Genomic DNA, 288,358 nt, shown 5'->3' with positions numbered 1-288,358 from the left:
CTAAGGCTACTTTAAAAGTAAGTCATTCTTTTATTTTTTAATTATCTATATATTTTTATTTCCCTGGATATCTGATGTTAGGATCATGGAACAGTTTTTCTCATGGAACAGTTGAAATAATCTAAATCGCCTCTTTTTCTTTTGTCAGACTAAATACAAAGTGAGAATGTGTGGTTATTATGGTGGAGCTGGCATCTCCAGAAGACTGCAATGGTGAACTGTTTGCTCCAAAAGGTAGAAACTGCAGGGTTATTTTAGTTCAGATGTACCAATCCTGCTTTTTATTTTACAGCAAATAGAGAATTGAATGAATCTCAAGCCGTAGATATTTCTCTGGTCTATTTTTAAACACACACTGGCTCTTTCCCAGAAAGAGGAGAAACAAAAATCCACTGGCAGTCAGGCTTTACCTTTTTCCATTGAATTTCCTGAGGAGATTTAAAAAAAAAAAAAAAACAAAAACAACTCTGGAAACCTGGAACAGATGGAGCAGCATGAAGAACATTGCAGAACAGGAACTTGACAAAGTCCTTAGGAGAAAACAAAGCCCTCAAGAGACCTGTCTTTACAAAACTCAGTTGACTGGAGACAGAGTATCCGATGGAGTAAATATTTGCCTTTCTTTGAAGGAACTTGGGGTGATAAAAACAGCCAGATTACATTGTTCTGCAGGTTGCTCTATCAGGCATGGATCCTAAGGATTTCCCATCTGAATCGAGCTTAGAGAACGGATAAAAATGTTCCTCATTAACATTTATCCCCCTTTTTCTTAGCCATGAAACCATTCTTTGGATATCAGAAAAGTTAAATTTAAAAGTCTGAACAACCCAGGGGATGGGGAGAGCTGAGCAGATCCCACATTCAAAAGCCATGCTGTTCCCAGAATGGCGTGAGAAAGACACCCCATCCCGATGTTGCAACAGGTGTAAAGTGGGAGCAGGCCTCTGCTGGGGCGGAGGGCTCTGAGCGCGGACACTACTCCTCAGGTCTCTGGGACTCTCCTACAGCACACTTGCTACCAAACCATTGAGATGAGCTGTGACCTCAAGCATACGACGCTGCAGCCAGGGAAATGGACCAAAAACGCTGACACTCTCAGAAAAAAATAATAAAAACACTGGGAGGGAATGTCTCAAACTCAACAGGGATCTTTGTAGATACAGTTTGCTTGTTGTGTTTTTGTTTTTATAAATGACAAACCCTTCTTGAGTTTCAAAAGAAAAGAGATAAATAAGCTTCCATTTTTATATCAATTAAGATGTCAGGTTGTAAGGGACCTAAACACCTTCTCAAGAATAAAACAGAGAGGAAGCATGGCATGCTAGCCCACGGTAAGAAGTAAAAACAGTGAGTGCAGAACCTTCCTTGGAGGGGAGCTGGGGTACATTCCCTTGTCAGAAGACCCGGTATGAATAAAAAGGGAGGAAGGGAACATCTTGATGAGGCCAAATGAGCTGGTAAAGCCAGCACACTTCAGTCTAATGAGACTGTCCTGGGGCCTTAGGTGGCTGACTGGCAGTGCTGGTCTTTTGATGCCTAAGGCTATTTACAAGCCGAAAGAGGCTGGCAGAAGTCTCGGGACGCTTTTGGAGTCACTTTATTATGACTCTTCATTTATGATTTTCATTATGATTCTCTTTAGAATCATCGGATAGATGCCTCTGGCTCACAGATGGGGGTAGGGTGTTGTAATGAGTCCAGAGAGTTTGGAAACCGTCATGTGGGTGACTTTGAATGTTTGGAATTGTGGGATGATTGCAGAGATGATTATCTGAAAGCAATGGTCAGGCCCAGTTGCAAATGACTGCCTGAAAGAAAATGGGGCTCGTGGGAAACCTATGGAAGACCCCCACAAGCTTCAGAAGCCAGCCTGGTTTGATTAAGTCAGTCACTAACAGAGTGCAGGTGACTCACTTGTTTTGATGATTTGGCAGGCTTGCCTCCTTCAGGGATAGCCTGTGATTCAAGATGCCAGGTCTCTTCATGGTATGGATGAGATGTTCAGGACCTCAGAAGGGCTGTAACTGGCCCCTGGCTCTCAAGGCAGTGACCTCTCAAGGGAATTCTTTCCTGTTGTCTGAAGAGCCACTCAGAAGGAAATGGCTCCTCTTTTCTGCCTTTGGGAAAATAGATCATTTACTTACCCACATACCTGCTTTTGTTGTATGAAACAAGTATTTTCTCAGAACCTGTGTGCCAGGCACTGTGATAGATGCTATGGATGAAGCTGTCAAATAGGACCCTCCTGGAGTTTACATTCTAATAAGAGTCCAACATAAGAAAGTGCATATATAAATAAATATCTTAGATGGTAAAATGAACTCTGGAGAAAATAAATGAGACAATGTGGAAGTGGATAAAAAGATGAATAAGGTATGTATGAGTCACCTTAGTGGGTGCTCAGGTCTCACAGAGCCACATCCAGACAAAAGAGAAAGCTGGTTGGGGAACAAGGTTGGGGTTGTGTGTGTGTGGGGGGTAATCCATGAGTAACAGTAGAAAGATACAGTTGGTAACAGGCAAAGCCATGGAGCAGAAATTGAGGCATGCTCTGACATAGTTGGGGTGTGGTTGAGTCCGGGGAAAACATGCTCGGTGACGGTGGAGGAGCAAGAAAGTGACCTTTAATTCTGAGAGCACCAAGACATTAGTGGGGGCTTTTAAAGATGAGAGTAAGTTCCTAGCTGCAAATGGCCGCCTGAGAGAAAATGACGAGCCTCATTTTAGCAAGATCACTTTTGACTGCTGTACGGAAAATGTGTTAGAAAGAGATAAATATGGAAGCAATGAGACCAGCAAGTGATATGAAGTGGTAGTGACTTGTACTATTTATGCTGCCCGGGGAGGGGTGCTATTGGCTGATTTGGGGATTCAGTGGGCATGTCTGGAGGACTTTCAGGTTATGTCCTGGAACCAGGGATTAAAGACAGGAGGTAGTGTCAGAGGCAGGGAAGGGAGGATGTGCCAGAGAAGACAAAAAAAAAGTTTAGAATCCCAACAGTGATGCTGTGTAAAGAGTTGGGCGGTCATATTCCGGGCTTTCTCACACATGATCTGTTACATATAGTTCTATATACAAGTTTATGCATTTTGGTTTGATTAATATTAAATATCCACCTGGGGGTGTGCATTATAGTATTCTAATGAACCATAGATCACCTCAGACACCTAGGAGGGCCTCTGTGCCTGTGCTAGTGGCCGTATTTAGTTGATGGTAGAGGGAGTGTGGGCCTTTCTTCTTTGAAATGTATTTCTTTCCTGTGCTAATTTTGCAGCCTTTATGCAAGACTCTCCGGACCTTACTCTACCCTCTCTTCTCTTACCTTGGTGTGCTGTATTGCCCCTCCCTTAGACCCAAAACCTTCCAACAGCGTTCCAACCACTAGGGTAATGTGGAAATGACCCGGGGTTCTTCCAAAATTAGACTATACAAAGCCATGCAAACTCTACTTTTTGTGCTCAGTCCTCCCTTGACCGACCTGAGAAATACATTCCTTGAGGATGTCCAGCTTGGAAGGAGCCTAGGCTGTGTCATGTGACCATGTGCAGCTGTTCCAGTCAATAGGCCCGGCTAAGGTCCAGTTGGCATTCAGCTTTAACTACTAGAAGTATGAGTGAAGTTGCCTTCCGGGCGATCCCAGCTCCCACCCCAGCTCCCACTATTCAGTTACCTTCATCTCCGAGTCTTCTGCAGGAGTTACCCCGTTCGCAGCTCTGTCGAGCACATGACAAGAAGCAACCTAAAAGTGGGAAGCTTTGTGTTGACTTACAGGCCATCATGGTAGGGAAAAAAGCATGGCGTTAGGGACATGAGACCACCAGGCACACTATGAGCATGCGAGGTAGGAAGCACAAACCAGGAAGTAGAGCCAGACTTTCAAACCTTGAGGCCTCCCCTTAGTGACCCCCTTCTTCCAGTGAGGCTTGGCCACCTAAAGCTTCCCCAGCCTTCTAAAACACCACCAGCTGGAGGTTAGAGGTCAGACACATGCACCAAGGGAGCTGGCATTTCCCTTCCAAACCACAGCTTCTCCCTGGCTGAGGTCTGAAAAGTGAGCCCAAGAAGTCAGTCCGGTGATGCCCTGTCCGGATTTCGGAACCATTAATATTTGAAATAGGTTGTCACGCCGCAGAGGTAACTGACGCAGTGGGAGAAGGACATCTCTCAGGGAAGAAACAAGGAGTTGCCATGACATTCGAGGACACACTTCCGGAAGGAGTTAACATGGAGTCACTTAGGCCGCTGAGTTCGCAGACTTGAGGCCGGAGGGAGCCGCCATAAACAGCTCGTGGACTCCCCTAACTTCACAGGACTGAGGAGATCATCGAGGGCAAGAGGTGGACTGAGAGGCTGGCTCAAGGTCTTTTCTGAGGAAGTTCGGGGTTTAGAGATAGAAGAAAAAAAGCAGGGCTAGCATGGAAGGGGAGGAGAGGCGACGAAAGACCCCATTGAGAGTTAACAACCATAAACAACAGTCATTTGCTTTGACGGGACAGAGCACCTGTGACCTTGAAAGGAAGGGTGGGGGTGGTTGGGACAGAAGCTTAATAGGGACTGTGATCTCTCAGAGAAGCAAGAGTTGTCTGTTATTTCTGTTACTTCAGTAGTTGGGTCAACCCTGCCATAGGCTGCTGCTAACTGCTGCTGAAGTCCTAGTTTATCTGCATTGAGGAACAAAGGAGCCTGGGCTGAGTACACAGCACATAGTTTTTTGGTTTTGTTTTGTTTTGTTGAGACGAAGTTTCTCTGTGTAGCCCTGGCTGTCTTGGAACTCTATCTGTAGACCAGGCTGCCTTCAAACTCACAGAGATCTGCCTGCCTCTGCCTCCCGAGTGCTGGGATTAAAGGCGTGTGCCTCCTCCACCACCACCCACCTCCAGCACACAGTTTTGACATCAGACAGAACTGGGTTGAAACAGCTGTGGTCAAATTATTTAAATATATTGAGTTTCTTATCTGCAAATTGTAGGGGAGTTTAAAGCAAAAAGCCTCTTTTCTCCCCCACGTTCTGCAGTGGGGGCTGGAAATTGACTTACAAAAGACAGGCTTTGCAAATTCGAGGTACCCTTGGCTTAGAAGAGAAACTCAGAGACAGTAACTAGAGAGAGGGGTTAGAATCTAGGCTCTCTTACAGCAGTGAATTTGTAGAGAAGTAGCAAGGGCTTTGTGGGGGGAGGGCAAGCTGTGGGAGGTAAGTACCTGGGGAGCTGGAGACTAGAGGAAAGTAAGGGCTATTTTAGTAAACTTTGTTAAATTGATTCCTCTTGGTGATTCTGGAGTTACCTTGGGGTTGTCAGGGGAGACAGAATCACAAATGGAAATCCATGTCCTGCTTTTAGGAAAATAGGGAGGAGGGCACAGGGACTTTTTGCCTGTGCTGATTCTCCATTGTTTTTAAGTTAAAGTAAGCCATATGTTGAAGTGATGTATTTTGGAATAGCATATTCTAATCCTCTACCAGGATCAGGACATTAGCAGTCTGGGGATGGAGAGTAGTTAAGTGCTTTCCTTGTATGTAGACGTGAGTTTGATCCCCCAGAAACCACAGGAAAACTAATAATAAGCATGAGCGCATGCTATCAAGTCAGGGAACGGGACAGACAAACAAATGAACGACAGCACTGGCTATATTCAAGAAAAATCTGCAGAGGGGTCCCCAGCCCAAGGTCAGAGCCTCTTAGTGGGGGAGGGCGTTATAGAGCAGAGAGGGAGAAGGGGAACTGTTTGGGGCCTGAGGAAGTGTGGCTAGGGAAACAGGCTGGCAATAGACTGAGGGACAGCAGGGCACTCCTAGACGTCTCGGGATCACTATCGTGGAGGGCCAAAAGAGAAAGGTGGGTACAAATGCCGAAAAACAAGTCCCGTCAGTCCTGGGAATGAAATATCTTTAGTTTGGGGAACTGTCATTGTTTAACCTGGGGAGCTTTACAGAATGATGGGACCGTGACTACAGACAAGCTTGTAATCCCAAAGCTAGGGAGGTGGAGACAGGAAGATCCTTGGGGTTCACTGGCCAGCCAGCCCAGCCTGTGGTGAACTGCAGGCTGGTGAAAGACCCTGTCTGAGAGTTCCAGGACAGCCAGGGCCACACAGAGAAACCCTGCCTCAAACAAACAAACAAAACACAAAAAACAAGTTGCGCAGTTTCTGAGGAACAGCACCTTGGGTTGTACTCTGTCCTCCACACATGTGCACCTGCCCACACACACACTTACAGCCACACCCACCCCACACCTACACACAGAATAAATATAATAGGCTTGGTGTGGTGACGAATGGCTTTAGTCCCAGCACTTGGTGGCAGAGGCAGGTGAATCTCTGAGTTCGAAGCCAGCCTGGTCTACAGAGTGGGTTCCAGGACAGCCAGAGCTACACAGAGAAACTCTGTCGCAAATAAACAGATAGATAGATGAATGGATGGGTAGAAAGATAGATAGATAGATAGATAGATAGATAGATAGATAGACAGACAGACAGACAGACAGACAGACAGGGATAATACTACTACTTCATTGATTGTTATCAGCACAAAATGAGACAGGATTTTGGTCCAAGCTTAGGCATATAGCAGTTGCTTTATGCTTGTCTTTAAAGCCCATTTTATTGGCCAGGTGTGGTGGGACATCCCTGTAATTCCAGCACTTGGGAGGCTGAGTCAAGGATATCATTATTCTAGGCAATTCTGGGCTATGTAATGAGAGCTTATTTAAACAAAACAAAACCACACACAGAGTGGCTACTTGTGCGCCAGGTTCTATGCAGGGGCGACAGCATGTGAGGGTTAGAAGTCCTAGTTCATGGTTTTCAGAGACTCTGCAGGCTGATGAGGAGCTACACCTACAAGCAATTGCATCAGAGAAGACTGTGACAGAGAAGAAAGTCTGAACACTGGGTTGGGAAAGGCTTTGCAGGGGGTAGGACTTTGTTTGCCACTCAAGGCAGGAGGCCAGTTTCCCAGGTGGACAAGCCAGGGAGGGTATTCCAAGCAGAGAGACTCCTGCAAAGCCTGGGGACTAAAGATAGCACATGGGTATTACTCAAGTGTAACCTGTGAAGAACCCATGTGGGAGGTGATAAGGGATGAATCTAGAAGGTGAGATGGGATGGGACTGAAGAGGCTCACTTGCTGTCAAGAAAGGAGGTTCAATTTTGTCCTGAAGTGAGCAAGAAGCTGAGTACTTGCTGGTAAGGATGTGATTAAAAACTAGTCCTATACATGAAAGATGAATTGGGTGTTTTCTTAGCCTTGATCTTTACAAAAAAAAAAAAAAAGATGCTGTGCTGTGTTTCCAATTGCACTACTACAGTGCCCTTCTTCTCTTGTTGGGAGGCATTCATAGACCCACCGAATAGAATACACATCCAGAAACAGAGTGTCCAGGAGGTGTATCCCATGGTTGCATGTGGCCAAGGATCGCTATGAACGTGCCCCAAACACAAAACTTTTAACTTACCTAAAACATTGTGATTTATTTTATAATTTATTTTGCAATTCAGCTGCACAGTGTTTGAACATGAGCTTTATGGGTGATAACGTCATGTTGAAATGTCCAAGTCGTGCACCCCTAAAAGGAATGACATCAGCGTTTTCTACACAGAGGCAGAAAAAATCAGCTTCCCTTCTTTCTACAGAAAATAAGGTCACTCTCATGTGAAGTAGTATCAAGCACACAAACAAAAGAGTGGGCTGCTGAGACAGTCTGATGGGTCAGAGCACTTTCTGAACAAGCACATGGGCCTGAGTTTGGATCCTAGCACCTACTCGATAACCTGAGTGTGGCCAAGCCCTGTGGGAGACAGACAGGAGGATCCTTCTCTGGGACTTCTTGGTGCCAGCCTAGCTCCAGGGTCAGTGAAAGACTTTGTTCCAAAAAAAAAAAAAAAATATGGCGAAGTGATAGAGCAGGCCACCTGATGTCTCTCCTCTGCCCTCCCTATGCACAAACTCACATACATGCTCCCCACTCACATGCATATACCCCATACTCACACACATGCATACCTCACTCATACACATGCAAACCCCACACTCACACACACACACACGCATACCCCACATTCATACAAAGCAGGAAAGGAGTCAGTAGAGATGCACCTGGTAGTTATATGGTAGTTACATTTGGATCTTGTGATGTTTTTAAAAATTAGTTTTGTAAGTTTAGATCTGTTATGCTTTCTTTCTTCCTCTTGATGAATTCATTTTTGTATCTACTTTACCATCAGTAATTTTGTATCCTTTTTTTAAAAGAGCATCCTCAAAATCAGGTATATTTTAAGTACCACAAACCCTGGATAAGCTACTGAGTGCTCCACTCTCCCTTATTGGTTTTCCTGAATGTGCTTGTAACCTTTCAAACAGTCGTTTTATTAAAACTACCCCAATTTCAGAGTTCCAGCATGCCATCTCTTGCCAGGTCCAGGATGGATGCAGCAGTATTCATATTAGTCATAATCCTTGTTCATCACTTACACAACATAGCCCTTTGTATGTACAAAGAAATCCATAATAATCAAAAGGATACATATGTATGCTATACATATTTCCATCTAAAGCATTTGCTATGTATATGTCATGAATATTTAAAGAACTGTTAACACTGCTCCCTGAAGGAGACTGGGAGACAGAGAATGGACATGGAAGTACTTTGACTGCATCCCCCTTTCTTAACTGTTATTTTCATGCTTATGTGTTCAATTCTCAAAATTTTGATTTAGCTTTTGCTAAAAAAAAATCTCTAGGCACTTTTTTGAAAATGGTTAAAATTTAAGCCTGAGGGTTCACTTATGGTTAGTCTATATGGTTTAGTTTGTTTAATTATTTTTAATCTTTTATTTCTGTTTTTACAGTACTAGGGATCAAACCCAGGTCCTCACGCATACTAGGCAAGAGTTCTCCCACTGAGCTGCATCCCCTGCCATTTAGTTTCTTCAGGCAGGATCCCACTATTTTCCCAGTCAGGATTCTCCGGCCTCTGTCCTCAAGAAGCCAGCCAGGGCTGTATTTGTATGGCATTGCATCAGCAATGTGGCTTATTTTTCAACTCTATAACATCAAGGCTCCGACAAAGCATGGAGATCAGGCCCTTCCCTGCCATTCGATACACTGTGTGGAATAGAACAGTAGTTTTCAGGCTAGCCCTTGATCAACAGTGCTTCATAGTGCAGAAAACATTGGCTTCCAGGCTAAGTCTATCCCTTAACGCCTCCATTTTATAGAGCAACAATTTGCTCCATTTTGAGCACAAACACTGAGGCAGAATGACACTGGTCTGTCCAGAAAAACCATAAGGCACAGACTGACAAGTAACTTATTTATGAAAATAAAACACTGCCTCCTCTGAACTTAGTGAATGAAATCAGAAACGTGTGGAAACATGAGACGGGCAGGAGAGATGGCTCACTGTTAGGAGCGCTGACTGCTTTTCTAGAGGACCTTGGTGTAATTCCCAGCACCCACATGGCAGCTCACAACTGTCTATGACTCCAATTTCAGGGATACCAGACTCCCTCTTCTAGCCTCCAAGGGGACCAGGCATGCAAGTGGTACATAGACATACATGCAGGCAAAATACTCATATACATTTTGTTTGTTGTTTGTTTTTCAAGACAGGGTTTCTATGTATAGCTTTGGAGTCTGTCCTGGAACTCTCTCTGTAGACCAGGCAGGCCTCAAACTCACAAAGATCCACCTGCCTCTGCCTCCAGAGTGATGGGATCAAAGGAGTATGCCACCACTGCCCTGCTAAAGTGAAAAAAAGAAATTAATTAAAAAAGAAGAAAGAAACCAGATTTATTCTTCCCGAGGTGAGTCTTAGAACTAGGGCTCCTCGCCTCTAAACAAGCCATGAAAGCCTGGAGTGTTCGCTCTCTCCCCCGCTTTTCTCCTCTTTTGAAAAGGTGCATCCCAGAAGATTCCTGCCCCAAACCCAGACAGATGAAGAACTCCACAGAAAACCCAGGAAGACTCTGAAGGGGCTGTTCTCACAGGAGGGGTGAGGTGCTCACCTGCCACCAGTCCAGGATGGACAATCACACTCCTCCCTAGAGCCCACTCTTCAGACAGTGCAAACGTAGACAGTTTTAGTCGGGGTGTGAGCTTTTGTTGTGTTTGTTGTTGAGACAGCTTCTTACTCTGAAGCCCAGACTGACCTTGGACTTACATCACCTTCCTGACCCACTCTCCTAAGTGCATGGTACCACCAGGCCCACCTGGGCCTTCATTTTTGAAGGTTCATGTGCAGCATAAAACTTTGGCTAAGTGAATCTGTGAATCTATCTTGTTGTAGGATTGTATCCCTTGTGATGGATACGAAAGGGGCCTGTACCATCCATCCCTACACTGACATTTGATGTTTACTTGTATTAGGAGGATTTCTGGAGCTGATGGTCTGCCATAAAGAATAAACTAGCCTAATGTTGCTGTCTTTAAAAAAAAAAAAAAAAGAGGCTTTAAATTTATGTTCATTGTATGTGTGGGGGTGATTTGCCTGCATGTGTGTCTGTATACCACGTGCGTGCAGCACCTGTGGAGGCCAGAGGAGGATGTCAGGTCCTCTGGAACTGGAGTTACAGAGATTATTTAGCTACCATGTGAGTGCTGGGAATTGAACCCGGGTCCTCTGGAAGAGCATCCAGTGCTCTTAACCACTGAACCATCTCTCCAGCCCCAAATGTTAAGATCTTAGCTCCATTTCCTGTTGCTGAGATAAAATATCCTGACAAAAGCAACTTTCACGGAGAGAGTTCATTCATCTCTCAAGTCTGGGTGAAAGTCCATCACTGCAGGGAGGTCAAAGCAGCTGGTCACATCCACAATCAGGGCAGAGACTGATGCTTGCCGCCGTGCTCACTGGTGTGTAACTGGCTCTCTCCTTTTCATCAAGTTCAGGGCCCAGCCAATGAAATGGTGCACCCACATTCAGGATGAGTCTTTCCTACTTCAGTTAACACAGTTAAGAATATCACTTATGGGTATATGCACAAGCCAACGCAACCCAAGCAGTTGTTTATTGAGACTCTATTCCCAAGAGATTCTACATTGTGGCACTCTACTGCTGTGAAGAGACCCCATGACCATGGCAACTCTTATAAGAGAAAGTATTTAATCAGTGCCTTGCTTGCAGTTTCAGAGGTTAGTCCATTATCACCATGGTGGGAAGCAAACAGGCATGACGCTGGAGCAGTAGCTGAGAGCTTTACATCCTGATCTGCAGACAGCAGGCAGAGATAGAGATGAAGTGAAAGATAGATTTTATATATATGTAGAATATAGATATGATAGGATGAAATGGTAGATTGATCAACCAATCAGAGCAACACATATTCGGAGCGTTCAGAAAGACATTCCCCCATCACTTCCCCTTCTCTTTCTATTCAAAAAGGAAAGGTTTAACTTTCAACCAATCAGAGCAAAACATATTCACAGCATACAGAAAGACATTCCCCCATCAATATATACACATATATGTATGTAGATAGATTGATAGAGAGAGAGACTGGGCATGACATGGGCTCTTGAAACTTCAAACTCACCCCCAGTGACACACCTCTTCCAATGAGGCCACACCTCTAAATCTTTCCCAAACAATGTTATTAATTGGGAACCATGCATTCAAACTTGAGCCTATTGGGGGTGGGGTGGGGAGGCAAGTCAACAGGTAACTAGAGCCAACACGATCACCACCAAGTAATGGACAGTAAGGTAGCATGTTCATTCTCTTCAGACCTAGGAAATCTTCCCCGTGGTGGTGGCCTTTCTGACGAGAGGTAGCCTCACTAGAGGACGTTGTTTTGTTTTGTTTTGTTTTTCCATCCACTGTCTAGGTTCTCCCAGGTCTCCAGAGGACTGAGACCAAAGGCTGCCCTCCCCACCCCTGCAGGTTTCAGGCCAGCAATGTGGACTGCCATCCTGGACAACTCCATGGAAGGGACTCCATGGAAGGGACCTCCTCCTTCCATACGTGCAGAAGACCAGAAAGACAGCTTTCCGGTTGGAGTCAGAAATGTCTCCCACAGACCCAGTTGTTTGAAAATCAGGTTTCTAACTGTTGGTGCTGTCTTGGTGGGCTGTGAAACCTTTGGGACATGGGGCCTATCTGATGGACGTAGGTCCCTACAGACAGGGCTTTGAAGGTGAGACCCACTTCCGGTTCCGGTCCATGTTTTCTCTGCTTCTTCTTCTGTGGTCACATCCCATCACTGCGGATGACACAGCCACTCTAGCCTTCCTTTGCTACCATGAGGTACAGAATGAACTAAAAAGAAGTCTTTTTCCCACTTCGGTTGATTCTGTCAGGTATATTTGCCACACCGAGGAGAAAGATCACTCAATACACTGGCCAGATTTGATAAAAAGCAGGGAAGTTTGTTGGGTGGGAACTCATGGATCATATTACAGTCCAGCCTCTATGTGGCGTTTGGGAGGGAGGCTTTGGAGCAGGGGGATGTAGCTGAACTTCTACCATGGAGACAGGGAAATAGAAAAAGTGCTCGCTATGCAAATATAAGCACACACAACTGTAAACGCAGGGACACAGGGAAAAAGGCAATTAAAGTTGAACCCACTGGCTGTTGGGGGTCCTCAGGTAGTCTGCTTACAGTTTACTTGAACTAGACACCAAATGCCTCTGGCAAGCAAGTAACTCCTGGTACAAACTGGCTGGCAGTAGTTAGGATAACTATAAGTTTCCTTCCTACACCACTGAAGTATGCAATCATGTGACTTCACTCCACCCCCACCCCACCCAACCAAAATACTTTCCATTCTTGCCATGCCTGAGATTCTTTTAATAAGACAAAACCTTCCATCCCACAGTTAGAGATAAGGCATGGTACCCTTGGAGGTGGAGCTCACTGGCTTAAATACAGAGGAAGGTTGTTATGGGGAGACCCTCTGACATCTCATTGTAAAAATTCTTTCTTCTCTTGGGAAGCCATGGAATTAACAGGCTGTGACACAGCCTATTGTTCTTAAGCAAGGCACATAATCTCTTTGTCCTTTCTCAGAAGACACGTGTGCCAAGAGACAGGAGCATCTGCAAGTGCCCCACTCAGTTTAGAAATCCTGCTTTCACCCTTGATGTTTCTATAAAGGAAAATGAAGAAACCTGCCCTAGACTGGCTCAGGCTGAAAAACCCCAGAGGCCTGAGAGAACGTGTGAACACTGAACACCCTGACCCCCTTCCTTCTCATCACCTTGCATTCTTGCAAAGATTCTTAAGAGAGCATAAATAAATGAATAAACAAGTGAAAAAAAAAAACACCCCTACCAGTTTGTTAGCCAAACCATTCTCAGGACTAAAGAATATCAGATGGAAAAGACCCCGAAGACCAGAGCACTCAGTGGAGGTAGTGCTAGATTCTTTGGAACAATAGCCATGATTGACATCTTTATTATTGTGTAATTGATACACAATAAATAATATATTCTTGAAATGTATTGTTTGATCTGTTTTGACATGAGAATGTAATTATAACATCGTCACCTCAATCAAGAGAGTGGAAACATCCACCCCACACACAGTTTCCTCCTCCTCTTTTGTAATTTTTCCCCACTGCATCTCCCCATCTTCCATCTACCAGAAGCCACGAGGTCTTTTCTGTCACTACAGATTAATTTTCACTTTCTGGACTGTAGTATAAATGAACTCCTACTATACATACTCTTTTTGTTGTTGTTGTTGTTTTAAGGGAGTTGTGGGGACAACAAGGTCTTGCTATGTAGCCATGTAGCCCAGGCTGGCCTTGAAATTATGACCCTCCTGCCTCCACTTCCCAAGGGCTGATATTACAAGTGTGCACCACCACACCAAGCCTAATTGGTTCCTTTTGACGGCAGCTTTCCCCCGCATCTTTGAGTTTTCATTTCTGAATGATTGTTAACTAAAACCATCTAAATAAATCTCGTCTCCTGCTATAAGCTAGGAGTGCTGGCTGTAACTCCATGAAGGGTGAGAAGACCCATAAACATCTGCTGGTGGATATATAAGTTTGTATGCCTATCGATGGGCATTTGGGGCGTTTCCAATTTGGGGCTGTTACAAAAGAAGAGATTAGACACATTCATATCCAAGTCTGTAAAAACATGTGCTTTCTGTTCTCTTGGGTAAATACTTAAAAGTGAATGACTGATTAATGCAACAGAATGTGTCACTTTTATTTTATTTTATTTTTTAAAAGATTTATTTATTTATTATGTACACAGAAGAGGGCACCAGATCTCATTACAGATGATGGTAAGCCACCATGTGGGTGCTGGGAATTGAACTCAGGACCTCTGGAAGAGCAGTCAGTGCTCTTAACCCCTGAGCCATCTCTCCAGCCCCATGTATCACTTTTAAAGAATCTAACAAATTACTTTTCAAAATGGTTGCACCCTTTGTATTCCAACCAACAGAACCTAGGTATTCATGCTCCTCTACCTCCTTTCTAGCACCTGGGATGGTCAGTGTTGGTTGGTTTTTTTCCTATTGTGTGGTACTGTGGGTTAAATTCAGAGCCTTGCACATGCTAAGAAAGTACTGCACCACTAAGCTACATCTCCAGCATGGTCAGTCTTTTTAGCTTTAACTGTCCATTAGGTGTGGTTTTGGTTTTGATTTTCCAAATGACTAATAACACCAAGCATCTTCTTATTTGCTTTGTGTGATTATTTATCCTAAATACCTCTTTGGAACTTGCTCATTTAAATATTATATATATATGTATATGATATAAATTCATTATCACATGTCTTCCAAAAAACCTTCTTCCAAAACAGAAATAATTAGTTGGATTTTGGATTTTTTTTTCCTCCTGGTTTTCTGTTTTCTATTTACAGATCTTCTGTCTGACCTCTATCATTTCTTTCTCTGTTTACTTTGGGATTTATTTTTATTTAATCTCTCTCTCTCTTTCTGATGTATGTGTGTGTGTGTGTGTGTGTGTGTGTGTGTGTGTGTGTGTGTGTGTTCATGAATACTTTTTATTTCATTTTATTTACTGTTGCTTGTTTGGACAGAGTCTTACTAGACAATTCCTGGTACTGTAATAAAATACCCCGACTAAAAGCAATTTAGCAGTAGAAGGAGTTTATTTGACTTAGAATTCCAGGTTATAGTCCATAATTGCAGCAACATCACAGCACGAGGAGTCTAAGACAGCTGGTCATACCATATCTACATTCAAGAGTACAGAGAAGGGGATGGAGGGTGAGAACATAAGGGAACATAATGGTTGAACTGGAACAGAGATGGAGTGGGAGAGCAATGAAAGAGATATCATGATAGAGGGAGACATCATGGGGATAGGGAGAAACTAGGTGCTAGGGAAGTTTCCAGGAATCCCAAAGGACCTCAGCTTAGACTACAAGGAATAGTGGAGAGGGTGCCTAAACTGGCTTACCCCAGTAATTAGATTGGTGAATACCCTGTCATCATAGAGATCTTCATCCAGTAGCTGATGGAAGCAGATGCAGATATTCACAGCCAAACACCAGGCTGAGCTTCAGGAGTCCAGTTGAAGAGAGAAGAGGGATTCTATGAGCAAGGGGCATCAAGATCATGATGGGGAAACCTACAGAGACAACCAAACCAAACTAATGGGAACTCATGAAATTTAGACCAACATCTATGGAGCCTCCACGGGACTGGACTAGGCCCTCTGCATAAGCAAAACAGTTGTGTAGCTTGATCTGCTTAAAGGGCCCCTTGCAGTAGGATCAGAATCCATCCCTGGTGCATAAGCTGGCTTTTTGGAGCCCATTACCCATGGTGGGACACCTTGCACAGCCTTGAGGCAGGGAGAGGGGCTGCCCCTACTGAATGTACCAGGCTCTGCTGACTCCCCATAGGAGGCCTTACCTTCTTGTAGGAGAAAATGGGGGGCGGACGAGGCTGAAGGGGTGGGAGGAGAGAAGAGGGGGGTCTTTGATTGGTATGTAAAATAAATTTTTAAAAATTTTTAATAAAAATAAATAAATTTTTATGGGTTGTGGATTTAGCTCAGTGGTAGAGTGCTTGCCTAGCAAGTGCAAAGCCCTGAGTTCGATCCTCAGCTCAAAAAAAAAATACAAAAATAAATAATTTTTTTTAAAAAGAGTACAGAGAAAGAAAGTAAAGCATCTATGTGGCTTGCCTGCTGCTACACGTACTAAGCTAGTTTTCTTCACTCTTACACCGCTCAGGGCCCAGTCTACCTACTTCAGATAACCATCAAGATAATCCCCCATAGACACGCCCACAGGCCAATCTCATCAAGACAATGCCTCATTAAGACTCTTTCCCCATTGGGCAGTGGTGGCGCACGCCTTTAACCCCAGCACTTGGGAGGCAGAGGCAGGCGGATCTCTGTGAGTTCGAGGCCAGCCTGGTCTACAGAGTGAGTTCCAGAATAGGCTCTAAATCTACACAGATAAACCCTGTCTGGAAAAACCATTAAAAAAAAAAAAAGACTCTTTCCCCAAGTAAATCTGGGTTGTGTCACGTTGACTGCTAAAACCTACCAGTATATACCCCAAATTGGCCTTGAACTCACAATCTTCCTACACAAGTCTTCTGAGTGCTGAGATTACAGGCGTGCACCACCATGACCAATCAAAATGTTTAGTCCATTTACATTTCATATGGTTAGATCCTAACTAGCCATCTTGCTGTTTGTTTTCTATAAACCTGTTGGTTCCTTTTGCTTTGTTTTAAACAGGGTTTTATGTCACAGACTAGGCCATCTTGGAACTCATTATGTAGCACAGATTGGCCTCACACTTGTGCTAATCCTCTTGCCTCAGTCTCCCAAATGCTAGGGTTATAGGTATAAGCCACTACGCTCAGATTCCATTTGACCTATATATTCCTGATTTCCTTTATTTTCTTTTGTTTCACAGTTTATCAATGTCATTTTTTAATTGTATGAATGTATGTTATGAGTCTATTTTACTTTGTTTATCAGCTTGCTACCTAGAATGCTGCTATGTTAGTGGGTGTCTGAGGGCTTACTATATATATAAAGTTATAATTATATATCTTTATACATAAACATAAAGTTACATTCACCTAGGGTAGAGCTAGTCACATAGTGTAAGATTCTGGTAAGGATGTCCTCCATTTCTCTCTCCTGGCATGAATGCTACTGTTTCCAGTGTTTTACGTGTGCGTTTACCATGATACCACAAAACATTGTTATTTTTGTTTAAACCATCAATTATCTTTTAAAGTTATAAAGATATTCAGATTTTAAGAAAAACAACCTTACATATTTTTCCCACAGTTCCCCCTTGCCAGTCTCCATTTTTGTCTATATCTGTATTTCCATCTGGTGTATTTCCCTTCTGCCTGAAATTTTTTTCCTTTAGGTTTCTTGCACGTTAGGTCTGTTAGTGGTGTATTCTTTCAGCTTTTCTATATCAGAAACTGCCTTTGACTCACCTTCCTTCTTGGGAGATGTTTTCACTGGGCTAAGTCTCTAGATGACAGAATTTTTCTGTCAAGGGTTTAAAGACGTCTCTCCATTGTCTTAGCCTTGTGCTGTTTCTTGGGAGAAATCTATGGCCATCCCTGTCTTTGCTCTTCTGTATATTTGTCTGTTTTTACCAGCTGCTTTTAAGTATTTTATCTTCATCACTGATTTTTGAGCTATTTGATTGGGATGTGATTTTGTGGGGGTTTCTTCATGAAATCATTGTGCTTGGCATTCATTGGGTTTTATTCTATCTGTTTGCTTATGGTTCTCAACAAAGCTTAAAAACTTTCATTTCTTCAAATAGTTTGTGTATCCTTCCCCACACCTGTAGGACATTGGTGGCATGTGTGCCAGTCTCTGAGGTCGCCTCCCAGTTCACAGGTCTGCTTCCTTCTGGTTTGGAAAGTCTTTCTTTCTGGGCTTTACTTTCAGGCACCGTCTATCCCTTTGTCTTCCAGTTCACAGATCTTTTGCCATGAATCCCATTGCTGTAATTTTCTTCTCAGATTTTAAAAGTTCTTAATCATTAGAAATTTGATTTAACATATTTTTATGTCTAACTTATTAAGTGTCTTGGACATAATAATGATAGTTGTTTTAATATCCTTATCCGTAATACTTGTATGTGTGTGTGTGTGTGTGTGTGTGTGTGTGCCGCATGTATTTGTGTTTGTGTGTTTTAACAGCTTCAACTGATTTATTTTTGAAGGTTTTTATTTTTAGGTATATGGTATCGTGAGTTTTAATCCATTGGATTCTGGAAATTTTCATATGACAATACACCCTTTTCAGCCTTGTTCTAGAAGGTAGTTATATAACTAGAAAATACTGAACATTTTGCATCTTGTTTTTACAGTTTTTTCAGTGGGACAAAGCAATAAGACACTGTCCTCTTAGAGCAGCGGTTCTCAACCTTCCTAACACTGCGACCCTTAATACAGTTCCTCAAGTTGTGGTGACCCCCAACCATAAAATTATTTTCGTTGCTACTTCATAACTGTAATTCTGCTACTATTATGAATGATAATGTAAATATTTGTGTTTTCCAGTGGTCTTAGGTGATTCCTGTGCAAGGGTCATTCGTCACACAAAGGGATGATGACCCACAGGTTGAGACCCGCTGTTTTAGAGAATCCTTGTGTCTCTTTGTAAGCAAAGATGGGCCATCCTTTTCTGTAGTGGTGTAGTAAGCACTGTGAATTAAATTGTGTGCCCTCCCCCTCCAAACTTAACAAGTCAACATCATCGCCTTCAAGGCGATGGTCGTTGGAGGTGGAACCTTAGGGGAGGGGTTTGGTTAGATGAAGTCAGGAAGTTGGGTCCTCATGATGGAGTTAGAGCCCTTATGAGTTATGTGGTATCAGAGAATTAGCTGTATCCTTCCATCCCATTAGAATACAGCAGGGGAACAGTCATATGCAATTAAAGAAGAACTCTCATGAGAAATCAACCATGCACACGGATCTGGGCTTTCTGTTTTCAGAACTGTGAGAAAACATATTTTTGTTTCTTTTTGCTTTTTCTTTCTTTCTTTCTTTCTTTCTTTCTTTCTTTCTTTCGTTCTTTCTTTCTTTCTTTTTTTTCTTCGAGACAGAGTTTCTCTGTGTTATTTTGGTGCCTGTCCTGGATCTCGCTCTGTAGACTAGGCTGGCCTCGAACTCACAGAGATCTGCCTGGCTCTGCCTCCTGAGTGCTGGGACTAAAGGTGTGCACCACCACTGCCTGGCTGTGTTTTAATTTCTTACGCCACCCAGGCTATGGTATTGAACCATGTGAGACACTGGTTAGCATCTTAGACTTTGCTGTAACTACTCTGTTCTGCCACAACCCTGCGAACACACTACAAGCAGAATGCACACTAATGGCTGAATGAGTCTGGCTGTGCACCTACATTTTGTCATGTGCCCTGCAATCTGAGTGGCATAGACTTCTCAAAAATGTCCAACTTCTTAAAAACTATGCTTAGCTGTGGGCCATACACTAATAAATGGCGGATCCCTCTATCCAATTTCTATACACATATGCCTTTTCTAAGTGACCCATTTTGGGTGTCTTATTGAGAAATAAGAAACTCAACTGGTATGGTTAGTTCAGACCTGTTTCATAAGACACATACCCATAATCTTCAGAGAGACAAGACAGCCAATCTGCTTTCCCTCAACTGCCAGAGAAGAATTTTCTACATAAACTTGCCTGTATTACCTGCCACGACTTCCAGCAAGCAGAGACTAAAGAAAGCTGTCTATCTAGGGCTGCAGTCTCCTCCTCACGGAGAAGGGGTCTGTATGATTTTTTGCGTTTCTCTCCTGCAGATTGCCCTCCCTTGTCTGAGTGAGCGGTTTGTTTCCTTGTCTCACGACTGTAGACAGACACAGCTGAGCAGTCACAGTCATAGCTCAGCTCTGCTGTGGCTGACAGAAACGATGTGTGCCCAAGACACCGGGACAGTGATAAAGCAGGTCCCTGCATTGGTTCACTGGAAAAGGGGACTCGGGAAAGTGCACCACTCCTTTCTGAGCCCAGACCGAGGACATCTCCGAGTCTTTCCATCCAAGCACTTCGCTGTGAGACCTAGACTCTGTATTTTCAATCCCAGTACCTTTCCTAATCCAAACACAATGCTCAGTAACAGAACCGGATTACCACTATATTTAGCCAAACTAAAGCTCTCTAAAACATGTATTGGACAATATGGTTGACACAACTGGCGATTCTTCTTGTCTTTTACTGATAGTAGTCACCTGGTTTGTATTCTAGCATGAGAAGAGTCTCACAAGGGGGAGGTGATTTGATTTGTCAGGGGAGCAAGGAGAAGGCATGGTCTTAACATGAGAAGGAATTCTGGACCGGAAGTCCCACTTGTATTAAAGACTTCTGTCCACTTCTGGATATTTGATCTCCAATTTCACTTCGAAAAATATAACAGCTTGTTGAAAAAGAAAGCAAATCGAGATCATATGGCTAGCTGGAAGACCATACCTAAGATCTGAGGGGAAAAGTGACTTCCCAAATGTGTATAGTAGTGAGTCATGCTACTACACTACACTGTGTGCCCAGATAGGTTGGAAGAGAATGGTGCTTCGTCTCTGGGGTCCTCCTGCCCTTGCCCATAACCCCAGTTGAATCATGAGAAAGATATCAAGCATTTTCCACTGGAGGAACATTCCTCTTCAGAAGCACATCCTAAATAATGACAGAGAGCTGCACAGCCAGGAGAAGCCTGTAACAGTAATGGGGGCTCCCACAGCAGAGAAGGGACCAAAGAGGAAACCTGAATTTCACTCCAGTGAGTAACAGATTGATGCCTGTCATTAATTCAGCAAATGTCCTGAGGTAACTTAAGATGTTAGGCATAATGGGAGCCCCCCTGAAAACCTCGTGGTAATTCTGTGAGTCTAAATCTGATTTTAAGTCTGTTGTAAAGAAGGAAGTGAACTATCCCTTTTCCTGAGCTTTGTGCTCGGCCTTGGGCAGCCCACCACAACCAGTGCTTACCTTCCGCTCGGAGCGCAGTCTGAAGTGTATTACCTGCATCCTGAATGACCAGCATAAAAACTATCAACCAGGCAGGTAAGATGAATCAAAGCCCCTATGGGATAGCCCATGCCTGTAATCCCAGCACTCAAGAGGCTGAGGCAGGAGGACCTCAAATTCAAGGCTGCCTTGGGCTATTTAATTCCAAGCCAGCCTGGGCTATATAGTAAGATCCTGTCTCATGAAACGAAACCAAACAAATAATAACAAAATCTGAATCTAGATTTTTAAAATATCCTGAATTTAAATAGTCTCCCCAGAGAGATAGCTCCCCTAGGCACATGTTATGTGTCGCTGAGAATGTGATCTCTCTCTGAGAAGCTCTGAGATGGAAGCCGACCTTTTATTTTTAACACAACAGCGGAATTCTCCGTGTGTGTCTGCAATAACTGCAGTCACTGCCTGTACACAGCACCTCTTCCAAATTAAGGAACATTCCTTGAAATTCTCATTAAATGCACATTACTGTTGTGTGACTGATATCCTGGGAGCTATGATTGTTCCAGTTACTCTGCTCTGCAGAGCTGCATCTGTACCTGAAGCTGCAACCTTCTGTGGAAGAGAGAGTGGATTCTGCTGAGTACATTTGTCTTGAGTATGTTATTTGGTGTGGCTATGTCCTAGGGGGTTTTACCTGAAAGCTTCCCTGATTTTTACTCCTTGACTGTACTTTAGCTGTGAGTAGCCTCCCTTGAGACAACCTAACACAAGCTTCCTTCCTTCCTTCCCTTCTTCCCGCCTTCCCCCTGACCTCTTATTTTATTTTATTTTATTTTTGAGACAGGGAGGGTCTCTCTAGGTAGTCCTTGCTGTTCTGGAACTCGCTCTGTAGACCAGGCTGGTTTTGAACTCACAGAGATTGGCCTGCCTCTGCCTCCTGAGTGCTAGGATTAAAGGTGTGGGCCACTATGCCCAGCTCTTTCTTGACAGGGGTCCAAGTATAAAACCCAGGTGAGCCTCAAATCCACAATCCTCCTGTCTCAGCCTCCTGAACTCTATCTAGTACCAGTGCCATGACAAGCCATACGTCTTTTGTGGTTGGTTGGTTGGTTTTTGAGATAGGGTCCCACTCTAACCCAGGCTAAGCTGGAACTCATGTATCCTAGGCTAGACTGGAAATAATGGATCCTAAAATAGCTTCAGTCTCCAGGGTGCTAAGATCACAGCCAGGGATCATTCTTTTAAAATGTGTTTTTTTTTTTTTTTTTTGAAGATTTTTCATATCAGCTGGGTGATGGTGGCACACACCCTTAATCCCAGCACTCAGGATGCAGGGGCAGGCAGATCTCTGAGTTCAAGACCAGCCTGGTCTACAGAGTGAGTCCCAGGACAGCCAGGGCTACACAAAGAAACCCTGTCTCGAAAAACTGAAAACCAAAAACAAAAATTCTTTTTTCATACAAAATGTTTTGATTACAGTCTTCCCATCCCTCAAGAGAGCTTCCATTCTTAAGGAAAAGTCAATAAGGATTTGTCTTGTGGCTGGCCTTCACAGTTGCTTACAGTCTAAGCTGGCTTGTAGAAAGAGGGATGTCTTGGCTGGCCTGAAGGTAATAAAGCTGGAGGACTTGGAAGTCCTGGTCCTGTCTTGGAGTTTGGTGGCTTCCTTGACACAGCGGCTGCCTTGGATGGTGTTCATGCTGGGTGTTCCTTTCTGGTCCTTTTGGAGATGACATTCTGGTGAGCTGGCTTTCTCTGTGTGCTTCTTATGTTTGCACTGTGGTCATGTATGAAGGGGAGGTCCCAGGGCTGCAGCTCCTCATTTCCAGCATTGCCTTTGAATGGGTTTTGCAGCTTAAGCAAGGCACTTAGGCTCTGGGCCTCGGTGTCCTGTGCTATGAAGTAGGATACTCTCCCCAGATGTTCTAGGCTATGATGAGGATCAGTGACCAAAACAGCTGCCAATGTTGTTCTCAAGCAAAACGTGGAGCATAAATTCATATTTAAAGACTTGAGAGAACTCCATAAATTTCTCAGTGCCCTTCAAGCCCCCCAAAATAGACTGTTACTTGTGACCATCGTATTGGAAGCTTCAGAAACGAACTGGCTGACTGTGGCTGGTGTATGTGTGTGTGTGTGTGTGTGTGTGTGTGTGTGTGTGTGTGTGTGTGTAGAGGGTGATCTCCACAGCAGCTATGTCCAAGTCACAGGCATTATTACTAAGGGGTTTTGCCCGTGTTATAGAACTTACCAATTTCCAGCAAAAGAGCTGGGAAGTGAAGCTCTGGCATTGTCTGCCTCTTAAGTGGCATTTTAATAGCAAGCCCTGTTTTCAGAAAGACTCAGAAAATAGGATCCTCCAAGCACAAGAACGGAGTTCAGAAGCTAAGACATCCCAGCAACAGCCATCTTGCAGCTATGGGTGTTGCTCAATTGGTAGGCTGCTTTCTTAATGTTCTAAAGACCCTGGGTCCGGACTCCAGCACCTCAGAAAACTTAGAACAGTGGTGTACACCTGTGAACTCGACACTCAGAGGGGGAGACAGGAGGAATCTGAATTCAAGGTCAGCTACATAGGCTGATACCCTGGGCTATGTGGATCCTTGTCTCATATATGTAGTGTGTGTGTGTGTGTGTGTGTGTGTGTGTGTGTGTGTGTGTGTGTGTGTGTTATATGTAGGAGAGAAAGAAAGAGAGAAAGAGAAAGGGGGTGCGGGAGAGAGAATAAATACTTCTCATGTGGAACTTTGAAAGATTGGGAAGAGCTACCTAATTCTGAAGAAACTAGAAAGTACACTCTAAAGAATTGGCCTCTGTCTTGGGCAAGTTCCTAGTGCTCCTACCCCATGACTCCTTATCTTTCGTGCATTTTTTTTCTCAAGACAGGGTTTCTCTGTAGCTTTGGAGCCTGTCCTGGAACTTGCTTTGTAGACCAGGCTGGCCTCAAACTCACAGAGATCCACCTGCCTCTGCCTCCCGAGTGCTGGGATTACAGGCGTGCACCACCACCACCCGGCTCATGTATCTTTTTATTAGCTTTAGCTTCTAAACCTTTAGACTTGCTCATTAGCCAACCCTGACACCCACTCCCAATTCCCAACTAAAACTTCATCTTTTCCCTCATCAAGCTGGTGCCGCCCCATCAGAGTCTAAGCCAGAAGAGAAAAGGTAAGACAAAGAGCTTTTTCCTTGTCTTTCCCAGGTAGGCTATCAGTGATCCAAACTACTGGGATCGAGTGTGTCTCCACTGCAGTATAAGGTTCTTCTTTCCGGTTCTGGAAATGTCAGTCCCTCTCGGTGTCAGCTCTCCCCAACAGTCTGTGCAGGCGTCCTCCCGATGGTGCGTGTGAGTGCCAATTACATTTTTAAAGCTCCTTCTCACATCTTTATTTGATGAACCTAAGAACTTCAGCCCTGATCTGGAGATGTGAAAGAGTGTCTCAAATGACGGCGATGCTCACCCGGGCCCTGACACTAAGAGTCTGCGAGGATTTCCCAAATGAGGCCAGGAGGCAGGAGGAAGTCCCCCCTTATTGCCCATGGGATTTGCAAGCCCCCGCTTTGCTTCCAGGCAGCAAGGAGAGACTATGAGGTATGTGCTGTAAAAGCTATTTTCAGAGCTGTTAAGATTTAGTCACTCAACTGTTTCTAACTGGAGGAGCCTATTATTTCCCTCCCAGACAGAACACATGTTATAATGAAAGCACATAGACAATCCCTGACTTGTAATCACTGATTCGACACATCACTCCTTCCCAGCCCCTTTCAACATTATTGCCCTCCTCCTCAGTTTCACACATCTGAATTAGTCTTTGTGCAGTTTCAAGCCTCTAAGAACCTGTTTTGCCCTTGGCCCTGTACTTGGCAGAGGAAACTACAGTGGGACGCTTATGTGGTGGTTTGAATGGAAATGCCCCTCCCCCACACTTCCCCAGGCTCTTAGGGACTGGCGCTACTGGGAGGCGTGGCCTTGTTGGAGTGGGTGTGCCTTGTTGGAGGGGGTGTGGCTTTGGAGTGGGTGTGGCCTTGTTGGAGGCTTTACATCACTGGGGGCAGGCTTTGAGGTTTCAGATGCTCAAGCCAGACCCAATGTCACTCTCTCTTCCTGCTGCCTGCCAATCTAGAAGTGGAACTCTCAGCTACGTCTCCAACACCATGTCTGCCTGCATGCCACCATGCTTCCCACCATGACAATAACAGACCTGTAAGCGAGCCCCAATTAAATGTTTTCCTTTATAAGAGTTGCTATGGTCATAGTGTCTCTTCACAGCAACAGAAACCCTAAGACAGTCTATAAGGTTTGATCTTCAAGGACCTTCAATTTTATGTACTTCTATCTAGTCACATTCTCATGCTAGCCTATGCTTTTGCAAAATTTGAAAAGAAAAAATATTTTAACTGTAGTTGGAACTATTATCTCTTTCCTCTCAGACATTCCTCAATTCACAGTTCTCACATGGCTCAGCTGGTGTTAGAGACCCCATGGTCACTGGGAGTTTATCTAAGAGAATTTGAGCAGGAACACTGATGGTGAGTGAGTGAGTGGGGTACGTTTGTATGGGTGCAGTCATTTCTGTCAATAGTGGAGGCAGTGCTGGCCACCCCAGCACTAGCCTTCAGTGTGCCAAGTCAGTGATGTCTACTCACTACAGGAAAGGATTGGACAGACTTTTCTCTTAGGAGGGATGTCAAGTGCAGAAGTCCTCAAAGAAAAAATTATATAGAGACATATCAGGCCATAGGCTCTGTAGTATTCGTTTATGTGTAATTTGTTGCGATTTCTTCATACCTAAGTGTGTGTGTGTGTGTGTGTGTGTGTTTAAATTTCTTCTCAGGCAACTCATTTTTAAGGTCCCCTCCTGGCTATAGGGAGCTAGTTCTTTATTTCTCAATAAACTTTGCTTAATGGGCCCTTGAACAAACAGGGAGGAAAGAAGGGAGGGAGAGAGGGAGGAAGGAAGAAAGGGAAGGAGGGAGGGAGGGGAGGAGGGAGGAAAGGAGGGAGGGTCATTCTCCTTTCTGCCTGTTTCAGGTCTGGAGAATGTAGCTGTACCCTAGAAAGTGAATGTACACACATTAAGAACCATCTCACACTCCCATGCTCAGACTCATAGACACACAACCAATCAGTTCAACATAGGCATGACATAGGCTTTAATGCGGCATCATCTGGCCAACTGAGGGCAGCTGGATCCCAACCTTAGGTGTTATGTATCCATGTGTAGTTCTGTCTGACCCCATGTGTATGATATCTTTCCCAACAACAAATGCCTTTTTTCAAAACTAATTGCTAATTTTTTCATACCAACTGGGTATCCCAGAATTCTATTTGGTTCTGACACTGTTTGCCCAGAATTAGCAGAGACCCCACAGGTTAAGGATTCAGCCCCACAAGACCTTCCCCACTTCAGATGTCAATCATAAAAATGTCCTAGGTCTCCATACTGCTCATACCCGTGTGCTGCTTGGCTGCAGACTCAAGAGTTCCAATGAGTTCCTCTTGTTTTTGCTAGGTTTTCTAGAAGACATTGAAAACCTTCAGAAAAATATTTTAATTAAGATTGTATTTTATTCTAGGTTTATAAAACGCCAGCTAGGAACAGCTAAATTCAGGAGTTGCACTGGGCAAGGTGACTGCAGAGCTTCTATGCCATCTTTAGGATTATCACCTACCCAGGATGTCAGTGTTACCATCCTAGAAACTCCTGAAATCTCCCAGCAAAAGGGCTGATATCAAAGTGCCATTACATGTGCAGGATTAATCGCCATTTGGCCGCTAGTGATTAGCTTCCCTCTCCAGCCTCCCTCTCCTTGATGAAGGCTGAAATTTTAATCTTCTAATCATGTGTTTGGGATTTCTGGTGACGGGGCCCAATCCTGAATCTACCTTGAGACTCCCACCAGAGTCACCCTGTATAACAGCAATTCTGGATGTTGAAAGGGACTCTTAGGAATTACAAAAGAAATTCTAATCACTTAGGCAATTCTAACTTCAGAAGAGGCAAACACATTATGTTCATTATATTATAATTCAAGACCATAAATCTGGCTTATAAAATAAAATAGTTGAACAGTATAGCAAAACTCCCATGCACCATATACCTAGAAACTAACCATAAGTTTTACCAAATCTTTGTCAAAATCCCTGTAAAAAATATATTGAGTGTCTAAGGTTCATTAGAAGAATGATGGGACATTTTGGCTTTCCTACAAAACCAAGCCAGCAAGAAGATATTATGATGACTATTGAGAGATGTCCCATGGGCTTTTAATACATTCTTACATTGAGGTTACTTATGAATGCAACACATATGAGTGCAATATATTGTTATACTGAGGCTATGTGTAATATATGTAGTGTTTTGTTATATTGAGGTTACATATGAACCGCTGATAGGATCGTGCGCTTTTGGAAACTACACACTGTTCAGCATCACACACATGACCTTAGCTGGAGAGCGAGGATGCTGTTCTGTTTTTGTAATTCAGGAGGTTGGATTCTCTGGATGGTTTTCTTTTTAGTTTCTTTCAGCTTCTCCCTTGTTAAATTGTAATGAGCACCTCACATTTATTAAATCATGCGTCTTAGGCCTTTAGTCAAATGCTACATCTCTTTCCTACAGCGTCAAAGGGGAAAAATTGGATTCAACTCACATCACCTTCATTGATAATACCATATTTGAGAATATAAATCAATTGATGCGTATGGAACACTAAACCTATACTTTTACCACAATATAACTTACTTTTAATGGCCCTGTTCTGTTAAGAAGCATTTAAAGGGTTTTGATCTAAAAAGAAAAAAAGATCTCTTTGAAGATGCATGTTGGCCAGGGCAGACTGCAAACCGGTGGAGTTCAGGAGAGAAGTCACTTAAGCTAATTAGAAGTGATGAAGGAGGAAGTTAACTGATGAATGATGGGAGCTTGGTTGCTAAAGTGAATTGTTCCTGACCGAAGGGAAACAGTGGCGAGGCACAGACTTCAGACAGCAGGCACTGGACAGTCAGTCAGGAGGCGTTCCAGTTTCCTGAAAGGGAGAGAAAGAACAAGGTGAGGGGGCATCAAAAGCAAGTGATGCCACTAGTGTGCCATCCCAGTGGCCTCTGCCAACCGGTGAGATAACCATCCACAGCCTCTGCAGCAAGGCCTGACTCCCGGGACCCCATTTATCACCACTGTCACATCAGGAAGCAGCACAGTTACAAGGAAAATGAAGTCTATTTGTCTCATAAACAAATGACAATTCAGACCATTAGGGGCAATACAATCAACAGGAACACCTCTGACCTCCAAGTTACCAATATCATCGGGTCTGCTGCCACACCTATTCTGATATCTGTACAGAGTTAGATCTAATCCACACAATGTGTACCACATCTCTTTGCAAGGACAGACAGCCTTGGAAAGATTACATGCACACACACACACACACACACACACACACACACACACATTTGTTCTTTTTAAACAGACATAAAGTTTTTAAAAACCAAGTCAGATATCAGTTCATAAAATAAGACAAAAATTTTTTTTGACAAAACTTTTTAAATGATATATTTTCTTTGGACAAAATATAATAAAATTTAAGATAAAGCATTTAAAAAGTTGTGGGCTGGAGTGTGTAACACAAATCTTGAAAGGTCTGATAATAAAGAAAATCTGGAGCCAAATATTGGGGTTAAAGATCAGAGAAGCAGAACAAGCCAACCACAAGTTCTTACCTCTAGGAAATCCTCAGTCTCAAGAGAGCGAGTTCCTGTTTCCTTACACCTCATATACCTTTCTCTTCCCTGACAGCACTTCCTGGGATTAAAGGCATGTGTGCTTCCCAAGCAAAGGCATGAGATCTCAAGTACTGGGATTAAAGGTGTGTGCCACCACTGCCTGGCTCTGTTTCTCTCATGTAGCCCAGTGGGGCCTTGAACTCACAGAGATCCAGACAGATCTCTGCCTCCCAAGTGATAGGATTAAGGGTGTGTGCCACCACTGTCTGGCCTCCATGTCTAATCTAGTGGCTGGCTCTGTCCTCTGATCTTCAAGGTAAGCTTTATTGGGGTACACAATATATCACCACAGGAGTGTAGCTTGGAGATAGTATGCTTGTCTAGCATACTAGAAAACCTGGGTTCCCCAAATACAGCCCCTGAAAAGATGGTCAATAAAACCTACTATGGGAACTAACAAAATATATCCTGGACAATTTCCTTTTCAAAGAAATTAAGACAGAAAGAAACAGAAAAATGTGGAGCTAAATGACAGTGAGAATACTACCTTTTAAAATGTTGACACAGTTATTGAATTTGTCCACTTAACATAAGAAACCCTGAGTTCAGTATAGAAAGGGAGATAGTGAGTGAGAGTCAGCTTAAAGACGTAAGCAAGAAGTGGATCTCTGAGTAGAAATGTATGGAAACTTAACAACAAGGAAGCAATGGAGGTGAATCTTCTGTTTTGAAGGTCTAACAAAACAGAGATATGTGGGTGGCAAACCAAGATACACAGGATGCACAAATAATGATATTAAGAATGAAAGAGGCTTGTCATAGCAGATAGGAAGAAAATATAAAGTCATAGAAGCCACTGAGTCATCTGAACCTGCAGACATTCAACCCTTTGACCTTACCAAACTGAGATGTGATGATCATATGATCAAATGATCCTCTGAACACAGGAGAACATAAAGCAGGTGACTTTCCAGATGAACAGAAATGACGAGCATTAACTAAAGAGGCAGTTTTAAAACGTTAATGTCTTTATAAACAATGAAGAAATTCAATTACAGTAAAAAACAAATAGGTAAGTCCATCTCCCAACCAGTGTATGGCTTATTTTATATTCTGGGGTTAGCAAACCTTTGAAAAATAACAGCCTGTGTGCTGAGTGCTGTGGGATGTCTTTCTGTATGCTGTGAATATGTGTTGCTCTGATTGGTTGATAAATAAAGCCATTTGGCCTATGACAAGTCAGATTATAGCTAGGCAGAAAAATTGAAGAGAGACAGGAAGAACAGTAGAGAGGAGAGACGCCAGTCTACCACTCAAGGAACATCATGCCAGCAGACCAGTAAAGCCACAGAACATGTGGCAAGGCATAGATAAATAGAAATGGGTTAATTTAAGATATAAGAGCTAGCTAATGAGAAGCCTGAGCCATTAGGCCTTTATATACAGTCTGTAAATAATATAAGCTTCTGTGTGTTTACTTGGGTCTGAGCAGCTTTGGGAAAGAGAGATTTGTCTAGACCAAGGGGGCTGGGCGGGACACAGAAAAACTTCCAGCTACAGCTAGTATGCTGGTTCATACCTGTAATTCCAGCACTTGAATGGTAGAGGCAGGGGAATCATGAGTTCAAGGCCATCCTCACCTACATAATGAGTTTGAGGCCAGCCTTGGTTACATGAGATACTGTGTCAAAGAGAGCAGAGATGTGGAGATAAGGGAAGGCAAGAGAGAGGCAAAGGGAAGGGAAGGGAATGCCAGGGGAGGGCGGGAGGGAAGGGAAGAGAAAGGAAAGAAAAAAATTACATTATATTGCTCTCTTCCAGAAAATAAAACTAGGGAAAATAAACTGTTGGTTCCACTTAGAGGTATCAAGAAATTTTTCCACTGTATATGAGGATATTGAGCTGATTCTGATACTATCATGAATGCAAAGTTTATAATACCCAAAGCACAAAATGATTAAATATTTTTCAATAGAGGAACTGATAAATTGAGTTATTAATATCATAATCAAAATAAATATAATCATAGAATTACAAATACTAATGACCTACAAGAGAGAAAATAGAAAAAAATTACAAGATGATATTTATTGAAATATTTGAGTAGGAGCCTAGGTTTGTTTGATGGTATGTTGGCTTGTTTTGAGACAAGGTCTCTCTAAGTAGCCCTGACTGGCCTGGAACTCCCTACATAGCTCAAGCTGATATCCTACTGTGGAATAATCTTTTTGTACACTGTGAAGATGTGTCTTTGCCAAGGCATTCTCTGATTGGTTTGATTGGTTTAATAAAGAGCTGAATGGCCAATAGCTTGGCAGGAAGAGGTTAGACAGGACTTCTGGGGACAGAGAGCTCTGAAATGAAGAAAGGCAGGGATATCTAATGCAGAGGAAGCAGGACATGCAGGAGGAGAGGTAAAAGTCATGAGCCACGTAACAAGAGCTAGTTAAAAACAAGCCTAAGCTAAGGCTGAGCTTTCATAATTAATAATAAGTCTCCTTGTCACTTTTTTGTGAACTGGCAGCCCAAAGACAAATGCATCTGCAGAATCCAACTCAAGGTGATTCTCCTGCCTCTGCCTTGGGATTGCTGGGATTAAAGTCACTTGCCACCACACCCACTTTGGAGGCTACATCCTTTTATATTTTTGGTTGTGAGCCTAGCCTTTAAAGGCTGAGCAATCTCTCCAGCCTGAGGCTACGTCCTTTTAGCTGGTCTCATGATATAGCCTAGGTTTGCCTCAAACTCAGAATTCTCATGTTTCAGCTTTCTACAGTTGTGTGCTACCACATTCAGTTTATAGGAAACTTTTAATCACATATAGATATTACCTGTGTTTAAAAAAAAAATACAAGGGAGCCAGCTGTGGTGATGCATGCATTTAATCTCAGCAGAGGCAAGTGGATCACAAGGCCAGCCTGGCCTACACAGCAGTTCCAGGCCAGTCTGAGCCTGTTTCAAAACCAAAGGAAAACCAAGCAAAGGACCTCAAAACTACAGGGGCTGATGACCCCAGATGGTGCAGGCTGAACACCACAGTTTCTGGAAGAGAGGCACCCAGACTGAAGGGGAGTTTGAACTGGTGGCCTGGAGTAAACAAAGAGTTCCAACAGCTGGATTCCCAGTGACTCCTAATCTTCTAAATTGTGTAGACTAAGCAAATGAAAATCAGGAAAGCTCTAAGTATAGGAGCAAGCATTAAACTTAGGGCTATGGAAGATGGGCTAGCCTCCGTCAGCCTGCATGAGTTTGGCATTGAACCATATGCATGGCTGCAGTGGGATCAGACCAGTAGCACCATAGTGCTACAGTGAGTGCTTCAGATTTCCAGCTTTGTTTGTTTGAGTGTGGGTGTGGTCAATCCTCCATTAGAAACCCCACCCCCAGAGTCTCGGGAAACCCAGTGGACATTCTCACAAGGGAAACTGTCAACGGGGAAACGTGGTAACTCAGGCAAACTGTTTGAAAAACAAAAGATATCAGGACTTATTGTTTCTGGTTACAAGTGTACTTTCAAGCCAAGAGTTGAGGACTAGGGACTGGGGAGATACTCAACTAGTAAAGACACTTGCCTGGGGCCCTGATTTCAGTCCTCAGAACTCACATAAATGTGCAAAAAGAGAACTAACTCCACAAGGCTGTCCTCTACACTCGGCAATGGACTGTGAGCTTTGTACACCCACACTTACCTACCCAATATACATAGTGTTGACGAGGAAGAAGAGGAAGAGGGAGAGGAAGAAGAATAAGGAGGAGGAGGAGGAGGAGGAGGAGGAGGAGGAGGAGGAGGAGAAGAAGAAGAAGAAAAAGAAGAAGAAGAAGAAGAAGAAGAAGAAGAAGAAGAAGAAGAAGAAGAAGAAGAGGAGGAGGAAACAACTATGGTGTAGACATTCCCAGGTGTGTAAATCTCATCAGTTTCACCAGGTCAATTTCTATTTCCAGGCAATGAGGACCTGGAAAAAGAAAGTCTCCCTTCATGGACTCAAAGGCCTGTACTCAAAGACTAACGGTTTACAGATGAGACAAGCAACATGGCCGGACTAGCCAGACTCTGTAGAAAGGAAGACATGAACTTGAATGCCAGAGCGATATTCACACAGGAGCTGAGTCATCTCAGAAAAATGAGTATCTCTAAGCCTCGACTCCCACACCTACAGAGGGGGCATAATTCTTAGTGGAAGACCTGTGGCTGTCAAGGAAGGCAGTGTAGCAAAACGCCCCAAAAGGTTCCTGTCATGGAGCTTATTCTTGCAAACTGTAAATATTTCAAACTACGGAAGAGTTAATGGCACCCTTCCGAGAGACCTCGTGTAATCCAGGATTGAATTCTCTGAGGTTTACAAATGCTTAGAGATTCTTTGGGAATATGTACTATATTTGGAAGCAATTTTATTTGTTCTCTTCCTGGTTCAATGACTAAGTGGTAGAGATGGGGCCAGAGGGGAGTGCAGTATTTTTCTAGTTGTTTGGCTAGCCTAAAATAGAGACTGCATTAGTCAGAGATCTTACCACTACGGGGAAAGAAAATCAGCTGGGGGGGGGGGGGGGAGGGATAATATGAACTCGTATAAATGAAAAGGCCCAGGGGTTGGTGGCTTTGGAATGATTTGGGTCCAGGTTCCCGTGTGGAAGATGGGCGTGTCTTGGTCCTGCTTTCCCCTTAAGGCTACATCAGCCAGACATGCTTTTCTCCAGCAGTAGCAAAGATTCCAGAAGGAACTCCACATTCTTCTATCCATTGGCTAGAGAGCTTGTATGCTTGACAGCTTTCATGCCAGACAGGAGGACTCTTTATTGGTCCAAGATGGGTCACATGAGTATCTCTCAACCAATCATGAAGGACAAGAGAGGAGGTTTTTCTAATTAACCAGATAATTCAGGTTTAAGTGCGGTGCCCGAGGCTGGGTTTGGGATGAACTCTGGGAAGGTGGGCTGTGATAGGCTAGAAAGGCATACCAAGGCAACAAGCCCTCCTGAAGGACCGGAAGTTGTGGGAGGAAAACTAAAACAAAGAGACTACCCGCGGGTCGGCTGGTTTTACGGTTATTCATTTAGTGACTTGTGTCTTATATGCCGGTGTGTACACACACACACATGACGTGGAGATCAGACAATGTCTTCGAGAAGTCCCTTCTACCATGTGGGACTCAGGTCGTCAGGCTTGGTGAAAAACACCCTTATGTAACGAGCCATCTCATCAGTCCGACCCTCTAGTGGTTTGGTTTGGGTTTTGTCTATAAAATGATAGTGTACAGTCACCCCGTCGGGGTCCTTATAAGGTTCTGCATCTAAGGATTCCACCAACTGTGGATGGAAAATATTTGGGGAAAAGTCAGGAAAGTTCTAGAAGGTGCCAGGCACATAAACCTGTACTTGTAACCCAGCGTTTATGTTACTGAGATAGGAAGATTACACAGAAATCGGAGGCCAGCCTGAGCTATATACGGAGTTCCAGGCCAGCCTGAGCAGCATAGCAAGAACCTGACTTTAAGAGTTGTTAGAAATAAACCCTGTGCTTGCTACTTACCAAGCTGAATCCCTATGAATGCAGAGGAATGTAGACATACCCTGCCGTAGCCTCCTGCCTTGTCCCAGACACTCAGTACTCAACGTGAGTCTTGTTCTTGGATGATGGCGTTGATGATGTAGCTTGTGGTGACTGTTTTTGTACTGAACAGGCACAGCTTTGTTGTCATTGTTCCCTGAACAAATCAGTATGGAAAACATTTATGTTCACATTGAGTAGGTATTATAAATAACCTAGACATGATTTAAAACATAAGTTAAGGGATAGGTGTGCCTCAGAAGTAGTTTGCTTGCCTGGCATTAGTGAGGATGTTAATTTGAACCCCAGCATAGCGAAAATTAAAAATAGAAAAATGCATTACATAAAAGGATGTACACATGTTATATGCAAATGCTAAGTTTCATATAAAGTACTTGCACATTCATATTTTGGTATTCCCATCAGGTAGAGAGTTCTGGAACCAATTCCCACATGGGTATCCAGGGGTGACTGAGCCCACTTTGTAGGGGCTGCTGCAACATATTTCTAATTCCGCTGGATTTGGAGTTTCAAATCAAGTGTTTGTTTGTTTGTTTGTTTTGTTTTGTTTTGAGACAGTTTTAACACATAGCCCAAGCTGCCCCTAGACTCACATTCCTTTTGTCTCAGACTCTCACGTCCTGGGATAGACGTGTGCTCGCCATGTCTGCCTTCTAACTCTATTTGAAAGAAATTATGTAAGTCTGACCAAGAATGTATTCTTAGATGATGAGAAGGAGGCCAATTACATGAAGATTAACAAATTAATTACCTTACATAAGTGTAGCCACACGCCGTTTGGATGATGTGTGTGTGTGTGACCACTACCCTGAGCAGTCCATCCTATAACAAAGGAAAATGCCATCTGTCACTTCACTTGTAGGAAATATTTCTGGAGGTGGCTTGCCAACTTCAGCCAGAATTATAAAACTAATGAGTTTTTAGCTGCCATATGCACAGAGTGTAATAATAGCAGGTTCTAGGCAAATGTTGTCTTCTTGCTTTTGGACGCGCTTTCCCTCCATGATAGGAGCAGATGCCCGAAGCACTATTAAGAATTCTGTTTCCTTCATAAATCTGTACAGCGACATGGAGTCCTCATAGTCTCATGAAGTGATTTTTTTAATATGGAAAACATGGCCCTTGTTACCCTGTTTCTCGTGGGGTTTTTTGGTATCTGTTATATAGAGACTGCCCCTTGTTAAGTCAGAATTGAGAACCAGATGCCATTTAGGAAACTCCGCCAGTTTGAAATTTCTGATTGGTTTTCTGTTCTTTTGATGCCTTGCTGGTTTATAATAACCAAATACTTCCTGCTGTTTATATTAAAGCCACTATTTGTTTGCAGCCCCATGCTTCGGGCTGTGACAGCAAGACTAGGTCGGGTCATGTGGTTGTAACATATTATCTTACTGTGTGTTCCAGTATGCAATTTGCTGCCTTGGGGCTCTATCAAGGATAATCCATAAATATGGAGTATTAAGGAAATGGTAGGTGAGTGTTTTGTAAGTTTTATGAGTTAAAATTCTTTTTAAAATTTTAACTAATACCAAAATATAGAGCTGTGCCCACTGATAATGTTCAGTTGCAGTGAGCACACCCAGTGCCTAGATCTTGGCTTCTAAATTCCATTCAGCAATGATAAAATAATAAATGACTCCACGAGAAATTATGGTCCCTAGGCTTGGGATGTTCTACAAAATAAAGACACAGTAAGGAATGGAAAAGAACAGGTGCATCTGCTCACTAAATCAATGGGTCTCTGTGGTTTTTTTTTTACTTTTCATCTATTATAAATAATGATATATGAATGCTTATATGTAATTTTTTTTGGTAGATACCTGTTTGTGATTCTCTTTGCTATGCACCGTGGCATGGAAGTCTGGGCCATGTGAACTTTATGTTTGAGCTGTAAGGGAGTTGCCTGACTGCTTTCTAAATTGCAGCACCATTTTCTGTTTCTACCAGCTGGATGTGAAGGTTCCAATTTTCTCACACTTTTCCCAACACCTGTCATTTCCCCTTTTTCTCTTTTAGATGTCCCAGTGGGTATAAGGTCATGTCTCACTGTGGGTTTTGTTTTTGTATTTCCTAATGACTAGTGAGATTGTGCATTTTTGTGTGTTTTTTTAATTTGTGTGTGTGTGTGTGTGTGTGTGTGTGTGTGTGTGTGTGTGTGTATGTCTGTGGATGTACTTGCCTCTGTGTGTGTGTGTGTGTGTGTGTGTGTGTGTGTGTGTGAATGCCTGTGGATGTACTTGCCTCTGTGTGTGTGTGTGTGTGTGTGTGTGTGTGTGTGTGAATGCCTGTGGATGTACTTGCCTCTGTGTGTGTGTGTGTGTGTGTGTGTGTGTGTATGAAATCCTATGACTTCTCTATTGCTTTCCACCTTATTTTTTAAGATTTTTTAATTTCTCAATATTACTTCATTTTATGTATATGGGTGTTTTGTCTGCATGTATGTCTGTATATCACCTGCGTGCAGCCTCAGAGGCCAGAAGAAGGTGTTGGATCCTCTGGAACTGGAGTTACAGACAGTTGTCAGTTGCCATGTGGGTGCTGGGAATCAAGCTTGGGTCCTCTGGAAGAGCAGCCAGTGCTCCTAACTGCTGAGCCTTCTCTCCACCCCTATTTATTTTATGAGTGTGTACTTTTGAGTATGTCTGTAGCACATGTATGCTGTGCTAACAGAGGCCAGAAGAAATCATCAGATTCCCTGAAAGTGGAGTTACAGATGTTGATGAACCACTATGTGGGCACTGGGAATTGAACTTGGGTCCTCTGGAAGAGCAGCCAGTACTCTTAACTGCTGATCCTTTTTTGTTTGTTTGTTTTTCGAGAGAGGGTTTCTCTGTGTAGCTTTGTGCCTTTCCTGGATCTCGATCAGGCTGGCCTTAAGATGTGCTTTCCACGTGGCTAGAGGTGTTCTTTGAAACATAAAAGGTTTTAATTTACTGATGCCTCATTTGTTTTTCTTTTGTTGCTTTTTCTTTCATGGATCACACCGAGGGTTACATTTGGGGCTTTGATTCATTAAGAATGAATTGTTTGTCTGTCTGTTTGTTGAGGCAGAGTCTCTCTTGTAGTTCAGGCTGGATTCAAATTCACAGTCATCTTCCACCTCACCATCCCAGAAGCTAGAATTAGAGGGATGAGTCGCTTTGCCTGGCTCATTTTGAGTAATTTGTTAGTTTGTTTGTTTGTTTGTTTTTCGAGACAGGGTTTCTCCATGTAGTTTTGGTGCCTGTCCTGGATCTCACTCTGTAGACCATGCTGGCCTTGAACTCACAGAGATCTGCTTGGCTCTGCCTCCTGTGTGCAGGGATCAAAGGCGTGCGCCACCACTGCCTGGCTCATTTTGAGTAAATTTCAAACATTATGTTTAGTGCTGTGAGGGGCAGGCTGAAGAGCCGTTCTTTGTTGTGTGGATATCCAGTTGTTCCAGAATCATTTACTAGACAGGCTGGTTTTTTTCTTCATTGAATTTTCTAGAAGCGCTATTGATAATCGATCGGCTGTAAATGGGAATGTGTGTTTCTGAATTCTCAATTCTGTTCCATCAACATTAATGTCTAGGAATGAGTCAAGTACCATACTCTCTTGATTACTATAGCTTCGGAGCATATTTTGGAATTGAGAAGTGGGAGTCTTAATCTTGCTGCTTTATTTGCTCAAGATCACGTTGGTTGTTCTGTGTCTCTTGCATTTCCACATACATTTTAGGTTTATTTTGTCAAATTCTGAAAGAAGAAAAAGAAAAGCTGAAACTTTAATAAGAATCTTCTTGTAGTTATGCATCAACATGGGAGGATATTGCCACACTGACAATGTTAAGAACACAACTCCAAGAGGGTGGGTTAGAGTTTTGTTTTTTAGTAGTTCACTAGCGTTAAAAGGTAGGTTTAATGATTACTTAGAGAATTGTAGAGGGGCTGGCGATATGGCTCAGTGATTTAAGAGAACTTCTTATTCTTGCAGAGACCTGGGTTTGAACCCCAGACCCACATGGTGACTCACAACCATCCATAACTTCAGTCCCAAGGGATCAGTGCCTCCTCTGACCTCCACAGGCACCAGGCACCAATGTCTTGCACTTATACAGGCCAAACACTTATACACATAAAAATAAAATGAATAAATACGATTTTTTTAAAAAAGGAAAGAAAATGGTAGATTGTGATTAATTTCAAATCTTCCCTGAAATCTGCAAGGTTTATCTGTGGTGTGTGTTCAGTGTGAATGAACCAGGCTGCGTTCGAACATAGCCGCTCAAGGGGTCAGGCTAATGGAGGCTACATTGTCTTACTGCTGAATCATCTACATAGCTTCTAGGTCAGGAAGAGAAAGAAAAATAGAATTGAAGTGTCAATCACCAGCTTTTACAGAGTTCATGCCAAAGGGTCACGTAAATCTTTGGCTAACAGCCATGTGGTCTGATATTCAGAGATCTTCCTTAGAATCCATAACCCTGCTAGGCTCTAAGGAGCCTGGGAAGTACCAAGTAGAGTACCAGGATATTTGACAAGGGGCAAATGTCTGCTAGAGACTGAACTGCATATGGTCAGAACTATATATTGAAGCCCTAACCCTCACTGCGGAGTTAAGGCCTTTGAAGAGGTAACTAGAGGTAATTGTGACGTCCTAGTCTGGCAGACAGAACTAGTGTCCTTGGGAGAAGAAAAGGGGCAGAGATCAATAATCTCCATTTCTTTCCACATTCACAGAGAAAAGGCTGTGTGAGAAGACAGCTCTCTGTAAGCAGTGTGCTGAGGCTGCAGTACCAGCCTCTGGAACTGGAGAGCACAGACGTCTGCTATCAGCCTCCCAGTGGTCTGTATCCTGCTTCACAGCAGTGAAGTGAGTCCAGTGATACAGTGTCTCAGGCACCACATAAAGGGGACTAGAGAGTTAGATTGGGCTGGAATATGGGGTGCACTGAATTGATCTGTTCGATTGCTAGACAGTGGTGCACTGCATTTTCTTTTTTTTAAACAGCTTGCAATGCTAGAGATTGAACCAAGGTCTTGTTCATGCTACACAAGTGCTCTCGCCCTGAGGTACAAATAATTCCAAAAGAACTCTACAGCAGTTTGCTGCCCTCTCTCCTACAGAGTGTTCAGGTGAGGAGCCAGGTGGCATCACTGGGATGTTCCAGACACTTGATTAGTGAAACAGCAAGCAATGGATCCTCAGCCTTCACAATTATGCCCCCCCCCCCCCCCCGTTCTGACCGTGACATCCAATGGATGTGAAGTGATTCCCCCAAAGACTCACTCATAGAAAGCTTGGTCACCAGATGGTGGGTCTAACCATTGAGAGGTTAGTGCGTCACGAAGGTTCATGACCTAATCAGTGGGTTTGCCCAATGATGACTTCATGATTTGGTGGCCATCGTGAACTTATGGCAGCTTTACTTGGCTATAAACATCCATCCTGGTGTGCTGTCTCACCACAGCCCAGGGGCAACAGAGCCAGCTAGCCGTGGCCTAAAACCTGAAACCATGTACCAAAATAAACCCATTCTCTTAAAAAACAAAAAACAAAAAAACATGTATTTCTTCCAGGTAACAAAATTCCATGCCACTGTCATGAATCACCCTCCCAACTTAAGGACTCCAAATCACAGTCTTCACTGTTTTGTAGGGGAGGAAGTGTGGATGGCTTGTGGACCGGTTCTGTGTCTGTGGTCCTGGAGTCTTGAGGTTCCACCCACAAAGTGCCAGGCTGACATGACTGACAAGTTAGCTGCTAGAGTGTAGCTTCACATCATGGCTGACCTCCCTCAAAGAAAGGTTAGTCAACAAGGCAGAACACATACCCCCCTCTGCCACTCAGGGAGCTCACACACCATTTCTTCTGCCATATTGCATTAGTAACATGTAGGCCTCATTATGGGGAAGTGACTCCCCGGGGCCCATCTTGCCGACTAGATACTTCCTTTCTCTATATATTAGTGATGCTCGTGTCTCTGGCAGGCTAAAGAACACCATCTCTGCGATTGAAGGCCCTAATTCTCTGTGATAGTGTGGGAAAATGTAAATAAGAAAATTATCTCAGCCAGGCAGTGGTGGCGCACGCCTTTGATTCCAGCACTCAGAGGCAGAGCCAGGCGGATCTCTGTGAGTTCGAGGCCAGCCTGGTCTCCAAAGTGAGTCCATACACAGAGAAACCCTGTCTCAAAAACAAAAACAAAAACAAAAATAAAAACGATCTCTGCAGATGTCAGTAGATAAAGGATACCAAAACAGGAACATCATCCCGGATTGTGGGTGTGCCCTAACTGTGATCAGACTTTCCGTTATGAGCTGGTACAATATGCAGAAAACCTTTGTTTTTTCTTTACTTCACCATGAATGATGGTTGGTTGTCAACTTGACAGGCTATAGGCTCACCTAGGAGACAGTCAACTAGACATGTCTGTGAGAGATTGTCTAGACCAGGTTAATTGAAATGGGAGACTAATCCTGAATGTGCATGGTGCCATGCCATGGGCTGGGATCTCAGACTGAACACCAGCATTCACCTCTTTTTGTGTCTTGACTGTGGGTACAATGTGACTGGCTGCCTCACACTCCCACTGCCAACTTCCCCGCTATGACAGACTGAACCCTCAAACTGTTTGCCAAAAAAAAAAAAAAAAAAAAAAAAAAAAAAACACAACAACAACAACAAAAAAACCTCTAAAACAACACTTCTGTACTTAAGCTGTTTCTGTCAGGTATATTTTGTCATAGCAATGAGACAAGTGACTAAAATTCCATCTTTATTCATTAATTTTTTTCATTGTGACAGAAGGTTTCACTCGAGTTCAGGCTAACCTGAAAATCACTATGTAGTATAGGCTGGCCTTGAACCTGTAGCAATCCTGCTTCAGACTCCACAGTAATAAGATTACAGGTATAAGGGGCTGGAGAGATGGCTCAGAGGTTAAGAGCACTGGCTGCCCTTCCAGAGGTCCTGAGTTCAATTCCCAGCAACCAAATGGTGGCTCACAACCATCTGTAATGAGATCTGATGCCCTCTTCTGGCCTGCAGGGATATAGGCAGATAGAACATATACATAAATAAGTAAATCTTTAAAAAAAAAAAAAGATTACAGGTATAAGACACCATGCCAAGCACACATGACCACTGTATATGAACAACAGTCATATCAAATTGGGGGCTCCAGTACCCCAACATGACCTCATACTAATTAATTATATCTTCAAAGGCCCTATTTCTAAATAAGATAGCATTCTGAGGTGCTGGGGATTAGAACTTCAGCATAGCTTTCACAGGGGGTGGAAAGGCACACAATTTACCCCATACCGGATTCTAATTGTTAAGTGTCTCAATGAGCCATTTGATTCTTTACCTAATTAGTCTAGGGAGCTCTTGGTCGTGCTGGTGGTGGGGCTGTGTGTTGTGTTGGTGTCGTGGTTAGTGTACACTTCTGGACTGGAGTTCACCTAATAAATCCTCTCTTACCTCTTGTTTCTGATTGGAATGGCCTTGGGGAAGTCATTAGTTCTTATGTCTCCATTTCTTGTCTGTGAAATGGGGATGCTACTACTCCTTATGAGGCTGTGGTAAAATTGACAGGATTAATAACAGGAAAGGCCCGTGAACACATCAGCTAACTCTACAAAAAGGGAATAGCTGCGGTGGTTAGCTTCGGGCATCACATTAACCAGATTAGGATCATCTAGAGACCTGAATAAAGAACCAAGAAGTCTGTAAGAGTGTTTCCATGGTGGGTGACTATGTGTGTCTGAGAGGACTAGGTAGAGATGACTAGCCCTCAAAGTGGGCAGGCACCATTCCATCCTCCAGCCCACGAGAGGTGGAGAATGAATACAGACGTCAGATTACCATCCACTCTCTACAAACCCTCCCCTTGCCCTAAAGCTAGGACAGTCTCTTGCCTTGTAAATTAGACCCCCAGGTTTGCTGGCCTTTTGGACTCAGGATTTACGACACTACCCTTTCCCCAGGGTTCTTGGGCATTCAGTTTGTACCAGCTGCCTTTCAGACAGACTTCTCTGGGATGACTGGGGGAAAGTGACAGGGCTGTGAAGCTGTGTGCAACCAGACCCTGGAGACCATGGGGGTGCAGAGGACTGCTCGAGAGTACGTGTCATTCTTCGGGATCCCATTAGGAGAAAAGGTGACTAATCAGTGACAGTATCCAAATGCACTCCACAGATAAGGAAGCTGAGGTCCAGAGGATATGAGTGACTGACCCAAAGCATATGGACAGTGGCACGCAGGGCAGATGCATGGTCCTTCCTTGTCTAGAGACCACCAGCTCAGAATTTTCTAAAACTACTTACTGCAGAGGCCCAAAACGAAGATGGATGGCCTCTCGAGTGGAGATTCAAACCTCTTCTGAAAGACAGAGAAATATCTCAGTAGTGTCTTCAAGCTTGGACTTAGAGTTAGCCCATTAGCCAAGCCTTTGTGTGGGTTCTGTGAGATGTGCTCTGTGCAGTCCCTGTTGTGTGTGTGTGTGTGTGTGTGTGTGTGTGTGTGTGTGTGTGTCTACACATGCATGTGTGTGTGTGTGTGTTAGTTAGGACTTCTACTGCTGGGATAAAACACCATGACCAAAAGCAAGTTGGGGGATAAAGGGTTATTTCACTTATACTTTCAACATCACAGTTCATCCTTGAAGGAAGTCAGGGCAGGAACTACTGGCAGGAACCTGGAGGCAGGAACTGATACAGAATCCATGGGAAAACACTGCTTACTGGGGTCGGTGTAGATGTCTTCCTCCAGAGCTCTCCATCTTATTTTTCAAGGCAGGATTTCTCACTGAGCCTGAAGTTCACCGACTCAGTAAGACGAGTTGGCCAGAAAGCTCCCAACATTCCCCTGTGTCTACATCTCCAGGGCTGGGATTTTGAGCACACACCAACATACCTATTTTTTACCTGCAATGTGGGAGTCCAAACTCATTCTCTTATGTTTGCATGGCAAGCATTTCCCAGACTGGACCACCTCTCCAGCCCCCACTAGCAAAACCTTTTAGGGAAAAAAAAAATGTTGTTTTAAAAGAGCAAAACTTTTTGATTTGGTAAGAAGGGATAATTTTTTATAAAATAACATCTGCTGGAGCCATACTTTCATAAAACAAATGACATTTTTACACCAGAAGAAAGTATATTAGCTATACCATTAGGATAAAGGTTAGGTTTTTTAAAAAATATTTAATAAATCCACTTTTTCCCATAAAGCTTCTTCCTCTGGTTTTTCCCACAGAGCAGCAGCACTCTGTGAATAATTGTATGAGGCTCCGTGTCCTATGTGAGGTCCCTGATGAACAGGAGCTTCTGCTTTCTACCCCCTCCTGCAAGCTGCTGTCACCAGGAAGCCATTTGATAAATGTTCTTTGATGGTGAAAAATGATGAGGACAGAATGGATTTATGATATTTCTTACAGTCAGGAAACCACAGGCTGAGGTAGGAAGGACGTAAATTGCTTTTCCAAGGACACATCAGCCAGTCATACAGGAAGCTGGGGCTGGAATGGAAACCTCTGGCGTTTCAATCTGTCTCCCTTACACCACTCTGACTGTGATACAGCAGGGGTAGCAGGATAGCTCTTCCTGGCTTTGGGGAGAAAACGCTTATTATTTACCCAGGTGAGATAGATACAGTGAGACTAAACATGAAGAACTTAAGTCCAGTAGGAAGATAACATCAACAGAAGAGAGGTTGGGAATTTGGGGGTTTCAAGTTCAGAGGTCACAAAGGCAGTGTAAGCCAGAGTAGAGATTGAAGGCAGAGAGACAGGAATACTTCTTCCCAGTCCACACATGCACATTCATACACACAAACACACACACACACACACACACACACACACACACACACACACACATGCACACATGGCTCTCTCCTCAATTGATTGTTTCTATTGGAGCCAAATATGGGCATCCATAGCCAGGAACACGAATTTAGGTCATCCCCCAAACCATGTTCTAAACTGATAATGGTTATGGTAACCGAACAAAGGAAGTTATAAATCAAGGCACTTTTGAAATACATCTGTAGAAACAGGCGGAGGGGTTAGCGCAAAGCAAAGACATCTGATCTAGGCCTCGGGGCCATCTGAGGACAGGCTTGGGCTCTGAGCTGGTAGAGCTAGGGTTCAGTTTCTACATTCCCAAAGTAGTTACCCAGTAGTCACAAACACACTAGGTCAAACCCAAAAGTAGAAAACAAATGGCTATTTTAGAAGGCTGAAAACAGCCCAAGATAAATGTGCCATGATTCCAACTGCCCACAGTTATTGAATTCTTTTAATCCTTCAGTCAGTCATGAAGACTTTTTACTCTAGGCACAGCCCTTTGAGGGGCTGCCTCAGTTAATAAGAGACTGACTGAATTCTGGAGTCCCATCCTGGCAAGACTTGCCGAGCTTTCAATCAGGGAGGAAAGGGAGACAGAACATCTGTATAACTGGGTATAGTTGTATGGATTAATGATGTAGACTACTGAGGATTGTCCATAGAAAGCAGGATTGAAAAAATTCATGGGGTGCACACCTCCGAGTCCTTTATTTATTGTATTTCTGGTGCATGGAAATGTAGGGAGACCACACTGCTGTGTCTAGATGGTCTTAGTTATGCGGGGAAAGGAAGCGGGAGTCGACTGACCCTGACCAAATATTTGAAGTAGTGCATAGTGGAAGGTAAAAGCCTTCCTATAGCTAAAACCTGTTCTGGAAAAGAGAACCAGTGAAACCAGGCATCAATATGACACTTGTGTTAAAACGACAGCTACAACTCTTTCTGCCACGAATGGTTCCAGCAACGTAAACTGACATTGTAGACACTGACAGCCTGGTAGACTTCAAATGCTCGGAACTATAGAGCCGTCTTTCGGGGAACTTTTCAGTGTCCAAGAATATGACGTGAGACAAGAAGTAGAGAAATCAACCTGAAGGGAGGTTTCCGTGTGCCAAAAGGGTGTCACAGCAAAACTCCTAGGTGACGATGTACCTGCAGAGTGCTTCTCCCTAGGTCTCTAGGCTGTTTGTATGGTTTGCCTTTGGTTGTTTGCACAGGGGACTTATGTGGTTTTTGTTTGTTTGTTTAGTTTCGGTTTTTTAGACAGCTTCTCTGTGTAACAGTCCTGGCTCTCCTGGAACTCTCTCTGTAGGCCAGGCTGGCCTTGAACTCACAGAGATCCGCCTGCCTGTCTCTGGGGCACTGGGATTAAAGATGTGCACTACCACTGTCCAGTGGGACTTGTTTTATTAACTACAGTGCTTGGTCTGTTGCCCATTCTAAAGACGGAGATTGTTTTTAGGACAGTCCTAAAATATCACCTAAGCATGGTCTCAGGGAGAATAAGCTGGAAGTCCAGAACAGTAAGAGTCAGGCCTCGGCTTTGGGGGAGTGATTGGAAGCTGGTCCATTCAAGGCTGTCACCTAGAAAGGGAATAGCACTGATCATGACGGTGTGGATAGCATTAAGACTCTGTTCCTCCTTGGTGGGGGGGGGGGGGGGGGGAACTAGAACGCATACCCCACTGGCCACTTTCCAGCACAGCTTTATTCAACTCAGAAGAGTCGTTAGGTTTACTGGTTAATGGCAGCATAATGACATTCAGATCCAACAGAGTAGTATGAACTCTTAACATAAGGGAAATGTGAATAGATGCAAATGAAGACATGATACCCTAGTGTGACTCTCTCCGTTGTAAAAGCTAGCAGAAGGTGTGAAGCGAGCATCCCATGCATCCCTCCGGTGAGTCCAAACTCCTGGAGATCTTGAGAGTGTGTATGGATAGGGTGCAGAGGGTGGTCCAGCAGACTGAATGGCTTCAACAACAGAAACCTCTCTTATCACAGTTCTGGGGGCGTCACAGCCCAAAGAAGGTGGTCGCAGGATTGCTCTCTTCAGAAACAAGGCTCCTCTGCTTGAGTGTGGCCCTCTTTTTCCCAGTCTTCATGTGCTCGTCCCTCTGTGCACATGTGTCTAAATGTCCCCTCCTTAAAAGCTTTTGTCACATGGGATTGGGGCCATGTACTGACCTCATTTTAATGTAGCTGCCTCTTTAAAGGCCTCATCTCAGATTGTAGTCCTGTTGTGAGAGCCCAGAGGTTAGGACTCCAACAGATAGAAGTGCAGGGGGACACTTTACTGAATTAGTGTACTTTTAAGAAACTCTACTGCTGCTGGTGGTGGTGGTGGTGGTGGCGGCGGTGGCGGCAGCGGCGGCGGCAGCGGCGCACGCCTTTAATCCCAGCACTCAGGAGGCAGAGACAGGCGGATCTCAGTGAGTTCGAGGCCAGCTAGTTCCAGGACAACCAGGGCTGTTACACCCTGTCTCAAAATAAATAAAATAAAATAAATAAAAATAAATAAAATCAAAATTAGGAAAAAGAAATAAAAAGAATTTTTCAAATGATAGCATACTTTTCTTGCTTATTATAGCTGTTTAATGTATCTCTATAGATTGAAACACAAACATCTCCATTTTTTACACTATTTGGCCATACATAAGCATTCCCTTAACAATTATCTTTTTTTTAATTCCACTTTCTGAATAGGAAAGGCATTTGTCGGTTTCAAAATTAAAACAGCATGAAAGGTAAACCTTTCAAAGCCTCAAGTCCCTTCCCTGTCTTCAGAACTAACCTCTTTTATTAGTTTCTTGTGTATCTTTCCAGCATTTTCTTATGCAAATAAAGGCAAATGCAAATATACACTCTGATTTCCCCACTTCCTTACACAAAAAGGAAGCTGCCATTTTCCCTGCTCAGCACCTTCCATTTTGAAAACCTGAGCGTGTTTCTGGAGCTTTTGCGTTGTCAGGGTTGTGAGAGTGTCCCCATTCTCTCCCAGCACCATCAAACACACAGCTGCCTGTGTGGCTGATGCCTGGTTTTCACTCCAGCCCGGGTCCCCCACGAGGTTCTTCTAATTGTCTGCTTTTACAAACTGGGAGACAAAGAATAAACTTGCATGTGTCATTTCCTCCCGTGCAGGCATATTGCTAAGATAAATTCCAAGAAGTAGGATTGCTGAGTCAAACTGCCTTTGTAGTTTCGATAGCTGCTCTCAGGTTTCCCTGAGGAGGGGTCCTGCCATTTTGCAATTCCACTGACAGCAAGGGTTACTAATGCTTCACAGCCTCCCCCACAGAGGATTTGTCAAGGCCTGGAGAGGTGGCTCAGTTGGTAGAGTGTGTGCCACACAAGCATGGGTACCTGAGTTTGGATCCCCAGCACCTATATAAAAGTTGGCATAGTGGCACATGCTAATAAGCCCAGTGCTGGGAAGGCAGAGACCAAAGGATCCCTGGAGCCTGCTAGCCCACAAACCTAGCAGAACAGCCTCCAGGTGCAGAAAGTCTGACCTACACACACACACACACACACACACACACACACACAGAGTTGTCAATGGTGGGATATTTGTAGGTAGGTACTAGATATCTGGGGTTTGACATTTAGGTAGTTTCCATTTCTACTACAGTTAGTAACATCAAGATAATGTCCTTCTAGCTAAATTGTGTTCATACTTCAATAATCTCCTTTATAAAGTTCTCAGTTGATTGTGTTGTTCTAGAAATACATGTGTCTTTACAAGAAATGTGCCCCATTTCTTCCGGTGGGAAGTTTCTTGACATGTTGGCCTTTGAGCATGGAGAGGTATGCTCTATCATGTAACTAATGCTGTAGTTCAGGGGGCTAATCAAACTTGGAGAATCAGTTTCCACGAGCATTTTAACTCTGATTCTAAACTTAATTAAAATCTCTTCAAGGACAGCATTTAATTGTAAATTTAAAGATTTCTTTCTATTACGTTTAATTACGTGTATGTGTGTGTACTCCTGAGTACAGGGGCCTGCTAAGGGCAGAGACATCATATGCCCCTTGGAGCTAGAGTTACAGGGAGTTATGAGTCACCCTATGTGGGTGCTGGGGACCAAATGTAGGTCCTTTGCAAGAGCAGCAAGCTCTCTTTACCACTGAGCCATCTCTCCAGGCCTTAAATTGTGCATTTAAAATGAAGGGCTGTTTATGATATTTCAAATGCCTTCGTCACAGCAGTGATGATAGAACTTATACATACTATGTAAAAATCACAACAGCATGAGTTCAGCTTATGGCAAAACATTCTCTCTATACTTATTCTTTATCTCTAAAAATTCTAAGAATACTAAATTTCTTTACCTCCCAGAATTTTAGTAATTTTACCAGTACCAAAAGTTATACTTACATCTTTGATGGCAATTCAAGCCTGCCAAGTCTGCCTTCAGACTTGGCTCTTCCCAGCCCCAGACCCTTTTAAATAGCCTTTCTTTTCTAGAGTCATTTTGGATGCACGAAGAACTGATCAGAGGTTACAGCATCACCCCTCCCACGCCCGCATATGCCCAAATTCCCCTGGCAGCTCGCCACCAGGGAGGCATGCTTGTTACACTTGATTTTTGCCAAGTCATGTTCAGCCACAGTCTACAGTCTACATTAGGAGTGGTTTTTGCTATTATATCATCCAGGTTTGTCCATGGTATCCATTAAGGCATCAGACCATTTTCAGCCACCCACCCCAGCCTTCTAGCTACTTCTTACTGAATGGTCTGATTTTTTTTTTCTTGTCTCTTTCCATAGTTTTGCTGCCCCTGGGTTGTTAGATAGCTAGAATCTTTCAATATAAAATTGTAGTGGGTAGCCATTCCAGCTTTGACCTGGAAGTTCCAACCCCCATTGAGGCTTCGGTAACGGTCATGCATACAAGGTGGGCCTGAGAGAGGGTGCTGAAGACCTGGGATCCGGATGTGCTGGCTTTCTTAGTTCCTGGACCCTGTATGCTGGAGGTAGACCAAGCAGAGTTCTCCAGAGGACACCACCGGACTTCAACATGCCTTTTCCAGACCCTGTAAACTATCCCTTCACTTGTAAGTTACACCACAAAATAAACCTCCCTTTTAACTATGTGGAGTGGCCTTAATAATTTCACCAATATAAAGTCTTTTTACATTGGACTGTTTTCATGTCATAATGTGTTTTAAGTTTCCTCCACACTTTCTCATGACTCCACTATTGTAGAATATTAGTTGAAGATGTGTTACATTCATTTATACTGTGGAATATTTGTTTGGTGATGCAAAGATGTGCTACATTCTTTTATGTCGCATTTGTTTAACTCTGTAAAGCTGTGTTGCTTTGCCTGCCTAAAAACGCCTGATTGGTCCAATAAAGATCTGAACAGCCAATAGCCAGGTGGGAGAGGGAAATAGGCAGGGCTGGCAGGCAGAGAGAATAAACAGGCAGAGAAATCTAGGCTCAGAAAGAAGAGAGAGGAGCAAGAGAAGGAGAAAAAGAGGAGGACACCAGGCACGCAGCCACAAGCCACACACAGCCAGCCATGGAGGAAGAAAAAAAAAAGATATATCGAATAAAAAAGGTAAAAGTACAGAGGTGAAATGTAGTTAAAGAGAAATGGAATAATTTAAGTTAGAGAAGCTGGCTAGAAACAAGCCATGATAAGTAAGCATAAGCCTCTGTGATCTATTTGGGAGCTGGATGATGAGCCCACGAAGAGCAAAAAACAACTACACCTGACAGTTCCTTTGTTTTTAACACTGCATCCAGTTCCGTTGTCTGGGCGTGATAGAGTTTCTTGTCTTTAGTTTTGTTGTTGTTTTTATTTTTTAAATTGTGTGTATAGATGTGTTTCCTGTATGTGTATCTGTGCACTGTGTTCCTGCAGTGCTGAGGGAGGCCAGAAGAGGGTACTGGATGCCCTGGCACTGGAGTTACAGATGGTTGTGAGCCACCATGCGGGTGCTGGAAATTGAAGCCCTGTGCTCTAAAAAGTGGCCAATGCTCTTAAGGGTTTAGTCATCTCAAGCCAGGTGGTGGTGGCGCATGCCTTTAATTCCAGCACTCCGGAGGCAGAGCCAGGTGGATCTCTGTGAGTTCAAGGCCAGCCTGGTCTACAGAGCTAGATCCAGGACAGGCACCAAAATTACACAGAGAAACCCTGTCTCAAAAAAAAAGAAAAGAAAAAAGAAAAAAAGAGTTTAGCCATCTCTCCAGCCCTATGCTTTCAAGTTTTTATAATTCTGAATAAACTTGCCCAAAACATCAATGTGGAGAGTTTTGAGTGTGGATTTCAGTTCATTTGAATATGTGCTAAAGAATGTAATTGCAAAATTTTATGATAAAAGTATGTTTAATTTTGTGAGAAACTGCCAAACTATCTTGTGTATGTATATACATATCTGTGTCCATTTACACATGTGTACATGAATGTGTGTGTGTATGCATGTGGAGGCCAGAGGTCAGCCCCAGGTCATGGACAGACATGGTCCATCTCTCCTTTTTTGATGACCTAGAATATTGTTGGTTCTTTTTGCTCTTTTGGGGGGCCTGCTACTCAGCTCCCAAATAAGTCACACACAGAGGCTTATTCTTAATTATAAATGCCCGGCCTTAGCTTGGCTTGTTTCTTTCCAGCTTTCCTTAACTTTAAATTATTCCATCTACCTTTTGCCTCTGGGCTTTTTCCTTTTCTCACTTCTGTAATCTTACTTTCACTCTTACTTTGTGGCTGGCTGGGTGGCTGGGTGGCTGGCCCCTAGCATCCTCCTCTCCTTGTTCTCTCTCAATCCTTCTTTCTTTTTCTCCCAGATTTCTCCTTCTATTTATTTTCTCTGCCAGGCAGCTTTGCCAATCCTTTCTCCTGCCTCACTATTGGCCATCCAGCTCTTTATTAGACCATCAGGCAAAGCAACACAGCTTCACGGAGTTAAACAAATGCAACATAAAATAATGCAACACATCTTTGCATCATTAAAACAAATGTTCCACAGCATAAATAAATATAACATGTCTTGAAATAATATTAGAACTCACCAAGTAGGCTAGGCTGGCTGACCAGTAAGTTCCACCTCTTTCTGTCAGTGACAGGATTACAAGTGTGTGCCATAGTTCTGGGGGCGCAAACTCAGATTTTCAAACTGAAAGGCAAGCACTTACTGACTTGCCTTTGCTCTCCTCTGTATCAGTGAACGAAGTTCCAGTTGCTCCACGCCCTTATCAACACTGAGTGCTGTCAGTATTTTGAGCTGTGGCCATCCTAATAAGTGTGTCGTGGTGTATTTGTTGTTTTAATTTGCAGTCATGTAATGAGGTATTGAGCATCTTTTCATGTTTATTTCCACTGGTACACCTTTGGTGAGGTCAGGTGGGCTATACCGACCACATTGTTACATAGATTTTAGTTTCTAGGGAGAGGATCTCTTTTCCTGAAACAATGTGTTCTTTTGAGTTTGTTTTTTCAGCATTACATAAAGCAGTCTCATGTTCCTGGTAAATACTGCCTAGTGTTCTAGCGCTTTGGGGATTTATATAAGCAGCATGAGGCTCTAGAAGCAACAGGCTGTTAAAAGTTTCATCTCCATGGTGACAAAAGACAGAGATTATTCTGCCAGCCTTAGAGCACTTGGTCAAACCATCAGCTTTCCATTGTCCCCAGGAGACTTACTTTCTTCATTTCAATACGACTATGACTTTCCTTTCTTAATCAAATGTAGGAAATTACATGTCATAGCCCATCCAACATAAGATCCTATTGGCTATTATCTGCTTCGTTATTTTGTGTCCCTCCAAGAAAAGAAGAAAAGCCCAACTTAAGCTGCGACAGAACCAGCCACCCTAGCCTCTAGGTGTGCTGAGAGGTTTTATCTATTGTGATGGATTTGGTCATTTTCTCTGCCTTCAGCTGTGTTGCTTATTGCATAATAAGAATCCTTTCCGGGTTGGGGATTTAGTTCAGTGGTAGAACGCTTGCCTACCTGGGTTTGGTCCTCAGCTCCAGAAAATAAAAAATAAAAAAGAATCCTTTCATGCATATCTCAATAACAAGCCCTTAACTACGTCCTCAGATCCCACAAGGCACTTGGTTGTTTCATTGAAAGAAACTATGGAAATAGCTTGACATTCCTCTGAAGATAATGATTTGCTTCATTAATACCATCTACATATCCACTGTTTTCTGTTGTTGCCTGTCTGTATATGCAGTACTGCATTTCCCTTAGCATTTCAAACCATGGTTAAACTCAACTTGGGAAATACCAACGGTGCACATCCCTCAGCTTACGTAAGAGGGTGACCGACAGCCACCTCCAGGTATGAAAAGTCAGCTCTCCACCGACTGCTACGAAGAAACCCTCAGGCTGGGCACAGGGGCTCACACACGTGTAGTCCCAGCTCTGTGGGAGGATAAGGGAGAAGGTTTGAACCCAGGACTCCAAGCCTGGGCAACACAGGCTTTGTCTCAAAAACAAATCAGCACACTGATTGCCATCCCTGGAGAAGCTGGGCCTCAGTTTCAGAGATGTTAAAATATAAAAACAAGGGGTTAGGAATTTAGTTCAGTGGTAGCAAGCACAAGGCCCTGGGTTTGGTCCTCAGCTCTGGAAAAAAAAATATAAAAACAAATGAGCAGAGAGATGCCTTGGAATCAATAAATCTGTAACTGTCATATATTTAACACAAGAAACAGACAGTGGGAAGCCAATAGTCCCTTGTTTATTAAAATAAGTTGTAAAGTTATGCATATTCTGTTGTTCTAGTCTGTATCTAACACCACAATTGCAAGAACATTTTCTACCTGTGGGTTTTCAGTTTTGTGTGGACTCTTAACAGACTCTGGATTGTCACAGATGTGATGATTTCAACTATCTAGAATTATACAGAAAGTGAGAGATGAATAGATACAGACAGATAATGTTTGGATGATATAATTTGACCAAGCCTGACTTTCAATTTGCTGCTTTGCCTTGTCACATTACCCTGACATTTAAACAACATCCTTGCTTTCTGAAAACGTTAAGATGCTTTTAGCCTACCTTTTTCTCTCTACCACAGGACATGACATTAGGTACTTTTTATGTTTTTGAGGAATAAAGACCAAAATCTTGGCATACACTAAGACTCTACATGAGAGCATTCCCTTCCAGTGTCTGTGCTACCAGGACAACATTACTACACCAGCTTGATGGCAAAGCTAGAAAACGCATCTTTCCTTAAAATCTTGAGTGTTGATTTTTTTCACATGTAACTGACACTCTAATTCTAAACCCCTCTGGACTTGATCTAATAGACAAAATTTTAATTTTTTTCTACTTGTGGAATACCTACTTTAAGCTATCTTTGCTTTTATGACCCCTTTTCTCACCAGTCACTAACCTGTAGTAATTTTATCAATACTGTATAGCATGAATCTTAAAAGTTCTTATTAATAAAATCAAACCTGGATGTAGCATGAATCTTAACAGGTCTTATTAATAAAATCAAACCTGAGGCCAGTTATTGGGGTGAATGTTAGAAGATCAGAGGAACAGAACAAGCCACAGCAACCTCACTTCACCAGTTCCTCAGCTGGTCTTATTTCCTCAGACTGGAAGCTTCTGAGTCCTCATCCAAATGAATCTAAGCTGAACTGTGCTGCTCAAAGCCTAAAAGCTTAACCAGCCAAATGCTGCTAGTTTCTGGTCTTCACGCCTTATATACCTTTCTGCTTTATACCATCACTCCCTGGGATTAAAGGCATGAGTCACCATGCTTGGCTGTATCCTTGAACAGATGGATTTCTGCCTCTGGAATGCTAGGATTAAAGGTGTGAGTGTCACCATTTTCTGGCCTCTATATCTGTCTAGTGGCTGTTCTGTTCTCTGACCCCACCACACCTGGAGCCAGGTATTGGGATGAATGCTGGAAGAGCAGAGAAGCAGAACAAGCCACAGCTTCCTCACCTCGACAGTTCCTCAGCTGATCCTGATTCCTCAGACTAGAAGCCTCATAGATCTCAGCTGAACTGCTGCTCAAAAGCCTAAAAGCTTAACCAGCTCTAGTTCCTGGTTTTCACACCTTATATACCTTTCTGCTTTCTGCCATCACTTCCTGGGATTAAAGGCATGAGAGTCACCATGCCTGGCTGTTTCCAGTGTGGCTTTAAACTCACAGAGATCCAGATGGATCTCTGCCTCCCAAGTGATAGGATTAAAAGTGTGTGTGCCACCATTTCCTGGCCTCTATATCTAGTGGCTGTTCTGTTCTCTGACCCCAGGTAAGTTTATTAGGGTGCATAATATTTTGGGGAACACAATCTTACCACAATACTGTCAGATTTTCCCCAAGAAATTTAGAGTAAGCTCACATTCACACTGATGGCAGTCTAATTCACAACAGCTAAGTGTGGCAGTAAACTAAGTATCCAGCAGCAGGTAGACGGCTAAACGAAGAGGAAACCACAATTACAAAGGAATATTATTCGACCTTAAAGGAGATTCTGACATGTAACAACATAGATGAACCCAGAGGAGATAACAGTCATGGAATATGGTTGCCAGAAGCTTCCACTTACAGGAAGTACCCGGAGTAGTCAAATTCATACATATGAAAAGCGAAGCAGTGGCTACTCAAAGAAGCTTGTATCCCTACAGTGTAAATCCGGAGTTAACGCCTAATGGCGATGGAGTTTTACTTTTGCAAGACAAAAAGAATCTTGAAGACTGGCTAGATGCACTGTGGACACACTTAAGGCACCGTAGGGAAGTATGCATTCAAGATGATTAAGGTTGCTCGTCAGTCAGCTTTCCAATGCTGTGATGCGCACACTGAGGACCACGGTTTAAAGGAGAGAAGCTTCCTTTTGGTTCATGACTTGGAAGGTACAGTGCCTGGCAGGCTGCCTCCATTCCTTTCTGGCTCATGGCAAGGCTGAGGCATTGTGGAGGAAGAGCACAGTAGAAGATACCTCACTTCCTCCAACCCAGGCCCCACCTCCAAATAGCCCATTGGGCTGTGGACTCACCAGCCGTTAATCCATTGATAAAATGATCATCCTCATGATCCAGTCACCTTTCCACACCACCAACAGCTTGGGACCTTCAACAGATGACCTTCGAAGCTGTTTTATATCCAAACCATAACTGATAGCTGATTTTACATTTTACTAGATTAAAATGTTTTAAAAAGGGGTTGGGGATTTAGCTCAGTGGTAGAGCGCTTGCAAGGCCCTGGGTTCAATCCTCAGCTCCACATTAAAAAAAAAAAATGTTTAAAAAATATACTTTTGCGCCGGGCGGTGGTGGCACATGCCTGTAATCCCAGCACTCAAGAGGCAGAGGCAGGTGGATCTCTGTGAGTTTGAGGCCAGCCTGGTCTACAAAGTGAGTTCCAGGACAGACTCCAAAGCTACAAAGAAACCCTATCTAGAAAAAACAAAAAACAAAACAAAACAAAAAAACAAAAAAACAACTAAAAAACAAACTTTTGCTAGTAGAGCATACAAGACTAATTATTTCTTTAAAAAGTTACTTTTATAATGCAAAAGATGCTTTCACTTTTTGAAGGTTTCAGGAAATACATGGAAGAGGTAACCATGCTTAATATCCCTATAACACTTTCAGCAAATTTTGCAATGAAGTGTTACAAATTCTCGAGCAATGGCTTCTTATTCTGGGGACCCATGATACTTTAGATATATTGATGTTTTGGCAAATGAGATTGTGTGCAAAATCACATGGGTGTTTGTATTGCATCTCTCCCACAGAAACAGGTCATGGCTTAAACCAAACTATCAAAATCTATGTGGTCCTAAAATAAGCACAAAGCTATCATTCTGCAGAAATCGCATTCAAAAATAACTTTAGCTATTAAATGAACATTTGCCCAATAAAAATGCAAGAACAAAATTTATAATGTGCCAGAACTAAAATCTGAAAATAATATGAAATACATCAAAAATAGGCCAAATTAGTGGTGGCACATGCCTTTAATCCCAGCACTCGGGAGGCAGAGCCAAGCAGAGTTTAGAGTGAGTTCGAGGCCAGCCTGGGCTATAGGGCAAGATCCGGAACAGGCATCAAAACCACACAGAGAAACCTTGTCTCGAAAATCAAACAAACAAAAAAATAGGCCAAATTAAAAAATTTGTGAGATAAATATGAAATTTGGTTTTATATTTAAGAAGTTAATTCCCTGAATATGACATTGGCTTAATCACACCTCCTGTGAAACCATATGAAAAAAATAAGAGGCAAGGCATGGTGGTGATGTTTGTACTACCAGCACTCAGAAGGCAGACAGATGATCGAAAGTTCAAGGCCAGCCTGAGCTACATATGGGGACCCTATTTCAAAAAACAAGAGCTGGGGTCCTTTTTTTTTGTCTGACATCTTAGGGAGGCTGCAATGGTTGTTGCCATTCTCTGAGCTTTACCCTGCTGCCCAATAAAAGGTTCCAGAACAGAGTGGTAGTGGCGCATACCTTTAATCCCAGTACTCAGAGGGCAGACCTCAGGGATGGAAACTAACCTGGTCTACAGAGGGAGTTCCAGGACAGCCAGGGCCACACAAAGAAACCCTGTCTTGAAGAAGAAGAAGAAGAAGAAGGAGGAGGAGGAGGAGGAGGAGGAGGAGGAGGAGGAGAAGAAGAAGAAGAAGAAGAAGAAGAAGAAGAAGAAGAAAGAGAGAGAGAGAGAGAGAGAGAGAGAGAGAGAGAGAGATATGCAGGAAAGTCATCCAAGAAAGACAAAGAAGTCAACAAGTCTTGGGGCAAGGCCAGACAGAAGTGGTGCAAAGGTAAAGTTCAGGACAAGCTCAGCAATCTAGCCACCTCTGACAAAGCTACTTACAACATGCTCCATAGGGAGGTCCCCAGCTGTGACTTTACTACACAGCTGTGGGCTCCAGAGACTGAGGAGCTCGCTGTTCCATGGCTGCGGCAGCCCTCTAGGAACTACTTAGTAAAGGACTTAGCAAGCTAGTTTCAAAGCACAGAGCCCAAGTAACTTACATAAGAAACATAAAGGGTGGAGATGCCCAGGCTGCTGGTGAAGGTGGATGAACGTGTTCAACTAGCTGTTTGAAAAAAATAAAACTGTATTAAATAATGGGGGGTGTACTTAATGGTAGAGCACTTGCCAAGATGAGCGACATACTGAGTTCAATTCCCAGCACTGTAAATAAATGAACACATACACAGTTATTTAAACAAACAAACAAACAAAAACTTCTTTAAAAATAGGAGAGAACAGCCAGGTGGTGGTGGTGCACGCCTTTAATCCCAGCATCCAGGAGTTCGAGGCCAGCCTGGTCTACAGATCAACATCCAGGACAGAAACCAAAACTACCCACAGAAACACTGTCTCAAAAACAACAACAACAACAACAAAAATAGGAGCGAGATCCTTGGCCCAAGCTGTATACCAACAGCTCTTTCCAAAGGTAGGGATTCCTTCACTGCAGGTTGGAAATCAGGAGGTATATAGGGAGCTTGACATCTACTTTTTTTCTTTAGGGCAACATTTATTTGTAACACTTGGCCTGGGTTCAGTATTTGACGTTGGACAACTTAGCTTTAAATCCCTACTCTCATGATTCTGAGCTAAGGACCTTCAGTTGAATCAGATTACCAGTCAGCCAAATAAATAAATAAAGCAAGGGTGTAAGTATGCCTATTTGTGTACTGTTATAAAGATAAAATGAAGGAATATTTTAAGAAAATTGTCAGAGGGCTGGAGAGATGGCTCAGAGGTTAAGAACACTGGCTGTTCTTCCAGAGGTCCTGAGTTCAATTCCCAGCACCCACACGGTGGCTCACAACCATCTGTAATGAGATCTGGCGCCCTCTTCTGGCCTGCAGGGATACATGCAAACAAAACACTGTATACATAATAAATAAATCTTTTAAAAATAAAATAAATAAAAGAGAAAATTGTCAGATTTATTTAATAAAAATATAAGACACTTAAATTTAGATAAACAATATCATAGTCTAAGTATGTTTATGCAATATTTATACTGTTTATTAATTCAAATTTAACTGGGCATCCTATATTTTCTTATTCTTATTTGTTTGGAGGTGTGTGTACTCATGAGCATATTCCAAAACATATCTGAGGCCAGAGGACAACTTGCAGGAGTCAGGTCTCTCTATCTACCATGTGGGTTCCAGGAATCAAATTCAGGTCTCTAGGTTTAGCAGTAAACCCTTAATCCACCCAACCATCTCACCGGCCCTAATATTTTTTTCTGCCTTTGATATAGGAGAGACTAAAGTTCAACAAAACTTTGTAAAAATCCCAAACTCCAGTTTCTGTGTGAGCCTTAGTGTGAGGTAAATTGTTTAGATTGGTGGTACGTGATAGATGGAGGGAGGGATGTGGGGAGGGAGGGAAGGAAGGAAAGAAAGAAAGAAAGGAAGGAAGGAAGGAAAGAAGGAAGGAAGGAAGGAAGAGAAAGAAAGAAAGAAAGGAAGGAAGAAAGAAAGAAAGAAAGAAAGAAAGAAAGAAAGAAAGAAAGAAAGAAAGAAGTGCTGTGGGATGTTCTGTATGTCAAATGTGTTGCTCTGTTGGTTAAAATAAATAAAGTGCTAATTGGCCAGTAGCCAGGCAGGAAGGATAGAGTAGGCGGGACAAGGAGGAGAATTGTGGGAAGTGGAAGGCTGGGTGAAGAGACACTGCCAGCCACTGCCATGACAAGGAAGATGTAAGGTCCTGGTAAGCCACAAGCCACGTGGCAAAGTATAGATGAATAGAAATGGGCTAAATATAAGAGTAAGAGCTAGACAATAGTAGGCCTGAGCTAATGGCCAGCAGTTTAAATAATATAAGTGTCTGTGTGATTATTTTATACGTGGGTTGAGGGACCGAGGGGGCTTGGTGGCACCTGGAGAGCTCACCAACTACAAAGAAAGAAAGAAGAGAAAAGAAAATTTAGTTGTATCTAGACCAAGGATGCTGAGGCTCTTATAACCCTCTTCTGTGGTTATATACTGTGGCATGAGTCAAACAGGAAAAAAAAATTAGACCAATATGGTGGAGCAGTTCTCCTTCAAGCATGAAAACGAGGAGCAAGCGATCATCGCTGAGATTTCTTCCGAGCTCCAGGAACGCTTAAGGTTAGAAGGAAGGTAGGAAGGTGCCTTGGAAACACACTTCAGCACACTCTGAAGAGGATTCTTAATGCTTGGAGTACAGCCAGAGCCTCAGCAATAGGAAGGACAGTCACATATCTCATGAAGGACATTTCCTAACCGCAGGGTTACATGTGACCCAGTTCTCCTCTCCCATGCTGTGGGATGGCGTTAGGTTGAGACAGCGGCTCGCACTAAAGAGTGGCTCCAGCCGACGATTTCAAAGAATGTCTGATAATGAGTGAGGGATGGGACACATTAACTGCCAACTGGTTAACAATGAAAGCACATTCAGACAATGATTCATTAGCAAGCGCCGGTAACGTGAGTTCAGGATAGGTCACAAACTTACACTGTAGGTGTACAAGAACTTACTAGGATGAGCCAGAGTAGGAAGACAGATAACGTAAAAAATCAAATGATGAGACGGCTCCGTAAGAGAGAGCTTGCTGCTCCTAAGCCTGCCACTTGAGTTCAGTGTCCAGAGCCCAGACGGTAGAAGAGAGTCAACTGCTGGACGCTGTCCTCTGACCTCCCCATGCACGCTGTGTTGTGCATATGTCCACATATAAGTCCACACACACAGAGATGGATGGAAAGACCAATGGATGGAAGGACAGAGAGAGAGAAACTAAAATTTGTTAGTATTTATTTTGGCACTAGGAACACGTCCCGAACACAAGACCACGGAAGAGTTTTATTAAAGAGGATAGAGGTGACAGGCCTGCGTGAAACACACGTGAGGGGAGAGACAGACAGAGAGACTGAGAGACTTATGTAAGATGGCACCAGCTTTTTAAAGGTTGGGCCGCGCATGCGTACAGGGACTCCTGTGGGTACTCCACGCATGCGCGTAGATTACATGGCTGCGCGCGTGCGCGCGCTTTACGCAACCACGTAAGGCCACAGAGTCCCGGTCCCGCGAGATGTCTGACCCGGAGATGGCTATTCTGAACCAGAAACAGTTAGGTGGTCCTCCAGGCAAGCCCAACTGTGTGGACATGTAATCTCTATCAAAATTGAAATGGGCTTTCAGGCTGGGACTGGAGGAGTACTTGCCTTATAGTCATGAAGTCTTGGGTTTCATCCTTGTACCACAAAATAACAAAGTTTTTATTCAAGGACCCCATCTGACTCATTAAAACATTTTAAATATTATTTAGCTAGGTTAAAAATTATACAAGCCAGCGGCTGGAGAGATGGCTCAGTGGTTAAGAGCATTAGCTGTTCTTCCAGAGGTCCTGAGTTCAATTCCCAGGACCCACATGGTGGCTCACAGCCATCTGTAATGAGATCTGGCACCCTTTCCTGGCCTGCAGGTATGCATACATACAGAACACTGTATACATAATCAATAAATACATCTTAAAAAAATTATACAGGCCAGGATTTAGAGAGATGTCATAGCAGTTAAGAGTACTTGCTGCTCTTCCGGAGGACCCAGGTTCTGTTTCTAGCACCCACTTGATGGTTCACAACCATCTGTAACTCCCATTTAGGGAATCTGACACCTTCCTGTGATCTCAGTGGGCACCAGTCACATACTTGGTGCATGACATGCACTGAGGCAAAACATAAAATAAAATAATATTAATAATTTAAAAGTTTTTTAAAAAATACACAGGTTGGATGTGATGGCTCACAACTTTGATCACAGTTCTTGAGAGGCAGAGGCAGGTTAATCTCTAGGAGGTTGGGGCCAGTGAAATCCTATATCTAAACAAATGAACAAACAAATAAAAAAATTAAAAAGTTAAAAAAAATACAAATTAAAAACTGATATATTGGTGATGACTTTAAAAGATCTTGTGTGTAAATGTCACAGATAATTTTGATTTTTGTCAGTTTCATTAAGCTTGTCTGAATTTGAATTCCTAAGGTCAAGCCTACTTTTATGGACCCCCAGATCACTGGACCAAGACTTTAAAATGTGGTCTATGCAAGCCATCCCAACAATGCAGAGAATGCAGCACATTTTTCCAGATCACATGCTAAAGGCAGTTGCAAAACACCATCATCACATAGACCAAAACTCAGAACTCCTTTACGCAATGAAACTCAGGAATGGGGGTAACAAAAACATAATTAAACTAAAATTTATTCAGGCTGGAGAGAAACACGCTTTAAGTCAGGCCAAGCAGTGTTGGGAATACATACAACTCAGTATCCCTAAAGAGAAAGAAAAATGAAAACCTCATAGTTCTTTTGTGTGTGCCTTCCTATGGTGTGTATTTGTTTGCATGTGTAGAGCAGTGTGTGTGCAGAGGTCAGAGGTTGATGTCAGGGTTCTTCCTTAGTTGCTTTCCTCTTTATTTTTGAAGCAACATGTCTCATTAAATCTGATGTGATAGTCTGAATGTAATTGGCCCCCATACTCTCATAGGGAGTGGCACTTTTAGGAGGAGTGGCTTTGGTGGAGAGGTTACGGCCTTGTTGAGGGAAGTATGTCGCTGCTGGGGTGGGTTTTGAGGTTTCCTATGCTCAGGATACTACCCAGTGTCTCAGTTGACTTCCTGTTGTCTGTGAGATGCTCTCAGCTCCTTCTCCAGTACCGTGTCTGCCTGCATGCTGCCATGCTCCCCACCATGATGATAATGGACTGAACCTCTGAAACTGTAAGCCAGACACCCCAGTTAAATGAACCACCACACCTGGCCACACTTTTCTGACATGAGGATAAACTTACTAGACTCATATTTGTCTCACCACTCAGGATCAATCTTCATTTCCATCCATTAGTCAATCAGACTCAGTTTTCTGATACATACTTGAATACATATCTAATGTCCCCATCTCACCACTGCCAAACCAACCACCAACTCTGCCTAGCCCCGCTGCCTTCACAACCTGGTAACTGAATAGTTATACTGTCCCTTTAATTGTCTACCCAAGTCCACTCTGCCCACTATTCTGGAATGATCGCTGCACTTATAAATGTGCTCATTTTTTTGTATAGAAAATTATTCTACTTACCTGTGAAATGAAAATATTTTACATCATTTTTCCCATAGAGGTGTTAGGACTATGTTAGTCCACAGGTGTTTTTTGTTTGTTTGGTGTGTGTGTGTGTGTGTGTGTGTGTGTGTGTGTGTGTATGTGTGTGCATGAGCATGCATGCATGCACATGTGCATGCACATACAAATGTTGGTGTGTTTGTGTGATTATAGCTGTGGAGGTGCCATGGTGCATGTGTGGAGGTAAGAAGATCTCAGGTGTTGGTCCTTGCCTTCCACCTTGTTTGAGGTGGGGTCTGTCTTAGTTAGGGTTTCTAATACCATGAAGAGACACCATAACCATGGTAACTCTTATAAAGGAAAAACATCTAATTGGGGTGGCTTACATTTTCAGAGGTGTTGCTGGATCCAAATGGCTTTCTTGGGGGAGGGTGTGATGTGAGAAGACACGGTGTCAACAGCACAAATACCAGGAGTCAGTTAAAAGCAAATGACAAACTCATTTATTTAATAATGGGGAAGGCCTTATATACCCTCCTTCCAGCACCCAGTCTGTGTCAAAATCTGGTGGCATTGTGTGGTCATCCCTCATTGGCTGGGCATGATCAGGAACTCTGACAGAACAGTACCTGTTGCTAGGGCCTCAGGCAGACTCCAGTTTGGCTCAGAAGGAAGTACATGTGCATGCCTTGACAACTGGTATGAGCCAATTTCCTTGGTCCTATGGGCCTGTCCTACTCCCCAGAGGTTCAATCAATTATCATCATAGTGTGATGTTGTGGCATGCAGGCAGTCATGGTGCTAGAGAAGGAGCTCAGTGTTCTACATCTTGGCTTGCAAGTAACAAGAAGTGGTCTGAGACACTGGGCGTGGCTTGACCATATAGGAGACCTCAAAGCCCACCTCCTCAGTGACACACTTCCTCCAACCAGATCTCACTTCCTCCAACAAGGCCACACCTCCTAATATTGCCACTCCTTTTGGGGGCCATTTTTTTTCAAACACACAGGATCTAACTCTTATTGCACACTAGCCAGCATGCAAGCGTTGAGTACTTCTCCTTTCTCTGCTTCCATGGTGCCCAAGCCCAGTTTCACATGGGTTCTGGAAATTTGAACTCAGGTTCCCCAGGCTTATGCTGCAGGTGCCTTAACCACTGAGTCACCCCCCTCCCCAGCCCAGATCCTCCAGTAGTTCTTGAATGGCACCTGTAAGCAGAAGGGCTGGTTAGTTGTGCAGATATGCTTTTAGCACATTAATTGGGCTTTACACACTTATATTACACATTAACTATGTGAATCAAATGCCTCTACCATATATTTACAGCTGGACCTCTCCTTTTCTCTGGATTGTTTTCCCCTGGTTACTATAGAACAATAATATATTGGATTTAACTAGTATTCTGTTCGGTAAAGAAACAAAAACATCAAACTTTGTTTTACATAATTTCTACTATGCAGAAAAACCACTTCCACCTAATGAGTTAGTTCTCCATATAATCATTATGGGACATTTGCCCTGGGCCAGGCTGTAGGCTAGATGCTGGAGATACAAATATGGACGCATCACACAAAAGAAATGTTGTCTGACTGGGCAGTGGTGGCGCACGCCTTTAATCCCAGCACTTGGGAGGCAAAGCCAGGTGAATCTCTGTGAGTTTGAGGCCAGTCTGGTCTATAAAGTGAGCCTCAGGACAGGCTCCAAAGCTACACAGAGAAATGCTGTCTTGAAAAACAAAACAAAACGAAACAAAAGGTACTTATTTAAAAAAAAAGAAAAGAAAAAGGAAGGAAGGAAGGAAGGAAGAAAGAAAGAAAGAAAGAAAAGGGAAGGGAAAGGAAAGAAAGAAAGAAAGGAAGAAAGAAAGAAAGAAAAGAAAAGAAAAGAAAAAAGAAAAGAAAAGGAAAGGAAAACATCTGGTGCCTCTCATCCCTAATTGATTCTGATAGAAGTGTCCATCTACACCAGAGGCCATCCTGGTCTACAGAGTGAGAACCAGGACAGGCACCAAAACTACAAAGAGAAGCCACACCTCGGAGAAAAAAAAACAAGTGTCCATCCACAGCTCTTTGAAAACACCTCATTAAACATATTGAATGCTTTTTTAAAAATTTGTGCTACTACCTGAACTTTTAATACTATTTTCTGTCTTAGCCTGACATGGTGGTGCACGCCTTTAATTCCAGTACTTAGGAAGCAGAGGCAGGCAGATTTCTGAATTCGAGTCCAACCTGGTCTACAGAGCAAGTTCCAGAACATCCAGGGCTACATAGAGAAATTCTGTCTTAGAAAAGAAAAAGTTATGTTTCTTTTTTCCTCCCCCTCCCCTTTATTTTAATGCTAAGGATTGAACCCAGGGCCTCATGCATGCTCTTCCACAGAATTATACCTTTTAACCCTCATTTTAATAGTTTTATTTATTTATTCATTTGATTATTTATTTATTTGTTTGTTTGTTTGTTTATTATTTTGGAGGCAGAATCTCCAGTACTTCAACACCACTGTGCCTGTTTTTGTGCACTGATAAATCTTGAACTCAGAGCCTCATGTGTCCAAGGCACACACTCTCCCAACTGTCCTGCATTCCTCAGCTTCCATCGCTCATTTTAAAATAAGAAATCTCCCTTTCAGAGACTTCTAGTTAAATTACTAGTTTAAAAAGATTCAAGGGTTGGGGATTTAGCTCAGTGGTAGAGCACTTGCCTAGCAAGCCCCAGGCCCTGGGTTTGAGGAAAAAAAAAAAAAAAAGACTAGCCAGGTGGTGATGGCATACGCCTTTAATCCCAGCACTGGGAGGCAGAGCCAGGCAGATCTCTGTGAATTCGAGGCCAGCCTGGGCTATCAAGTAAGTTCCAGGAAAGGAGCAAAGCTACACAGAGAAACCCTGTCTCAAAAAACAAAAACAAACAAACAAAACAAACAAACAAACAAAAAGATTTAAAATATGGCTGCTTTACTAAAATATAAAAATGTATCATATAGTTTCCTTATTCTTTTACTACCATTAACACATAGAATGAAATCCCTTACAACACTCTGCTAGTAATGTTACCTTGTCATGAAAGTTCAGACTTTGATGTTTACCACTCTGAACTTGTTCTTCCATAACATTCCAGGGCTCTTGCTTTCAGGAGGAAAGAAACATTTAGCCTTTCTATCCCAACTAAAGGCTCAAATTCTGATTTACATGTAATGTAAGCATCTAGTGAGATGCTCGCTACTTTGAAAAAGCCTAAAAATAAAGTGGGCTGTTGTGCTTTGTAGTACTTGGGCATGAACCTATGGCCTCAAGCATACTCATTAAATACTCTTATCAAGGAACTCCATCCCCAACCCTGAAATAAGTTTTAACAAAGAAAAACATGAAATAACCTCACCAGGTAAACTCCTAGAGCCAAGTTCATACCCACATCACGTGAAGAACTTGGTGTTAGTGTTTTTTAAATCTTAGTTTTTTAAAAAAAAAATTGATTCATTTTGTTTTGTGTTTGCCTACATGTGTGCATTTGCATTCTGTGCATGCAGTGCCCTCAGAGGCCAGAAGAGGGAGCTGGATAGTTGGATCACTTGGAATTAGAATTACAGATGGCTGTGAGCGACCATGTTGGTCTGTCTCTCTGTGTCTCTGTGTCTGTCTCTCTGTCTGTCTGTCTCTCTCTCTTGGTTTTTTTGAGACAGGGTTTCTCTGGCTGCCCTGGAATTCCATCTGTAGACCAGGCTGGCCTCCAACTCACAGAAATCTGCCTGCCTCTGCCTTCTGAGTGCTGGAATTAAAGGCACGTGCTACCCCACCATCACCTGGTACAGCCAGTGCTCTTAACCTATGAGCCATCTCTCCAGCCCTGACTTGTTTTTTAATGACACAGGGCACTATTATGTTTCTGAGGATGGTCCTGACTTCATGAGCTCAAGTGAGCTTCCTTCTTCAGAAACCTGAATAGCAGCTTAATTTGGTGATTTTCTTACTTCAAGTTTGATAAGGCCAAGCCTCCTAATCCCTATGGTAAAGTGAGTTGTGGGGTCTCTCGCACCAGAATGACAGTGGCCTCCAGATTACTGTTAGACACTGTTCTTTTTAAAAGTTATTCTAACAGAAAGGCCCTTAGTCTTCTGAGCTGATGAAAGGGACGTCCTTGTTCACCCCACAGAGAGGACCTCTATTCTCCTGTCTGCCTTCTTCAGAAACTCTATTCTTGAACCTGGGTGGGGGTGGGAGGGTTGAGACATGGGAAAACATGTAGAGAGACCATTGTCTTGGCCAACAACCCAGGCCACCAGGACGACTTTTTTTGAGAGCAATTAAAAAAAAAAAATCTTTGTGCATTCTGTGTTTTGTGGTTAGTGGAAAACATTTTCCCCTCTTATATTTAAAACTTAATTTTAAAATATTAAAAATCAGACCACCATTGCTCTCATAAGGCAGCCAACACTGATCTTAATGAGAATCACTCTGAGGTGTTTATTCACATGAGCAAACAAACACACAAAATCTAAGACAACACTATCTTACAAAAAGAGGGTTGATGATTCCAAAACAGCACGCACCATTTTAAGAGCAAAGGACAAAGACATATTTCGTTATTGGCCGAAGGAAAAATGAGAACTATTTAGATTGGGGACTTGCTCCTGTGTGTTTTTCCTAGAGTCTGACATGATCTTGTTGGGAAGAGGGTGTATCTGGTTGTGAAGTGGGTTTCGTGTCTTCAATGTCAAGGCATGGAGGAATTTCACTGGTTCCAGCTCTCCTGTCAGCAGCTATATGAAAATGCATCTCGGGGAAGTCTCGGGCTGACTCCAGCTTGTCAGCCGCAGACACTCTGCATTTTGAATGGATTCATTCGGGAAAGGCGGTGTTAGAAAGGGAGGGAGAAGGGGCTGAGCTCCGATTCATGTCATGGTTGCCAAAAACCCTGTGTTTCGACCTTTCCTTCCTCTTTTTTTTTCTCCTAATCTACCAAAATGGATTTGTTTGTTCTTGATGGAAAATTATTTCAGCGGCTTTCACCGCTAAGTTTTATTGAACTTCGATGTCACTGACCTCCTTTTCACTATGAAACCCACTTCATTCCCTGGCGGAAGTGGGATTAGATGTCCCACCCTGTCAGCCTTGCTCATGTGTGCCTCTGCCTCATCCAGCTTATTTCTGTCTGTATGGAAGGTTGAAGCAAGAGCCCCAGTGAAGAGTGCAACACAGGGCTGCTATGTATAGTTGTGGGAGCTGTCTAGTCCACAACCAGAACAACCATATGTGGGAGCCATAAAAGTTGAAGCTTTTCCCCCAAGCTTGTCTACACATTTACATGTCAGTATGAATAGAGACTTTTACAATGCACATTCCTTGGCTTGGTTAGCCGATTAACGGGTCATTTAACTTTCTTTGCTTAAAACCGATAGTCTACTTTTTTAAAAAAAGAAAGAAAAGAAAAAAAAATACCTGGGTGATAGTGGCACACACCTTTAATCTCAGCACTTGGGAGGTAGAGGCAGGTGGATCTCTGAGACTGAGATCCTGGTCTTCAGATTGAGAGTTCCAGGACAGCCAGGGCTGTTACACAGAGAAACCCTATCTCGAAAATCAAAATTTAAAAAAAAAAAAACAAGATAAGAGATGAACCCTAATGTGCCTCCTCTTATTTTGAACAACACAACAGAGCACAAATGAAGTCACTAATATATTGGTAAAGCAATGCGCGCGCGCGCGCGCGCACACACACACACACACATACACACAAAACATATGCATGTGCTCACAACCCTGGCAAACATAGAGAAATGGGGTGAAATCATACAGTCAGCTGCCGCAGAACTTGCACCCAAGACCCACAGCTCTGGCCCCAAGGCAGTCAGTGGTGGTGCCTGGAGACATCAGCCATGCTCCTTCCAAGTGAATGCTATGGTCAGGCATGCTGGTAGCAAATGACCAAGCCCGTGTCATTGTGTCGGTCCAGTCTGTCCCAACAGGATACCTCATCTGCCAACAAGCCCTGCTTTCATGTCTTGTACTGTGGCAGAGGCCAGAACAAATCTGCTTCCCTGTCTCCAAACCCATAATACAGCAGCAGTGATTGACAAATAGAAGGACATCCCCTGAAGCCAAGCAAGGCCAAGTTTGCTGTCTCGTGTGATAGATGGCCCTGAGACTATCAGAAATGACAGAAACAAGCAAAGGCCACTATGGAACGACAGTGTATTTGCCATCAAAATGAAGTTCTGGCTGCGGGCAGAGCCTTCGGTTCTCAGACACAGTCTACACCCTGACAGGTGATTTCCCACTTGGCCACACTTTGATCTCCTACTTGTCTGCGCTTAGAGGACAGTGTCCAGCTGTCCAAGAAGGACTTGGCTGTGTTCTTCTCCAAGTCTATCTTGGCTGTCTATTCTGTGTGCCCTGTGGGTGTGTTCAGACCTGTCCCCAAAGATGACACCTATATTGTCATAGTGAAATGTCTGCTGTCATATCTAGGTAATCATTGTGGTAAGCACTTAATACTGCCCTATGTGCCACCAGAAGCACAGAGTCCTGGTCCTGGCTCTAGAACTGTTTCCAGCAGGGAGCCTGTCACCGGCTTGTTTCTCTAGCAGTACCTCTGCACAGGTGTGGATCTGGATGCTGGCTTGATTGGTCCCTTCACTCCCCCCCCCCAGCCCCTGCCCCAGCTTTATAATCAAGGCCCCTGACTCTATACCGAGAAGTCCATCTTTGGAGTCAAAGGCATCTACCCTAGTACTGTGTCTAATTAATGACAAAGTCTCAAAGGCTTCATGGTCCTGCAGTTACTTCATTCTCAAAATAGCCTTTAAACAAACCTTCCAGTGCAGAGGGTCCTGAAAAGACTCACCCATCCCCAAACCCCAGTTTTGACAGCAGTCTGAGAACAGGCTCTCACCACCTTAGTCCACTACTTTGAGACAAGGCAACACTGAGCAGAGCCTGAGACTAAGCCACATGAACAAGAAAAACTGAGCTATTATAGGGGAAGGGGCTTGAGGAAGCCCTTCTCCAGGAACATCTCCAGGTTATTAGAGAGATCCTGCGGCTGTCCGGAACACAGATCAATAAGAATACCCAGAGTGCCACGCTTCTGTGAGCCCATGGGAGAGAGCAACTGAACAAATTCACTGTCAGGCCTCTCTCGAACGCCCCTCCCCTACACTTTAGGGAAGATTTTCTTGGGCGAATGCCCTACAGACTATACCTTCTACCTGGGTCTCACCAACCAGGAGCACTGGTCTGTCAGAGCCTCACAGGGGCTTGGTAGGCTCCACAGCCGCAGCCTGGACCTGTCATGTTGCTCTTAGGCTCCCTAGCCTCATTGAGAAATACAATTTTTCAGTGGCAAGCCTGGACAATGCCTTTCACACATGGATATAGAAACCATTTGCTTTCAACAGAAGTGCGGGGGAGATCCATATGTGATGACCAGAGCACTTACTTTATTAAAGTAATAAACAAAACCAGGAGTAGTGGCCCAGAGGCTGTGATCCCAGCACTGGTCCCAGCTACACAGTGAGTTCAGCTCAGCCTGGGCCAGCTACATGAGACCCTGTCTCAAAAAAACAAAACAAAACAAAGTATGGAATCCTTTCTCGGAAAAAATAAAAATAAACAAAACAGAAACAAAAAACCACCATCACCACCACCACCACCAGCAAAAAAAAAAAAAAAAAATAGACTGGAAATGTATCTCAGTGATAGAATGTTTTAGTAACGTGTACAAGGCCTTGCACATCTCCAGCCCAGAAAGAAAAGAGACAAAGGGTGGGGGTGGAGGTGGGCTTGGAGATGTATTTGATTTATTTTATGTGATCTGAGTGAGGTGTAGAGTTTTGAAGTTTATAAGGTCCTAGTGGGAGTCATTCCTCTCCTAAAGTGGGCCTTTCGGTCTCTCATGGTACTGATATTTCTAAGTGTGGCTGTGGGCCTCAAGTATGCAATTTATGTCAGCATATGGTGGAGCGTACAGATTGCTTTGCCTTAACCAAATGTGTGGTTACCCATACTATCCAAGCTTATACCTGAGCAGAAGGGCCATCAGAGCTAATTTCAACACAAATTCTTATAACTAAAGAAATTTATTATTAACTAAGAGAAATCAGCAAGATTTTACCATTTAACAGATTCCATACCCGAACACTAAAAAGTATATATGTTCATGTTTATTGATCCATTGGGCTACTAATTCCAATTTTCACTATAATAGCATAGAAACACAAGCCTGTAATCATAACACTCCCAGGGTAGAAGCAGATGGATCAGTGACTTGAGGCAAGTTGGAGGCCAGCCTAGTATATGAAACTGTCTCTCTCAAAAGAAGCCAAAAGAATAGTAGGCAAGATATTAGACTTTGGGACTAGAAAGGTTAAAAGTGGGCACTCGGTGGCTAAAAGTGGGTACAGCTTTTGTAGATAGAACCACTCAGTTCTCAGCACCCATATCAAGCAGCTCACATTTGCTTGTAACTCCAATTCCTGCTGACCCCATGCCTCTGGCCTCAGTGGGTGGGTACCTGCAGTCATGTGCCCACACTCTGACACACATACATGCCATTTAAGATCTAGGAATTTAAAGCTGGTAAAAGGACCCACATCTTAAGCTCTTAACCAGTTGAAAGCCCATGTACTTTAAAATTTGGTGTTATAGATGAGGTTCTCTTGTGACCAAGAGCTTGCTAAAAATCTAAGTCTTTGGGCTTTCCACCTATATGAAAATAATAATAGTTTGTCCATCTGTTTAGAGAAAAATGTCTCAAAAAGATTCTGTGGTGAAATTAGATTAGGAAATGCTGAATCAGAGTTAATCTGCTTGTGGGCTTCTTCCGGAAACCTTACCACCACTGTGTATGGGAAGATACAGACAACTACAGTATGCAGCGTCTCCCCTGTGTCGTGTAATGAAAATTCAGAAATCTGACAGGACACTGAGGGAAGTAGCCGGCCTTCTGGTGCCCAGATAAAATGTTATGTGGGTCATTATTAACAAGATGGAACTCTAAAGGGACCGTGGGACCAAGAGTTTTAATTATCAGTGGGAGGAGGAAGAGGGTTTAAAAACTCAGTTCCCGTTTTGCTGCTGCCGCAGCCTCCGCCCACCTTTAGGTGAGCAGCATAAAGCATTCTTTCACTTAGGAATACCAGACGGATTGCTGATTGCCCGATTGCGGATTGCAGGCATGGCTCAGGAGGAGGCATGTGCCCCGATGCTTCTGGGGCCAGCTCTGATTTTCACTTTGAGAGGACAGTAGCACTTTTCAAGCTCCAGTAATGTGAAAGCAACCCCAGAGGAACTCAGAGAGGGCTCTGAGCAGACTCACAGGGCTCTTGAGGTACACAGGCAGGGTGTGAAAATTACCCAGCTCGCAGGTAGAGAGGTAAAGGGGATTCGCTGAGAAAACAAAGAAAAACACAAAATTAGAAATACATGTTGCCGCTTTGCTAGGCATGGTGGCACCATCTGCAATCTCAACACTGTATACTTTTTCATTTGTTTGTTTGTTTTTGAGGCAAGATGGTATCCAGAAGTCCAAACTGGCCTTGAATTTGCAGCGACCCTCCCTGATCAGCCGGGATTACATGCAGGAACTATGGGACAGAACTAAGAATTCACGTTTAAGAGATCCTTTTACGTAAGGTAGAAAGATAATCCAGATTTTCTCTGGTGAATTTGTTTTATTACTGACAATAATCTTAGAAAATCCTCTAAGTCTTTTTACCTTAGACCATTTATGTTGCTTTAACAAAATTCCTGAGGCAGGTAATGAATAAAGATAATAGACTTGTTTAGCTCAGTTCTCATCCTGGGGCGGAGCGCAGCATCAGCATGGCTTCCGGTTTGAGCTCATTGCAGATGGCGGGAGTGCTTTTCCGAGTACAGATTATGTTTGTGGAAGAACCTAGAGGTTACCCTACTTACGCCTTTAATCCCAGCAAGGATCTCTGAGTTCGAGGCCAGCTTGGTCTACAGAGTGAGTTCCAGGATAGCCAGGGCAACACAAAGAAATCTTGTCTAGAAAAACAAAACAAAACGCACAAAACAAAACAAAAAAAAAGCCTGCTCCTAAGGAAATTGATCCAGTCCCACCTCACCCCCATACTACCTGGTCAGGCGCTCAGCAGCCTAGTGTGGAAAGTCGTAGCCCAGACTCTGGAAAGACCCTCGTCTACCCATGAGAGTGCAGCCCCTTGACCTAGTTCTCTCTTGACATCCTTACACTGAGAATCAAATCTCCATGTGCGCTTTGGAGGGGATAAATCATGCACGAATCATGGCAGCATCATAAATTAATGGAAATGTCATGTACAATTTTCCGATTAATGTCAGACGTGGGAAACCTGATCAAGTTTCTTTCCTTTGTCAGGTTTCAGAGCATATTGAACACTCTTGTCAGTGACTAATGCGATCCTCTCTGAATTAAGACACTCACTTAACAGTTGCTACAATGTGCTCTTGCGGTGGCAGCTCGCTAAGGAGCTTACGCTGAGCCCTCCACCTTCCTTCCATGGGGCCAGATGAGTTAACACAGTGGGCAGCAGGGATTTTCCTGAAAAAGATCCCTCCGCTTCCATGGCTGGCACTAACTCAAGTGTGCGCAGAAGTGACTGTGAACCTCCTAAATATATCCCACTGAATTCAAACTGAATGTATCCTCAGTTTAACTTCCCCAGAATCTGAGCTCCCAAGTAGCCTGGTCGCTCCAATGGTAGCGGAGATGCTTCTGTGAAAGAGAAGAGCTTTGCTGACCGCAGTTTAAATGCCTTCCTTGTGTAAATTTTAACAGGAACATATGACCTGTGAATTTATTGCCAGAATCTTTCCCTCACTAAGTGGAGGCTTTTTTTTTTTTTTTTTTAAAATGGGGTCTCATGACTTGGCCTTGGCAAACCTGGAACTTTCTCTACATATACCAAGCTAACCTCTAACTTGTAGCAATCCCCCTGCCTCTGCCTCTCAATTGCTGTTGTACACTCCTGCATCTGGCTTAATGGAAGCTTCTGATGGATCTCTCTTTCCCGTTTGTAGCTGGCACATATTTTTTCACTTTGTCGTTTCTTCCAGCTTGGAATTCCTGTGTCATACTAAAGATGAGACACCATTCTTATGGCCACAAAATGACAGTATGAGGGCAAAATGTCATCTGCTCAGACAGAGGCACAGGAAGCTGCTGGCCTTATATCACTGTTTACCTTCCAACTTCTTGCGATGGGGGAAAAAAAAACCTGTCACATCTTCTGTTAATTGCTAATGAGTGCCACCACAAATTGAAACATTTCTCATGATAGAGATTTTGGATTAAGGCTCTAGGAACAGAATTTCTTTAGTTACCCTCCATGGGACTTCTAATATTTAGAAACCAATTGGTCTATGCAATAAATATGTGCATTGTTTCCATAGGTCAATCTATTTCTCATTGACATTTTTCAGTTGAGAAATGTTTAAAATCTTAAAATTATACCTAAAATATTTGAGTTAAATTTAATTTAAATTTCATTGCAACTATATGGTTGCATAGGGTTGGGAATGTAGCTCAGACTGAGTGTTTGTCTAAGGCCCACAATGTCCCAGCTTCAATTCTGAATACTGAATTAAAAGTCTGGTAGTACTGAAATTTCACTTAGGGTGTAATACTGATTGATTTAAGATCGTTTTTACAATAGCTTTTATTTCATATATCTTCACTTTCCCTCTTGTAAGCTAGAATTAATTATTTTAAAATTTTATTTTATATAACTTATATATTCTTTTTGTTTGTTTTTTTGAGACAGGGTTTCTCTATGTAGTTTTGCACCTTTCCTGGAACTCACTTGGTAGCCCAGGCTGGCCTCGAACTCACAGAGATCCTCCTGGCTCTGCCTCCCAAATATTGGGATTAAAAGGCGTGAACCACCACCCGCCCTGCTTTTTTTTTGGGGGGGGGAGGGTGATTTATATATTCTTATTTTATGTGCATTGTTGTTTTCCTTCCATGTACATCTTTAGGGAGGTGTCAGATTCCCTGGAACTAGAGTTACAGACAGTAATGCACTGCCATGTGGGTGCTGGGAATTGAACCCAGGTCCTCTGGAAGAGCAGCCAGTACTCTTAACTACTACTTTACTGAGAACCTACCAGACAGATTCTCCCATGTCAGTCACATGGATATGTAGATGTATCCTGCTTGTTAAATAAGAAACACAGAGCCAGTTGCAGAGTTAAAAACCACGAGGTCAGAGCCAAAGCGGAAAACCTTACCCTTCACTGCTTCTGCGGTTCCTCCTCTCCGCAAGAGACCTACTTCTGTGCGTCCTATCTATTTAAAGACTTTCTGTTCTCCTCCCTCATTGGTTGTAACCCAGCCACATGACCTCCTCGTCACTGCCTGTTTGTACAGACCTCCAGGTCTTCTATGGTTGGTATTGAAATTAAAGGCGTGTTTCTGCTATGCTGGCTATGTCCTTGAACACACAGAGATCCGCCTAGCTCTGCCTCCCAAGTGCTGGGATTAAGGGCGTGACCCACTACTGCTCGGCTTCTGCTCTGGCTTGCTCTGACCTCAAGGCAACTTTATTGACATACAAACAAAATCACATTTCAATACAAATAAAATATCACTATATGGATACATGAACTTCACCTGGCTTTTCATTACTATAGGGTGCTCATTCAAATTCAATGTTTTAAAAAAACATGTATGTATTTAATGTGTTGTATGTAGGTGCTTATGTGTATTTTCATGTGCCACAACACATATGTGGAAGTCAAGGCAATCTGCAAGAGTTAGTTCTCTCCTTCTACCATATGAGTTCTCGGGATTGAACCCAGGTTGTCAGGCTTGGTGGCAAGCACCTTCACCTGCTGAGCCGTCTCTTAGGCCTTCAGTTGTTTTTATTTCCTATGTCATGTTATGCTTTTGGATCCCCCCCCCCCCCCCCTTTGAAACAGAGTCTTAATGTGTAGATTATGTAGACTGGGCATAGATGTCTGCCAGTCTCTGCCTCCCGAGGGCTGGGATTAACATGAAACACCACTACGCTCAGCCTAAGACAGTGCTTTTAAATGATGTCGTTCCTCATGAATGGCTAAGTCATGGGTATAAGACGTGTGAAAACACTGCAGGTTTTTAATGGCCCAGGTTCAGGAGTGTTAACTTTGGACAGAAGACAGTTTAGAGATCTTACCTAGAAGCCACCTGGTTTATCAGCTCTAGAGATTGAGACTCCAGACTCTGAAGGAGAGGCGCAGTAGATGGCTAAGCAAGGACGTCTGTCCCTGAGATGGTGCAGATGGAGGCAGTTGAGGGCTGTGGTGTGAGAGTCCAAAGGGCACACCTAGCAATGCATGGACTTCGAGAGGAGGATGCAAGTGACGAGCTTGTTTGCTATTTCTGTTAGAATTAACCTTTCCTGGGCCAACCCAACACAGAAATGCCTTGACACAGCATGAATCTTAAAGGTACTTGTCAATAAAATCAAACCTGAGGCCAGTTATTGGGGTGATTGCTGGAAGATCAGAGACACAGAACAAGCCACAGCTATCTCACCTTGCTAGTTCCTCAGGTGATCCTGTTTCCTCAGGCTGGAAGCTTCTGAGTCCTCCTCCACATGAATCTCAGCTGAACTGTGATGCTCCAAAGCCTGAACGCTTATCCAGCCAAATGCTTAACTAACTAAATGCTTAACTCACTTAGTTCCTGGTCCTCATGCCTTATATACCTTTCTCTTTCTGCCCCCACTCCCTGGGATTAAAGGTTGGGTTTCTGGGATTAAAGGCGTGGGTCACCTTGCTCAGCTGTTTCTAAAGTGGCCTTGAACTCAGAGATCCACCTACCTCTGCCTCCCAAGTGCTGGGATTAAAGGTGTGTACCACCACCGCCCAACTTCTGTTAGGGCTTACTCTTCCCATTTTCTAGCCACTATTTTTGGCTTTGTTCTAGTGGCTGTCTGTTCTCTGACCCCAGATAAGTTTATTTCGGGGAACACACAATATTTCAGGGAACACAATACCCACCACACCTCAATTTAATAATGTTTTCCTTTCATTATTCATATTTTATCAATTGTTTAATAAAGTGGTGTGGACATTACAATGAAAGGTGATCACAAAGTAATTGATTCTTTAAGCCCCATAACTTAACACTGACAAGGTATCCTGCTCCCATTTGCTTGCAGTTTCTTCAAAGTGACTTTTCTTTTAGTGCTGGGCTTCTCTTAGCCCATGAGAAATCAAAGATGATTTCTAATGAGGTCACTGCAGGCATTTTGGTCAGGATAATTTTGTGCTGTACAGGGCTCTTCTCCGCACACTAGGATACTTGCAGCATCTCTGGTTCCTACACACTAACAGGGATTCTCTTACATCATTATGACAACCTGAAATTTCCTAAAACACCCTTTCCAGGAAAGGGGACTGAAGCCTCCCCTTGTTTAAAATCATGGGTGATTGGAGAGACAAATGTCTTCCACATCCTTTACATATGACATGATGTGCTAGGCAGGGTACTTGTTCCCAGCGCAAGGAGAACACAGAGGGGTCCCTCCCTGAATCTGATGGCTCCCGCAGGTATTTGAGTGGAATTTTCAAATAAAAATATTCCAACAATGTCATTCCTGCTGAAAACATCTGAGAACTTTCTCTCCCCAGTTTACTTTTAAAACCTGAGTCATGAGCCTTTGAATTTGTTCAACAGAGGGAACATTCTTCCTTTGGGACAATCCCAGAGCCTCGCATAAGATGAGTGGACAAGGCAGACAATATTATTTTTAGCTGAAAGCACTTTTACAGAACACAAACTTAGGAACTGACACCTAGCAGTTTTGAGACTATGGAAAGTGCTTGGCTTGGGTTTTAATAAGAACCATCAGTTAATTATTTCTCATATTCTTACTATCCCAAAGTTGTTACTGTTGTGTTAGGCACCATGGACCTAGAAATAAAATACAGTTTCTGCCTTTAAGCAGGCTATTACCTGTTGTGGGAGCTAGACAAGGAAGCCAATTATTGGAACAAAAACATTCAAGTGCAAGCTAAAAGAAAAATAGCATGCTGGCTGGTGGTAGCTCCCTCCTTTAATCCCAGCACTCGGGAGGCAGAGGCAGGAGGATCTCTGTGAGTTCGAGGCCAACCTGGTCTACAGAGCTAGTTCCAGGACAGGCTCCAAACCTTACCAGAGAAACCCTGTCTCAAAAATATATATATGTAATTTTTTTCTTTTTCTATTGTAGGTACATGAAGGAAGGACACCAGCCCAGCCTAATGGGAAGCGAGGGAAGCTTGCAGATGGAAGTTGATATATTAATCTAAGTTTTGAATACACAGTTTTAATGAACTTTGGGAAAGAATGGACAGTATTATAGGCAGAAGCAGAGACACACCCAGAGATAGAAAGGATTGTAAACACAGTATACTTTACGGGTTTCAGGTTGTTTGATGTCTGGAAGAGACTGTGCCTGTTGGGGGAAACAGGAAATGACCCCGGCAAACAGGCAAGGTCACTCACCACAGCATTTTCTTGTGAATTTGGAGATGAAAGATGGGTGGCCGTGATGAATTTAAAGAGTAGAAATGAATCAGGAAAATAAATCCATTCCCCCCAGGATCAGCATAGAGAATTTGAAAACCAGCCTGAGTGCACAAATTCTACACAGGAAAGGTTGTATTTTAACTTAGTAGAAAATTTATGGAATGTTTAAGAAAAGGTGTCATTTAGACAAGTATGTGTGTTTTCTACCTAACAAATAACAACAACCTTGCAGTTTGGGCTACTTAAGTATATTTGTAGTTCTATAAGTCAGAAATCTAATCAAGGAGTTAGTGGTTCATTCTTCACTGGATCTTCCAGATAAGCACCCATTTCCATGACTTTTCTAGTTTCTAAAGGTTCCCAACATCCCTTGGGCCTTGGCCCCTCTTGCGGCTCCAGGCCAACAGCATTGCACTGGGAGCCAATCTTTCTGTTGTCATGTTTCGGGGACCAAGGCCAGCAAAGGAGCTCTATTTCTGTGGACTCAGAAGGTAATTCTGAACAACTTCCTCATCCTTTTTTTTTTTCTTTTTCCTTTCTTTCTTTTTTTTTTTTTTTAAGCTGAGGATCGAACCCAGGGCCTTATGCTTGCTAGGCAAGCGCTCTACCACTGAGCTGAATTCCCAACCCTTCCTCATCCTTAAATACAACTTTAACCACATCTGGAAAAATCCCTCATATCAAGTGAGATAACACATCCATAGGCTTGGGGTCTGAGGCATTGACAGCTCAGTAGCACCATTAGTTTGTCCACCAATAGGCTAAAACAAACAAATACATCAGTTTAGAGCCCTTCCTTACATTATAAAGAATAAATTGATGATGATTCAAGTGTCTTAACATAGATGTTAACAAAACTACCAAGACAAGAAAAAAATGCTGAAAACCTTTTTATGATAATATCCATAATAGTTAAAGTATCCTCATCATATAAAAAACACATGTATGAGGGGAAAAAAGCTAGTTAGAAAAATGGACAAAAGATAAAACAGATGATCTAGAGAAGAAATAAATGTAACTAATAAACAGAAGGGAAGTTAAATTTCAGCTCTCACGGAACATAATTAAGAATTCAGTCAGATACAGTAGGTCTTTAAATAATAACAAGAGGTTCATGAAATATATTCAGAATAATAGTTTCCTTGGGGCTGAGGTATAGAGGAACTTTAATTGGAAACATTAATATTATTGATAAATATTTGTGTTTCTCAAATGGAGTAATAAACTCAGAGATGTCCATTTTAATTTTAAATGGCATGAACGTGGGTTGTAGTTAGTTTGTCACATTGACATAAGCCAGAATCACCTGGAAAGAGAGTCTCAGTGAGAATCATCTACGGCAGGCTGGACTGTGCGAGTGTCTGTGTGTGGTGACTTATCTGGATTACAGCAATTGTGTCAGGAAGAGCTGCCCACTGAGGGCAGCAGCATTCCCTGGGCAGGGGATCCTGGACTGTGGAGAGGTGTAAAAAGTGAGTTCCACTCTAGCATGCATGATCTGCTGTCCTCTGTGCTTGACTGTGGATGTAATGTAACTAGCTGCTCGCAGGCCTCCGCTGGGCCTTCCCCACCATGCTCTGACAGACTGTGAGTCTGTCACAACCCTCCTCCTACCACCTCGAACTTCCCGTTCTGAACCTTTGCTAAGATAACCCTTCTCCTTTAAGTTGCTTTTGTCAGGATATTTTATCACAACAACAGGAAAATAAACTGAGGCGATATAACTATTTTATTTATTTTTCTTTGTGTTCAGAGTTTGAAGTTTCTAAATGGAAAAACAGGTTCTAAAGCTCATTTTGAAACTACTTACCAGAAATAGTTTAAGCATACAGAAAAGTTGCAGAAGGATGAAAAAGAAATCTCATAGATTTAATTGTGTAATAATGTTCTTGGGGGAGGGGGGTCCACTCCTGGTTCATGTGTTGTACCCAGGTGACATATTTTTCTAGCCTCCTTTACTTTCAGGTACCAACGTGAAGTCTCTTAAGAATAAAGGGAGTTTTCTCTAGGAGCTCAGAGAAGCCAGGGACTAGCCTCATTGGATCAGAGAGTGAGCTTTCCGAGTTTAAGGAGGTGAGCTGGCTTGATGAGGGGACTGTATAAGGAAAGGAGGAAACCCAGCTGATGGACATGGAGGAACTGGAGAGGACGAGCCAGAACAGTGATGATGCCACCGTGGTTGAGAGTCAAGGGCAGTTCCACACAACAGTGGTGGTCAAGGCCTCGTTCGGGTCTTCTTCATTTTAGGTTTCACAGATGCCACCCAAAGCTAGTGGGCCATTTCCACCACAGGGCTCGGTGAAGTGCACAAGGAGCTCACACCAATCAAAGTCAGGACAAATCACCGCCACCTTCACTTTCGAGTCTCGTCATCTCTGGATGTTGGTGGCAAGGTTTTACACATCGCAAACTGTGAAGTTTCAAGATTATGAAAGCAGTACTATATTTTGCTGCAGACATCAATTCCTCCGGTGTCTGTGGAAACAACAGAATCAGTGGCAAGCCTTTGTAACAGGAAGGTCCTGATGCACGAGGTTTCATACAGAGGCAGTTTACCCTAACTGACTCCTCACTCCTCGATATCATGTTTTTAAGGCCTGAACCCTGGACTTTTAGACACTTTCAATGGGCTTACAGCTTTCTAGCTCATGAATTTATCCTCTCCAACTTTGAACTTCATGTTAAAGCCAAAATTGCTTCCTCCTACCAATGTTTCCATGCCCACATACTCCCTCTAACATGGCAAGTGACTCATTTGCAGCATTTACATTACTAAAAATTTAGTTTCAAACCTTCATTCAAATAGCGGTCCCTTCTTTTTTCATTTTCTGTGTCTGTAGGTTCGTGTGTGTGTGTGTGTGTGTGTGTGTGTGTGTGTGTGTGTGTGCGTGTGCATGTATACACAAATGTGTAGCAGCCTGAGGACCTCAGGAGTCATTCCTCAGGAATCACCCACCCAGTTTGGTTTTTCCTTTGTTGTTGTTTCTTGTTTTTGTTTTGAGGCAAGGTCTCTCATTGGCCAACGGATCTCCCATTCAGTTAGGCTGGCTCATCACAGGACTCACCCCCAGCCCCAGGGATCTATCTGTCTACACTTCCCCAAAGCTAGCTCACCACATGATTTTTTACATGGCACCCCATATCCAAGAAGAAATGTTGCATGGATAAAACAACTCTGTGAGGGGCTGACCTCTCATCATCTCAGGACCCAAGTTTCTGTGATAAGAACTACCTCTTCTGATACTGGCACCCAGAAGACAAGCATGTTCTCTTCCTCTGTAGTGGCCCCTCTAGGGTTTCTTACTCGTGAATAACAGAAATGGTGTACAGAACAAACAGGGCCAGCTTCTTTGTTCCTCTTTCCCTTCTTCCTTTCCTTATCAAATAAAATCAAGGTGCTAGATGCTTACACATTAGACTCACAACAATAAAGAGTCTGTCTGCTTCAAAGGCTTAGACAGATAAGGGTTTTGGGGGCAGGGTGAATCCATAGCTCCTCCATTTATTTTTATTATTATTATTATTATTATTATTATTATTATTATTATTATTATTTTGCCTCTTAACCAAGATTCCAACTCTTGCCTGTCTGATTCTCTCAACCACTAGATTATGAAAAACTAGATCTTTGAAATAAGAAAGGGAAGAAAAGTCTTCCTATATACTAATTTTGTTTGGAAATAAAATGGTGCGCCATGGTTTAGAATTAGAGAGAGGGATGCTTTGTTGTATCAGTGAAGGTTGTTAAGGATAGGAACAAGTTGGTCACAGCACTCTGTCTGGGCCTGTCATCACAGTAGTGTCGCCAGTTTCCCTCCAGTTGGTACCTGCTGGTCCCAGTCTTCTCGTGTGGACCCTTACACACACACATAAGAATAAATATTAAAATAGTCTTCAAATCTGTTTGATAACAGGTCTATAAAAAGCAATAACAGAGGAGGTGCAGCCTATCTCAAAACTCTGAAAAGATGCATTTCTACTGAAAATGCACTGACTTATCCAAAGTAATAAAGAAGTATACATAAAATTTAATAGTCATCAGTATAAAAGGCCATAATACTTGAAACGTAAGACCGTGTTGATAATGTTAAATTAAATTGATAACCCAAGCCAGGAAAGTGGCATAAGGCTAGACTCACACTTAGGATTCTTCTGTTTAATAAGTCTATAAATGTTTAACACGATGCATAAACGCGGCGTGCATCGCAGCAGCTTTGTTGGACTGCATTTGGGTAAATAAGAGCTCAAGGTTCCCTTACGCCTTCCTCAGTGTTCCACCACTGGTCCTGTCTCCTCCTGAGCCTGACTTCCTCCTGATGGCAGTGAGAGGAAAGAGAGCCAGGATGAACACGAGGAGCTAACGTGATAGCACATCATCTCCTGCCTTGACATATGGGAAAGGCCGTGGCATCCCTCCAGACATGGAAAGACATACCTGAAGAGATGGAAAGGAAAAGGCGGACGTAGAGCAGCTGAGAGCATGAACTTTGACCTTTAGCGGATTTGGGTTTCACTTCTGGTGGACTTTGGACAAGCTCACTGATCCTGCTTAGCTTCGGTTCCCTTCGGTAGTAAATGAAGATAACAGCGGTACTATCTTCTTCTAGAGTTTATTATGTCACATGCGATAATATATGCAAACACTCCACACACAGTGAGCATTCAGAAAGCCAGCTAATATTACATCACTGATGCTATCAATATAAAAATATGTTTGTTTAAAAAACACAATGTAGCTTTAGTAGCGAGTGCTTCCACATCCTTTATTGTTCAGTAATGACCTTGAACCCAAAAAGGCCGTATTGGCATCAGCTTGTCAGCTGAGTCCGGTGTTAGACAAAATGGTAATGTCTGTCTTTGATGACCAGAGCTGTTTCGTTTGGTCCCTCTCTATCTCTCTGTCTCTGTCTGTCTACCCCTGCCCCACCCCCGTTCTGTCTACCTCTCTCTTCTCTTTTTCTCCTTCCTCTCTCATTTTATTATTTCTTTCTTCATCCCTCCCTCCTCTCCCCTCTCTTTTTCCTTATTTATTTTTATATGTGCATGTCACGGGGGACACCCATTTGGCACAGCACACACATAGAGGTCAGAGGACAAGCTTGGCTGTCAATCCTCAACTTCCACTTTGTTCAAGGCACAGCCTCTTGCTCACCACAGTCTGGCTGGCACGTTAGCTCCAGGAGACCCTCTTGACTCAGTCGCCCATCCCAAAGTAGATGAGCTGGGATAAAAACCTCACGCTGCCGCATCCAGCTTGACATGCGTTCCAGGGATCTGAACTCTCACCCTTATGCTTCCTTTATCTACTGAGCCTCTTACAGACACTAGGGAGGTGTCCTGTCGCTGATCTACACATGCTAGCAAAATCATACTTGTTATGTTTAGTTTTGTGGCAGGATCTCACTACTTTGCCCATGCTGGTTTCAAACCGGTAGGTTCAAGAGATCCTCCTGCCTCAGCCTCCAAAGTAGCTGAGACTAAAAAGCACATTCTATTACGTGCAGTACAAGATTTACTTTTCCCGTAATTTAGGAGATTGAGATAGGAGGATTGCCATGAGACTAGCCTGGGCTACATAGCAAGTTGAAGCCAGCAAGGACTATATATAGGCAGACTCTGTTTCAAAAACAGAACAGACAAAGATGTGGCTTTGTAGCTATGGACAGCAAAGGATTGTTCAGAATCAAAGACAGTTCCTAAGATTCTGATATAAGCAGATTCTAGTAGTGGGCCCACATACAGAGATAGGAAAAAGAAAATCAAAACAGTGTTGAGTTTTAGATATAGCAGTCATTACAAGGACTGAGAGAAGCTGATGAGAAGCAAATGGATATTTAAGGTTGGATCCTCCACAAAAGTCTGGACTAGAGATAACACATTTTGAACAAATTTCTATGGAGGTATATTCAAACCTAAGTACAGTTCTCAGTGTTGGTCCCACTTGTTTGGTTGTTTGGTGTGTGTGTGTGTGTGTGTGTGTGTGTGTGTGTGTGTGTGTGTGTGACAATAAAGATTGAACCTAAAACATGCTAGGTGTGTGTTCTACCACTAAACTGTATCCTGAGCTCTCATTTTACTTTTGACTTTGACACAAGGTATCACAGTCTGGCTTTGAATTCCTATTGCAGCCCAGGCAGGCCTTGAACTTGCAGTTCTCCTTCCCTGACCTCTGGAGGAGTGGGGTTCCCATGCCTCAGCTTCGGTAGTCCATTTTCAAAGCTTCTCAGGAGATTCTAATGTGCAGTGGAGGTAGCGAAACAATAGCCAAGAGAATGAAATAGTGTTACTATTTAGAGACTCAGAAGAGGAGGGGTGTTGTGAGAGCCAAGGTTACATTTTAAGTTTCCATGCCTTAGAGAGCCATGAAACAAAAATCCCTCTGATCTGCAAGCCCCTTGCCCAAGGACAGATAGTTCCTGAAATGCTGGAGGTCATTGTTTATGAGAGATAACAAACCACATGTTTTCACTCCCCTAAACAAGGAGTTTGTTTGACCCATCTGCACAATGTGCTTGATCACATGTGGGCGGGAGGTTCACAGGTAGGAAATATGTCAGGATATATGCTTGTCCCTGATTGGACCTGATGGAAAATGCAATGGATTATGGGTTTTCCTTCTTAAGCCTTTGCCATACTTAATTCTGGGCCATTTCCCAGGAACCTGGGTATGGACCTGGCTGGAGCCCATCCACCTGGCCAGTATTTAATTAAAGCTTCCTTCAAATTGGTTTTAAACTGTGGTAGTGGTCTTATTTTTGATTGGTGAGATTAACATTTTCTGGAGTCCCCCAGTGAGATTCAGACCATTCACCCAAGTGTTAAAGCTGGACCTTTACTAGAGAACTCTGGGCTGAGGGCTGATTCAGGAGGATTGTGCCTTGAGATGCTTCAAGATTTGTTGGCTCCCTTCAGTTCACAGACTATTGGAATGAATTCCATGCTGAGAAATGCAGCGAACATCTACGGAGGCCTCCTGGTGAGTCATAGTCTGGTTTTGTTCTGTGGGATCCTTATCTGGGACATGGAGGGGGTTCAATGGGACTCTGATATTCTCCAGTCCAGGGCATACAGTGAGACATTGCCTGGCCATCTGGTTCTGGTTCTGGTCGGAAAGTTTTGTTTATCTATTTCTAGAGAAAGTTGTATCTGCTTGTTTTGTTGGTAACTTTTGTTGCGTTGTTTGTCTTGTTGGAAATGTTTGTCTGTTTCTCACTAGAATTGTGGCTCCCTGTTTTGGTTGGTAAGTTTTGTCTGTGTCCACAAGTTTTGTTGCAAGCACGGAGCTGAGGCTGAAATGGATCAGGTATTTTTTGCTGTCTCTGCTACCAACAGTAGCCAGTCATCACCACTGCCATGACTGCATTTATGGCCGGGGCTCAGAATTTATCTCTGAACTATCTGGCCACTAGATTTGGGTTAGTAGGAGTTCAGATGTCTTTGGGGTATGGATAACATTAACATTGTCTTATGGCTATTCTTCTTTGTTGGAAACTGGCTCTAGAGTTGAATTATGGCTCTCCCTTTGCTAGACCCAGGCATATTTTAAAGTTTTCTCTATGTCCTGTGTCAATCTGATTCACCTGACAGAGTGAGGGCCGGGAAAGAAAAGCAGAACAGCCGGGAAAAAATTAGACTTGGTTTATGCGAACATTCTGTACCTTGAGATTTATAAGTTTATTTTGTTGGATATGGCTAAAAAAAATCTATAAAATCTGAAAAATAAAAAAGTTAAAACTAGTAATGCTGGGAGTTGATAGTTTAAAAATCTATGCATGGATAATTTTAAAGGAACCATGGGCATGATTCCATTTTGGATTCCCATCATCTTTAGGCAGCCAAGTGTCTGTCAACCATCTTTGCTAGGATTGGAAAAGACAGATGTCATGTGACTTCACCACTGTCATGGTTAAAGGTAACCATATGGAGTGGACCTGCCAACGGGGCAACAACCAGTCTTCAAGGTATTTTGGATTAGGATGGATTTTTGTATGATGACTCTTGTCCTATCCTGAAAACAAGATTTATGAAAGATAGGATTGTTGGTTTTGTTTTTGTTTTTTGAGACAGGATTTCTCTGTGTAGTTTTGGTGCCTATTCTGGATCTCACTCTGCAGACCAGGCTGGCCTCAAACTCACAAAGATCTGCCTGGCTCTGCCTCCCGAGTGCTGGGACTAAAGGTGTGCCCCACCACCGCCCGGTGAAAGATAGAATTTTTTAAGAGTCACCCAGGTGATAATGGTTTTAAAGACATGAAGGGATCATAGAGAACAGCTGAGGTTTGCAAATGTGTGTCAGGGCTAGAGTTTCTAAAGAGAGCCCACTTGCAGTGGTGGACCTTAGCAGTTTTAGAAATGCCAGCGCCATGTGATTGTCATCAGAAGCACCAGCCACAGTGAGATGGAGCAGGCTGAAATCTAGAAGGCAAACGATTTATACGCTGCCTAGGGTGAGACCAAAGAGGTGATCCAAGCACTTTCCCATCACACAGAGATTAAACAAACAAATAAACAAAAAAAAATGCATCTGGCTCACCCAGGACTTGGCCATTACCCCAGTTTTCTAAGGGTCCCCTAGAGAAGCTGTTGCCCCACTGACAACAGGAAGCAGTCTAGAGAGCACAATGCCCACATTCCCAGAGGTGGGTGGATGGTTTCTGGTCATTTGGTGGATGTTTGTCATTGTTTAGGGAAGTTGGCTGTAAGTTGTCATTGGTCATGGTTAAGGAGGAAACAAAGGAGGTTAGATAGGGGAACTTAAAAAAATGGGCAAGGGTATAGGAAAGGGTAGAATATTGAACCTACTTTTAAAATAAAAATGATTGGATAAAAGGATAGATTATTGAATCTACTTTTAAACTAAAAAACAACTGCTAGTCTCAAATATTTCACGTTGATATAGATTTTTGTATATTGATACAAATTTAAGGTTATTTTTGTTATACTGTATAAATGTTTCTACTCTTGTTTAAGGTATTGTACCTATGCAGCTCATTTTAAAATGTAATGTATAATTAAGAAATACAGGTTAGTAGTCGTCTATAATAATCAAACTTATAGTCATGTTAGGTCTGTTTTCAAAGGTAAGCCTAGGTTTGTTTAGCTCGGATATGCTTAATAGATAATGGTCCCCAAACCTGTCAGAGATCTGATGAATATGGCATTTAAAATGTTAAATGGAAAAAGCTTACTATGACAGAGACTCCTAGATCTTAGCAGTGACCCCGAGGTCGCCAAAGAAGATAACACTATGATATCTCCACCTAGGTGGTGGTAAGGCTAACCACTGAGCAAGACTGCCCCAATGCAGCACCTGCCACCAGGCCCCAACCCAGACTGTGGACATGCAAGACACTGGAGAATTGATTGCCCCACTTGGCCTACACAAAGTAAGGTCAGTCCCCTCATGTTCAGCCTCCACAGAAAAGCCTCTCACCTTCTGGGCCTGGCAGTCAAAGACTGATGCTGTCCTGGTACCTCTGCCCTCAATGCCATGGAGACCACAGGAGCCTGGGATGACTGTCTACATAATGGACTATTCTCTGTCATTTTAATTGATACACAGGTCATTTGATTTGGGTTATATTTCATGCTATAATTTATCCTTCTCAGATCTCTGATGGTATTGACAGCTAGGCTAACTATAACTTTGTCAGGTTAGCAGCAGCAGGCAACCAGGTTCTTCCCCAAGGCTGCAGCCACCTTGTTAGCTCATTTCATAAAAATCTAGCCTTGCTTTTTCTAGAGCTACTAGGCATACTGTAGAGAAAAAAGTAGACAGATTTGTCCTGCTAACCGGCTTCATATTAAAAGATAAACAGGTTTCTAACAGGCTTCATATTAAAAGATAAGCAGGTTGCAGACATAACTTTCTACTAAAGGAACATGATTTGAAATGACTATTCTCAGTAACAACCGCTTGTGTCTCTGGTAAATGATTAAATGGATAGAAAACATGTTAAAGTCTATGCAAGTTTTTGTTGTTGTTGTTTATTTGGGTTTTTTTGGTTTTTTTTTTTTTTTTTTTTGAGACAGGGTTTCTCTGTGTAGCTTTGCGCCTTTCCTGGAACTCGCTTTGTAGACCAGGCTGGCCTCAAACTCACAGAGATCTGCCTGGCTCTGCCTCCTGAATGCTGGGATTAAAGGCGTGTGCCACCACCTCCCGGCAGTCTATGTAAGTTTTAAGGGTCTAGGAAAATGTTCTAAGGTATATAAAGGTCTGAGGGTATGAGAGTCTATGTAAGTTCTAAGGGTCTAAGATATATAAAGGTCTGATGATGTGAAAGCTTAAGTAAGTTCTGTGGGTCTTAGAAAGTGATCTAAGATGTAAATGCAAGTTGCAAAGATACATAAATGATTTAAGGTATGGAAAAATGTTTCAGATTTCTTTCCCCTTCTATGGTATTGTTATAATAGGATTTCCAAAAGTTCAGAGTTTAACATTAGTAAAGTTCTGATAAGCTGGTAGAACAGTGAATACTTACAGTTTAGTCATAAGCTCAAGAGTTTAAATATTCCTTTGGCTGTCTTCTAAATATAGACTTAAAGGTGTTTCTCATCAGGCCAAAGACATCTCTGTCCAACCTGTATCTAACTCTCTGGACAGAGGAAAAAACGTCCATGCTTTTTAACCCAAATCTATATAGCCTTTGCTAGGACTCAAAGATGTGAGTCTACTCCAGCTGTTTTACAGACACCTGTTACCTGCTTTTTCTAAGAGGTAGATTTTAGCGCAGATTGGTTTTGCTAATATTTTTAAAACTTTTGTCCCTTTTTGTAAACTAAAAAAGTCATGTAAGCATCAGAGAATTGAGGGAGTCATACTGTTGTTTTCTTTTTTAAAAAATTTAACATGATTGCTTTTCTCAATTTTAGAGAAGATGTTTAAATAGTTCTGTTGAAACTTTTCATAGTTTTGTGTATCATTCAGCTTTTTCTTGCAGCACTGTGAACCATTTGAAAGGATTGGCCCCAAGGCTGTTTTGTTTGGCTCTGTGTGAACAGGAGAAACTTGCAGCCTAGCAGTAGTGGTTTCATTTGCAGCCTAGCTCTGTGGTGTTACCAGTGTTTGCTACCTCCATTTTGAAGGCCATTTGAGCTTCAGATGCCTGCTGTCTAATTTTTAGAGAATAAGATTGTTCCTTGCATTTCAGAGTATTACATAACCTATTTTTGCAGAAGGTACTGTTACATTAAGTGCATCTGTGTATCCTGGTTTTAAAAAAATGTAATCTTTTTTGAAATAAACCTTCATATTCTGTATAGTTGGAAAAAAAAAAAAGCCTTGGATCTGCCTCTCACAGGTCAAAGGGACTCCAGATAAATACAACCTACTACAACCTTACCTGTCTATTCTTAAGCATGGGATCTATTTCTCTCTCTCTTTCTCTCTCTCTCTCTCTCTCTCTCTCTCTCTCTCTCTCTCTCTTTCTCTCGACCCTGGGGCTCCTCCCCTCTCCCAACTACTTGGACTAATGGGCCTGAAAGTTCCAAATGTAAGATTTTCGTTTAAGTTCCTAAATTTTAACTTCTGTCTGTAGTCTATATCTGTCTTAGCTGACAGACACATCCAAGCATCAGCTGTTGACTACAACCTGCTCCAGATGACTGCAAGCCTTTGACTTGCTGAAAACTGACCAATCCAACCAATAGGAATGCTCCCTGTCTCCTCAGCTGGGTCAGTGAATCAGATGCTTTTGATGAATACCCCATTGCCTGAATTCCCTCCTTGCCTTTGACTAGCCTTCCAGTCTTCCTGGGTCCTGACAACAACATCCTAGTTTCAGCAAGAAGTAGTTACAAAAGAAAGTACATCACCCTTTGTCCCCCAATAGGCTGGAACGTCAGAGCAAAAGGAAACTCTCTGGCATAGGGGACAAAATAGCTACCTATTGTGCCTATTGGGTAAGGAAGCCAAATAGACCCAGATCTATCAACAGGTAAATTCATTAGCTGAAATAGTTCTATAGGGCTATGATAGGGCACTCAACCTTGTCTATGTAAAACAGAAAGGTTATTGTATAGTTTGTTTTGTGGAGAAAATTGTTGTTTCTATACAAACTACTCAGAAATAATCTGGCTGTACTCAAAAAACCATTCCAAAACAGAAACCTGAGCTGAAATAAATAACTGGTCCCATTCTCATTTTCAGGTGTCTTCTAGATAGTAACTCTAATGTCAGCCATCACAGGTCCCTTGATCCTTCTGCTTCTGCTGATTGTTGGCTCTTGCATCACCCATGCCTTAACTAAATGATAATTTCTGTCTGGGTACCATTAAGCTGATGGCTATTAGATCCCAATATAAACAGGTGCCCATCACAGAGTCAAGGATTTGACTCAGGATACAACTCAAGGAGGGGAATGTGAGAGCCAATGGTTAAATTTTAAGTTTTAATTACTGTGCCTTAATGATCCATGAAACAAAAATACCTCTGATCTGCAAGCCCCTTGCCCAAGGACAGAGAGTTCTAGAAATGCTGGAGGTCATTGTTTATAAGTGATAGCAAGTCACATATTTTCACTCCCCTAAACATCTGCATCAGATGTGCTTAGTCACATGTGGGCAGGAGGTACATAGATAGGAAATACGTCAGGATGTATGCTTGCCCTTGATTGGACCTGATGGGAAATGTAATGGATTATGAGTTTTCCTTAAGTCCTTGATATACTTGATTCTGGGCCTGGGTATGGACCTGGCTGGAGCCCATCCACCTGGCCAGTTTTATTAAAGTTTGCTTCTAAATTGGCTTTAAATTGTGGCAATGGTCTTATTCTTGATCAGTGAGATTAACAGTGTCTGGTAAGAGGACTCACCAAGGACAATTGATCAGGTGTGAAGACCATGGAACACTTTGTTCCAGAGCAGCAATGGTTTTAAAAAGCAGGGAGCAGCCACCTTGACACTTGTAAGTCAAGGGCTGAGTTAACTTTTAACTAAGCATAACAATGTATGTTAGAAAAAGCGGGGGGGGGGGGGACACGACACGACTTTTCTAACCTTTCTTCACTGTGTATCTGTGCATTCCACAAAATTGGGAGTCAAGATATTTTACAAGTCAAAAATCATCTAAAATAATAAAGGTAATATGATACTACCAAAAATTGTATTTAAAATATACTTCTTAAAAAGAAAAAACCGAAACCAACAAAAAAAAAAAAGTCGAAGCTGGGTGTGGTGGTGCACACCTTTAATCCCAGGATTTGGGAGGCAGAGGCAACCAATTTCAATGAGTTTGAGGCTAGTCTAGTCTACATAATGAGTTCTAGGCCAACCAGGGCCACATAGTAAGACCCTGCCTTAAAAGAGAGACAGAGAACAAAAATCTAAAGAATAAGCCATAAATACAGGATATCTGAGCAATTAAAAACAAGGAAAAAGTGATCCATAATTCTATTGCATTAACACAAGAACTATTATCCATTTATTTTTATTTAGTGAATTTCTATTCTGTTGCCCCCTCTGTGCTGAGGATATGGAAATAAATTCAACTGAAGTCTCTGACCTCCAGGGACTGGGACAAATAGGGGTGGTGGACCTATAAACACATATAAACCAGAGTGATAAGTTATGTAGTAAGAATTATATGCAGCATTCTGTGCTGCCTGAGGAAACAGATTTAATAATGCATACTAAGTAATAATATGAGACGCACCTTGGCAAATAGGAAAATTGCTCAAGCTTTAATGTGAGTGATAAAAACAAGACGGAAAATTGGTGGGTTATACTATGTAAAATTCCCAGCCAGGCATAGTGGCACACAACTTTAATTCATCCCTTGGGAAGCATAGGCATAGCAGAGTTCCGTGAGTGTGAGGCCAGACTTTCTACAGCGTGAGTTCCAAGACAGCCAGAGCTACATAGTGAGACCCTATCTCAAAATAAATAAATATAATTCCCCAAGGATTTTCAAGGCAAAGAAGACTTGGAATGAATTTTGGATCATGGGTCAGCCAAAGAAAGGAGCTGGAAGGCAAGGAGGAAAGTGAAATCCTATCTAACCTGTTTGGCAGCTATGGTGACTCCGGTGTGGTTGGAGTGTGGGATTTCCAGGAGCCAAAGGTAAAACTGGAAAGACCAGCAAGTGAGGATAAGATAAAGAAGATAAGGGGAAATCACACAGTGCGAAAGAGTCTGAACTTTAGCCAGTCATTTCGGGGTAGCCAGAGAAGAATTTTCAAGTGGAAAAGCATGCTCAGATGAGTCTGGCCAGGTCAGCTGTACTGACAGGGCTCAGGGTCAAGTCAGAAAGACTGGCTAGAGAATAAAAGCTCCGACTGAGGCCATGGCAAAAGAGTGGGTGGATGGGGGGGAGGGGTTAAATTCAAAAGGCTCTTTTGTAGGTAAGCTGTGTGAATGGACAGACCAGTGAGGCGTTCAGGCTTGGGGAATGAGGTAGGAGGGGACCAGCACTAACTGACTTCCAGATCTCTGGTTTGGGTCACTGGGTTCTTGACTTCATTCCTGATTCTGGCCCCATGCGATGGCTAATATTGGTTGTCAATTTAACTAGATCTGGAATCAACTAAAACCCAAGCTCTGCTGGGCGCCCCTATAAGGGATCTCTCTCTCTCTCTCTCTCTCTCCCTCCATTCCTTCCTCCTCCTCTGCCTCCCTCCCTGCCTCTGCCTGCCTGCTTGCCTTCCTTTCTTTTGAAACAGGGTCTGTATAGCCCAGGCTGCTCTGGAACTCTTTATTCCTGAGGAATTTTCTTAATCGGATTTTTGAAGCAGGAGGACACACCCTAAATCCCGGACACACCTTCTGGTGGCAGCCCTTGTTAAGGGATCCGGCAGAAGGAAGCTTTCATTCTTGCCTGCTAGGCCTCAGTCTCACTGGCAAGTTCTTCTCTCCTGTCACTGTGGCCAGTGTTAAATCAGTCTTCTTCTGGGGTCCAGTGTAGACTGAAGACCAAGAGCCCTCCGGTAACCCTCTAGGACTCCAGCACCAGAATGGGACCACAGAGACACCCAGCCTAAGGGACTGAACACCTACACGATTTTTCTCTTTTCCAGATTTTTCTTTTCGGTATGGTATTCCTTTGAATGAATGTGCCACAATGCATCTGCTGGCAGAGAGAAGGGAGGTGGGGATTGCTTAAAGTTATTATGAACCATGCTGCTTATGAACATTCTTGTATGCATCCTTTGACTAACACACGCATTTCTGTTCAGTGTCTATCTAGACATAGGATGAATAGGTCACAGAAATGTTTATGTCTGGCTTTGGCTTTGGCTGTTAAAGCCACCCATTTTCCAGAACACCCATCTCTACTTCCAGCAATGGATGGGAGCTGCCCATGCTCCAGATAAAGCAGAAAGTTCACCCTTTTCATTTTAAGGTTTAAATTAAGGTTATAATCACATTTGGCCTTAGTTTACTTTTTTCCTGTTAACTGAAGCCAGTAACGTCTTTATACTTTTTTTTGACTGTGATTATTCTCTTTAATGAAGGAATGAAATTTTTGTCCATTTTTCTACTTATATTGTTTAGTTTTTCTTTTTTGATTTATAAATGTTTTTTTCCCTGTATGGTGAATAAAAGTCTTTTGTCTGATATATGTGCAGGTATCATTTTCTACTCTGCTGTCACAGGCTTAAAGTGACTCTTTTACCGATCCACGAGTCTTTGTTTTATATAATGCAGTCAGATTGTTCCCTCTGCTTTGTCCAGTCGGTGCCTGGTTTACTAAATCTTTGTCTAAACCAGATGTGCTTGCTCACCCTTGTAAGCCCAGCACTTGAGAGACTGAGGCAGAAGATTGCAAAACCAGCCTGGTCTAGAAGGTATGGCCTAGGCCAGCCAGGACTAGATAATTTGATAGCCTGTCTAAAACAAAGCAAAACACATAAAGAAATCTTTGCCTAACTTAGTCATGGCCACGACAATATTTCTACTATATTTTCTTTTAAAAACTTTGTTTTTATTATTTATATTATTTTATTTTTTTTAGACAGAGTATCTCTTTGTAGCCCTGGCTTTCCTGGAATTGGCTATGTAGACCAGGCTGGCCTTGAACTCATATTTTAGCATTTAGAAATGCCCATAATCCATATGGATGATATGTTTCCATGTGGTTATCATCTCACACAACCTTCTTATTGAAATGATTATTTTCTCCCATAAGTTTTCCAAGTCACTAAACAGAACACAGTATTTTTCTTGTTTTTTTGTTTTGTTTTGTTTTTCCTTTTCTTGGTTCTTTGGGCAGTACAAATCAAAGTAGAATAGGCTATACCATGAATCAAGGTAGAATAGGCAAAAGAGGGACAAAATGTGAGAGGCTGAATGCAATATAGGTTTCATTATACATATGCAAACTCAGTGAAATGCTGTCTGCTCTATGTTGGGGAGATTCTGGCCACTTTCATCTTTTCACCTATCAGTTTCGTGAGCTCTGCTGCTAACAGAAGAGGATGATGGCCCTTGGCCTGAGGGACATGGCATCATTCTCTCACATCCAGTTGTCTGTGTCTAGTAGCAGGCCCCACTTTGCTCACTGAAGGGAAACTAGACACACCGGGGCACTCACTGGTTCTCCTTCACTCTCATGATGAGCCATTCTGTGAATTGTGTCAATTGCCATTTGTCTTTTGTGGGAGTGTGTCTAATGTTTATAAATGAAGATCACTTTTCCGGATTTCTGGCTTGAAATTCTCTTTTAATTTACTGGTGCTGTGATCTTGAACTTGTTGCGAGCTTGCGGACTTGCTACATTTTTACCTATTGCCGTCTTTGCTGTGTTTCGGTGTTGTTTTATTTGGATGCATTTTTTATGAGCAGCAGCAAAGTATTGGATTTAATTTTTAACACAATCTGAGAGGCTTTTTCTATTAATAGGGAATCTAAATTTAATAACTAAATTTGTCATGCTCGGTCTCCCCGCTGCCGGTTTTGTCACTGTTTTGTGTGTGCCTGCTGTTTCTTTTCATGATGGTTGCCTCTTCTACAGACTTTGCTTTCCTTTGCTCTTATCTCCCGGGATTTTGGAAGGTGGACTTTCCTCTGATTCTGCTAGCAAGTTCCTAAGAGCTTTTCATAAATTCTTTCTTTGTTTCTTTGATCACACCAATAAAAAACCCAAATGACTTCTACCTCTTTGTAGAAAAGGAAGCACCATGTTTTGTTTTGTCCCACTCTTAGCTTCTCTTTGCTGTTCTTTATTAATTAATCTGGGGTGGCAAATCCAAACAGACAAACAAAAAAGAACCACAGCATTTTTTTTCTCTACATAAAGTAATTGCTGTTCTGGTAAAAAATTTGTAAAATACTGAAAAATACAAAAGTCAGCTACAAAAGCCTACCATCATGGTGCCCCACCATGAAGACAGCTCTGTGGAGTCTACTTCCTGTCCATCTCTTTATTATGCACTTGTAGAGGGTCGGGAAAGATGACTCAGTGATTGAGAACACTTGCTTAGTGTTCTTGCAGAGAACCCAGGTTCTGTTTCCAGAACTTGCACGGCAGTTCACAACCACCAATAATTTCATTTTCAGGGGATACAATGCCTTCTTATGACCTCCGTGGGCCACAGTGTGTCTGGTGCATGCAAAGACATGCAGCAAAGCCTTCATACATATAAAATAAGTAATTCTGAAAAATTTGAAGACTATGATAGATAGACAAATAAATAGATAGATGGTACATAACCCCCACAACACACATGCACAGAGTTTTATTTGCTACGTTGTCCAGGCTAGTCTTCAAACTCATGGGATCAAGTAACTTTAAAAAAAAAAAAAAGATAATTAAAAAAATTGTTTTAGAGAGAGTCTCACTACGTAGCTCTGGCTGCCCTGAAACTCTTCGTGTGGACCAACCTGGCCTCAGACTCACAGAAATCTGCCTGCTTTTGCCTCACCAGCACTGGGATTAAAGGTGTAGACCACTACACCAACTTTTTAAAAGAAGTCTTGATCCATATTGCTAAATTGCTTTCAAAATAAACCCCACCATTATAAATACAATTTAGGGGTCTAAGAAATGGCTTATTGGTTAAGAGTTCTAGCTTTTCTTCTATGGAACCTGGGATCAATTCTCAGCACCCACACAGTGAGTGACTCACAACCACCTGGAACTCTAGTTCAGGGGATCTGACATCCTCTTCTGGCCTTCAAAGGTACCAGGCACACGGTGGTGCACAGACATATATGCAGGGAAAACACCCATATATAAACACAAATTAAAATAAAAAATAAATACAATCCCAATGTAAGTATATTTAGCATTTAGTATATTGCATATTGTATAAATATTGTATGATACTACATTATGATCATGTTGTTAGCATTTTAGACTTAACACCATCAAATCACCTCTCATTATTAGTGTTTTTACTAACTATCTCCAGCTAACATGTCTTAGACATTCCCATCAACACTTTCCAACTCCAATCTTCCAAATCATGAGTTCTTTTTATGATTCAGTGAGTCATGATGTTATGATTCATCAAATTATGTCAAACCCATGGGAGCATGTTCCTGATATGCTTTTTTGAACACCAATAAAACTAATGCTTTATTTAACTTAATTAGAAGGTTTCTTTTCTGTATTTTGAGTAGTTAAGTGACTTAGTTTCATGGAGGAACACTACATCTTACCACTCATGTCCTTGTCCTCTCTCAATCTTTCCTATTTTTATTGCATAGATAGAGGGGAAGGCAATAGATATTTCAAAGATGCATTTTTAGAGGAGATTTGAAAGTGTGGTAAGACCTTTGAATAACGTTTTTTAAAAAGTAAGAAAAAAAAAAACTACAAAGATTGAAGATTTCAAGACTACATAAAACCAAAAAATGTAATGAAAAATAGGACCTTTGATCAGTGAATGGAATAGACCCAGACTCCAGGAGAGAAGTGAGAAGTGTTGGATTTTGAAAAAAGAAATGATCTAGATTGCACTAATATTTTTCAAGCCCAGCTGAAATTTTTTCTCATTTAGGAAGCTTCACATATGAGCCTCTGAATTCTCTCATTCACCTATCCACATCTCACATCTGGCATCATGTGACCCATCTCTGCATTCCCAAGGCACTAGACAAAATACTTTGCCCTTGGCAGGTGCCCAACAAATATTTCCTACAAGTGTTTATTAGTCTATAACTGTTTGCAAGACTGGTGGCTATACAGGGTGTAAGTCATTTGCAAACAAGTGCGTTCACCAAGTGCCCAAAGTGGACACCAGCTCCGTAGGAAAAACATTAGCTTGAGGACTCTGACATAGCAGCAGTTTAAGAAAATTCATTGTGTGTTTATTATTTTTAAGACATTGGTTTTTTTCCCTTTCCTCCCCACAAGAAAGCACCATTTATTTCCACTCATATTAATAAGATGGTTGTTTTAATATTTCTTTCCATTTTCTTATTGAGTAATTTTAACAACAGATTTATTCCCTGGGTGTGGAGGAAAAAAAAACGGAGAACCATGGTGTCAGGCTACCTTTCCTAATTCCTTCTCTTATTTTTTTCTTTGAAACCCACCATTAGATGAATTTTTAAAACTGAGCTTACGCTTCTAACCTGAACCACATCCAAGGACAAACTATCATTTGCAGCACAGATACCTCTCTCTTACTTTATGAGCATTTGGACTGAGAGAGGAGGAGGATCAAGGGGGAGGGTTCTCAATAACATTTGACATTCCTGCATTAATCCAGAGTTTCTAAATATATCTGTGGTTACATATGTGTCCTACTTTGATTTCTGGTGCTGTGATGAACACCATGACCAAACTCAACTTGGGGAGGAAAAGAGTTTATTACCTCTCAGAAGTTAGAGTCCCTCATCAAGGGAAGTCAGAGTAGGAACTCAAGGCAGAAACCTGGAAGCCAGAATGATGCAGAAACATGGAGGAGTGCTGCTTACTGGCTGGCTTTCTTACGTTGCTTAGTTACCTTTCCTATACACTCCAGGATCCCCCAGCCCATGGATGGCACTGTCAGTAGTGGGCTGGACCCTCCCACCCACATCCACCAGCAATTAAGAAAACAACTCCCACAGACATGCCCATAGATCAATCAACTGGGATTTCCTCTTCTCACATATGTCTAGGTCTATGTCAAGTTGACAAAAACTGTGACAATGTTTCTTGTCATCTTTGCTATGTATGAAGACATATTTACCTGTAGTCTCAGCTATTTCAGTCTGAGTGAGGAGGATTGAGTCCAAGAGTTCAAAGTTCAAAGCCAGCTAGGGAAAGATATCTTTAAAAAAAAAAAAAAAAAAAGACCTTTTTCCTGGAGATTGAACTCAGGACCTTGAACAGAGATGAGGTAGTATAAGATTGGGGGTATTCCTGCCTGCCCCCACAGTGTGATGCATTTGTATTTTGGTTTAATCAACAAGCTTTAGAATGAGTAACTAACAACAGGGGCATGAAGTTGACTTAATATATTTTTCCCTTTATTTTTCAAAAGAACACGCTTTGTTAAACCACTCGGTGTCAGTTTGCTGCACTTTGTATCTGCAAACGTCGAGTAGTCCTGGTGTCCTTGGAGGTTGGCTTGCAGGGCACTTTATGGGCGGGGAACATACCGTTCTAAAGTTGGTTATGATCTTTTAATATCAGATGAAATGAATCCATTTTGAGAATCTTGTAGTTCCAGTTCTTTGTTGTGTATGAATTTTGGTTCTCTCAACTCCAGTGAACTGACAGATGGGGAAAAGCATTTCTATTGCTAGAGGGGTCAGAGAAGATGTGACCCAGTATCATACCAGGGCCTTGGGCATGTTAGGCAAAGGCTCCACCACTGAGCTACATCCTAGTCACAAACCCAACCTATCATGCGCAAACTCTGAAATAATCTTTTTTTTAAAGCATATATTTCATTATATTATATTTATTATTCATATATTATTTATCATTATTTTATATGTTTGTATATTTTGTCTGCATGTATGCCCATGTACCATGTGTGCCTAGAGCCGGAGCAGGTCAAAAGAGGATGTCAGATTCCCTGGGATTGAAGTTATGGATGATTGTGGGTCCTGGGACTCAAACGCAGGTCCTCTTGAAGGGTAGCCAGCCAGTACTCTTAACCATGGAGCCATCTCTCCATTCCCTTCTAGAACCATCTTTATAAAGGATGTGGAAGCCTGAACCTTCAAGCAGGGGCTTTGTGAATCACACACTGCAGGTAGAATAAACCCACTCACATTTGGAAATGGGTGTGCTTTAGAATTCAACATGATAAGAGTCATTTGTACAATCGAAGCAGCTTATTGAGATGGGAGAACAGGTGCAGTGGATTAATCCCCTTGAACACTGTGAATATTTGTCTCTGTGATTGGTGTAATAAGCAAGCTGACTAGCCAATAGCTGAACAGAATAAGGTTAGGTGGGAGAGCCAAACTGGTAAAGAGAAGGGCTGGGTCAGGAGTTGCCAACCAGACTCAGAATGAGTTGGATACACAAAATGAGATAGAGAGCCTCAGGGTATCACATAGATTAAGTTGTAAGAGCTAGTTAGTAACAAGTCTGAGCTATCGGCTGAGCATTTGTAATTAATATTAAGAGTCTATGAGGTTATTTTGGAGCTAATGGTCGGGACAGGAAAACTCCACCTACAAATGGTGCTCAATGTCCAGGGCTACATACATCCATATAAAGCCTGAGAAAGCTTTTTTTAAAAAGGTTCTAAATGCACAGAAACAGGACCAGATGCAACTTTCTAGTCTTGTGTCTCTCATACCTGCTGTGGTACAGAGACGCACCTCCTGGCAACTGCCAGCGTGCCATTAGCTAAGCCACATAGTGGATTCCTGCAGTCTCTCACACAGGCCATAGTACAGAAAGGCATCTCCCAGTCACATGCTGCATGGCAGGTTTAGGGTTTTTGCTCATGCAGACAGGAAAGGTTACAGATAAACAGTGAAGATAGATTTAGACAGAAAAAAAAATCTCTTAACAGGTTACAGTGTGTTTAAAAATATACATAAGCTTTGGAGAGAAAAATTAAAAACTAGAGAAAGTCCTTAAAAAAAAGGAATACAGTAAAAAAAAAAAAAAAAAAAGCCACATAAAGATGGGAAATACAGGGCATCTGGATCCTGTATGTTATTGTGTTGTCTTTGAATTTTTTGGCTAAGAGACACTGGATTATGAAAACTGCTAGATTCAAACAATATATGTATTTTTAAAATATCTTGACTTCAAAATTTAAGTCAAAAGATGTGTTACTTTGTGGAAGAGGTTATGCTTTTATTTCCACAGGAAATGAGAGGCTGTGGATTGCTGACAGATACTTGTACACTGAAGTTTCTCGGTCTCATCCAGTCCCCCACAGGCAGCAGCTGTTTTTATAAAACAACCATTCAGAGGCTTAATATGAATTACAAACGGTTTGGCCTATGGCTCAGGCTTATTGCTAGCTATTACATCTTAAATTAACCCATTTCTATTAATCTGTGTATCACCACATGTCTCGTGGCTTTACCTGTTACATTACATCTATCACATCTTGCTCCCCTGGAAGCTTGCAGTATCTCTTTGACGACCCTGTCTTTCTTCTCCCTGTGTCTCTCTTGGATTTCCTGCCTGGCTACATCTTTTGCTGCCATAGCCCAAAACAGCTGCTGCTTTTCTTCTCCTCCTCCTCCTCCTCCTTCTTTTTTTTCTGGTTTTTTGAGACAGGGTTTCTCTGTAACTTTGGAGGCTGTCCTGGACTAGCTCTGTAGACCAGGCTGGCCTCGAACTCACAGAGAACCACCTGCCTCTGCTTCCCGGGTGCTGGGATTACAGGCGTGCGCCACCACCGCCCGGCTCAAAACAGCTTCTTTATCAACCAATAGTAGCAATATATATTCACAGTGTACAGAAAGACCATTCCACAGCAGATACTGTCCAAACTTGACCAGTAGGACACTGAAGAAAATGACTGCCAAACTTTGCCAAGACAAGGTAGGACAGCCTTTCAGAATTCCCTGCTTCACAGGAAAGTCTGTCAGATATGCTAGGCCTGTAGGCCAGAGTTGGATGTCCCAATGTTGCAGAGGAACTTTGGGTGACTATCCAGGCAGCCTGATGTCCTTGTCATTAGGTAACATTTCATCCTTCTGGGGTCTCTGATGGAGTTAAAGACTAAATAGTTAAATGTACAGTTTTCCTTAGTTTTGATAGAAAGCAAATTAGGTATATAAAACTTTGGACTCACCAAAATAGGATAGATAATAGAGTGTTTTCTCTATTTTTGCCAAATACAAATGGACTGGAAATTGTAACTATAATTCTTACTTGATAACTCTTTTTTTGGGGAGGGGGATGTTGAGACAGGGTTTCACTCTGTAGTTTTGGTGCCTGTCTTGGATCTTGCTCTGTAGACCAGGCTGGCCTCAAATTCACAAGAGATCCACCTGGCTCTGTCTCCTGAGTTCTGGGATTAAAGGCATGTGCCACCACTGCCTGGATTGATAATTCTTTTTGTTGTATATAATTTTATTATGTTAAGGTTAAAACCTTCCTTTTTTAGTTATACAAAAGTGGGAAATGCTGTGGGATAATTCCTTTGTACACTGTGAATATTTGTTGCTATGATTGGTTTAATAAACAAGCTGACTGGCCAATAGCTGAACAGAATAAGGTTAGGCGGGAAATCCAAACTGAGAATGCTGGGAAGGAGAAGGGCAGAATTAGGAGTCATCATCCAGATGCAGAATGAGTCAGACTCACAAAATGGAATAGAGATAAAGGTCATGGATTAAGTTATAAAAGCTAGTTAGTAACAAGCCTGAGCTATTGGCCAAGCATTTGTAGTTAAGCCTCTGTGATTATTTTGGAGCTGGTGATTGGGACAGGAAAACTCTGCCTATAAACAGGAGTCCCAAGAACTCCAATCTGTGTATATAGTTGGATAAAGAAAAGAGCCAAAAGGTAAGCTAAGTCTGTGTGAAAGATCTACTGACATTTACCTTCCCTTTGATAAGGAAGAAGGCTCAGTGCATCTCATTTCCTTGATATTCATTGTGTAATGCTTCATACATATATGTATGCCAATTTAAGGGGGAAAAATCAAACACACTTCTGTATTTTCATCTAACTTAAATATGGCTTCAATGAGGCATTTGATGGCACAATGGTTCCCCGTGATCCTATCTAACCTACTCTGTGATAGAGGTAAACCTTTCCTTTTGGATTCTCACTCCCATTTTGTTTTTTTCCTTTTTAGTTTAACCACTGTGTTAGGCAGGGTTATTTAGAAGCACAGAACAGTTAAAATGAATATTCATTATAAAACTACTTATTAGATTGCCTTCCACAATTCTGGCTGAGTAGACCAACTGTCTGCATCCTGGAGAAGCTGAGAACCCTATAGCTAGCTGTTCATTCCATGAGACTAGATGCTTTGGTAATCCAAGTTTATCCTGAAGGCCTGTAGGATTACTGTTAGTCCTACATTGGACTACATGAAGCTGGGCTCTGATTTCAGTGAAAGACGGTAGCAGCAGTGGCAGCAAGCAGGTAGAAGCACTCACCAGTGAGAATTGAAGGGAGCAGGGAACAGCAGCAATACTTTGCACTCTTGATACACGGATACCTACTCTTGGAGAGGGTCCAGCTTATAAGGATTCTGATCTTAATTATGTCCTCAGCCTGGGATGGTGGCCCAGCCTAAAAAGCAGGCAGGCCCTCTGTGTGTCTCCCTTTTCTCCCCTACCTCTCTCTCTCTCACACACACACACTCTCTTCCTCTCTCTCTCTCCCAATAAAGCTCTAGAAAGTTAACCATGGCTTGTGACCTTTCTCCAGCACTTTCTTCCATCGGCATGGCCGCTGTGGGCGGTGGCCAGCCACAAGCAGCACCATCATAACCAACATTTGGTGCCGTGACTCAGCCAGCCTCAAGTACCGATTTAACCATCACATCTACTTCCAAGAAAGACCCTTACAGTCAGTGCCAGATCCAATCAAGTTGACAGCCAAGGTTAACCATGACAATCACGTATTTATCTATGAACAATATAATATTTAGTCCTTAAGGTTTTGATGTTTTATAAATGAAGTCAAACTGATCTTATTTTTCTATAACTGGTTTCTTTTTCTTTTGATTTTTAATTTTTATTTATTTTTCATTTTATGGATTTGTTTATTTTGGTTTTTTGAGACAGCGTTTCACTGTGTAGCTCTGACTGTCCTCAAACACTCTCTGTAGACCAGGCTGGCCTTGAACTCACAGAAATTCATATGTCTCTGCCTTCCCAGTGCTGGGATTAAGGACACGTACCACCCACCTGAGGCTCTTTTCTTTTTTCAATTTTTTTTTCATTTAAATTTCTTTGTATGTTTGCAGTGGGGCTGCCTCCGATTCTCTGGTGCTGGATTTACAATCAGCTGCAAGCCACCCAGTGTGGGTGCTGGGGAACTGAACTTGGATCCTCTGGAAGAGCCGTGCAGTGCATTCTCTTACCACCGAGTCATCTCTCTAGCCCCTCTCTTCTTTCTTGAGCTGGCTCTGTGTTGCTGACTCCAGACTCCTGAGCTCAAGAGACCTTCCTACATCAGCCTTCTAAGTAGCTGTCACCTCTCACCTGCTCTTCTTAACCGGTGTCCCATTTGTGAGCATCCTGATCTTTGTGTAGTGTCTCTCTGTGTGAATATTCAGTACTCTATCTGTTCTCTTGAGTTTTTTGTTTGTTTGGTTGGTTTTGAGACAGGGTTTCCCTGTGTAGCCCTGGGTTATCCTGGAACTGGGTTTGTAGTTCAGACTGGCTTGAGGACTAGGATTAAAGGCCACCACACCCAGCTCCATTCTCTTGTTGATGGACGTTTGGGTGGTTTGCTGTTTAGGGCTACTGCAAACAATTATGCGGAGCACATTCTTATCTACCGGTGAACAGGAGCAAGGATTCCTGTGGTATCTATTTGGAATAGAATTGCCAAGTCATCCTTTCTTCAACTTTACTGGGTACTAATTTATGGACTCAAAAGGGCTGGTACTGCCAGATTTAGCCAATTAAAGCCCAGGATGCTCAATTAAATTCAAATATCAAACTATCATAATTCTTAATGTCAGGACAGTTCATTCAAAATTTTTATTTTATACATGAAAGAAAACTGACTTCATTTTTCCATAACTGGTTTCTTTTTCTTTGCTTCTTTTTTTGGTTTCTCTTTCCTTTCTTTCTCTTTTTTTCTTTTTTTGACACAAAGTGTCTCTCCCTGGCCCTGGCTGCCCTGGAACTCACTATGTAGACGAGGCTGGCTCAGACTCACAGAGAGCAGCAGTGCCTCTGCCTCCCTAGTGCCCTGCGACCTCCTCTGCTTTGCAACCCTGACAAGGTCAGTGAATTTTATCAAACCACAAACGTTAGTCAGTCAAGAATGAGTGAGGGGGAGGGGCAGTAAAACACTTCTCTTCCTGCCTCTGCTTGGTGGATGACCCGGATGATTATGAGGTTAGTCCCGGGAGCTCAAGGGCTTGCTGACTAGTTATGTATAGAACACATTGGCTCAACAAATATATAACACTAACTGTATGCCAGGCAGGTGCCAGATTCTGGAAATATAATTGTAAACATGACAGACCAGGGTCTTTGTCCTTACTGAGTTTTAGGCACAGCGAAGGAATGGAAGACAGAGGACCATGATGAATATGCTCAGATCAGTGGTCTGCTGGCTGATGCTTAATAATCAGCTCTGTCTGGTGGGGAGAGGAAGAGGGCTTGTGGCTTTTGTTTACTTTGCAGGTGGGAACTGATTTGAAACTGCAGCTCTGACACCACTGGACCACTTGGATGGGAACTGAGGCAAAGAGTCAGTGCTCAGGGAGACATGAACGGCTCCTCTATCTGACTGAAGGAAATACTTACAAAGGACATCATTCAATTTGGCTCATTTGTTGCTGGCTTGGGGAAAAGGGTTCAAATGGCATAGGAATTATTTTTTTTTCATTTGAATTAGAAGGAATCAAATATTAAGAGGTATGAAAAATTTTTTTACATCTCTAATATTATATCCTTTTAAAATAATTTTACTTCTAAATACAAAAAGAAGAGTCTAATAGACATAAGTGTAAATTAGAGCCACTATAGATGAGGGCTCAGGTCTCCACCCGCTATGTATGACCTTCCCTAGGAGACTCTCCTGCTATGCTCTCTCAGCTCTCTATTGAGCCTCATCACCCATTTGTTCCACAAAAAACAACAGAACCCTTGGTCTGGGCTGGATACTGTTCTAGAGGCTTCAGGACTCTGCCAATGAAATGTCCAGCAGTGGGGCCTTCTTTTCTCTCTTCCCTGTTCTTTCCAGGAAGGGTCCATGCCTTCTCCTACTTGCTGTACTGCCACCCATGTTCACAAGCTTGCTCCCCTCTAGGAATATTTCAGCCAGGAAGATTGCCCGAAGAACCTACCAGCGATGTGTCCTTGCTCTTGAGGTCTCTCTTTCCACCCTCAGTGGCAGATGTCCCCTTCAGTTTGAATTTGGGTTCTCCTGTCATTTTTTTTTTCCTGTCATGCAATCTATTATTGTACCCATCCATCAGACATTTTTTTTTTTTGAATGCCTATGTATTAACAAATGTGTGAGGTACAGGGATGGTGAACTTAACCATTTATACATTTCTACCTACTTGGCATAATTATTTTAAATTATCACACACACACACACATTTTCAAGACAGATTCTTTTATTTTTTATTTTTTTGGTTTTTCGAGACAGGGTTTCTCTGTGTAGCTTTGGAGCCTGTCCTGGAACTCACTGTGTAGACCAGGCTGGCCTTGAACTAACAGAGATCCACCTGCCTCTGCCTCCCGAGTACTGGGATTAAAGGCATGCAACACCACCGCCCGACCAGATTCTTTTAAAAAAAATTATTTATTTATTGATTGATTTATGTATATGAGTGCTCTATCTCTATGTATGACTTTATGCCAGAAGAGGGAATCAGATCCCACTCTAGATGGTTGTGAGCCATCATATGGGTTTTGAACTCAGGACCTCTGAAAGAGCAACCAAGTTCTCTTAACTCTTGAGCCATCTATGTAGCCCCCTCAAGACAGATTCTTGAATGTGTGACCTAGCTGGCCTTGGGCTCTTATTCCTTCTGTTTCAGTTTCCAAGGAGCTGGGGGTGTAGGTGAGCACCGCTGTATTCTGTTTATAAAACTACCCATTTATATAACTGTTGTCTAGAGATATTTTATGCTTAAATGACCTAAAAGTCATTTAATGAACTTTTCCTGAATATAAAAATATATAATTTGGAGGCTGGAGAGATGGCTCAGCGGTTAAGAGCACTGGCTGCTTTTCCAGAGGACCCGGGTTCAATTCCCAGCACCCACATGGCAGCTCCCCCAATTGTCTATAACCACAGTTCCAGGGGATCAAACATCCTCACAGATAAAACACCAATGCACATAAAAGAAATAAAATAAAAAAAATATGCAATTTGTTTTCCACAATTTGGGGAAGGACAGAGGTAGAAACATCAGTTATATAACCTCACAACCTGCACTAGTTATTAACTTTTAAGGTGTATCCTTCTAGTCATTTTTAAAAATAAACTTAGAAATAGAGATCATATCCACCTTTTACTTACTGTAACATAGTATGAAAATTCTATCATTACCCTTTGGCAGTTTTTGAAAGCATGAATTTAGATGATGCCTGGCATTCCATTTTTAAGCCAAGATAGTTCTTTTCTGATCAGTTCCTTATTACTGGAAGAGGCTTCTGTAGAAGTTGGTGCTATCTTTATCATAAACTACAAGAAGGCAAGAAAGGAATAGGTATTGTCCTTCTCAGGCAACAGCCACAGCAAAATCACTGAGGTAACATGTTAATGTGTGTGTTGTATTCCTCTAGTTACCATTAAAAACCTACTCAGATGGCATAAACGTCAATTACGGCTCTGGACAATGTAGTCCAGTCTAGCCTGGTACTCAAAGCAATCCTCCTGTCTCAACCTTTCAAGCCCTGAGATTAAAGATGTGAGCTACCTTGCCTGTCTGGCTTAGGCTTTTTTTTTTTTTTTTTTAAACAGTTTATGAGGAACTGAACTCTGAGCTAAAGTCCTGGAATTGGTAGGAGTTGCCCAGTGACTCTAACCTCATTGTTATAGATGGGAAAGTTGAAATGAAGATTTTCTTTTTTTGCTTGCTGACATTAATGTCAGGTCTCTTAACTTCCTTCCTGTCCTATGTCCTATGTCCTTTATGATACAATCTGCAGACTAAGCTTGCTCTTAAAACCCAGAAAGGGGGGCTGAAGTAGAGTGCTTGCCTAGCATGTATGATGCTCTAGGCTTGATCCCCAGCATACGAAAGATGAAACCACCAGAAAGAGTGTACATTTATTTACATGTCTTATACGGTCATAGGAACGTAACCAAGACTATGGACTGCATATGTCCATACGAAGACTTGTACATGAATGTTCATGGAAGTGTTCTAGCAAAAAGGGGAAATGCAAATGCCCATCAACAGTTGAAGGGATAAAGTATGATACATTCACACAAGAAAATGCAACCATGTGGCTATTAAAATAATTATGTTGAGTGACACCAGACAGAAAAACTGTACACTTCATCTAAAATTCAAGAAAATTCAAATTACTTTGTAGCACAGAAAGCAGATCTATGCCTCCGCAGGGGTGGGGGTGGGGGTGGGGGTGGGGGTGGGGGTGGGTGAGTGGGGGTGGAGGAGGGAGGATAGGTAGAGGTGAGTTGGGAGGGCAACAGATGGTCACCACTGATTGTACCGGGGCTTCAGAGCTGTATGCATGCTCCAGCAGGGACCAGAGACATACAGTTTAGAGTGAGTCCATTCTACTTCAATAAAGTCGTTCAATTTGTGACAGCCCTTAGGTTTCAAAAGCAGACTGTGACTAAAAACAGAAGAATCTGAAGCACAGGAACACTCCAGTGACTCCTGGAGATAGCTGACAGCCAAGGCTCTATTCTAGGATGATAGTTTATCTGAAGAAAACATTACTATGAGAAATGCGAAGTCATAAAAATAAAAAATAGAAATGACATTTTTGTCCCCCTGGAAATCATGTCATTTCCTTATGCCCACAGTTGCTCTATAGCGCAATCTTTTTAGTGTTCTATTCAATTTGGTTGTTTAAGGAGAGCAAAACCTTGTTGTATTTTTCCTGGACTATGAGACTGTTCTTTTATGTACAAGATGGCCAATCGCTGGTGTGTGTACGTGGGTGTGCAGAAAGCTACGCTCTATCTATAAATTTTAGCAAATGCTGTAATTTGTTTTGTGAATTTGTCGTCCATACTCGGCAGCGGCACTAGAAGCTGGAAATTTCTAGAAACCATACCTTCTTCAAGATGAACACCATAGTTGTTTGTTTGGTTTCCCTTAATGCGAATCCAGTAGTCAAAATTTCCTATTTAGATTTTCCACTTCTGTGAAAACAAAGAACAGCCTCTACCACACACATGGGTAGGATGTTCTCAAGTCCTTGGGTGGATTGTTTTTAACGAAAGTTTTATTTTCTTAGGTCTTTCATTCCGTAACGACCCGTTCTGCAGACGGGTAAGCGCACACCGGTCTTTTTTTTTTTTTTTTTTTTCCTTCCCCCCTCCTGATGGGCAAGAGGCAAACTCTCAACTTTTCAGTTCCATTTTGAGACTCCGGAGCCGGGCGAGAGCAGAGGCGTCTCGGGCAGGCTGGGTGTGGGGCGCGCGTCGGAGCAGGCGCGCCGCGGCGAGGGGGAGGCAGGTGGCAGCGGGGGCGCGCCTCCCCTCCGGCCGGCCCCGCGCACGCGACTCGCCGCCCCGGCGCCGCGCCGCGGGCCCCGCGCCTCCCTGCGCGCTCGCGCCCTCCCCGCCCTCGCCCCGCCCGGGCAGGGCCCTCCCCCGTCCCCCCTGCCGGCCCCGCGGCCGCCGCTGCCGCCGCCGCCGCCGCCGCCGCTACCGGAGGCGCTGGAGCCTCGCGATAGTGTTTGCCTTGGCGGCGCGTGACGCCGCCGCCGCCGCCGCCGCCCGTAACTGATGCAGAGGTTACCCCGCCGCCTCAGCCGCCACCCACCGCCCGCCGCTGCCCGGGCGACGCCGGGGCCCGACGCACTGCAGAGGTGCCGGCAGGTTCCGCCCGCGGAAGTGGCCTCGGCCGGCTCGGTCCGCGCTCCGCCCGCGCTCCGGCCCCGCGGCCCCGGCCCCTCGCCTCCCCTCCGCGCTGCCCTCCCCGCCTGCCCTCCGCCCGGCGCGCTCCCCCGGCGGCGCGGCGCTCCCCTCCCAGCCCTCGCGCCCGCGCTCGCCCTCAGCGCGGCCCCCGCCATGACGGAGGCGGGTGCCGGTGCCGCCGCCGTCGCAGGGGGGGAGTCGGGCTCCCAGAAAGTAGCTTGATGAGTGTCCAAAGTAGCAGTGGAAGTTTGGAGGGGCCGCCATCTTGGTCCCGGCTCTCCACGTCTCCAACCCCGGGCTCGGCGGCGGCCGCCAGGTCCCTGCTGAATCACACGCCGCCATCCGGGAGGCCCAGGGAAGGTAAGCGCCGCCGCGCCCTCCCGCGGGCTCCCTCGGCCCGCGCCGACCCCGGGCTGGGGTGGGGGGTGGCGGTTCGCGGGCCGGAGGCCTGCCCTGGCTCCTTGAGCCTCCCGGCCTCGGGGCTCGGGTGGGCTTGCCCTCGCCGTGCAGCCGTGGCGCGCGAGCCCCCTCCCCTAGCCCGCACTCCTCCCCTAGAGGCGGTCCCCCGCGCCGCGAGCCGGGCTTGCCCCGGACCGGGAGGAGGATGCCCCCTCGCCCGCCGCCGGAATGCTCTGGGCTGACTCGGATCCGACTCACCCGGATCCCCAGCGCGGCCCCTAGAGCGATCCCAACGGCAGAGCGACCCCTCCAGATGGTTGCAACTTTCCTTCCTTCGCCATCGGCTCCTGCGCGTGTGTGCGTTGTGCTCGCGGGTGCAAAGGAGGCTCGCGTGCTTCTCTGCCGGGGGGTGGGTCGGTCGTGGGTTTTTGTGGGAAATTCCTGCGTGGAGGTTTCTGCAAAACACGGACCGAGATGGGTTGCAATTGTTTTCTAAGTTTTCTGGCTTCTTGCATGCAAGTGTTCTGCCACCAGATGTAGCAGTCACACGGCTAGAAAGGCACCTAGAGCGTTTGACTAAAATTTAAACTTGCTGCCTTTAACTTTAAGTATACGACATAAAATGCAATTTCGGAGAAGACTCATTTAGCGGGGAAGAATAAATGTGCATCGGATCTGTGTTAACGCGCTTTTGTCTGGAAAATGCGAAGCCGTAGTCATTCGCTCTTGGTAAATGGGTTGTTCGCTCTCAGTTGTCTCACACAAGGAGAGATTATCGGCACCTTTAAAAAAAAGAAGAAGAAGAAGAAGAGAAAAGAAAACGTTTGAAAGTCCGGCAGTCTAGTGGATCCCGTAAAGAAATTCAGAGCTTCGGTTTATGTAGGAGTCGACAGGAATAATGTATTTTGAAAATATTTCTAAATGTATTCTCCGGTGCCTAGAAAATTGCTAATCAAATGTTTCATGCCCGGATCCAGTGGTTCAGGCGTAGCATTCTTTGTCATTTTGTTCCCGTGAGCATGTGTGGAAGTGACAATAGGCTCAAAGATTGACATGAATATGCTCCAGAAAATTCACGGGAAGGTTTGATTTATGGCATCCATTAAACACGCCGACTGCATTGACAGACATTTCCCCCTTTCATCTCACCCTGACACTGAGTTTTTTCATTAATAGAAGATAAAAGCTTGTTTATTGAATAGCTACAATTTACTACATCTGAGTTTTCCTTTCTGCACTTGAAAATTTGTAAGATGCTCATGTACGAATGTACACTTGAATAGTTGTATGTGCATGGTTAAAGTGTCTTTTGGAAATAGGGCACTTGGTGCTTGTAGCATATTTCCACTTCGTAGTTTCATTAAGATGCCTAATGATAGTGTGAGCTCTGGTTTCTAAAGTACTACACCTTTAAAAAATAATTCCTCATTCATTTCTCACGTGTTTATTGAGCCATTACTATGAGCCAGGACCTGTATTAGATAATCTGCTGAGGGCATGGTGTAGGTTTAACAGTTGACATCTGGTATCAGTACTAGGAATTTGGCAGCCACCAAATTCAGATGGAGTTTCTGAGGAAGGTCAGCTCTAGCCAAACTTGTGCCTATTCTGCACCACTCCTGATGTTGAACATTTTGGAGTGGTTGGACTTACTTGACTCAGACTTTCAAATACCAGCCTCCCTCCTCCAGCGGTTTAGTTTATGGTAGAATTTTTTGTTTTTTGTTGTTGTTAACATGAAATAGGGAGTATCAGTTAATACTTTAAAATAATAGGATATGTATGGTTTTGTAAAAGTTAACACTGACACCCTCCTTCCCTGTGGGACCTGCCCTAGAGTGGGCAGGGTTGTGCTCCGCCTTGGGGCTGTACCCTAGCCCTCAAAACTATGAGGTCATTGTGGGACATTTCTTTTTTACCAACCAGCATGTAAATTAAAACTGTGTTAATCCCCGGTCTGTCCATTTTGAGACTTGGCACCATAGTTTTAGATTTACCCGTGCCGACAGGAACTGTCTATAGGAAGGAGCCCCAAGGATTAGGATGGAGACGTTTACCATTGAGTGGAGTCCCAGTTTTTGTTATCACTGGGGTTAGCGCCTTTTCCTGGTATATATGTTAATATGCTGCATAAATTAAGTTTGAGAACTTTTGACTTTAAGTGAGGACTAGTAAGAAATGATGAACTTGATTCAAAATATTGGGTAGGGGTTGGGGATTGAGCTCAGTGGTAGAGCACTTGCCTGGCAAGCGCAAGGCCCCGGGTTCAATCCTCAGCTCCAAAAAAAAGAAAGGAAAAAAAAAATTGGGTGAATGTATTAAGAATTTGTTTACAAGCTTTGTTTCTTGAAAACCTGAACCAAATTAACTTTGAATCATAGAAAAATGTGAAGTTCAAAATATGTTAGGTACATGTATGTGTGTGAACTTTTTGTCAGTGATTTAATCTTTAAGTTTTTATTTCTTGTATATGTGTGTTTGTCTGTGTTTATGTATATGTGCCATATGCATGCCTAGTGCCAGAGGAGGTCAGAAGAGGCTTTGGATCCCCTCTAACTGGTGTTACAGATGGTTGTGAGGTGCCATGTGGTGCTTTGCAAGAGCAGCAAGTGTTCTTAACTGCTGAACTGTAGCTTGAGCCCCTGGTGCACTTCTTTTAAGCAAATTAAACTTTGAAAGTGGTAAAAGATATGTCATATGTGTCTGTAGAAGTTATTTTGAAGTTTTGACATATTTGCCTCCAAAAATCTAAAGAAGGTAATCTGATTATCTTTAATGTCGTATACTTGGCTCTCTTCCTACCTTTCTTGCTGTAATTCCCATTATCATATTCATATAGTTTTATTTGATTTGCAAAAACAATATAGATAAGTTTTGGAATCTGTGAACTCTTCCGGATTTTAATGATAGATGTGAGATAGACTGTTTTCTTTGCTCTGAGTCCCAGAGTTTTTTCTTTATTAATTTGGAAGGTTAATTTGCAGGGTTTCTGCTGGATCTTTAGAACCCATACTCTCCAACCTACTTTTTATTTCTATAATACTGATATTAAGGGGGGGGGTGCTGAGGAATTAAGATTTCCGTCCAGCATGGTGGCACACACCTTTAATCCCTGCACTCTGGTAGAGGAGGCAAGAGATGGTTGCCTCTGAGTGTTTTGTCTGTGTTTATGTATATGTATAAGAGTCTACATAGTGAGTTCTAGGACAGTCAGGGCTACTAGTAAAGAGACCCTGTCTCAAACAGCAACAAGAGAAAAAAAGAGGGGGGGGCACATTTCAAGTAAAGGTCAGCGTTGAACTCTAGTAATCTAGTGTCTGACCAGCTAAATAAGCAGACTTTAGTTCTATTCCTTGCCTTTTGCGTGTTAACATGTGGTCACTCTTTGAATTCATTATTGCTAAGGATAAAAAGATTGATTATTCAGAGTACCGTTTCTTTCTTCATTGATCTTGCCAGTTTTGAGTAGCCTTACCTTTTTATGAGTAGTGGAAGTATTTATTAGTGATGGGCAGCAGCAGCACAGAGCAGCTCTAAGCTGCTGCTTTCAGACAAGCTTCTGTGTTTGAAGACTCAGTCCTTCGAAGAAGCAAGTGTTTAACCTCACATGCTTAAGTATCTGAAGGGAGATGTTACGAGTAAGATGTGCACTTGTAATTCCTTGAAATCACTAGCTAGAGGACAGGGTTGTTGGTGTTTTAGGGTTCTAGCTCAAGAGTCAGTATGTGTGCCATTTACATATTTGCAGAGCAAGAGAAAAGAAAACCCAAGAGAGAGGTCTGGAAATCTGAGAGAGGCTCCATGTTTACAAACTTTTTGGTCTCAAGACCCCTTTATTCTGTTAAACATTACTAAGGATCCCAAAGATTCTTTTTATGTTAGTTATTTTTTATTAATGTTTGTTGTATTAAAACTGATAATTTTGAAAGTTTTCATTAATTTTAAATGTAATAAGCCAGTTACAAGCTAAGTGAAATTTTTGTGAAAAAAGTTCTAAAATAAAAAAATACAGTGGTATTGTTTTATATTTTTTCGTAGGATTTTTGGCTTACCGGAAGAGCAGCTGATTTGCTTCTGCTTTGTGTCTGTTGGGATGTTTTGACTGAGGTATAGGAAGTGCTAGCCTTTCCAGAATGACTCTTCTCTGATACTACACCAAGATCTGCAAGTGGCAGAGTTTTTAAAAAGGCTACTGGCGCTGGGTGATGGTCTCACATCCCTTTAATCCCATCACTTGGGAGGCAGAGGCAGGAGGATCTCTGTGAGTTTGAGGCTAGACTGGTCTACAGAGAGAGTTCCAGGACAGCCAGGGCTGTTAAATAGAGAAACCCTGTCTTCAAAACAAAACAAAACAAAAAAACAAAAAAGCCCCAAACGGCTACTGGCATTGTGGAAGTAAGTACTTTGTACTCCATAAGTGTCTGTGAGGCTCCACAGAAAGTCAGTGGATCAAGTATTCAGCCTAGTGAGGACTAAAGAGTGGGAGACACATGGGAGGCATAGATTTCAAAAACATTAACAGAAAATAGACTCATTCTCCCCGTTTAGAGTGCAGAGTTAACTCAGCAGGTGAATGAGTTTACTGTAAATTTGGACAAGAACATAAGACCCTATCGCTCCTGTGCTGCCAAGCTTTCCAATAGTAGGAAGAAGTATTTAACTGAGGAATGTGATGCAGACTGCAGAGACATTTTCAGGCCGGGATGTGGAGATAAATTCAGTAGACTCTATGATTGGGTGCTTTTGGATTTAACAAGTTAGGGTTCCATCTAGTTTAAATATAGAAACATTCTGACATTCTTTTTTCTTTAAGAATCCCTAAATATAGTTAAACCATACTTATATACCCATGAATGTTTTGGATGTTCTCAAGTCAGTAATAGGAAACTATTGTTGGTTTCTGCATTTTGTTGTGATTTTCCTCTGAGGGTATTCTTGAGTCGACAGGATCAGTCTTGTTGAAATGTTGTTAAGTTCCCTGTAAATATAATAAGCTTTGAAGACATTTAGAGAGCTGAGTACTGCTAATGATACAATTTAGTTGAGTGTAATACACTGAGCACAGAATTTTAGAATACTTTGGGGGGCCAGTTTTCAATTTTGAAAGAGAAATTATCAATATAGTATAATCTTTTGTTTGTAATTGCTTATATGATTTTAGAAGTAATATGCTTAAGCTTTTTTAATGTTTTTGAAGATATAGTCAGAAATGAGGAAAATGTTTAAATTGATCTCTCTTGAATTAAACAATGCACATTAAATATAACCTGGATATAAAATGAAATCAGGAATTTTAATTTTATATTCTGAGGGTTGTACTTATAATATTATTACTTACAGCAATTCATTTTTTAATCTTATATGGAACATAATCTCTTCTGTATCTTGAATTTTTAGGCGTTGGGAAGTTAGGCACACATTCTCATGTGTAGCTGTCGGTGTGGATGTTTTCTCATTGAAGAGGTGGGGCAGGCATGCACACTCCTATGTGTACAGAAGTCAGGGTATCCAGTTTGTCAGTTAGAGTTCCTGACCTTTTCAGGATGCCTAGCTTGTTTTGTGGGTTCTGGGAGCTAAACTCTGGTCCCAACTGCATAACCATCTCCTCAGCCCTCTTCTAACTTTGCTGAGGCCAGTTTAGTGAATATAGTGACTCTTCTAGCTTCAGACTCCACTTAAAGTCTCTTTTTAATACATGATTCATTGAATAAATACTTTAGATTGATAACATGACAATTTAGAGTAGTGGTATATTTTTATTAGTTTGTTTGTGGCTTTTGGTTTGTTTGTTTCGACAGGGTCTCATGTAGCCCATACTGGCCCCAAAGTAGCTGTGTAGCCAAGGATGAGCCTTGAACTGGGTTACCAGTGTGCTGCTATTCCCGGCTAGTGTTCTAAGTGGGAGAAGCAGTGTGGTATAGATGAGGTGACTGACGTCTGGTCTCATATTTGCTGTTAATTAACTGTCACTTTGCACAAGTTGCTTATCTGGGTGCTTCAATTTCATAAAATGAGGATCACAGTGCCACAAGGTACTGTGGAAACAATCTCGTACGGATCTTCATTTTTAGTTGAGGGGATGCAGATAATTTGCCTAGGCTTTCACTGAAAGAGAGTTGAGACCAAAATTCAGATTTCTTACAAGTTTGTAGTTTTTCTCTTACACTTTGCAACAGCTTTTAAAAATATAAAACTAGGGTAGTGCAGACTGGGATAGTGCAGTGTTCGGGGGCGGGAATTAGAGGCACTGATATGGCTCTTCAGAGCAATTCTCCTGAAGAACAAATGTTGTGTTATAATACACATGCAGTCTCACCACTGGGCTACATAGTAGGACCCTATCTTAGTAAAAACAAACTTGAAAAGGCTAAGGTGTGGGATGAAAGTTCAGGGTCAAGCTGAGCCATGCAATGGGAGCCTTAGCTTGTCAGGGTGGGGCATTGTTGCTAACAAGTCCTTGATGTTAAGTCTGTGAGAACCGTAAGTAGTATGGGATGTAGTCTTGTTTTTAAAAATGACTTATATGTTAAAACCCCTAGGAAGATGCTAAAAGTTATGTAAGTAAATATGCAAGGAAGACAATGAGTTGGTTGTGTCTCAGAAATTATTTCTGGAGTGTTTCTCGGCCTGTTCCCTGGGTTTGCCTCCAAGTTAGAGGGTGGCATGAATAATAATAAAATAATTAAAGTTTGAGTCTGCCCATACTAATCATTTAACCTCATAACATAGTTCTATTAAATTACTCTAGTTTTACAGGTGAGAACATTGACACAGAAAAGTAAAGGCATGTGCCCAGTCTGACCTGGGTAATCAGTGGCAGGCTGGGATTCGAAGTAAGGCTTTGGGTTATAATCACAAGGTATAGTGCCTAAAAGGTGGAAATTTGGTTTTGAGTAATTCCATTGGTTTCTCTCCTTTTCCATTTTAATTACAATGCCATCTTTTTGAGATTCCTTTAGTTTACAGGTAAACTCTTGTTAATTTTTTTGGCATGACTTTTATACATGCATGAAGATAAGATCAAAATTAATCTTACATACCATTTTTTAAAAAGGTAAATGTAGAGTCTTCATGGAAATGCTAGAAATACATTAATGGAAAATCTTTTCATGTTTGATAATCTAATTTGAAGTTCAATTTATCTGAATTTTTTTTGCCTTTTAAAGCCACTAGGGCTATAGCAGATGAACATTTTATAAAGCATTTTCTTGTAAAGGGAAGAGGAGCAATCCCCTTGTGAAGGTTAGGTAATCTGGTGGCTGAGGCTGTGGACAAAGCTGTAATGCTTTGTGGCAGATCTTTGACTTTTATTAATATTCAGTATAGGCAGAGAAAAGCTTGACATGCAGTCTGGACCATCTATGCATTATTAAAAACCATATAGTTTTAATTCTAATTTACTTGACAAATTATTGCCAAAATTCTTTGGCAAATCTAATGAGGCAGAGAGGTTGAATGGGCTGATAGAAAATGAATGCCTGGGGTAGAAGTATCGAGTGAGCAAGTCCAGGTGGTAGGCTAATTTTTGTCTTCCAATGTAGCTTCACTAGGTCTGGTATTTGGTGAAGGCAGATTTTTCCTGTACTTAAATGTTATAGTCTCCAGATTTATTACAAAGCCAAATAGTTTTCTTAAATGACTTACAATATTTGTTCCTGATCATCTTATGTGGTTCTACACAGACTTCTAAATCTGTACCTTTCCTTAGAAACTAATTAGCTAGAGAAAACACCATGCTGCCTTTAGCTTTAAGTTCTGTAGCCTTGTGTGAGAAGTGCTGGTATTAAGTGCAATTTCATGGTTTCCTATTCATGGTGTGTGTGTGTGTGTGTGTGCTTCCCTTTTGATGATAAATGTAGTGCCACTGGGGAAGGTCAGAGAGGTTTGTGTGAAGCTAATAATAACCATCCTGTCTTAGGAGACCAAAGGCATGTTTTTTTTTTTTTTGTTTGTTTGTTTTTGTTTTTTCATGAATAGTGTTTATCCCTTAAAATACGTTTTTTTTTTTTTTTTTCCTGTAAAAAAGTGTTTTGGTAAATATCACTGTACTTGGTCAAGTTTGTATACTTTTTTTTGAGACAGGGTTTCTCTGTGTAGCTTTGGTGCCCTGTCCTGATCTTGCTCTGTAGACCAGGCTGGCCTCGAACTCACAGAGATCTGCCTGGCTCTGCCTCCTGAGTGCTGGGATTAAAGGTTGCACCACCTCTGCCTGCCAAGTTTGTATACTCTTAAAAATGACTTAATTTACTTAAAGATACCAGTGCTTCTCAGTGTTCTGGGCTCTTGTAAATATAACATATTTACTTCTGACAGTCACAGTAAGTGAGTACTGTTAATATCCCTGTTTACAGATGAGGAGATCTGTGCAGAGGTTCAGAGAAATGAAGAACGTAGGTCTCTAGGTCCTAGTCCACAGAGAGAGGTTCATCAGATTGGAGTCTCAAACTGGACTACACTGAATGAAGTACAGGGTCTTAATGGTCACGTGTCTGACAACAGCGCTACTTTGTTTCGTAGATGGACTAGAATAGACAACTGTTCTTGCCCAGCTAGTGTGTTAGTCATTGTGCTTAGAGTTTGTTTTGTTTTGAGACATGGTCTCATCTTGTAGCTCTTGACCGGCCTGGAACTTGCTATGCAGATGAGTCTGGCCTTGAACTCAGAGAGCTCTGCCCTCTGCCTCCAGAGCCGTGGGATTAAAGATGTGTGCCTCTTAGTTTTTGTTTTGTTTATTTTAGAGGCTGGCTTTGACTTTGAATCCTTTGTGCTTTAGCAGTTAAGTACTAGGATTATAGGCATATGCCACATTCCCAGCTTTGCCTTTTTTTTTTTTTTTTTTTTGGTTACTTGTGTTCACAAGTAACAGCTTTCTTTATTTCTGCACTGGGAATTGTGTGTGGAGGAGTGTGGATGCCTCTGGAAGCAATTAGATTCCAGAGCTCAGATATTATCTGCAGGTCTTTCTGTTTCCATTTCTGGATTTTTCTAGCTTCTTGCTTCTGGAATCCCAGGCATTTACCTGTAGCTTAGCAACCACAAATGAAAGACACCTTTTCCATTGTAATGTCCACGTGTCAAATTTTGGTTACTGCTCACCTATTTGAATTGCCAATTCCTTAACCCTCTTAGGACCTAGGAGGCGAGACACACTGGAATGGAGTCAGTAAGGTTTTAGATAGCATAAGAAAGCTGTAATAGTCATTCTCTTGAGATCACATAGATGGAGTGAGGTACAGTTGTCCTGAGGAAGATGATGATAAACAACTGTTTAGGGGTTTATTTGATTCTTTCTTTCTTTCTTTTTTTTTTTTTTTTTTAAATCTTAACCATTATTTTGTGGCTATTAAAGACAGTGATATAATGACAGGGCATATTTAAAATTTTTTTAGAAGACTGGATGTCTTTGGGTAAATTGGCCAATTGTCACTGTCTTGTTTGTCTGTTAGCTTCTGTGCCAGCAGTGTATGAGATGGACCTGTGTTCATCATCTAGGACAGGGTTTAGTACATACCAGGTTTAAGTATTATTAACATAGGTCTTGCACTTAACCAGAGTTGCCCACTCAAGACTGTACAAGTATATAATTCAATTTATCAGTACTCTGTTAGAGTTGCTCCAGGTATTTCTTACTGTTTTAGACTCCATTTTATAGTTTTAAAGGCAACTATATTACAAACTCCCAGCCCCTCCTGCCCTTCCCAGTATTCCTGCTTGACAACATCATGGTCATTCACCACATCATGACTTGATCAAGGGCAGGTCACAAGTGTATGCAGCCCTTAAGATTGTGTTGCCAGTTCTCTTTATCTCTGTAACTGCTCTGATGTTTGTATGAGACTCAAATTGCCCAAGGTGTACATTCTTAGTACATGCCTTGTATTAAGTGGTATATGAGTATATATACTTTTTGAACATTGATACTATGTATAAAAAGTATTTTCGCTGGGCGGTGGTGGCGCACGCACGCCTGTAATTCCAGCACTTGGGAGGCAGAGGCAGGTGGATCTCTGTGAGTTCGAGGCCAGCCTGGTCTACAGAGCTAGTCCAGGACAGGATCCAAAGCTACAGAGAAACCCTGTCTCGGAAAAAAAAAAAAAGAAAAAGAAAAAGAAAAAGTATTTTCATGTAGAAAGTTAATATAATGGTTTTAAACATATACTTTGTGTTGAATCTGGGTACCAGTTAAGGTTTTAATACTTATTGTATTTTCTTTCTTTTTTTATTTAACATTTTAAAATAATTCTTATTTTATGTGCACTGGTATTTTTGTTGGCATGTATGTCTATATGAAGGAGTCAGATTCCCTGGAACTGGAGTCATAGACAGCTATGAATTCCCATGTGGGTGCTGGGACTTGAACCCAGGTCCTTTGCAAGAGCAGCCAGTGCTCTTAGCCACTGAGCCATCTCACCAGCCCACTGTAATTTTTTAATTTAACTAATTTACAGATTTCCTCCTCTTTTCCTCCCCTTCCATCTAGGTGAGTCTTTAGTAGTCTAGTCTGGCCTCAAGTTCCTGATCCTCATGCCTCAGCCTCCCAAGTATTGGATATAAGAGGTATGCACCAACCATACCTAGCAGTTCCTGTAGTCTTGTGTTTGTTTGTTTGAATGGCGTGAGGATTGATGACACTTGAAACATGGTTATGTCATTCATTACTGAGCTCTAGAGCAATAACCCTTAAACACAGGAGGGCTGTACTATCCCTTATTCATACTGTGCCCGCAGAGTGCTTGCTGGGCCTTTGATCCTTAGTTTTGTAGGTGGTATGAAGGGCAAGGTGTGTGGACACACGTTTGTGTCTTGCCTTCAGTTTTTAATTGTGTGACCTTGGGCAGATGATTATATTGTTGATGTGAATGGTGAATCTTTTAAGAATTTTTGTTTATTGATGTGTGTGTGTGTGGGGAGGGAATTAACCCAGTACTCTTTACAAGGTAGGCAAGTACTCTACCAGAATTGGCACTTTTTTTTCCTTTTGGATTTTTGAAGGGTTTCCTCTGTGTAGCTCTGGCTGTCCTGGAACTCACTCTGTAGACCAGGCTGTCCTCTAAGTTAGAAATCCACTTCTCCTCTGCCTCCTGAATTCTGAGACTAAAGGTGTATACTACCACTACCTGGCCAGAATTGGCACTGAGTCAGTGAAGGTGGTGGAGGGTAGAAAGGAGAACCTGGGAGGCGAACTTGTGCCCAGTATGTTAGAAACCTCAGATAGAGCTGAATGCTCAGTGCCCCCACTTGGTGCTTGCTCATGGACAGAGAAGGGGGAGAGAGAGGGAGAGAAGGAAGAGAGGGAGGGAGAGGGGAGGAAGGAGAGAGAGAGAGAGAGAGAGAGAGAGAGAGAGAGAGAGAGAGAGAGAGAGAGAGAGATCCAGAGAACAACTTCTGGACAACTTTTCTTGCTTTCCATCTTGTGGAGGGAGGGTCTTTGCTTCTCCTGTGCAAGTGCTTGGTGAACTCCAGGCTGGTTGGCCCCTGAGCTTCAGGGCACTTCTGCCACTGACTCCCATCTTGCTATGGAGTGCTGACATTACAGATATGCCCTTTGGAATCTGACTTTTTATGTGAGTCCTGGGCTTGAACATAGGTTGTTAGACTTGTGTAACAAGCACCTTTATCTGCAGAGCCAGATATATATATATATATATTTCATTCAGCAAGTAGTTTTCAAACTGGAGCCTAGTTCTGAGAAATAAAGATGCATCTGAGTCAGTCCTGTTCTTGAGGAACTTGGGTGCATCTTGTGAGGAAGACTGACTTCCAAGACCTTTAGAAGGTGGGCTGAATATTCTGAGTTAACAGCTTTGACTTATGTTCTAAACATGAATTAATGTGTAATTGTAGAATATGTTATAGCAAGCTATTAAATTGGCTGATCATTAGGTTGTTCAAAGTAAACTTCAGCAGAAGAGATGAGTAGGCAGGCTGTAGGGCTGCTGGAGACCGCTGGAAGCTGGTGGTTGAGGAAGCACAGCTCCTTTACATCGAGGCAGGCTAAGTCCTGTAAAGCAGGGTGGGGAGGAGGTAATTGAACTTGTCACAGAGGTCTGAACAGAGGCCCTCTAGAGAAGGGAAGTTTAACTGCTATTAAGATTATCTTGTGCCAGACAGTGGCTGTCCACACCAGGAGGCAGAGCCAGGCAGATCTCTGTGAGTTTGAGGTCAGCCTGGTCTACAAAGCTAGTTCCAGGACAGCTAGGGTTGTTAACACCCTTGTCTTGGGAGAAAAAAAAGAAAACGAAGAAGTTATTTTGTTTCAGTAGTCTTTACCACTAGTGAGATGAATTTAAATGATAGATACTTGTAAATCCCGTTGTCAGTTTTCTTAACATCTGTATCTTGCCCAGCATGGTGGCGCAAGCCTTTAATCCCAGAATTTGGGAGGCAGAGCCAGGCGGATCTTTGTGAGTTCGAGGCCAGCCTGGTCTACAGAGTGAGTTCCAAGAAAGGCACCAAAAATACACAGAGAAACCCTGTCTGGGGGGGTCCACGGTGGGAACTACACAGAGAAACCCTGTCTGGGGGGACCACGGGGGGGGGGGGACTACACAGAGAAACCCTGTCTGGGGGGGTCCACGGTGGGAACTACACAGAGAAACCCTGTCTGGGGGGGTCCACGGTGGGAACTACACAGAGAAACCCTGTCTGGGGGGGGTCCACGGTGGGAACTACACAGAGAAACCCTGTCTGGGGGGGGACCACACAGAGAAACCCTGTCTGGAGGGGAATGGGGAGGGCAAAACTACACAGAGAAACCCTGAATGGGGGAGGGAAGGGACGGGAGGGGGGAGGGACGGGGGGGGGCAGCCGGATGACGACCATCTGTATCTCAGACATTAGAATAAACGGTAGTGATGTCACATATTCCTATATCAGATGGAAACAATTTCTTCCTGGTGTTTTTCCTTTTAGATACTTATATACTTTCCATTGTATAAAGCTTTATACCCTTATTGAATTTAGTGCCAATTTTTCTTTATGACATTTTTAAGTGTTTAAGCCTTTAAAAGTTACTGATCTCTAAGTTCAAATACTCTTACTGTAATTCAGTTCATTTTGTTTCTAAAGTTGTGTAGTGTGATACCTTTCAGATAAAGCATAATCTTCGGAAATGTTCACAAAGTAATGCTCAGTGAGTAGTTATGAATTCTGACCTGTGTAACTGCTACTCACAAAAGAAATAAAAGCCTCCTTTCCAATAGGTACAGCTTTCTCTGTTGTACACTCACATAGTATACAGTTCAAGTCTAGTTCATTCCCACCAGTATTTGTGAGATTTATCTGTGTAAATTCCTGATAATAGCTCATATCTATTTCTCAAGTATTTGCATTGAAAATACTATGATTTTGTATACTTCTTCATCGTTACTAGTAGTGTTCATTCTTTTAGAAGAATATGTATTTGTGGTACTGCTGGGCAAACGCACATGCTAAGCAAAGCAGGCTACTGCTGAACTACATCTACAGCTCCCCTAATAGTATTTTTGCTTTTTTTTTTTTTTTTTTTTTTTTGAGATAGAGTCTCACTACTAGGCTGGCCTCGAATTTAAGAGATCTGCCTGCCTCTGCCTCCGAGTGCTGGGATTAAAGGATTAAAAGCCCGTTTCCTAATAGTGTTCTTGAGAACACATTTATACTGTCCTGTTTGTGCTCTGTAGCTGTCTGCTGGCTGTGCACCCATCAGCAGAGTCACTGGGTGGCAGACTGTGTGCTTGCCTGTAGAAGCTCCTGCCAGGTCTCTAAAGTGTGTGCACTGTTTCACACTCCATGAAGAGTACATGAGATCTCCCACTTGTTCGGCATGCCCACCAACAACTGGGATCGCCAGCCTTACACACTAACTATTCTGATGGAGTGGAGTGGTATTTCTTTGTGCTTTTAATTTCCATTTAAAATTTTTTAATTGTTAAACAGACTTCATTTTTAGAACAGTTTGAGATTCACAAGAAAATTGAGCAGAGCTACAGAGCTCTCCCATACACCTGATTCCCCACCACGTGTACAGACAGCCTCTCCCAGTATCCAGACTCATGTCAGAGCAGTACACTTTTTGATTGCCGAAACCTACACTGCCTCATAGTTACTGCTCACAGTACGTTAGTTTGCTTTGATGTCGAAGGGTGCCACCTTTTCATGAACCCTATTGGCTTGACCTCTTAGATCTCTCTATGAGGTGTAAATACGTCCTTTTTCTTTTGTTTTGTTTTGATTTTTTGAGACAGGCTTTCTATGTGTAGCCCTGGCTGTCCTGGAAATCACTCTGTAGACCAGACTGGCTTTGAACTCACAGAGATCCGCCTGCCTCTGCCTCCCTAGTGCTGGGATTAAAGGCGTGAGCCACTATGCCCAGCCTCATTGCTCTGTAAGTTACTTCTTGGTAAGTATTTGGTGACAGTTAAGAGGAAAATAATTACCACATATTTCTTTGTTGGTTTTTCTGCACATTCATTTGTTAATTGTTGGAGGTCCAGTGTTGGAGTCTTGTAGTTATTGCTGTTGGTTTTCATTCCTCCTTTTAATTCTGTGGGTTTTATCATATCTATTTTGGGGCTCCATTGTAAGGTGGATGCACATCAATTGTTAAATCTTCCAGATAGAATGACTCCTTAATTGCTATAAGGTATTCCTTGCCGCTAACATTTAAATATTGTGAGGAGCTGTATGATCTGATAATAGTATATTTTATGATTGTTTGCAAGGTATGGCTTTTTCCGTCCAGTTACTCCCATCTTGTTATCTTTGAGTTTAAAGTGTCTTCTGTAGAGCATTTGTGTTGGGTCTTGTTCTTTTTAGCCTGATACTGTTTTCCTCTTGATGGTATTGTTGAATCTATTCACATTTAGGATCATTTGCATGTTTTTGGTTTATGTCTGCCATTTTGCTTTTTCTGTTTGTTGCATATCTTTTCTGTTCTTAATTCTTTTCTTTACTGGTTTAGCATTAAATGAATATGTTAATAATTTAAAGATTTTCTTTAGTGATCTCTGTGGGATTTATATTGTACATTGTAGTGTATCAGAACCTTTAAATATATTCATTCTCTCCATATTCGTTATATGTTTTAACCCCAACATGCATGGTTGCAATTATTCATATAGTTTTAGTGTTTTTTTAAAGAAATCAAAATAATGTATTTATTGTACTAGGTTTATTGCTAAACATTTTTACTTACGTTCATTTCTTTTAATATATTTGATTTATTACTATGTATCATCTCCATACTTCAATAAAGTTTGTCCCTATGTTACTTTTGTTTGTTGTAGTGTTTCTGGGGCAGTCTTGTGGATTCAGGCTGTCTTGAACTCATGGTGTAGCCAAGATAACTTTGAACTGATCTTCCTGCCTCTGTATCTCCCAAGTGATAGGATTACAGGCGTGTGCGACCATGCATGCCTTATTAACACTTTCATACGACAAGGCTCTAACAACGTAATTGTGTGTGTGGACATTTGTGATTTAACTCAGATGATGACGTTATACATCTGCAGTGGTCTGTGTAATTAATCTTTCTTGGCCCTCATGCTTTTTCATGGCGGTGTGAGTTACCCTCTGTGTAGCTGGAACAGGCCTGTTCCTCTGCTAGCTCCAGTTGACTGCTCACACTCTAGGAAGTTTTCGATTCCAGTTATTTTGTACTTAAGGATTTTAGTTTTTAAATAATTCTTTTTGTTGCTGTTTTTCATGTAAGGACATGATGTTATAGAAAACCTTCCTTTAAGTCTTTAAACTTGGTTTCTTTTCTTGAGTAACATGGCAACTTTGCTCTTTGTTTAACCTTAACCCGATACTTGGGCCGTCTCACCATTGAGTAGAGCTTACACTTTCCCTTTTCTTTGAAAGCCTCATGGTGATTTTATTGAAAATTGAACACTTTGCGTTTTGAAGACTCTGTGTTGATGTCTCATCCGGGGAATTGTTGCTGTTTACCTGCTCATCTGTCGGGGTGCTTGGCTGGAGTGGTCGGTTTTCTGTGCAGTACAGCCGTGAAGTTGCTTCTTAGAGGTTGCTCTTCTGGATATGTGCATAGTCTTTATAACCGAGATGGCTGCTGTGCTGGCCCTGCTTTGCTTGATAGGCTCTTGAGCTCTTCATTTAGTTTTGAGCTAGGTTACTCTTGTTGCTGGCTTGCTCAGCTGTCAGCTTCTACTAATTACTCTGTTTTCTTCAACATCTTAGGGCTTAAATTGCTCCAGAGTCTGACCCAATTAAATTCAGTTTTTTTTGCAGAAGCCAAGCACTGCTAGGCGTTTATGTTCCAGCTAGGCTTACCCCAAGAGGACTCTACTACTCGCTTTGCAGAGACTTACTACAGTTCTCTTGTTAAACAGACAGCTGCCCTTGAGTTTTGCATTCTGCTGCTACTGTCATTGAACTGCCAATTTCCTTTTACCTGCTCACTCTTCAGCTCTCCAAAGATTATTTTTAATAGTTCCCTTAGGGATGAACTTCCCCAGTTTGTTTGAAATAAAGGGCACCCACATGTGGTGCTGCAGTGTCTTCTGGTTCTGTGCATCACCACCTCAAACCTATGCCTTCCTTTAGTGGAGCCAGGAGTGGAAACATGGAAGTGCCACCACTCCTGAGGGTCAGGACATGGATGGGCATGGTGACCGTTGTTCTCAGCCTACCTCTCAGAAAAAGAAAACAACCTCTGCCCTACCAGAGAGTGCTTGGAGCCCAGGATTGCTGCTCTGTGCTCTGCTGTATCTGAAGTAGAATTTCTGCCTTCCAAGTGGCGATTGGTTGGAGAAAGGAACCCCATTCTTCTGATCCTTGTCTGTCTGGACTTTGCCACGTGAAGCTGGCCAGGAGGAGCAAGGTGGTAAGAGATGCCAGCAGCCTTGCCCCCCCCCAGGGAGATTGTGCCACTAGACAGGAGCTGGGGACCTTCCTCATGGAGGACTTGGCTGAGTCAGGAGGGTAGGAACAGAGGTGGCTTCTGTAGTAAGTGTGTCATAGGTGCTTTTTCATCTCACCTTAATCAAACAGGGCTTGTCATGGTTCTGCAACATTGGAGAGAGATGATTGACTGAATTTCTGAAGTCATGTTGTGTTGTTCTGATTGACGTTTTTTGTGTTGTGATGTAGGAGTAGTTTTTATTCCCATAGGTCTGTCCCGTTGTACCAGCTTCATTTCCCCTGCTGTTTTCACGGTGCTACCTGCTGTGTGCATGGAGTTTCCCGACTACCACGGTTGCTGCCTCCTCAAACTGTGTCCTTTTGTTCTTGTGTGAGTGCCGAGTGCCTTAATGTAGCTCCACCATGATCTTGATGGCCACTGAAACAGTCTTTCCTTCTAAAGCCGCTGCCAGTTCTGTTCTCTGGTTATTTAGTTGAATGTGAATGCAGATATGCTGCAGAGGGATTTTCTGGTTGTTACTGATTAATAGACTTTTAAAAAGTGACACGATGAAGCTGAAGAGGAGAGCAGAATTGACATGCAACATTAGAGGTCCGAAAACTAGTCTTTTCTGCGTTGCCCATGTGTAGTTTTGAAACAGGTTCCTCCTTTATAGTTGAGGCTGGTCTTAAACTGGCTCAGGAAGGTTTAACTGAATGAACTAGAAATGAAGATGACCCACAAAAGATGAGTCCAACCCTCAGTTGATATATGGAAACGGGAACCTTGGGGATGTGGACTGAGTTATGCCAACATTCTGAATGAACGTGGAAGCAAATTATCCTCGGTATTTGTTGCTTTTTGTCACCTGTGCATGGTTTCTGTTGCACAAATCTAATAGTTCTTACAATAAAAAACCCAAAAAATAGTGGGGTAAATGCTGAAAGATCAGAGAGACAAAGGAACGAGCTACTAGAGAAACTTTTCATCTCACCAACTCCTCAGCCAATCCTGTCTCAACAAATCCTGAGTCCTCAGCCGAAAGGGGTCCAGCAGAAAAAGCACTCCTCAGCCAAAAAGGGCCCTAGTTCCTGTCTCCTCACGCCTTATCTACATTTCTCCACCCAGCCATATCACTTCCTTCCTCCTGCTGGGATTAATGGCGTGTGTGCTTCCAAATACCGGTAGCAAAGGCATGAGATTTCAAGTGCTGGGATGAAAGGTGTGTGCCACCACTGCCTGGCTCTGTTTCAGAACTGAATCACTCTCATGTAGTCCAGGGTGGCTTTGCACACACAGAAGTCCAGACGAATCTCTGCCTCCCAAGTGCTATGATTAAAGGTGTGCCACCACTGCCTGGCCTCTTTGTTTAATCCAGTGGCTTGTTCTGTCCTCTGATCTCCAGGCAAGCTTTATTAGGGTACACAGCATATCACCACAGGTTTCAGAAGGTTACAGTCCATCAAGGCAGAGTGTCCGTGCTTGTGCTGGTAGGAGAGTGTGGCAGCCAGGCGGGCCTAAAGGCTCCATAGCCTTTTTCCACAGTCTGAGCACATGGGCGTTGGGGGACATTTCAGATTCATCCTTTAACAGCTCTTATGGCAGCTTAACAGGGATATAGCCTACTTGCCAATGATATCATATTTGTGAACTCTAAGCAGAGAACCTTGTGATAATTGTAAATGTGACAATAGGAAATTTGTATGGACTTTGGATTTTCTTCAGGATTGTATTGGTCAGTTTTGGCTCTTGGAAATTCTACAAAAAAGTAAGAACAAAACAAATTCCATCAACCTATTTGAGATTACAAATTAAACTTACAGACAATTTTTAAAAGATAATGAGTATTTCAAATCATATATATATATATATATATATATATATATATATACACATATACATATACAGTATCCCATTTCTATTAATAATTTATAAATGTCTCCATTATGATCACATAATTACTGTTATGCTTTTAGGAGTCTTATGCCTTTCAATGTATTTATAAATTATACCTTTTTAGATATTAATTTTGGTTTATTGATGATAATGTAAAAACAATTTTTTGTTGACTTGATAACTAGCAGCCTTGCTAATAATTCTTTTACTTTCAAGCTCATTTGCATTTCTGTCAGCATATATGGGCTGTGAAGGGTGATCATTTCATCTTTGCAGTTTGTAGTTTTTGTTCTAGATGTACTTCACTGGCCTAAGGTTCAGTGTTGATGTGCTATAATGGACCCCTTGTCTTGTGTTTCACAATCTTTTAGTATTTTGCAATTTAGTGTTTTGGCATTTTTGATCTGTCACCTCCAGATGAAGGAAATTTCTTTTTAGAAAAAAATGATTTATTTATTATGTATACAGTGTTCTGCCTGCACATATGCCTATAAGCCAGAAGAGGGCACTAGCTCTCATCAAAGATGGTTGTGAGCCACCATGTGGTTGCTGGGAATTGAACTCAGGTCCTCTGGAAGAACAGCCAGTGAGTGCTCTTAACCTCTGAGCCATCTCTCCAGCTCCATTCTAAGTCTTTTTAAATGAGGTTATGTGCATTTTTTTTCTTCTTTTTGCTCACTGTGACAAGTACCTGAGAGAGAAACATTCTAAAGGAGATTCACTTGGCTCATGCTTGCAGAACTTACATCCCAGTCTGGTGTGATGGGAGAAGCAAGAGAGAAGGCATTGTCCTCTGTCCCTTCTATTTCATTCAGGCCCCAGCCTCTGGGATGGTGCCACTAATACTCAGGTGGGTTTTCCCGAGTTAGTTATTCCTCTTGGTACTTAGTACCTTGACACTGTTAGGACAGCAGTGCTTCCCTTAACTCCTAGGCACTTCTCAACCTCATCAGACTGACAAGATTAACTCCTGTAGTGTGGAGTTGCTACTGCTCTCTATTAAAACAACCTTACATTCCTGAAAGCAGCCTAGTTTTGAAATTATTACTGCTTATCTGCAAATTGCTGAATAACTTTGCTTATCTTTTAAAAAATATTTTTGCCTATCAGTGATCTGTCTTCACAAATACCAGAAGAAGGAATCATATCCCATTACAGATGGTTGTGAGCCACTATGTGGGTGCTGGGAACTGAACTCAGGATCTCTAGAAGAGCAACCAGTGTTCTTAACTGCTGAGCCATCTCTCCAGCCCCAGTTTTGCTTATCTTTTATTAGGTATTTTGTATCTATTCATGAATAAAGTGGATTTACAATTTTACTTTTAATAATTTTTGCCAAATTTTGTGTTTTGTGTTTCGGTAACACTTGTTCCATAAAAATTGAGTAATGATTTTACTTTTACCCTTATTGCAAAGAATTTGTCTAAGAACTGTGTTATATTTTCCTCTAGTTTTGATAGTTTACTGGTCAAGCCCTAGAGTTCTGGACATTCTCTGGAGGAGTTCAAAATAATGGTGTCAATTTCTGTTAATGGCTTTAGACTCTTTTGAGTTTCAATTTTTGTGTCACTTTTGACATGAGTATTTTTAGAAATTTCTGCATTTTTAAGGAAAATTTAAATGTGTCTGTGTCAAATTGTAGTTGCTTGGTTTTTTTTTTTTTGTTTGTTTGTTTGTTTTAATGTAGTGATGTCTTTTCTTGAAGTTGTATGTGATTGCTGTGTCTTACTTTCTGTGAGTAGATTGTTAGCGGATATTAGTCTTACCCAGGATCAACTTTCAGCTCTGTCTTTTTTTCTCCTTGATTTTCTGTTTGAGTTTTGTTCTGGTTTTAGTTGAAAAGTTTAATTCTCATTTTATTCTGTCCCCCCCCCCCCAGATTGTTTTTATTCCATTTTTAAGAGTCTAGGTCTTAGGGGCCCAAAATATGACCTAGCCAAGCCTAGCCCACCTGCATTTGATCCCTGTGACTTAAGACGACTTCCACGTGTGTGATATGACACACTTCCTCCTGCCAAATAAATAATTGTAGAACATTTAGAAAAAGGATATAGATCTTCACATGGCTTTGGCTGGGATCATGGGGCAGAATCAGTAAATACAAATCAGGGTCCTTCCCAGCTTCACATGATCAAGCCCTGCCCTTCCTGCTGTGAATGGCACAGTTTATGCGGTAATTTAGCTTCCCATAGACTGGGACACATAAACATTGGTGATGTTTCAGAAGTGTTCCCAACAGCAACAGCCTCTGCTCCATTCAAGATGATAAACCTGTCACGGCTTGATGCTGATGCCCATGCTGTGTACAACCCATAGTCCGACCTTGTTCTCTGTTCTCGACTTTCTGGTCATCTTGGAAGCCAGGACCCAGAAGAACCTGTTCCCATTTTTATCATCGCTCTTCTGTGAGGTTCTTTGGGGTTTATGAAAGTTCTTGAAGTGCCTATTTAATGCCTCCCTCAAGACACAGTTAACTTTTAAGGTCTGAAGTTCAGTGCCTTTCTTTCCCAGATTTTGATTTTGTGCTTGATGGGTGTTGTGCTGGGTGGGTAGGTGTAAGACGAATTGAGAAATGGTCTTATTAATTAAAAACAAACAAACAAACAAAAAAACCCTGGAGCCAGATTTTGAGGTGAAAACTGAGAGATCAGAGGAATAGGACCAGCCACAGCCAAGCTCTCTCCTCCCCAACTTCTCCGCCTCCAGAGAGAGCTCTTCCTGTGTAGCCACGTCTATATGCCTTTCTGTCCCTGCCCTCTTACTACCTCTCTCAGTCCCGCTCTGTCACTTCCTGTCTGTCTGTACAGACCTCCAGACCTCTATGGTTAACTACTGCTGGGATTAAAGGCGTGTGCCACCACGTCTGGCTCTGTTCCCAGTGTGGCCTTGAACTCACAGAGATCCAGATGAGTCTCTGCCTCCTGAATGCTAGGATTAAGGGCATGTGCTACCACTGCCTGACCTCTATGTTTAATATAGTGGCTGGCCTTTTGCTCTCATCCCCAGATAGGCTTTATTGAGATGCACAAATAAAATATCACCACAGATAGGTGCTGGGGTTTTTGTGTTTTGTTTGTGTGGGTATTGTATTTTATTCAGTTGAAAGTGTTCTGTAATTTCCATTTATTTTTTAATGAAATATATTTTTATGAATTATTCCCAGTTATATAATGTATTTTGATGGTATTCACTCACTCACCACCCCCACTCTTTCTCTTAATTCCCTGTGGTAGTTTGAATGTAATTGGCCCCCATAAGCTCATAGAGAGTGGCATTATTGGGAGGTGTGGCCTTATTGGAGTAGGTGTGGCCTTGTTGAAGGAGTGTATCACTGTGGGGGGGGGGCTTTCAGTGTCACAGTCCACTTCCTGTTGCCTTCTGATCAAGATATAACCAGCACCATGTCTGCCATGCTCCTCACCATGATGATAATGGACTGAACCTATGGAGCTATAGTGAGCAACCCCAATGAAATGTTTTCCTTATAAGGGTTGCCATGGTCATGGTATTTCTTCACAGCAATAGAAACCCTAAGACACTCCCTAAACTTACCTCAGTCTCTTCCCACTTTTTGTGTCATCTTTTGTTGGTTGTTCTTTAAATAACCCATCAGTTCCAATTTGTGCTGCCCATAAAATAATGATGCGGGGCCATCCATCCATTCTCTGTAGTGTGATTGACCTGTCAGGTCTACACCCTTTTCAAAAACTGACTCTTCGGGCCATGTGAGTCCCTCTCCCCTCCAGGCTAGATGGTGACTGGCTTGATCTTGTATAGGTCTTGTGCAGGCAAACCACAGCTGCTGTGAGTTCATGGGTGGTTCGGTCATGTCCAGAAGACACTGTATTGCTTGGACTCTCTGAAAGTTCCAGCTGTGGAGGTATTGTGTTCCCTTAAATATTGTGTACCCTAATAAACTTATCTGGGGTCAGAGAACAGAACAGCCACTAGATATAGAGGCTAGAAAATGGTGGCACACACGCCTTTAATCCTGTCACTTAGGAAACAGAGAACAGGATCTCTGTGAGTTTAAAGCCACACTGGAAACAGCCAGGCATGGTGACTCTCATGCCTTTAATCCCAGGAAGTGAGGGAAGAAAGCCGAAATGTATATAAGGTGTGAAAACCAGGAACTAGGCTGGTTAAGCTTTTAGGCTTTTGAGCAGCAGTTCAGCTGAGATTCATTCTGGATGAGGACTGAGAGGCTTCCAGTCTGAGGAAACAGGATCAGCTGAGGAATTGGCAAGGTGAGGTGGCTGTGGCTTGTTCTGCTTCTCTGATCTTCCAGCATTCACCCCAATACCTGCCTCCAGGTTTGTTTTTATTAATAAGACTCTTTGAGATTCATGCTACATCCAGCTCTTAGACTCTTCCTCCCTTCTTTCTCATCAGGGACAGTGTGTGTGTGTGTGTGTGTGTGTGTGTGTGTGTGTGTGTGTGTGTGTGTCTGTGTGTGTGTGTCTGTGTGTGTGTCTGTGCGCGCGCGTGCGTGCTTGCTGTCTTAGAGAATGAACCCAGGGCCTCATGTATGCTTGGCATGCATATACCATTATGCTAAATCTTCACCCTATTGCACATTTTAATTTAAGATATCCTCTAAATTTGTGTAAACTAAAAATTACTTTTAGGCCTAAAATTTTCAGATTTAGTAGTTGGTGTAAAGCCTGTATTTGATAGGACTAGCCCAAACTTAATAACTGATGAAGTTTAATCCTAAAGACTGTGAATTATCTGTTTCTCTAGGTATTAAAAATAAGGTGGGATAGATGTCTATTCCACCATCTATGTATGCACAGGCATGTTCAGCACCCTTAGCTGTTAGGTCGGTGTGAATGCACCTGGAATCCCAGCACTCTGCGGCAGTGGTAGGAAGATTGCTGCAAGTTACAGGCCAGCTGGCTATTCAAACTGTTCAAACAACAGAAATGACAATCACAAAATCCTTTTGAGATTTAACTTCACCCTGATCAGAGTGGCTAGCATCAGGAGAATCAGCTCAGCCTAGTGGCAGAGGCCTGTAATCCCAGCTACTCAGTGAGGTCAAGGCCAGCCTGAGCAACTTGGTGAGACCCTGACCAAAAGTAAAAAGAGCTAGGGGTATAGCTTGATGGTGGGGTTCTTGGCCATCATTTGGGACCCTGGGTTCAGCCCCAGCCCAGCAGAAGAAAGAAAATGAAACAAAAAACTGGAGAGTTTGAGGTAGACACTGCTTATGGGAATCTAAATAGTTCAACTGTTGTGGAAGTCAGCATGGAATTTCCTCAAAAAACTTGAACTGCCATATGATCCTGCTGTAGTACTTGATTACATACTTGAAAGAGTAAAAACGTCAGCATGTAATAGATACCTATTGTTTTAATTATGGTTTCATTGTTGTGAAGAGACACCATGACCATGGCAACTCTTATCAAGGAAAATTTAATTGGTGGCTTACAGTTCAGAGAGGTTCAGTCTATTATTGTCATGGCAGGACACATAGTGCTGGAGAAGGAGCTGAGAGTTCTATATCTTACAGGCAACAGAAAGTGTACTGAAACACTGGTGTGGCTTGCATATATGAGACCCCAAAGCCTGGCTCCATAGTGTCATACTTCTTTCCACAAGGCTACACACTGCAGCAAAGCCACACCACCTAATAGTGCCACCCTCTTTGGGGGCCTGTCTTTCTTTCTTTCTTTCTTTCTTTCTTTCTTTCTTTCTTTCTTTCTTTCTTTCTTTCTTCCTTTCTTCCTTTCTTCCTTCTTCCTTCTTCCTTCCTTCCTTCCTTCCTTCCTTCCTTCCTTCCTTCCTTCCTTCCTTCCTTTCTTTTTTTTCTTCGAGACAGGTTTCTCTTTGTAGTTTTAGAGCCTGACCTGGGACTCATTATGCAGACCAGGCTGGCCTCAAACTCACAGAGATCCACCTTCTTCTGCCTCCCAAGTGCTGGGATCAAAGGCATGCCCAGTTTTGAGGACCATTTTCTTTCAGACCACGACACCTACACTTTCAGGTTTACTAGTAATTAACAGTATTCAGAGCAGACAGGCTGCATGGGATCAGCCTAAATATCTGTCAGCCCATGGGTGAATGAAGATGTGCCATATATGCACAGTAGACTTTAATTCTGTGATAATGAGTTAGGTTATGTTATTTGCAAGAAATGAGTGGATCTGGATAGCATCATATGAAGAAAAATGAGCAAGACTAAAATACCATATTTTGTATAAACTCCAGATTAAAAAACCTACATACAAATCCGTAAAAGGCCTGAAAGTAAAAGGGAGATTTGGGGAGTAGATTGGGATAGTAATAAGAGGATATAGAATGCCATAGGAGCAAAATGCGTACACGTACAAAAATGTCATAATGCAATATTATTTTGTGGGAAGTTGTACATCTTGGTGATTAAAGTCACATAAGAAGCCACATAAAAAACTAAAACTGTGACTTTGTTTTTTATTATTTATTTATTTATTTATTTATTTATTTATTTTGTGTTTGTTTTTTCCAGACAGGATTTCTCTAGCTTTGGAGTCTGTCCTGGACTAGCTCTGTAGACCAGGCTGGCCTCGAACTCACAGAGATCCACCTACCTCTGCCTCCCGAGTACTGGGATTACAGGCGTGCGCCACCACCACCCAGCGACTTTGTTTTCTAAAAAGGAGTTGTATTGAGTCAGTGTTTTAGATAGTGAATGTATTGCTGTTGTGCACCTTACCCCTGCTTTGGAATTGGATGTGAGTTATCGAACCTTTGGGGTGGAGCCATAGCCTTGTGTATGTTGTACCACTGAGCTACACTTTGGATCCTAAAAACAGTTTATTTTTTCATTTTTTGTTTTTTGAGATAAGGTCTCCACTAAGGCAATGTATCCTCAAACTTTAAGGTGTCCCAGGATGACTTTGAACTTTTATCTTCCTGCCTCAGCCTCCTGAATGCTGGATCCACACATATGTACCATCAGGCCTATGTTATGTGATGTTGGCGATGGAACCCTGGGCCTAAAACATGCTAGGCAAGCACTCAGCTAATTGCGTATGTCCCCAGCCCCCAAACTGCTTTTTGTGTTGCAGCAGAATGTGGCTATAGATAGTAGTTTGCAGATAAATAGATTTGCATGTATGAAAATGAAATCTCATTTATGGACATGGACATTTGAGTTTCATAAGTTAAACAAAATGGTTGTCCCCTCCCAAGGCTTATTGTTAGTAAGCAGATGTTTGTCTTTTAGTAGATAAAGAAAAATCAATAATCAAAATCATTTTGGTGCAGCAGTGCAAAGTATGATAATTGTATTAAAACCTTTAATTGTGGTGAGAAATACATGACATACAGCTTACTCTCTTAATCATTTTCAAGTTCAGTACTGCTAAGTGTGATCTTATTGTTGAACAGCTATTTCCAGATTGTTTTTATCCTGAGAAGCTGTAATTCTGCTGTTAAACCCATGACTTCTCATCCTCCTCTATCCCCAGCCCTGGCACCACAGTGCACTTTCTGTCTGAGTTTGACTGTAGCAGGCCTTCTTATCAGACTGTTTTTGGATCACCAGCTCCTAAAGAAGACAATATGGAGACTTACTATTTATTATGAAAGCTGGGCCGTTGGCTTAGGTGTGTTTCTAACTAGCTCTTATAACTTAATCAACCCACTTTTTAAAATCTACATTCTGCCATGTGGCTCGGTTCCCTCTTCTTAGTACCTATCTTCACAGCCTACATAAAGATTATACCTTTACATTTGACTACTCTTACTTGAGTGGAATCATACACCTTACATTATTATCCTTGTGGCTTATTTTACTTAGTGTAATGTCTTTAAAGGTTTGTCATGTTGCAGCAAATGTCAGAATTTCCCTTTCGTTAGGGTTAGTAATGTCCCACAGTATGTTTATTTATTGATCTGCCAATGACATTTACATTGCTCCCACATCTTACGGTAGTGCTATTGTGAGGCGTACTTTAATAGCGTCTTTGTACCCTGTGGCCAGTATTTATTTCCTCAACTCCCTCCCCAACCAGTCCCATCCTGCTCTTTCGTGTAGTTAAACTTGTTTGACTCTGGGTGTATATGGTATTTGTCTTTCTCTGCCTGGCTTGTGTCACTTAGTATAATGTCCTGTTGTAGGTTTGTTCATGCTTGCTTGTTGGAAAGGATTTTTCTTTCTTTCTTTTTTATTTTTTTGAACTCACTTTGTAAAAAGACCAGGCTGGCCTTGAACTCACAGAGCTCTGCCTGCCTCTGCCTCCTGAGCACTGGAATTAAAGGTGTGCACTACTACCACCCGATTGGAGAGGATTTTTTTTGAAGGCTAAATAGTATTTCATTATATATACACACCAGATTTTCTTTATTCATTTGCCTGTTGAAGGATACTTAAGTTGATTCTGTATCTTGGCTGTTATGGACAATGTTGCAGTAAATTTGGGAATGTAGATTGGCTTCCATTCCTTTGGATATATACATGTGGAATTGCTGGACCAGAATATCTTTGTATATACTTTTAGTCATATGTATTCATCTCCAAGGAAACGTCTATTTAAGATCTTAGCCCATTTTTTAGGTTATTAGCTGAGTATATTTTTAAAACTAAAAAAAAAAAAACAAAAAAACAAAAAACTATTATTATTGTGTGTGGATGATGTGGGGGCGTGTATGCCCTGGTGTGTGTGTAGTTGGAGGACTGCTTTGTAGAATTGGTTTTTCCATTTCCCTTTAGTGGATTCTGGGTATTATTGGGCTTGTGAAGCATGCACCTTTACCCACCATCTTGCTGGTCCAAGCCAACCGTGTTTTATCAGTTTTTGTGTTGCTGTTGTCACTGTTTCCTTGTTTTAGCCAGCATTTTGCACACACTGTTTTTGTCTTTCCTCTTTCAGCATGTCTGCAAAGTACAGTTGGAGAGAATAAGATGGGGTTTGATTTGTTGTGAGTGCCAGGAGAGAGGCTCAACATCCCATAATCTTCCTATTCCTAATTACTGTTGTTTTCAGTGTTGAGGACCTAGCTGTCCAGGCCCTGTGCACACCAGGCAAATGCTTTACCACTGAACTATATCTCCGGTCCTGTTTTTTGAGACTGTCTCACTTTGTAGTCCAAGCTGAATTGGAACATAGGATCCACCTTCCTCTGTCTCTTCAGTTCTGGGGATTATAGGAGTGTGCCACCACATCTGGTTCCGTAATTAAATTTTAAAATCCACAAATAACAAGTTGTAATGAGGGGCTGTTTCTAATGTTACAAAAATAGATTCAGGATTAATTTTTTTTCTTGTGTCATGGAGAATTACTCAGTCATCCCTTGCCTGTGTAGTATAATCAGATAAGGTAGGTAAATGATAAGTTTACAGAGTGTTAATGCATCATAGTGTTTCATCCCACGTGTTTCATAGTATTGATTCTATATGATATGTCCAGTCAAAATCATCTCAAGTTCTTCCTTCTGCTTTTTAAAATCTTCATTCATGTTGCAAGTTGCAGCAACATCTTGTCCTTTTGGCTTATGTGTAGTAGCATCAGTCATTTAAGCAGCCCCAAGAGTGGCTAAGTTTGATATGTAGATGATAGCGAAACAGTTTTCCCATCTTTGTGAGCCTTTCCTCCTCATTATCGTGTGCTCTTTGCTGATGACAGTTGAATCATTAGATTCAGTAGTCTGCCTTCGAGTCGCCACCGTCCTTACTGCTGGATCAGCAGGGAAGTCCTGACAGAGAAACTCACTAGTATCCTTTCTCATTCACACCTGACCAAGAAAGAAATCCCAGGCTGAGGAGGTGGATCACGTTGAGAAATGCTGTCTCACAAGTACAGGGTCTTCGGTTTGAATTCCTGGCACTCATGTAAAAGGCTAGGTGTGGCCGTGTGTGGCGTCTGGCACTGGGGAGCTGGAGACAGGAGGATTGTGGGATTCCTGACAGCCAGTCAGTCAGCTCCAGATTCAGTGAGATGTCCTGTCTCCTTCACCACAGGTGGTGAATTCTTGACTGAGGAAGACATGATGTTCACCTTGCCTTCATACACGAGTACATGCACATCCATTATGCAGACACACAGAAATCCCGAGAGTTCTCCAAACCATGTCTACCAACATTCTTTCAAATCGAGTCCATCACTTAGTTGTTTTGTCCCTCCCCCCCATGTCCTTCTGATTTGCTGTTGTCACAGCAAGTGTCCTTAGGGCCACACCTAGGTATTTGCTGAAAGAACTCTCAGAGCTCAACATGTACATTTCCATAGCTGAGGCTTCCCACATTTTGGTCTGTTTTCATGAAAACCATTTTCATGGTCACCCAATATTCCTTTGTATTGGGTGTATGATGACAGACTGCTGCCAGACAGCTTCTTTAGTTCTAAAGAAAATACAGGAAGTTTTCAACTCTTTATTTTGTAAAATTTCATGTTTATGTTGGGTACGGTAAATTTGACAATAAATCCTAATAGACCCATCCCATAGGCGGGATACCTATCAAGGTTTTGTTGTTGGGTTGTTTGGTTTGAAACAGTCTGTCTATGTAGCCCTGGCTGAGCCTTGTGTCTTCAGGTACCAATAGCAGCGCACACTAAGAGCACAGATACCGACTCTGTCCTGTGTCTGAGAGCATACAGATACAAAGTTCACGCGCATTTGTGGCTGTTGTTTTGGTGAGAACTGCCACTCCTATTTTCTCATCAAAAACATGGTTCAGGTCTTATTTTTCAAAAATGATAAGCTTCTTTTTTTTGGTGGTGGGTGTTGGAATTTGCCAACTTGACGAGTTTCTGAACATAGGATTGCTAGTAACAAATGTAGACCCAAGCAGAATTGGACAGAGTTTTTATGCTTGTCCTTTCACTTAGCAGTATGTTAGCATTCACAAAATTTATCTCATCGTGAGTCTCCTTTTATCTTTTTTCTCTTTGAGGTTATAAATATCAGGAGCTATTGTAATGCATAATCTTCATTGTTGGAAAAAAGAGTCTCTGACAAAAATAAGCCAGAATGCTCACTTCAGGTGCTAGGGCTTACAAGTGGGATATGTTTACTTTAATTAATGTGCTTTTTTTTTTTTTTTGCATTTTTCATTATTAGCAATTTTGTGTTATTAAGGGTTCAAAGAGAATAAAATGAAATTGCTTGTTTTAAAAATAAAAATACATACTCTTCCCTTCATTTGGCAAACAAATTGGCATTATGAAATAAGTTTTGTCAGAAAATTATGACAATTGAAAGCAAAAAAAATTTTTTTTTCGAGACAGGGTTTCTCTGGTAACTTTTGAGCCTTTCCTGGAACTCACTTTGTAGACCAGGCTGGCCTCGAACTCACAGAGATCCGCCTGCCTCTGCCTCCCCAGTGCTGGGATTAAAGGTGTGCACCACCACCGCCCGGCGAAAAAATATTTTTAAATGATTGTATAGGTATGCCTATACCTCTGAGGAGTGGGATCTAGGAGACAAGGAAGTTTTTTTTTGGGGGGGGGCTGTTTGTTATTGTTTAATAAGTAGCTGTTGTTTTGAGCGTGAGAAAAGACATGAAAGCAGAAAAGATGAGTGGGTAATGAGTGCTTGGTGTGGAGACAGGACCTGGCTGACTTTCAGTCCTGAGGAGAGAATGTGAGTGCCTGTGTTTTGAAGCTTCACTGGAGGACGTTCTTCCTTCAGCACACTTGTGTGCTCACTCCCCCATCTCTCTCTTTGTCTCTGTCTCCCTACTGTCTCTTTCTGTGTACAGACTTCTTCTGGAATCTTCCTTTGGAATTAAGGTGTTCTCAGTTGACTGTCATAACCTTTAATAAATAACTATATCACTTAACTTTTTTTTCAATTCCCTTATTTGTAAAATGGGACTATATGTTAATACAGAAATGAGATCTAGTATAAAGTGTGTATGTGTATATTCATGTATGAATGCATGAGAGGGAAAATTAAAATTGTAAGCCTGAGGCTAGAGAAAAAGGATCTTGGTTAATGATCTTACATGCCATTAGAGAAATTAAGCATTAAAATCTATGCTGTTCTACCCACTAGGATGTCAGACCCAGGGAGAAAGCTGGAGGGAATGAATCATGAGATACATGTGACATGTGCTGGTGGACACCTGTGTATTAACAGGTGAATAGGTGCATGTTGTTGAATGAGCCCTAAGTGACAGGGTTAGTCAACATACAAACTTGTTTTACTGTAACATTTCTATACATTTTATATTATTATTTTCCTATTTTATATGTAAATATAAATTTATATATGCTTAAACATGGATAGACCTTGCATAGACAATTTTAGAGAGTGTGTTGTATGTGCCATGACATGCGTGTGGAGGTCAGAGAATACTTCCAGTGTAGGTTCTTACCTCTGTCCTTGTCTCCTGTTGTTTCTGTTGCATGTCTAGGCTAGCTGGCTCACAAGCTTCTGGGGATCTAAACTCAGGTCTTCAGGCTTGTGTCTCAAGTGCTGAACCATCTCCCCAGACCCTGCATGTGTGTCTGTGTTTGTTTGATGAAAGAAAGATTAGTCATCAGACTTTTTTTTATTAATAAAAGATAAAATTTAAGTTAGTTTTTAAAAGTCAACGATATTAGAGAAACAGAAATCTAATGTGTTGCCTCTGATTCAGTCTGTGCAGTTTGGTCTTAGTATATCTTAATCTTTTCCTGGGAGAGCTATAAGAATAGTGTTCAAAATGATACAGCCTTAGACTTGGGGTGAGTCTAGAGTAGACTGTCTTCTCACTACAGGCTTATATAATTGAACATACACATTAGATTCTGTGCCTGTTAAGACTGTGTAATCATTTGGGCAAAACACTTGGTTGGTGTATGTGTTTATGTCAGTGTGGATGGCTCAGAGATGGTTTGCTAGAACAGAATTAAGTTTACAAGCAGACTTTGCTTGTATGAAATGTGATAGATGACCAGAGAGACCTTTCAAATCAGTGGGGAAGGTTGCATTAGTGAGAAAAGTGTGAACTTTTTCTTTTTTGGGGAAAAACTAGGTAGAGTTTTAACAAATTATTGAGAAAAGTTTAGAGTATGTTTTTATTATTAAACTCATGTGAAAGAAAGTTGTTAGGAAATGAGGACTTTTGATTGAATTTTGTGGTACTCATTTAGCATGTTGTGGTTTAACTGCCCCCAAATGACAATATTTGGTTTTAAAATAGGGAGTCAAATTTCAGATTTAATGACAGAATAAATAATGTAGTGCAATGTCAATGCAATGTACTTATTGGGGTTGGGGATTTAGCTCAGTGGTAGAGCGCTTGCCTAGCAAGTGCAAGGCCCTGAGTTTGGTACTCAGCTCTGAAAAGAAGAGAGATAGATAGAGAGAGAGAGGGAGAGAGGGAGATAGATAGAAAGAAAGAAGATAAAGAAAAATGTACTTATTATGTGAAAATGGGCATTTTAATTAACTTTTGGGATTTTTAAATTAGATCATTTTCCCTTTCTTTTCTCCAAACCTTCCCATTTACCTCTCTTGCAAATTCATCACCTCTTTTTCTTTAATTGTTGGGCGTATGTTAGTTTGCACAGACTATGCATCACCATTCCACAATCGGAATCAGGCTGTGGTGAGGAAATACTGGACCAAAGCAAGATTGAAACCCAGCAGAGGAAACTCCAAATCCTCTGTCTCCATGTCTGATGTCAGAGGGCTTAGATGGCTCTGGCCTTCCAACTTTGCTGCACAGTGTTTCTCTCTTGGGCTGGCTCCATTCCCTCTGTGTAGCTCGCTCTCCTTAGTAGATATTCTGTAGCTCTGACACCTCAACTCCTTGGGGGTCTCTAGAGACACAATGCAAGTTTTACTTTACAGCTTCACGCAGTGACCTCTCAGGGCTGCTTGCCCTCTTTGGTAGGGCCTTGATTCATGTATTGCCGCACCACACATTGCCTAGCCACAGAAGCACTCCTTAACCTCAAAGGAAGATTCTACAACACCCCCCACCCCCTTACTCATGTATCCAATATATAAAATAATCTCAGCTGGGCGTGGTGGATGTAGTTGCCCATGCCTTTAATCCCAGCACTTGGGAGGCAGAGGCAGGTGGATCTCTCTGAGTTCGAGGACAGCCAGGACTATTATACAGAGAAACCCTGTCTTGAAAAAACAAAAACAAAAACAAAACAAACACCCTACAACCTGTTCAATTTGTATACTGCTACTTGTATATGTGGTTTTAGGGCTGCCCATTGGGTATTGAGTGACTAGGTGGTGTGCACTTCCCCGGGACAGACTATTTCTCCTGCTTTCAGCATGCCTTATTTGTCTGTAGATTTTTATCTAGGGCCTTGTGAGATTTTCCTCCTCCATGTAAGCATGTCTATTCATGTTGTCCTTGCTCAGCTTATGTTTAGGCAGCCATGGTTTTGGTACTTCACAGGAGTAGCTTTCTGACATATCTAGGACTCCTACAGCAAACTACCAACCTCTCTCTGGCTCTTAGAGTCTGTCTAGCCCCTCTTCTGCATGCACCTGAGCCTTAGCTTATGTTGTAGATGGGTCAGCTTGGACTATGCTCCAGACCTTTGCATTTTGATCAGTTAGGTTTGCTGCGATGATCATTACCTGTTTGCAAGGGGAAGGCTTTGTTTGTTTGTGTATCTAGTTTTGGCTAGGTGAGAACCACGATTCTCTGGCTAGACCTCGGAGAATGACCACATGAGTGTTTTGAGACACTACTCAGAGTTCATCCTAAAGTATTATAAAAATGTTGCTTCCTTGAATTCTTGTTCCCATACTTTCAAGTACATTCAGATTGAAAAAAAGGAATGACTTAAATGGAATATTCTATTTTATTAATCTGATTTCTGAGCTTTATCCTAGTTTTCCTTCTTTAATAAAAATGTCCCTCGTCTTATCAGGTATTATGTGAAAAAATATTAATAGAAGAAAAACTAACTTATGTACAAACCATCAGGTATAATATAGAAAGTAACACAATCTGGAATGAATTAAAATGTTACAGTGATGTCCCAGCAGCAGCAGAATCTGTTGGAGAGGCTTTTAATGAACAAACTTACTTTCTTGACTTTTTGGTAATGGGTAATAACCTTTGAAGACATGTTTTCTAAATATTTTCATTTTATTTTGACTATCAAAGAAGATGAAGACTTAGACAACTAAAAATCACACAATGAAAAACCTTGTTAAAAACAAAGGTGGTGTAATTGTAAGCGATGCTGATTGGCCATAAGTCCACTTTCTGTGATACTCCGGGGAGTCGTGGTTTTATGACAGCTGGTATTTACTGAGTCTGTAGGCGTGTATGAAAGGCAGGCAGAGAGGAGAGTCAGGCACAGCACAGTGCTCTGATGGGTTCAAGTCATGTGCTTTTGCTCTCTGAGTATTTTCATCATGTAGAGTGCTGTTGATCTCTAATGTGGGTAGTCTCAGCTCTTGTTTTTATTTGAAATTTGGGGTTTACAATTCTAAATGGGAGAAAGAGGCTAATACAAATAATGGGATGTAGCATAGATAGTTAGAGGATGTTGTTTTTTGTTGATGGTGGTTTTCTTGAGACAGGGTCTTGCCATGTAGCTCAGCCTAGCCTTGACTCATAAGTGGCCCTGGTTGGCCTTGATCTCTAGAGTTCTAGGGTTACTGGTAGTACTGTAGGATATTCCTTAAGAATGTTGATGTCTGGGTTGGGGATTTAGCTCAGTGGTAGAGCGCTTGCCTAGCAAGCACAAGGCCCTGAGTTTGATCCTCAGCTCAAAAAAAAAAAAAAAAAAAAGAACGTTGATGTCTTTAATATGGTCTAAATTTTTTTACAGAGTAGAAACACTTACTGTATAGTAGCTTAATGGGTTGTGGTGTTACTTTTGTTTTGAAATTGATCACTGAACACTTGAGTGTTAAATGACAGCTTAGATTAGTTTGAAATTTTTGAGACAGGGTTTCTCTCTTTTTTTTTTTTCCCCAGAGCTGAGGACTGAACCCAGGGCCTTGCGCTTGCTAGGCAAGTGCTCTACCACTGAGCTAAATCCCCAACCCCTTGAAATTTTTGAAATGTGCGCTCAGATGATAGTCAGCAATCCTATGTATTTCTGCATTTTAAATATGATCAAAGGAAGAATAAATATTGAAACTCCAATTTCAGTGTCTACAAATAGTGTTAAATCTTCCCAAAATATAGAACTTTATTTCTTTTTGTGTTACAGTGACAGAGCGGAGTAGTTGTGGCAGAGACCATACATTAGCATTCTCACCACTTCATACTGCTCTTAGCCTGTACATTTTAGTGATATAGTTATAATGTTACAGTATGCTGAGTGCTATGGCTGTTGTTGGTCTCTGCTGTTTTCTTTATTACTAGTTCATGCCCATCAAAATAAGAGAAAATAGACTTAGTCTGTGTGCACATATGTGCTGAAACTACCCACGTGTTGTACATACAAAGTGTACTTTACCACAGAACTATTAGGCCCCTGGATGGAATTTGTATTGCTTTGTTGAATTAAATATCAAAAAAAGCAAAACATTGTTCTTATTATGCAGTAACAGTACACTTAGAATAGAAGAATATCTGTTGCCATAACCAAGGTAAACATACTACAGCATTTCCAACTTTTGGGATTATAATTAGAAAATCTGAAATGAAATCTCATCATAGCATAATTCTTTCCTAAAAATAAAAATGAAAAAAAATATAAAGTTACCATCAAAACTAGTTTTCAATGGACTCATTTGTTAGCTAAGCAGAGTCATTTACTGATGTTGAGTTAATTAAATTGTTAGATCACAGAAGTAAAAAAAAGTATGTCCAGAGACTTGTTTAAAACTTGTAGCTTTTTGGCAAGAATAATTGTGTTTAACACTTAAGGACATTTGGGGTGGCTTTGATAGTCAATTAAAAAGCAAGGCATAAGGTATGTAGTGGTCCTTCTGGTGCTTAAGGAGTTGACAGACGTTATTGATGCTACTCTGCTGTTATTTACTGGAGAACTCACAAGTTTAAAGTGGCAGAAAAACTAACCTTGTGAGTATTCTTTGTGGAGTGCTTACAGACCAGTATTTTCAATGTCTAGGAAACCCCAAAGCATAAATGGAAGTGGGATTCACTAAGATGTGCTATAGTGAATAATGAGAAGTATGTGTGGAACAGATAAAAGTTGTGCAGATTCACAAAACTGATACAAAATTTAAGATGTTCAAAGCCTATGGCTGTTAATGTGTTATTCATCAGCAAATAATTTGCAGAAAATATGTCAGTTACTGTCATGAATGCCATTCTCTCTCATGGAGTTAAAGTAGCATTACCTCCATGGATACTTGTTAAGAACAAATGCTGAGTATCCTGACTGGCTTGGTGTTGGTAACATGTTTTGTTTGTTTTTAAAGTTGTTTAAAGGCTGAGGTTGAAATTTTTGCAATCAAAGAGGATCAACCATTATCAATTACTATTAGCAATTACTATTTACTTTTGAAAATTAATTTTTCTTCAGATTTACAGTTTTTAAATGAATATGACATGAAATTTAGAAGATAAAATAATGTACGCATGCAGGGTATGATGGTGCACGCCTTGAATCCCAGCACTCTGGGCAGAGGCAGACAGATCTCTGTGAGGTTGAGGACAGCCAGGGCTACACAGAGAAACTTTGTCTCAAAAAACCAAAACCAAAAAACAAAGTGTGTAGGTAGTGAAGTATGTTGCCCCCTGGTGTACACAATGCCATCAGAGAAGGCAGAACACAGAGCTGCATGGGTAGAGTAGTTTCACGGGCATTTTCAATGGTGTAGCAAGCACATGGGGACTCCCATGGTTCAGAATCTCTAACTGTACAGCCGAGTGGCTTGTATTGGCCTTTGATTGTTTCTGTGCTGTGGCGACACTGCAAGGCAAGTGTCAACAGAGCCGCTCAATAGAGCTCTACATTGTCTTCCAAGTAATGACTGCCTTCTACTAAAGTCACATGCTGGGATCACTAGTAGGATTTGGCTGTAACTATGTCAGTGAAAGTAACGTCAAGATCAGGAGCACTGACTGCTCTTACTGAGGACCTGCATTCAGTTCCTAGCACCCACAGGACAACTCACATCCATCTGTAACTCCAGTTCCTGGAGATAGGAGACCTTTTCTGGCCTCTATGGACACCTGCATACACGTGGTGCACATACCTGCATTAGGTACATACACACATTAAAAAAAAAAAAAAAGATCTAAGAATGTAATTGATAGTGAAGCTCCTGGGCTTCAGAATGGCCATTCTAACTATGGATGTTCATTGCTGGTCTGTATAGTTAGGGACTGGGTGAGTGAGTGGCTACATTAATCTAGCTGGATCATATTTTTATTTATGAGTTTGTTACAACAAAGTAATTTTTATATTAAAAGATTAGAAACATTTTTTGAAAATAAATTCAGAGTTATTTTAGATTAGCATTTATGGGTGAGTATTTGCAAGAGATTTTGGGAACAGGAAACCCTAGTAATGAGGTATTCTCTTCCCCAAAGAATCTGTTCTTTTTGCTAACAGACTTGTATTAAGGTACTATTTACAGCGGTTATTATTTGAGATTGGCCATGAAGTTTGTGGGAGCCTTTTCTCTTATTATGGAAATGTATCCCTAATCTTTGCCTTTTGGCCTACGGAGATCGAAATACTTAGGATTTCTCTCCTTAAATAAAGTTGACAAATCTTGGTTTGACAGCAGACCTTCTCGAATACAGAGTGCTCACAGGGCCTTATTAAAATGCAGGTGCTGGTCTGGGCTGCAGAAGGCCCTGACAGTCTGTACCGATTGAAAGCATCTTCGCCGGTGGTTACGAGCTAGCTAACAAGTCTCCAGTGTTCTAGGTAGACTTTCAGTGCATTCTCTCTCTTGCTTTTTTTTTTTTTTTTTTTTTTTTTTAAGAGACAGAGTTTCTCTGTGTAGTGTTGGCCATCCTGGAACTCACTGTCGATAAGGCTGGCTTCAAACTCAGAGATCCGCCTGCCTCTGCTTCCATTAGTGCTGGGATTAATGGTGTGCACCACCACTGCCCGGCTTGCCAGTGCATTCTCTAACACCTGTTCAGTGCCAGGACCTGTGCTAGGGGTACTCATGTATATTCTTTCTTTTAAAAGTTTATGAAAGTGTCAGAAACTGTTGAAGTGAGACAGCATTGAACGAGCATTTTTGGCTTAATGCCCCCCTCCAGGTGCAAACTTCAAGGTGCACATATGGAAGGTTTAGGTCCTAGAGGAAACTATAGTTTGTAAGAACAGTGAGAAATACAATACCTTGTTATTGCTGGCTGGTCCTGGACAGAGTAGGGCCTGTTGTCTCTATCTTTCTAAGTGCTGGTGCATTAGCAACCAATTGCCAGGCCAAGGAGAGGTGTTGGCACTCAGATGCTTTGGAAACATGTTCTGCTCTGGCTTCTCTTTTCAACTGAAATATCTTGGCACTAACAAGCCTTTAAAATTTTGATAAAGTTCAATTCATTAGTTATTATAAGGTTAAATGTATAAAATGTAAATTTCCCCCTTTTTTCAGATGTTGAGGATTGAACCAAGTATGCTAGGGGAGTTCTCCCTTTGTAGTTCACCCCTTAATGCAGTAGAACAGAATTGATATTGTATAGGACTCTTTTAATTATGTTTTTGAGATGAGATATGTAACCCATGCTGCCTAGAGCTCAGTCTGTAGCCTAGCTGGCCTTGAACTCATGACCTTCCTGCCTTACCCTCCTTGGTGTTTGGATTGTAGGTATGTGCCACAGCAGCTAGCTTGTTTAGGTCTCTTACTACTTCCCTACAGTAGGCCAAGTGTTTTGTGAAACATCTTTATGTTTGTGTACGTGCTTGCACACATGAATTGGGTGGACTGTGGACTATAGATAGTCAAAAGTGTGAATTTGCTATAAGATACTTTGTTAAATGGAGTGTACCTCTTAAAAGTTGTAAAGTTGTAGTTTTTTTCTGTTTCTAGCATTCATTTGTAAATTTTTACTGTAGTCTTCTATGTAATGTATATATGTGTGCATACACACAAGCACATGTGTTGTTTTTTCTTAATAGGTGCAATGGATGAGCTTCACAGTCTGGATCCAAGAAGACAAGAACTACTGGAAGCTAGATTTACTGGAGTTGCCACTGGGAGCACCGGGAGTACTGGGAGCTGCAGTGTTGGCGCGAAAGTGAGTGTACTTTTCATCTCATTTCATGTCCTTTCTCTGTATCAAGTGCTCTAGAGCACACTTGGTGGAGCTGTTGAGAAAGCTTGATGGCCAGAGCTTAAACCCCAGGTCTCCTACGTTAGAAGGAGAGAACCAAGTGTTACAGGTTGTCCACTGGCCACCATAGTGTGAGTACATCACGCGCGCACACACACACACACACACACACACACACACTATATATATATATATATATATATATAAAATAAATAAAATCACGGAAACTACAAAGTGTCTTTTGTGCAGGAACCCTATATACATGCCTAAGGACAGACTATTACTTTTTTATGATTTTTAATGTGTAGAAGAAAAGTTAGTATTTAGAAACTTGATTTTATCTGCTGTGCAGAATATTTCTATATTAATGTAGTTGTGTTTGGCAGTTTTTGCTATTAATTTCTTGAACAAAAGGTGTTGTCTATACTTGTATATATGGGAGTGTTGCTTTGCTTTTCCTGTAGCAGTTTCTAAGTGTGAGGTTTTACATGGAAAATTTCACTCCATTTTGAATTGATTTTTTGCACAGGCTGAGAGAAAGGAATCTAGTTTCTTTCTGCATGTGGATATATGGTTTCCCCCACCAAATTTGAATAGATTGTCTTTCTCTCCATCATACATTTTCACACCGTTGTTGAACATCACATGGCTATCTCCATGTGGGTTTCTGTGTCCTCTGGTTGGTTGATCTGTATGTGTTAGTCTCAGTAGCATGCTGTGTCTGGTATAGGTTTGTAGTATAATTTGAAATCGGGTATTGCGATACCTCCAGCCTTGCTCTTTTTGCTCAGGGTGTCTTTGGCTACTTGGTGTCATTAATATTTGTATGTGATTTGTAAGATTTTCTTTTCTTTTTCTGTTTCTGTGAAGAATATACTTGCCTTTGCTGGAGGATTGTGTTTAATCTGTAGAGTGTGTTTGATAATGGAGCGTTGCACAATATTATGCTAGTCCTAGAGATCTATCTTGTAGTGTCTCCAATTTGTATTTAATATTTTAAGGTTTTCATTGTAGATTTCTTTCACCTTCTTGGTTAGATATTTACATCTATCTGCCATTTATCTATCTGTACACGCGCACACACACAGTTTTAAAATTTTGTACCATGCTATAACATCATGAATGGTATAGTGCTCTTCTCAGTGTTTGATAGATAGGAAAGCTACTGGTTTTGTATGGTGAACATGTATCCTAATATTTTGCTCCAAGTCTATCAAATCAAGGTTTTCTGGAGGCTTTAGAGCCCCCTGAATAGGGCCATATTACCTGTGAAAGGGGTGATTTGAGTGAGTTCCTGTCCTGTTCGCGTCTCCGTCGTTTCCTTACTGTTGTCTTACGTCTCTGACCAGTGCTTCAAGCACCATATTGAGTAAGAGTGAAGGAGTAGAAGTCTGTTTTGTTCTTGATTTTAGAGAAAGGACTTTCGGTTTTTCTTCCCTCAGTGTAATGTTGGAAATAGATTTGTCATAAGCCTTCATAATGTTGCAATATGATCCCTTTGCTGCCAGTTTCTTCACTGTTGGTCATGAAAGGATGTTGAACTTTGTCCAGAGGCTTCTCCACATCTCTTGAGACTGCGGTGATTCTGTCCCTGGGTCTATTCATATGCTGCATTACATCTTCTGATATGTGTGTGTTGAGTCATCCTTCATCCCTCTTCAGGTAATTTCGTGTTTCTTATTTTGAAAAACTGCCAGGTGGTTTCATATCCTCATAGCAGTGTGCAAGGAGTGTAGTTTCTCCTCCTTATCAGCCTGTTATTATTATCTGTTGTTATTATCTCTTCTAGTCTAGCATTCTGGTTGGTGTATAAAGAAAGCAATGCCATATAGTGTTCTGGTTTACATTCCCTTGTTTACCAGTGATGTTGAACTTTTTGCCATATACCTACTTACCATTCATATATTTTCTCTGATGGGGTGTCTAGTCAAATTCTTTGCCTGTTTTGTTTTGTTTTTTGATTGATTGATTTATTATGTATACAGTGTTCTGTCTGCATGTATGGCTGCAGGCCTGAAGAGGGCACCAGATCTCATTACAGATGGTTGTGAGCCGCCATGTGGGTTGCTGGGTATTGAACTCAGGACCTTTGGAAGAGCAGCCAGTGCTCTTAACCACTGAGCCATCTCTCCAGTCCTTTGCCTGTTTTTAAGTCAGGTTGCTTTTTTTTTTTTTTTTTTTTTAATAATTTATTTAACTCTATTTTATGTGCATTGGTGTGAGAATGTCAGATTCTTTAGAACAGACAGTTGTGAGCTGCCATGTGGGTGCTGGGAAATTGAACCCGAGTCCTCTGGAAGATCAGCCAGTGCTCTTAACCTCTGAGCCATTTCTCCAGCCCTCAGGTTGCTTTTAAATCTGGAGTTACAAGGGATTTTTATGTGTGATGAGTAATAGACCCTTGTAAGAAAAATGATTTGCAGATTTTTCTTCTATTCTTTGGGTATCATATCAGATAAACTTGCATAGTTCAGTGTCACATAGTATATACCTATAGTCTTTTTTCTAAGACATTGTTGAGGTGTGAGTCCCTCACAGGCTCAGGTGTTAAACACCTGGTCCCCAGCTGGTGGTGCTGTTTGAGGGTGATTGAGGAGGCCTCAGGAGATGGGACTTACTTAGTTGGAGGAACAAGGTACTAGAGGGTGAGCCTTTGAAAGAGTTAGCAGTTTCTCTGTCCTTTTCCATCTCTGCTTCGCTCTGTCTCCTCTTCGTGTTCCCTCTGGGATGCTATCACCAAATGCATAGGGCCATATGATGAAACCTTTAAAGGTGTTTTACCTGGTCATTGTGTTGTAGCAACCATAAAATGAACCCAGAAAGATGTTTGTAGTTTTACCCCCTACATTTACACCTTGGATTGTTTTGAACACACACTGTGCTTATCTGGTTGTTGATTCATGGACATAAATGTGTGGGTTTACTTCTCTGCTCTTAGTCCTCTGCTGAGCTGAACTTCTGTTCTCAACATCGGACCACACTTCGGTGTAGTTTATGGCACATTTGAAAACTGAAGTGTGCGTTTGCAAACTTGGTTCATGTTTAAGATTAATTGGCTGTCCTGGGTCTCTTGCATTTCAGTCTGACTTTTAGAACCAGCTGGTCACCTTCTGAAAAAAGATAGCTAGAGTTTTGATCAGAGTTGCAGGTGAATGTTTAGGTTAGTTTAAGTATTGCAATATTTATTAGTAAGTTGTCTAGTCATTACATTTGCTTAGTGTAACCAGAAGCTTTTCTCCCCACCCACCGGTACCCAAATAACCAGTCAGAGGCTTATTATTAATTACAAACTGTTTGGTCTGTGGCTCAGGCTTACTGCTAACTAGCTCTTTTATCTTAGATTAACCAGTTTCTATTAATCTGTGTATCACCATGTGCCTTGTGGCTTTATCTGAATTCCATTACATCTTGTTTCTCAGGCTGTGGCTTGCAGTGTCTCTACCTTCCCTCTCCCTGTACCTTTCTTGGACTTCCCACCTGGCTACAACCTGTCTTGCTATAGGCCAGAGCAGCTTCTTTATTAACCAATGAGCAACGTATACTCTCAGCGTACAGAAAGACATTCCACAGCAGCTCGGGTCTCTGGTTCCTTCAGTGGTGTTTGTGGCTTTGGCGCATAGCTCTTTGCGGCTTTCCCTCTTTTCACAGTGTTGCGAAGGCAATGAGTTCCGTGTTTTTCTTTCTCTTCTAGTGGAATTGTCCTCCTCACTTCATCCATTCATTCATCCATTCATCCATCCATCCATTCATCCATCCATTCATTCATTCATTCATTCATTCGGTTTTTCGAGACAGGGTTTCTCTGTGTAGCTTTGCACCTTTCTGGAACTCGCTCTGTAGACCAGGCTGGCCTCGAACTCACAGAGACCCACCTGCCTCTGCCTCCCAAGTGCTGGGATTAAAGGCGTGTGCCACCACCGCCCGGCCTCCTCACTTTATTTTCAGGTGTTCATTGCTGTTGAATAAAAAGTACAGTTGGGTTTTGTGTGTGGCTCTTGTGTCCTGCAGCCTCATTGAACTTACTTATTAGTTCTGCTGGCTTTACCAAAAGCAATACGCTTGAGGAGTTACTAAGTGTTTCTATGTGCATAATATTTTTGGCAGAAGAGCAACTCATGACCGGTGTCAGATCTTGTTCCGAGACCCTGGGATTGACATCCTTCACCGTAGGATTGGCCGAAAGAACAGGCCCGAATCCTGTTTCCTTGTCAGTTGGGAGTGCGTCACTTTAGAGCCTCGTGCTGTTCTGCTCCTCCTCTCCTTGATTAACCATTGCAACCGTTACCTCTACCCCACAGCCACCCTCTTGAGAAAAGAAAAGAGTGCTCTATACCAACCATATCATCACAGCTGTTGTTTTATTTTACTGTTGAATTATCCCCAAAGGGATAGAGAGTTTGGAATGTATGTGTACTTAAAACGTCATTTTCCTAGTTTGAAAGGCACATCTGATTGCATACTATCTGTCTTAGAAATTTTAAATGGTTTCACACAGTTTTTGAGTTTACTTAGTGTTCTTAATCTTTTTTGATTTTTGCCTTATCTTATGGCCCAGTCTTCTGCTTCTCCCCTCCATTTTTCCCTTCACATTTATTCTCTCATCTAGTACACTGATTTCTTCCAGCAGGCAGTTTTTCCACCTTTTTTTTCTTTGGACTGGGCAGTTGACCTTGTTTCCCATGTCCTTGACCACTCTGTCATCAGATTCACACTGGTAGAGGACGCAGAATCTTGAGAATGGTTGACTGCTTGCTTACCCAGTGCAGATTAAGTGACCCCTATTGCCTTCTGTCCACACCTGGATGTACCTGAGCATACTTTATTACATCACATTGTCATTATTTTCTACTAGACTGCTACTATGTTGAGGTCAGAAAAACTTGCATACCTTAATTTGAGGGAGGAAGTAACTTTAAGAGTTCAAAACTGGGCCGGAGATGGCTCAATAGTTAAGAGCACTGGCTGCTCTCCAGAGGATCTGGGTTCAATTCACAGCACCCACTGTGACAGCTCATAACAGTGTATAACTTGAGTCATAGGGCCTCTGAGGCCCTCTTTTGTCTCCCATGGGCAGGCATGCAAGTGATGCACAGACATACATGCAGGCAAAACATTCCTACATATAAAAAAATAAAATTTTTTTTTAAATTAAAAAAATAGAAATCACAACAGTATGCCTGATTCTAATGCAGTTTTGGGAACAGTGGAGACTAAGTTTATTTAGGGTAGTTTTGTGGGGTTTTTTTTCCTTCACTTGTCCTAGACATTAAAGCTAGGGCCTTGTACATGCTAGACAAGCACTCTGCCACTGAGCTGTCTGCCCAGCTGAAGATTTGTTTGAGACTTGAATTTATTCTAGAAAGTATCAGGGAAGCCTTCTAAACCTGCTCTTGTATTATTCTATTACCAGCAGCCAGTGCTAGCAAGGTTTCTGGAAATGAAAATAGAGCCACTGTTTGGTTTACTAATAATATTCCTTACCTCTAAGCTGATGGTATCAGACAAGAATAAAAACTAAAGCCGTCTATTTCATATGTGTTTGTGTATAGGTAAGCCAGCATCTTGTGCATGGTAGGCAAGTTCTCTACAGTTGGCTGCCTAGCATCTCAGCATATAGTTTAAAGTACTCATTATGTATCAGGTTTCATTTCATATTCTTGGTTTACAGACAGAATTATATACCTGCTTCAGATACTTTATAGTCATTCTAATAATAGCCAGAGCAGAATAGGTGTAGCTATTAACTTGTATGTAGGCATATTTGGTTTTACACATTTATCCTTTAATCTAGTTCATGGGAGTTAATAGAGTTGTTAAAATGTTTTGTAAATTAAACCTACATTTCAAAACATTCTGTTAAGATATGAAATGTTTTAACTAAGTTCATTAGCCTAACTGATGGATATCTCTTTTCTTTTCTTTTCTTTTCTTTTCTTTTCTTTTCTTTTCTTTTCTTCTCTTCTCTTTTCTTCTCTTCTCTTCTCTTCTCTTCTCTTCTCTTCTCTTCTCTCTCTTTCTTTCTTTCTTTCTTTTTTTCCAAGACAGGGTTTCTCTGTGTAGCTTTGGAGCTTGTCTGAGAACTCACTCTGTAGACCAGGCTGGCCTCGGACTCACAGAGATTGCCTGCCTCTCCCGAGTGCTGGGATTAAAGGTGTGTGCCACCACGGCCTGGCTGATGGATATCAGGCTTTCTTTGTGTAACTAACTGCCTTGGCTGTCCTGGATCTTGCTTTGTAGACTAGGCTGGCCTTGAACTCACTGAGATCCGTCTGCCTCAGCCTCCCAGGTGCTGGGATTAAAGTCATGTGCCACCACTGTCGGGCAATCAATGGACATTTAGAAGTAGTATTTCAATGAACTGAAGAGGTCTCAGGAAATGGGAGCGTATAGCAAGGTTTTCCTTATATTCATAAGTGCAGAGTGAAGTCTAAGCACCTGAATTTACTGTTTAGAATTAATGGAAAACTAACAGAACTAAGAGCTCAATAACAGATGGGGGGCTGGAGAGATGGCTCAGAGGTTAAGAGCACCGACTGCTCTTCCAGAGGTCCTGAGTTCAATTCTCAGCACCCACATGGTGGCTCACAACCATCTGTAATGAGATCTGGCTCCCTCTTCTGTATATATAATAAATAAATAAATCTAAAAAAAATAATAGATGGGTTTTTGGCAGCTAGCAGAGCTAAGAACTGAGTAATGGCAATGCTGATGGAAATCATGGGTGGGAACCAAAGCCTAGTGCTTTACAGTCTTGTTTAGAGCTAGTGCTAGTCAAAATACCTGGTTAAATGCTGAGGTGGACGAGTCATCTCATCTGAGTCAGTGATTTCGTTTTCGTCTTTTGTCCACTCCAGATTTTTCGCTAACCATTCTGAAGTGGTTTACATTTTGTACCAATTATTAACTTTTATTTATAGAAAAAGAAACCAGGTTTAGCTATCTCAAGGATGGGAAGAGACTCACAGGCTGGTTCAGAGGCTGAGGATGAGACTGGACAGAAGGCAGGCAGCCCTGGCCATCTTGACCACAGGAGCTGGTTTCCTGCTGATTGTGGTGTTTGTAAAGGACCCCAGCCCATGAGTAACACCTTTACCTCCACCCTGTGCTTATGTCCTTCTGAGATCCCAAGATCTAGGACAGGTGTTCTCAACCTGTGGGTCACCCCTTTAGCAAGCTCCTGCCTCCAAAAATATTTACATTACTATTCCTAACAGTAGCAAAACGACAGATGTGAAGTAGCAGTGAAATAGTTTTATGGTTGGGGTCAGCACAGCACGGGGAACTGTATGAAAGGGCCACGGCATTGGGAAGGTTGAGAACCGCTGCTCTAGGGAGAAGAGTTGAGTAGTTTCATGTTTCTTTCGTGTTTTCTCTCGTTTTTTATCTGTAGGCATGGGTCAGTGTATATGAAAAGGATCTTCCCCAGACTGTCTGTAGTACCTAGGCAGGTTAATTTATAGTCCTACTGAAAGTATAAAACAACACCAAACAAAACAACCTTTGATGCTTGACTAACCCAAAATCAGAATGGAGGCTGAGTACCTAAAACAGGAAGTGTTAATTGTATTAAGACTACATTTTGAATTCAAACATTGAGATAGTGCTTTTCAGGGAAGCAACGACTTTTTATATTAGATTAGCATGGTTAAATGGAGGCATCTATTGGTGAAGTACAGCATTGCATTCAATTCTTTCAAAACCCCCTACACACACACACACACACACACACACACACACACACACACACACACACACCCTGACTTTTCATGTGATCTTGTGTAGAAGCATTTTGATACCTTTCTGTACAGGGCTGAGGAAATATCTGTAGGTCATATGAATTCTGCCACAAATGCTTTCCTTAGCTCTGTCATTGTGGCACTCAAGGAACCATAGACCAAATGTCATCCAATGTGTGTGGCTGATTATAGTCTAATGAAACTTTGATAAAATAGGTGCTCGATTATAGTATGATGATCCTTAATATTTTTCTATGTCCTAATTTATGTTTACTAGATACATAAGGACTTGGTAAATAGTGTTCTACTTCTTAAATTTCAAGTGAATATGTGCATGTCTGTGCTGTGTATGCATGTGGGGAGGTCAGAAGACAACTTTGGGAGTTGATCTCTCTTTCCACCTACATGAGGACTTAAAATGTGGAGGCATTTAAATGAGGAACTTAATTTTTAAGATTTTAGTTTTAGCAGTCTCCATTTAAAAACTGTATCTGCTAGTTTGAGTATTCTTCTTCAAAGTCTTGGTAAGATTACCAGTGAAAGCTTTACAGAGTTACGTAACAGTAGCTGTCATGGAAGTGTAAATCAGAACTGTGGTGGGGTCTCATCTCATTCTCACCAGAATGGCCACTGTCCTCTCCCCCCCCCCCCCCCCCCCAAAGAAGGCAAAACTAACATGCTGGCAGTGATGGGAACAGAAAGAAATTCTGAGTCACTGCCTGTGGGAATGCAAATTAGGATAGCCATTATGGAGAATAATAGGAATTCCTCAAAAACAAACAAACAAACAAACAAACAACTTAAGTCTGCAGGGTGGGCTGGCAGTCTTGCTTCTAGAATATACTCAAAGGAAATGAAGTTAGTATATCAAAGAATACCTGAATGCTGATGCCTATTATAGCACTAATAACCACTATAGGGAATCAGCTAAGATATGCATTGATAGATGAGTAAAGAGAATATCACACACACACACACACACACACACACACACACACACACACACAGAGAGAGAGAGAAAAAGAGGGGGGGGGATATTTTTAAGTGATAAAAATGAGATCCCAGGATTAAAGAGATGTCTCAGTGCTTAAGAACCCTAGCTACTCTTCCAGAGGACTCAGGTTCAATTCCCAGCACATGCATGGCTACTCAAAATCATGTGTAACTCTACTTCTAGAAGACAGGGCACCATCTTCCAGCCTCCATGGGGACTACACACACAGTGTAGACATACATTCATTCATCAACATAAAATGAAAATAAAATTTCAAAAAAATTTAAATTTTATCAGAACCGTTGATGGCTGAGTGGTTAAGAGCACTGGCTGCCTTTCCAGTGGACCTGGGTTGGGTTCCCAACACCCACATGATGGCTCACAACTGCCTGTAATTCTGGTTCCAGAGAATCTGATGCTTTCTTCTGGACACTGTGGTGTACTTACGACAAGCTGACATATGCATATATGTGGTGATAAATTGTGTTCCCTAATAAAGCTTGCCTGAGGATCAGAGGACAGAGCCAGCTACTAGATTAGACATAGAGGCCAGACAGTGGTGGCACACACCCTTAATCCTATCACTCGGGAGGCAGAGATCTGTTTGAGTTCAAGGCCACACTGGAAACAGAGCCAGGCAGTGGTGGTACACACCTTTAATCTCAGTACTGAGAAGCGCACTCGCCATTAATCCAGCAGGATGGAGAAAAGTATATAAGGCGTGAGGAAACAGGAACTAAGGCAGCTCAGCTGAGATCTTTCAGGTGAGGATTCAGAAGCTTTCAATTTCAGTCTGAGGAAACAGGATCAGCTGAGGAGTTGGTGAGGTGAGGTTGGCTGTAGCTTGCTCTGCTTCTCTGATCTTCCAGCTTTCACCCCAATATCTGATACCAGGTTTTTTATTAAAAGACCATCTAAGATTTGAACAACACATATACACAGAAATAAAAATAAGTAGGCATTTAAAAAGGTAAACATTTGCCATTTGTGCCCAAACTAGAAGGACCCTAGAGGATACTGGTAGGTGAAATAAGCCCAGATGCAGAAGAGCAAGTATTGCTTGTCCTCTGTGCTATATGGGAAGAAGAATTGCTCTCAAAGTAGAACTACTAAAAGTAAGGAAGAGGAGAGGGAGGAGTGGATAGTGGGAAGCTGGAGAGGAGAGTGAGTTGGACAGGTTCTGATAGCCAACAGTGCAGTGAGAACGACTCGGATTTGTAATCACCTCTTTTGGGGTTTCGAGACAGGGTTTCTCTGTAGCTTTGGAGACTGTCCTGGAACTCGCTTTGGAGACCAGGCTGGGCTCGAACTCACAGAGATCCACCTGCCTCTGCCTCCCTAGTGCTGGGATGACAGGCGTGCGTCACCACCGCCCGGCTTTACCTCTTTGATATTTTGTATGGAACTATAGGAGAGGATTAGCAGGGGATTAAGAATTGGAAGGGACAACATGGTGTATGGAAATTCTGCATTGTGCCTATAAATGTGTTACATGAAGTAAAAATTAAATATGTAAGTGATTAAAAGAAAAACAGGCCCTTACAGAAATGAGTTACTTTGGGGTTAGGAAAAGTACCTTTTTTTTTTTTTTTAAAATAGCTTACCAAAATGTATTTTCCTAAGATTATTGTAGAACAATAACTTACTTAAACTAGCATGCTATTTTAAAATATTCTGTATAGAGAATTTATAGATTACTTCTATTTAATAGCAGATTTTTATGGTGGTTTAATAAAATTTTTGTTTTCCTTTTGAGACAGATTTTCTCTGTGTAACAGTCCTAGCTGTCCTGGAACTCATTCTGTAGCCCAGGCTGGCCTTGAACTCACAGAGATCCGCCCGCCTCTCCTTCCGGGGTGCTGGGATTAAAGGCATGCGCCACCACTGACTAGCTAATAAAATATTTTTAAGATCTAGCTTCAGTCTAATTTTTATTTATTTTTTATTTTTTTTTATTGAGCTGAGGATCGAACCCAGGGCCTTGTGCTTGCTAGGCAAGTGCTCTACCACTGAGCTAAATCCCCAACTCTCAGTCTAATTTTTAAAACCAAAGAACCAAAGTATTAAGTAAATCACTTCATGGCCCAGGGTACTGTGAACAAATGGGAAAATGCATATTAATTCTGACACAGCAGGTAAAGTTAAAAATAAATGGTATTTATGAAGAAATTGCTAGTTTTACTATCCAAGGAATCTGGACTAAGACTGTTAACATTCAAATAATTGACCTTAAATAGGAATGCCTGGAACCAGATGCTATGGCTTATATCTGTATTCCAAGCACCTGAGAGGCCAAGGCAAAATTGTAATTATAATTATATCATCATAATTCATATAATGGTGGCAGAGCCATTGAAATAAATAGCAGAGCTCGATAGTAGTCAGAGAATGGTTCATTACATTTGCTTACACAGCTTATTTAGTTACATGACCTAGTACAGCCAAGTTATTACCTCTCATATTGGAATAAAGATTAGTCTAAGGATTGTTACAGAAGAAAATCACAAAGGATTGACAAATGAGGATACACTTGGTCAAGTCACTGATTATAAGGCGTTCCAAAATTAGTAATACTTTTGCATATTAACAAATGGAAAGTAAGTTTTTGAAAAGATATCCTGTATAAGAACATAAAATTATGATACTTCAAAATAAATCTGACAAAAAGATACTTGACAATTTCACCAAGGGCCGTAAAATGCAGAGAAATCAAAAAAATGCCTGAAGCCGGGCATGTCTTTAATCCCAGAACTCCAGAGGCAGAGCCAGGTGGATCTCTGTGAGTTTGAGGCCAGCCTGGTCTACAGAATTCATTCCAGGAAAAGCGCAAAGCTACACAGAGAAACCCTGTCTCGGAAAACAAAACAAAACAAAACAAAATGCCTGAATGAATAGAGCTGCAGTACCTAGGAGTGGAAAGACTCAGTGTTATAATGCTGTTACCTCTTGTAAGTTTATAGATCAGTGCAATATCAGTTAAAGATTGCAGTATTCGCCCGGCAGTGGTGGCGCACGCCTGTCATCCCAGCACTCCGGAGGCAGAGGAAGATGGAGCTCTGTGAGTTCGAGGCCAGCCTGGTCTGCAAAGCGAGTCCAGGACAGGCTCCAAAAACTACAGAGAAACCCTGTCCTGAAAAACAAAAACAAAAACAAAAACAAAACAAAAAACAAACAAACAAACAAACAAACAAAAAAATAATAATAATAATAAGATTGCAGTATTCAGGGGAAGGTAAAAATTAATAAACCTCCAAAATTTGTATCAAAATGTAAATGTCAAGATGCCAAGGTATGAAAACATACTTGTGAATTCAAGGGTAGGTGGGGCTAAGTAACTTATCAAGATAGTATTTAAGGACAGTACAGAGCTGGGGGAGTTGTGTGCCAAGAAATACGGTAAATTTAGACTGTGGTACCAACACAAAAGTAGAAATTAACAAAACAGAGTCCAACAACAGATCCATTACATAATGATTTAGTGATGTGGAAGACAAGGAGCTAACTGTTAAATCATCCAATCTTCTACCTTTACAGAAGTATGTGGCCCTGCCTCATTTAATTTGATAGTATGTAGTACTTTAATTTGTGGTTAAATTAGTATTTCAGTGCTTACATTTTTACTGTAAATTTATTCATAGCCAAACTTAATGACTCCATTTTACATTTCCTTTGTGAAGCTTTTTGTTTTCTCCACAGTTAACAGTTACTGATTGGATTAGTGTCATCTTCCTTGTACTTCTCAGTAGAGAGGTGCAGATATCATTTAAAAATACTAATTATCCCCTCTTTCCCTTGTTCTAAACCTCTCCCTTGAAGTGCTTCATGTTTTCTAACCGTGGCTGTTTGCTCTGCTCCTCTGGAATGTGTACTATCCTAAAATTGCTCTTCCAACCCTGAGTATTTATTTCTATCTGATTTGTATATTCCCTGTATCCCATATTTTCTGTCTCTTGGGTTATTTCTTTGTTTTGGTTGGGCACATTCTCTAATCATTTCCTTTGGAAAAGAACTTGGTGAATTTGAAAATTTGCATATTTTCTTCCTGTAATTTTTTGGTTCATTTATCTAGGAGTAGAATTCTAGATTGGAAGTCATTTTTCTCAAATTTTGAAGCATTGTTTGTGTTACTGCTTGTCACTCTGGTACCATTCTGATTTCTGATCCTTGTGATTGAATTATTTCTTCTCTGAAGCATTTTAGGATCTTGTCTTTATCTCTAGCATTTAATCTTCATTGTATGTGCCTTGAGCTTAGATGAACTCTTAACTGATTCTGTTTTGGGGGGAAAAAAAGAATGTTTTGTTTTTCGAGACAAGGTTTCTCTGTGTAGCCCTGGCTGTCCTGGAACTCACTCTGTAGACCAGGCTGGCCTTGAACTCACAGAGATCCACCTGGCTTATTTTTGAAAAATTTTATTTTAATTTAATTTTCTGTGTGTGTGTGTGTGTGTGTGTGTGTGTGTGTGTGTGTGTGTGAGAGAGAGAGAGAGAGAGAGAGAGAGAGAGAGAGAGAGAGAGAGAGAGAGAAGGGGTGAGGTGGGGGGAAGGGTGGAGGTCAGAGGATAAAACTCAGGTTGTGAGGATTAGTGGCCACCTCTCCAGCTCTCTTCTTTCTTCTTGGTCTCATGTGATTTGGAGGAGAATTGTCACCTAGTTTGTGGGTGTTTCTGGCGCTTTTGTCAATTTGGGCTCTTGTTACACCTTTGTTTTTCTTGTAATAACTTGGTAAGATGACCCGTTTTGTTTGCTTTTTGAGAAATCAGATGGCCTGAACACTAAGGTGGTTTAGGCTGTGCCTTCAGAAATCTGTGTATTTACACACCTGTGGTGAAGTGTGTATGTTTTTGGCAGCCAGAGATCAATGCTGGTGCCTTCTTCCATCACTACACACTTTATAGAATTCTTAATTTTAATATGATGCTTTTGGGTGTTTTGCCTGCATGCATGTCTCTGCCTCAGCAGTGTTGAGAGGACAGGTACATGCTGCCACTGCTCCGGGACTGGACTCAGGCCCCTCGCTTGCCGCCTGCCACTTGAGCCATCTCTCCCTAGCCCTGCTGCTCTTTCATCTGGACATCTCTCTCCCTTTATTGCTCTTGTACCTACTGTGCTCCTTTTAATTCCACATCCAGTAACGTGCACTCCCTTACGTCCTTCCCTTTTACGGACAGGTCTTTCCAGGATTCATTTAAGATCACTGGCTCAACCTTTTTTAGTTGTGGATGGACTCCTTGTACTCAGTAACTATTTCAGAGGCAGGGGTCTCCGACTGCAGCTTCTGACCTTACATTGTCTGCTAACTTACTTTCGGAATGGGGCTTGCTGTTTGGTGACATCCCGTTGTCATTCTGCAGACAGCCTTTCTCTTATTTGCTATTTTCCATACAGGTCTTGTGGTTGTTTGTGCATTGTCCCCACCGGCTGTTTTAGGGAGACTTGGTGGAAATTCTTGTCACTTGGCTTTATTGTTTGTGTCTGTAGATTTTTGGTAACTGTTTTTTGTGTCTGTCTTCATGGGGTTTTACAGATGGTCAGAAACGTTGCCACTACCTGCATTACTCCAGATCAGAATTTCTAAGGACATGTCTGCTCAATTTTAACTTTGTCCCAGTACTCCTTACTCTTAACCATTTCAGCTCCATTCTGTGTTGATAGCCTTACAGGTTCATAACAAGAAGTGGCTCACAGTTGTCACCAGAAATTTATCTACAGATAATTAGGCCAATTTGTAATTGAACAGTAAGATTTGTAACTACTCTTACAAAGGAGAGGGACATCTGAGGATATCAGTTGGTTTGCATTTGTGTAGTAACGTGTCATCATCATCAGGCCAAAACATTCCTTTAAGGATAGATCCAAGACACTGATGTGAGTCCACAAAATGCTAAGCATTGCAGAAGCAAAGCAGATACTAACCTCCTAATAAAAAGCTTGTGCCTGATCATCACTGCTTAAAAATACATTGTCCAGAAAATGTGGAAACTGGAGCAAAGCAGTTAAGAGTTTCTTAAGTCAAAATAGAACCAAAAAAGGCAGTCTTTCTATGAAGAAAGAAAGTATGAGACATGGAATGCGATCATTTTGACGGAGGCACATGGATGATGCTTTCTTGCATTGGCTGGTAACTTTAGTGATCTTGTATCCCAGACATGGCCCAATTCCTTTGCTTTTGAATTGATGTAAAAAAATCACCAATACAAGTAAGATCCTCGAACAGCAGAATTTTGGTAGCTTGACAAGTGATTCCAAACGTTTGTGGCATTGAGAACATGGTATTTTTTGTATTTACCTTGCTTGGTTTCCTTGTTTGAAGAAATCATACTTGATTTTCATATATATAAAGATTGACTTTATACCTTGTAATATGTTTCTTTAACATGACTCCTAATTTTCACCTTTAAAAATCTTTCACAGGCCTCAACAAATAATGAAAGTTCCAATCACAGTTTTGGAAGCCTAGGGTCTTTAAGTGACAAAGAGTCAGAGGTAAGTCACTGTATTTGAAATGTGATGCTGGGAGAGTAAAAACTGGAGTCCTTCTTTAAATGAGTATCCCCCCCTTTGCCCTAACAACTGTGGTACTGAAGGTTAATTTAAAGTTTTCTTCTAGAATTTTCGATGTAGTCCCCCACCCCTCGGGTGGTGCTGGTAGGGAGTGGGGGAGGCCTCAGTGAAGCACAGTTTAGATTGAAGGTTGCATTTGACATTTGAAAGAATACAGGTTTTTGATTCTGTAGCTTAATTTGCACATGAATAATACAAAGATGTTAGCAATAGAAGGCCAGCCATTCCTGGTTTTATAAGATGAAGGTAGGTTTTGAAATATGCTGCAGTTCAGTTTTTAAGTTTTTAGTATTTCCCTTCTTAGTTTGATCTTTATAAGGGTTTGTGTACTTTCCTAGTTATAAAAATACATCTTCTTTATAGAATTTCTCGTGGAATCAAGCTGATGGGTTTCATTTTGCATATTTTTAAAAAATGTGATAAATCCCCTTTTCTAGCACCCATTTACTAACCTCACCAAGAAAGAACGTGGTATTTATAAGTGGACATTTAGGTCCACGGTATGGTCCATTCTGTGCATGATATACTTGATGGCGTCTTCTAAAAATGGTGGACACGAGTGTGTTTGGGTTTATATTCATGTTTTGATACAATGACTTTTTGTGGGTCTAGCCTTTCAGGTTATTGAATTCTGTCCATTTTAACCAATGTATGTGTGTATGTATGCGGCATGTATATGTTCGTGTTTTTCCTGTCGGTGTGACTCATTTGTACTTGATTCTTGTAGTCTTTTTCTGTCAGTAGGTCGTTAACACTCAGGAATTTTTACTGCATTTGGCTTCCTTGTTCAGTGGAGAGAGAAACTCGAAGGTGGCATCTTTCTAGCTGTTGTTATTAGCCTTTCTAGGAGCCTGTAGGTAGGCAGTTGTGTGCAGTTGTACAGGCACCCTACACTCCACGGGAGTGTGGCACAGGGTTCTCACTCATCAGGCTTTCCTTCCACAGAGACAACTGGCAGGCAGCTGAAAGGACTGAGCAAGTGCCGGGACTTTATCCGCAGTAGGTCCCCTGAGGTAAGCGTTAGTTGCCCTGTAGCCTCAGTTATCTCAGTTGAGTCTTTGAGATTAGCACCTGTGTACTAAGACCTCAAAATAGGCTAGTTCTCATCCAAGCGGAGTTCAAAACCAACCAAACCAAAAACCAACTCATCAAGAATAGTTCTACTTTATTTCTTTGGGACTTTGGAATATTCTTGATATTTTTCATAGAAAAATTTCACATGTCCTTTCATAATCTTGTGTTATAAAGAGCAATAAAATAACTAGGTGTTTTTTCCTTTCTGTTAACCATATACATACATACATATATATATATATATTTCAGTAGCAAAACATAGTAAACGTTAGATTCCCTACATAAGATCTTCATAGGGGATGAAGTGTTTCATGTTAACCAATATTCACAATGCAAGTTATAGATAAAATATTTGGATTATTTTAGAGGAATTAATCTATAATAAAATTTCCCTTGAAAGAATTCCATGGCTATATTTTTAGTTGCATTTTAAATAGCTGCATTACTTGTACATAGATTTATTTGTTTAGACATTTTGAGCAGTAATAGAAAATCTTGAAAAAATCATTTGGCTTTTGCTGTCCTGTGTTCTGTATATGGGATTTTTACAAATTGATAGTTAAGCTTAGTGGCACAGTATTTTGACATTTTCTCAGATTGTACATGTTCCCTAATGTTCAAAGAAGTGACTTATATTATTTGTTCTACATTCCATGTCAGAAGTTACTTATCTAAGTAAAATGAGTCTCAGGTTCTCTCTGTAGCAGGAACCTTAATGAGTTTCCTTGAGGTGAAATTCCATGCATACCAAATATGAATGTTCATAGGTCATGATTTAAAATATTGGGAGTAAATGGTCGTGAGGTAGAAGTACTTTTTGTGCTAAATAGGCTGAGTAGTATAATTTAGGTAGTATCCTTTACCTCCTGACATCACTTTTCTCTTTTGGTAATCTGTTTCCTGCTTGTTGTTTTTGAGAGAGAACCAAGGCCTTGATACTCTACTGTTGAGCTACAGTCCTAGCACCCTTAATATCTTTTTAAAATAATAGTGTTTGTTTCTGCATGCAAGCCATACTGGAAGGTTTCTTTATGTTTTTAGTTAGCTGTCCTCTCACCTAACTCTACCCAAAGCTCAGTTATTTTAACTTTTCCTCCTGACATTTACTTACAAATTTGAATAGAAATGTGTGTACATCCTGTTTTTGGTCATCAGTTGAACATTATCTGTTTGCTCTTTTACTACTTAGGATTTAACTCACTCTTGCCTCAGTTGTCTCCTGTCCACACACCCAGAATCATAGTGTCTTCTCTCTTCTTACTATTAAAATACCTGAAAAATACCTCATAGTCAGTTCAAGTTAATTGAATTTACTTTAATTTATACTTTTAGTTCATCTATGTATTACTGAATATGCACCTATGACTTATTTTTATCTGTAGGATTACAGAATAAAAACATTTTTCAGGTATTGGAAAGTTGTCTCAATCAGTAAAGTGCACTGTGCAAAAACAGGGACCTGAGTGTGAATTCTTAGCACCCCCACACAAAACTGGGCGTGGTGGCATGCCTTTGACCCTTGTGCTCAAGGAGACAGATCACTGGGATTTGTTGCAGCCAGTCTAGTCCATCAGTGAGCTCCAGGTTCAGTTCGATACCCTGGTTCAGAAAATAAGGCAGGGAATGAGGGAGACAACTGACATGAACTTCTGGCCCTCTACATCCTTGTACATTTCTTCACATGGACCCCCCCCCACATCACACCCGAACTCTTCCCTCTTGATCATGCAGGTACTTGGTAGATAGGGAGGTTCTTGTTTGTTTTCTTTCACATCATTCTAAGTCTATTACACAAACTTCAAAGCCAATATGAGCATTTATTGGGTAGCAGTTGTCTGCTTACCTAGCCCAAGCACAGAAGAAGAAAATAAATAGGAAATCATCTCTGCCTTCCAGTGAAATTAGCATTTGGGAGGGACAGACTGACATTTAAACAGTGTTTTCTGAACAGTGTGAGTGCAGGATACTGTGAAAGCCAAGAGTAGGAAACCTTCAGTTCTATGGGCCTGCAAGGGAAGGTGGACAGAAAGAGATGAGGAGGTGCCTTAGCATCCCAGAGGATAAGGCAGAATGTGAGAAGGCGGCAGGCTAGGGGATTGTGGTGTCTTTGCTTCTGTGTGGAAGCATGGCCAGTGGAGTTTCGGAGATAATGGCGGAGGTTCTTGGGCCTAAGGCAGTTAAGACCACCAAAGACACTTTACCAAGCAGCTTAGCAGATCTCAGTGGCTTACCAACTTCTGGTATAAAATGATGGGAGATGGGGATCACATTTTAAAGGCCCTTGAATTTCATGGTGAGGAATTTGGTGATGGGACAACTTTGAAGTGGGAGAAACAAGCAATAAACAAACAAATAAATAAATAAAAATAGGCGTATAGAAGGTTCCCCTGGTCTCAGGGTAGAGGATAGAATTTGAAGGAGATGAGACTTGAGTTGAGGGCGATGACTTTGTGACACAGGTTGCCTTCTTTATAAAATGCCAATCCCTGAGAGAGGCTCTAATTATATTGTTCTCCGTGTTGTCTGTTAGACTCTGCTCCCACCTCCATCCTTAGAGTTCACTGAGAAGTTACTATGACTGCCACCACCTGGGCCGTTTTCAGACTTTAATGTGCAGTGAGTCCCTAGGTGCTCAGGGCAGTAGTTCTGTGGCTTTTTTTTTTTTTTTTTTTTTTTTTTAATTCTCTTGCATCCTACTAGATTTAAAAAGAAGAATGAACAGAATTTGATATTGGGAAAAAGAAGGAAAAGGAAGGAGCCTAGATGATTCAAAGTGTTTTGCCTTTGAGATAGACAGCAAGAAGGAGAGTAAGTAGATGGTAGTCAGTTGAGTTCTTGGTAATCTTGCGTTTGTCTTCCTGGGATGGACAAGTGAGGTGGTACTGCAGGTAGCAGAGGACTAGAGGGAAAGACCTAGACGTCTCTGGCATGGGTAGTACTGAAGCCTTAGGTACAGACAGCCACATCTTACAACGCAGTCTCAGGGCTCCTGCGGTCCCTGAAACTTGCTCCAGGGAGGTTTGGTAACTGTCCTATCACATCACTTTCTTTTCTTAGAGTTTGTGGAGAATTTCCAGACTATACGACACATGATGACATCACACTGATGATCTATGCATTATGCATTTGTATGTCCTAGTATGATGAAATGTTGAAATTGTAACCTCCCAAATGAAAGCTGTTTGGGTTGTACTAGCTTTTCTATCACTGTGGTAAATACTGACGAGAGCAACTCAAGGAAAGAAGTTTGCCTTGACTGTCAGGGCTTGTGAGGAATGAAGAAATGGCAGACATACACAAAGAACAGGTGGGATAAGGTGGACATTTTGATGATGATGAGGAAACTCAGCTTGCTTTATTTTACCCATCTGAATGGAAGAGGCAGGTTTCTTGTATATGGCTGAAGGAAGAGGTGGGGTTACTGTACACAGCTGATCCAAGAGACAGTTTAGCTAATCTTAGTAAGGGGTCTCTTGGGGAAGCAGTCTCAGGCTGTGTCACATTTAGTGCTCACAGTGTCAGTGGACCAGGAGTATTAGGGTCCTTGGCATACCTAATCTCAGGTCAGCAGCACACAGTTGCTAAGAGCTCCCTCCACCCCAGTGGGTTTGTTTGACCCATACTTCGGGAGCTTAGTTCATCATGGTAGGAAGGCAGGGCAGTGATAGCAGCTTTAGTGGTGGTGGAAGGAGCATAGGGCAGCGGGTCACATGGGGTCTATGGCCAAGAAGCAGAGAGATGAGCGCTGGTGCCCCACTTGCTTCCGCCATTTTATTCAGGCTGAGATCATCTTCATTCACAAAAATTTATCTTCGAAGTGGTCTAACTCCCAAGTTAACATTCTGAATTAACCATCACTGTGTCCTCAGCAATATTAGAGAGTTATAGAGGGATCCTGAGACCTAAGGGTTTGAAAGCTGTTTCTGTGAATGAGTTTACCTTAATAGTATGCTTGTTGCTGAGAAATGTCAGCAGATAAGATGGATATTGTAGACAGAGGTGAACTCCCTGTTCTGATAGTAGGCAGTGGGGAGAACAGTGAAGAGATTAGGAACAACTGTAAAAGCCCTGAGAGTTGACACATAGGCTCAGGTTCCATAGATGGAGGGGATCGAGGTGCTAGAGCGTAGCTGGAGAAGAGTGACTGGAAAGGGATGGATAGTGACAGCAAATGTTGGCTGCTTTTGACAGACTCTCGACGTGACAGAGGGACAGAGCCACAGTCTTGATGTGTCTATAATACAAAAAGGAAGGACCCTAGCAGCATTGGGGAGGAATCACGAGAGAAGATAGGAAACCAGCCCCCCCACACGGTGTGAATGAATAAAGTCCAGATGGTAGGTGGGCTTTGGTCATAGGCAGAGCTAGGACAGAGGTAGATAGTCCAGGATATCCAATAGCCTTTTTTCCTAACACACACACACACACACACACACACACACACACACACACACACACACACACACACACCCCTTAGGTAGATAGTCCAGGATATCCAATAGCCTTTTTTCCTAACACACACACACACACACACACACACACACACACACACCCCTTATTGGTGTATAAACATAGAGCCATGTGTGGTACTCTCCTACTGAGCTTTACTCCAGCCTTGTTTTTCTGTTTTAAAAGTAAAGTGTGAATGGATTTTGGATTTGAGGACGGCTAAAATTTCACAAAAGCAATCGTCATGCTACCTTCAGAGGTTAGAATTAAGGCATGTACTTTATCTGCTGTTCAGCTTTGTCAAGGAGACTGTTTCCTAATTACCAGTAGTCCTATGGTCTTTCCATGATGTTAAGCCTGTTTGCAGGTCTACAGGAGGAGTCTTCCCTGTGTGAATACAGTAGCTTTTCCCCTTGAGCTTTTTCTAAATTCTGAATGGTTGCTGTCCTCACCCACTTAGCTTGGTAAACCAAGATAAATCAAGTAATTTCTAGCTTGTTTGGAATTTATGATTACAAACACTGTCACTCTTCCCACTCTGTCTCTACTTTTGGGTGTCCTAGGATGTTTTTCTCTGCCTTGCTTATATCATTGAATTATATTATTTTCTATTTTATTTTATTTTTTGGGGGGTTTTCGAGACAGGGTTTCTCTGTAGCTTTGGAGCCTGTCCTGGACTAGCTCTGTAGACCAGGCTGGCCTCGAACTCACAGAGATCCGCCTGCCTCTGCCTCCCGAGTGCTGGGATTACAGGCGTGTGCCACCACTGCCCGGCTGAATTATATTATTTTCAATAATTAACATAGGAGAAACATAGTAGTGTATCTGTGTTTCTTATGTGTACTTATATAGAAAATGTACTCCACAACGTCCATGTTTATAAAGCAGACACGCAACCATATTATTCCACCTGGCCTCAAATTTATCTGTAATGCTCACCTTTTGTAATACTGCCTAAGCTAAACTAGAGTTGAACAGTGACGTTTACAAATACATTTTATTGCCAGAACTAGTTTACTCTTTATCTCCTTGGGTATTGTTGAGCTGTATCCCTTTGCCCCCGGTCTTGAACTTGTGTTTCTGTTTTGGGAGCTTTGTGTTATTTAGCATTAAGGACATTTGCTCAAGGTACACAGAGTCTGAAGTGGGTGCTGCACTCGGAGCACTCCTTAGTTCTACTCTGTTTAACATACACCTTCAGCTCTCTCCCTCCCTCTGCCCTTCCCTTCCTCTCGCTCCTCCTCTCTGCCAGGTGATTGATGTACATACAGAGACAAGCCAACAGCCACAGACAGGACCTCACTAGCCAGCCGCCTTTCTTTAATGCTCTAGTCTGAACACTCAGTAGAAAAAGGTGAGCCGGAAATGAATTCCATCATAAATAAGTTGGAATTTTTTTATTTTTATTCCCATTTCCCCTAATACATTGTTTTGCTTTTGCTTTGATTGAATGCTCAATTTAATGTGGGTGGGTGGTAGTGGCGCACACCTTTAATCCCATCTTGGTCTACGAGTGAATTCCAGGACAACCAGGGATACACAGAGAAACTAGTACCTCGAAAAACCCAAACAAACAAACAAATAAACATATTTTAAAGAAGTTAAATAAAATGATAAACATGCTCAGTTTAAAATGGGCACAGGTAGCTTCATGGCCTCATCAGTTTTCAGAAATGCTCCTTGTGTCCTGTGGCCCCAATTGTTTTCTGAAGGGTTTGAGTGGGAGAGAGGGTGTGGTGTCCTTGTGGTTCCTCCTCTGTTTTATCTTTTTCACCAGTCATAGTTCCTGAACCTGAACTCTTACTGTGTCAGCTGTTTTCTAAGAAAAGAAGTGAAGCAGCCTTGCTGTGTACAGTGAGCACTGTACAGTGACTCTTGTCTCAGCATGAGCACTGCAAGAGAAGTGGGGTTTTGTGACAGTGACGGGTATGCGTCACCTTATTCAGACCAATAGTCAAAATGAACTATTGGAAATGATACCTGGAATTTCTTTGTAACTTTTCCTTTCATTAAAAAAGAAAAAAGTATCCCAGTACTTGGGAGGCATAGGCAGGTGAGTTCAAGGCCAGCCTGGTCTACAGAGCGAGTTCCAGAACAGCCAAGGGCTGCATAGAGAAATGCTATCTCAAAAAACTGAGAGGGGCGGTATTTTTCCATAACACCATGCAATAAAGGGTACATTCTTAATAAGGATCAATATTTGATAGAAAATTCAAAGGGGGAGGGTGTTGCTAGTTTTATCTCTTGCCCAAATATATACATGGTTAATTTCCTGAAAGTGTGTTGGGGGTGGGGTTGAAGGAAAAGTGCATTGTCTGTCATTGGTTATCTGCATTAATTTCCATCAAAGTAATATTTGGTTTACTGTTCTCAAGCAGAATAAACTTCCAAGCTTTTTGAATACAAAACTGCCTGGAAGATGAAAGTGACATTGCTTTAATTTAAGTGGGATTGTTTTAAGTTCAGTCTCGTATAGTGCTTGATATATTCCAGTAGGTGATCAGTGAATGTTTCTTGACAGAGTAAGTTACCATCACTGTCAGCCCGTCACCTTGACAAAGTTTTTCACCCTCTGTCAGCACATCCTGCCCCTCCGCTCAGCTGCTCACACACATTACCTAGTGTTTAAGATGAGAACACTGTGTAAGTTCATCTAAACACACAATTGCCAGACTTTTAGGTGTCAAGATTGAGCTCTACACTGTAGCACTTCTATGTTAGTAAGAATCCCAAAGAACTTTCTAAAATTTTTATTTATTTTGTTTTAAGAGCATTGGTGTTTTGCCTGCATGTATGTCTGTGTGAGGGTTTCGGATCTGAGTTACAGACAGCTATGAGCTGCCATGTGGGTGCTGGGAATTGAACCTACATCGTCTGGAAGAGCAATCAGTGCTCTTAACTGCTGAGCCATCTCTCCAGCGGCCCCCCCCCCCCCCAAGAACTTCTTAAATATAGTTTACAACTATGATTATTTACCATTTTAGGAATTTTAAAAAATGTAGTAAGATATGTAAGTACACAATCCATAAATTATCAGTAAAAATCATCCTGTGTTTACACAGCCTCTGAGTGAGTGAAAGCTCAGTATGCCAGCCATGAGTAATTCTTACGCGCTTACCAGAGCAGGATCTGTGAGGCTTAACATTTTACGCTGGATAATTGGAGAAGCAGAGGATACTGTCCTATATTGATAGTAGTACTGTGGGGCTCTCTATCCCGATAGCCAAGGTAGTGTGAAACTTACCAGATAATCACCTAGTCTTCTGAAAAAATGGTATATTGAAGTATAGAATCTTCAGGTTTGAGATCATTTGTAGCAGTTGTTGGATACGCCAGTCCAAGTGTTCATTTTACACACATGACTCTTTGATTGCATTTTAAGGGCTTGGGGGTCAAACTGACAGGCTGAACATTTTGTTTTCAATATTTTATTCTTTAGTAGAGTTTTTAAAATACTAGAAAGATATTTTTATGGCAACAAAATACAGTGAATATTTTACTAATGTTCTTCCTTTCTCATTTCCTAAAATAACTGGGTAACCATGACATCTTACTGCCCAGTGAACTTGCTATAGTATAATTAGTTTTCTGCTATAATGGCACAATTTCGGTCTTTAATTGTACTAGAAGATTATAAGGAGTGGTAGTATTATTTATGTGTGTGGGTGCTTTGCCTGCTTGTATGTCTGTGCACCACGCCATGCCTGGTGACAGGGGAGGCCAGAACAGGGTTTTGGATACCCTGAAACTGGAGTTCTGGGAAATGATCCTGGGTTCCCTAATTCAAAGAGCAGCCCATACTTGTAGTTGTTGAACCATCTCTGTAGCCTAAGAGTGATATTCTTTGGTTGGTTTGGTTTGGTTTTTGGCTTTTTTTGAGATAGAATTTCTCTGTGTAACAGTCCTGGCTGTCCTAGAACTCACTCTGTAGGCCAGGCTAGCCTTGAACTCACTGAAATCCCACTGCCCAGATGGAATGATACTCTTAATATTAGAGATTATGAAATATGTATTACACAGGAAATTCATAATTTACTACTCTATAGACAGATAGCCTGATCTTTGTCCCAATGATACATCAAAATCACTTCTAGAGTTTTTAAGGTGTTTTTGTAGAAATAGTTAAATTTGGAATAGAGACTCTTTTAGAAATAAAAGCTTTGTAAGTGATTGAAAATCATTGCCAGTAGATATATGGAAGAACAGTTAAAAATAAGACTAATTATTCCCTCTCCTGAGAAAAATGAAATATATTATTGTGGGAAAAATATAGTGTATGTTTGTATGTGTATGTCTGTGTCAATGGGAATTGAACTTAGAGCTTCTTGTGTCTCAGGCAGATGGTCTATTACTGAGCTGTACACTATATAATACTGTTTATTCATTGTGTGCACATCTTGAAATATTGGTAAGTATTCTCATATATTAAGTATAGATTGATATTGCCTTTGAGATTAAACTTTGAATTGTGCATATGCTACATTTGGTATTAGTCAGAGGTTGAGAAGCAGTTCATATTCTACCACATAGCATTTACACTTATAAGTATCAGAGCAAGTCTGGAGAGGTGACTCACTGGTTAAGCACACTTGATACTTTTGCAAAGGACCCAGGTTCACTTCTCAGCACCCAGATGGTGGCTCACAACCATCAGTAACTCCAGTTCCTGGTGATCTAACACCCTCTTGGCCTCTATGTGCACAGCACACACATGATGAATGCAGGAAGATAGCCACAAATAAATCTTTTTAAAGTAATATCACAGAGTAAGAGTGTGTGTGTGTAGAACTTGTGTTTAAAGTATTGACTGTAATGTGTATGCAAGACAGTTACCACTTCATGTCTGTTATGATGGGACAGAAATTAAAACCACTGTTGTAAATTTTGCAGTTGTAATTACTCTCATAATGCCAAGACTGCAGGGTAAATTATCTCAAGTTATTGCTTCCCAAACCTACCCAACTCATCCTAACAACTGTTCTCTATGCTGTTTGATTTTTGTGGCTCGAAAGCTGCTGACAAGATAATTCAGATAAGGGAGAAAGTTCAACTTTATTTTTATGCTGCATTCTACTTAGTAAAGTCTTAAAGGGAAAGCCAGAGAAAAGAAAATGTCAGTAAACTGTTATGCCACATAATGAAAAGAAAATGGTACACTAAATTACCAAATTACTGTTCGCTAACATTGAAAATTTAGTATGTTCTTTTTAACATCCAGGGATTTGGTTTTAAGTGACCTAAGTAAAAGCTTAGGTTAGAACGGGAGAATAGTAAGTAACATGTTTGTTAGAACTCAGAGTACCAGTCATCATTTCAGTAGTAGACGTCCTTTCGATGCCTGTGGATGTGGGCATGTATGAAGAAAGTGACATATGCAGGTTTTAAAAAATGAACTGTCCATATTGGAGTTGAGTGGTTTCCCATCTCCTTCTTGCTTTTCTCCTGCTTTAATATTATGCTACTATCATGTAATAGAAGCAATACATCATAGAATAGAATACACTCAAAGTTGCTAATATGTTTATTTACTTAGAGCAACAAGGAAAAACTCTTATTTGATGACTAGATTCCAAAACATTGACTATATAAACTTTTATGGTAGGTTTTGGAGTTAGCAACGTAACAGGTTTCCTTTGGGAAGTCTAAGTTTCTTGCATAGATTTACAGGTAATAGTGCATTATTAAGTTTTGTCTCTTTTTTCAGAGATGGACTATTCAAATTCTAGATCATTGTAGCTGAAAATGTCCTTGAATTAGAATGTCCATATTTCATAGTAGATTTTACAAAAATGTAAATAAAACATGAGGAAGCAAGAACAATTTCACAACAACATATGGTATATTCTAATCTAGTTCTTAAAGCATAGAGAAAATAGAATATCTTTTTTTAAAAAAAAAAACTTTATTTAACATGTATGTATGTTTTGTGTGCATGTATGCCTGTACACCACATTGAAACCTGATGCCTGCAAAGTTAGAGGGAGTCAGATCCCTGGAACTGGAGTTACGGACAGCTGTGGGCCTCCATGTGAGTGCTGGGACTTGAGTCCTGGTCTTGAAAGAGCAGTCAGTACTCTTTAGCAACTGAGCAATTTCTCCAGCCCTGAAAACAGAATATTTTACACTTTTGACATTCTTAGGGGAGGGGGCATTAATTTGCATTGACTATTTTTGTAAGGATTGAGGTTTTGATATATACCATCAAGTAACAAAGAGTTTTCCATCGTTACCATTTCTCATTAAACAAGTTAAACTTTGCCAAGAAATGTAGTTAACAATTGAACACTGGGTGCTGGATGACTTACTAGTTAAGAGCCCTTGTCACTGTCATGGAAGACCCAAGTTCAGTTCCCAGTATCTGTACAGTAGTTTGCAATGATCTTTCATTCCATTTCCAGGGAATCGAATTCAATCTTGTGACCTCTGCAGGTACCAGGAATGTACATGTTGCACATACATACATGCAGGCAAAACACCCATACACATAAACTAAAATCCAACAACAAAGATTGAACACTATTCTTAGCAGCGGTAGGCAAAAATTTGTCATGATATCTGTTCACGTTATAGTAGCCATCCTTGAATTTGGTGTGTGGGGTATAAATCATTCAGACAGGCGATGAATTGTACTTTTAAGATCAGTCATTGTCTCAATGAATACTTCACTAAAGATGCTTAGTATAACTTTTCTTTGTATTTTAAAGTGTTTCTAATTTCTTAAAGATTTAGTTAGAGCCAGGTGGTGATGGCGCATGCCTTTAATCCCAGCACTCGGGAGGCAGAGGCAAGTGGATCTCTGTGAGTTCGAGGCCAGCCTGGTCTATAGAGTGAGCTCCAGGAAAGGTGCAAAGTTACACAGAGAAACCCTGTCTCGAAGAAAAAAAAATATTTAGTTGGAAAAAAATTAAATATAACCAGCCCCGTTAGCTATTAATGATTTTATTAAAAGTATTATCTGATGTGTGTTCCATGCTTAGGTTAGGTTTCGTGAACTGTAGCTAAATAGTAAGAGCAAAGTGCAGTGCCTCCTCCCTCTCCATTGATTGCTGTAACCCTTTGTGGATGCATTTGTGTAGAAAACTTTCCTGCTCTCACCTGAGGCTTGTAGAGATAATCCATAATGATTTATGTTCCTCATTTTGCCACAGCACTAGGATTCTGTTTTCTTGACTTAAACTTTATTTGGATTGAAAAAAGTTTTGTATTTTAGCATAAACCAAGAAGCCACATGATTATAAAAACTTTGTTTCATAAACACCTAAGTTTTAAATGAAAGTGCAGCTTTAACTTAGTTATATCACCTCTAGAGTGCTTTAAAATTCGCCTTTGTTTTTTTGAGCAAATTTTCAACTGCTAGAAAATCCTTTGTAAAGGTATGCCTTATGAGTTCAAATATCTTGGAACACTAAATGCCAGAGTAGTGTGTCTTAAACCTGGCGTTTGTAAAGCTGAACGGTTGATGAGTGCTAGTCTTCATTTTTCTCCCAGCCACACTTCTACTGTGTGTTGTTCTTGGGCCTTTTATGACTATGCATTATTTTCACCTCACTAAAACAGTCCAACTTTGCCTCTCTGTTCATCCTTCCTGAGGTCAGCTACAGAGTTAGTTGGTAAAGGTAGAGCAGACAAGAGAAATGGCAGCATATTAAGTAAGGGCAATTAAAAACTTGAAAAATTCTATAGAAAGTATTTGATCTATGCAAATTTTACACCTTATGTAAATACACAGGTGGTGTCATTGATGTCTTTAGATTGCTTCAAGGAAACCATTGGGTGTAATGAGTATTTTTTAAAGTCAGTCTGTTCTTCAAAGGAGAATTGTAATATATTAAAATAAGGTGCCTATTTTAGGTCTGCAGTTGTAGGTAGCAGTGGTATAGGTTGTATCTCTGTAAGCTAGAGCCTTAGCTAAGATGTTTACGTCTGCTTTATTAATTTCTAGAACACATCCTATTCTCTGCAGGCATCTGTGGAGCAGTTAAAAAACTGCAGATGGGTTATGAACTTTGTCAGTGATGAGACACCGCAGCGATTAAATACTTGCCGAGTTTCTGCACATACCGGCCCCCCCCCCCCCATTCTAAATTCTCAAACAGGCTTGTGTACAAATGAATGACTCAGAATTGGCAGTGGTAGATGTGGATTGTTGTTTTGTTTAATACCAATATTGCTCACATTATTTAAATTTAAACTCAAACTATGCACTCACATTTGCATCAGGGTTGCTGGTGGTCTAAACTGTGTTCTGTGTCTTACACACACACACATATACATGCACACATATATTTAAGTGTGTCCATAAATAGAAAATGTATTGCATACCCTATACAAATTACTTGCATTCTTATTAGGGCAGAAGGTGCTAATCCTTTTATATTATGACACTTAAGTTTTGAAACATAAAGTGCCTGGACATATGGGATGATTAATAGGGTAGTCATTGACATAAAAGAATTGATTGGTGTGTTTTGACATCATTATGTGCTAAGCATACTACAGGTACCGTGTTCCAAGTGTGTTCTTTATCCAGTCCCCACATTCCTATGATGCTGATGGTATTGCATTTTAGATTGATAAGAAAATTGGGGCTGGAGAGATGGCTCAGGCATTAAAGGCTAGGCTCACAACCAAAAAATACAAGAAACTTGATTCCTGGGGGCTGAAGAGGTGGCTCAGAGGTTAAGAGCACTGGCTGCCCTTCCAGAGGTCCTGAGTTCAATTCCCAGCAACCACATGGTAGCTCACAGCCATCTATAATGGTACCCTCTTCTGGCGTGCAGGCATACATGGAGGCAGAATGTTGTATACATAATAAGCAAATCTTTAAAAAAACAAAAAAAGAAAATTGATTCCTGGTGTAATACAACAGTGATTATATATAGTACATAATGGATCAAGGGTTTATTCAGAAACCCATGGTGCCTGCCTGGTCTGTTAGGACATTCCATTCCTTACAACTCCAAGTATGTCCACAAAGTGAAAGATTCGCACAAGGGAGAAGCTTTAGGGCATCCCAGGACAGAAGATCTGCATTCAGTAGCGCTGTTCACTGTACAAGCTAACCTCAGTGTGTACCTGGTTTCACAGTCTCTGTCTTCCTCTCACTTTATAGAGCCCTTCTGAATCTTACCACTGCTTCCTCTCTTGTACATCACAGTTGAAATGTTTTCTGGACTTGTCTGTTTTTCATTTCTCCTTCCCTTGTTGTTCCTCAAACTCCCTCTCATTTGAGATACACCTTGTGGCTCTTCCTTGCTGTGATCATGACTTCACTAGTCCACCTCCTTTAAATGAAGTGACCTTTCCCCAGAGGTATAGTTCATTTCCCCTACTGAGAATTGTGTTTGGAGGGATGGGGAGAAAGCTTAGAAGTACTACTTTATGTGTCTTTCAGAACAATCTTGAATATTCTAAAATTCTTACTGAGTGAACTAGGTAATGAATGTTTTCCCAAATATGCTTGAGAACTTGTACATAATATACCACCCCACCCCAGCCCTTTGGTGATAGCTGGAGTGTTAACATTTTAATGGTTTGCAACGAAAGAAATCTGTTTGCCTCAGGTGAATACTCCTTTCTCCTCAGCCCCCAATTGAAATGTAGCGTTCTCAGCCTGTCTAAACCAGTGTTCCTTGGAGTGAACCATTTAGAACATATTCTAATGAAAAAATGCTGATTCTAGTATTACTTTCAAATTGAATTTTATGATTTTTTGTTTGTTTAGTCAAAATCTAAAGATGGACTTCAGTAGGATCTTGGTGTGCTTTAAATTCGGTGTGATGTGAACTTACTCTGAACAATCTTATTTTCTTAGGTGTTAGATACATTTGTTATAGGCTGGGTGAGGTGGCCCACACCTTTAATCCCAGCAGTCAAGAGGCAGAGGCAGGAGGATCACTGTAAGTTCAAGGCCATTCTGGTCTACATAGAAAGTTCCAGGCCAACCAAGGTTACATAGTGAGCCCCCCCTTCCATATATATTTGTTGGCATAGATTGTTGGGAGAAATATGAATAAATTATTATTGGGGGACTTGCTTTTATTTTAATACAGGGTTAAGATTCTTCATAAAGATGGTAAGAAAAAGTTTAGTTTGTTATAGTACTCTAAAAGTAGTTTAACAGGTTTTCCTTAAAAATCTATGGATCATAGAGTTAAAAAACTTAACAGACAATGTATGATGGGTAGATATGTAGTAATGTTTAGAAATATCTTGTAGTTGATTGATTTAGTTTTGATTCAGGGCATGTAGCATGTCAAATAGAGAACATGTAAAGACCTTTTGGACTGTAGGATGCACAAACTAAATTTGATTTGAATTCCTGATGTACAGCACTGGTAGTACAAACCTTGACTAAGTTATTAAGTAGTTACTCACATATTTGTCTAGTAATAACCACATGCTAGACCCTGTAGGGAGAGGGTAAGGTGGGGAGAAGCTAGAACGTTTAAGTTACAGCCAGGAGTGGTAGTGCAAGTCTTGAATCCCAGCACTCGAGAGATAGAGACAGGTGGATATCTGCTTGGGTTACATAGTAAGACTGTCTTTAAAAAGAAAGAGTATAAGCCATGCTCTAAGATCATGATACAAAAACGTGATCAGAGTTGACCTATTGGCCATACTTTGCTCACAACTGGTTTAGAGCATATGGGCTTACTATAATTGTTCTTGAATAGTGATTGCCAGACATTCAGGTGAATGTTCTCTTAGCTTGGGGTGAATATGTCAGTTTGTGTTCTGTCCCTATTTTCTCATTGAAATTTACTTTTTATAGACTAAATATATATGAATAGTAAAAAACAGGAAACAGTTAATGTTCCTCTTTTCTTCACTTAAGAATTTTAAGGGCTAATTATTCTCAGGTTTATCATTTTCCCTGAAGCTAAATTCTATAAATGTGAACTTTAGTTATATCTTCTAAATAAATTGCATGTCAGTGATTGCATTTGCATCCTGTGAGCACTGTTGAATGCTTTATTTGGCCTCAAAAGTAAAGATGATTTTTACATTGACAGTAATAATTTTGCATATTAAGACCATAATTTAAAATTTTGTTAACTTATTTTCCTTAGACACCAGAGAAGAAACAATCTGAGTCATCCAGGGGAAGAAAGAGGAAAGCAGAGAGTCAGAATGAAAGTAGTCAGGGTAAGCGGACGCCGTCCTCCTCCAGACCACCCACAGTGCACCGCTTCACTCGGTCCTCAACTAGCCAGGGCTCTGACTGCTGAACAAACGGCTCTGTGGTTGCATATTTATATCTGTTGTGTATTCTCTGCATTTATAGTAGCTAAGCACTGCACTTTGCATAGAAATAATAAAAGTGTGAACCTGCAGGCCTTTGTACTGTAGGTAGTTAGCTCATGGTTACCGTTTGGGGGCTTAACATTTCCATGTTGTTTACTTGGGCCTAGACTCTGGTAAGCATTTCTTTATCTCCTTTTATTTATTTCTTTTTCTTGTGAATTACAATATTAAAATAGCTTCTTGTTTTTAAATACAAGCTTTATATTTCACTTTAAAACAAGCAACCTATTCTCTATTAAGAAAATAATTACAAGAATAATTAGATTACCTGTCTTTTGTTATGCCCATTTCATCCTTTCTTTTATATCTGCCTTTTGTGATATAAACTTAAAAAGTTATTTTCATTGGGCTATACATGTTCTCTTCAAAAATATTCTCTCTGTCTATATGAGTGTAATGTATGTGCATGGGTGTTTCCAAGTGAGTGTGCTTATGCATTTGTACAGAATTGAGTGTTGAGTGTCAGGATTCCTCTATCACTTTCTGCCTATTTCTTTGAGGTCGGGTCTCTCCTTGAACCTAGTGCTCATTTTTCCTGCTTGGGCTGGAAGCCAGCAAGCCTCAGTAATCCTCCTGTCCCGTCCTGCTTGGAGTGGGAGTTAAAGGTGTATGTAAGATGCCTGTCTTGCTGTGTGGGTGTTGTGGTGCCCATCAGTTCTGGGGCCTGAACATCAATCCACATGATCACACAGTAAACCCAGACAACATGATCTCTTCTAACAGATAACAAACTGGTACTACTATTTAATTTTGGCCCTGAGAAGATGTACAGTATAATGTATAATGATGGTCTTATACATGTTTTGGAGCCAATTTTTAGCCATACAATCTAGGCTTATAAACTGCCTCAACACTTATATATAGCACTAGAATCAAAGGGTGTATTTGCAGCAGTTGTCTGGGAAATGGAAGGGCTTTGTCTTCAGGCTTTTTAAGGGATAGAGTGTATTTGATCTCACTTTGCAGCTGCTCTGTTTCTTGGAGCAGGCCGGTCCAACTTGTGGTTAGGGACATGTAATTTCATTAAAAAGGTACATTAACTCCTTTCAGCAACATACTCACAAGATCTTAAAAGTAAACTCCCAAATAGGATGGGGCTTCCAAGCTGGTTTAGCTAACTTGTTTTAAGTGTTTGTGTTTTAAGGGCCAATGTGATGGCTCAGTGGTTAAAGGCACCTGCCACCAAGCCTGACAACTTGAGTTCAGTCCTTGGGACTTTCGTGGTAGAACAAGAGAACCAACTCTTGCAAGTTGACCTCTAGCCTCCACATGTGTACGGTGTCTGACATCCCCATCCCACGTACTCCCGAACACTAAATAAATTTAATAAAAAAGAACCCAGGCCTTTTATCTGTCTGGTCTGCTGTCCACAGAAATACCTGGTGTTTTTCTAGGTGAAGTGGTTGCCTAATTGGAGCTCCTTATTTCTTCCTCACTGAACGTGTACTTTAGAATGGCACTGGCTTGTGTTCCCACCCCAACTTCCCAAAGTGAGCTTCAAGCCCAGGAGCAAACCTGCCTTGTCACCTTATGACTGTTTGAGTCATGTTTCCACTCCATGGCCAGGAATACAGAGTAGAAGTATTGTTTCTTTAGGAAACCAGGCCTGTCTCTGAAACTGGTAGGGGTAACTTTTCTCCTTAGTCACAGTGGACTTGGGAATGGCTCCTGATTAAAATTAGACTTAAATGAGGGAAGAAGAAATGGGAGTGGGGCTATAGAAGAGCAGGCTCCTCTTGATATTTGATGTCACATATATGGGAGAGGATGTAACATAAAAATTTGGGTTCAATTAGAGAAATAGCTTCTTAGTAGGCAACCCAAAATATCCCTTCTTCATTAATAGGTAGTACCTCTTTAGTCTTCAGGGATGTTAGCAGAGAGAGAAAGAACATTCCATGGGATGAAGTCACTGCAATCCAGTCTGATTTCTAAATAAATTGTATGAAACTGTTGACCAAAATTCCTGGGTAGCATTTGTTGTCCCAGGTCCTTATTTAATTTTAAAAAAAGCCTCTCAGTTTTATTTAAGGCTGTTGAACCTTAACTATAGAATTTGTTCACAATGCTCAGTACTCAAGCTGTATTTGTTATACTGATAAGATAGCTCTGTGGGTTACAGCATAGTAGAAGGAGAGAACTGATTCCCCACAAGTTGTCTTCTATCTATCGAGTCACAAATGTGCAGATGTGCACACATGCTATGCCCAAACACAAATTAAATAAATAATAACAAAAAAGAGTTAAAGAAACTAAATGAGCACATAATAATAAGTCAGAATTGAATTGATGTATACTGCATGCAAAGCTTTTGACTGAATCACTAGATTTTCTGTTTACTACTTGAAGAAATCATGTATTCTCCACAATTAAAATTCAAGAATGAATGCCTCCTTCCTAAGGGGGAGGGGCGAGGGAAAAAATACCACCTCTATTAATAATAAATTCTTTAAAACTAATGGAGACTACATTTTAGGGCAGAACATGTAAGGAATGGTGACTTGTGATGACCCTGCTTATCAATATGGTCATAAGAACAGTTATTAAAATGTAGACTTTTAAACATAATATCCTGTTAAGTTGCCGCAAATACATTTTAGAAAATGTAGTGACACCCTAACTTAAAAAAGAACACTGAAGGAAAGGAAAGTCGAATCATTTTACAAAATAACATTGACAGTGAGTATGTTGTTGTCTGCCCATAGATGATTATTGCTATCCTCATCATCCTTCTCATCCTCATCATCAGAGTGTGTGTTAGTTTGTCAGATATAAACTTACCACTTGCCCTTCCAGCTTATCGATTTTCTTTTCTGAGATTAATAGATATTAAGAAATATTCATAATGTTTTAAAGACCAAGTTTCTTTTGCTGAGGGTGTGGCCATGTGGCTTAGTGGTAGCATCTGCTTAGCATATCTGAAGCCCTGGGTTTAATCCCCAGCCAGGGAAAGGAAAAAAGGAGAGAGGCTGGGTGAGAAGGAAGTGGGAGATCCCTAATTTATTTATCTGTTTTCGGTAATTGGGACTTCCAGAAATTGGCAGGTAGCTATTAAAATGTGGTTTGATTAGATTTTATAAATGTTTAAAGATTATTATTGTTTTACCTTACTAAAATGCCACACGCTTCTAAATTAAATAAATATGTTTTAATTTGTCACTTTTCTCTTTTTGGTATAATAAATGGTAGATAATCATGACTACCTTTTAAATTTATACCTTTTTCTTTCTTTAGGAAAAAGTACTGGGGGACGCGGCCACAAGATCAGTGACTATTTTGAAGTAAGTCTACTGAGGCTCATTCCCAGTCCTACTCCAGCGCAGCTCTTCTGCAAGTTGACATCATTTCTTAGAAGAACGTTAGTGTTGTGTAACACTCCTTTCCTAGGAACATTAAAGTTTCATAGTACTTCACCATATTGCTTAAGCAAGCCGTGTTGTAGGTAAAGTTAGCTGCTAGTGTTCTGTTTGCAGACGAGGGGACTAAATACAAGAGTAAAACAGCCACCTGGAGTGGAGTAACACAGTAGACCTGCAGTCTTACTGCTTCATCTCAACATGGACTTTATCCTCTAATGGCAACATTGAGCTCTGTGGATGGAGATCTCCAAAGCTTTTTTTTTTTTTTGTAGGAGAGAGGATGCTTTGGGGGAGTTACAGAATCCAGTGTAAAAACTGTTTCTAACCCCAAATTATCCACTAACCTTTGGTTGACTAGAGCCTCTCACAGTTAATATCATTAAGAACTGTGCTGGGCGGCAATCATGGCACACGCCTCTAATCCCAGCACTCAAGAGGCAGAGGCAGGTGGATCTCTATGAGTGTAAGGCCAGCCTGGTCTACAGAGCTAGTTCCAGGACAGCCAGGGCTGCTGTTACACAGAGAAACCCTGTCTCAAAAAACAAACAAACAAACAAACAAACAAACAAACAAACTTGTACTGGAAGGTAGAGACAAATTCAAATAAAAATAGTCACTAGACTGCCTACTGTGTGATGGATTTATGATAAGAAGTGGTGCAACCTAGTCTCACATCAGCATACTACCTGTTCATCAGGTTTCTTTGGGGCAAAAGGACTCTCACTTGGGGAGACCCAGTAGTCAACCGGACAGCGTAGGAATTTGCAAACTTTGTGCAGCATCAGGCTCTTTTCTTTCTCGATATATTGGTGATTCTTTGGGTGGTTTTTCGTTTTACCTTGTCAGTCACTCTTGGAATAGCTGTAATTGTTCCTAGAAATTCTGCTCATTCTCAAATATTTTCCCCTAAGTTTCAGCAGGGAGCTAATGCTTTTCAAATCTCTTATCCGGAATTAACTAACTACAACTCCTAATCCTGGGAACTTTTCTGACTCAATAGAGACAGTTAGGTACATATAAGGAAACAACACTTGGAACATCAACCATGTCTCAGTTCTGGAAAGGAGAATAAGGCATGCATATACAGAATAGGAAAAAAGCCTCAGGAATGCACATGGTGCCAACTGTTGAGAGTAAGTTCACTGGACACCAAGCATATAGAATTAATGATAGGAACTAGTATGAACTGATGGGAAAACCTGTAATGTAAAATGTGAGATGGATAGATCCATCTATACCATACACAGGAGCTTATACTTGTGGAGAAGTGTGGTGTAGTCGAATAGGAAAAGAGTGCCTGATCAAAGCCTGCCTTTTACAGAGAGACTGAGACATGGAACCCTCTTGTAGAAAAGCGTATTTTACAGACATGAAAGAATTGTTAGGGTTTGAATATTGTTGTCCTTAAAGCACTGTGCCCATGTCTATTACTTTTTAACTTTGTAACCACAAGTCGCTGCCAGCTGACATAAGTATTGCAGAGCAGGACGTGTCTGGCTCAATATTGAGTTCAGCCTGCAAAAATGCTGAACTCTGTGTCTAGAATAAGGTTATGCAGGGGGTGAGAAGGTGTATTTGGGGAAGCATAAAGGGGAACAGTGGGGGCTTTCATAATGATTATGATGTAGTTCTTTTTTTTACAATGTAGTTCTTAAAATACGTTGTATTTCTTAAAAGTCAAAAATGAGAGCCAATATTAAAGCTGTTCATGTAAGCCTATTAGGAAGAATTCTGTTAAAATGTAAAGAAAGATGGCTCCAGCTAGTCAGGGCCACTTGAGTGCAGTCCACCTGGTGGTCAGAAGTTTTCCTTGTGCCAGTGACTCTTCCCCGCCTAGGGCCCTGAATGGGAGCGAAGGTCGAACCCTAGCATTAGATAAAGACAATGAGGAAAAGTTCTTGGGTTGTAGAAAGTTGTTTAGTAAACATACTAACCAGTTCCCCTTTCTGGCCATTCATATCAAACTTAAGTTAAAAATTGATGCATGCCTTTAATCCCAGCACTTAAGAGGTAGAAGCAGCTGAAACCCTGTGAGTTCAAGGCCAGCCTGATCTACAGAATGAGTTCTAGGACAAGCCAGGGCTGTGACACAGAGAAACTGTCTCAGAAAAACAAAATAATAATAATAGATGAAGCAGACAATAAACTATGAAGAGGAACCAAGCATCAGTAAAATGTGTTCTTCTGGTCTTGGTACAGGAGCATGAACTAGGAGGAAAGCACTGTGAAGCAGATTGTTGACGTCTGTATGTAACGAAGGCATGAGCTCCATAAGAATGGGATTTGTAAAGATGTTTGGTCCTTAGAGGGAAAAGACTTGTCCTATATAATTATTTTATATACCTCAGTGAATATTTGTACATCTTAATGGGTTTGTGAACAGTGATTCTAAGATGGTTGTGTTCACTAAACATATGTAAATATTTTTAAATTTTTGGGTTTAGAGACTTTTTTTTTTTTTTTTTTTTTAAGAAACATTTATAGGAAAACTGCAAAGCTTTGGAGGAAAACAAACAAATATGTTCATTTTTGGGGCGATTTGTCTTTGAGTGGACCACAATAACAAATTATAGTCAGAAAACAAAGTAGTAGGCATTGTTATATGATGTATTCTTAGGTTTTATACAGCTGACCTTACTCTTGCTTTTTCTGGACCCATTTAAATGACGTTGACTTTATCTGAATCAAAGTATAATTAGGTCTAGGGATGCAGACCATCTGTGTGAGGCCCTGGGTTCATTCCTCTGTACCTCAAATAAAATAAGGTATATTTGAATCACTTTCTTGTGAGAAGTCTGAATAGTAACTATGCTTCCCCGTTTCTTTTTCTCAGTACCAGGGTGGAAATGGCTCCAGTCCGGTAAGAGGCATACCTCCTGCAATCCGTTCCCCGCAGAACTCACACTCACATTCCACTCCCTCATCTGTAAGTTTCCCTGTTCCGGGCTGTAGTGCATTGTCTTTGTTTAGAGGTTATGTATATTGAATAACTTACAGTGTGCTGTTTTTGTTTTATATAGTCATATCTATGTTTTAAAAGGGAAATCACTTCAGTGATAGGAGTTGAATCTTCTTTAATGATCTGATTCTTCTGAAACTTTTATTTTGAAAGTGAGTTTCTTAGCCAGGCATTGTGTTACATGCCTGTAATCCCAGCACTTAAAAGAGATGGAAACAAGATTAGCTGGAGAGATGGCTCAGTGGTTAAGAGCACTCTGGCTGCCCTTCCACAAGACCCAGGTCTGATTCCTAACACTCACATAATGGCTTACAAACATCTGTAACTCCAGTCCCAGGGAATCTGAAACACTTTCTGGTCTCCACAGGCACCAGGCACTCATGTGGTGCACAGACACACATGCAGGCAAAACATCCATACACATAAAATAAGTAAGTATATATATAGAGAGAGTTTTTCAAGACAGGGTTTCTCTGTGTAGCTTTGGTGCTTTTTCTGGAACTCTCTTTGTAGCCCAGGCTGGCCTCAAACTCACAGAGATCCACCAGCCTCTGCCTCCTGAGTGCTGGGATTAAAGGCGTGCACCACCACTGCCTGGCTAAATAAATATATTTTAAAAAACAAAAATTCAATGTCATCAGCTGTAGAGGGAGTTGGAGGCTGTCCTGGGCTATTTGAGACCCTGTCTCAGTGAATTTAAAAAATGAGTTTCTCAGGTCGAAGCTTTCCTAAACTGACCATATGTATCCAGTAGTGTTGTTTTATTAAGAAAAAAGTTCTGTGGAGCCTGTGGGGGCTAAGGTAAGTGCTGTAGCAGCTCTCTCTGTATTCAGTTATTAATTTCTGATTTTTAACTTTTACTGATTAAATTTCCTAACATAAGAATAATCATAAATCATTTAGGGGAATTCTTAAGTAAAAGTCTGTTCAGTTCAGCAGAGGAGAAAGATGTTAAAATTAGCTTATAGCTTTTTAAATCTTCTTTTTAAAACTTTTCGAAAAAGACAAAAGTTTTATGTGCATTGCTTTGCATCTTAGATTTTATTTTTCATTTACTTGGAAGTTGATTATTTAACCAGAAAAATAAAGTTGGCTTTCAGTAATATGGAGATGAATTATAAATTGATAAAAACCAGCCTTTCTCTTACTCATTCAGGCACCTTTTGTTATTTTCTCTTTCCTCCTCTTCTACTCCTTGTCTGCAGATAGACTTAGTTGTCTTACCCATTTTGTTCCCTGGGGTATCAGTGCCATTGCAAAGGAAGGCTTAAGACTGAACTTTGAAAGCTGAGATAGTATTGATACAGGTCACTACATAACTGTGAAACTCATTAACAGATGTGATTTCAGAGTACTTACGGCCATGGCTTACAAGTCTAGCACTAAAAAGTCTGTGTTCAGACTTTTATGCTTGATTTCACTCCCCCTCCCCACCTCTCACTTCCTTTTTTCTCTTACCTCTCTCGCATGCCTGCCTTCCTTTCGTCAAGACAGGGTCTCACTATAGCCTTGCTTACCCTGGGCCTTACAGAGAGCTACCTGCTTCTGCCACCCAAGTACTAGAATTAAAGACATGAGCTACTATGCTCAGTGATTCCTTCTTATAGTCAGGATAACCTATTTAATATTTTTGTTTCAGAATGATTTGGCCGTACTTTGTTTATAAAGCATTAAGGTTTTATGGCTCTTGAGTATAGCCCCTTTTGGTCAAGGAATGTATGGTTGTTCACACTGGGCCTCGTACAGGAGGTACTCAAGAATGCTTGTTGGATAAATAAATGATGATTAAAATTTTTTAAAATTTATTACAGACAGTTGTGAGCTGCCATGTAGTTGCTGGGAATTGAACTCAGGTCCTCTGAAAGAGCGCCAGTGCTCTTAACCACTGAGCCATCTCTCCAGCCCCTAAATTTTTTTTTATTCATCTTACACACCAATCAAAGATACCCTCTTCCCTCCTCCCGCCCCTTCAGTCTCCCCTTCCCATCCCACCTGATTAAAAGTTTTAAGAAGGTGTTAAAAGATAAAAATCAGCCAGGCAGTGGTGGTGTGTGCCTTTAATCCCAGCACTTGGGAGGCAGAGGCAGGCAGATCTCTCTGAGTTCAAGGCCAACCTGGTCTACAGAGTGAGTTCCAGGATAGCCAGGGCTGCAAAACTACACAGAGAAACCCTGTCTTGAAAAATAAAAACAAACAAACAAATAAAGAGATAAAAGTCTTCTTCAGAAATGTTAAGTAATTATTGCTGAGTAGAAACTTTTTGTTTTGGTTTGGTTTTTTGTTTGTTTGTTTGTTTTTTACCTAAGGTAGAAATTTTACCATATTTTCCAGGTCCGACCGAATAGCCCTTCTCCTACTGCATTAGCTTTCGGGGACCACCCTGTTCTACAACCAAAGCAGTTATCCTTTAAGATCACTCAGGTGAGTGAGAGCTTTAAAATTCTGCTGTGACTTTGAGAGACTCGGACTATGTTTATTTTAACAATTATAAAATGTTTGTGGCTTGTTCTGGATATAATTTTAAAGGACAATTAAACATAACTTACTAAACTAAAATGTTTGCAGGGCAGAAGGAACTGAAGCATCCATCTTAGAACCAGCTTGTGCTGTTATACACTTGAGCAAATGTCACAGGCAGTAAAATAGCCAGAACAGTCACCACGTGTCAGTCTTGCTCACTGAATGGTTTCGAATATCATATCCAAGAATATCTATGTAGTAGATATCTTCTTGATGCTGTTGTGTTGATTTAAATGAATGATAAAGTTCATTCCAATGTCTGTATGTTTATACCATTTAGAAAAGTCACTTAGATCAAAGTGCTTTGACTATATTAATGTCATTATCATTACTATTAACGTCCAGTTTCATGAATTTTGAACACAGATCACGCGTTTTGGAGTGGTTGTCTATTGTTTTGCTTTGCTTTTTGGTAAAGCGGATTGAATTTGGGGCCCTGTGCAGTAAAAGGCAGATGCTGCTGCACTAACTGCACACCGAGCCCATACTCCCTGTTTGTACGCTTGTTTGTGTTTCACGTGTATCAGTTTCTGGCTAATACATTTTCACACTTGAAATTGAGGAATTAATCTGTCAGTTAGGCACCTTAGCTCTGCAACAATGTATTTCCATTAGACTCCTGGGTCATATACAAATTATTTTGCATGTGTCAAACTTTGTTTGAGTTGGATGTGGTGTTTCATGTCTTTAATCGCAGCACTCTCAAGACAGAGAGAGACAGATCTCTGAGTTCAAGGCCTGCTTGATCAAAACATCTACCATATAAATATGGGCAGTTTTTACTTGTCAGAAACAGTTTTAAAACTGATTTCACAAAGCGAAAGGCTCTCTAGATCTTTGTATAGTGCAAAGCTTTGTGTATGAGCTTTAATCAATGGTACACAAGGTTTTCAGCATTTATACTTTAGAAGTTCAAGCTTAAAACTACACTAAGATGTCTGCTCACGTACCACAGACTGTTTTTCTTTGCTGTTTGAAGTTGGTAATATCTGCCTTCACAATTTTTTATGTGTAATAGTATATGTGATGGAGATAATAACATAGCTTCCTTTCATTTAGACTGATCTTACAATGCTGAAATTGGCAGCATTAGAAAGTAATAAAAATCAGGACCTGGAAAAGAAGGAGGGTCGGATAGATGATTTGCTCAGGGTAAGTAATGTGTCACGGAGGGCAAATGATATGACTTATTTTGGCAACAGTGAAACTATTGAGAAAATACTGAATATGACAAAGTGTTCTGTATTTTAAAACAATAAGCTTTTTTTTAGTACTTTAAGTATTGATTGAAAGTCTACGTTAGGGGCTGGAGAGATGGCTCAGTTGTTAGCCTCTATAAGCACTTTCACACCTGTGTACAGACACGGACTCCTAATTAAAATAAAAACAAATGTTGAAAATACCCACTTTTGCTGGGTGGTAGCACATGCCTTTAATCCCAGCATTTGGGAGGCTGAGGCAGGTGGACCTTTGTGGGTTCAAGGCCAGCCTGGTCTATATAGAGAGCTAGTTCCAGGACAGCTAAGGTTACACAGAGAAACCCTGTCTTGGGGAGGTAAAAAAAGAAAAAGAAGTAGGTTTATAAACTTTTTTATTTGGTCATCTACCCACCAGTCAGATACCCATTTACTGTTAAATAGTTTATTGCTCTCTGCCTGGCATCTGATACCACTGAGGATGGAATTACTGCCATAGTCCTGTGAGATTTTTTAATGGAAACTTTATTTTTAAAAAGAAATTCAGGGACTGGTGAACTAAGCTTGGTGGATGAGAGCATTGGCTGCTCTGGCACAGAGTCCCTGGACTGGGTTCCCAGAACCCACATGCTGGCTCACAACCCCTGTAGCTTCAGTTCCAGGGGATTTGAAGTGTTCTTGGGGCCTCCTCAGGCACTTCATGTATGTGGTGCACAGATATACATGCATGTAAGACACTGAATGCACACAAAAGAAAACTGAAGTGTGTAAATAACTAAGCTACTCGGCAAGTGGTTTAGCAGATGAGGATCTTGCTGTGCAAGCCTGGAGGCCTAAGTTGGATCCCCAGAGCCTGCTAAAGGTGGAAGGAGAGAACTAACCTCACAAAGTTAGGAATTGCACACAGACACTCCGGCATGTTCATTTACACCCTCAGACACACATGCATCATTCACACACACAATAAAATTTTAAAATGCACCAAAAAGTATACTTAGAATGTAAGTAAGGCATAAAGCAGGATATCTTATCCCTTGATACCCATTAAAATCACCATATGGAAGTACTAATTTTGAATTCTACCTTGTGGAGTTCTGATTAATTGATGTGATGTAGCTTGGATGTTGATAATTTTAAAAGCTTCTATCAACTATTGTGATTTAAACGAGCACTGAGAACCAGTGGCATCAAAACTTAATAAAACCAACATCTGTGATGCCATTGTACCTTTGGAACATTGCTCTGTTACCCCTTACTACTAACCACTTTTCAGGATCAGTGATACATATGTTTATCCTTTCTTTGTGTTTCTTTATAATTGTGTTATATACGTGTGTGTGTGTGTGTGTGTGTGTGTGTGTGTGTGTGTGTGTCTCCATCTCCTTTGAGACGGTCTCTCATTGGCCTGAAGTTTACCAGTTAGACTAGACAGGCTAGCCACTGAGCTCCAGGAATCCTGTCTCTCCTCCCCAGTACTGGGATTACAAGTTCATCCCATAGGTTCTGGAGATCAAACTCATTTCCTTGGACTTGCAAGCACTTTGCTGACTGAGCCATCTTTCCAGCCACATGTATACATTCTTTTTAACACTTTGTTGTTTGTTAAAATTATCCTATATGGATCCTTTGCTCTCTTTATTTTTACTGAACATTGTATATGTTCATTCACACCTACCTTGTTAAGCGTAACTATATGTTACTTTTGGTTGCTGTGGCAAAATACCTGAGCAGACCAGCAAAGGAAGGTTTCATTTGGTTCACAGTTTTCACAAGTTTTAGTCTGTGGTCTCTTTGTTTTGTCTTCTGTGCCGTAGTAAGACAGGAGCATCGTGGTGGGAGGGCATAGGGCAAAGCAGGATGTACCTGTAACGAGACATGTATTTCAAATTCAGCCCTCTTCCCAGGGATGTACTTCCTCTACGAGGACCCACTAGTAAAGTCAATTTATTGATTAATCCTCTGAATTATAAGCTCTCATGATCCAGACACCTCTCAAGGCCCCATCAGCTGTCAGCCATCCTTTTAACACATGAGCCTTTGTAGGGGTAATTTTATAAACTCAAACCCTAGCACTCTGGTTTGTTCTTCCTTCCAATTTCTACACTAAGATTCTAAGGAAGTGTACCTTAATTTATGTGATTTTAACGATTTTGGCTGGTGTTTAGTTTGTGATTTTTCTAATACAAAGAAATCTGCTAAGAAATTCTCAATACATGTCTCCTAGGACAAATGCAAGATATTCCTGTGTTGTAAGCATAGGAAACAAGGCAGTAGAAGAGAATACAGAGCATGTACATCTTGTACATTAGAATGCCAAAATTTCCCCCCAAACACCATTCTTCCTGATGGCACTGATGAACAGGTGTAACATGGTGTCTGGTGCTTTTGTTACACATCCTCATTTATTGATTGGTGTTCAGCATGTCTTTTTTAAGCATCTTTTAAAAATAATTATTAGTTATTTGCCTTGTTTTCTGTGAAATAAGTAGGGATACGGGGTCTCATCGTAGCTTAGCTGAGGCTGCCCTTGAATTTCTGATCCCTTATGCCTCTATATCCCAAGTGCTAGGAGAAGAGGTGAATGCCATCACACCCAATTGCGTGTTTGTGTGGTGTGTGTGTGTGTGTGTGTGTGTGTGTGTGTGTGTGTGTGTGAGAGCGTGTGACGCTGGCACTGTTGAGATCAAACCCAGGACCTTTGTTAGTTTTCAGTTTTTTGTATCTTGGCTTCTTCCACTGTGAGATGTCTTTTCATTACATCATGCTGTCTTTTGATGATTATATATGTTTTTACAATACTAAATATCTTAGGTTTATAGTTTATATTTTGTGTATAGTAAATTATTATCAAAGATACCAAAAGAAGTAATTGTAAGAGCCTAAAGATATAATGAAAAAGGGGCCATAAGTTTGAAAGAGAGCAGGGAAGGGTACAGGAAAGAAAGGGAAGGGAGAAGTGTAATTATAATCTCAAAAATTATTAAAGTAAAAAAAAATGGATCTTTCAGTACAGTTGTTGATCTCACTAGAATTGGTTTGTGGTGTAGTGTGAAATAGGCTTTCATTTTAATTTCTTCCTATATTGATAACCAGCTATACAGATGATTTCAGAATTCCTTCTTAGACTGCAGACTCCACCGTGAAGTCTTAGTTCCATATGCACTGCCCTTCCTTCTGCCTGTGTCCCTGTGGGAGCCCGTTTTCGGGTTCCTCGTGGCTGTACCCAGCAGGTCCTCATAGAGAGGGTGATTGGACCACGGGCCTGAGTGCAGGTGTCTGAGATGTCTGAGATGTCTGCATTTGGCTGTGGTGGGGGAGGAGGTCTTTTGCTCCCTTGGCGCCTCTATAAATACCCTGGGGCAGAGACAGTCAAGGCCCGTGTAGGAAAAGGTTCCAGGCCCTCTCGAGGCTATCCTTTGTTTTCTGTTTATCTCCACACTCTAAATCCTTCTAGCTAATGTTTCCTGCTGCTCACACTCAAGAAACTCTGGGGAGCTGTGGGGTTGGTGGGTAAACGCCCTGCACTTCCCTTTGTTTTGTTTTGTGTATTACTGAATCACTCCTGAGATGCTGTTTAGTGTTTAGTACTTGTCTTTGTTGGTCACGATATAAGCAGCAGTACTTTACATGTAGAGATAGAAATGTACTTTTGGAAAGTACAGAAGTAGCAGCCACCTAGATACAGTTGCCTCACAGTTTGATGAGAACTTAGTTCCTTCAGTTTGCTTCCTGTCTTCAGCACATGATTTACATCTTGAAGGTTACCTCTGGGTCCAAAGTAAAAATTGTCACCATTGACAGTATCTGTGTTCTAAGCAGAGACCAGAGAATAGAAGTACAAAAAGCACATTCTGTGTGCAGCCTTCCTGAATATTCTACTGAGTTTAAATTTCTTTGTAAGAGAAGCTAACAGTTGTATTCGTTTAGCTAGCTATATATCAGTCCAGAATAAAACATCTTTTTCCCATTATTATGCAAGACAGAGATTAGAGTGATTGTAATTACTATGGCTTTATATTAAATCTTGATATGCACTATACATGGTGTATACCCATAACCCAGCACTGGGGGCAGGAGGAGGGCAGCAGGATCCTAAGTTTAAAACTAGCCTAACAGCACTTGGGAGGCAGAGGCAGGTGGATCTCTGAGTTCGAGGCCAGCCTGGGCTACCAAGTGAGTTCCAGGAAAGGCGCAAAGCTACACAGGGAAACCCTGTCTTGAAAAACAAACAAACAAACAAACAAACAAACAAAAAAACCAACCAAACAAAAAAACTAGCCTGAGCTACACTTCCAGTGAAAGACTGTCTCAGACAGCTTCACAACTGTATATATACAGAAAATCCTCAATGTGCCTTGAACAAACACTATTTCCTTCATTTTTGGCTGTCCAACAGCCTTAATGAAGTTTTAAGGTCAGTTCAAGTTAAACACCCCTACTGACTCTCAAACCATGTTGAGGCTTTTTTTGAACTGTTTTAACCGTGAAGATCTGTTTGTGCTAGATCTCATTTTGTTGCCTTTGATACACAGTTTTATGGAGCATGTAGCTTTAAGTTGGCAATTACTTTCTCCCAAAATTTAAAGGTATTTTAGTTTAGTCTCTTAGTTTCTGTGTGATTGGCCTAGACCTATGTATCTTAGTACCCAGCAGTAGCAGCAGCAGCATTGCAGGAGAAAGTGAAACTCCCAGGCTCTTCTCTAGACCTATTGATTGAGAAAGTTTGGGAGGTGGAGTGTCTGAGCAGGCCACCCGAGTAGTGGCAGGCTAGTCAGACTCTGGAGTTAGAGAGAGGCCTCCTTTTTGAGCATATAGCTGCCTGCAGAGTGAACAGAATTGGTTTCCTATTCAAGGGATGCTGGAAGTAGTTAATTGGGTCAACAAATTAATAGTATTGTCCCTGTTTAGTACAGAAAGTGTTGTGAGAGATCAGGCAGTGTGAGAGAAAAGATTCTCATTCCCTCTTGAATGTGTTACACACATGATATGCCACATTTTATTTTTAACTGAGGAGGTTATACTACTTCCATTTAGAAATAAGGAAATTGGGTGGGCGGTGGTGGCACACGACTTTAGTCCCAGCACTCAGAAGGTAGAGGCATGCAGATCTTTTTGAGTTTGAGGCCAGCCAGGTCTATAGAGTGAGTTCCAGCCAGGGCTACACAAAGAAACCCTGTCATGACAAAACAAAGACGGGGGGGGGGGGGGGGGGGGGGGGGGGGGAGACAACACTAAGATTCAAATTATGTAGCCACAGTTATATACCTTAGAATATACAATGCCTACAGTGTGTATATAAATTTTCTGTACTCTTTACTATGCAGTTAAGTTAGTGTCGAATAGTAAACCGACTTGGTCTTTATCTTACCTATATAATTTACTCAAAACACTGAAACCATTACTAAGATTTTCATATACACTGATTCTGTACCTTTCATTTTCTGCTCATGTTGTAGGCCAACTGTGATCTCAGGCGGCAAATAGATGATCAACAAAAATTACTTGAAAAATACAAAGAACGATTAAATAAGTGCATTTCAATGAGCAAGAAACTTCTCATTGAAAAGGTGAGGTAGCACTAAATTTTCCTTTCCCTCAGTACTTTGCTTTGCCTTGCATGCTTTTAAAACTGAATGAATATAATTGATTTTCCCTCATTTTCAGAGTACACAAGAAAAGTTGTCAAGCAGAGAGAAGAGTATGCAGGATCGGTTACGCCTTGGGCACTTCACAACAGTTAGACATGGCGCTTCTTTCACTGAACAGTGGACAGACGGTTTTGCATTTCAAAATCTTGTGAAGTTAGTAATGGTTACTTTTTTTTTTGTTTTTTAATTTATTTGTGTGTGTGTGTGTGTGTGTGTAGGCCTGTGGACACCAGAGGCATGAAGTAACAGGCGGCTTTGAGTCACCAGCTGTGGATGCTGGGAATTGAACTTTTGTCCTTTGGAAGAGTAATGTATGTTCTTGAGCCCTGAGCAACCTCTCCAGCCACATTGTTGCATTTTTAAAAATTACTAGTTTGGATTTTCATTACTTTAAAGAATTACAAATTTGGAATTATGTTTATCATCTCCTTACTATTTGGATTCACAATACTTAGCACATATGAAAAGAATAAGAGACAGATAACTCAGCTACAGTATTTAACAGAATTTTTACATAATTAGCTTTCATCTAAGGAGTATAATTTTCTTTTCAAAAAAACAAGCTTTTAAAACATTTTGTGTATGGGCCAGAGGCCAACATTAGATGTCTTCTTGGCTGCTTTTCACCTTGTCTTTTTAGATAGGGTCTCTCTCTGAGACTCAATGTTTCTCTCCAGCAAGCCCTTCACTGAGTCATCTTGCTCAGCCTTCATTTTCTCTAAACTTGATTTTCCAGAATAAAAACTAACCCCCTAACTTTATTGGTGATGGTATGTGTGTGTGTGTGTTACTCCTAATATAGGAAAAAGGGTGGTTAAAAATTTGATAGTGAGTCAGGCGGTGGTGGCACACGCCTTTAATCCCAGCACTCGGGAGGCAGAGGCAGGTGGATCTTTGTGAGTTCGAGGCCAGCCTGGGTGGGCTGACTACCAAGTAAGTTCCAGGAAAGGCGCAAAGCTACACAGAGAAACCCTGTCGGGAAACACTGCCCCCCCAAAAAAAAATTTTTTTTTTTTTGATACTAAGCTAGGCGGAGGTGGCGCACGATTTTTATCCCAGCACTGGGGAGGCAGAGCCAGATGGATCTCTGAGTTCGAGGGCAGCCTGGTATACAGAATGAGATCCAGAACAGGCACTAAAACTACACAGAGAAACCCTGTCTCCAAAAAAATTGATACTGACTGGAAAGTGTGGACCTCTGTCTCCTGGAATTTATGTTTTAATGGTCCTTGTGTTGCCCAAGGTAGCCTTGGATTCCTGGACACAGCTGACCTTCCTGCCTCAGCCTTCTGAGTGCCAGCACCACAGGTGTCCGTCCACCTTGCTACTTTGTCCCAGTTCTCCATTCCTTAAGTCCTAAAGAGCTACATGATCTCTGTGCCGAAGGAAAGGAGTTTTTCTCTTGCCTCGGCTACAGCAACCCACATACTAGTTGAACTAAACATATGACTTTAGCATTTTACTGGTAAATTTTAAAACAAAGAAATGGTTGCCATTTTTTAAAATTTACTTTTAACTTCACAGGATGATTGGTAAGGGTGCGTTGGCTATTTGTGTCTGGGAGCCAGGACCCTGATCCTGTCTTTCGTTTTTATCTTGATGTAAAAACTTGGAGTGTGGGGGTGTCAGTGTCTGTACCTACTCTCCAGGAGCACAGCCTGCTCAAGGCGTGTTGCATTAGCACTGCTGTTTCAAACACATGGCCACAAAGTGTCTTCCCCCTGGCTCTCAGCAGGTGTAGTGAGCTTTTGTTGGAGACAGCGTGCTAGGTCTTAGATGATCACAATGAAAGACAGAAGGAAATCCCTGCAAACCTAATGAATTTGAGGTCTAATTCTGTGGCTAGGTAAAGGTTAATATATAGCATATGTGACCAGAATTGAGACATTCAGTAATTTGATAATAAGAAGAAATAATATTGGGAGGAAGATAAAATTTTGACAGATATTGTTTACACTTGAGCTAAAATACTGAATGTAAAAGTAGAGATCAGGAAATGGATTTGAGATGAAAACCATAATTTTTAATATTTTGTGAGCAAGATTCTCTGCTACTACACTCAGCACTGACTGTCCTGCAGTAATGTACATAGTCTAAAGTATTAGGAGCTGGAGAGATGGAGCCAGTGCTCTTCCAGAGGACCCGGGTTCAACTCCCAGCAACCACATGGTTGTTCGCAATCATCTGTATTTCCCGTCCCAGGGCATCCAGTGTTCTCTTTTGACCTCTGGGGACATCTGGGATGCATGTGTACATACATACATGTGGGCAAAACAACCAACACATAAAGGAAAAATAATTTAAGAAATAAAATATGATTATCTATGCCAATAGTTACATGTCCTCATAAAAGAACAAAATTATTTGCATATCCTATCACTGATAAGCACTGATGGAGGACTTACTGTGTGTTGTTACAGGATGCTCACATTCATTGTTAATAGCCCAAAGTGGTTAGAAAATGAGAAGAGAAATGAATAAATGAAAAGTTAGCCATGTTAATGAATAATCTCTGAACCAGTTGTGATCCCTGAATAACCAGGTATCCACTGTATATCTGTCCCGTTTACTTGCCACTAGGCCATTTATTTGTCCTTACAGCCTCTTCTGAAATACATTTGAAATTTACTTTCTGATTGTTTCTGTTTGGGGCTCTGGGAATCTAACTGAAAGGCTCACACATAGTGGACAAGTGCTCCGCTACTGTGCTGCATCCCTGTCCCTTCCTCAGTTTACTTCTCAGTAAGTAAGAGCACAGTAGATTACTCCTACATCCAAAGGGAAGCAATTAACATAGCATTCTTGGGGAATTTCTGTCATGGTTCTTGATTCTTTCACTCTTGTCTCAACTCTGCTCCTGTACTCAGGCTACAGAAAAGGAATGTGTGCAAACCAATCCTTCAGCCACAAAGAAGTCAGAGCTCTGGATTCCCTGTTTGAAGGATGGGTTGGGTCAAAAACGTTTGGCTTGCTTTAAATCTCAGTAGCACGACCATGTAGAGCTATAGCATTTTCTTTCTAGACATGATAGGAGACCCAAAAGGAACGTGGTTACTGTCAGAATAAACTTTTATATGTTGTAGGATGAATGAATTGACTGTAAGTTCCTCTGTTGACTGTTGAGATGGCTCATCAGGTAAAGACCTGAGTTCGGTTCCTGGGACCCCACCCAGTGGAAGTAGAACAGACTCTCAGAAGTTACCTTCTGACCTCCACACATGTGCTTCCACAACTTTTTGATGCAAGTTTTGCTCTGTAACTTAAATTGCTCTTGAACTTGTAACCCCTACCCTGACACATACACATTCTGAGATTACAGGTCTACGACTAACCTATAATTCTCTAATCAACATAATATCTGTTAGTTTTTAGAATCTAAGCTCTTTGGGAAATTGTTTGAGAGTCTTCAATGGAAAGTGCTAATAAATTTGTATTTATTAGTGTAATAGGTAAAAATTTAAAATTCATAATTTTCATTCTGTTTCTTTTCTTTATATTTTCAGCTCCCCTCCCTCCATTAAGGTCAACTTTTATTTTATTTCAGAATGTCAACTGCATTCCCATAATTTCTTTTAAGAAAGTAGTACATCATATTAAAATTTCACTTGCCTTTTATAAGCTTATCTAGAAATATTAATCCTGAATGATAAAATATTTGTTTAAAATCTACCCTAGACTTTTATTAGATGGGGCTTGGTTTTTGCTTTGTTTTGTTTTTAGCTCATTTATGAAACAGTCTTAGTGAATACACTAGTATAGTTTGATCAGCATGCCTACCTAATAGTAAAGATACAATAGACCAAACTAACCAAACTCATACTGATGAAGTATCTCTAGGAATGGTATTTGTTAGTAGGGACAAGGCACCATGAGATTCTCTGGCCCCGCACTTGTCCTTCATTTAAAGACTGTGCGGTGAGACTATAAGTTGTTTTGCTTCACCAGAGTGGGACACAATGGGCTAGAGAGATGTCTCTGCTGTTAAGAGCCCTTGGCTGCTTTTCCAGAGGACCTCAGGGCCAGAGCTTGGTTCCTAGCATGCAGGTGATGGCTTATAACCTTTGTAACTCCAGTTCTGGGGGAGCTGTTACCCTCAGCTGAGCTACAGGCACCGGTTACACTTGTGATGCACATGCATATATACGTACATACAGGCAACACACTCAATTGGGGGGGGGTGCACACCTTCAATCCCAGTACTTGGAAAGCAGAGGCAGGTGGATCTCCGTAAGTTCCAGGCCAGCCAAGGCTACACAGTGAGGTCTTGTCTAAAAATCAAATAAACAAACCACTCATCACATAAAATAGTTAAGTAAATATTTAAAAATTTTAAAAAAATAATGGGACCAAAAAATACAGATTTAAATTATGTGATTGTTTCTTGTGATGGAATTTATTTTTTAATTGCAGAAAGTAATGGGAGATTAATATGGCTTTGTTCATTTTTACACAGGCAACAAGAATGGGTGAATCAGCAAAGGGAAGATATTGAACGGCAAAGGAAACTTCTAGCAAAACGCAAACCTCCCACAGCTAATAATTCTCAGGCACCTGCTACCAATTCTGAACCAAAACAAAGGAAGAACAAGGCGGTCAATGGAGCAGAGAACGATCCCTTTGTTAGGCCGAACTTACCACAGCTGTAAGCCTCTGCTTGTCATTTCTCTCCTAACATCATTAGCAGTGAGCAGTTATTCACGTCTAATACTGTAAAACAAAAATAGTTACAGCCAGAAAAGAGGGTAATTGAAAAGTTATCTCTGAGAGAGTAGCATCTACTCCTCTTGTGTGTCTGAATCAGTTGGCTATACCAATCTAGTGTTCAAATTAATGTGCCTTTTAAGTACATTGCAGTTCTTTTCCAAACCTATGAATGCAGTTCACAGGTAGTTACAGATAGTTGTTTCTTTTCTGTTTTGTTTTCTAAGTTTTCTGTGTCAAGTACTTTTTTATATTCAAAGGACAGTGATGCTTAAAAACTTACATGTTTATAGAAAATTTAGGAAGTTGTAGAAACATTTATGTGCATGAAGATACAGGTGCCCTTGTTTTGTGCAGATACATTCATGTCTCCTCTGTTGAAAGACAGTACTTGACCCTCAGCCCTGCCATCTCAGTGACTTCTAAACACAGCAAGCAGAACAAAGCCCTTGTTTCATTGCAAGCATGCGGTGAGACCGAAAGGCATCAGCACACACGTGTGGCCGGGTCCCAGCTTTCTGCACTGGTCGTACCCTTCTCTTGCACACTGTTCATTCATTCATCTTCATCTTTTTCTCACCCCCGCTCCGTTTTTGTTGAGCCCTTTGCTTTTGTCTTTATATCCCTATGTTGCCAGGTTGCTCTTGAATTTTCGGGCTCAAGCTGTCCTTCTGCCTCAGTTTACCAAAAATCTGAGGATACATGGAGAGACCACCCGTGCCCAGCTTCTTCAAAATCATCTACTAGCATTTCTTCAGGTCATTCCTAATTTCCTGTTCCAATTAGTCCAGCGATGCCTGTCGTTTGTAAAATACAGCAAGGAGCCATCTTTAGCAACAGAGTGACTGTCTTAGAGTTTTGGCTTTTGACTCGGCTGTGTAGACGCCTGGTCCTTTGACTCTGCTGTGTACCTACCTGGTCCTTTGACTCAGCTGTGTACACGCCTGGTCCTTTGACTCTGCTGTGTACCTACCTGGTCCTTTGACTCTGCTGTGTACACACCTGGTCCTTTGACTCTGCTGTGTACACACTTGGTCCTTTAACTCTGCTGTGTAGACTCCTGGTCCTTTGACTCTGCTGTGTACACGCCTGGTCCTTTGACTCTGCTGTGTACACGCCTGGTCCTTTGACTCTGCTGTGTACACGCCTGGTCCTTTGACTCTGCTGTGTACACGCCTGGTCCTTTGACTCTGCTGTATACACACCTGGTCCTTTGACTCTGCTGTGTAGACTCCTGGTCCTTTGACTCTGCTGTGTACACGCACCTGGTCCTTTGACTCTGCTGTGTAGACTCCTGGTCCTTTGACTCTGCTGTGTAGACTCCTGGTCCTTTGACTCTGCTGTGTAGACTCCTGGTCCTTTGACTCTGCTGTGTAGACGCCTGGTCCTTTGACTCTGCTGTGTAGACTTCTGGTCCTTTGACTCTGCTGTGTAGACTTCTGGTCCTTTGACTCTGCTGTGTAGACTCCTGGTCCTTTGACTCTGCTGTGTAGACTCCTGGTCCTTTGACTCTGCTGTGTAGACTCCTGGTCCTTTGACTCTGCTGTGTAGACTCCTGGTCCTTTGACTCTGCTGTTTACACACCTGGTCCTTTGACTCCGCTGTGTACATACCTGGTCCTTTGGCTCTGCTGTGTAGACACTTGGCTTTTTAACTCTGCAGCAATATTTTATAATTCTTCACATAAAATCTTTAACCTCCTGATTTAAATTTATTTCTAGAGCTTTTCATTTGGCTTCTGTTGAATGCTGTTGAAGTGAGAACTGTTATTAATCACCTATGGCTGTTTCCAGTATGTAGAAACAATGGTTTCTGTGTGTTGTCTCACATCTTAAAGCATTACAGAATTTATTTATTGGGTTTTTATCCTTTTGCTTTTCTTTGGGATTTTTTTTAGCATGTAGAGTTGTGTCATCTGTGAAGATACTTTTAGTTCTTCCTCTACAGTTAGGATACATTTTCTTTCTTTTTCTTGCTCTTATTTACTTCCAGTATAGTTCTGAGGAGGAGGAGTCAAAGTGAGCATCCTGTCCTGTTCCCACTCTTAGGGAGAAATGTTTTTTTCGGGTTAAAAATGTTCTCCATATTCCTACTTGATTTGCAGAGACAGAGTAGTCTCATTTCCCTTGTAGCGTGCTGTCATCTATTTTTTTTCTAAATCAGTGCTTGGCTCCTGATGAACTCCTCAGGAACCATTTACTGGATTGAGATAATCAGGTCAGGCTGCATGCCTCTTAGCAGTCTGACAGCAGTACAGCTTGTGCTTGAGCAGTGTCTTGAAAACATGCAGTGATGAGTTTCTTTTAACACGAGTATTGGGTAGTTTCTGTTACCTGACTCTGATACTGCTAAACTATTATTAAGTGCTTTTTCAATCCCAACACCTAGGAGGCAGAGGCAAGTGGGTCTCTGAATCTGAGGCCAGCCTGGCTTATCTGAGCTGTACAGTGAAATTTTCACTGACTCACTCTGTAAAGTTATCAAGAGTTAATCTTACCAGCTTTAAATTATTTACTTTCAAGGTAAAAAAATGAACATAAACCTAGTGATAGCTTTATTTAGGAGCATTCTAAAGATCCTACATAGATAAACTTGCGTTTATCTATAATAGGTAATAGGAGCTATCTAACTATTATCCATTATTAATAATTTAATAACAGGTACAATTTATGTGGGAAGAAATTAGCTGTGTATTTCCATTAATGTATATATAAAAGATTTGGTAAGTAACATGACAGGTTGACTTGCTTGAGGATAAATTTTTTTAAATCATGTTAAAGCATGTAATAAAAATAACTGGTGATTTAAAGCTGTTGATGTTAACATTGTCTGCTTAGCTCTGTTATTCTCAATGAGATCCTGATTAATAGTCTCTTTGTTCTAAATACATATATTTCCTTCTCTTTTTAAAATACATTTTTATCTCTGTGTGTGTGTGTGTGTGTGTGTGTGTGTGTGTGTGTGTGTGTATAACACGTGTGTAGCAGGTGCTGGCAGAGCTCAGAATAGGAGTCTGCCACAGTATTGGCTACAAGCAGTTGTGAACTTCCCATCATGATGCTGGGAACATGCTCCAAGTCACTAAGCTGTCTCACCAGCACCATAGATTGCTTTAAAAACATTTTTCATTGATGCAAATGGACAGCAGAAAATCTAAAAAGCTTACATTATGGTTATAAGACATGTCCCTGGAATAGGAATCCTGAAATTGGCACCTGTGGACACCTCAAACTATTTATCTGTAGAATCCTTTGGAGAGAGTATTTACAGCTTTTGTCATTTTTAACAGCTGTAATTGTAAAATGTTAAAGTTAGAAGCCTGCAAACTTAAGACAGTAATATCTGTCCCTTCATACTGAAGAAACTCTAGAAGTCTGCATATGTAGGAGCTTTGGAGTTTTGCATGATAGGATCTTGCTTCAAAATCCATGCTTTAACTTTGATTTTCAAATACCAGATTTTAGTTATATTTTATAACTCAGGTTTTAAAAAAGTCAATGTTTTCCTATCTATAACTAGCTAAAAAAATTATATACTTTGACAAAATTCTGAGCCATTTTGTGAAAAAGCCATACTTTTTAAGACTAGAAAACAATGTTAGTAGGTACACCTGGACCTGTGGCACATTTGCATACCCAGAAGCTCTTTGCTGTTATTTCCCTCACTTTGTTCACCTGTAGCTTCATGTCTCCTCCTCCTTCCATTGCTTCATCCACATGCGCCTTGCAACAACAGTTCATGCTACAGTGTTGTTTTGTGACAGGGTCCAGCTTGTAGCCCAGGCTGGTCTGGAACTCCTGATCTCCTGGCTGAGGCTGAGGCTGAGGCCCTCACAAATGATGCAGTTGTGAGGGCTTTGCAGTTACAGGAGTGTGCTCACAGCTCTTGCATAGTAGTTAGTTAATTACTCTAGCTGGAAATGTTAAATATATGCAGAAGCATATCTTAAAGAGGTTCTACAACTTCCGTGTTTTAGGCTTCAAGTTATTAGTATTTTAACATTTGTATTTGGTTGAATTTTTTTTCATGTTTTGTTTTTAATTTTTAAAAAGTACTAAGCATTAATCTCAATGTAGAATTAAACTCTCCCTTTTGGCAGGCTGACTCTGGCAGAATATCATGAGCAAGAGGAAATTTTCAAACTTAGACTAGGACATCTCAAAAAGGTACGTGAAGCCGTGCTGGGTCTCTAGTTTGTTGTCAAGAGTGGAGAACTGCATTCATTTCTTTGGCTTAATTCTTAGTTTATTCAGTATTAATTGTTTAAATGTTTTTTATCAAAATACATAAGCAGGACATTTATAACCTACCTGATCTAGTATGAAGTGATACGGTTGAAAAATGGTTTACTGTATGATGTTAAGTTTTTGTTACTGGATCACTTTCTACTTGTTGATAAGCTTTGAAACTATCAGTCCTTTGTTTTTATAGATCTGAGTTTGATGAAAGTCATTTCCAAATACTAGTAGAGATTGTTTTCCTTTCAAAATGAAGTTATGAACAAACCGAAAATTTTCTTCTTGCCATTGTTTTCTTCTGTTTCCTGCTTATCAGTTATTTGATTTTTTTTTTTAAGATTTTATTTATTATGTAAACAGTGTTCTTTCTGCAAGTCTGCGGTACACCAGAAGAGGGCATCAGATCTCATTACAGATGGTTGTGAACCACCATGTGGGTGCTGGGAATTGAACTCAGGACCTCTGGAAGAACAGACAGTGCTCTTAACCTCTGAGCCATCTCTCCAGCCCTGATTTTTTTTTTTTTTAAATATAGACTGATGTATTGACACAACTGAACTAAGTGAAGATAATGTCTATAATGTCATCTCTACGAGTGGGATGGTGTAGATGCAGCTGCTGTTGAACTGTATATCAAGCCCTGTTTGAGATGTTTCCCATCTGCCACTTAGTTAGCATGCAAAAAAACTCTGGTGTCTGCTACCATGCCACATTTGCCTCTGCCACTGCTCAGAAAGCATCAGCCTAAATTACCTGAACAGTGGATCCCAAAATGATTTTGGCCCTCTTGTTCTCCCCAACATTCTCCTGTTCTGCTGTGGTTGTTCAGTTTTCTCCTGCTCTGAGATGTATATACAGCTGCAGTGTGTTGCCCTTAGCGGATAGAGCTGTAGATGGAGCTGTAGATGGAGCTGTAGATGGAGCTGTAGATGGAGCTGTAGATGGAGCTGTAGAAGGAGCTGTAGATGGAGCTGTAGATGGAGCTGTAGAAGGAGCTGTAGATGGAGCTGTAGATGGAGCTGTAGATGGAGCTGTAGATGGAGCTGTAGATGGAGCTGTAGAAGGAGCTGTAGAAGGAGCTGTAGATGGAGCTGTAGAAGGAGCTGTAGATGGAGCTGTAGAAGGAGCTGTAGATGAAGCTGTAGATGGAGCAATACTGCAGCTATTAATGAACTGTGAGGTAGGAGGGGATCTTCAGTACAGATGAGTCACAGTATTTGTTGTCCACCTAAGCTGTGTTGTTAAATAGAGATATGTTTGATGCCCCATGTTAAAACTTACCAAGGGCAAGGAAAATGGCTCAGCAGGTAAAAGTGCTTGCCGCCGCCTGGCAACCCACGGTCTGTATGCTAGAAGAAGCAGAGTGCTTCTGGCCGTTCTCCTTTGACCTCCATACTTGTGACGTGTGTGGTGTGTACACACATGAACATACAAATAAAAAATAAACTTCCTCAAGCATTTTAGTGCTTTAGTTTAAATACAGAGAAACTTAGCATGTGTTTTCTGGCCAGTCTTTATAATAAAGGGATACTGTGTGTTTGGTTGCTTGTACCTTGGCTGAGGAAATCCTTAATTGCAGTGCTACTGAGACTGTGTGTTAATTACTACACTGTTGCTGGGAGAATTCTTAGTTGCTGTGCTACTAAAGGTATACTTAGAGCTTTGGGGTCACTATTCTCACATTTGGTAGCAAATTTTTTTTTTTTTTTTTTCTTCGAGACAGGGTTTCTCTGTGTGGCTTTGCTCCTTTCCTGGAACTCGAACTCACAGAGATCCGCCTGGCTCTGCCTCCGAGTGCTGGGATTAAAGGCATGCGCACCACTGCCTGGCTTTTGGTAACAAATTTAAGTTACTCTTTCTAACAATGACATTCTTATATCTACTTTATCTTATTAGATAAAACTAAAATTTTATAATGGTTAAAGTCAGTATTCCTCTATGTATTTTTTAAAACTACACTTTTGAAAACGTTCAAGAAGGGTTTATTATTTTGTTGGTTGATGATTGAGTTTGGGGTACTTTGAAAATATTTGGTATCTATGAACAGTGCTTTTTTTTTTTTCAAGTAACGTCTACCTCCATGTCTCATTACTTGGTGGCATTTGTACACTGTTACAGACTACCTCACCTTTTGACCTACCCCCCCCCATCTTGCCCTCTTTCCCACTGTTTGATATTCTACATTTTTCATTTTACTCTTTCTTTTCTTCTTCTCCTTCTTTTCCTCCTCCTTCTTCTTCTTCTTTTTTTTTTTTTTTGGTTTGGGTTTTTAAGTTTGTTTTATTTGTTTGTTTGGGTTTTTGAGACAAGGTTTCTCTGTTTAGCTTTTGGATCCTGGCCTGGAACTCAGAGATCACCTGCCTCTGCCTCCTGAGTGCTGGGATTAAAGGTGTGCACTACCACCTGGCTACTCATTCTTTTCTAATAACTGTCCTCTCTCTCATCACTTTCTCTGCATTTCCCCAATTTATGTATCAAATATGCTGTGAGTCTTAGGTTTCTAACATCTACCTGACTAGTTCCCAACATAATTCTTTTGTTGTTGTTATTGTTGTTCTTACTATGAGATAGTATGGGGAAAGTGTCAACTCACAGTGCTGAGAGGCGTAACTCCTTCCGGGTCTCTTCTCAGAGACCTTCTAGATGAGAAGCGTGAATATGTTTATGAAGGCAGTTGCTGGCCATGCATGGAGATAATAAAACTGAGCAATAATGTCCCCTTAGAGAGTGACAAAATAGGAGCCGCTGCTTCCAACTGGGTGTTTATGTTTAGTCGTCCAGTTAGAAAGGAATAGCAGTAACTTAATTGTAGTAGAAATAGTTCCTAAAGCACAGCTAGAAAGTAGGTCATTCTGTTTGTAAGGAGAGAGAGAGACTGAGACTCAGCACACAAAGGACAGGCTTGATTCACAAGAAAATTCTGTCTTATGGTTCCTAAGCTCCTGGGTTTGGTAGCTGGCAGAACATACCTCAGCTGTGAGTGCATAGTTTCTCCCATACGCGGGGTCTGTTCTGATCTGTGAGTACTTGGTGTTTGTGGAACCTGCCAAGCAAATAGCAGGTCAGATAAGGGCATGGATGTGAAGCCAGACATGTTCTTTCCTCCCTCTCTCTGTCCTTCTCTCTCTTCCTGTCTCTCCCTAAAATAAACTCTTAACATAAAGAGGATTATTATATTAGGTTTGTTGATCCTAAATTACAAGCGTATTCCTAGTTTTAAGAAATTGGACACCATGAGAATTTAGAGTAGAAGGTCCATTTGCTGCTGAAAATGGGCAATTTGTGATGTGATGTAATTCATGATCTATTCATATGCATTGCATGTCCTAATGATTGAAGAGGTAAACAATATAGACGTTTATTCAGTATTAAATGAATTATAATGTTCTATTTATATCTATGCTACTCTGTAGTCTTAGAAAATACAGTTTTAAAGTGTATAAAGTCAAGCAGGAACCTTCAGAGGTATGTGGCTTAAAGTAAATGAACCAAAATTGCCTCCAAAAATGAAATCATAAACTTTCCCTCAGTGCTTCGTGTTAAGTTTGTCTTCTAGGATCAGGAGGGTCATTGTAGTATCTCTCAGTATAGCAGTGATTCTTAACCAGGCATGGTGACACACTTGTATGTCCCCAGAACATAGGTGACTGAAGTGGGGGGGACTCACCAAGCACCTCTACACAGTGAGACTCATGCACATCCCCCCTCAAACACACACACACACACACACACACACACACACACACACACACACACACACACACAGACAAATACAGAAGACTCTCCTGTTCTATGCAAGGCCTGGGTTCCAGCCTTAGCAATATGCACCCAAAAAGCTCTTTAATATTTATAAAGAAAAGAATTATGCAGTCATTGTTCACATATTCATAAGTGGCTTATTTCTTTCCCCTGTCTGTGAAGGTATGATTCTCAGTCCCATGTCAACGGAATTACACTATATGACCTTATTTCCTTTTTCTTTTTTTTCTTTTAAGACAAATTACAATAATTCTTTCTTTCTTTTAGACAGGGTGCCTCTATATAGCCCTGGCTGTCGTGAACTCACTATGTGAACTAGGCTGGCTTCAAACTCACATCTTCCCACCTCTGCCTCCCACGTGCTGGGAGTTGTCCAGCTTGTAATAACTCTTTCAAGTGAACATCAGCTTTAGCTTTATGAATGCCACGTGCTTTACATGGAGTAACACAGTCAGTGGGCAACCAGCCAGTATGATTCTCTCTGCCTCCTTTTCAGTGGCTATTCCCATAAGTTTATAATGTAAACAATGTATGGATATAGTTGTTCTTTGTTCTCTAGTTTCTGTCTTGGGTGTTTTGGGACAGTGCCTCACTGTATACCCTGACTGGCCTGGAACTCAGAGATTTGCCTACCTTTGCCTCCCAGGTGCTGGGACTAAAGATGTGCATTAGCACACCCATTGTTCTCTTCTTTTCAGATTTATAGTTTAGCTACATGGTTATTTGAAGAGAATGCTAGAAAGTTTGATGTCTCAGTATCAGATACTAAATAGTAAAGGAGGGATTGGGGAATGAAGTGTGTTTGTGTGAGAGAGACAGATAGAGAGATAGTGACAGATAGATTTATAAGACCTGGTTTAAGTGGCAAAAGTTTTTTTTTATTGGAGAGATAAGACCAGTCTGTAGTTGGCAAGAATCCTCAGCAGACACAAAGGTATCAGCCTGAATCCTCAGCTAAGCTCATCTCAGAGATGGTCATCTCAGTCTCCTGAAACAGAATCACATCCAACACGCCACCTGACACATTTCTTTCTCTCTTTCTCCTCTGCTCCTTGCGATGTGGCATTCATCTCTCCTTGTGCCTCGTTCTGAAGAGATAACAGTGTAGCAACAACTCTGCCACTGACATCCTGTTCTCTGACCGATCTTGGTACCTGCAAAGAGAGACAAGCAGTGACAGGCAGCGGCAGCATCAGTACTAACCTCCATGGTGAACTCTTTACAGGCCAAGAACAAGCTCACAGCTCTTTTCTCACTCCTCACAGTGGAACATGCAGCCAGTTGAAACGGACAAGACTGGATTGCCTACAAGCCTGTTGAACAGTGGAGAATGCAGGGCGTTGGTTTTAGGTGAATTGACTTGACTCCACATATTCCTGACCAACTTTGGTATCTCTTTCAGCCTTTTAGAATGCTCAATATCATCCAAGTTATCAAATCCTTAGTATGAACACAAAAATAAGTTCCATATGTGACATTTCTTCTCATTTTAGTTTTGAATTAAAATAATGAGCAGTATAATATCGACAGCTTTATCTTTAGATCTGTGTGTTCACTTCTATATTTGTGGCCATAACCAAAAGCAGTCTTTTGAAAATTCTCTTACTTAAGACGAACCACAGACACATTATGTCTCTGTAAACTGTGACTCGGGGTCTACTCTTGCAGGGGTAGGAGTAGTTTTCAGGGGACATTGGGGAAAATGCTCTGTCTAAAAAAGTCACAGTTAGCCCAGGAAGCATGTCAGCAGGCTTCCAGCTGTGTGGAGGCAAGAAAGGTGCTGAGAAGCGCATTGAGATTCCTAGTTGACATTTTGTCCTTACTATTTCTTCCTACTTAAACATGAGTAGATTTGAAGGATGGTTGCTGAGGAGCTAGCTGTAAAGGGAAGCTCTGTTTTGATGGTCCACCTCCTCCTTGCCAGAGATGTGGAAGAGTCTGCTTCTTGTAATCAGATCCCTGACTTGGCAGTAGATGATAGTCACTTACCAAAAGGAAAATTTAGAGGCAAAGTTTTCTTTCTTTGGTGTTTAATATATTTAATTTACTTGCTTAAGCAGTAGGATTTACACATTTTTGTGGGGCTAGGGATGTGCTCACTCGGTAGAGTGGGTTTGCCTGGCATGCATGAATCTAGAGTTATAATCCTAGCATCTGAGGTGCTAGCACGTGCATATTTTCCAAGGAGGATTGGGAGTTCAAGATCACCCTTGACCACACATACACACACGTTATTTTTTTGTCGCTGTTTTAATATTGCAAGTCGAATTTTCCTCACTTAGCACAGAGTTGTTTAATCTAGAAGTCACTGTTTCATAAAGAACACTTACTTTCTTGGCTACTGTCCATTTCCAATCAAAATTATAAATCTGTGCTTTTACATGTACACACCTGTTCAGTATGTTAAGGCTGACCCCTTCCCATTGTTGAGTGGGAAGTTAACTTTTTATACTGTTTTTAAGGGTATATGATCTCCTGAAAAGGGTTCAAAGGCCATGGAAAACTGGAAGAAAGGACTACACTGTACTGTACCATGTACTGTACATGGGCCTGCTAGACAGTGTCAGCACCCTGCTTAGTATTTAAGGGATTTCCCTATAATACAAATACTAAATAGTATGCTTTAAATTTGTCAGTCATTGGGATTCTTACATTTATTTGCAGCTGCTTAGACAAGGTTTTACTTTGTTCATGTAAAATGGAGAAGCTTGCATAGGAACAAACCTGTCTTGTTTAGCATTCATACCCAGTTAGAAATTTCAGTGTAGCTGAGTGTTGGTGGCACACGCCTTTAATCCCAGCACTTGGGAGGCAGAGGCAAGTAGAGCTCTGTGAGCTCGAGGCCAGCCTGGGCTACCAAGTGAATTCCAGGAAAGGCACAAAGCTACACAGAGAAGAAACTCTGTCTCTGGGGAAAAGAAAGTTTCAGTGTATATATTTGTGCATTTGAAGAAAGATAAATAAACCCACACCCTCACACACCCTTCTCTGTTAGGAGGAAATGAAGAAAGTGAAGTGGGGGAAGAGGAAGACATCAGGAAAGAGAATGTGTTCCCATCACTGATGGCGATGTCCTGACTGGAAATGAACCAGAACAGCAATATGTAGTTAGAAAAGAAAAGAACTGTGACTCCCAGAGTCTTTGTGTCTTCTTTCTCCTTTCCCAGCTACAGTCACACTCAAGTGTGACAGCTGAGATAAAATCAGACCTGCCCTGTACTGTAATAATTGCTCAGCTGTTGGTTCATATCTCCTGTATGAACATACATAAAAAGGATAAATTTGAAGTAAATTGATAGAGTGCTTGCGTTCTCTCTCTCTCTCTCTCTCTCTCTCTCTCTCGTGTGTGTGTGTGTGTGTGTGTGTGTGTGTGTGTGTGTGTGTGTGTGTGTTTAAACGAGTGCGCGTTTAAAGAAGAGGTCATGAATTCAAGAGGGAATGGAAAGACACAAGAGTTGGAGACAGGAGAGCGGACTGGACATGATGTAACTCATGAGCCAGAGAATATTTTGTTGCCAAAAGAGATGAATTATGAGTAAGTTACATTTTTGTGCTGAAGATTTGTTAAGAGACTAATTGTTCTGTTGAAGTGGTCATGGGACTTATTTTTCATTAAAAATATTGGAAAGTGCCAGTTGGTGGTGGTGCACACCTTTAATCCCCGCACTCAGGAGGCAGAGACAGATGGATCTTGTGAGTTCGGCGACAGCCAGGGCTACATAGAGAAACCCTGTCTTGAAAAACCAATATATATTGGAAAGTAGTATTTTTGTGGGTCATCTAATGAGACGGTATTGAGGTCTTCCGCTGTTTATATGACTTGATCTTTGTGATGTATGTTAGAACACTAACATTGTTTGAAGGTGCTGTAAACCGTTGCAGTATGTATTATGAAATTGCCAGTTGCTTCCGTTTTTGGCTTGAATAGAGAACAGCTGTGTTCTTTTATTTTGTGTTTGATCACGAAACCCACTGCTCTTTAATGCAATCTGTTCTTACTGATGTTCCTTCTATTCTGTAACTTCCTACAGAGAGTCTCTCTGCTTTAAATAACTGGGTAGCTAGTGGTTGAACCCAGAATTAGAACTGTTTTTGAGATAGGGTCTCACTGTGCAACCTTGTCTGGCCCAGAACTTGCTCTCTAGTCCAGACTGGCCTTGAACTCAGATTTCTGCCTCTGGAGTGCTGAGACTAAAGGTGTGTGCCATCATGCCCAGTGAAGTATAGTAGTTGGTTAGATTCTCTCCATTTTATTAATTTGACTTGGGTTTTCTGTGAGTGTGAGGATACCATTCTGTGATGAGCTGTGAAGTCGGATTATCCTCACTTCTGAAACCACTGACAAAGATGAATGTCATTCTCAAGCAATAAGAAGATGGCTACAGGACAGAGCTTTAGGAAGTATCTGAAGGTAACATAGTTGCTGATACTCCTGGAGCCTACTCCTGCTGGCCACACCCTTTCCTATTCGGAGAGGTTACTGGGCCTCTGGCATTTGCTTAAGCAGTGGTTCACAACCTTTGGGTCTCAACTCCTTTGGGGTAGCATATTGAATATTTATATTATGGTTCATAGCAGTAGCAAAATTATAATTATGAAGTAGCAGCAAAAATAATGTCATGGGGCTGGAGAGATGGCTTAGAGTTAAGAGCACTGACTGCTCTTCCAGAGGTCCTGAGTTCAATTCCCAGCAACCACATGGTGGCTCACAACCATCTGTAATGAGATCTGGCACCCTCTTCTGTGTGTATGTATGTATGTATGTGTGTGTGTGTATATATATATATATATATATATATATATATATATATATATATATATATATATATATATCTATCTTTAAAAAATAATGTCATGGTTGGGGTCCCCACAGCGTGAGGAGCTGGATTGACAGTCACAGCATCGGAAGGCTGAGAGCTGCTGGCTTGAATGTGTGGGTTTGCTTGGCTGCCATAGCAAGCACCAGGCTGGTGGCTTGAGCAACCAAGTGTAGTTTCTTGTTTCAGAGTCTAGATCAGGGTTTAGTGGAGTTTGCTTTTAGAGAAGACCTCTTCCTGGCTTCTATGTGGTTTGTTTGGGGAATTAAGACCTCAGTGTATGAATTTGAGGGAAAACTATTCACTCTATAACACCATACTTTTTCTCAGTGAACTTTGAGAGAAATTATTTAAAGTCATAGAATTGCATTCCTCCTAGAGTATGTCCTTTGTTTTAAAGTCTAGGAATTACAAAGTTGCCAGATGGAAAGTGTAAATATAGTTCATACTTCCTTTAGAAACTTTATCCACAAGTTATCGCTATTATATAGATAACTGAAGACTATAAAACAGGTGTTACTCTGTTCAGCAGTCTAGGTGAGTCTTGTAATTCAATGGTTAAGACTAAATTTCTGGAAAGACACTGTTGAAATTGTATTTCCATGCAGTAATTCCAAGTAAAATTGCAACAAGTATTCTGGTTGCTATTCTGATAGGCTTGATGTGCTTGATCAGACCCTTTGAATATTTACCAGCCTACCTACCACATGGTAGTTGTGGGAGGAGAACTGTCAACCTCTTCTGGATTCCTTACCATGCTTTTCACCTATCTGAAGGGCTAGTTTTTCTACTTAATACGACAGAATTAGGACAACCAGGCCAGCTCTTTTCTGGATCCATTGTTCCAAAGCTTTTCAATCCATCTCCTGTTTGTGCAGTGAGTTTTGATTGTTGAATGTTTGGGGTATAGGGGGACCTAAAGCAGAAGGTTAAGTTTGAGGCTAACCTGAGATACATAATATTGTATCGTATACTTCCTAAAAATAACTGACTGAGGCCATAGTGAATGATGAGGTCTCACTTAAGAAAGCCTAAAAGCAAGGAGTGTAACTCAGTGTTGAGATGCCTGCCTGGCATGCAAGATGCCCTGTATGCTCTCCAGTACCAACAAGAAAGACTGTTAATCTTTTTTGGGAAAAAAAAAATCTCTCAAGAACCCAATATTTCTCAGAACTCCACTTCTAGGAGATTCTATGCCCTCACAGGCAAAACACCAGTATACATAAAGACATAAAAAATGCATATTCAACATCTTTGTACTGAATGCTTTTGAAGTACATCTTTAGGACTCGGCCTTCATCTGCTCTGGTAACTGAGGATCTGACGTTGCTGTTCATAAATTTGCTTGAATGTGTCTTGAAGGTTGTGGGATTTATCCAACAGTTGTGTTTGAATGTACTTGTATTCCACATTTTATAAGGATCTAGCTTGTCCCTTTAATGGTTATTAAAAAATACCTTTGTTTACTTTGTGTTAGTAAATTTGTTCCTCTTAAATTAAGATTTGGGAATCCATCTTGTGTGATGACCAGCCAGCTTCATACTGCCTTGCAATCACTCAGTTTAGACATTATCAAAATAGATTCTTTGGAGTACAGAGTAACTGTGGGCTTTCATTAGGTGCAGCTTTTGGGTAGAGGATGGGCCCTGCAATAGGCCTTTGCTCTTGTGTCTCTGAGGCGCCAAGAGAGCACTCTGGTCTTCAGCTCAGTGGTACTTTGTAGTGCACTGTTGTTTCGTCGCTGTGAAAATGGATACATGGGTAAAATGTCCTTTTATATCACAAACAAACAGAGCTTGTTATCGTTTCCTCTCTTCATCTTCAGGAAGAAGCCGAAATCCAGGCGGAGCTGGAGCGTTTGGAAAGAGTCAGGAATCTTCACATCCGAGAGCTCAAGAGAATAAACAATGAAGATAATTCACAGTAAGTCCCCACAGTTGTACATGAAGGAGTCACCTTCTGTACACATAGAAAAGTTCCAGTGTGTCACCGGTGGATGTCTGTGTGGTCTGACCCCCAGCTACCTCCCCACCCTCTCTCCTGGTCCCCTTCTGAATATCTGGGGGCTTTCTTGTTCTTCATACCAAATGCTCCGAGACAGACAGACCACCTGTCTCTGCTCCACCTCTTTTCCCCTTTCACATCCTTTTCTTTAGTTTTCCATGATGACTGTCACTGTCTGTTTGTTCTTTGATTATTTATTATCTGTCTCCTCCACATAACTTGTAAGCTTTTTGAACAAGATCATTATTTTCCTCTCCTGTATTATCAAACCTAAGACAGTGCCTGGGACATGGTAGGCACTTAATAGATATTTCTTGACTGAATGTCAAAATTAATGTTACAGGAATGAAGGAGTAAGTGTTACAAGTTATATATCTAAAATCATACAATATAGGAAGGAATGGGAAAGAACTACAAATTGTAGTCTCTGGTTTAAATCTAATTATTAGAATGAGTGTCTTGGGTGTTACATTAAAAAATAACCTGTGTTTACTGGATCTTCATTTATTAGAGTGTAGGAGAGAAATGTGTCTGTTGACACTTGATCTCTAAGGCAGTGATGTAATGTAAAGCTGCATGACTTCATGTGTATTTTCTCTTGTGAAATGTGAACACCTTGTTTACAGTGGGACCTTGTGATCATCTGTAGATATGTAAATTTATAAACATCACTTTAGCATGTGAGAGAAATGAAATAATAGAGAACATCCTAAATTCTGTCAGATTAAAGTATTAATAAAACAAATGGGATAAACTAATTGAAAATGAACTTTCTTTGAAAATTAAGTTTAGTATTTGTGGCTGTGGTTTAAGAAGTTAGATAAAGTAAATTGTTACAGTTTTACAGTGTACTCCAGTCTAAGCAGGAATCTGTTTTCTACAGTTTTCAGGAGAAACTTTGCTAACTTAGATTCAACCAATTTTCAGTAAAATTAGACAATACGGTGTATTTATACCTGGCATTTTAAAGCTGTTGCTGTCAGAGTATAAAATTTGGAAACTTTTTCTGGCAAGCCCTTCCGTGACTTACTGTTAACCTTGTACAGACAGTTTACACAGTCCGACCCTTTTCTGTGTAGCAGCTGAGCCCTCATCTGTAAACAGACACAGAGCAGGCTTTGTTTTATAGGATTGGTTGAGAACTAAACAAATGAACTTATTATGTAGGTTGCTTAATATGTACAGGTACAATAAGCATTAACAAGTAATGATAGAATGTATTAACTTTAATATATAGCAGTTACAATAAACACTAACTAGTAATGGTAGTTTGTATTACTTGAGAGTGATTTTTTTTTAAGTTTTTTTAAAAAATTCTTACTTTCAAAATTGATGAGCTAAGATAATAACCATGAACAAAGATCAGTTGATAAATACAGTTATTTTTAAATAATTTATGAGTGATCACTCATGACTCAATATAAATGTATATTTTGCAAGAAAAGTGGTGTATGGGGACTAAGGGGTTTCCTATAGAGCATAATTGATGGTCTCTAAGAGGGTGCTGTTTGTGGCTAGCTGTTATAGTTACACTTTGTAAGTGCTGAAGCTCAACACAGGTGATGTTTTGTAGAAAGATGGAGAGAGGAAAGGAGCAACTGCTGGCTGCTGTGAGGAATGATAGACAGAAACAGAAACAGACAGCTGGGAACAGTCAAGAGTGGGCATTGATGTACACAGAGCTCCTTATAGTCTTTTAATGTGCCTAAGTAGTTTTTTCTCCCTTCCTTTTGAAGGTTCAAAGATCATCCAACGTTAAATGAAAGATATTTATTGCTTCATCTGCTTGGAAGAGGTGGCTTTAGTGAGGTGTATAAGGTAATGTCTCTGTTCCTCACGCTGAGGGCGTGGTTAGAAAGTAAGTGGGTTTTGTGTACTGGTTTTAGACTGACTGTGGTCCTCAATCTCATTTGAAGAAGGAGCTTACGCTGGGTTCTGTGGTCTTGTCCAGTATAAGGCCTGTTCTTAGCCCTTTGTGGCCCTCACGCCATCCTCTCGGCCATTCTGACTGAATAAACCTGAGGTTCCAAGAGGGTGTCGCCACTCACACCGCTCAGTCTCCCCATTCTCGGGGGCTCTGCTCCTCCGCTCTACTGCCTCACGGGGTGATGGCTTTGTCATAGGCCACTTTACTCCTCTTCTAGTTTGTCTCTCTTACTGTGACAACACCAAGACACGCTGGGGAGGGAGCAGTTACTTCATCTTACAGGGTACAGTCCTACACTGAGGGAAGTCAAACAGGAACCCAAGGCCAGAGCCGGAAGCAAGAACCATGGAGGAATGCTGCTTCCAGACTTGGTTGTCCTGGCTTGTGCTCGCCCGTTCTGCATAGCGCAGGACCACATGCTCGAGGGTGGGACTGCACTGTGGCCCGTCAATCAGGCCAGTCTCTTCATGCAGAGCCCTCAGATAACTGTGGGCTGTGTCAGATTGACAGCCGAAGCTAACTAGGAAAGTGTTTCCCTTTGCTTAAGCTAGCAAGGGAGGGGTTCTGGAGACCTTTGAACAATCATGGAAGTTACTAAGTTCTTCTTAAAGGGGTGTCTTTGCATGTAAGTCACAAGAAAACTTAAACTGTTAAGCTTTCTTTGATGGCATTTGCTGTGTCAAACATTTGTGGGCTGGAGGGGTAGCCCTGCAGTAAGGGCCAGCACTGCTCTCCAGAGGACCTGAGTTCCGTTTCCAGCACCTTTGGAGAAGACTCACATCTGCCTGTGCCTCCAGCTCAGGGTGATCTAATGCCCTGGCTTCTGAAGATGCCTGAACTTGTACACAGAGATGAAGTTAAAAAATGTTTATAGTTTAGATAACATCGAGGTTACCTAAAATAAAATAAGAGGTTTAAAACACTTATAAATTATGTGAAGTTTAAAGTACTGATAATATTCCTGTTCCTTATGAAATAGGCTAGTGATTTTTTTTTTAGCCTTTTTTTTTTTTTTTTTTGAGACAATTGGGAAAATTGAGTGAAGATTGTACACTGGATTAGATTAAAGAGATAAATACTAAAGAATTAGCAGGATTTATTTTTTAAATATTATATGGGGAATAAGTCAGGTGGCTGGAGGTGGTGGCTAATGGTAGAGCACTCACTTAACATACATAGCACCCTGGATTTAGATTCACATATTGTCTCACTCTAAAGGGAACAGATGTAATAGTAAATACATAAACATTCATTATGCTGCTTTCAACTATAGATTGAACAGTTTCATAACAAGTTTTTGTTTTGTTTTGTTTTGTTTTCAGTAGTTGGAGAATTGTTAAGAACCTATTAATCGGGGCTGGAGATGGCTCAGTAGTCAAGAGCACTGATGGTTCTTCTAGAGGACCTGGCTCAGATTCCCACCACCCCCATCCATCTATAACTCCATTTCAGAGGCCCCACTGCTGTCTTCTGGCCTCTGCAGCATTACACGCACAGGTGCACAGATTACATAGAGGATAACACCCAAACACACAAATAAAAATAACTTTAACATTAAAAAGAAGTTATTGATTTAGTTGCTAAGAAAAGATAGATAAAAGTGCTTTTTTCCTATAACACACAGAACAGAGTCAACCATTTGTGTGGCTCGCTGCTCCCTGTAAGATTTCCCATGTAAGGGAGCACGCCGTGTTTAAAAAATGCTAGCTTCACTGTTTTATCATGACTCAGTTTTTCTGCTTCATCACCATGACATTTCGATCTTATTTAAGAACATCATTGAATTGCATATAGTACTAGAAACGATCACTCGTTTTTGCAAAAGGTGTCACTAAAACTTCAGTCTGTTTAGCTATTTGGTGGATGTATGATGTGATCATGTTCTGCCTTGAATTGTAGGCTTTTGACTTATATGAGCAAAGATATGCTGCTGTGAAGATCCACCAGCTTAATAAAAGCTGGAGAGACGAAAAAAAAGAAAACTACCACAAACATGCCTGCAGAGAGTATCGAATACACAAGGAACTGGATCACCCCAGAATAGTTAAACTCTATGATTACTTCTCCTTGGATACAGACACGTAAGTAAACGAAGATTCGACTCTTGAGGATACTGGTTTGTTTCTGATCCTTCCCTGCAGATATTCTCATCTCTGTTAGGTTCTCAGTTCCTGGATAATGATGGTCCTCTCTCATGTAGGTTTTGTACAGTGCTGGAGTACTGCGAAGGCAATGACTTGGACTTTTACCTGAAGCAGCACAAGTTGATGTCTGAGAAGGAAGCTCGGTCTATTGTGATGCAGATAGTGAATGCCCTACGATATCTCAATGAGATTAAACCTCCTATTATACATTATGACCTTAAGCCAGGTATTTCAGGAAACATGTCTTAACAGGGTTGGGTTTTTTTTGTTTTTTTTGTTTTGTTTTGTTTTTTTGTTTTGTTTTTTAATTTTCTGGAGATGTGGGGGCTGTGTTTACTTTTTTTTTGGTTGTATTTTGTGACAGGGCTTCCCTATGTAGCCTGGGCTGGATGAACTCAGAGATTCACCTTCCTCTGCTTCTTGAGTGCTGGGATTAAAGGCGTGCACCCATATAACCAGTCCCCAGATATATATTTGTTTAGTTGTAAAAATTATTCTTCCATTCGTGTGTGTGTGTGTGTGTGTGTGTGTGTGTGTGTGTGTGTGTGTGTGTTACTAAAAATATCTATTTTGGTTTCAGGAAATATCCTTCTGGTAGATGGAACAGCATGTGGAGAAATCAAAATCACTGATTTTGGTCTGTCCAAGATTATGGATGATGACAGCTATGGTGTAGACGGAATGGACCTGACTTCCCAAGGGGCAGGCACTTACTGGTAAGTGATTCAGTAAAAAATCAGGACTACTTAGATTAGTCCTCAGTGTTTTTTGAAAATTTAGTTTTATTTTCAAATATTCCTTGAAATTACTATGCTGAAGGCATTGATACTAAGCCCCTGAATTGAGAAGGAGAATCCTGTGGCTAGTATTCTCTTCTCTGCATTCTTGTAAGAAGAATGGCTGAGCATACACATACAACTTTAATATATAGCAGCCGGAGTGAACCAGAATTTATGAGTTTCCTTCTATGATGTTGAGTGATAGTTATGATCTGAATAAGTACTTAAGCTGTAGTGTCCCAGCTGTCACTAGTGAGAACTGTGAACCTCAGGCCTTCTCTGTAGAAGTTTTGTGATTTTTTTTTATAGTTTTTTTTATACTAGATACAGAGTTTATTAATTGTAGACTGTAGATAAACTCATCATATTTTTAGTCTTTAGATTTGACTCTCAAAAATCTTTATGTAGATATAAATGTAGATGAAACCAATTCCTGAATATAAAAAGTCATCCTGAATGTTATTAGTATGTAGATGACTTAGTTGTGGTTACTCTTTCTGCTGTGAAACACCGTGACCAAAAGTCGAGTAGGGGAGGAAAGGGTTTGTTGGGCTCACACTTGCGCATCTTAGTCCATCGCTGAAGACAGTCAGGGCAGAGACTCAGACTCTGAGGAAGCCTGGGTCAAGTGGACACGACATGAGCCAGAGCACTAGGTGTTTACCAGAACCTTTGAGTGTGACTTCTCACACTTACGGCCAAGGACACCAGTACACAAATACAGACTAACGTTTTCAAAACTAACCTAATTCTCAAAATAGATGAGATAAGCAAGAAGTTAGATTTTACTGGGGGGAGAGCTACATAAAGCGATGGTTGAGGACCCAGGGCAGCCTTTACACAGTTTGCTTGGGCCCATGTTGACCATTACTCTGAGTTGCTCAGATTCATGCTGAGTTCACTTTCCTGAAGAAGAATTAGTCTTTTGTGGTTATCTTTAAGCCACATGAAAGTCATACCATGGCACCCAAAAATGTGATCTTCATAGAGGTCAAGTTGCTGCTTTCCCATTGAAGAAAACTGTCACTCAAACTTGTAATCTCCTAAAAGTTAATAGTCTTAATTAGAGGTCTTTCAGCCTCTTTTGAACAGGCTTTTTTTACAACAAAAATTCCTAGAGACCTGTAGTAAAAAAAAAAGCTTTCTTCTCTGTAGAACACTCCACGTTGATTTCTGTCGCCTTGCCTTCACTAATTTTGAACAGTGGGAGGAAATTGCCCTCTTACCAGGTAGATCTGAGCAGGAAATCTTGTTTTAGAGGCTTGCCCGACAGTAGTCGTGATGTTCTTATGTAGAGACATAGGACTTATTTCCAGGCCTGATGTGGTAGTATCCACTGTTAATCCCAGTACTCGGGAGGCAAAGGCAGAAGAAGCTCTGTGAGTTGACAGCCTGCATGGTCCCCAGAGTGAGAGGTCTAGGCCAGCTAAGGCCTAGTGAGACCCGTTTCCAAAACAACAACAAAAGAAAGAGTGGTCCAAATAAATGATTAGTTTTCAGTGTTCAAGTTATTTAGGTGTGTATTTGGAGACTGGAATGACCCTTTTAGAACACACATACTGCTTTTATAAGATACTTCTCATCTATAAAAACTTATTGTTGTCAGTATCACTAAGGAGAAGTCAGTTTTGTTTCTTTCCCTTACTGGTATCCAGTGCAGTCAAACTTGTCACCTACACAACTGTCCCTGTCATTGCCCCCTTGCTTATTTGTATGTCCTTTGTGTGGTGAGAGGCCTGCATGTTCAAGAGCCATGCTCCCTTCAGCCACACACGTAGACACCTTCCTTCAGCATACTGTAGAACAATATTTTTAAGTGAACCATGGTTAACTGCATTACTCGTTTTTACGATTTTTAATTTATCAAAGTTAGAGTTGTCTGTTGCTTGCATCTGTGATGGATTGTTTTACTTTGGGAGCAGGGGGTGGGTTTTGAGACAGGGTTTCACTGTGTAACAGCACTAGCTGTCCTGGAACTCGCTTTGTAGACCTCAAACTCACAGAGATCCACTTTCCTCTACCTCCTGAGTGCTGGGACTAAAGGTGTGTACTACCACCACTTGGTGGATTGTTTTACTTATAACAAGATAACTTATTTTTACCTTTCATATTTAAAAATTAGTGTTTGAATACTTGGTATATTTCACACACTGGTGGTGCTTGAAACTGCACGATAAAGCTCCTTGTGCTTTATCAAAAGTGCAAAGGAGAGCTAGATGCACATCAGTCTCCCTGACATGGGGAAGGATCCATGTTCTACATGCCCATGGAGGGCAATAGAGAAAGCTCATATTCAGAGGTGGGTGAGTTGGCTTTGACCAGCCAGTTTGGAAGAAGAAAGGGAATAATAGTGATTGCAGATTTTGAAATTTATGTTAGGATTAGGATAGGTCTTACATTACAATAAGAAATATGGCCAGGCGGTGGTGGCACATGCCTTTAATCCCAGCACTCAGGAGACAGAGCCAGGTGGATCTCTTGTGAGTTCGAGGCCAGCCTGGTCTACAGAGCGAGATCTAGGACAGGTACCAAAACTACACGGAGAAACCCTGTCTCAAAACAAACAAACAAACAAACAAAAAGAAGTATGAGATTTTGTCTCGTTGGAATAAGTCTTCACTTTGGGTGGCTTAATAGAGAGAGTCTGTAGTCTGGTGTGTATTTTAGGAGAACTGCCTGCAGATTAAACTGTTGGAGTAGGGTAGGAGAGTGTTCCTTCTGTTATTAGAAACTTACTCAGATTATACTATCACAATAATGATAGTACTTTCTTTGAATATAAATATACTTTCTTACAAAGTTGTATTTTGGTTCTGGAGTCAAATGAATTAAAACTTTGATGGTTTTCATTTGTGAAAACTGAGGCTATGTGTAAATAAAACAAACATTCTAAGATTTAGGAAGTTTTAAGCTAAACATTGCATCCTATTCTTTCTTTTTCCCCTCCCATTACTTGTAGGTATTTGCCTCCTGAGTGCTTTGTGGTTGGGAAAGAGCCGCCAAAGATCTCCAACAAGGTTGACGTGTGGTCAGTTGGAGTCATCTTCTTTCAGTGTCTCTATGGCAGAAAAGTAAGTTGTGTCACACCAGTTCAGCTGCGTAGAAATAAGGGAAATCATCTTGATCTTGTCTTTGACATCCAACATTTCACTATCTTAGATTCAGTTTAGATCCTTCCAAGGAAAGGCACGCTTCTTGATCGCTTCTTTGGATCAGAATTATTTTAGCAGTTGATTTGCTTGGTCTCTCCTCCTTCCCTTTCCTTTCCCCAAACATTTTCTATTGAGAACTCTGGAGTTAAGCACTTTGCAATGTCCTTCATCCCTTATACTTTCTCTTAACTCTCACGGTCCCTTGCAAACATTTGACCTTGGTACCAATTTCTTCTGTAACTCCTCAGAGAAATGCCATCAAAGTTAGTTTTTCCCAAACCTCTGTGAATATTAAAATCAGAAATGCAAGTTGCCGTGGGTAACATCTAGTTTGCATCCCACCCAGTTTCTGTTACTGTGAAGAAAGATACAACCTTCTAAAAATGTGCAGCATATAAAATTATCTTCATTTGCTTTCTGAGATCAACGTCATGACCTGAAGCATGGGCAGGAAAGACATTTGCAGGTCGGCCTATAGGTTATAATCCACCATCCAGGGGAGTGAAGGTCGGAACTCTAGGTCGGAACGAAGCAAGGCTCCACAGAGGAGCGCCTCTTACTGCCTTGTTCAGCCTGCTCAACTTGCTTTCTAGATCACCCAAGGACCACCTGTCTAGGGATTGCCCTCCCACACTAGTTACCAAGCAATAAAATGCCCTATAGCCATGCCCAGAGGCCGGTTTAGTGAGGCAGCTCTCAGATGAAGTTCCCAGTCACTCTAGCTTATGTTAAATTGATAAAAAACTAACTAGCATAGAAAGCAAACCCAGGTCTCCTGGCTCCACATCTGAGCTGTTTCCTCTTCATTACTTGAATGACAGTCTGATTTGCTTCTCCATCACTTGGGGTTTATCTGCTGAGGACTGATTGAAGAGCCCATTCCGGCCTGTTCTTAGCTATAACCTTGTTTCTGTGAGATCACATCCCAACTTTCAAGTAACTGAGAACAAAATGTTAAAATACAAATCATTTTTGTGGTGAGTCTTTGTTTTAAATATTTTATTTCAATTTTTTTTTTTTTTTAAGCCATTTGGTCACAATCAATCCCAACAAGACATTCTCCAGGAAAACACAATACTAAAAGCCACAGAAGTCCAGTTCCCTGTAAAACCAGTTGTAAGCAGTGAAGCCAAGGTATGAGCCTCCTGTCCCTCTGTGAGGTGTCTGCGTCTGGTTCTGGTGTGGTCAGTGGCTCGGGAGCCGGAGTGGCTTCTGCAGCAGGGGCTGACTTGCTCTGGAGCAGGGACTGCTTTGTTTGGCCTTTGGATATGCTGTCTTCGTTGTTAAGCACTAAAATATGCTTCCTCATTCTGTGTGCACATCAAGTCACCTTTCTTTGAAAATTGGGGGAGAAACCACAACATCTGGACCCTTCATTACTTTTTGGTTTTACTCAGTCTGCCCATCCTAATGCTGAGATACTTAAGTGTATAAAAAGAGGGGCTGGAGAGGTGGCTTAGTGGTTAAGAGCACTGGCTGCTCTTTTAGTGGACCCAGAGTCAGTTCCCAGCATCTCTACATACTTCACCACCACCTGTAACTCTAATCTCGGGATATGACACCCTCACGCAGACATACATGCAGGCAAAGCACCAATGCACATGAAATAAAAATAAGTTAGAAATAATTTCTAAGCAGAAAGGGAACTTTCCAACAGTACATCCAAAGGAAAGCAATAATTGAGGCAATAATGTGGCACCGGGGGTATCTGTGGAGGGTTCAAATTTGAGTGAAAATTTCATTTTTACCCCCCAAAGTACTTATGGTTTGAACTTCCTATAAAGTGTGCTCTGCTGACAGTCTTAAGTGTGTCTGCCCTTCTGCAGGAGTTGGTGGGTTGGTGTCTAGAAGGTAGGTCATTTACATTACTGTCTTTATTTCAAGGCCTTCATAAGACGCTGTTTGGCTTACCGGAAAGAAGATCGATTTGATGTGCACCAGCTGGCAAATGACCCTTACCTTCTGCCACACATGAGAAGATCCAATTCTTCAGGAAACCTGCACATGTCTGGACTGGCAGCAGCTCCTGCACCTCCTCCATCAAGCGTGGTCACGTACTGACGCTCCAGGATTGGCTCCCAGATGCATACTTGAATTTGAGTGCATTTGAGTGTTGGGTAAGAGGTGTTTGTGAACCACAGTGCTCCGTGGAGTCTTGTGGGAGGGTGGATCACGGACAGTGACTGAGTGCACACTCCTCCCTCTGTCCCGGAGCAGCACGGAATGGGAATACCATGTTACAGCGCAAGAGGGACACTGTAAATAACGTTTAGAATACCTAAATATATTTGATTGTTACCAGAGTTCTAATATGAAGGGTAGTTTTTCATTATTTAAGAACACACGGAAAAATTATTGGACATTTGTAACACGGAGCTACAGTGCCTGGTACAGCGTCAGCACTCGGCAGCTGATCTGCAGAAACCAAAGCAAGAACTGAGTGACAGCGGCCGTGGTGTTTATAATAGAATGTGAGAGTTAGGGTCTGTGGACAGTTGGAGACTTCGTTGTTGTCTCTTCTGGCTTTTACCAAGTTGTACCTCGAATCACATGTCCGTTTCCCCCACTGGTTGTGTTTAAAGGGAGCTGTCATTTCTGGACACTTTACACCTTTAACACAAAGAACTGCCTATTTCCAATCAGTTGAAGTCACTAAATTATAGTATTCCCAGGGCTTTCAGTGTTTTAGAATTAACAGGCATTTTTCTTCTGTTTCCCGGCCTCGTTCACTAAAACAGGAGACAGTGTGTAACCAAAAGCAGGCCAGTTCTATGCAGGATAATGATAAATTCCCTTCTGGCTCTGTTGTAAATTACTGTACAGATGTCGTATTACAATTACTGAGTTTCAGCAGCTTATTCTTGTACAAATGTTTAAAAATACGGCTTTTCTAATTGGATATTGTATTTTTTTTAAGTCTTCTTGAAGGCGCTTTAATTGCTGCTAAATGATATTGCTTTTTTGCTAAAAAAAAAAAAAAAATTGAATGACCTCCTTGAAGGCACAAGTTGACTGTACATCATAGAGAGATATTAAAAGCAGGCATTCATTAACAATCAAGGCATGTAAAATGATCCATGTTGGGCATATTGAGTTCTTTAAATCAGTTTTTTAGGTTCTAGGGCTGTGGAGCATATAGATACTAGATTTATAAATTGTTCATGGTTATTCTACATTTCTAGAAAGTTCTTAGCATCAAGGTGGGATGATGGTCCTATAGAATGTTTCTTGTGGGCTTGTACAGATTTGTTAAAATGTGAACAATTTCTAACTGCCTTGTGTGGTAGAAACCAATATTTTTCGGGATGCTGTATTTCATTCTTGTACGGATTTTTTTCTTTATTGTCACAGTCATAATGCTGAGACTTACATGTAAGTTGTCCATGGTGCAGAAAACACACTCTCTCCCTACCAGATACCCCTTAACATGTACAGTTAAACTGTGGCTCTTACCTGATGTTGCAAGCCATTTTGTTCGTTCGTTTGTGTGTGTGTGTTTTTTTTCCCATTGTACATAGACACATTGTCTGTTTAAGATGCTGCTGGAATTATAGAGAATGTAGCCAACCAGTAATAAACAATGACAGTTAAAATGTAAAGACTGTGAAAATTACATTCAAAGAGCTTTCAAGATTTAGGGTACTAACCTAGCTTCTTTACTTCAAAAGCAGATGAATAAATTCCTTAAGCATACTCCAGACAAGTATGAAGTATTTCAAGCTGTTAAAGTCATCAGTGCTAATCCTAGGAGCACCTCAGGCTGTCAGGATTGCCTTCAGGGCAGCACCAACTCCTGTTTAGATTAGGATAAAATCCCTGAAGAACATTGGCATGGTCACCACATGCTAGCAGGCAGTGAGTGTTTACAGTTGCTGCTGTAAATTCATGATCTGAATTAAAATGCCCAGTTTTGTTGAACATTTTGGAGTGGTGAGCTTGGGTCACTGATTGCACCACATTTGTGGATGAATGAGAGCAAGTGTCAGATTCTTAGAAGAGGCTAGAGCAGGAAGACCAGGATATACGTCACAAACACAGGCCAGGGGAGAGAGGAGGAAGAGAAGCCATGAAGGGAAATTGTGTCCTGGAGTTGAGTTCAAGTGATCATTCCAGAACCAAGAGTGTGTGTGGGGCAGGAGAGGTGGGGAGGATGGGTCACCACGCCTGAAGACCTGAGTGGGGGGAGAAGAGAATGCGCGCGCACACACACACACACACACACACAATGAATGTTTAGAAAAAATCACATAAGAGTGTATCAGAGATGAATTAATTTCCCTATGTCTTCTAAAGCTTTTCCAAATGTGGATTTAAATAGCCTGCCAGTATTAGGGCTAAATGCACCAGTACCACTTTTGCAAGGAGCTGGTTGGTACTTATTGCTAAGTAATTTCCATGTTACTCCGGCAGTTTCGACTCCTTCGTTTTGAGGTGTTGGTTGGTTGTTGCCTTGTCTTCTAGATTCAGGACCGACTGCAGGTAAAATGTTCAGTTCTCACCCTTGGAAGTAGCTGTACAATTTGGGGTGTAGTTCATTGGTGCGGCGCTGTACTTGGCTCATGTAGGTTCAGTCCTCAGCAGACCCCCCCACACACACACACACAAAATGATAAAGACATTAGCTTTAATAAACGTGTGGATGTTGAGAGGAAGTAAGTGCAGAAGCTGCCATGCCGACATGGGGGTGGGAGGCGTGTGATTGTTTTTTTCTTAATGGCCATCCCCTTTTCCTACAAAAGAACTTGAGTTTAAATGTGAACAAACACTTAGGCAAATACCTCAGTACTGGGAGCCAAAATGGTGGGATCTCAGCAAAACATGACTGTATTGTCCTGCTTTGATGTTTGTCTTGACCTGTTAAATACACTGTTGATTATTATTATGCTACTAGATATGTTTTGGTCGAGATGTACATTTATGTCAATAGCTTAATGATTTAATTACATTGCTGTTGGGTGTGTGTGTGCATGTACTCGATATAGCTTTAGTCTAAAAGCACAGAATCAGGTCTTTCTCTGGTTTCAATTTAAATTTCCATGTTATTTGATCACTACCCCCCACCCCCATACACTAAATTTCAGTTTGTTCTAAATATTTAACCTAATTCCAGAACTGCTTTGGCAGCTTGTTTCTAAATTGAATTCTTAGATTTTGGTTCATTCTGTGGTGGTTTTAGAGTGGATGTAGCTTGTCCATTTTGATCTGAATTGGCTTTCCCACCCAAAACAGTTACCTCCCCCCCATTCATTTATTTATTTAGGGTCTTACTGTATAGCCCAGGCTGGCCTCAAAGTTGATGGCAATCCTCCCTCAGCCTCCAGAACGCTGGAATTACAGGGAGGTATCTACTACTTCACCCCATTAAAAAAATTCTTATTCAGTAGGAAAGGAGAGAGTGTGTAAACCAAATTCAAAAATTGTTTTCATGAAACCATACCAAATATTAGTAGAAAGTTTCAAGTGAATAACAGAGTGTGCGGCTTTCTCCTGAGTGCTCTCGTGCCCTCGGCTCTGGGCTGTGGACATGCACGGCAGCACTCTTAAGACAGTGATACAGTTTGGAAGCAGCCTGGGCACAGCTGGGCACAGCTGTTGTCTGGGTGCAGCTGACAGTGAGGATCCAAATCTGTGATAGTGCTTTGGGGAGTAGGGTTCACTTCTCAGAGCTGTGCCCAGCACTTAGGAAATGCCAGTATCAGATGCTTTTGAAAACTCAAAGATCATCACTTTTGCCTACTAAAGCAGACCATTTTGGTTTTTGTGATAATTTCAATTTCTTCAAGAAAAAAGTAAGTTCTCAGGGCTTAACTCAGGTTTCAAGGAAGAGATGATTAGATTACCAGAAGAAGGAAGGTGTGCAAATAGAGGGTTTGAAAGTGACCGGAAAAATGGCGATTTGGAGGAGGAAAAAACTCAGTCACTGAACTACAGAAGGATGTGCTCCATTACTCTCTTCAGAAGCACTTCTGTGGAGCAGCTGTTGGAGGTAGGGCGGGTCGGGGATCTGCTCCCCAAAAGAGGAAGCCAGGGGACAAAGCCACCGGAAGGGAGGGAGAGAGGCCTGCAGCCTCAGTGTAGGGAGGTGTGGAGGCAGGAGCATTATGAGTTGAAGGCCAGAGCCAGCCTGGGCTGTAAAGACTGCCTCAATTAAAGTTTATGGAAAATCAAAATGTCACTTTTGACTGGTAACAGACAAATCCAAGAACAAGTGTGACTTTACTCATTTATTTATTTTTCATCATAAAAAGTAAACCTGAAATACCGGGATGCTGTCAGGGCACACTGTTGGTGGCCCTGAGTCACTGCAGAGTTGCCCCATGTCCAAGCTCATTTCCGGAAATATAAGAGCACGTTGCAGACCAGTGCTGTCCCGCTCTGTTCTTTTGCCTCCTACAGCCATGTGAGGCCACCATGAGTAAGACCTGTGTGCCCTCCCCAAGACCTGTGTGCTCCCACAGGGGAGCATAAAGAGGCTCTGGGCTTCTCCCTGCGAGTGTTCTCTGAGTATTGAGAACTATGGAACTGACTGGGTCAGTAGCTCCCAGGAAGCCTGGAACTTTGGAGAAGCTGTACCAGCGCGTCCCTCCAAGTCTTAGGACTGATATGGACACCCCTGTGGGGTGCTTGGCACAGCCTTCTGTGTAGAATACTGACCACTGAGTGACTCCAACAGTTTCAGACCTGTGTGTACCGCCTCAGGCTTTAGATTTTTGGAAAAGCCCTATGTGTTGGGCCAAACATCATAATGAGCCTAGCATCCCATGTGAGTTGTGTGGTGTGTATGTGTTAATTCATCCACTTAGCAGGAGATACATGGTAGCCATCAAACTAAAGTTGCTAAAAACAAGTGTGGTAAGTGTAGATGGTTTTATTTTAGGTACTTCAAAATTTGGTTATTTTGTTACTAATGACCAAATTTGCAACTTCTTTTTTTAAAAAGGTATTCAGGGGGTTGGGGATTTAGCTCAGTGGTAGAGCATTTGCCTAGCAAGCACAAGGCCCTGGGTTCAATCCTCAGCTCAATCAACCAATCAATCAATAAATAAATGAATAAATAAATAAATTTTACTAAAGGTATTCAGGAAAAGGATGATGCAAGATGGGGGGGGTCTCCCTTTGGGAGGAAAACTCTGACTTTACCTTCCTTGTAGTTTTTTGTGTGACCATAGTCACCAGCCTCTCTGGGAGGCTTCTACATCTATGAACTGTCTACTAATAGCCCCTGCCTGGCAGGAACCTAGCATAGAAAGTGAGTTAGCCCAGGAAACCATGCCCCGTGCACAAGTGAGGCTTAAGGACCTCCATGGAAGCCACTGGGAGACCCTAGGAAGAGCGGCAGCCGGGGCAGCAGCCAGCACAGAGTTTTGATGTTGTCTGCACAGAGTTTTGATGTTGTCTTTGAATCCTATCTCGGCATGACTTCAGTGCTAGGCCTGCCTCTGGCTGAGACACAGCAGGCTCTCTGGATCCTCACCTGACCTAGCACACTCAGCTTTGGGAGGCCACACATACCCAGGGGTGCAGCTGGGTGTGTAGACTCCTTCCCGGGCTAATGCTGTTCCTCACTTTGTGCTTTATGGATCTCAAGCCACTATGGATACTAACACTGTTGGCTTCTGGACTAATGTATCAAAGGGCTTGTTAACTTTCTTTTTTCTGACAATTTCAGTTCTCTAGTAGGGATGCTTTCTTCAGTTTGTAAAGTCACAGACACATCGTTTCAACTCTGTCTCTAAAAGAAACTTCTTTGAGGACCCCCCCCCCCATTATCAGATCATGCACATCAAGATGTAGAATTCCCGGGTAGTGGCCAAGTCAGTGTACGGAATGTAAAGAGCATGGCAGGATTGTCTTGTATGTGTCTTAACTCAATAGCATGTTCACCTTCAAATATATTATCCTTGCCTTTGGCCAGCAATGTTAGTGTGTTTGTTTCTGGGAGAGGGGAAGTCTGGGGAAAGAACTATGTTAAAGTGTAACTTACTTTGTATTTTGTTGTTTTTTTCTTTTTAATTCTAAAAAAGAGGTCTCAACCTTTAGTAGTAAAGGGGCTGATTTGTAAGGGTGATTCAAAGAAAATAATTGACTTTCTGTCATGTGGCCTGAAAGAAACAAGCTCAGTCTGCTAATTGACCGCAAAATGGCTTGTCGAGTTTCTTGTTCCGTGGAGTTCATTGTCTACATTTAACTCCAGATTTCTAGAAGAAGCCATACTCAGAATGGAAATCTGGAAAATATAAAGGCTCGCCCTAGCGAAGTTCTTGGTTCTCCCTTGGTCAGAGGGGTATGTGTGCCTGGATTCCTGTAGTAGCCTGGCACTGGAGACGCCAAGTGGTGGTGAAGTCTTGTTTTGAACATGTAACATGAAACCTTGCAAGGCTCTTTTGCTGGTTTCTCAGGCCAGCCATGTTGGCGCTAGAACTTTTCCCCTCTGGTTTGGAGGGTGAAACCATGATGGGAACATTGCTCCGCTCATTTGCTGTCACCACAGGATTAAAAGTTAAAGCTAAGTGGGGTCCTGGTCTCTGGAAGAAACAGTTCTGTGTGCATTCACCCTTTCTTGGTAACACACAGGGTACACTTCAGTGAAAACAGCGACAACTGGAGCCGTCAGCATGTGACTGACTCCCATATCATCAAGTGTTAGGGGCTCCCCTCCCCTACTCCCAAGTTCAAAGTTTTTATGGTGTGGTGGTTTTTTCCACTGAATCAAAATTGTGTAGGTGAATCAGATACGCTAGGGTTACAAGTCCCCTACCACCCCAGGAAGAAAAGCTCAGTTCTCATCCTATGCAAAAATCTACTCAGGCTTGGTGAGTCTTCTTGGCAACTCTCCAAGCCAGCTGTCCTTGGTTTGGGGTCTTGACTGATGGCAAGGCACTTGTGTTTATCACACTTGAGTACATTTGGTCATTTCGTGGTTCTGTTCCCACACTTACAGCCACTGGAGGAGAGAAGCAAAGGGAGACACCTGGGTTCTCATGCCTTAGACCAGAGTATCATCCTTGACTGCAGCTGAGTCACAGGGCCCAAATAACTGCAGAGCACCACTGTGTCAGCTCCAGTGATTGAAAAATGACCGATTCTGCATGGAGTCTGTACTTTCTGAGAAGTCAAGTTCATACTGCACACAGTCCATGTATAGGATCATGACAAATGTATACATAGTCTCATGACTTCCCACATTTGGGGAGCACATGAAACAGGAATCTAAGAACTCAGTGGATAACTGACCTAGAGGACCCTGGGGTCATCATTAACAGTAACTGTACATACTAGCAGGGTACAGTGTGGTGGTTGACCCATACAGGCCTAGTCCATTGGGGTGCATTTCCCTCTCTTTGCCATTTATGTCTGGGGCCTTAGAGCATCTAGGTCTTTGTAAACACATAGTGGGCTCTTAGGAGCTTGGCATCCCTCCCCACTGTGACCATCGATCGCTCCTTCTGTCTGTTTTCATGTCTAGGTGCCATCTCCATGCTAACACATCACTTATCCTCTAGTGATTGCAAATTCGGGTCGACTTATTCTTTCATCAGCCACACAAGAGAACATGATTGTGTCCTGTGTGTGCCATAATTCCATCCATCGAGGCCCAAACTAATCCCCGACTGTAGATGGGAATTCCTAGAGGCCTGTGCCTCAGAGTGGGGACCAGCTGAAACTGCCACCCAGGTCCACGCTATGTTTGTTTTGTTTTGTTAATTTATTGGTGTATTTTTTTTTTTTTTTTTTTAGGTATGAGTGCTCTGTCTGTATGAATGCCTGCATGCCAAAAGGGGGCATCAGATCCCACTATAGATGGTTGTGAGCCACCATGTAGTTGCTGAGAATTGAACTCAGGACCTCAGGAAGAGCAGCCAATCCTCTTACCTGCTGAGCCACCTCTCCATCCCCCATGCTATGTTCTTTAAGAAATGATTCTCGGGAATAGGATGTTGAATTCTTAACTGTATATGAGGCTCTGGACTTGACTACAGCAAACTAGAGTTATGTGCATTTCGTAGGTTTGAGCAGGAGGGATGTAGGTCTCCTCTGCTCATAGTGAGGCAGCAGGAGCTGAGCTGAGCTGGGCTGAGCTGGGCCTGGCCTGGGGACCACACAACTCTACTGATCAAATGATGACCAGCACCAGTCTCTGTAGGCATCTTCCTTGATGGCACACACCTTTAATCCCAATACTCTGCAGACAGGCAGGCGGATCTCTGTGAGTTCAAGGCCAGCCTCGTCTACGAAGCGAGTTCCAGGACAGCCAGGGCTGTTACACAGAGAAACCCTGTCTGGGGGGATGTGGGGGGGAGTATTTTGTTCTCAGAAGTTTTCAAATGTGAGCCTTATCATTTCATTTGTCTTGTGTTTGAGCTACCTTAAGATCTCCAACACACTGTTTAGAAACCTTTGACGTGGTATAAGGACCTCTGCCCGAGACTTCATTCATGATTCATTATGGAGAGAAAAAAACACCTGACTTTTGAAGAAAAGCGACTAGTGCAAAAATTTTTTAAATAATTTTTTAACTTTATTTTATGTGCATTGGTGTGAGGGTATCAGATCTCCTGGAGATACAGACAGTTGTGAGCTACCATGTGGGCACTGGGAATTGAACCTGGGTCTCCTGGAATAACAGCCAGGGTTCTTAACCACTGAGCCATCTCTCCAGCTCCGACTAGTGCAAAATTTAAAAGATCCATTTCTGTTTCCTAACCATTTATTTTGTGTGTATGTGCCCCCCTTGGGAAATGAATGAAAACTCAATTTTAGGGTGTCAGAGGCAGAATTAACACCCCCCACCGTGACCTTCCATCCTCTCAGTTACCTCAACAGCCTCTCTGCTGGAGTGGACAGATGTGGGCTGAAGCATCCCCCTTTGCCCTCACTATGTCCCAGCTTGGTCTAGATGTCCGCAGGAAACCTGAGTGTCCGGCCATGGTGTGTCCCAACCATCTCTGCCCCCTCACCACTTGGTGCTGAACTCAAAGCAAGCAGTTCACTAACAGATACCAGCCTGCAATGCCAGATGTGGCCTCTGCCAGAGGTCACACAGCAGCCACTCGGTATCTACTGCTGTTTCTACCCTGAGGACTGAAGGACACCTGCAGGAGGAGCGAGTAGGGCTTGCCTCACTGCCACCAGCCATCTGACCAGAGACTGCGAAGCCTCGGACATTTGAACACCACTCATTTCCCGAGTCTTGCTAAAAAGTTTTTCAAACCTCCTTGATCTCTGCAAAAGACAAGATCCGCAGAACTGGGTGGCCTGAGCACCTTACCCCTGCGTTCAAGGCCTTGTAGAACAGGACCCCACTCCACGGCCCATTCCATGCCCAGCGCTACCCAGTCACCCTCCCTCTTCATTTGCGAAGGGTGTGTCGCCCCAGAACCGCCTGTGCTGCTTCCCTGGCGGTCTTGTATGACTCTCTTCCCTTTTCCTGCACCCCAGAGAATGTCTATCTGTAAACCTCTGATGGAGTGACTGCCTGCACCATCTGCCCCCAACCTGGGTAGAAGCTGCTAATTGGCTGGGCGCGGGATGCCGTCGCCTGGAGTCCCAGCCAGCAGGCGGGCACCCGAGAGCGGACCTGAGCAGAGGAGGCGGGGTACTGCACCAGACTCAGTCCCAGCCGCGTTCCTCCCAGCCTGGACCCTTTGGGACGGATACCCCCGGGATCCCGGGCATCCTCCACCCAGCCAAGCCTTAATGCTGGAAAGACCCAGGAGCCAGAGCACGCCTTCCACCTTTGCTGGCCACGCCCCGGGCCCTGCACGACCGGCCCGTAGACCCCGCAGCCTCCGACAGGGCACAGCGTTTCCAAGTTTGCAGCGCCACCTGGTGGCCGGAAGTGCTCACTGCTGGTCCCCGGAGCCTTTCTGGGATGCCTTGTTGGGGCAGAACTGACGTTTGAGCTAGCAGATCTACCTGGGATTCAAACTCCTGGCCACAGCTCCCCTACCGTGTGAACTGGGGTCTCTCTATCCTCGCTTTGAGGCTCCTGAGAAGGAAGCCCGTGAGAATTCCGAGGAGAGCGCGTCTGGCGCAGTGCTTGGGGAGTCTGCCCTCAGATCATCACGTCTCTCTAAATGTCCTCCTTTTTCTCACTAAAATAGTCGGAACAATTGTTTTTCAATATATATTTAAAATATGTGTGTTAAATTAGAAAAAAAAAAACAGTTTTCTTCCATGCACCACAGTTAGTAACATTCATAAGACTAAGTCCAAAGCCTGCACACCTGGTAACTAACCTCGCTGCTCTCTCTCCCTCTTCCCTTCTCATTCCCCCCCCCTTCCCGCGCGCTCTTCACCTTGTCCTTTCCCTCTCCCTCTCCCTCCCTCTTTCCCTACTTAGTAAAGTTATACATTTGAAAACATAAACCTCCTTATCTCATGTTTTACACCTCTTAGTATCTGGTCACCCCCAAAAGAGAAACAGCCTCAGCAGAGCCCAGGGTGATGAACTGGTCATTAGACTCCCAGTAAGCTCCAAGCTCCACCCCAGGTTCAAAGGAGCCTGGCTCTTGTTTTAGCCCCTAACCACGTACGTGGTGTTTGCTGTAACACGTTCACTCCTTGCCAGAAAAGTACACGGGGCGAACCACCAAACTTAAATGGAGTCATGTTACAGGCGAGGGCTTCCTGTACCTGACAGAGAACAGGGCCCAAAACATGCCTCTACACAACATGGACTCCTGCCGCCAGGTCCCTGGGCCGTTCCTAGGTAAACTGATTCACAAACTTCACAACAGTGCAGATCCAGCTGGGCAAACCTGTTGGGGAGGCAGCTGCCTCTGTGTCTGACCAGGCACAGAATAGGACCTTGAGGTGACAGCGAGTGATCACCCACAGTCTCTCCAGAAAATTCGGGTTTCAGAAAGCCAAGAGGGAACACAGCTTTCCCAGATTCTACATAACCCATTTCCCCTGACTAGAAGTAAGCTTCTTGTTTGTGCACAGTAAAATCAACCCGATTCTGTGTGGAAAAACTCTGGCAGGGTGGGGACATAGCTCAGTAGTGGATAGAGCACTTGCCCAGTATGTACAAGATCTGCCTTACAAACACCACCACATACAGTAACTCCGCTGCTGCACATCTGTAATTCCAGCACTACAGAGGTGGAGCCTGGAGGATCAGGAATTCACCATCATCTTCGGCTGCATAACAAGTTCAAGGGCAGCATGGGCTCCCTCAGATGCTATCACAACAATAACAATTATTAAGAATCTGTACGGATGTATAAAAGAAGAGATGAGAAGTCCCTGTAACCTACCCCCAGTTATCCTAAGTCAAGGGCTTTGAAGATGCTTGCCCCAAGCCTTAGGCAGACTTTTTGTGTTTGTGTGTACATGTGTTCTCATATGTGTGAGCACATGTGCATGGGGCCCACATCTTGGTTTTTGAGACAGGGTCTCACAAAGCTCTAATAATCACCAAGTAGGCTAGGCTGGCTGCCCACCAAGGATCCACCTGCCACCTGCTTCTCTGGTGCTGAGATTACAAGCACCTTCTACCACACCTGGCTTTTGAGGGTGTGTGGGTCTGATTACATAGCCTGGCAGGCCTGGAACATGCTATGTAAACCAAACTGGCCTTGAATTCAGAGATCCACCTTTCTCTGCCTCTAGAGTTCTGGGATTAAAGGTGTGTTCCACCATGCCTTCTTGTTGTTTTATTCTTTTGGGGGGCTGCCATCCAGCTCCCAAATAAATCATACACAGAGGCTTATTCTTAATTATGAATGCCCAGGCTTAGCTTGGCTTGTTTCTTGCTAGCTTTCCTTAACTTAAAGTATCCTGTTTGTCTTTTGCCTCTGGGCTTTTCCCATTCTCTTACTTCTGTAATATTACTCTTAGTCAGTGGCCTGCTGTGTATCTGGGTGGCTGACCCCTGATGACCTCCTCCTTCTCTGGCTACTCTTTCTCTCTCCCAGATTTCTCCTTCTATTTATCCTCTCTGCCTGCCAGCCCTGCCTATCCTTTCTCCTGCCTCGCTATTGGCCATTCAGTTCTTTATTAGACCATCAGGTGTTTTAGACAGGCACAGTAACACAGCTTCACAGAGTTAAACAAATGCAACATGAACAAAAGTAACACACCTTAAAATAATATTCTACAATGCCTAACTATGCCTTGCTTTTTTTTTTTTCCCTTTTAACATGGGTTCTGGGGGTATCAAACTTAGTTCACTATGCTTGCAAGGCAGGCACTCTACTGGCTAAACCATCAGCCCTGTGAGAGGTATAGTCTCGCCACTCACTTCTCCCTGGCACCAGAGTGGAAATAATTTGTTATGATGCTGCTTCCCTGCTTTTCTATTTAGTCCTTTGTTTGATATTCAAGGAGTCTAAAGCCAGGCAGTGGTGGCGCACCCCTTTAATCCCAGCACTTGGGAGGCAGAAGCAGGTGAAACTCAGTGAGTTCGAGGCCAGCCTGGTCTACAAAATGAGTTCCAGGACAACCAGGACTGTCACACAGAGAAACCCTGTCTCAGACAAAAAAAATAAAGAAAATAAAGAAGCCTATAAAGGAACCCTTAGTCAGCTTGCCACTGCCCTCCCTGTGGCTTCTGTCACCTCCCCTGTGCACAGTGACTTGACTCACTCACAATCTAAGGGGAAGGAATATCATTGGTAGGTCTCTCTCTCTCTTTTTTTTTTTTTTTTTTGTTTGTTTTGTTTTGTTTTGTTTTGTTGAGACAGGGTTTTTCTGTGTAATTGGAACTCACTCTGTAGACCAGGCTGGCCTCCAGCTTACAGAGATCCTCCTGCCTCTGCCTCCATGCCTGGCTGTCAGCCTAACTCTTCTTCCCTGCAGATGTGAAAAACGTTTCAAAAGCTCATGTATGCAGAAGTTGCTTCTGATGGCTGAGCTGCAGACAGAGGCAAAAGGCCTGCGTAGGGTTCAGAAAGCAGCAAGCTGCAGAGAAGAGGGGAAATGTTGCAGGATAATTGACCACACTGTGAACCCCGAGTTTGCATTTGTGTTAATTAAATAAAAATCAACCCTGGGTCAGAAGGTAGAGCCAGCAATTAGTTGACAGAAAATAATCATAGAGAGTCAGAGGGAGCCTGGAAGATGGACAGAGATGCACAGGAAGTAGGATGGAGGGACTATGAGTGTGCTGGTCTTTTTTAGTTTGGTGGAGTGGAAGGATGCACCCTTTCTGAGATGCTAGCAGAGAGAGAGGGTCAGCTTGTTGTTCCTCAACCCCTCTGAGCTAGTGGGTTTTCACCCCAGCCTCTGACTCCTGAGTCTTATTGATAAATAGAATGATGGCGATTTAGTTAAAACTACATTTGGTGCCAGTGGCAGGAGGCAGATCTGGCAGGATGTAAAAGTCTGGCTGGGCCACTGCCTGAGAAATGGGCCAGTAACTGCAGAGCCATAATGATTGGCTGAAACAGCAGTAAATTCAGGTGCAACTGTTGTGTCGACAGAGAACAACAACAGGGAAACCGTTTCTTAAAAGGTAACATAAAAGATAGGACCATGGTCTGGAAGAACATGCCTTTGAGGGATTGTTAAAATACAGTGCATGTGTGAGATAAATGTGTTTGTTGCTGACAGAACCCCAGGCTGGAGCACAGTGGGACTTTTGGCAGCCTTGGGGCCCACACCCCACATTCTGGGCTGCTCCTCTCTAAGATTCTTCACTGGCCAGTCCGTTCCTTCACAGTTGTATGCATCTCCCCTCTCTCTGCTCCTGGGGGTCTCTATATTTCACCCGATTCACACATGTGTCTGTGAAGTTGCCTCTGAGGTGGGATGGAGTCTCTTGGCAGCCTAGTTCCAACGAGTAGGCAGGGCAGCCTGGAGTCTCTTGGTGCCTGAAAGTTGAGCTGGGCCCTCCAAGATTTCAGCTTTCATGAGCCATCGCCCATGCCGGGGTAGGCTTTTCAGTGATATAGTTAGCTACTTGTGAGTTCCCCCCCATTCCTGTAAGTAACCCCTGCCTCATACTCCCATGACCCCGTAAACTCACGTGTTCACTAAGACAGACAGAGATGAAATTCCTTTGCTCTGTTGCTGGCATCCTATCTAGGGCAAATAAATAGATGCTTGTGCACATCTTCCTTGGAAAAGTCACACAGGGTGCTCTCACAGGGACCAAGAGGACCAAAGTCACACTGGGTGCTCTCACAGGGACCAAGAGGACCAAAGTCACACTGGGTGCTCTCACAGGGACCAAGAGGACCAAAACAGAATTTGGGGGGAGTGGCTGCCTGTCCTTGCAGTGGGTGCTGCAACATTCAACTGAGGCCCATCTGTATGAGGGACAGTGTCTACAGGGACCATCCTAATGTGGCTTCCTTTTGATATGTCATGGGATGGTGTGCTTTGTTGATGTGGTGGGGAGAGGGTTGCTCTGTAATGGGTGATGAGATAGGTAACTAAGTCTGAGCCATCAGAGGGTGGCTCTTCCTTGAGAGAATGCCAGTGCGAGCGTCTTCCCCTACGCCAGTGGCCCTCAACCTTCCTAATGCTGCGACTCTTTGATACAGTTCCTCATGGTGTGGTGACTCCCAAGCATAAGGTTATTTTTGTTGCTCCTCTAACTAATTTTGCTACTGTTGTGAATCATAATGTGAATATCTGTGTTTTCTGATCGTCTTAGGCCACCCCTGTGACAGGGTCATCCAATCCTTCCAAGGGGTCTTGACCCATAGGTTGAGAACCACTGTTCTACATAGTATGTGGCCACATGCCTCCTTGATGAACAGGGCCCACTGCCTTAGTACAGGGCTGACCGAAGACTAAAGAATATATTACAGTCTCAACACACACAAGATATAGACGTATAAGCAGGCCACGGAACCTGTTTCTTGACCTTCTGCTGCACAATCAGACATGCGACTCAGGCTGACTTTCTGCCAGAGAGAACTTGGCCTTGTAAGGGAGGAATTATATCAGGGGACGGATAGGCACCTGCTATCCACTGCAGGGACCTTTGTTGGTTTGAGACAGGGTTTCTCTACATAGACCAAGCTGGCCTCAAACTCAGAGATTTACCTGCCTCTGCCTCCTGAGTGCTGGGATCAAAGGTGTGCGCCACCATGCTCTGCTGCAAACAGCCTTTGCTTTGGCAGAAGTGAGGAGGGGCAGAGAGAGGGGGTGTTGCTGTTTCTTACAGCTAGCAGGATGGTAAGTGTGCAAACCAGATCCTTGCTGAGATCCAGAAATGCGGAATGTTTGGGAAGTGTAGGATACAGCAGAGGAAGAGAACAGGACAGTAGATAGCCCTCCGGTCTGACGTGATATAAAACCCAGGGAATCCAGGACTCACGCAAATCCAGGACAGCATGTGGCCCTGTTGCTTGGGTTGGGACTTTTTTAAAAGAATTCTTTTTTATGTGCATGAGTGTTTGCTACATGCATATATGTGCACCATGTGTGTGCATGGTGCCCCACAGAGTTCAAAAGAGATACTAGAAAGCATGGAACTGGTTTGGAGTTCCATGGAGTGGTTGTGAGCTACCATGTGCATGTTGAGAATCAAACTCCTATCCTCTGCAGGAGCAACAATGCTCTTAACCACTGAGCATCTCTACAGTCCTGGGGAAGACATTTAAACAAGGACTAAGAGCTTCTTCCAGCCTGGCCCAGTAAGCTGTGGATATGGGAGTAGATGGTATCAGCCTGAGTGCAGGGGAAGCAGAGAATCTAAGTAATGTAACTTCTCAACAACCTGAGGAGACTCGATCCCGAGACTCAGCCATTGGTACACTTACTTATCACGGACTAAGGTCCCTATCAATATCAGGCATTGGAGGGCAACAAAGGACAGACAACAGAGGGAATTGAGCAGGAGGAAGGTGTTTGATTCCCAGTTCCCTAGGTAGGCCTGACCGATTCAGCAGGGACCTTGGACTTGGTAAGGGGCTTTAGAAGCCTTACCCAACCCCATGGGGTGTGTGTGAGCTATAGAAATGAAAGGTTCTGCATGAAAATATGCATGATGTAGACAGACATGTAAATTAGATTTGTAAAATGTTAAGCCAACGGGAGTTGGAAGAATAAAGCAGACAGGTGTCTGAGTTCTCAACGGCAGATGTGGCATGGCTTAGAGGGAATCCACACACCGTGCTCGGCACCTTCTGGAAGGCCTTATGGCCTGAGCAATGGAAGAAATAAACGATGAAGCAGGACAGGTGGACATTGAACTTGACTCCATGGTGGCAGTAACCTCCAGAGTATGCAGTGTGGATTTCTCCTCTGCATGAAGTGTAGTGGACACAGAGGTTGTTCAGCCTGAGCTCCTTTTAGCAGCCAGGTGTGGCGGATGGCAGTGTAGCAAGGGCCATGATGCTGGCTGGCTGGGAGCCTGTCAAAAACTAAGAAAGTGGTTCTAAAACGAGGCAAACAAGAATAAGGCCCTGAGCCCGGCTGAGCGGCACTGGCTAGCCCAGCTAGGACCATTGGAGGTGGGATGGGGGAGATGCACAGTGACCTCAGGGCAGCAGCAGCTCCCTAGGACAGGGAGGCCAGGTGGCTTATGGAAGATGGCCGTGGATTATGGCAAGGGGTGGGGCTAACAGGGTAGAGTCTCTCATCCAGGTTTTACTACCCAACACTGCTCTTTTCACCAGACAACTGATACAAGTGCTGACATCTTTCCAGCTGTCCTGGACCTTGCTAGCATTCCTATTTTAGTACCCCTCAGCCATCCAAGGTCAACTTGGAGCACTGCTGTGCCTTCGAAGAGCCTGCTCACCCACTGGGAAAAGATTTCTTTACATAATGCTAACTAACCCTTGCGTATCTCCCAGACTTGTAGATGCATGTGGGAAGCTAGGGAGACAGTTAAGGAGTTTTAAATAAAGGCACTCTGGGTGAATGTGGAAGAGGACCTCCGGGAGCCATAAGGTTGTTGGGTGAAATTCCCAGTGCCAGGGAGGCCCCCAAAGCCTCACAAACCGTAAGGCTGTTACACTACTGTCGGCTACATGCCCAAACTAGGCCGTTAAGTCCTTATTGGCGACTACATGCTTTGGCTGAAGTCTATTGAGAAATAAGGCTGTGACTGGGCTGGAAGCTCCCTCTACGTTGAAAGGCCCCATGAGGGCTGCTGGGAGAGTTATCACCAATAGTCCTCCATGGCTATAGATCCTAAACCGGACTAACATGCAGGGCGAGGTGTGCCCACTGGTGCATCAGTGGCATGGCAGTTAGGGTGAAACCAACTCTCTGATTGGACTTAAGGCCTTCCTCACAGGAGGGCACTCACATCAGATACTGTAAGCCAAGCCAAAACTTGTGGTTGAAAGCCCAGAGGGAAGCAATGCTATTGTGTTATTAAATAGATGTGGTGTGTACATCGGATCACCTTCTAAACTATCGCTTTACATCCACAGATAACTAGCTACTCTGTCTGCTGCTCATGGGGGGAAACATATGCAAGGGGTGGTATGCTCCAGACTCAAGTGGTCCAACTGCTCCAAACAAGGGACTGTTCCTGGGGCACAGTGGCCCATGGAGGAAAATAGCCCAACATTCATGTTGCCTTCCCCAGGACACAGGAAATGCTGGAGGGAACAGAAAGAAGGTAAGGGTCACAGGAAGAGATGGAGTGTTACATAGCTATTACCACACAAACTGAAACTCTCAGGAAGTAAGCACAACCTGGAACACTGAGGAAGTTCCTAAAATCTAGAAAATCCACAGGCCCACCTTGAGGTTATAAAAAGTCAACAATTGCTGGGGAGATGGAGCCATCAAACTTCCTGCAAGTTGGGTAAAGTACCATGGTGGCAACCTCTGTGTCACCCATACAAGTGCCTTTGAGTCACTCTCACGCACATTCCTTAAGTAATCTCAATGAACTCATCTGTTCACTAGGCTGGACTTAGGTGTTTGCTGTTAGTGACCTAACTGGATGAACAGGGAAAGTCACGCCGTTGATGAAGAGGCCAAGGCCAAGGAAGAGACTATTTCCAAGTCTTGTGAATTTTCAGAAATAAGCTAAGAACTGCAGCTATTTACAGTGACCCCTTTTAATATGGGCAAAACAGAAAACAGACAAAAAATCAACAGGGTAAGGTGGCTCAGTGGATAAAGAACCACTTAGGAGAGAACCAACTCCCATAAGCTAGCCTGATGACCACGTGTGTGCACACGCACTCACATACACTGAAAGACAAAAGCATCCTAGACTATCTTAACTCTTCTAGTGGGCGGTATGTGGAGGTTGGCCTTGAACTCCTGATCCTCCTGCCTCTATCACCCAAGTTCAGGGATTACAGGAGTACCCAAGGCTGGGCTACTGTCCACAAAGCCTACTCTCCATTCAAGGCTCTGACCTGTGTGGTCTCTGCCACATTTCCCTCAGACCTACTGTCCCTTCCCAGTCCCTCTGCCCTCAAATATCTTACTTTCCTCAAATATTGGCAAATGGTTACACTGCACATGCCCACCTGGCTGTCCACTGACTTTCTTGTGACTTTGTGGTGATGGCACCAATCGTGGACAAGAACCAAAGGCTCCATTTCTCAGCCTCCTTCAGTTTGATGTGGCCACATAGCTCTGTGTCAGCAGATTTTATGATGCTGTGTGAAGCTCTGAAGGGATCCCATAAGCACAGGAATGCCATGCTTTTCTTCCGAGTCCTGGTGGCTGGGTTTCCAACTGCCAACTGAGATCATGCACCATGACCTTGGCGGCTGGAAACACAAACAGATGGAGCAAGGCAGGGTTTCTCTGTGTAGCCCTGGCTGCCCTGAAACTCACTCTGTAGACCAGGCTGGATTCCAGCTCAGTTATCTCCCTGCCTCTGCCTCTTGAATGCTGGGATTAAAGGTGTGTGCCACCACCGCTAGGCTGGAAACCTCATCTGAATGGGAGAAGGGAACGTGTTTAAACCATTGCATTTGAGAATCTCTTGGGTAACTCAACCTAATCCAACGCTCTTCCTCATTACTGACCTAGCTTTCTTGTGTGATCCTGGACATCAGCTTAGTGACAATAGCACTTAAACTAGGTCCCTTAACAAGCTTCCTGGCTTGTCACAGGGAGTGGTATACTACCCAGGACATCTTAAATCAGGGCTTCTGGAACCCAGCGCAGGATCAACCACTCACTGGCCACAAATTACTAGAACTCAGGAGGTCAGTGGCAAAGCATATATATATATATACCTAGCATGCTCATGGCCCTGGGTTTCCAGTGCCAACTAAGAGTCTGGTGTTTTCCTGAAGAGTAGTCAAGTTTTGCACTTCAAGAAGTTACTGGGCCAATCTGGGCCACTGCCCTCCCCATGAGTACCTTCTCTCTCCCTCAGAGCCTGGGGCCTCATATGCTCTCCCTGATATCTTCTCGGGAAGATGGTCCAGGGTTATCCTTTTTGAATGAGAACTCACTAAGGTTAAAGATCCCTTCAGTGGAGGAACTACTGTTAATCATTTTCTATAGCTTGAAAACGGCTCACTTGCTTTGACTGCCTTTTAACAAGCTGTATTTTTTCTTTAATGTGTGTGTGTGTACGTGCACGTGTAGACTGAAGGTCTATGTTGGATATCTTCTTCAATCACTCCCCACCTTATTGTTTGAGAAGGGTCTCTTACTGAACCTGGAGCTTGCCAGAGACCTTCAGGGATGCCCAGTGCTGGGACTGATGGAGCCTTTAAATATGTACGTGGCTAAGTGCATCCCGGGAGAGGGGCTGGGTTTCTGGTTGGGTGTCAGCAATGGCCACAGCTGTAGTGAGTATCTCTGCTAGCACCAGGCCCCACCAATGAACCACTTCCATCTTCCAAAATGGGGCCAGCGGATGCATGTACATCAGTCAGGAAACCAACTCCACTTGATTTATCATCTCTTGGGAACTAGCAAAACACACCATAAACTGACTTTAGAGATGTGAAGCACACGTGGTGTACACGTGCAGATATAACACAGGAGAAAAGTAAAGCCACTGTAGTTTATTGCTGTGACTATGCTCTCCCGGGGTCACTATACTGTTAAGTAGCTACAAAGTGCAGCCCTCCTTTATTTCTCTTTAAATGCCATCTCACCGCAGGCATCTAAAGCAACAGCAGCAGCTACAAAATGGTGTCTGAGTACTTCTGAGTTCAGAACAAGGTCTGTATACAGGCAGAATAAAAAGATGCTCAATTAACAGTGTGCTGTGTAACCAGGACAAAACATCTTCAAAAAAAGGGGGAGTTTTGTGTAAACCTTAATTGAGATGCGACTCACAGAGACCAGCAGTAAATTCTTGTTTCCTTTTACAGTTTAGTGAGGTGGTCTGTGTTCTTGCAAACAATTTACAAAGTACAAGAAATGTTGCGTGTGGGCACCAGGCATCAAATATTTCATTTCCTTACACAAGGAATAGCAGTGGGCACCCTGCCATCTCTTTCCCAAAGATGGACATCCCAGGATGGCGGGAGGTGCCTGGCACAAGCCACCCAGAACAACTCTTTTCGGTTGTTTAAAATGCAAGCACATTCTCACACCCCTCCCTGGCTGATTCCACCCAACTTGGTGGGAGACAAGCCCTTGGCCTCTTGCGTAGTTTCCCCCTAGAATTATGTACAGGATGTCTACAGATACGGTACAAACTAGTATGAAATCAATGGTGGTCTGCGGTTCCAGACATGATCTTGTGGTTAAATAAATAGACCACGTCGACTGTGACGATTGATTCCAAGTTAAGAAGACTCAGAAGCATTTGCATCAGTAACTGCAGAAACAGGCTTCTCCATGGCTGGTGGGGAGTCGCCGACTCTGTCCTCAACAATGGTGGGGACCTTGGAAGCAGGGGACATCGTCTCCACAGTGAGTGAGGAGGCAGCCTCTGCCTTTGCAGTAGTCATGACAGGGTCAGAAGGTGGGCCCATGGCAGGCAGGGAGGACAGCGGCTCCCCTGCGCTGGCTGCAGAAGAACCGTCTGGAACCAAAGGGAATGGCGGGAGGAACTCAGACGGCATGGGGAGAGGTGCAATGCCAGGTAAGTTTCGGGGAGGCAAGGAGGGAAGAGGTGGCAGACCTGGGACAGAAAGAACAGAGGTCACATAGCCTGCCGGCACCCAGAGCATCGCTACCACACCCCTCTAGCTGTACCTCATCTAGCACCTGAAGCTACGACCTCTGCTGACCTCTGACTGGAGGCCAGGGCCAAAGGCTTCTGATCCCCAAGCGCCATGTGCTGCAGCCCTGCACTTCGGGCATCTGCTGCTTGGCACTCGAGGGAGCTAGCTGGACGTGAGAGAGGAGGGTCCTGCTTCCAGACAGGGTCCAAGTGCAGTCCCAGCTCCCACAGCCAGCTAACAATGGAAGGTGCCCTGGAGGAGCAGCTGGGGAGACTGCCCACCACTCCTGCTGTTCTCAGTGGGGGATTCGAGCCTTTCAAAGCAGGAGAGGGAAGGGAAGGTGGCCTGCACAGTGTATGTCCAGAGCACACTGGCGGGAGAGAGGCCACAGACTTCTTTCTTTCCTCTTCTCCGTAAAAAAGATGACTATGGATTGGAAGGAGCTGAAGCCTGCTAGCTGTTCCTGCTCTTAGGCTTGCTGCAGTTCAAGACCTACAAGCCCAAGAATACAGGCTCCAGGAGGAGCAGAGTGGGGTGGTGAGCGTGGCTGGGGTTCTCGGGCCCCTTACTTCAGCCCTGGCTGAGGGGGCTTTGTCGAGCTGAGGAGTACACAGATGGTGAGAACTGCGAACCTGTCGCAGTGTGGCAGTGACACCAGTGTGCAGTGTGTGGGACGGACCACTGCGCTGTCTCGGTTGGGCAGTCACCCGGTGGTCAGCGGGAGCAGATGACTGCCGCTCTTTCCTTTTCACCTGATGGCAGGTCTGAGGAGCACTGGCAGCCAGTCCTGAGTAGCTACTACAGACCCCTGTCAACAGACTAGTCAGCTGGCATGCTAGGGCAGACCTGAGATTGAGCCCTTGAGAGGCTCCCACAGGAAGACAATCCATTTGAGGCTAGCCTAGGCCAGCCACGTAGTGAGACCCCTGTCTCAGGGAAACAAACAAAAAGAACAGGCCTGGACTGCACAGAGAGGCCCCAGCATGCCCTGTGGGCTGCAGCCTAAAACAGGAAGTGGAAAAAAGAGAGGGTCCTGTGCACCTCTAGCAGGTGACCTGCACATCACCAGAGTCAGTGCACAGTGCCACCCCACTGCCCCTCTGGGACAGTCCTCAGGGTGGAGAGAGAAGGGGGAGGCGGCAGCCTGCGCCACAGACTTTCTTTCCTCTTCTTCATAAAAAGGTGAACACTGGTTAGAAATACGTCTGCTAACTGATTTGCTCTGTCTGGAAAAGACTAAACTGGAGGCCTCACTTTCCTGAATACAGTCTTTATTAGCAGTGTCCTAGGAGGGTAAGGCATGTAACATACCCGGGTTCCCGAGCTCCGGCAAGCCGACCCCTGGCGTGAGGTGTGGGACGGGGAGGTTGAAGTTGGGGAGGCTGGGGAGGTTAGGCAGCCCTGCTGGCAAAGGCATCAGACCTGGGCAGAGGGTGAGAAAGAGCACAAGGAAAGTCATTTACCGGGAAGGAGACAGATCCATATGCTGATAGAAGTACTCACGTCTTCCAAATTCCAACACCAGGGTTCACATCAGAATAACACACACAACAACTAACTCCACATGTTCTGGTATCTAAGTGATTAGGCTGTGAAACCAGCAAAGGTTAACAAGCAACGAGTGCTCCTCTGACCCTGGACAAGAGTGATGGCATCCAGTGGTCCAGTGCCTGGAGAAAAAGCTCATTTACTGCAGCTGTAGGAAGCATGACTGAATTTCTCTCTGATGGCGGATGTTTACCACCTCTGCCTTTCTTTCCTATGTGTATACTAACTGAGGCTTACATTTGCAAAAGCAGGAATGAACATCCTATCAACTCAAGCCGCACACACTAACAGCTAGCTCCCACACTGCCACACCATTCTGTGTGAGAACATGAACATCACGGCTCACTACAACTGTAACTCTGTAATGCGAGGCCCTGACCACACGCACACTCATCACTGAAGGGACATCTCATTGTTATCAGCTCAACAACAGGCCTTGGTCTGCACAGAAATACTAAGGAGAACCCACACCTTTTTACACTTGAGCTACTCAAGACCTAAATAAGGAGCCTTCTCAGCCAGGGCAACCACAAGAGCAGCCATGAGGAAGTTCTAACTGCACGTAGGAGGTGAGATGGTGGGAGTCCCAGGCTAACTGCACCTGCTTCCTGGTCTGCTGAGGAGAGCCCCTACGTTCTCCTGTCAGAGCTCTGCGGTCATAACAGGACAATTCAGAAATAAAGAGTTCCGGAAGCAAATACACTCTGCACACATCTCGAGCTTACTTGGTAATGTCGTAGCTGGGTTCATTGGCGGCATGGAAGCAAGGGATGGGTTTACTTGTGGTGGCAATAACGGTACAGTTGGTGCACCTGAAATCAAGCACATTAAAATAATCTGAAACCAATTTTATTGCTGGAAAATGAGCAGAGCACACAGGAGGACGCTGTCTAGTCCTTCACTCTGGCCAGGGCCCAAGCACTGGCTGCATCCTTTGCTGTCTATCACCTTTCAGAGCTCTCTCACCAACGTACAGCCCTGACAGACGCCATGGCCAGGCTGCTGAGGAAGGAGAAGCTCGCAGACAGGACGTGTCTGACCTAAGATGCACACACGAGGCTGCTGGAGAGCCCTGTGCCCTGGGAAGCAGTAAAGGCTGGTCTGTGAGAGAGGATGATGGCAGAGATGTCTCAGCAGACAAAAGGACACTTGGACTTCTAGAGAAGAGAGTGACTAGGCTTCCTTTAACCTCAGGCTCCACACAGGCCAACACATCCCCGTCTGTAGCAGCTGTGGCTGGTGGTGATAGTCTCCATGTGCAAGGGATCCTTGGGATGCCATCTGCTAAAGACCTGACGACCGGCACTTAGCACCTACTCAAGCGGGAGGCTCTCTGACGTCAAAACCATAATAATACATGTTGAACACCCTTAACTAAAAACCCAAAATCTGATCAGACTTAGCCCCCCCCCCCCCCGCCATCTCATCATCTGCTGGTTCACAGCGTTCCAGGCAGAGGCACTCAGGCTGCCATGCTGGGCCAGGCGCTGTCTTACTGGGACATGTTCAAATAGGCAATAGGAGAGAACTGTGCCTAAGAGGGAGCCAACCGACACAGCTTCTTGTTTATTCGGGTAGGAAGTGCTTTCCTGAAGAAACTGGAGAATGCAGACAGGGAAAGAGGGGTAGTGAGGAGGAAAAGAGGAAATAAAGACGAAGAGAAAGACCATCTAGCCACAGCACTGGCAAGAGTTCTAGGGACCCAGGCTGCAGAACCGCAGGATCAGAAACGCCTCTGTTCTGGACCACACTGCTCCTAGTGTGTTGTCAGCTAAGTGCTAACATACAATAGCAATTTCTGTCTTCAATCTTGGCTTTAAGAAAATTAAAATAGGGGCGGAGGGATGGCTCAGTGGTTAGGAGCACCTGTTACAGAGGACCTGGGCTTCGCTCCCAGCACCCACACGGTGGCTCACAACCATCACAGGATCTGTCTGTTAACAGCAGCCCAGGATGTACCATGTAGAGGCTAGTGAGATGCTGAGTCTGTTGTGAGTGCACATCCCAACAGTGTTTCACAGACAGCTATCTATTAGCGCAGAGCGCACTGGCCTCCTCCGAAGCCTCTAGGAAAGCAGCAGGAGACAAGTGGCCTGCTGCCGAGCCCAGCTCTACATACCTGTACTGAGAACACTGCTGACCGCTGGGGGAGCTGAGCTCACACAAAGTCCAGACAGACTCTGTTCTATTCCTGCACTTCCCGGGGTTGACAAAGACGGGGGACTAACTGAGGACAGCTGGACCTAGTAAAAAAAGCAGGGGAGGGAGTTACTTATGAAGAAGTTGAGAGCCCAGCTGGAATCTCAGCCCCATGAGTCCTTTCTCCAGTCTCTCAGCTCTGTGACCCCTCGATGCATCTGCCCCTCCCTCACTGCCACCTGTATTCATGTCGCCTCTAACTCTCTCATGACTGCGCTCTGCCTTCCCTGTCCCTGCGTGACACTATGGTCTCCACACACTAACCTCTGGGCAGTAGGCCTCGCAGGCACGGGGAGTAAGGCCAGGAGCAACTTCTCAGTGGCTGCCCTTCCTCGAAACTGGGGAAGGTGAATTAGCAATGTGGCAGGATCTGGAGAGCTGGCAACAGGGGCAGCAAGCCCTTGCAGACCAGCTGAGTTCGGTTCCCACCCACACTGCAGTTCACAGCTGCATGGACTCCAACTCCAGGGCTCCAACACCCTCTTCTGGCCCCTTGGGGCATGTGCTTGTATGTACACGCTCACAAATGCACACATGTCTTGCAACTCATGACACCTCTAACTCCAGCTGTTAAACTCTCTTCTGGACTCTTCCTGTGGCACCTGTACTTATGTGTGTATGTACGTGTGTACATGTACACACACACACACACACACACACACACACACACACACACACTCGAACCTCTAACCCTGCCTTTACATTTTCTTTTCAAGTGTGTGATTTTTTTTTTATGTGGCCATGTTGACAGGAGATGTAACCATACAGGATGTCTTCCTAAGAAGCAGTTAAAAGCCCTGCAAGCCACACAATCCCTTGATAATTTCATCACTGGACTAAACTGCCCTCTGTGCTGATGATCTCAAATCTGCACAACTAATCCCGTGTTCTCTAAAGGCCAGCAGCACACACCTAACCTCCCTCCACACAGGGACCTCAAATTCAACACGGTGCTTAATGCATAACTCCTCACTGCCTGCCTCAACCAGTGCCCCCACCACATGCTTCCACACACAGAAACGACCACACAGTAAAATGATCTCACCTCCGTAAAGCCATCCTTAAGAGGAGTAATGGGTGTGCCGGTCATCTGTCCTGGAAGGGAAATTTTCTTTCCTTCTTCAAATGGGCGTGTAGGTATTCGATGCAAATAACCATAGCCAATACCACATCCAAGGCTAAAAAACATGTTTTCTTACTGTTATAAAACACAACTTGCATTTCCTTGAGGTTCTAAAACACTGCTCCCTCCTTTGTTTTGTTTTGGTTTAGACATGGTCTCATGTAGTCTGGACTCCTGATCCTCATCCTGTATTCCTCTGCATTTCACTCTGCCATCTCCCCAGAGGTCCCAAGGGTCTACCTATGTCCATCCGGACATTACTCTTAGTTCCTATTTTTCTCCAAACATTTCTTACATTCAACACGTGGCATGTTCACTGTTTACTGTGGGTCTCCCTCAATAGAATATCAAGGCCAGGAAGGACAGAGCCCTTGCTTTCTATTGCCGGAACAGTCCTGGCACTAGGCAGACACCTAGTAATTCCCTGCTGTATAATCACACCCTGCCTGTCCACCGAAGAGCTCTAAGCATGTCCACGTGATGACACTATATGCAGAGTTCAGCGTAAGCCACACATGTACATTTGATGCCAATTTCTTTTCATTTTCCCACTACTGTCATCAGAGGCGTCCTTCTGAAAGACAGGAAGGAGCACCTGCTTCCTTCTGGTCTGCCTGTCTCTTCCTCCTCCTCTGGGGGAATTCCTGCTGTCTGTGTGCTGCTACTGGGACTGTGTGTGAGTATGTGTGTGTGTGTGCACTGCTGCTGGGACTGTGCGTGCGTGTGTGTGCACTGCTGCTGGGACTATGTGTGTGTGTACGTGTGCACTGCTACTGGGACTCTGTGTGTGTGTGTGTGTGTGTGTGTGTGTGTGTGTGTGTGTGTGCGCGCGCGCACTGCTGCTGGGACTGTGCGTGCGTGTACGTGTGCACTGCTACTCGCGCGCGCGCTGCTGCTGGGACTGTCAAGCAGCATTCTAGTCTGCCAATCCAACAGAGCAGCGCATGGCCAAAGCCAGCTGACCAACTTCTACCCAGAGCCAAGAATCTTGGAAGTGACCCGAGAACTGAAAAGAAGATTCTTTCATCATGGAAGGCGACTCAAACTGAGATGCTTCAAGCTGTGCTTTTCTACACCTGGGTCTTTAGCTGCCTCTTCTGAGCTAATCCCTATGAATGTACACTTCCTGTGGGGACAGCTTTCCACATTTTGGAACCAATGAACATTTACTTACATAGTATCACAGCTCAGAGCTCAAAGTAAGCCAAATCTAGACCAGTGAGTTTAAGGCCTTTGACATTTTAGGGTTTCAGTCTATTTCCATACATCTCTTACTTCCCAAGGCACCTGGTACTTTCAGAGTCACCATGCATGAAAACTGCTCTCTCTCCTCTGCTAAGGCATACATGTTATCTCTGTGGACCCCACTATTAGCAAAAACTGGTGGAGTGAGCAGCGGCCAACTTCTTCCTCATTCAAATCATATTGTTACAGTTATATTTCAAAATTACACTTCCATTGTCTTTTATCATCAAAGCTATAATTTTTACTCAAATTTAGAGGAAGAAATTTAAGTCATCTATACTGATCAATGACAGCCTTTTGGGCATAATCACACTTTAAAGCAAGTTTTTTTGTTGTTTGTTTTTTATTTTTGCTGGGGGACAGTCTTTGATGGGAGCAACAGGGTCAAGCTATGTGGTCCAGGTTGGTCTTGAACTCACAATCCTGCTACGTCATCCTTCTGAGCACTGGGGTGGGCACTCACATACTGGCTTATAAGGTGCCTGCTAGTCAAAATAACTAGGTGATGACAGAGAAAAGAGCTGGCAGCAGCAGCAAGATCTGCTGCAAACTCAAGAGAGGCTGGAGATGAAGAGCAGCTGAGTAACACACCGTTGGCTTCTGAGGAAGGAAGGGAGGAGGCAGAGAAACTGGGTGTAAAGGCAGAGCACACCTGAGAAAATGGCCAAAAAGGGACTGCCGAAAGAGATGCCCATAAGTGGTACTAAACCACATAGAGAAAAGTCTTCAAAGAAAAGGAGAGCCGGATGTTTACAAAAGAAGGGCTCTAAATATGAACACAGCAGCGTACAGTCAACGTCGTCGCTAAACATGAAAGAACTAGCAATGTCCTGCACAGCTGGGCTTCATGTCTCCAAACCCACTCCCTTTCCCCGCCCTTGGCCCCATGCTCACCGAGCACTCTTGTGGTGCCAATCTGACTTGGGTACTCTTCCACCCTGTGATGTTAGTCCTGCCAACTTGACATCACTGCTGTAGAAAGACCCTGCCCACTGTGGGCAGCACCATCCCTTGGCTTGGGTCCTGTGTAAGAACTGAGGAAGCTAGCTGAGCACGAAGCATGCACACACCCATTTTCTCTCTGCTATAGATGGGTGTGACTTGATGTCTCACGTTCCTGCTACAGTGACTTCCCCTGAGTGATGGGCTGTAGCCTGATACTGTAAGCTAGGACAACTGCTATCTCCCCACAGGCTGCTCTTTGTCAGGGTATTCTATCACAGCAAGAGAAAGAAAACACACCAGGAAATGGTCACTCTGGTGTTGTGAAAAAAATTTGCCACCAAATGTACACAGAAGCTTCTTTGCAAATTAGTTTATGAGGCAGTCCTAAAGTAGATTAAAAAAACAATTAAAAAAAATAGCCTTATGTGGTCCAGGATGATTTTGAACTTATGATCCTTCTGCCTCTACTTCCTGAGTGCTGGGATTAAAGGCATATGAACAACATCTGGTTTTATGCAGAGCTGGGGACCAAAGCCAGGGTCTTGTGCTTCCTAGGCAAGAAATCTACCAGCCCAGCTCCATCAGCCCCTGAGGCGGATCAATTATGAATGCCTTGAGAAGGTCTTATATCTGGGTGTTTGCAAGCCTGGACAGTGGACAGTGTGAACGTGATAAAGGGCTGCCACGGGCAGCTCAGATGCAGAGAGATACCCTATCTCACTTTTCTTCAATTACAACAACTTAGAATTCTGGTGGTGAATTTAACTCAACATGTTTAAATTACCACATTTAACTCAAGAACCTTAGGTTAGTGAAATAAAAATACTGTGAGCATATGGAGCCCATATGGAGTCCTTCCTTGTTCCATGTAGCAAGAAAACCATACCAATTGAGCAGGGGTGAGAACATGTGTAGTTTCCAAACCCTGCCTAAGTTCTGTAATTATGACTTACACTCAGAAATTCTCAAATTAGAAAGAAGTTAGCTCTTCAGTCAGGAAGAAAAAAGCAAAACAGACAGGCTATAACATGGGTACTATGCTCCCCAGGCACGTGCCTTTAAAAAATGAATTATTAATTTAAATATTCTACATAATTTTTCCCAATGAGTTTTAAAAAGAAATCAAGATGTTACTTAAAAATAAAATTCTTTTTTTAAAGAAAATTTATTTATTTATTATGTATACAGTGTTCTGCCTGCATGTGTGCCTGCACACCGGAAGAGGGCACCAGATCTCATTACAGATGGTTGAGAGCCACCATGTGGTTGCTGGGGATTGAACTCAGGACCTCTGGGAGAGCAGCCAGTGCTCTTCATTCCCGAGCCAGCTCTTCAGCCCTAAAAGCATTCTTTTATAGTAAGGTAAAATCAAAGTTGTAACACATCTGACCGCTAAGTTAAGCAGTCACAACTTCACCTTGAGAATGACCTTACCTGCCTTCTCCACCCCACGCAGAATTGGGTGTAATGATCACTTCCCGACAGTTGTCGGTGTCCGTGTTGTACACGTAGAGCTTCAGGGGCTTTGCTTCGTGGGTCTCAATAAGGCTGAACAGGTCTTCAGACTGTGAACCGTCAGGAGAAACACTTGAAGGTATTGTAGTTGAGAACAGTAGTTCTCAAAAGTCAGCTCCTGTCAGAATCAGCCAAGACACTTCCTAGAACTTAGCTTCTGGGCCCTACCTTAGACACGGCATCACTATTTAATACCAACTGGCCCAGCAGGGTCGAATTTAATGTGCAGAGTAATTCAAGCAAGCTCACTAGACACCAGGGCTCAGGCCAGTTCCACAGCCCTCACCAGTGTCCGAATACAAACTCATCAAGTTCTGCAAATTCTTCAGGTTACTCAGGGTGCCTTATTTTTGATTTTGTGTGTCCTCCCACTAGCGAAGAGACAAGAAAAAGGATCCGGGCAGCACAGCTGAGCTGAGGGACCTCTGCAGCACTGTCATAATGAGTGACAAGGTGAGATGTGCTACAGATACACTAGAGGAGTCTGTGTCACAGAGAACCTGTGCAATGACCACATGATGTCCCCTCACAGTTACACCCGAGGACACAACTTCCAGATGTTTGTTCCTTTTAATACCCTCAGGCATTAAGTATCACGATCAGCAAAGACAGAATTTTTAACTTTAAATGCAAAGCATGTGCATATCCTGAACTCCAAAAGCAGAGAGGAAATCATGTGATGTAACTCATTACTAAGGAACACAGGAACTAACTACCTTGCGTGTTTCCTCCTAAGCTGTGCTCTAATTACCTCATTCATGACAGTATCAGCTCCAATGATGTAATCACTGTGAGGTCTCAGGCCTGCCAGTGCTGCTGGGGAATTTGGTTCCACTTCCTAGGATGACACAGACATACCCAACTCAACACACAGAAAGCATTATTCCAGTTTTATAATGACAGCTCTTAATTATAGTTTGACTGCAGAACCCCCAACATTCCCACATTAGAGATAACATAAATCTAAGAAACTACAGAATATATGTATTTTAAATTTCCAACCACAAAAAGTATATAATATTTAATACTTAAAATATTTCTATCACTGTCTGCATTATCGACTCTTTGGCTTCTCTTTCTTGGATTAAAAATAATTCATATCTAAAAAGCAATGAATGCTGATTTTCAGGAACCCAAACCAGTAATATCTCTACAAAATAATCTAATACAATCTCTAACAATAATATCTAATACCTAATAATATCTGAACAATCCAATACCATCCCTAATAATAATAATATCCCTATACTCGCCCAACCTGGAGATGACCAGTGCCCCCCCAGCTTTCTACACTGTGTTTACACCCATAGGAGTAGTTCACGCTCAATACCTACCAGCACATGCCAAACGTTCTCGTTGGCACCATCAAAGCTGCAGAAACGGATGCTCACCCCCAGCAAGCCCTGGCCGCCCCACAAGTTGCTTGGTGTAACTGAGGTCTCCCGAAGCTCTAGGGTTTTGCTACTATAGATGAGCATTTTTACAGGCTTTTCAACATTGGCTTTCAGTAAATCCTTGAGAGTGTCATTGTCTTTATTCTACAAACACAGAAATCAGTCTTTAATAATAAAAATAATGCTAATAATCATCAGTTTAGCATCTCATCAATAATCAGTATAAATAACAAACTCATCAGGCAGAGGTTTTACTAACTTCAAATGTTTCTTCCCATAGAATGTCAGAAAATCAGAACTCAGTGGTTGGCCAGTGACTCCTTTTCTAACAGCCAACCGTGGAACACCAACCAACACTAGAGTGACCCAGTGACTGGAAACAAAACATGCCGTGGCAAGCTGCATCTCCAATAAAGTTACAAAGACTGCTTTTAAAATCTAAAATATAACTAGGTGGCGTGGTGCATCCCTTAATGCCAGCACTTGGGAGGAGAGGCAGGAGGATCTCTGTGAGTTCAGGGTCCAGCCTGGTCTACAAAGTGAGTTCCAGGACAGCCAGGGCTGTTTCACAGAGAAATATTGTCTCAAAAAACAAAACAAACAAACATCTCAAATATGTGCTGACCTTAAAGTCTAATTTTGGACCCTCCTTCTAATATATGCTCTATTGTTTATTAGGGGTTAATTAAAGGAGAAGAAGAGAAACAATGTTGATATTTCATTATATAATCAAAGGCCACTATGTCAGAGACATTGACAAATAATGAACAAAAACTTAATAAGACCATTATAAAAATAAGCCAAAGAGATACTGTTATGAGAATTCCCTTTTCAGAAGTGACATAATTTCTTTTCCAAAGGACTGTATCAACAGTGAACTAAAGACAGTTTAGAAAAAGCAGTTTTTGGAGAACAACTCTTTCTGTTGTCCCGATAAATTTACATATTGTGGGACTGAGTTGAAGAAAACCGACAGGCAAGTGACAGCTTCCTGTCCATTTCCCACCAGCCTAGGAAAACCACACTTTAATATACGAAGGACAGATCTGGAGTGATTCTACTTCCCAAGACGATGTGATTCTTTAACGTTCATTAGCATCATCCTTTTAAAAATTAAATATGCTGGGAATGGTGGTGCACACCTTTAGCCTCAGCACTCAGGAGGCAGAGGCAAGTGGATCTCTGGGAGATCCAGGCCAGCCTGGTCTACAGAGTGAGTTCCAGGGCTACATAGTGAATCCCTGTCTTAAAAACAACAACAACAACAACAACAACAACAAAAACCCAAAATGTAAGTATATCATGAGTGTGTGCACACCTGATTTTTTGGTGGTGGTGGTGGTGGTGGAGGTGGTGGTGATGGTGGTGTGTGGAGGTGGTGGTGATGGTGGTAGTGGAGGTGGTAGTGGAGGTGGTGGTGATGGTGGTGGTAGTGGAGGTGGTGGTGATGGTGGTGGTGGTAGTGGAGGTGGTGGTGATGGTGGTGTGTGGAGGTGGTGGTGATGGTGGTGGTGATGGTGGTAGTGGAGGTGGTGGTGATGGTGGTGTGTGGAGGTGGTGGTGATGGTGGTGGTGATGGTGGTAGTGGAGGTGGTAGTGATGGTGGTGTGTGGAGGTGGTGGTGATGGTGGTGGTGATGGTGGTAGTGGAGGTGGTGGTGATGGTGGTGTGTGGAGGTGGTGGTGGTGGCGGTGGAGGTGGTGGCGGTGGTCTGTGCTCTTGCTCCACACGGCAGGTGGAGGTCAGAAGAAATCTGTTGGGTCAGTCTCCCCTCAGGGACTGAATTCAGGTCCCGAGACTCCCGAGGCAAGCATCTTTACCAATGAGAAATCTCACTAGCCCCTAACATGATTTTTTCTAAAACATAGCTGATACACAGCCAACCTAGACATTTAGAATAATTCCACTTTGAAGAAAATCACAAAGTTCTATATACAAAACCATAAAAAGCTGAACTTACTAATCTCGAACCGTTAATAGAAACGATAAAGTCAAAGAAAGGCTCCAGCCCAGCTCTGTGTCCTGGGGAATTTTCCTGTACCTGTAAAAAGAATACTTGAAATGAATACTTGCGGTAGGGGCAGAGGGTGCAGGTGGGAGGTACCCTCCCCAGATCAGCAGATGACATGTCAAACAATCACTACAGACAGAAAGACGTGTTCCGGCCTTTGGTCCCGGACACCACTCACTTCAACATCAACAAGGGAACAGTGTCAGGGCAGCCAGCCAGCTACGCAGAGGATCACGGAAGAGGAAGGAAGTGCACACAGCCTAACAGATTCAGGACTAGAACGAGAGAGCAGTTCTAAATGGACCATCTGAAGTGGACTAAAATTAACTACCGCATTTTCTAAATTCATAGTAACACTGACAACCAGCAATAGAAATATAACCAATAAAACCCAAAGTGAATACAATTAACTTTGCATCTGCTTTTCCAAAGTATGCTGGTGTGTAACTCTGCTGCTGTTGTTTGGGACGGGAGAACGGTCTGTGCTAGCTCACACCTGGCAGTAAAAGAAGTTTCCACTCTGCTTGAGCGCATTTACTGACACTATCGAAACGACCCGACAATGAAGTTTGCACTAATATGTGTAGGCTGATGGCCTGTAAGACTATGCAGTCCTCTTTGGGTTCTGGAAACAGGGTCTTATGCTGTAGTCCAGGCTAGTCTGGAACTGCCAGCATCTTCCTGCCTCAGCTCCCTAAGGGTGGAGTTAAAGGTATGCGCCACCATCCCTGGCATTAGACCACACGGCGCTAAGGGCAATTCTGAGGCTATGCAAATTACACTTTATACACATTCATATGCACATAAAGCGATAGATATTCCCACAGAGACACATGATTTTAATACTTTGAAATGGGGCCAGGATCATTCCTAGAATATATTTCACTTAAGGCCAGTATCATTCAAAATTGTACTTTACTTCTTGGGTCAATTTTTTTTATTTACTTTAGTATCTGTTGTAGAATATTAGTTTAAAATATGTTACATTTGTCTATGCTGTGGAACATTTGTTTTAATGATGCATTCTTTTATGTTGCATTTGTTTAACTCTGTGAAGCTGTGTTACTGTGCCTGCCTAAAACACCTGATTGGCATAAAAACGAGCTGAATGGCCAATAGCCAGGCAGCAGAAAGGACAGGCATGGTTGGTAGGCAGAGAATAAATAAGAGGAGGAATCTGGGAAGAAAGATCAAGGAACAAGAAAAGGAAATGAGGAGGATACCAGGGACCAGCCACCCAGCTACACAACCAGGAACAGAGTAACTATACAAAAATAGAGAAAGATAAAAGCCCAGAGGCAAAAGGTAGATGGCATAATTTAAGAAAAGCTGGCAAGAAATAAGCCAAGCTAAGGCTGGGCATTCATAAGTAAAAATAAGCCTCCATGTGATTTATTTGGGAGCTGGGTGGCAGGCCCCCAAAGAGTAAAAAACAAAACAAAAAAACCAAATTATCATTAGCTCTAAACAACAACAACAAAAAATGGATGTTTTTCTTTTGCTCAGTAAGTAAGTAATGCTCCATTATAGAGATGGGCCAGTGTTTACTGTATTAAAACTTTATTATGGTCCCCTGTAAGTGTGGGATCAAGTCTGAGGGGTGCTAGAAGGACATAATCAGGAACGGAGAATGTGCACCTAAGGTGTCAGTTTCTTATTAGCAAAAGACAGCGAGAGGAGTGGATGGGAAGGCAGGGGGGACAGGGGTCTAAATAGGACCACAGTGAAGGGGGAACCCAGAGCACACACAGCACCCAACCACAGTGAAGGGAGGACCCAGGGCACACACAGCACCCAACCACAGTGAAGGGGAGGACCCAGGGCACACACAGCACCCAACCCAGTGAAGGGAGGACCCAGGGCACACACAGCACCCAACCACAGTGAAGGGAGGACCCAGGGCACACACAGCACCCAACCACAGTGAAGGGAGGACCCAGGGCACACACAGCACCCAACCACAGTGAAGGGAGGACCCAGGGCACACACAGCACCCAACCACAGTGAAGGGAGGACCCAGGGCACACACAGCACCCAACCACAGTGAAGGGAGGACCCAGGGCAGGACACAGCAGTCTGTTTAGTGGACTTGCAGCTCTGGGCTCATCTCATCCTAAGAAAAGTTGTTTGAAAAAAAAGCTGTGATTTTCACTTTCTCCACAGATGGGTCTTCTGCCTTTCCTAAATATTCAATTCTTTGTCCATCTCAGTGATCCTCCATTGTAAGTCCTTTTTATAAATAATTATTAAAGAAAATAATTATTTAAGAGATACTAGTTTTAATAAAAGTCAGCATCAAAGGTTCTCACTACTTATTTCCTTTAAAAGATTTCTGTGAGGGGTTGGGTGGCACAGTGGTGCACATTAGTCCTAGCCCTGAGGAGGCAGAGGCAGGTAGATCTCCATATCATGTCCTAAGCCAGCTGGGATTACTAGTGAGGGTGGGTTTCAAAAAATAAAATACAATCTTATTTCTATTTACATTTATATGTATGTGTCTGTGTATGAGCCAGAAGAGAGCATCAGATTCCCTGAAGCTGGAGTCACTGAGGGGTTGTGAGCTGTCAGGTGTGGGTGTTGAAAACTGAACTCAGTCCTCTCTGAGAACAGACTCTGTGCTCTTAACGACTGAGCCATTTCTAACTCCAAGGGTGTTATGCTAATAAAAAAACCTCAGAATATATTCCTCGATTTCCTTATGGCTGGTTCTCTTAAATGAAAGCTTTCCCACTTGATGTATTATCAAAACAGCTAAAAGCCAAAATATCAAACAGATTTCTCCTCAAATGGCAACTCTGAAAGGCAGATGGGGACTTCCCAGAGCATGTGGACATGCTTGTGGTGTCAGCACTCAGGAAGCTGAGAAAAAAAAAAAAAACAAAAACAAACCACCATTGGGTTGAGGCTGGGATGGGCTACACAGCAGAGAAATCCTGACTTACAAGAAATCATACCCAACAAATCAAGTTACAGTCCAGGTGTGGTGGGGAGGGTGAAGTCACAGCCCAGTCACAAGTGGCTATCAATTAGATGTGAGATGGCCCAGGTGAGGAAGAGATAAAGCACCCCTCAGAATGAGTTTTCTCTTTTAACTGGGTCCATATACAATCACATTATCTAAATATTAATGATCTAATACAGCTTCTAGATTGTCACTGATAGAACTTTTATTTAGAATCCAACTAGTTTACAGATCAAGCTTGGGTTTCTTCCCTGAAAAGTTTATCTTTTAGTTAAAAAGAGCCAAGGACAGTACTCTTGCAATATCATCAACTTCCAAAGGTGACCCCATAGTGATTCCTAGCATGTGTCCTCCACCGCCCTCACAATGTAAAGTTTAAAGTATTTGTTTGAAATGGAAAGCTCCCAATATCATCAGAAGTAGCAACTCTTTAAAAAGGCTCCAACAGCTTAGTCTGAATTCTAAAAGAAATAAACAACCCTCTCCATTTTTCCATTTCATTTGCTACAAGCATTGATTTCATCTGTTTTTAATGGACCTTGAAATTAATTTCTTTCTCAAATTTATTATACCATTAGAGCCCAGCACCAATTAGGGCAGGGCGATATCTTAATTATTGCTAGACACCAGCAGAGGGAGCTCTGGACACTGGTGCTGGGACTCTGCAAGGCTAGGCTCCTGGTGTAGTATTATCCACTGACAAGAATCTCCCCAGCATCAAGACTATTTCAATACTTTCTGTTCCTTGTAAGATCCCACTTGTTCATTTACCTTCTGCTTCTTTCAAACCCATCTTAATTAAAACAAAACAAAACAAAAACTTGTATGTGCCCGATTCCATGGACCGTTTGACACTTATTACAGGGCCAAATATCATACTACAGTAATTTAGGAGAAATGGGTTAAATTTGAAATTTAAGATTTTCAACAATGGTAAAGAAAAGGTAAGAAGAGTTTGGGAGTGGACTGAGACAGCTGTTGGTGTTCTGCTTGTTTTAAGGCAGGGTCTCACTTGGCTGACTGGCCTGGAAAACCAGTGCTGGGATTAGAGATTCGTGCCACTATCCCCGCCAGGACTAACGGTTTTAAGCTGTGGATTTATCAATGAACGACTGTGCGTGTGGTTAGTCAAGTCTGTTTACTCCCCGGGCCCCATCCTCTTATCTACAAGTGAAGGACAGTATTTAAAAACACTGTAAAGCTGCACTGAGTTAAAGCTGACAAGACCCTCTGAGCTCCATCCAGCACATGACAGAAGCCGTCCAGAAAGGAAGCTCATCTCCCAACCAGCAGCTACCTGGTAAATTTTTGCAACCCACTAGTACCAGGATACTAGTTACTCTTTAACTATGGATTAAGTACCTGCTGCTCTTTAAACAAATAAGTAGTCTTGTAAAGTGCTAGCTGAGGAGACTCATTCAATAAGGCTGCCTCTCAAAAATTAACTACAGATGGATGGCGGATCAAAGGTCAAGAGAAAAACAGTGCCGCTCACAGAGAAAAGCACTGACTATCCGAGACCTTCCAGAGTGCAAAGACTTCCAAAAATGTAAACAAACAGCAGCATTCACCCACAGAAAAAGTGAGAAACTGCACAGGCAGGAGCACCTTCTCTTCAAGATGAGCACCTGAGAGAAGCCACAGCGCACACCCAACAGGGTCTGGGTCCTGAACCAAGTCCGAGCAGTCTTAACAAACAAACAAAAAAGGACAGTAAGGGCTGGGGAACAGCTCTGCTGGCAGGGTCTTGTCCCACAAGCCTGAACCCTGAGCACTATCCCAGCCTACCCAAAAACAGGGTTGGCAGTGTAGGCTTGTCAAACCAGTGCCGGAGAGATGCGGCTCTGACCAATCAGCCAAGGTAGACCTCCGCTTTCCACATGCATGCACACACGTGTGATCACACACACAAACATTATAAAACCACAATAAGAAAGCATCCCCCACCCATTAGAACAGCTACAATTAAGAGGGGGGGGAGGAGCTAGTGCTGGCAACAAGGTGGAGAAGAGGTCATGCTGTGAGGATGTAAACTGGGCCAGCCACTGTAGAGTCTGTCAAATCCTCAGTGTTAAACACAGTTCTAAGTACACAATGAAAATAGATAAAATCCAGACAAAAACCTGAATAAAGCCCATCAGGGGTGACACACACCTTTAATCCCAGCACTCAGGAGGATCTCTGTGAGTTTGAGGCCAGCCTGGTCTCCAGAGTAAGTTCCAGGACAGCCAGGGCTACACAAAGAAACCCTATCTTGAAGAACCAAAAATAAGTAAATAAAAACTTTGAATAAGAATTTCTTAACAGTATTATCCCAAATCCTTACAATGACTGCATAAACAAAACATGGTCTGGCCACAAAAAGGAGGGTAGTGCTGCAGTCAGTAATACATACAACCACATGGATGGACCTTGAAAGCATTATGCTAACTCAAGCCAGTTCAAAGGAGCGCCTAGGGGCTGGAGAGATGGCTCAGCAGTTAAGAGCACTGGTTGCTCTTCCAGAAGGCCCGGGTTCAATCCCTAGCACCCACGTGGCAGCTCACAACTGTCTGTAACTCCAGTTCCAGGAGATCTGACACCAATGCATATAAAATAAAGTTTAAAAAAATTATTTAAAAGGAGCAGGTATTGCATCATCCCAAGTATGAAATTCCAGTACAGAGGAACCCACAAAGACAGGAAGGAGGTTAGTAGTTGCTCAAGGTTGAGAGCTAGGGAGTCTTTACTAACTGATATGGGCTTTCCCCCAAGTCATAAAATGATCTCTGGACACCGATGGTGAAGATGACTGTACTCTGGATATACTGAAAACCAGAAAAACATATACTTTAAGAGACTGGAGTTTATGGTAAGAAAATTGTATCTCAATAAAGATGCTTTTTAAAAGGCAGCTAATAGAGAAATGGGTAAATAATTTTAGCTGACACTAAACACAAGAGAGTAAATATGAAAATGACTTAACCTTGGTGATCATCAAGGAAATGCAAAGCAAGACCATGATGCAGCATCACTACGTACCTATCAGAACGCCTCAAACAAGAAAGATGGTGACTGAGGATGCACACCCAGAAAGCTGAACCACCACTAGGGGGCTCTCAATAGCAATTTGACAGTATTTATTCATACTGAAAACATGCACACCTTTTGATCTAATATTCATTCTGAAAGTGTGTTCCCACAGAAACAGGTATGCAAATATTCTCCAAAGGCACAGGACAATGTCCACAACAGTGCTACTTGTAATAGTCCCAAACTAAATGTTACACAAACGCCTATCCACAGCAGATTGACTGATAAGGAAGTCTGGCATCTTTTCAACAGTATTAAATAATAATACTAAACAAAGGACTACAATAAACACAGCCTGGATAAAAAGCAGTATGCGAGGCAAAGAAGACACATAGAAACAAGTACATTCAAGAACAGGCCAACTAACTGTCAATGTAGAAATCAGTGTGGTACAGAGAGCGTTCCCTCTGGGGAGGGATGGGAGTGGAAGGGGATGCTGTTGAGAGTGGCTTGTAAATACTCACAGTTATATTCTTGTACGGACCTTTTAATACACCACCCTCAGGCATTCTCCCTCTACCGGAAAGTAGAAATGAAATGACTATAATCTAAGAGCATGTCCGCACCTTACCTTCAGAGAAAATGTAAGAACCTTCAATTAGGTTCAAAAGAAAAAGACTGAGCAGCCAATGCAAGGCTACAAAAAGAACAAACTTGCTCTGCTGTTCCTTCTTCCCAAGAACACAAGGGCCCCTCTTAGAGTCACATTTACATAATTTACAAGTCTGCTCTCCAAGCCAGCAACAGAGTAACAGGCCAAGGCCAGGTAGAGAAGCGACTGCAGGGCTGTGGGGCACCTAGCACTAACACTTACTGAGAGCTCACATGAAAGGCAAAATGCGAGAGTGTCTCGTGGGAAGGACAACACAAGGCCCTGGCTAGCTGCTGCACGAGCCTCAGTCCTGACGGTGGTTCTCTGAACGGGTGTCCTCCAATACGGCAGCCACCAGGAACATCTTCCACAAAGCTGGCTAGTAAACTAAGAGCTGCAATTTAAATTTTATTTAACTTATTGAAAATAGCCATATGTGGCCAGAGGCTACTCTACTGGGCAGCTCAAGTCTACACGGTAATTTCAACAAAGCACATATGTTAGATGGTCATGAAGGCTGGCTCATTGAGAGTGTTTGCCTCACATCTACCTCAAACAAGATACGAGAGGGCAGCATTGTGTTTAGTGCTACTTGTGATGCTAGGGGAATGTAACACATTTTAAACACAGGATTTTCAACAAGCTGCTGTGAATAGCTTTATACAGACAGGATGGTGCCAACCATCGGAATTCTGAAAAGGCAAGACATGGAGACATGGATCAGTGCTTGCTAGGATACAATGTTCTGGAGATTGTAAATGAGCCATTTCCATCACCAAAAAATAAGTGTGAATGGTGGTGAATGCCTGTGTAGTGGAGAACAGGATGAGTTCAAGGTTATCTTCTGCTACACTGTGAGCTGAGACCAGTCTGGGATGCACAAAACTCTGTCTTACAAACCAAAACAAAAGCAAAATAGAAAACAAACAAAACCCACCCAACATAATGTCTAAAAGTTAGAATCTGAATCGTTTATTTCTAAAAAGGGGGCCCTAAATGCTGGCCGCTACTAAGGGGAAATTTCTGTAGGCCAAAAAAAAAAAAATCAATTTAGGTTGTTTCTTCTTCCTATCACGATTTCTTTCAATCAGATAACCAGAACAGTCAACATATTAAAAATTCATGACATAATAAGGGCATTTTTCATGGCACATAATATTCTGTATTAGTGTGTTACTTTGAGCTGCAAAACTTTTAAATTTGAAAAACTTTAAATAGTAGCATTAGCTCTTTGTTCAATTAAGTTCCAGGTTACAAATGCAATTAACTTTCAACTTTTCTTTTTACATTTATTTCTTTTTTGTGTGACGGTGAGTGTGTGCATATCATGGCACATGCGTGTGGCGTGTGGACAATTGTGAGAGTCACTCCTCGCTGTCCACCATGTGGGTTTCACGGGCTGAACTCCAGTGGTCAGTCTTTGGAGTGGGTGCCTCTCCACCCGCTGAGCCATCTCTACGGCCCTAACTTTCCACTTTTCTCATCTGCTGATCTACTAAAGTTTCCAAACTTACCCTGGATCACTCACCAGTCTCCCTCCCTGCCTGCACACAGATTCATTACTGATTCCCTCCGATAAAGCATCTGCACTAGTTCAAGCCCTTTCCTCCTCACTGAGACTAAACACACGGCAGATCAACCTAAGGGAAGGGTTCACCTGGCTCAGTTCAGAGGTGCCTGTCCATCATGACCTGGAGGGCGGGAAGTGGGCGGAGCAGAGCATTTACAACATGGCGGCTGAGAGGCAGAGAAAAGAAATAGCAGAATGGACATGACCTCAGTGGTTTACTTCCTCCAGCTAGACTTGACCTCCAGCCTTTCAGCACTCACACTAATCCCAGCTGGTGGATACTCACTGGCTACCAGAGAGCAAGCAACAGGAAAGGGAGCCACAGGGGACTTTCTGGAGACAGCAGGTAAAGTGGGTACAGCTGTCATTTTATTATTGTATCACCTTCCTTGTTTAAGTTTAAACTTTATTAGTTTAAAAGGTTGTAAATAAGAAAAAAAACACACACAGAAATTAATCAAACCCAAAGACTATGTAACTAAATGAACAGTTAAAGTGGACATTCAAAACAGCAGCTGTGGAGCTACACATTGGATTGAATAGTTTACTACCTAATATATAGTAACTTTTAATTTTATTATTTTGTGTAGGGTGCTTTGCTCATGCTTGCAAAAGCCTGAAGAAGATGTTGTGTCTCCCAGCTGCTGTACTGATTTTTGTGAGCCTGTGACTGCCTGGTGGGTTCAGGCTCCTCTGGATGAGCAGTCGGTGCCCTTAATCTCTGAGCGTCTCTTCAGGCTCTGCCCCCCCCCAATATATTTGTATGCACTTATCCATCACCCAAAATGAAAACTCCATGAACAGTAAGAACCAGATCAAACAACTAGCTTTATATTCTCCTTCATGACTCATGCTCATTACCCACACCCAGTCCTTCTTCTAATATTAGCTCTTCTTGTTCTCTTTCCTACATGATATAATGTACCCACATGTACATTTGTTTACACAAATACATATATTACTGGCTAGGTCCTGCACGAGGGAGAACATGAAGTTTTTTTTTTCTTTCTGAGAGTGTGTGACCTCACTTAATATCACACATTCTAAGTCCATCCACTCTTCTGCAAATTCTAGGACTTCATTTTTAAGAGCTGAGTAGTATTCCATTTTATACATATATACCAAATTTGTATTAACCATTCATCCGTTGATAAACAAGTAGGTTGATTCCAATTCTTTGCTATAGTGAATAAAGCAGCAATACATATGGAGCAAACACCTCTATGGTACAGTTTGGCATTCTTTGGGTATTTGCCCAGGAGTGAAACAGCTGAGTCTATATCGTATTTCTATTTTTAACTTTTTGAGAAATCTCCAAACTAATTTTCACAATGGCTGTATTAATTTGCATCCCAACAGTAAAAAGGGTTCATTTCTCTCTACATCCTCTCCAACATTTGTTGTTAGATTTATTGATGGTGGCCATTCTGACTGGGTGCATTTCTCTGATGTTAGGAACACGGATTCTTGTATGTGTATGCATGTGGATGCACTCATGCCTGATGAGGTCAGAGGGTAACTCAGGTCTTCCTCTGGCACGTTCTGCCTTTCTTTTTCAGACAGGATCTCTCACTAACCCAGAACTCATCAAGTAGGCTACACTGGCTGGCTCAGCCTCCCCAGTGCATGGATTACAAGCATGCCTATGATTTCTTCTATGTGGGTGGTGAGGATTGAACTCAGGTCCCTGTGCTTGGCAACCACTTTGCTGAGCTATCTCCACAGCCCAATTACAGCAGACTCTTTCTCCTCGGTCTCTCTGGACGACTGGGCCGTCATGTCCCCTGGATCTCTCACTTTTGTCCGGACTCAAAAGTAGCAGAGATGCTAAACAAGACCTGAGTGTGGGGGCCACCTATAAGCCCAGTTCTCAAGAGGCTGATGCAGGGGCATTACCACAAGTTTGAGGCTGGCCTAGGCTATCTAACGAGTTCCAAACTGGGCTAAAAAGTGAGGCCCTAACTCAAAACCCAAAACTAAAAGAGACTAGAAAATAAATTCCATGCATGTGACCCCTGGAGGACTCACTTCAACTGTACACATGAACCCTTCCTTATACTACATGTGTGTGCTTACACGATCACCGCAATGGAAGGATGCAAATGTGGCATGACAAGAATGAAATCTAAAAGCTCCGTGATTATAGAAGACATAACATACAGTAATGGTTCTGCAACAGGCTAGAAGATGCTGGGCCTCACCAACACATTCTCCTCTCATGCTCTTCCAAATAATTCAAAGGGCATGTTCTGACACTGGTCCTATGATGTAATGTGTAACATGTAAAGCAATTTAAAATGAATTATTTATTAAGCTGCAGTAGCATGCCTGTAGTCCCAACTAGTCAGAGGGCTGGGACTTTAGCTCACAAGTTTCATCACAAGCAGACCCCATCCCAAACAAGCAACCCCCCCCCAAAACAAAACAAAACACAAAACCCTATTTTGATGACCGAAAAGAATTGGCATAAAATGGCCAAAGACCTGCCATTACGTGTGTCAGCTTTCTAGAAAAGATCTGGGATTGGGGAGCAAAAGCTATCCAAATCCCTCAGCTCAAACACTGACTTCGATGTTTTCCTTGGGAAAGGTAAGCGTGATTTGTGATTAGGTAAATCAGATGACCCTCCCTGTGCTTTCTCTAGCTGGGAAGAGAGGCAGCCAACCAGATGGTCTGTGAGGCTGAAAGCATGAAGAACACCAAAGGTGGATCGCTGTGACCACCTGGCTCTTAGGAACTTAATGAATGTATTCAGTCACAGTGGGGAAGGTAATGAGTGTCAACAAACAGACAGTTTCTTCAAAAAACGAAGAAAATTCTTTAAAAGTAACAAGCACCATATATGTGTGTGCTTTAGGGACAGGAATTAAAGGGTAAGATTTGAGCCAAACTTATTTTATTTTTCGTATTTCTTTATCTTTAGTGTGTGTGCATGTGCGTGCATGTATGAAAGAGTGCAGTTATGCACACACAGAATGGGTGTGGAGATCAGAGGACAACTCTCAGGAGTCACGTCCCTCCTAATGTCTTGAGGGACTGACTCAGGGATCAAGCTGAGGTTGACAGGCCTGTGTGCAAGCCTAGGTACCTAGCAAGCCACCCTGTTAGCCCCTGGACTAAGTTTTCTTAGTCAAGCGCAAGGTCCTGGGTTCAATCCTCAGCTCAAAAAAAAAAAAAAAAAAAGACTTAAGAGCATTCACTTGTTTTCAAGTCTTTTCATGTCTAACGTGTGACATGGGGCTGGGTGGTGAAGGCGGAGGGATGGGCACAGCTGTGGTCTCCTTCAGATAAACAGGCAGTCTGAAGAGGTTCACAGGACCACTGAGCAAACAGCAGGGCTGAACCCAGTGCCCAAGTGTGGTCCTGGGTGGAATATTAGAATGGTCTCTCAATGTATCCATGTCTACTAGGTGACGTGGTTATCTATTTCCGAAAATAAGTTTTGATGATCTCAAAGTGTGTGTGTGGGGGGGGCACATAGGACAGAAAGGGTTTGAAGCAAGTTTTAAAATCTTCAGTATCATCTTCTGGGTTGGGGGATGGGCCAGGAGATAAAGTGCCTGCTGTACAAAGCATGATTTCAGATCCCAGCACCCCAGTTAAAAAGCTGGGCTGGCATGCAATTCCAGTGCTGAGGGGCAGAGAGAGGAGAGCCCTGGGGCTTGCTGGCCGGCCAATCTAGCCAATCAGTGAGCCCAGTTTAGTAGGAGATGACATCTCAAAAAATAAGGTGGAGCGTGATGAGGACGTCACCCCCTCTGGTATGCTAGGTAGCCCCAAACTGGCCTTGACCTCCTGAGCCTCTTACCTGATCCTCCCAAGTGTTGGGCTGAGAGGTGTGCACCACTGTGCCTGGCCTGGAACTCAACTTGCCATGTGGACCAGGCCGAGCTTGAACTCAGAGATCTGCCTGCTTCTGCTCCCCAGAGTGTTGGGAATAAAGGCATGCACTATCATAGAGTTCACTTAAAAAAAACCCATAAAGTTTAGTTAGATTTTGTGAGCTTGAGTATGTGGGCCCGCAGGCACCCCAGTGCACAGGGGACAGTTTGAGAACAACTTTCCAGAGCCAGCTCTCTTTTTCCACCATCTGGGTCCTAGGACTTAAAATCATGCGTGTCAAGTTGGGTGGCGAGAGCTTTTACTCACTTAACCATCTTGCCAACCCTAAGAATCTATTTTTATGTTTAAAGATTAATTTTATTTTTAGTTGTGGGGGGGGGGTAGGGTGGGAGAGGTAAGTGTACATGTCTGCACAGGGCAGAGGTGTAAGTCCTACAGTTCAAGTACTAGGCAGCTGTGAGCCACCTAGGAACCGAACTTGGATCCTCTGCAGGAGCAGTATGTGATCTTAACCACTGAGCCATCTCTTCAGCCCAGGCATCCACTTTCAAAATATAATTTTTCGAGAATATTTGGGGTGTTTGAGAATTTTTTTCCTTCAAAGCACAGCTTTTTAATTAATACTTAAGTGTCACTTTATTTATTAAGAAATAAAGCTGCTGAATATTTAGGCTGGAAGACTAACATATCTTTATTTGCTCTTGTTTTCTGTAACACTCAAACTTGGTCTTGAACTTTTGGCAATCCTGCCTTACCTCACAAGTGCTGGATTATGGGTGTGACCGACCACACCCTGCTCTATTATACATTTTGCCCACACTCTACTTGATTGTGCCAAATCATTCAAAACCTTTGTGGCACATGAATAAGGAGCTGAGTAAAGCACAGGAAAGTAAAAAGACAAAGACAAATATTCCAGCAGTATTTACCTCTAGACACTACAATTACAGGTAACTTTGTTTTATCTTGAAACTTGCTTAAATGTTCTCTAAAGGACAGATAATCAGAAAACACAGTGACTTAGTAAAATGCAGATCAGTATTTATAGAACATTAAAACTCTGTAATTTTGGGAATATGTATTTTAAATGAAACAAAAAGATTCAAGTTTCCCAGCATATCCTTTAAGAGTAAGAGACCAGCAAAGTCAATGCTCAACACCAGGAGGCGCTAGTTATCCATGTGCTCCCATGAAGCTCAATTCAAGGAGGCTCACTGCCCAGCTAAGTAACTTTACAGTATGTATCCTGTGCTTTCAGTGGTTACACAAAGAAGCAAAGACCTGAGAAAAACAAACCAGTGTGCAAAGAGATGCTTTTATACGCATTAAACACACTGAATGGCCACATGAGAAACTCTCCGGAGTGGTTGGTCACCTCTGGAACGGGGAAGACAGAAATACATAACACCTAAGAAGAAAAGCATTCTGCTTAAAGGAATTGCTGGATCTTTGAGACTGTCCTCTGTAGATTCGTACTGAAGAACAGAATGTAAATACTGAAAATAATCTCTCAATAGAAAGTTTACTTATCAATTATTCGGACTCCTGAAAGAACAGTGGGGCAACAGCAGAGAGTGGCATCAGAGCAGAAACAGTGTTCATCTCCAGGGAACTTTCTATCACCAGGGAATTGATTAGCAAAGGAAACAATATTAGATCAGTGTAGAACTTATCCAACGCGGGTGAGTTTATCACAGGATTTCCCTGCCACAGACACATTGGTTCCCAAGCTCAATATCCTGTAGTGGAATGCACCATCACACATTCAAGCAGTAACAGATGCAAGAAGAAAATAGCTCTTGCTCCTCTGAAAACACAGGTAAGGAAATGAGTGACAGAATTGGGGGGGGGGGGTTAAGGATTCAGAAACATTTGCTTCATGACACAATCACTAAAGCTCCCTTTGATAAAGACTCTCTTCAGAATTATTTCATATTCTGCAGCATTTGTGCTCCTGATGCGGACTGGTAACTGAGGCTGCCCCTAGTACTTCTAAAACTCATGAAGGAGAGTGGCAACACACCTGTACTACTGACTATGTATGCACAGAAATCCTCCGAAGTGTAGCTATAAAGAAAACACACTGCTGGGCAGTGGTGGGGCACGCCTTTAATCCTAGCGCTCAGGAGGCAGAGGCGGGTGGATCTCTGTGAGTTCAGAGCCAGCCTGGTCTACAGAGCAAGTTTCAAGACAGCCAAGGCTACACAGAGAAATTCTGTCTTAACAACAAAACCTCAACCAACCAACCAAAAAACCACAAAACAAACAAAAAAACCAAAAGAACCACCAACAACAACAAAAAGAAAATCTTTGGGGGCTGGAGAGATGGCTCAGCAGTTAAGAACAGTGGGGATTGGGGATTTAGCTCAGTGGTAAAGTGCTTGCCTAGCAAGCGCCAAGGCCTTGGGTTTGATCCTCAGCTCAAAAAGAAAAAATAAAAAAAAAAGAACAGTGGCTGCTCTTCCAGAGGACTTGGGTTCAATTCCCAGCACCCACATGGCAGCTCACAACTGTCTGTAACTCCAGTTCTAGGGGATCTGATACCCTCATGCAGACAAAACACCAAGGTGCATAAAATAAATAATTTATAAGAAAACACACTTCAACAGTCTTGCACAGGAATGAAGTCATTAAACTGGAGTTCTGTTGATGTGAAGATTTGTCTTTTACGACCCTAAAGACTTTTTTTCCTACTCATTAACACTAATGTGTCTTACTGGGTTTCCCCAAGTGTTTATTATTATAAAAATATCACAGATCCCTAAGGGTTCACAGCCAGCCACAGTCAGCCACTCTGAGAATTGGCTAGTAACAGGATAATTTACCTCACCGGAGACAACTCAAAACCAGACCAGATAAAAAAGCACTATTATTAATTTCCCTTTGAATCTGAGATGGGGCAGTTCTCTATTTACCTATCAGTATGGCACTCAGAAGTTTGGTTAGCCGAAGGGAACTGGAAAATAATATGGCTTATGGACAAACACCCTGGAAAAACACTACTAAGAGCAGGGCTTCAAGAGGCTCTTTGAGTGGGATGGGAGGCAGTTATACGCGACAATCCCGACAGTTACAAAGGTGACCCATCACAGCCCTGTCATTCAGATATTTGTGTTACTTTAGAATGTTATCTCAGAACATGAGACCCCAGGCAGAAAATAAAGGTAGCAATCACACTCTCAGGGAAGATTGTCTTGCCTGAGAAATTAACATATTTTGGCACTATATTGTCCCTAAATGGCGCTACAGACCGAAGCCACTCTGTTCACAGTTCACGTTACCACTCACACAGGTGACACCACATTCCAGGTTCCTGGCTCCTGTGAAAAGACCATTCACAGGAGGATGTGTTTTTGCACCCTGGTGTCTGGCGCTGCATTCCCCTATCAATCTGGTTATTTTGGAAACATTCTCCCCCATTACTTTTTACTACACCGACATAAACCTTTATCTCCCTGATTATTTCATCTTAGAAAAAAGAACGGAAGTTCCTCTCCTCCAGGAAATGTAGAAGAGATCTGGAAGGGTCAGGAACGACCCGGAACGGAAAAGTCCTAATCCAAAAAAAAAAAAAAAAAATCAAGTAAATTCAAGTCCGTCAAATCTGGTTGGAGGCCATTCCTTCGTCCTGTCCTGCCCAGGTGGCCTTTCCACGCATCCAGGGGGCGCCGAGGCGAATCGACACCTGCGGTGGCATCCCCTGTGGCTCGGTCACTCTCCCCGGGAACCCAGGTACCGGCTCCGGCCCCTTCTGGAGGCGGTGCCCCCTGCCCTGCCCAACTCCGAAGCTCAGATCAGGAAGCGGCGAGGCCGTGCGGAGGGACCGGGAGCCAGGGCGGCGGGTCCCCGGCCGCGGCGCCGGCAGCCGCGCCCAGGACACTCGGCGGAGTCGGGCCTGGCTGCCCCGACGTCCCCAGGGCCTCCGCCCCCGCAACCCTTACCCGCAAGACGTGGTAGCCCTCCGTGCCGCCGCCTGGGATCTCGACGCTCTGCGAGGAGCCCATGGCGGCGGGCGATCCGTACGGCCCGGCCGGCTCAGCGCTGCTCCGCCTCGCGCACCGCCCGCTTCCACGACTCCGCGTAGCACTTGGGACGTGGCACTCGCAGCCGCCCGAGCCGGGCCGCACAGCCCGCCGGGAGATCGTCTCCCGGCAGCCAGGGCCGCTGCGACGCCGCAGACAGCGCCCCCTTCCGGGAGCCCGCGGGGACGGCCCGAGAGCGGGCGGGCCGCGGAGGGGAGGAACCTGGCCCCGCGCGCGAGAAAGCGGAAATACGGCTCCGAGCGCGACGCCTTGGCTACGGGGCCCCGGCGTGGACAAGACTCCTCGAGGCGCGATCCTGCGTTCCGGGAAGAAAAGTTCCGTGGTTGCAGCTCCTCCTGGTGGCCAGAGGCAGAAAGGGAAGGGAGCAAACGCCAAGCGCGCTGGGCACTTGGTTTGTTTTAGGTCTGGTTTAGTAAGACTGTATATATACCTCATAGTTCGCAGGGGCTTTCTGGGGCTGGAATGTCAGGTCCTTTCCATTCACTTTTATAAAGGGCAATGTTCCCTGAAATACCAGCTGTCCCAATTTTTGCTGTTGTTTTCCTCCTCTTCTTGATGGAACATAGTCCCTACGCCAGAGCCGGAAGCAAGGTGGCGTTTCCTTGGAATATTGCCTCTTGCGGTTTGATAGTCTGCTGCACCTCTGTTAAGTAGCTGAGTTTGAGACACGCACATCTCACAGAACCCATTTGTTGCTTTCACCCCTTTCAGTGCTTCTCGGGACTCTGCTCCTCCCACCCCCAGATACTGCGCTCAGTTTGACTCTCGGTAAGGGTGCGCCATTCAAGTGTCAACTGTCTTCGGTGTTTCGCAATGTGAACTACTGTTAAGGGTGAAGTATTCTAGCCCCAAAAGTTTTTAATAGTTACCTTCACACACCTTCAGTTAGATCATCCGGTTTAAAGGCTAGAGGAGCAAATGAATGGCATCCTAAAAAAACAGGGAAATACAGTACATGGACCTTGCCTCCACATAGCTGGCCAGTTCTCCATATGGAATCAGAATGTGTGTGTGTGTGTGTGTGTGTGTGTATACACACACACACACACACACACATATATATATATAACGCATACACACACGCATACACACACACACACACACACACACACACATACATATATATTCTTCCTCTCTGACAAAAACAACAGCTGGGCTTGCTTAGGGTCTTCCAAAGATACACTGCTGGAATCTGCAAACTGTGGCTAATGTCATATGTCTAAGAAAAACTACCTCCCTCCCCCCGCCCCCCCCGCCCCCCCCCCGTGTGTGTGTGTGTGTGTGTGTGTGTGTGTGTATGCGTGCACTCACATGAACAACCACACATAAGCAGGAGGTCATGTGTGTTCATCTTTCTTTCTGACTTATTTCCTTGAGATAGGGTCCTATGAACCTGGAGCTAGGCGGGTGGCCAGCAAGCCCAGGCCTTCCTGTCTCTGGCTCCCCAGTGCTGGGGTTACAGACTCCTGCAGCAATAGACTGGCCTTTTATGTGAGTGCTAGAGATCTGAACTCAGGTCCTCTTGTTTGTACAGCAAACATTTTCACTCACTGAGCTATCTGCCAACCCCTAATCTAAAACGTTGGCCACTTAACATATCAGTACTTAACACATAACAGTTTGAATGTAATTGGCCCCCAGAATCTCATAGGAAGTAGCACTATTAGGAGATGTAGCTTTGTTGGAGTGGTTATGGCCTTGGAGGAAGTGTGTCACTGTGGGGGTGGGCTATGAGGTTTCCTATGCTCAGGATACCGCCCAGTTTGTCAGTTGACTTCCTGTTGCCTGCAAGATGTAGGACTCTCGGCTATTCCTCCAGCAGCTTCTCTGCCTGCATGCTGCCATGCTCTCCACCATGATGATAATGGGCTGAACCTCTGAAACTGTAAGTGAGCCCCCTCAATTAAATGTTTTCCTTGTAAGAGTTGCCATGGTCATGGTGATTCTTCACAGCAATAACAACCCTAACTAAGACAGAAGTTGGTAGCAGGGACTGTGATAGGCCTGACTATGTTTCTGTTTGGAGTCATATGAGCTTTGGGACTGTGGGTTAGAAAAGCAGCTGAATGCTTTAAGTGCTGCTAAATTGGCCTCACTAGTAGGAGCATGGAAGACAGTGGTATTGAATGTGATTTAATGAACTGTGTGGGGGGGGGGTTGCTCAAGAGGTCACAGAGGAGAAGAAATTCAGTATGTTGCCTAGAGATCATTCTTGTGATATTTTGGTGAAATAGGTGACTGCATTTGTCCTTGTCTGAAGAGTGTCTGAGGCTAAAATGAAGAACTTTGGATTAATTACGTTGGCAGAGGAAATCTCAAAACAGCCTGGTATAGACTCTGTTTTGTGGTTATTAGTGTTAACTCTAAGATGTATAATGAAAAGAAGCAAGGTGAGCAAGGAAAAATATTTTAGGAGAAAAAGGGTATCAGGAAGCAGAATGGAGCTAATTCCTGTGTTCAAGGAGATAAGCAGATTAAGAAATGGAATAAAGGGAGTGTTAACCTCAGGGCAAGATCCCACCCAGTTAAACTTGTGAAAAGGAACTAAAGAAAAGCTTAGAGCCAGGTGTAGTGGGGCACACATTTAATCTCAGCACTGGGAAGGCAGAAGCTGGTGGATCTCTAAGTTTGAGGCTAGCCTGGTCTATAGAGCAAGCTTCAAGACAGCCAAGCTGGTGAATATGTAATTGAATGAGGGGACCATGTTCCAGCCCCAGTAAGCAGCAAAACTTGGCCGCATTGGCCACATGGTTCTGGCTTTAGAGTTAAGGATAGAAGAAACGGGTTATGGAATTTGCCTTCATGCCTAAAGAAAGCTGCTGAGGGCAGGCATGTGTTAGGGGTGTCCCTGAATGGAGGCATAGTTGAAAGGCCATTGTGTGAAGCTGTGAAGTGAAAGCCTGGATTTCCTTGGAGATCCCAAGATGTTAGAGATGCCAGAGTCATGAGATGCCTGCTGAGGAGTGCTGCTAACCGGGAGTAGAACCAGCCCAAGGGAGAGAAGTGTGTTGCAGTCAACAAAGATGAAGAGTTGGAGATCCGGTAGACAAACCTTCTCTTCCATCACCAGTCCCAAATAATGACACAGAGACTTATTATTAATTATAAAAGCTTGGCCAGAGCTTAGGCTTGTTTTTAACTAGTTCTTATAACTTAAATTAACCCATATTTTTATTAATCTACATTCTACCACGTGGCTTTTACCTCTGTCCCATTCTGTGTGTCTGACTTGTTCTATGTCTGGCTGTTTCTCTGCCTGTCTTCTTCCCAGAATCCTCTCTGTGCCTGGAAGTCCCACATATGTCTCCTCCCTAGCTATTGGACATTTAGCTCTTCATTAAACCAGTCACAGCAATATATCTTCACACAGTGTACAAATATTCCACAACATTTCCCCCTTATTGTCTAAATAAAAAGGAAAGGTTTTAACTCTAACATAGTAAAACTATATACAATAAGAACAGTTATCAGGTAAGAATTACATTCACAATATCCAGTCTATTTGTATTTGGCATATTTGGAGAAAATACTCTATTATCTATCTTATTTTGATGAATTTAAAGTTTTTTTAGATTTATTCATTTTTTAAAAAATTTTATTTTATGTTATGCCACTAAATAAACCTCCATTTTAACTACGTCGAGTGGCCTTAATAATTTCACCAATAATGTGCATTTGGTGTTTTGCCTGCATGTGTGTCTGTGAGGGTGCCAGATTCCCTAGAACTGGAGTTACAGATAGTTATGAGCTGCCATGTGGTTGCTGAGAATTGAACCCAGGTCCTCTGAAAGAGTAATTATTGCTCTTAACTGCTGAGCCATTTCTCCAGCCCCTAATTTAAAGTTTTATACCTAAATCATTTTCTATCATAACCTGCATTACCATCCTAAAACTGTCTTTTCAGACCTCAAAACATTTTCTTAGATAAACAACTTAAGCTTTTATGTCTCTTAACCTTATTCACTTTATACCTCTTTTGTGAGTTTCTTTTTTTTTTTATTTGGTAACAGGGAAAATTGTAACTATAACTATCTAGTCTTCAACTCCCATCAGAGACTTGAGAAGGATAAAATACTACCTGAGTAAACAGGAAGTGCAGAGCAAGCAACTTCAAAAACTAAGGAACAACAGAGAAATCCAGATTCCTGGACGTTTACCTAAAATTCCTCTGACATGCTGGGGCATCCATCTTTGGCCTACAGGCCTAGAGTATCTGACAGACTTTTTTTGTGTGTGAAGCAGGAAACTTTTGAAGGATCATCCTACCTTGTTCTGGCAAAGTTCAGCAGTGGCCTTCTTTTGTGTCCTGTTTATCCAGTTTGGATAACATACTGTCAGCAGTTCAGACAAGAGCAGTTTCTTGCCCAGTAACTTTGCCACAATAAAAGCAAGCTCCATGTGGAGGTTCTTTGATGCTCACTATCCCTTTTTGAAGTAAATTGGTGCTGCTAGGAGCAGATGTGTATCACTGTCATAAAAAGCCTTGTGTTATCAAAACATTTTAAATGCCACATTCTGTACATCTTTGAAGTACTTGAAGACCATATATCTATTTAAAATATATATCTTTCTTGACCTAAAAAACATACCTAACATGACTTTAAGTTTGATTGCTATAGATGACTAACTACTAACCTGTCTTTCTTTATTATCCTAAATAGCTTTCAAGGACTAAAACTTTACATTACATTTTTAAATGAGCTGCATAGGTACAATACTTAAACAAGAGTAGAAGCATGTACACAGTATAACAAAAATAACCTTACATTTGTATCAATATACAAAAATCCATACCAATGTAAAATATGAGACCAGTGATTGTTTAAAAGCAGATTCAACAATCTACCCCTTTACCTCATCATTTCTATCCTATTTTGTAAATGTAATTATAAACTGTCTTATTAAATAAGAAACATAGAGCCCAAGAAAGAGTTAAAAGCTCAGAGATCGAGCAGTAGCCAAGAGCTAAGACTACTTTATCTTACCACTCGATGCCGTCCTTCCCCTGAGAGAGTGAGAGACCTTCTTCCTGTGTCCTGTCTTTTTATTGCCTTTCAGTTCTGCCTTCTCATTGGCTGTAAACCCAACCACATGACTTCCTTGTCACTGCCTGTCTATACAGACTTCCAGGTCTCTATGGTTCAGACTGAGATTAAAGGTTTGAGTCAATGCTTGGCTGTGTTCTTGACCACACAGAGACACTGCTTGCTTGCCATGTGATCAGATTAAGGGCATGTGGCACCACCTCCGGACTTCTGCTAAATGACTTGCTTTTAGCTCTGATGCCCAGGCAACTTTGTTTATTAACATACAAATAAAATCACATTTCAGCACAAATAAAATATCACCATACTATTTCCCTCCTTTTCCCTTTAGAAAGAGATCCCTGAATCTAATCTCATTTGTTCAGCTTTTTTTTCTGACCATGACCAGTAACAATTTGTGACCAACCCCCCTAAATGATGACAAACATCCATAATCCACTGAATGACTAAAAATCACCCACCCCACCTCTTGGGAATATGGGCATCCTAGTCTCTAGACTGCTTCCTCTGTTTGGGTGACAGCATCTTTAGGGGACCCTGAGAAAATTGGGATAATACTCTTCTATGATCACGTGAACCAAGCCTTAAACTCACCATGCAGCTCTACCCTGGCAGCTGGCTCCCACTCGGTCGGGTCCGAGGGCCTAGTCTTTGCCTGCAGCAGTGGCTGGGAGCAGCATTTACCTGCCCCAGCTCTGGAAATTTGCTGAGTCCATGCTGTTTCTGCTTAGCTCGCTGGCTGCTCAAGTGTACCCTGTACAGCATCGTCTCTGTAAGCTGCAAGCACTGGGTTACTAGGAAGCTGGATCTGGTTTTTGTTTTTGTTTGTTTTGTTTTGTTGTTGTGTTTTTAGATTTCTCAGGCCTGATGTGGAGATACATGCCCAGAGGTTGGGTGCTATATGTAGACGGACTTTCTCTTCCATCACCAGACCCCAGTAACTATACAGAGACTTACTAATTATGAAAGCTTGGCCTTAGCTTAGCCTTGTTTTTTTAACTAGGTTTTACAACTTAAATGAACCCATATTTCTTATTAATCTACATTCTACCATGTGGCTTCTACCTCTATCTCATTTTGTGTGTTTGGAGTTTGCCCAGCTGGTATTTGCTCTTGCTTTGCCCAGTATTTCCTCACTATACTCCCTTCCCTACATTTTGGAATGGTAATGTACATCCTGTGCCATTATATGTTGGGTCTGTTTTTTTATTTTGATTTTGATTTTATGGTGTATTAAAGTTAAGAGATTACATGAATCTCAGAAGAGACTTTGAACTTTGGTCTTTAACCATTGTTGAGACTGTGGATAGACTATGGGAACTTTTGAAGTTGGACTAAATGCATTTTGCATTATGATATGGTTATAAGCTGATGGGGGCCAGGGAGTGGAATGTGGTAGTTCAAGTGTAATTGGCCCCCAGAATCTCATAGGCAGTGGCACTATTAGGAGATGTGGCTTTGTTGGAGTGGGCATGACCTAGTTGGAGGAAGTGTATCACCGTAAGGACAGGCTTTGAGGTTTCCTATGCTCAAGATACCACCCAATTTGTCAGTTGACTTCCTGTTGCCTGCAAGATGTAGGACTTTTAACTATTCCTCCAGCATTGTATCTGCCTGCGTGCTGCCACATTACCCATGATGATGATGATGAACTGAAACTCTGAAACTGTAAGAGTGAGCCCCCTCAATAAATGCTTTCCTTATAAGAGTTGCTGTGGTCATGGTGTTCCTTCACAGCAATTAAAAAAAAAACCAAACCCTAACTAAGGCAACACCCAAATTTAACATGTCAGCTTAAAAATAGGAACAAAAGAAGAATCACAGCTGGGAACTGAGAGCAGTAGGTACTTGGTCCTTGAAGCTAAAGGCCTCAATAGTCAGAGTAGTCCCACAATGGCTGTCTCTCCGTGGGGGTTGACAACCAGTGATCACTTGGTCCACAAGGCAGGGTGCCTCAGTAGTCCTAGTCTGCTGCCAGGAGCCTAGAAAGTTCCAGGAGAGCCACTGGTCCCTAGTCCATGATGACAGCTTAGAAACCCTGGTTCCAATATTAGTGAAGGAAGCAGCAGCAGCAGTATTATCAGCAAAATCATCAGTATGATCATCATCATCATCAGCAGCAGCAGCATCATCATCATCATCAGCAGCAGCAGCAGCATCATCATCATCATCAGCAGCAGCAGCAGCAGCAGAAGCAGCAGCATTATCATCATCATCAGCAGCAGCAGCAGCATCATCATCATCATCATCATCAGCAGCAGCAGCAATATTATCAGCAAAATCATCAGTATGATCAGCATTATCATCAGCATTAGCAGCAGCAGCAGTATCATCATCATCATCATCAGCAGCAGCAGCAGCAGCAGCAGTAGCAGCAGCACAAATCAACTCCAAGGCCAGAGTGAAGTCCAAGTGAGCAGAAACTTTGATGATCTTCCTTCTGATAAACACTGGCTATCTTGACTTATTCTCATTCAACGTTCTCAGAGTGCAGTTAGATTCTTCATTTCTGCTGACATCATGGGCATCACCATAGGCTTGCCTTTCACTTGGCTAAGAGTACTGCCCCTGACTCAGTTACTACGGCTACTATTTGTGCCTCATCAAAATATGTATTATGTCAGCTGGGCGGTGGTGCGCATGCCTTTAATCCAGCACTCGGGAGGCAGAGGCAGGTGGGTCTCTGTGAGTTCGAGGCCAGCCTGGTCTACAGAGTGAGTTCCAGGAAAGGTGCAAAGCTACACAGAGAAACCCTATCTCGAAAAACAAAACAAAACAAACAAACAAAAAAATGTATTATGTCTTCAGTGGCAATTGGTAGCAGATGAGGTACAGATCTGAGAATTTTAAAAATATAACCATTACTCCTGTTCCTGGTACCAGTTTGCCTTCTTCATGTAGTTGGGGAGTATGCTCAAATGAAAAGCAAAAAATAAAATCCCAAGGACACTGCCAAAGCTAACGTCATTAAATACAACATGGTGGAGGAGAACACACAGGAAATTACTGCCCATGTCAGTCACAGTCTGAGTCAGAATCTGCTGCAGGCAAGTTGGCATTTTGAAACATCTCAGGCAGCCGACAAGTGAGGTCCAGCGGACACAAACATCTACAGGCTAAAACAATCAAACCCAGAAGCAATTTACTTCTGTGGAACCCGTGTTCATGTGGCTCATTTGGGCTTCGTTAATTCTAAGTTTGAATAAATAAGTAGCTCATAATGGAAGGGCCACTTTTCATCATAGTGATGAGTGCAGCTTTATCTTCCAGCCCATCATCTGGGAAGGTCTGGCTCCTAATGTGCGGATGGCAACTCTTCCTGAATAGACTTGCTAAGGGGTGGTTCCACACAGCAACCCCTTCCTCATGTGCAAAATAGCCACGTTATGTGCCACAGAAGCCCAGCCACCACTGCCCAGACTTCAGGAAAACTGATGACCTGGAGACAATGCATAACTCCACTCAATAGGAATACATGAAGTGGCCTTTTAGGAGTTCTGCCCCACAAAACACACAAGAGTGAGAGCTGGATTTAGCCGATAAATGAATTGTGTTCTGAGAACTGGTAAATGCAAAGAGAAACACAGTGTTGTGTATTTGCATATTAGAATGGCAGCCGTGCCTGATGCTTGCCTGTGTGTTTAGCTGTGTGTTCAATAGTGACAGAGGATTGACATAGGACAGGTTCTCATCAGCAGCATTGAAGGAATGCAGGTTTGTGCAAGTGTAATGTCAGTTGGAAGTAGTAGAGTGTTGGCTCTCTACCCCAGGTGGGAATAGGAACTCTACAAAAATAGGAGAGCCCAAGTGCCACAATGTCCACTTCAGTGGTGAGTTTCCAGTGATTCTGAACACAACAAATGTGAGAACTTCCTACTAAAGCAATGCTTATTAAACCTGTGCTGTTTTAATGCTGGGGTGGATCCTGTGGAAAATGGAATGGTCACAGACTCAAGTTGTACTGCTATTCTTGTGTGTAGTTGGCTGTTTTTTACTCTTTACTCTTAGCTCTTTGGGGCACCAGCCAGCTCCCAAATAAATACACAGAGGCTTAGTCCTTCTTATAAATGCCCAGCCTTAGCTTGGCTTGTTCTTAACCAGTTTTTCTTAAATCATCTCATCTATCTTTTGCCTCTGGGCCTTTTACTTTTCTCTATACTGTGCTTCACTTCTTACTCCGAGGCTGGCTGTGTAGCTGGGTCGCTGGCCCCTGGTGTCCTTCTCTCCTTCTCCTTTCTCTTGCTCCGCCCTCTTCTCTTTTTCTCCTCCTATTTATCCTCTCTGCCTTCCGGCCTCACCTAGCCTTTCTCCTGCCTAGCTATTGGCTGTGCAGATATTTAATAGACCAATCAGGTATTTTAGGCAGGCAAAGTAACACAGCTTCACAGAGTTTAAACAAGTGCAACATAAAAGAATGCAACACATCTTTGCATCTTTAAACAAATATTCTACAACTTAAGCAAATGTAACATATCTTCAAATAACATTCTACAACACTTGTGTTCCTTCAATGTTGATAATACCCTAGTGTCAAAGTTATTTATTTAATGAGGAAAAGTCTCAGTGTGTATCTTAAGCTGATTTGGAAGTCACTACATAACCCAGGCTGGCCTTGAACTCACAATTCTGCCTCAGCCTCACAAAGTTAGAGGTATGCTACCATGCTTGGCTTGTTTATTTATTTTTTAAATGAACTATTATCTTGGAACTGTTTGTTTTGCTTGTTTGTTTTATTTATTTGTTTATTTTTGAGACAGGGTCTCAACTGTATAGTCCTGGCCATTCCAGAACTCACTCTGGAGACCAGGCTGGCCTCGAACTCACAGAGATCCACGTGGCTCTGCCTCCTGAGTGCTGGGATTAAAGGCATGCGCTGCTGCCGCTACTGTTCTTAGAGTCACAGAAAAGTTTCAGACAGTGCACACAGTTCCCATGTGCTCTGCACTCTGCGTTTCCAATTGTTAATATCTTACATCAACATGGTGCATTCATCAAAACCAGGAAGCCCAGATTTGCATCATGAACTGAAGTCTACATTCCCTTCTGATTTCACAGATTTTTCCACATCTTTTCCCCTGCCTCACTGATTCAATCCACGATCCTACATCACAGTTATGAGTCGCGTCTCCTTTTGTCTTCTCTGGCTTGTGACTATGTGTCAAGCTTTCCAGTTTTTCATAGCCATGACAGTTTCAAAAAGCCTTGCTCAGGTTTTTTATTTATTTATTTATTTATTTATTTATTTATTTATTTTGAGCTGAGGATCGAACCCAGGGCCTTGCACTTGCTAGGTGAGCGCTCTACCACTGAGCTAAATCCCCAACCCCTCAGGTTTTTTAAAGAATATATTCCATTTGGGCATGCCTGCTGTTTTTCTCGTGATTAGACTGGGCTTACAGGTTCTGCAGAATAACAATAGAGAAGTCCACTCTCACTGTAACGTCAGAATTCTGTGCTGTGAACATGGCTTATGGTTGGCCATGTTAACCTGCCCACTTTACAATGCTTTAAGTGACCAGGAGTCAGACTCCGGGCCAGGCGCTTGCAGGTTCTTGGTTTCTTATGCAAGGATTGAAATAAAGGCACACACAGATTACAGAGTAGCAGTGAAACTTTATTTAAAACCAAAGCCATGGTAAAAATCAGAAAGAAGTATGCTGCCAAGAGTGACTGCAGCCACACAGGTGACAATTCTCAAAGCCTCTGGTTGTTTGAGGTTCTTATTATGGGATTCACAAAAAGGACGAATTTGTTGCCAAGGGCTGTTGTCCCAGGTGGTTCTATGTTTTGATTGACATGCCCCTTCCCACGATGCATCTGATTTCAGTTATACTATGCCCAATTATGCATTTCAAAGATGGTAAATAGGGGATTCTCCCTAAAAATTCATGTGGAGGGCAGTTTGTCTTAGTGCATTTGCATCCAAAACCAATTTAGGCTGGACTGACTTCCCAACCTCCTACCTGAATATTACTAAAGTAGGACTGAATAGAAACCATGTCTGATAGTCACTAAAGGGAAGAGGAACTTATTTCATTGTTCGGAGTGGGGTGTGCATGTAGCTTGATGCAGGTGGGTGTCCTATGTTTCAAGGAACTTTGCTAGGAGAGGGGCGTGTGTACATAGTACATCAGATAAGGGTCCTATGCTGTGAAGTGCACTATAGAAGGGGATGTGTGTATCCCTCAAGCCAAGGGGAGTCCCAGGTTACTGAACCATTCCCTATGCTTGCCTATCTAATTAATAGCAAGTCACTTGGCCGGGTGATGGTGGCACACACCTTTAATCCCAGCACTCGGGAGGCAGAGGCAGGTGAATCTCTGTGAGTTCGAGGCCAGCCTGGTCTACAGAGCGAATTCTAGGACAGGCTCCAGTAGCTACACAGAGAAACCCTGTCTCAAAAAAAAACTAATAAATAAATAAGCAAGTTACTTTTTTTGTTTGTTTGTTTTTTTGTTTTTCGTTTTTTGGAGACAGGGTTTCCCTGTGTAGCTTTGCGCCTTTCCTGGAACTCACTTGGTACCCCAGGCTGTCCTTGAACTCACAGAGATCCACCTGCCTCTGCCTCCCGAGTGCTGGGATTAAAGGTGGCAAGTTACTTTTACCTTTTCCCAAGGAAGCAAGTCACCATGTCTAGACATCTTAAGGAGTGAGAGGCATATGTGTTGGGGGAAGGGAAAATATATACATAAATGATTTACTTCTTCTGCAGGGAAGTTTGCTCCTTGTCTGTCATTTATTTATTAAGTCATTTATTTGTGCTAACATGGCCCCATGCATGTTTATTTACACTTAGCACTGATGGAGGAAAAAATGGCAGGTCTTTGCTCAAGTTGTACCTGAGTCCCAGGCTAGCCACTACTCCCTTTAACTCTGGGAACCACGAAACTTTCTTCTAGCCTTATAACATAGTTTTGCCTTTTCCAGACTAGACTCATGCGACACATAGCCTTTTAGGTCTGGTTTCTTTCATTTAGAAAAATTCATCTAAGATTCATGTAGCTGTCTTTTAAAGTGGTTGTCCTTGTGGCTGGACAGACGACTCCTCAGCAGTTAAGAGCACTTGTTCTTGCAAGAGAACCCAAGTTCAATTCCCAGCACCATATGTGAACTTCCAGCTCACAGCCATCAGGAGCTCCAGTTCCAGGGGATCCTACATCCTCTTCTGACCTCAGGCTCCAGGCATGCACATGGTGCGCATACATACATGAAAGCAAAGCCTTCACTCATATTAAACAAACAAACAAAAAAATGTAAGTGGCTTTACTTGAACCGGGTGTGCACACCTTTAATCCCAGCACTACAGAGGCAGACAGAGGCAGACAGAGGCAGGCAGATCTGTGTGAGTTTGAGATCAGTCTGGCTTACACAGCAAGTTCCAGGTCATGTAGGGGATACTAAGGAGAGTATCTCAAAAAAAGAAAAGGAAGGATGGGAGGGAGGGAGGGAGGGAGGGAGGAAGATACTGGATGAAATGGCTGTACTGATTTACTTGTTCACTTGCAATAAATGAGCATCCCTGTCACTCTGCATCCTCAACAACATCAGCTATTTATCACTCTGTGTGTGTGTGTGTGTGTGTGTGTGTGTGTGTGTGTGTGTGTGTGTGTGATGTTGTTGCTGTTGTCAAGGATCAAACCAAGGGCTTTGAGCATAGGCAGCTAGCTATTGTACCACTGAACTACATCGTCAGCTGCTTTGGGGGATGGGGTTGACTATTCTATTAAGTGTGTGGTAGGAGCTAGCTCTGGCTTTGATTTTCATCTCCCTGATGGTTCATGTGACTAAGCATCCTTTCACAGGTATACGCCATTCGTTATCTTCCCGTTGAAGTGTCTGTTCAGATCTGTTCCTATGTTTAAATTAGGTTGTTTAATTTTCTATTGTTACGTTTTATTGGTCATTTGTATGTTCTGGATATGAGTTTTTACCAGGCATGTGACTTACAGATATTTCTCCAGTGTTCATACTCCTAACAGTATCAATTACAAAACAAAACTTCAGAATTTTGATAAAGTTCAATTTATCATATTTGGCCATTCATATAAAAACTGATCACCAAACCAAGATTATGAATATTTTCTCCTTAGTTTTCTTTCTTTTATGTTTTGAGATAGGGTCTTATTATATAATAGCCCTGGTTGACCTCTGAACTCATGGAAATCTTCTGTCCCTGCCTCCTGAATGCTGGGATTAAAGACCCTAATTGTACATTGCCTGTCTTGACATCCCATTGTTCTTATTACCATGTAAGTTTTTACCTAAAAGCTTTATCGTTCAAAGTCTGGCCTTCTACAGATAAAAGAGCCTGCCTAGCCCAGCCTTCCCAGATCTGCCTCTTTCAACTATCTCCTCCACTGAATCTTTCCAGCAACGTTGACTAATTGAAGGGAATGTTGCTTGCATTGATTATTACCTGTGGGTCCTTTGAAGATGAAAGGTACAAGTGGAGCCTAGTAATCAGTACAGCAGGGACTCTAATGACCTGCTCCTGGTACTTAGCTTACTTGCTTTTGATTTTTCTCCCTTGATATCATGAAGAGTTGAAAATCCCGGAGCTGCCCCAAATTTAGGTCTTGGAAGAAGTTGACAGTCACTATATGGTTTTGAGTGACGGAGAAAAGTGTATTTTGCTATCTTAGGCTGTTTATTCTTCCCTGACCCCATTCTGTAACATGGGACAATGTAATCATGTTGTTAAAGTACAGTATGTACAGCAATGTTAAAGGTGATGCTGAAGGCCTCCTATCTAAAGGCCACACAGTGTGTCAAGGGGCTTTCAGGGTACAGAGAGCTGGAGAAGACATTATTCCTCAGGGTGCCTGAAAATCCCCAGGGGATTCTTTATTTCCTATCAAGATAAATTCTTCCCATCCATTATGCTGTTAACAAGTGACTGTCCCTTTGGAAGACATATGATGGGCACACATCTAGTGCTATGCAAACTTCTCAGTTGGATAACTATGACTCAGGACATTTCTTAAGAAGTGTATTGTGAGGCAGCAAGATGGCTCAGCACATCAAGAT

General features: G+C 42.3%; 2 protein-coding genes, 1 non-coding gene and 1 pseudogene across 4 annotated transcripts; 3 read left to right on the top strand and 1 right to left on the bottom strand.

The window, feature by feature from the left end:
• The first annotated feature begins 56,688 nt into the window (after positions 1–56,688).
• On the top strand, positions 56,689–57,041 carry LOC118581759 (annotated as a pseudogene).
• A 51,666-nt stretch (positions 57,042–108,707) lies between these two features.
• Positions 108,708–226,805, top strand: Tlk1 (tousled like kinase 1). Of its 2 annotated transcripts, none has more exons than XM_036184190.1 (20): positions 108,708–108,989; positions 147,726–147,844; positions 163,024–163,095; positions 179,769–179,844; positions 183,238–183,284; positions 186,196–186,288; positions 188,653–188,742; positions 189,901–189,993; positions 195,494–195,604; positions 195,702–195,838; positions 200,139–200,327; positions 204,486–204,552; positions 215,026–215,123; positions 216,941–217,022; positions 219,031–219,212; positions 219,332–219,501; positions 219,856–219,991; positions 223,014–223,125; positions 224,233–224,340; positions 225,091–226,805. In XM_036184190.1, exons 1-20 carry the CDS (start codon positions 108,851–108,853, stop codon positions 225,265–225,267), a joined length of 2,298 nt encoding a protein of 765 aa, XP_036040083.1. In that variant the 5' UTR covers positions 108,708–108,850; the 3' UTR covers positions 225,268–226,805. The 2 variants fall into 2 exon arrangements, with proteins under 2 accessions (XP_036040083.1, XP_036040084.1); XM_036184191.1 differs by having other exon boundaries at positions 108,730–108,989; positions 186,196–186,222; positions 225,091–226,658.
• A 3,351-nt stretch (positions 226,806–230,156) lies between these two features.
• Trnaa-agc lies at positions 230,157–230,232 on the top strand. The gene has a single exon. It is a non-coding gene; the product is annotated as a tRNA-Ala (tRNA).
• Positions 230,233–245,091: 14,859 nt separating this feature from the next.
• Gorasp2 (golgi reassembly stacking protein 2) lies at positions 245,092–274,452 on the bottom strand. The gene is made up of 10 exons (XM_036186028.1): positions 274,185–274,452; positions 258,154–258,234; positions 256,134–256,337; positions 255,551–255,637; positions 254,719–254,849; positions 251,017–251,149; positions 249,892–250,015; positions 248,498–248,584; positions 247,536–247,646; positions 245,092–246,181 (listed from the first exon to the last, which is right to left on the bottom strand). The coding sequence occupies exons 1-10, from the start codon at positions 274,245–274,247 to the stop codon at positions 245,844–245,846; spliced, it is 1,359 nt and encodes a 452-aa protein (XP_036041921.1). The 5' UTR covers positions 274,248–274,452; the 3' UTR covers positions 245,092–245,843.
• Between the last annotated feature and the right edge of the window lie 13,906 nt (positions 274,453–288,358).

This window comes from Onychomys torridus, chromosome 4 (genome assembly GCF_903995425.1).
Source record: "Onychomys torridus chromosome 4, mOncTor1.1, whole genome shotgun sequence".
NCBI classification, from domain to species: domain Eukaryota; kingdom Metazoa; phylum Chordata; class Mammalia; order Rodentia; family Cricetidae; genus Onychomys; species Onychomys torridus.
This window is presented reverse-complemented; position numbering and strand designations above follow the sequence as displayed.

Coding starts and splice junctions, on each gene's coding strand:
- Tlk1 (XM_036184190.1), top strand. CDS start 108,851: ATGAGTGTCCAAAGTAGCAGTGGAAGTTTGGAGGGGCCGCCATCTTGG. Junction 195,839..200,138: donor GCATTTCAAAATCTTGTGAA/GTTAGTAATGGT, acceptor ATTTTTACACAG/GCAACAAGAATGGGTGAATC. Junction 224,341..225,090: donor TTGTAAGCAGTGAAGCCAAG/GTATGAGCCTCC, acceptor CTTTATTTCAAG/GCCTTCATAAGACGCTGTTT.
- Gorasp2 (XM_036186028.1), bottom strand. CDS start 274,247: ATGGGCTCCTCGCAGAGCGTCGAGATCCCAGGCGGCGGCACGGAGGGC. Junction 251,150..254,718: donor GCGTGGGGTGGAGAAGGCAG/GTAAGGTCATTC, acceptor CATGTTTTTTAG/CCTTGGATGTGGTATTGGCT. Junction 246,182..247,535: donor GCCGGAGCTCGGGAACCCGG/GTATGTTACATG, acceptor TTTCTGTCCCAG/GTCTGCCACCTCTTCCCTCC.